The following is a 273,772-nucleotide window of genomic DNA, read 5'->3' on the forward strand; positions in this document are numbered from 1 at the left end:
TTGCGTATTTTTGAGTTCAGAGGGTCACATAGAGATAGAATCACTAGTTCATCTCTCTGAAAAGTAGCAAGAAACCAACCGAGAGTAAACAAAAATTGAGACAGTATCACTTTAGTATATAATAGTGCTTCACACAATTAAATCTCTAAGAGATATAGATTTCTTAAGGGCTGGCAGTGTACAATCCAGATCCCGTGACACACACCTCATTCATACTGCTTCTGTGCATGGGCTTGTCTATCAGTTGTACTATGAAAACCTTACCACAGCATAAATGTTTAATAATGGAGGGAGACAACGTGATTCACATAACTGGAAAGCAAATCCAGTCATATATTGACTGTGCTGTTCCACTTCCCCTGCAGCCTGACTCTGGGACTTAATGAAACAAAAGGAGTACATTAAATTTGTGCTGACAACAAAACCAAAGCAGGGATCTTTTAGCTATTCTAGGAGCCATCTCTGAAAGTTAGTTGGCTTAGAGCAGCAGTAAGCCAAAATCTTCATGAGGAAATATTGTGATGATGTAATGTGGTCATCCCAAATGAATGGCTATAAAACTTTATAGCACACCACACTTTGCAAGGCACTATAAAGATTTTATGACCATGCATCTAGAATGAGTGCTTTGCTCATGAGTGATGGAGCCACCAGTGAGTTATGTAAGTCTTTGCCAGAGGAGCAGCATAGAACATAAATATTTTTATTGCACTTCACAACATCTCATATAGCAATTTGCAGATGGACTCTCAGTTTTACTTAGTTTTGGTTCCTGTTGGAAGAGCAATGGTTAGAAACACCGTTATATGAGGAATGGCAAAACCCATTTCCATCACCAGTGCCCTTCAGCAGCAATTTATATAATGGAAGTTCTGCCAATTCTGTTTGTACAGTTGAAATGTGGCTTACAGATGCCTGTGCTATTGCCATGACCACAGACATGATGGGCGTGCCCTCAGGAGGAGTAAGGAAGACAGCAGTGACCACTTTCCTGGCAGACTTAACATCCCTCTTCTGTAGCCTCTGCATGTCTGTGAACACATTGCAGAATGAAGGTTAAATCATTCCACTGCATTCCTTTTGATGGGCTCTGTACTTTGTGGATTTTCTGTATATCACATTATCCAGCCAATATACGACACAGTCCTTATGATTAAATTGGCACTGTACAAATCTGGGCCCCATACATACACAGTGGTGCCAATAGAAGGCACTCAATCTCTGTCCTCTTTCCCACTTTACACTGGGCAATGTTATCCAACAACCGCTTCCTCAGAGAAAGGAAATGCCTACTTGAAAGAAAATGCCACTAAATATACCCTAGATTTCATCTCATGTGTTAAAAGGGAGCCTGGACCCACCTTTAAAGAAGTGCTTGGGATGTTATCCAGTCTGAAGATTGCCATGGAGGGTCTGCAGTGGATTATTTGTAGGAATAGAACTAAACCTCTAGAATCCAAAGCTAGTATGATTTTCTGAAATAATTTATTCTCTTGTGTCTGAATGTTGTATTTGTCTCTCTTATATGCAATAGTGGTGGCCTTCTCTGGGACCCAGAATTCAGGATGCGTTTTGCTGTTTCTTTCATCCATCCTTATGAAGAGGTAATTTAACAAAGAACTAATCAGCACATATTTATAACTGGTCAACCTGAATGGGGAAAGTCATCAGCAAGACAAGGTCTGCTGGATCCTTTTTTACAAAAATGAGATTTACTTGATTTTTAAGAGCTTTTTATTCTTTCTTCTTCACAATCTGGTCAGACTATCCACCAATAAAGACAGACTACTTTGAACTGCATGAACTTTCTGCTCTCTTTGGCTGCTGAAGTACTACTGCTGTGATCTGCTACCAGTTTTATCATCACTGAATATTGGCGATTTGGTTTGTGAAAACAACTATAAGCAGCATGCACACTTACGTTACATTTGTAATATATGCATTTCCGTGTGAATATATGTATAAAACATATTTTAGTACTTCAAGCAAGGAAATAAAGCGCAGAACAGTTTGAAGAGTAAATATTCTTCAACCTACAGATGGGAGAATGTATTTTATATTCTGTGACAAGATTAGGTGGGACAAAAGAGTAAAAAAGAACGAGAATAACAGAAAAACCAACACCAAATAGTTCATATTCAGGTCCAGTTCAAAGACAGTATACTTGCTATGGTGTAATTGAAGACTTAAGTTGACCCATTGAGCGCTCCATTGCTGGCAATTACAAAGGAGAAGAAAAGAGTCCACTGTGAACTTCAAGTCTAGGTTATGTTCACAGGGGCTGACAGGTAGAAACAAAATTAAGTGTCTTTTTCACTGCTTATGGAAAACATATGATATGGAAACAATGTAGAGATTATAGGCATGGAACTCCACAATGCCATTTCTAGAATCATTTTTCAGCATAGAGCTGCACTACCGCCAGACAATCAAAGGATTTGGGAGCATCAGATGATACTACTACTATCTGATGCTATTACCTTTTTGCCAGAGACCATCAATTTATGTCACTGAAGAAAAAAAACAAACAAAGAATACAGATGAAATGATGAACTAATTTCTCTCTCTTTTCACTTTGTGGCATGATTTAAGGAATACCTTCAACATCTGACTTCACAAAATGAGATTAGTAGAGTCCACACTCACACCCTGGCAACTTATGGACTTTGGGAGGCATTTCTGAAAAACTGCATGTGTGTGTGGTGCAACACTGAAATCAGTGCTTTGTGCTTCACCTTGTACACTTTCCTGAGTGTCTAACCTCCCCCTGTAACAACCTCAAAACTTCAGTGATGGGAGACAACTCAACTCCACTCAGAGATGAATAAGTAATATCAGGGGAAGACATCTATTAATCATTAGCTATGTGGCTTTCAGAGTTGCATGTGGGCTGTGCATGGGCCTTATGTAGCAGAGCCTAGTGTTAAAACGGGGAGCCTTTTTATACAGCTCATTCTGACCCTTGCAGCACCAAAGGCAATTGAACAAGGGGACCCAGAGTAAGGTAAATCGAGCAAGGCAATATTTAGAAACATAGTTGGAGGGCAAAGGATGAAAGGACACAGAGTCTTTCAAAGATGCCCAGGAGAGTCAGTCAGGCTACAGCACCCATACAGACACCTTTTCTTGGCAGCTGGCAGCAGGTTCTGCTCTGCTGCTCTAAGGGAAGCTTATCCAGCTTTGCTTGCAGTGAAGCGTGAGATTAGGTAGGACAAAATATTCACATGGCTGTTTCAAAAACCTTTCTTTATTGCTTTTATCTACGCTAAATGAAAATGAGTCTTTATGAAGAAGGATGCTGGTCAAATATCACAGTGTTTCAGAAGTGAGGAATTGCAGGTCTGTGAATTCTAGGTGGAAACACAGGATGTGAGAAACTCACTGAAGTACAGCAGTAAGCTAACATACTTGTCCTGGAGATGAAAGCAAAGGGCCTAGTTTGGGTTGGGTTTTTGCCTTAGCATAAACTCAGTGCCAGTTGAAAAAAACCGAACACCTTTGCAGATATGCAGACAAGCCTACAGAAGGGCAACAGGGATACAACATTGAAACCACAAACATGGCTAAGGGCTCCTTCCCCAGTGATGGTAGGACATCAATCATCTCTAGGTGCCTGTGTCTACAAGGACAGGAGGTGAGAGCATCATGCATGCCAACATCCTGAGATTTGCTGCCCACTGATGCTTCTTTTTTTAATAGGTACTTAAAATTTATTACAAGACTGATTTTCAAAGACTTTTTGGGTAGAAAAAAACCCAAACACACACCCACAGCTCATTACCATGCTTTTATCAACACACAGCTCCACATGGAGCACCCCTGGCTTGCCACTTGGAGCCTGCAAATACTGTAAAATAGACCGAACAAAATTAAGCATAACACTTAGACATTGACTATTTCTCTAAAAAGAAATGTCAAGTGTTTTGATTGTTCAAGCCCCACCTTCCATCATGAGGCTGCTGATGAAAACTAAGCTCTGAGCTCTGCAAGGGGATTGGCAATACTCAGTGCAAGGCTGTCTTGATGTTCAAGATGGACAATTTGCTAACCCACAGTGCAGACCTCTGCTTTCCCTCTATGCTTGCTTGATAATTTCTCTGATAGCATCCTGCTTACCTTGCCAACCAAAATGAGATTTTTTTATTATTAGCTTGTCATTCAGAAATATGCACTTATAAGAAGAAAGAAGACTTGCAGAATAAAAGGGAGAATGTGTGGAATTCAAAGTTCAAAACTTCTGTAAATATTTCCATTAATCTCATGGTTTAAACCAATGTGTTTTCTTCACCTATAAAAAAAAGCCAAATGAAAATACCACTAAGCATGCTTGAGCAGGTCTAACATCCTAACTATCCTATCTGTTGTACATGATAAGGGACTGAAAAAGATCAGAAGATGAGGAAGAGTTAATTATGTGCTGCTGTCTAGCTGAGTGTTGACACAGTTGGGACACAATTGCATCCCAGCACTTCAAACTAACCTTCAAAATCCAGATCTTGTACTGAGTCTAGGTTTGAGATGTGGCTGTTTTGAGATCCATTGTCTCTTTTTTGGAATGTGTGGTGCAGAGAGAGTTACGGAGGAAATCACAAAGGTAAATAAGAAAATTAAGCTAATATTTTTTAAAAGATCAAATGAAAGTTACTTCTAACAACAGAAAATCCCCCAAAGGGAAGGAATAGTAGTCCTACAGCTTCCAGCAACAGGGTCAAACCCCTCTAGTGTCCCCAGGGAGACAGTTCTGATCTTCCCCCAGGTGCCTGGGATTGACACGGCTCTCCAACTGTCCACATGATATTACATAAAACAACCCAAATTTGCAGTGGAATAGCAAAGATGAATTTCAATTTGACTACCCCACTTCATAGTCATAAATAGCAAAACTTTCTGCTTGGTCCTGTGATCCCTCAGAGATACAGATTCACAGATGACTTCCAGTGTTTCAATGCTATCTTTTTATGAGAGAGAAGCTATCTTCATCTCTTGCTTGACACCAGTGGCTATTGGGCACTAAGAACAGATCTTCCATGAGATCCTGCAGCAAAATATTTATATTGATTTTTTAAGTAAGTATCCTATGAAAACAACAGTGGGCACAGAAGAGAATCAAATAGAATTTTTCACTGGCTTGCCATACTTTCAATATGGCAAATCACCCTGAAATGTAGTAAACAAAACAATAACAGTACTACAATTAGGTAAAAGTAGTTAGCATTTCAAATACCACCAACCAAGACAGAAAACGTAACCTGGTACATGTGGGCTCTTCCTGTTTTTCTATTGAAAATTATCATGAGATATTTAGCTTCTACCGAGTTGCAAGTCATAAACAAATAGATAAAATGACTCATTTTATGGTCTTATCTGAAGACCATAAGATATTTCCTAACAAATCACAGAGTTAAAGATGAAAACCCTGAGGCTATATCTATATCTATATAGTAAAGGAAACATGCCAAGGCCTGTTTTTTAGTTCTGAGATCAGCAGAGACAATGTGGCCACGTGTCTTCTACTAAGTTCTCTTAGCCTCCAAAAAGGGTCATCCAAACTGCCAAACTTCCACAGCAAGTACAGTCCCTGGCATTTATGAAGTCCCAGATGCCTGGAAACTCCATGAGAAAAAACTAGTTATTCTGGATGAAAAGAGTGCCAGGGACTACTCCAACAAGTGCCTGGGGACATTGTGATGTCATTTAATTCAGCAGCATAGGTGCAGCCTAAATCTCAATTATCAGAGCTTGATTTAAATCTGTAGAAGTAATGGCAAGGCAGGGATTTAAATCTGTCACTTTTACATGTGGAAATATCTTTAAACTGAGTGTATGACTCATTATGAAAAGGAGACTCACTGTGAAAGTCACAGTAGGATTAAACATCCTGATGTTCAGGGGATGTTCAGATATAGGTTATCTGGGTCTGAGATTATGGCTAAAGTACATCTCTAACTGAAACACTCTGCTGACATCAGTCTTGAGAAATGAGTATAAGGTACTTTCCCACTGTAACCACAACTGTAAATATTAATGCTGAGAGACTATTTTTACAGTGTAGCTTTGCTGCAATGAACCTGTACAGAATTTATTGTACCAGGAGAACTGCCTCTGAAAATCTTAAAAAAATGTGAAACTGACCTTAAATAGCTTCTTGCTTATGAATAACACTACCAAATCCTTGTGTTTTGGTCTGCAAGATTACAGAGGCAGACTGAAGCATGTAACATCAGCACAGAAGTATTGCAAACCATCTCTGATTAGGTAGTCCAGTATATACACAAAGATTTAATCAAATGCTGAGCAAAAGATCAAAGGGAATTAGAGATGTATAGCTCTAAAAGGAAGACCAGATTTCCTTCCTCTTTGCCTCCTATGATCCCAAATTCCTTTTAAACCAGTAGGAATTCTATAAGACTCTTGCCAATGACAAGACCTAACTTTGTCTGTGCTCCTGAGCTTCAAAAAGAAGCCACTCTCAAAGTTCAAAATCTATACAGTCCTCAAAAATCTGTGCGTTCACTATGTTCTTGAAGTCAAACGGGCAAAGCACTTTACTCGGATAGTCAAAAAAAAAGCAACTCACACAGGGTAAGTAACCAGGAATAAAATGAAAGGAGGACCATGCTGCTAAGCATAGTCTCAGTCAGGATACCAGATTATTTTGGTCTCTCACAAGCCCTGTGGTTCCCTTTAATTTCGGGAATGCATCTACCGCTCTTATTGCTCCCACACCTGTTGCAGTCATGGGCATCATCCCTGCAACCCCTTCTACTTGTGCAAAAGGTTATGCATGAGCAAAAGGCTGCAAGGCCATCTAATTCTCTTGAGAAGAATATAGTCTCACTTCTCCATAATGCAATCACATTAGCATAATATTTTAGAGAGAACTATCAATAAGGATAGGAGCCAAGCCAGTCCTGTGCAAGGTAAAAGTATTGTCCAAGTGACTAAAAAACCCAGAGGCAAAATGTCAGCTGAAGGACAGACCAACGTCACAGCGGTTGGAAAGCTCAAGTATAGTCTCACAAAAGTTCTTCCCATTGACTGGGATATCTGAATTAAGAACATTTTGCCTGGCTTGTTTTTCCTCCCTGCCTATTTGCACTATAAATCCAAGGTCTGAAATTTAAATGGTTACTTGACATGTCTCTTCTAAGCAATTTCACCTCAATGGACTTCCTTCAGCTTTGGTTGTTTACCAAAGTGCTGACCCTTGAACTTTATTTCCTTACTAATCTTGTCTTTTGCAAAACTCTAGGAGGTTGACATACAGATCAGTGTCACCAGAGTGACTGAACAAGGTAAACTTAATAATCCAGTCTGGTTTTTTATGTATTTACATAGAAGGGTGAAGCAAATGCAGGAGATTAATCGATGTTTGATCTTAAAGGACATGAGAACATGCTGTCCTGATTTTGCTAGATGGAGTCCTCCTGCTTTCTCTAATATCTTTATTGCAAAATCCTAGAAGTGATATAATAAACATTATTTGAAAGATAAATAAATACTTCATTTCAAGGCAATAGGTGTATCCTGGGCTAAATGTAAACTTGGTAACAAAAGGCTGAGAAGTTATTTACTCAAACAAAAGTTACTGGTAGGTTAAAGTAAGCATCTTTAAGCTTCTTTTTCTTTATCCTGAAATTTCTCTGCATCCAAATATACCTCCTGTACTTCTGCTTCACAAACACTGAAATAATCTTATTTCTGCTCCTGATCACAGCTGATACAAGCAGTGGAAAGAAAGAAAATGTTAGGACTGATAGTACAAAGGAATAAGGCACCATTATACCTCCTTCATGTCCCTGTTCCTATAGACCTAACTTCTGTTCTCTTCCCATTTACTGAAGGTTAAAATGAGAAAAGTCAACACTCATCACCAAAAATAAAGTGTTAAAAAAACAGTGGAAGCTCTCTCTACATTTGCAAGAAATTCATATTAAGAAGTCAAGGTGGGAGGGCAAGGAGGTACTTTCCTCCAAGGCAAAACTTAAATGTCAGTATAGATTATCAGTTAAAGCTGTGTTATTTTGTGCTCATTCCTATGCCAAAAAATCCAAGCACAAGCTTAATTATAGTAACAAAAATATGGATAGAGGATAGGTTGCCAGTGTTATTTTCTTCAGAGGATTAGTATAAGCAGTATAAGCAATCTCCTTTTGCTAATAAATCTGCACCTACATTAGTACATTTTGTCAGTATATTTCCCAGTGTTGGGTAAGACTTAGTTTGGAAATCACAGAACAGAGAAATTGTTACTTATTTGTCAGAGAAAGGGCAGAGAAAATACTTGCTTTGATCCTTGCTTTTAAGCAATGTTTACCCTTTACACCATGTACATGAGTTATATCTGCAATCATTATTTACATATGTTAACACACAGCTGCTATCTTTTGTCCTGTAGCCACATTCTCTAAATTCAAGGATAGTCCTATAATCACGCAGACACCAAGGCCCAGGTTACACAGCTCAGGATTTTACATGCTTTGCTATAGGCTTATCCTGGAGAAGAATCTGGTAATTTTACAAATGTCTCCGATATGCAATACTCAAAAACAAGGTTAAAACCTATTAACTAGTTGGGCAATGCTGAGGCAACTGAGCTGGCCATGTGGGTGTCTGTCTGCTGTGGGCATAACACTGTAACTACGAGGGACTGCTGTGAAATACTGTCTCTATCACAAAATTACAGAGAGGAATGTCCTTCTGCTTCATGTTCAGTAAGTCCTTTAATGACTGACATTTCCTGAACCAGGCAGCATGGAGGGACTTGATACCATGTCTAAATCACAACCAGATACTTATTTTTTGAAATTATGTCATTCCCTCTACTCTCACTGAGAAGTATTATCTAAACAGAAATAAAGGACTTAGATAATCAGTACTTGGTTATTTCCAGATAAGTATATAATGACTGTGAAAGTCATTACCATACATTGATTTTTATGACTTCTTTCCTAGAGAATTTCCCCATATCCACTAATATCTCTTTCTAATTGCTATCAGAATCAGTGCTTCCAACCTCCACCTCCTCAGTTCTCCTCAATTTTTCTCACCATGTGAGAAAATGTCTCCCAGCTCCAAAACCCATGAACTACTTCCTTATAAATCTTCTCTAGTTTCAAAATGACAGCAACACAGTGTGACAGCATAGAAAAGGGAGCTAGAAACTGAGAGCATGCAAAGTGTCAAGCTAAAGTCTTCACCCAAAACTGAAAAAGAGCTTTGGGTTTTAGTTGTACCTTTCAAAAAACTCCCGCCCTTTCACCCCCTTTGATTTCCAGTATTTTCTGGTGTTGGTAAAATACACAAGATTGGAGCCAAAAAAAAAGGAAGAGCTGGTCCTAATGGTACGTCCAGCACTTTTGGAAACAGAAAATCACAAGAATTTGGGTCAGCTTAGGTTGTTGGAACACATTCATATTCTTTAGATATTTTTCCAAAGTGAACTTTCAATGCTTCTGACATGTAAGCTTTACCAAAATAGGTACCTGTTAGACTGGAACCCTATTCAACTCATAAACAGCTTTTTTTATCATTTATCTCAGTATTGTGGTATTCGCACCACTTTTCCCTTTAGAGACACACAGTCCTCCTACGCATCCATAACAGAGACTGATGCAAGTATAAAACTAAATGCTCAATTCTACTAATTAAACGCACATCCCATATAATAAACTGTTGGGCTTCAATCTCACGAGCTTTTCACACACCTAAGAAAACAAATTTCCTTGAATTATATGGGAGAAGTGAGAAACTTAAAATCTTTCACTGCATGTTTTCAGTACCAGGTCATTAACTACATGCTAACATGTGCCCTTTATAGAGTTCATACTATTTCTTTTGCAGTAATATCTTCTTTCATCATCTCTTTTCCTCAAGGAGGCTTGTTTGGAATCATTATTTTTAAACTAAAGCTTTTGTGTTTTCAACAAAATAACATCTTTCACTGCACTTCTTGCCCCTCCTCAACACATACCTGCCCCAGTGGGGCACAAAGGAGCCCAATGCCTTCCCTCCTTGCTGCAGCTGAGCTTGCCATGCCAATGCAAACTTGTCTATCTTGGGATCTGAACAGTGACAGCCAGATGCTGTCACTTATCCATCCTGGCACTTGGCCACTGCTGAGAGCAGGATGTGGAGGCAGCCAGACCTCTAGTCAGACACAGAGCAACTGCTTTTACCTACATTTGGTGCTCTTGTGCCTGAGACAGGTGAGGAACAGCTCCCGGAGTGAAGGGCTTAGTGACAGTGATGTCTTAAACCAGTGCAATTAGGTCTGTCCTAGCTAATCCATCATGGCACTGAGATGCCTGTTTGGCATATTATCACCATTCTGGACAGTAAAATAAAAGAAAACCAAGTAATTAGAGCTATAGTTTTCAAATCTGCATTAATCTCAAAGCAACATCTCTCAAGGATTATTAGTGCCACAGTGAAGAATTAAAATCCTCACTGTTAGGATTTCTGACTCACTGCTGTCCTACTTCCTTCTATCTATTGCCCTGTCCTAATATTTTAGTTGTCCATTTACAAAGCCTTGCCTCATTAACCACATGCCACCTATCAAACCATTTTATGTTCCTAGTACAGTATTTCATCATCCTAATCTTGTTGTCCCGTGTTACATTGCTTAGCATATTTTATCAGATTTGATGTTTTTTATCCTAGGTTCCTGCCTTTCATTTCTATTACATCACACTGTTTATGCATTGCACATGTATTTGCATTGTCCTCTCTAGACTGTCTTGCATACACAGAATATTTAAATGAGAAAAAATTCAAGGACAAGTGAAGTTTACACATCATTTTTTGCTGAGCTAACTGAACAGTTGTTAATAGATTACAGCATCAATGTAACTCCCATACAAAATGAAAAGGAAGACTTGTTCCTTCCCTTGGAAAGTTTTCTTTTAAATTATGATCAACAATACAGTTAGGGTATACTAAGGATAAGTTATAATGCCATATGGTGAAGACAATGCACTTCAGGTAATTTCTTAAGAGCCTCTTACCGAATTTTGCTTCTCATATTTTATTCTTTAGTTTTTGTTTTAGAATTCTTTTGATGATTAACAAGACAATTATTCTTCCTGGAAAAATCTAAGATGTTTTCATACTGCAATGAAATTACCTGGGTTTAAATTATTATCCAAACTAAGTTATTGTGGTACAGACCACCTGATCCTGAAAAAGTAGTGAATGATGTCTTCTTCAGGCTACTGGAAGAAATCTCACTCTCACAGGCCCTTGTCCTTAAGGGGGACTTGAACATATGCAGGAGGGACAGTACAGGAGGAAGTAAATCCATGATGTTTCTGGAGTGCATTGATGATAAATTCCTCAACCATGGGCACCAGTACATGCTGGGGACCAGTCGACTGGAAAGCAGCTTTGCAGAGAAGGACCTTGGGATCCTGGTGAAAAAGCTGAACATGAGCAGGCTGCACAACAAAGAGCATCACCAGCTCATTGAGGGAGGTGATCCTTCCCCTCTACTCAACACTGGTGAGACACATTTGAAGTGCTGGGTCCACTTCTGGGCTCCTCAGTACAAGAGAGATATGGACATACTGGAATGACTCCAGTGAAGGGCAACAAAAATTACTAAACCATTGGAGAATCTGTAATACAAGGAGTGATTGAGAGAGCTGGGACAGTTTAACCTGGAGAAGAGAAGGCTCAGAAGGGTCTTCTGAATTAAGTCTATAAATACCTGATGGGGAGAAGTAAAGGAAACAAAGTAGACTTCTCAGTGGTGCCTCATAAAAGGACAGGAGTCAGTGGGCACACACTGAAATGCAAGAAAGTCTTTTTAAAAATAAGGAAAGACTTCTTAATTGAAAAAGATTGAACACCGGACTAGATTTTCCGGAGAGGTCATAGAGTCACAGTCCTTGGAAATATTCAAAACCAGAGTGTACACAGCCCTGACCTGCTGGGGGTGACCCTGCCCTGAGCAGAATTTTGGACTGAGAAATCTCCAGAGATGCCTTCCAAACTCAGCCTTTCTCCCTTTCTGTGAGCATTTGAATGGACAGTGAGTAAGCTCCAATCACCCAGCCTTAGGCACCCAGTTTGCCCTTCCTTTAGTGCTCTAGATGTGAAGGTCAAAGGTCTTTCTCTAATCAATGGCAAGATGCTAATGTCTCCAATGTCAAATTTTATCTGCCTAAGCATGAGGGACTTTTAAGTCAAAGCACAAGGCTGTTAGATGAATTACAAAAACTTGAATTCATCCATTGATTTTTCTGCTGACCAAAGGCTACAATTCCAAATAACCTACTGAACAAGGAAATTCGACCAAAGTGCAAGTGTTGCATTTATCAGAGAGTTATTATTCAAATAACTGGAACTAGTACAAAAGACTCATCCATGGCTGAGTTTATTGCAACTTCCTGCCATTCAGCTGACGCACGATAATGTCTTACCCTTAAGTAAATGATTCGTGTGTCTGTACGAGTTCTGAGTTTGGGGTTATGTGATGCAGAGGACATTTTCTGTTGTCAGAAAGGAAGTCTAAGTCCCCATGCAAACACATACTCTGCCTTCATCATCTTTTCTGCCCCTACCACATAACTTCTAGAGCACACCTAAACAAGCAATAACCAACTCACTAATACGGCAGAAAAAATGCTTTTTCTCTCTGCATTGATTTTCTACTATTCGAAAAATTTGCCCTGGCTTGGAGCAAGATCATAGGAAGCACAGACTCAGCTCAACAAAGAAGTCAGGGTTTCAAGGCAAAGAACTGTAGGTAAAAGAGAGGGAAATGGAACAGAGACTGCTAGGGTCAAACTACCCTGGAGGCATCACTGAACCTCCAAACTGGCTCAAGCTCTGTCACATAGCTTTACCCTTAACAACCAATCATAACTCATAACACTACCAGGCATAAACAGGTGACAAAACCAAGACTCTTGGTCACAGATGAAGGAGAATATGGTGTTGAAAAAGTGAAACCACGACACAGATTTTCTTCTTTAAGCACACAGACAGTGCAACACAATGCATACACAATGCAACACAATCCCTCAACCATGGGGATGCAGGAGAGCATTAGCAGAACAAGGGAGGGCCCCATGTCACACTGGAAGGAGAAAAAGTCTGAACAGGACCAAATAGGAGTGAACTTTTTTTATCTATGCAATAGATACACCACATGGCTTGATATACCATCAGAGAAGTTGTTCTAATGGCTGGTGCTTCATTTCAGGCTTGCACTCATTTCCACCAATATTGTTAAACTTTAAGCAAAGTCTCACATAATCAAAACAGCTGCTCATAACAGAAAACTGCAGCAGGCAGTGCACGGTCCTGGCCTATATCTTCCAGGCACTCCTGCAACAAAAAAAAATGTCCTTCTCAGTGGTATCTTGTCAAAATTATACTTTTTTTCAAACTCAAGATACAAAATGCGAAATAAATTTTAAAAAAAATAATAAAAATGCAGAAAAATACCATGTTCATTCCTTTAATTCTGCACGTAAACTTTTAATCCCAAGTCTGAGAGCTGAGTCACTCACATTAAAGAGCTAAAAATTCCAAATCTAATATATCATTTTTGTTTCATTACCCTACATAAACAGAACCACATACTTTATGTGTTTTTTCTATTCTCATTTAAAGTATTGTCTAGGAAGAAGCTGACAGGCCTCTTCAGTCTTCTCTTCATATTCAGTTGTTGTACTAAACATAAATTGTACTTAGAAAACTTATTTCTCCAATGTGATGAAATAAACTGTTGTTACTGTTGAATTTTATTATAAAGATAGCAGCTTGTCATTAATTTTTCACTCATCTAGGAAAATCATTGTCTTTCATGTGTTAAGTAAGACTTTTGGAAAACCAGAGCTTTAAAAGTTATTTAAAATTAAGTTTTCATATACAGAAAAGAAAGCAGCTTTCCCATTCAGCAAGGATGTCACTGAATAACTAACAGTATCTTGATGAGATACATTTTCTTAGAGTTGTATATCCAAAAAACAGTGGATATAGAATTATATGTCTGTTTTGTTTAACTGTTTGAATGTCCTTGACATCGCTTTTTTTCATGCCAGTCAATACTCTCCTAGCTAATACACAGGTACAATTGGGAGGATGGTGCATGCTTGGGACTTATCCACATAGATATTTTGAGCAGAATAAGGTCATCATGGAGCAAAAGGTTAGTTATAGCGAGAAGAAGCAAACTGTGAGGGACAGAGAATAGTGCTTGGTCTGTCTGATTAAATACATTAGAAGTGGCCATGGGGTCCCTGGAAAGTATTTTGAAAAACTACCAGCTTGCTCTTGACAGTTGTTTTAAACCTACATAAAACTGACCACTTCACTGCAGTGGCCCTTACAAATGAATCAGTGATGTGCCCTGTGGCAGACTGTGAAGACATGTAACGTAAAGATGGTGCCCAGCTAAAAATTATGGGGTTTTTTGCTCGATCTTCCTGTTGTTATAATTTATTTGTTTTAAGCATTTAGCCTGGTACCTGTTGGGGAGAGGGGATTCCAGCCTTTTTCTGAATTTATGATTAGCAAACAAGAAAACAATTTCACTTTCCTGAATTTATGATTAGCAAACAAGAAAACAACCAAGGCAAAGACAGATAAGACAACTGCAAGTAAGAAAACACCAGATAGCTATAATGATATTTATTTGCTTAATTAGATTGCAAATAGGTGTTTTTCTCTCATCTATCCAACAATTCTGTGAAATGAGTGAATCAATAAAAATAAATAAATGATGGTATGGTAGCAAGGCATTATCTGCAGCATGAGCACAGGAGGAGTGAAATGAACTTATTTAGATAGATGACATTAAACAAGTGCTAACAAAAGTTTTAATACCTCTCCTGCCCTTTTAAGTATTAGTAATTATGTGCTACCTGACAGCAGAATCTCAGAATTAAAAAAAATATGTTAATTATTTTTATGATACTTTGGCAGTCTATGTTTAAGTTTTCTATTTTGGTAAACTAGGTACTCTCAATACAACCACAGAGAGCCACCGAGACCCATGAGTTCAATGCAGTTCTCACCAGGTTTCCTAGCACCTTGGTCATCATTTCATGGAAATCTCAACTTGCATTAGAAGAAGAGTCTGGGATATTTGTGAAGAACATAAAAACACTGTGCCATGCTCCTTTACAAAGAAAAGGAAGGAAAAAAGAAAATACTTCACAGTTGCAACATTTATGAACAAGTACTTTAAAAAGTAATAAAGGCGAGGATTTATGATTTAGGGTGTGGGTTTACTCATAATGAAGCTATAAGGAATGTTTAGGTGACAGCAATACAAAAAATGTAGTGAACAAGCAGGAGAAGAAAGCCTTAAAGTGATTAAACTTCTATTTAATTACTGTAAAAGACCTAGTGAATTAGTTCACTTGGCTTGAACATAAGCATGGACAACTGATTTGAAAGCAGCCCTGCAGAGAGGGACTTGGGGGTACTGGTGGGTGAAAAGCTGGACATGACCCTGCAACGTGCTATTCCAGCCCTGAGACCAACCATATCCTGGACTGTATCAAAAGCAGCGTGGCCAGCAGATCGAGGCAAATGAGTCTCCCCCTTCCTTCTTGTGAGACCCCACCTGGATTACTGTGTCCAGCTGTGAGAATCCCAACCTAATGAGGCCAAGGACCTATTGGAGCGAATTCAGAGGAGAATCACAAAAAATTACCATAGGAATGGAACAGCTTTCTTATGAGGAAAGGCTGAGAGAGTTCGGGTTGTTCAGCCCAGACAAGAGAAGGGAGACATTATCATAATCTTTCAATAATTAAAGGGGGCCTATGAGAAAGATAGGGACAAGTATTTTGGTAGGGCCTGCAGTGATAGGACAAGGGGCAATGGTTTTAAACTGAAAGAAGGTAGATTCAGACTAGATCTAAGGAAAAAAAACGTTTATGATGAGGGTGGAAAAACACTGGAACAGGTTGCCCAGAGAGGTGGTGGAATGCAAGTTGGGTGACAGTATATACAAAATAATAGATAAGCAGAACTGTCCAGTTAATCAAGGACAACAGACTTGAAAAAGAAAAATTTTAAGACATTCTGAGAACTGGTAGCTAAGATCCAATAAATCTAAAGTTCCTTAAAAAAAAGGAAAACTATCTTAATGCAGAAAATGGAATATACCAAAAAAGGGTAGGTGGACCAATGATCAATCCTTCACTGATCTAAAAATCGAATCACATAGAAACTGTAAATTAGGTAGAACTGATACAGAGGAATTTGAAAGAATTTATGCAGGTGACGGAAAAAGAGTGCAAAGACCGGGGCTGAAAACTGGATGTCACAAGCAAGAGAAAACATGCATATTAAAATGGAAACCCAGGGAAAGGTTTCCTGCTCTGTAGTTAGAAGGCATTTATAGCCCAATGTTGTCAAGAAAGAAAAAAATGCCCCTTCCATGTCAGTTAGTATAACTGGCATCAGTGAGAAAGGAGTAAGAATGCAGCAGGGGAAGACCAGACTAGAAAATATTTTTATAAATTAGCTGTTTTCACATTAGTTCAGATTAGAGTTTGACTCTTATGTAAAAAAGAAGTGCTTGAACAACCTCAGAAGTATTCACTCTCAGAAGCACTGAGAGCTCATGAAGGATGGAGAGATATTCCAGGATAAAAGGTAAATGTAATGGCAACATTCTTCTTTCTTAGGAAAAAAATGAAGAAAATAATTAGTGTGTAAGCCCCTAGAAAATGACAATGAAATAAGTAGCAGTCAAGAAACAATCAAGTCAAGAAAATCTCAACTCTTCCTGTGATGAAGTAGTGGTTCTCATAGACAGGGGAGAAGCACTACCTTTGAAATACTTTCATTTCAGTATGGCTTTTGACACTGCCGCACATGACTCTCACAAGCAAGCACAGATTAGAGGGTGCACTACCACACCACAGAGGTGTGTCTAATGGATTCCCTAGGGGTCTGCCCTCAGTCTTATGCTTGCACAACTTAATGCTTGCACCAATAGATTGCTTTGGATCAAGAAATATATATTAAGTATGCTGCAGGAAGGGTCACAAACACACCAGGGGACAGGATTAGAATTTTAATCTAAAGCCTCTTACCAAATATGAAAAACAGTCATGAAGAAAAAAGATGCACTGCAGTCAGGACAAATAAATAAAGGTCTGTGCTTAAGTAGGAATAATCCACTACATAAATATGGAGTGTACAATATCCACTTCAGCAGTCACCATGGAGAAAAGGATTTGGCATTATGAATTACCATGTGAACTTGCGTCAGCAATGTCACAAACTCACAAGGAAAAGCAAGTATCATGTATAAACTAAAGGTAAGTAAGATCTAGAAGCATGACTACATCATATCAGCATAGATTAATGCTTCTTTTAAGCCATGGTAGTACAATAAAGCACAAGTACAGTATAGGGGAGGACCTTATCATATCTTCCCCTTGGAGGCTTTAAGCATAAGTTGTACAAGCACCTGTTGGAAACTGTACAGCTATGGCTAATCCTGCCTTTAAACATGTGATTAGACTCCATGGCCTTTCAAAGTACCCAGCCTTACCACTTACGAATTCTGTCACCAGTGAAACTGTCCAGAAGAGCTTAAAGTTACAGTGGTAGGACTGCCTTCACCAATACTTTTCTGGTGTTCAAAGGGCAGCAGTGATGCTGTGTACTGTCCTCTAAGCAGCACACACAGTGAAACCATCCTTCTTCACCTCTCTCTGTGAGCTCTGGTTTTAGAAGGGAGCTTCACTCAAATATTGAAACTATGGTTTAGTGCTTTGACACTTCAAAACTGAGAGACAGGCATACATATCCTGATTTCCTTACATAAAAAAAAAAAAAAAAAAAAAAAAAAAAACCAAAACACAAAAAAACAACCAAGCAAACAAACAAAAAACCCACACCACAACTTTTCTTGTGTTTTTTCTCAGGATTTGGGAGGGAGGAGAGAATGAAGCAGAGCAGCCTGCATCCATTAAAAGACACCAATGAAATACTTGCACAGAGGAAGTGGTTAAACAAGCAAAGTAAAATCAGAATTTGTGGGCTGTGTGGACAAATTTGACTCCCATCCTCCAAAGAAAATGACAAAAGAAATCCAAAATTCAATTCAACCTTAGTGTCAGAATGAGTTGGGTGGATAAAAGATTTTAAAGACTCTGGACAAAAGAGGTCATGAGAGATGTGGGAAGTCCCAGGGGCTGCTGATGAAGGCTTTTCTTTCTCTCTGTCTGCCTTTCTCACTTCCCAATCCACTTCAATAGACCTCTCTCTTCCTTTCCCATGAGGGACTCACCTAGCTGCTGAAATTCAGTCATGCCTAAACAATTTTCCATCTGCCTTCTCCCACAGGAGTTTTCCTCTACCTCCACCCCCATCTTTTTGGATGTATCCCCCCTTGCACCTCTCCATAAGGGGGCTGGGCAGGGATTAACATGGCCCCTGATGGAAGCCAGAGGCAGGCAAGGGAGCGAGGCAGTAGAACAGTCTCTGTTGACAGCAGGAGCCTCTCCCTCCCACATCATCCCAGCAGTGTCAGCAATGACAGCAGCAGAGGTCTTGTCAGGCGAGGAAAGAAACAAGGACAGAAGTTGCTGTCTTCAGCAGTCTGCTTCTGCAGGCAGCTACCTAGGTTGGATTTATAGAAAGACCACCCTGTCTTGTCTGTGGGGGTGACATACAGCAGTGCCTACCACCTGAATAATTCCCAGTTTTGGAGTTTGCACTCTTCCCTTTTCCTTGGTGAGCAGCTCATCATTCTTGTCCTCAAACATCTTGTTTTGAATTTGTTTGATTTTTTATCATAGAAGAGCTTTGGTCTGTAGCAAAGCCTGTGTAATGGATGCCTTGATGTTGTAGACATCTTCATCATATACAGCAAAACAAATGGAAAGAATTTGAACAAAATCATCAAGATGTATATGATGCTTCTTTGAAATCATTACTGAAGAAAACCGTAAGGAAAATAAATTACAACTTCCCAAATTCCTATTCAATTAAATTGCATAAATAGTACCTGAAGCAACAGGTACTAGAATGGAACTGCTACAGCTAAAACAAACAGCTTACACATATTTTATATCAAGAAATTAGAATTCTTTCCATCATTGCATTCTTGAGTCTTATGCATTAATTTAGCTATAATGCAGCAGAGCTCACACTGCAGTAATAGAATATTGATTGTACAACATTCTGAGACAAAGAACTCATGTTGTTGAACTTTATACACATGCATGTTGTTGCAGTAAGAATTCCACATCAATACTCCTTGCCAAATATATCCAATCACCACTGTGCCTGCTAGTCATTTAATTACAAAATACATAATTTTGGTAGGACAAAGTCAAGTTCTCATTAAACTAAAATTCCAGTAATGGAAATGACTTCGAGTAAAGGAAAATATTAAATGTTCAAACCCAAGAAAGTGTGATGTTCATGTAGTTCTACTTCTTTGCTAGTTTATTAATATATAGCAATATACTTCAGAGTTGCCAGGGACTTCTCTGAAGATGAATAATATACGTGTAGTGCAGCTTTCACGTCCTAATTCAAAGTAACTTTTATTTTTTAGGTCTTCATCAGTTTGAAGCCCACTGCTAAATAAGCGATAATGTCACTCATAAACAAACAAATGGTCACTGTGCATGCATTATTCCTCAGAACAGCTTCCTGAAATACTTCTTCAAAACAAATCAGTCATAACACAGGAGTAATTTGAGAGTAATGCAGGCTGTTTTCTCCACATTCCTTGTACCTCCCTCTCCTACAGGCCACACATCCTACTCCACAGCTGAGAGGTACTTCCAGCATCCGCTGTTGCTCAGCTGCTTACTTCTGTTTCACCACCCAATCTAATCTGTCTCCAAAAGATCACCTCATAATGCCCCTGTTTTCCTGACTGTGGTATGAATATAACACCAATATTACATGTATTTTAAGGTAATTTCTGTGCAATAGCAGTTATACAAAAATGTATGCATAGTCAAGTTTTGATTCGAGATTTTGTTTCATTGTTCATGGTAGAGGAAGGATTAGGCTTTTAATCAACTAGCACCAACAGCCCCTAGACAAAATGGTTATCCGATGGTTACACTGATGGCCTGATCCCCTAGGCCAATTTCCATATTTCCATTTTCTCATTTGGAAAAGAATAACATTATTCTACTTTGTTCACTGAGCAATACCCTTATGATGATGTATTATGAACATACCTATCCACTGAGCATACTTTGGGATTGCAAGCATCTTTAAAAAGTCTTCACACTGTTGAAATCATGAGAAATTACTTCAAGACACAGAATACTTGCAGTAATTTCTAACTATGCAATGCACAGAACTTTATAAGCAAATAACTTTTGTATTCCCACATTTTTGACTGCAGATATATTTCAGTAGCCCGTGTAATAGCATTTACTGTTAAAATAATAGCTTAGAAATAGAGTGAGGTCCTACTCCCATCCATTTGTCTCTTGTCTCCCATTAAGCTTTTAAAGCCCTTTCATCCTGCAGATACAAATGTTGACCAATTACAATTTCCCACTGCAATATAACCCTAAAATATTACAACTGTGTTTTTGTCATCCTCTCTCTGTTCCCGTTAACTGTTAACCACAAAATTTGACTTCAGAGTCAAGTCTCCTCCTTTAGAGGAGATCAGTACCACTAGAAGTTCAGCTTTAACTTTCGACCAATAGTAAATCTTTCCTTTAAAATGCTTATGTTTATTTAAAACCTGAATATGTTTAATTTTGCCTAAGAAGAAAAACATAGCATCTATCTTTTTGACTGGGCTTGCTTAAGGTCTGCTATGTAATTATCTTAAAAGTGTTTACAGAAAATACAGCTTGCAACCAGCTTTTGTACCCCTTTGTATTGTCCCTTCAAGGCATTAGTTTCATATACTATAAAGCACGAGAAATATGCCTTTATTAGCACAATTAATTAGAATGTGCTAAACACTGCCAAATGAAGAAGCATTTTTTACAATTATTGTTATTACCTAGTGCAATTTACATTTTGCTGACTAGAAAAAAAAGTTATCTTTTAAATTTTAGCTTTTGTGAAAAAGAAGTGTTATTCTACACCACAGTGCAGAAAAAGCCTGAAGGTTCTTTAAATTTGCTACTTTGTATTTGAAATCCATTAACCTGTACCAGCACCAGCTTAACTAATCTTGAAGGTTTTTGCAAGAGAAGTCACAAACCTTATCTACAATCTAAGATACTTGCATGCAAAAATAAAAGGACTTTTGCTGGAGGAGTTAATTTCAGGAAAAAATCTTTCCATAATTGGAAATATTTTTTTAGTGGATGAACAAAGTACGCTAATAGAGTTTTCGTTTTGCATCCCACATTTTAATAGCTGTCAGGATTCAAAAAACAAATGGATGAACTATCTCCTAAATTGTTGTTGAGGGAAGAAAAGTCTGTAGAAGGGTCTATATGGCGTAGTTCCCTTAGGATTTTGGCTAGTGGAAGAGGGAGTCTTGCTGCAACACAGAGTAAGGAAGCTTCATGTGGGATAGTGTTCTTTAACCCACTGAACCAGATTCCTGAGCAGCTGGTCAAGTGAGGGGATACCTCCTTTCACCAGTCTGAAGCCTTGTACCAGAGGAAAATTATTCTGGTGAAGAGCATGCTATCTCTTTTTGTGTGTCCATGGGGTAACATAGGTGGAAGAAGTCACAAGACATTTAGTCCCAATTACCCAACATAGCCAGCTTTTTGTGCCGTTTCCTCCACATGCAAATGGTGTGCTGAGCCCAGCAGTTGTTGCCAGGTCTCTTCTCCAGCACAGACAAAAGGTCTGTCTAAAAAGACTCTGCATTTGCACAGGCAGAATTCAGGGTTGAAAGATGAGCATCATAAGAATTCGGTAAAAGGAATAGCACAAAGTCATCACCCTTGCATATTGCATGTAAAATCAAAAAACTTTACCCCAGTAAAAATGACAAAAGTTAGGCTCTGAGAAGGCTCAGAGTGAAGGATTTCTGCAAAAAAAATGTAAAATAAATTATGAAAACATCTGTCTGTGCCTCAGTAACAACGTTTGCAGTACAGGTGGTGGAAGAACCAGACAGAGCAAGCTTCATAACTCTTTTGGTTCAGTGAACAACAATTCGTATATGAAAATAGTACATTCCCAAGTTAGGTGGCTCCATGGCACAATGGATAGCACATTGGACTTCTAGAGGGTTGAAGGGATTCAAAGGTTCCGGGTTCGTGTCCCAGTGGAGTTGTGTCTTCACATGCCCAAGTTGTTGAGGTGCTGTGACATGATGCTTCATGAGGACTTCCAAAGCAGACTTCATTCACACTAGAAAACAGTCAGTTGTTTTTAGCTACAATTTAAGCAAAATTAAATTTATGAATCTGCAGTGCTTAATATCAGCAGTCATCTATGATGGCATTGTCAGCACTGGAGGTGCACTGAGTTGTAGCACTGACAATATTCTGCAACATATACTCAATTATAAGGTTCTTTTATGGAAAGTCTGAGATCCAAACCAGTGGGACATGAAAATCATTGTGCTCAGAGAGCACTGGCTTGTCCCTACAGATGTTTTCCCTGCACTAAGGTATCTGAGAAGTTTCTAACATTTTCCAGTGTGGTTTCTTCCAGAGCCACATAGATCCTTTGTGTATTGAATGGGCATCTGTATCATCTCCAGAAGGACAGAGAAAAGAGAAGCTCTGACACTAGAGGAGACCATAGTTTATCATTGAATCCAAGAGTTGTTGGGTTGGAAGGGGCCTTAAAGATCCTCTAGTTCCAACTCTCCTGCCACGGGCAGGGACACTTTCCACTAGACCAGGTTTACATATTCAGCCTGGCCCTGGCCGCATCCGGAGATGAGGAATTCACAGCTTCACAGGGCAACCTGTTCCATTGCCTCATAGTGAAGAATTTTTCCTAATATCCATTCTAAAACTACTCTTTAAAACCATTCCCCCTTGTCCTATTACTACATTCCCTATGTGAGTGAAGACAGAAAAAGAAGACCAAAGAAACATGCATTAAGAGATGCCCTGTCTGGTGAGGTATTACTCTCTTTTCAGTAACAAACAAAGCCTTCTGCAATTAGTTCATGAACAGAATGAAGGAAGTAATTGAGGCAAACCTAAGAGAAGAGCAGACTGGATTTAGACCCAAAAGATAATGTGTCAATCACATTTTTGTTCTAAAAATACAGGAGAGAATGTCCAATAGCAAAAACCACATGCCACAAATGTCAAGGATTTTAAAAAGTATTTGGCAGCCCATGCTGTGATTGATTCTGGACCATTTTAAAGTAAAATAGTATGTCAATAAAAACTATTACCATCATCAGGGTTTTATATTAAGGTGCACTTTGTGTAGTCAAAGAAAATGCAGACTTGGTCATTTTTTAAAATGATGTCAAATGAGGATGCATTTCTCTTTAGCACTGGCACTAGCTGCATTTCTAGAACAAGCATGTACACAGCGCAGGCAGACACAACACTGGCACTGCCTGTCTTGACCTCACATTGAAAGAATTAGGTTTAAATAAAGACACAGCTCTTCCCAGTAACAGAGGAGCTGATTTGGAAGTTGTGATCAAAAAAGATAGGGTTAAAGATATAACAATATTTAATTTAAAAGGTCCACAAAGATTCGGAGAACATGTTTCCTCTTCGCTTCCCCAAGTGGACATTTTGCCAGGTTCCTGACAGTTCAACACAAACAAATCTCCTCTCTTCTCATGGGCCAGAAGACAATAACTCCCTCACCCTCTGAAGTCCCCTCACATGGAAGAGATGCCCTAGTCCTTGTCCAGCTCTTCTGTATCGACATCTTCTCCCTAGATGAAGTGCTCCTTTAAGGCAAACCCATGTAGCAGAAGAAATCAGATTACATACATTGAAAGTGATAGGAATTTTTTTCCCCCACAGAAGGGAAAAACATTGCTAACTGGTCAAGGCCAGACTACAGACTCTCAATCCTACTTCCAATTTAAAATATTGATGTGAAGCCTGGAAATCTACCCATGCACAAGAAGGCATCAAAATGCCACATAAATCAGGAAAATACCAGGCAAGTAGAAAGTTAATTTTTAATTAATTGTTATAGCTGGCCACAGAGTTCAACAGCACTCTATCTCCAAAGGTATCTAGAAGGAAACCTGGGACACATTGAAAGCAAAGTCTGTCAATAACAGTGTATCATTGGGCCAATAAGGGGATTTTGAGGAGGTGGATGGACAGTCATCTGTTAAATAGTGTGTCGAGAGGAAACACAACTGTTTTAACAACAGATAACTGAAAAAGGATGAAAGTGAACCAGCCTAGATAATGCAGGCAGAGCTCTGCCTCTGTTTAAAGCAGTGTTCGGCCATGCAGGAAAGATTCAGAGCTGCCTATTGGCATTTAGGATAAATGAAGATTTAATTCATTGCATTGCAGTAATTGATGCGATGCACTGATTTGTAGTCAATTCTAGGAAGCTTCTGGGTGTAGTTTGTAATGAAACTACAGAAAAATGGAATTCAGCAATAGTCAAAGGGAGAATACTTGACCAGACAGTCTATCCTTGTGTCTGAGGAGATTGAAGCAAACAAATTCCACCCTCATGAGATGTAATAGAAATTCCATTAATTTTGAAAGCATACAACTGTCTTAGAGTTGTAAGAGGGGAAGTTGTTTCCTTAGGGAAAAAACAAGAATAAGATTCCGAACAAAAAACTCAAAATAATTTTTTCCTTTTTTTTTTTTTAGATTTTAATCACCAACTCCTTTAGTCATGTATAAATACGACTTGTAACTTAGCATCATTCCTTATTAAGGAAAGTAATCCTCCCTCTTTAAATATTTACAAAATATAGCATTCTAAAATAATGAACATTCACTTTTTAAGCAGAATGATAACAATTACATTGCAGTTCTTAATTATTTCAAAAATTTTAGAAAAAAAAATTTTTGTGTGATGAGCTACTTGCCACTTTTGTGTGTTATTTTCCATAGGTCTGATTGAATAAGGACTATAAATAGAACATTGAACTGAAATCTTTACTGAACAATTCTTTTCATGTGTTCTTGACAATTCTGTATGTGTATATTTTTCTTATGGATTTCACTAGGTTTTGGTCTCTTATTACTAGCAACTTATCTGAATGGCACATTCACTAAAAAAAAAGGCCTTTTTTCTGTTTTTGCAGATTGTGTAAATTTAAAGATAATGTATTCTGTACCAGCTCCCCGATAAGATAAAACATATAATGATATTATACAGTACTTTGGGTATTTGACTGACTCTATATTCTGGCAGTATGTTTCATGCCTCATTTGGTGGAAAACTCATTAGACTACTGCAAACCATGTTTTAATGCAATAGATTAAGACTTTTTTCCCAACTAACTTGAGTCCCTGCCTATTTTCTGTATTTTCATGCTCAAGTTAATAAATTGCAAACTTTTAACTCCTTGGTTTGCTCTAATCTTCTTTACATACCATTTATTGGTAGCTCTATATTTTGAGAGAGAAGGAAGAGATGAAAGCCAAATTACCCCCTTAGGATCATGGAATAAATTTTGCCATCATATAATCTGTATTTTATAGGGCATTATATTTTATTGAGCTCTCAATTTCTGACAAGAGCATTCACTGAAACACAGAAATATCAATAAGGAAGAATACTGAAGAGCAAACCGATGAGAACTTTCCAAGCCCATTTCATGAGTCTTAGTCATGATTTTGGATTTGATAGCTGAAATCAAGTGGAAGATCTGCTGCTAAGATCTAGTGTATTCTAACATCAGACATAAGTTGTTTGCTAAATTGATCATTAATTTTAAGTGGTGTATATGCATGCAATAAGTGTGTATACACAGAGATATGTCCTACACTAGGTTTATTGGTTATCTGAGTGAATATCCAACTAGTGGAAACTCAGGAGTGGTTTCTTCAGCAATGCTGTGTTGCAAGTTTCGAGACACCTGAGATAACGTGTCATGGCTCTAATATTCAAAGAACTCACTAAGTCCTGAAAATAAATACAGCAACTGGGTGAAAAGCACTGAATTCTTATTAAGGTCATCCAAAAAGAGTGCAGCCAACAACATATTATTTGTGATTACAAAGTAAGAGCTGACAGGACTGCAGTTTCATCAAGCACAGAATAAGAAGTGGAAAAGACCAGTTCTAGTCTTACAACTTCGACACTTGGAAAAATTTTTGAAATTTTTGGAAGAAGAAAAATTTATGGTTTCAAGGACCTGGCTATGTTAAAGGATCTAGAACACACAAAATAAAAACCCCTCTAATATTACACTTTTTTCCCCAAAATTGCATCCCTATAATAGGATCATAGGATCAGAGAATCACAGAATACTTTAGGTTGGAAGATATACCTGGAGGTCACCTAGTCCAACCTCTTGCTAAAGCAAGGCTACCCAGAGCAGGTTGCCCAGATCTATATCCAGATGGCTTTTGAATATCTCCGAGAATGGAGACTCCACAACCTCTCCAGCAACCTGTGCCAGTGCTCGGTCAATTGTCCTGAGATAACAGGCTGGATGGAGGAGTTGCCCCTTTGGCCCAATGGGGGAAAAAACACTCCTTTTAGCCCATCTGAACCTCTCCAACCCGGTTCAGTTGATGGCCCTTGTCTGTCTAGCTCCCTCTTCTCCCTCATATCCTCATAGATATTGGGGGGCTGCTGTTAGTCCACCAAGTCTCTCCCTGAAGCCAAGTCAGACCTAGTCTCCCTCAGCCTTTCCTCACAGGGCATCACATTTACAGGCACTATTAACTATGCACTTGCCCCCACTGATTTTCATAAAACTCTCCTGGCCTGTTCCTCCAGCCTATCTTGGTACCTGTGAATGGCAACCCTACCTTCAAGCTCCTATTTGCTGTTACCTGCAGACTTAATGAGAGTGCAGTCCACCATCTTCAGAACACTGATAATGATATTACATGGGACTGGGCCCAGGGCAGACCCCTGCAGTACTGCATTTGCTAAGAGTCTCCAGACAAAGTGCAATCAGTTTACCACCATCCTCCATTGTGCAAATGATTCCACCAGATCTCAGCTGTTCCAACAACATTGCAGATTTGTAGCACGTGGTGCTCAGGATCCTCCAGTTTGTTTCCCTAGTTATGTGCACTTGTGCAAGTTAAGGATGTGTCCCTTTACCTAAATTCTGGAGAAGCCACTGGACTGCCACAGTCATTGGCATCTCTCTTATTGCAATTCCTTGGGAAGGGTGGAGCAAGTAATCCACATTTTAATCCATCGCAGAGAAGTATTGAGAAAGCTTTATGAGAAAAAAGTGTGTATCATTATCTCTCACAGATTACCAGGATTTGACATCATCACTTCTAATGCAAGTCATACTTTCACCTCAGGTTCATATGCACACAGTACATATAACTGTTAGCTATTAGTGAGGTTATTGTAACCAAAAAGGTACTGTCACAATTGCACAACTGAAGAAACAAAATTATAGGAGTATTTTAGAGGTCAATAAATATCACAGCTGAAGGAAAAGGAAAATGAGCTCATAGCTACTCAGAATGGTCTACAAAAATTAGAGTTTGAACAATAATTTAAGCATGCATAGAAATGACAGCCTGACAAAAATTTCACTTTATGCCTGTTAATCATTTCAGGACAAAAGCCCTGAGTATGTTAAAATAGCTACATTTAAAAAAAAAAAAATAAAAAAAATAAAAAATCTGACAATTAAATACATCATTCTTCTTCCTCAAAGAAGGAATACATGTCTCCCAGGACAGAATAATTCAGTTCTGGATCGCTTACAAATTTCTGAGATATACAGATATCCACTGAGCCAAAAATCTAGTGATTCTGTAGTGATTCTACTAGGCATTGTCTTACCACCCCCCTCCCAGTGAGTTCTTCTAACTCCCTTGGCTTTGAATTCCAATGTTCCTGTTCTCCCACATCATGGCATATGATTTATTTGGATCTACGTCATTGTGCATGTGGATCTAAAAATAATTTCAGGTTGCATCTAGAGACAAACTTTATTATAAATAAAATAACAGCCGTTATGTACAAGTAGAAACAGAAAGTCTCAATAATAAATATAAACAATTTTTTGTATCACATAACAAAGGACAGTCTCTCCATAAGGTTTATCTGGTACTTGTTGGGATGACCTACATAATTTAGCTTTGGCTTTTGCTACTCTTGAGTAGGGATCTCATACTCGTGCTAATAAATTCTTTATATTACACCACCATGTCTCCCCTGTACATAATGCATCATGCATGGTTTGGGGTTTTTTTGTCCTGTGTTTCATATCCAGTCCAATGCACTTCTGTTTCCCCGAGGGAGATGGATTGGAGAAAAATATGCAAACAGAAAAGAGAAAGTATTGGCACAGCATAGCACTTACTTATGCAGGCACACACAGCACATGTTCTCTTTAACTGAAGCTGCACAATAGTTGAATAATTCTGGCCCAGCTCATCTGGTTTAAAGCACTGGAAGCACTTGTAAAGTTATACATAAAGCAGGAGAAGGAGAAAAGAAACCAGTATTTACTCCAGGGTCTTCAGACACTGCACATATTTTTTTGAAAAATACATATTCTTCCAACTTGATTCTACTTAAGTTATTCAAATTCAAAAGTTACAGATGAAGGTCACATCTGTGACATTCTATCAGGATTTTTGAGTGAAAAGTCGTTAAAGAGAAATTGTCTCCCCAGAATACAACAATGTAAAGAGCCAAGTTTATTTGCTTTTCACAGCGTCCCTCCTGTATACTCACTGTGCATTCCTATCATGCATAATATTTTTCAAGAGCCTTAAAGGTACTGTGAAAAGCTCAGTATTCTGAAACTAATTAATCTGTGGCACATTTGCAAGAGGCAACTGCATCTCATTATAGATATATATTGCTATAGTGAAAGAATAGCTTAATCTTTCTAATATCTAGTCTTACAGGGTTTATTACATTGCTTCTGGCATGCTAATTTTTCACTTTTTTGACTATCTCTCTAATGATTGATAAACATTCTTACAAAGGCGTTCAGGTGAGCTCATTACTCAATTTTAAGCTATTTAAATTGTGATTATTAATGCCTGGGAAATGTAACCGAGACTAATGCGCAGGTGTGAGGCCCAGGTCAGAATCAGAGGATGTGGCATTACCTAGTGTACTGTGTCAGTGCCTCACAGCTTACTGGGTGCTCAGCAGATATGCTGAAACCTTGCAGGTAAGCATTCCAAAAATAATAAGAAAGGGAGAGATAGGACCATGGTAATAACATTATGTGACTGCAATAAATATTGAAACAGTATAACAAATTACTCTGATTTAAAATAAAACAACCAGCCACTTCTGAGTGTTGCACAGATCAGGTGTTAAAATCTGGAGTTACAGAACAATAAAATGGTATTCAGTTGTACTCCATTAATCTCACTGGAGATAAATTCTCCTCCTTCCCATATCCTGTCTTCCATGTGGTTAAATTTTTCCAATGGTACACAATAGTAGGTAGAGAATAGAGATCTTTGCAGATGAAGTAGAAATACTAATATTAAAGAAAATGGAAATCTACAGTTAGCTTCTGAAATCTCATTTTTTTAAAAAAGTGACCTTTCAGTATTGGTGTGAAAACCCAAAGCTGTAGTTTATCAATTCAAGCACCACCTGCATAACACAGATTTTATATTTGTCTTCATCTCTTCATAATTTAAACAGTTTTTATAGGTGACTTATGCTACCTATGGTACCATTATCACAAAAAAAATCTAAAAGTAATTCTCAGATGACTTAAATGTTTACAAAGTGGCTGATTTACACACATATACCTACAGCTGTCTGTACCTGTGACTATTAGTCTGTGAACAATATTTGTTTTGCGCTTCTCATAATTTTGTTGTTTGGTTTTTTTGGTTGATTTTTCCTGCCCTCTATTTACTTTGTTTCAGTTAGACTATTAAAGGCCAGATCCAATTCCATATGATACTTACACATCATAAATATTCATTGTGAAAAACTGCAAACAACCATTGCACCTAACAACTATCCAACTAATTCAGTAACTAATTATAACTAACAAATACTTGCATAGAAATGGATGCACAAATATATACAGAAAAGAAGACCCATTTTAGCCATAACATATTTGCAAGGAGTACAATACCCAGCTCAAATCCTTACACAAATATTTGCCCCAAATACAGTTCCTCCAACATAGTTCTCTCTTTTTTCCCCTTGAGTTATTTTTGTTTTGATTTCAGCAATAGCAGAATTCACAGTGCATAGCAGAAAAAAGAGCTAATTTAGAAGAATGAATCACCAATCATTTCACAGCCTGTCAATGTAGTATCAATACTTCTAATTGCTATTGTTTATGTAATTAACAACCCTTTCAAATAAAGCTGCATAATGAAGATATGTTATCAGGTGTGGTATGTTGCCATGACAGATACATTGTGGATTCCAGGAGAGATACAGACTTCAGAGGGAAATCTCCTCTTACTCACTTATCAAGCAGAGCTGTTGAAACCTTGACACTTCCAATTTGCAAAGATCTGTGCAAACCTTTCCCTTGGCATGGATTCAAGCCTCCTGAATTTCACTGTGAGATTTAAGTTTGAATTAATCCAAACCCCATAGTAACAGTCAGCCAAAATTGTTAATTTATGCCAAATTCACAGAGCTTTGAATGGTTTCCATTTCTTGTTAAATCAATGCTGTACAGCTGGCTTAAAAATTGGTCCAGGTTTGGCAGTAAACTCACAAATTAAATCTGACTCAGATCTGTACCCACACTAAATCATGCCTGATAAGTGTAAACCCACATGGGGAAGGGGCATCAGAGCTCCCACTGCCTTGGAGGAACAGCCCAGGGGAGATACGAAGACCGCACAACCTCTTCAACTGCAGCAAGCCTGATCTATAGTGAAATAGAATCATAGAATCATAGAATCAGCCAGGTTGGAAGGGACCTCTGAGATCATCAAGTCCAACGCTTGATCCAACAGCACCGTGACTACTAGACCATGGCACTAAGTGCCACATCCAATCTCATCTTAAAAACCTCCAGGGACAGAGAATCCACCACTTCCCTGGGCGGCCCATTCCAATGTCTGACTACCCTCTCTATAAAGAATTTCTTCCTAGTATCTAACCTAAACCTCCCCTGGCAGAGCTTAAGACCATGCTCTCTTGTCTTACTGATAGGTGCCTGGGAGAAGAGACCAACTCCCACCTGGCTACAACCTCCTTTCAGGTAGTTGTAGAGAGTGATGAGGTCTCTCCTGAGCCTCCTCTTCTCCAGGCTAAACAACCCCAGCTCCCTCAGCCTCTCCTCATAGGACTTGTGCTCGAGTCCCTTCACCAGCCTTATTGCTCTTCTCTGGACCTGCTCCAGCACCTCAATATCCTTTCTGAACTGACAGGCCCAGAACTGGACACAGTACTCCAGGTGTGGCCTCACCAGCACTGAGTACAGGGGAAGAATCACTTCCCTGGACCTGTTGGCCACACTGTTCCTGATCCAGGCCAGGATGCCATTGGCCACCTGGGCACACTGCTGGCTCATGTTCAGCTTTCTGTCAATCCAAACTCCCAGGTCCCTTTCTGCCTGGCTGCTCTCCAGCCACTCTGTGCCCAGCCTGTAGCGCTGCAGGGGGTTGTTGTGGCCAAAGTGCAGGACCCGGCACTTGGCCTTTTTGAACCTCATCCCGCTGGAATCAGCCCAACTTTCCAGTCTGTCCAGGTCCCTCTGCAGAGCCCTCCTGCCTTCCAGCTGATCGACACTCCTCCCTAACTTAGTGTCATCTGCAAATGACTTACTGGATGCTACTAAGAGGCACTCATTGGTCCGAGCATACCCTGCTTCCTGCCATGGAGATTCCTCCTCCCCAGACACTGTCACATTTCATCTAGCTGTTCTGTCCTCATTATAATAGCAATAAATATATCCCCATCATCTACCACTGACTACATTTTCAAGGTCAAAAACCTCCAGATACCATTTTTCATCTGGATTAGAGCTGCCTGAGGCAGATCCATAGCTGTGCCAGCTCCCTGGGATTGAGTGCTCTGACTGACAAATTAGGACTGTAGTCATGGTTCCCACTTCCAGCTTTCTGCTTCCCTTCTCTTCGTCCACTGTATGGGTGACAGAGACACTCATGTGGAGGCAATGTACCACATAACAAGGTGAGCTGGCACGTTGCCTTAGTGCAACAGGCTACAAGCTCTGGGAGCCAAGCAGCAGCTGAGCCATCCAACAGGAGGGGTAAGAAGCTCTAAAAAAGAGTCGGTTGAGCAGACAGAGCCAGGAACAACTGTGGCTCCTCCCTGTTGTAAATCTGCATAATTTCTGAAAGCAGCAAGTCAGTGTCAAGTGTCAGGAACATTAAATTATCTCTGCTAGATCTGGGGTGTTTTTTCCACAAAATTTATGATGGGATTAGCTAAAACTGACACAATTTTGAAAAATGAAGATTTCCCAATTTTTCAACACCATTTTCCAGTATAAAACAAACCATGAAGGAAAAAGATGTATTCAAATCTTTGCTTGTCAAGATGACTGGAGTCTAAAAATCACTTCAAAAGCAACCTAGCTATAATTTCTTTCAATATTTTATTATAAAAAGTACATTGAAATAAATATGTCCCCTATTCTACCCAAACTAATTTGTAAAGTATTCCCTTATTTGCCAGCATTCACAATGCCTAAAAAAAAAGCATATTTAACTGTATCACAAAGTTGGCTGTTTCAGAAAATTCTAGTTGATGCATAAATCTACTGTTTGTAGCAACCAGCTTGCACACAGTGTGCACACAAATGTACACTGCAATACCATTTGACTTAAATCAGCAGCAAAGTAATACAAAAGAAAAATAAACATAAACTGAAAAACTTTGATCTTTGAGCTTCCTTTGCACAATTGCCTGGGCAAAGCACACAGGCTGTTTCCACATGTGCTTACAGTAAGCAGTGCAGCTGCTCTTTGTTTCAGAGTGATGCAATGCAGATGAATATCAAGGTGTCTGAAAACAGGGGGGTTTAATTTATTCTTTTATTACTAAAAAAAAAAATAAAAAAGACACCCCAAATCTTTTCCTCACAATCAATGTCTTTGCAGTGAGGAAACAGCCTTAGAAGGAGACCCCCACACCAGGAGGGGTGCCCCTTGTCTCTCAGAGTAGATGCCCAGGGCAGGGTTGGTGAAGGCACCTGCAGAACTAGTTTCATGTGGCCTCCACATGGCAGTAGTGTCTAAGTGCTTGATCAAGCACCCATGTCACTCACAGGAAAATCCTCCAAAAAGGTCACGTTTGGAGAGCTGAGTTAGCATGGCAAAAAAATAAGATACCTGGTGTTTTCAGCTCCTTATACCACAATATTTATCTTTATACTTTCCTCACCCTGTTCTGGCCCTCCCTCTCCTCCCATCCACCTCAGCTGCTTTTCTGCCTCAGGCAGATGTCAGAGGACAACTATTATTGCAGGAGACTTCAACCGGTGTGCGGCTGCTAAGTGCCATCTTAGTAAATAGAGGTATTGCTGATAATGCTAATAGTGATGAGGAGAATGATAGATTTTTTAAGAGAAAATGTAGACTAAATTTAGGAAATGGGCAAGAAGGGAAGAAAAGTCATGTGGCAGGGAACTGATGGAAGCTGAGGGTTGCCTTTCCAGAGGTACTATTCCTATCACTTTGGCAGGAAAATGAGGACCAAGGAAGACTATCTATTCCCATACTCCTTTACTTTATCCTTATCCTTCTCCTTCTTTCCCATTTCTCTCTTACCAGTCCTTTCTCCTTCTGTTCTCTCATAGTCTGCCATGGTATTTCACACTTCATCCTCACTGTTTGATCTACTTGATTCCTTTTTTCCTTCTCACTTTCCACATCTTGGATACCTAATATTCCTTACAGTGGAAAAGCCTGTCATCCTCTCCAAGCTGATGGGGGATGCAATCTCCCTCCTTGAGCTGCCCTGCTGCTCTACCAAAACTGCCTCCACAGCTCCCAAAGGGAACAACTACCAGCAAAAGAGTGTCCTGCTTTGGCAGAAGAGCTTCCCCAAGTCTCCCACACAGACTTGTAGGGCACAATGGACTGCCTGGGGGCTGTGCTCCTACATAGACAGCACACGAGCACTTTCACTGAAAAGGTGGGCATCAACCACCGAGGAGCCCCAGCTTCTCAGATTTGCAGATGTTAGAGCAAAACACTGATTTGTGGAGCTGTGATGAAAGTGGATGTAGATGCAGTGATGGGCCCTGAAACCAGCGCACTTTCCTAGTTACTAGAAACACGTGTCCATGTGCATCCCCTCAGGGATGGTGCCAAAGGAACTTAACAGAGAGAGCTCAGCAGAGCAGCGTGGAATACACAGGAATGTACACCAAGAAGGAAAAGTGTGATGGTTTCTAAAGGGATGCTCTGTGTCTCAGTCTGCCTGCCCTTTGCTGCTTACAGGAATACATTCCTTAATCGAATGCTTCTATCGAACAAATCCAAACAATCCTAATGTAAAAGTAGGGTGTTTAATATGTTCTTGGCATGCTAGGATGGTTTCCATTAATCCTTCACATAGTCTTGAGATTTCAGCCAACAGTCATTCATTGTATTAACTCAGTCTGGATTGTTTAGTCATTACTTTATCTCCTGCTGTTTAACACGTCACCAAGCATTTTCCAGTTCTGCTACAGGATCTATTTCGTGCTTTATGCTAAATGTAAACCTTTTCCACATTCATTTTACAAATTGTTATTTCTTTTATAGAGTTATTATGCTAATTCCAAGTGAAATTATGATCATTTAAGGATACAGTTGTGATAGTATAACAAAATGTTATTGTTTTCACTGAGTTGTAGCATTTACAATGCAGCCATTTTTATGAGAGACAAACACCTTGAAATTTATAAAGGTTTTTACATTTTTAATGACAAAATCACATGACAGTGAGAAGATATAGAAATTGGTACATTCAGATCAGGAGTAGAAAAAATCTGAAATAATTGGGATGATCCTTCTGACAGAGAGAAACGTGGAACTCATTTTCTACAGTGTTGCATAAACTTTACATCAGGATAAGCAATGCATGTCATCCAACAGAAACATTTCTGGGTTTCCCTGTCATTAAACCAGAGAGAAACGGATGGAAATCCAGCCAAAGAATTTTCTGCAAGATTTGAGGACATAGTGTGTAGCTCTGGAAGAAGGACAATTATTTTGTAAATTATTCTCTGGAAGGCTGCTCGTGCAGGAAGCTATTGCAGAATGGCTTCTTTTACTGTACATTCGTATTGGTCAGTTTGTACCTGTTGACAGTCCCTTACTAAGAGGGGGGAAAAAAGAGGGGAATAATGACATGTATCTGTGAAACTGGAAGGCTTTGAAGCCAGGAGAACATATTTGACATTAAAAATGGTGAGCAAAATTATCTGATGCAAGAGATATTATGACCATATGTGCAAAGGGATGTGCCAGTGTATGTATGCTGCAATACTGAAAATCATAGAAAAGGAAGACTGCAATGTCCTGTAACAACTTACGGAAGAAATGAAATAGTGCATTTCTCTTTGTATAGCCAATAATACCAGCATGCTCCCAGCAGGAAAGAGGAAAGGGACCAGTTCAGCAAGACCTGGATTATAAGTAAAAGTTGGAAACCCTAATTCAAAAACTCAAGGCTAGGAGCAAGACCCTGCCACACGCAGAGATGATATCTTTTTTGAGGAGGTACAAGGGGCAGTCCCTGAGCTCTGAATATTGCCAAGGTGGGGAGCCCTAGGCACACAGATGCCGAGCCAAGCAGTGGGACACTGCAGGGCTTTCTGCCACAGGCCCTAAGGCTTTATCCCTCAAAGAGAGAAGTGCAAGAAGGATATATTAGCCCCAGAGAGCTCTTGGAGGCAGTCAAAGGGAAGTTTCCTTTCTTCCAAATGGGAAAGTAAAGCCATCCTACAGAAACCAAAGGATTTATTGATTTTTCATTCTTCAGCAAGAGAAAGTGTGTTTTGCTTTCCCTCCAGCATTAGGTGTATGAACTATGCCAGCAGAAACACCCGCGTATCTCTTCACTTTTATTCCTGCTGTTTTTCTTACTCTGGTCACAGAAAGGTAAATTAGTATGCGGGGTGGAAGGCAGAGGGGAATGAGGCAGTCATAGCAGATTTATAAGAGGAGACTTTGGCATCTGGGATAACGTGATGCAAGCAAGAACTCTGAGGCACAGAAAGAAACTTGAGGCCTACCCCGCCCAAGAAGAGTGCAAATAAAAGTCAAAGGGGATTATCTTTTTCCTCAACATGAACCAATGCAGGGATATGGACAAAAAGACCTTTACATCTTCTTACAGATGGCACTATAACTATACGGTTGAGAATCATCAGCATTAAACCATATGAAATGAAGGTCACTTATCTAAACTTCCATCAAGCCCCAAGCAATGTAGACTCTAATATACACTCATAACTTTGAAAACTAAAATGCTTCATAAAATGTGAGCAAAAATCTTTCATTTCCCAGCATTATTATAGCATTCTATTAGTTAAGACTATAATACAGAAAAAATTCAACATATCATCATCAGCATAACTTTTTTTTCCAAACCATTTAAGAAATAAGGCATTTGCAACAAAAGCTCCATTTCGTTATTGCTTATTTTTTTTATAAGCAGCTATATTTTGAAGCTGCTCCAACATCAGACTTCTTGGTTTCCATTCATCATCATCATGGCTAGGCTTTGCGAATGAAGATGTGGGAAGGGCTCTACCCACATTCACTACAAGCACACTGGTAGCTAATAAGGCCAACGCGAGATAGACAAGACCAGTTGCAAAAGGCACAGCAGAAAGACTCTTTAGGTGGTATTGGCAAGACACGCTTCTTTCTGTGTTGTCTTTTCTCCTCGAGAGTGATCCTATGTGCGTTCTCAAAGGAAGCAGCAGTGTTATAGATGGTGTGTCTCCAGACCTCCCGATTGGAGGCCAGAGTAGACCAGTTATGTTGATCAATATGGCCAAGGCTGAGATGTTGTTTCAGGGAGTCTTTATATCTCCTCTTTGGGGCTCCTCTCTTGTGGCAGCCGGTGGTAAGTTCACCATAAAGCAAGATCTTAGGGAGGCGGTGGGCCTTCATCCTTGAGACATGCCCTGCCCAACACAGCTGTGTTCTCAGCGACATGGCCTCAATACTCGAAACTACTACCTGTTCTAGAACAGACATATTAGTCACATAATTTGACCAGTGGATGTTTAGGATTGTGTGGAGGCAGCGTTGATGGAAGCGTTCTAAGAGTTACAGGTGGTGGTGGTAAATGACGATTTCCATTAGTATCTTAACAAAGAACCATGCAATTACAGCTGCTTTCTAAAATATCATAACTGTTACTTGGCACTTTTTAGTGACATCCAGGATCAAGCTTTCATTACTTTGTCTCAGAGATTAAAGGGTAGGACTAACTTGATCTCCTTCATCTCAGTGGATGAGGGAAAGGCTGTGGATGGCTCTACACGCACTTTAGTAAACCCTTTGACACTATTTCCCAAAACATTCTCCTGAAGAAACTGGCTGCTTATGGCTTGGATGGGTGCACTGTTCACTGGGTAAAAAACTAATTGGATGGTCAGGCCCAGAGTTAGGGTTGGTGAATGGTTAGGATAGGTGGTAAATGGTGCTGTATCCAGCTGGCAGCTGGTCATGAGTGGTGTTCCCTCAGGTTTAGTGCTGGAGCCAGTCCTGTTTAATATCTTTATCAGTGCTCTGGATGAGTGGATTGAGTGCTCCCTCAGTTTGATTGCAAAAGCACTAAGTTTTGCTAGGGTATTGATCTACAGGAAGGTTCCACAGAGGGATCTGAACAATCTGGATCAATGGAACAAGGCCAATTGTATGAGATCCAACAAGGCAAAGTATCAGGTCCTGCACTTGAGTCACAACAACCCCATGTAACACTACAGACCTCGGGAAGAGTGGCTGGAAATCAAAAAGGACCTGGTGGTGCTGGTCAACAGCCATCTGGACAAGAGCCAGCAGTGTGCCTAGGTGGCCAAGAAGGCAAATGGTATCCTGCCTTGTATCAGAAATAGTGCAGCCAGCAGGACCAGGGCAGTGATTATCCCTCTGTACTCAGCACTGGTGAGGCTGTACCTTGAATCCTGGATTCAGTTCTGGGCCCCTCACTACAAGAAAGACATTGAGGTGCTGGAGTGTGTCCAGAGAAGGGTAATGAGGCTGGTAAAGGGTCTGGACCACAAGTCTTGTGAGGACCAGCTGAGGGAGCTGGAGTTGTTTAGCCTGGAGAAAAGGAGATTCAGGAGAGACCTTATGGTTCTCTACAACTACCTGAAAGGAGGTTGTAGTGAAGTGGGGGTCAGTCTCTTCTACCAGGTAACAAGTGACAAGATAAGAGGAACTGGATAAATTGTGGCAGAGTAGGTTGAGATTGGATATAAGAAACAATTCCTTCAGGAAAGGAGTTATCAAGCATTGGAACAGGCTGCCCAGGGAAGTGGTACAGCCCCCATTCCTGGAAGTATTTAAAAGATGTGGCACTTAGGGACATGGTTTAGCAGTGGACTTGATAGTGTTGGGTTAATGACTGGACTTGATGATCTTAGAGGTCTTTTCCAATATAAGTGATTCCATGATTCTATGACTTGTCTCTATGACTTAAATGTATGTATTTTACCGACCAAGTTCATGTGTTGACATCTTCAGTTAGGTACCTTACGCTGGAGATGAATCCCACTCTAAACCCTCAGTAGTGGGATTACATGGGACTCTGTTAGTATTTCAACAGTTTGCATGCCAATTCCAGTAATTTTTTTTTCATGAGAAGGCAATTATACAGAAGTGCACGACAGTCCACATGTTGTCTATGCACAAGTACATAGGCACCCTAGAGGGTAGCAGTTCTTTTCCCCATAATGAAGGAACTTAATGAGTTCATAAAATTGGTTTTCTTATTTCCACTCATGAGGGCAAATGCTAGTAATAGATAATTTTTGTTATGGCACTGCAGATTTTCTCTTAATTTGCCACATTCTGTCTAGGCTGTTTTGTACTTGTGGATGTCTGTTGCCATCTGTCTTTCAAAAAGCCACTGGCACCACTAGAATCAATGTTTAAACAGGTTGATTTTTCACTGTCAGAGATATTTCATTTCATTCTCTCTAAATTGACTGTTATTATTATAGCACTTTTCTGATTATGAACTACTTACTTGTTCTGTCTTTGATACTAAGGAAATCATTTGTAGTTTTGCAAGACAAAATTACCGGGGTCATTTAACTTTTCCATATCTTTGTATTGTTAGGTGGAAACACAGCACTTTCTCCATACAGTGTAATTTCTGCCTGTAAAAGGGAACATTTGCTGCTCCCACAGCAAAGGCCATGGTTTTCATATAGATTTATCATTCTGTGTGGACCGATTACCTTAATGATTATATCTTCTCTGATTTTTTTAGTGTGACCCAACAAAGCAGGTAACCTTCCTACTGAAGGTGCCCCTTGACTGAAAATCCACCAGGGCACCTCCATTTTCCAACACTGAACACTCAAACTTCACACAGAAGATGTCTGTCAAATCACTCTGTTTTTCACTGACAGCTTACTTTCAAGCTTTTATATCCTTAGGGCATTCCTGTAGTTCCATTGTCCTATATACAGCAAAGCCTCACCTGCATGCAGATCTCTGTGGATATCTCACTTCCTTAATATCTCACTTCATCATCTCACTTGCATCAAATATGCAAAGTAGGGATATTTGAAGTACACTAAAGTTCTTCATCGAGATTGGATTAAATAAAAAACCAAATTAAATAATTCTGCAATACTATAAAATCACAGCTTACCTCATCATCCAGTGCAATCCACATCCAAATGATCCTTGTCTGGCTTTGAATTCCAAGTCCTTTGAGTGGAGGGTGTCTTTGTGAAAAAGTTAGATTATATCTTGGCAACAAAAAGAGAAAGAAATTTCTTCCATACTACCAAGATTACAGCTGCATAAACCAAACATTCAGCCCTATTGGTGAGCAAACTAACTAACAGAACTTATTCCCCAAGGCTTTCCACCAAACTGACTTGCTCTCGGTATGCTAGGGGAAAGCTTCCCTCAACCCCCTCCCTACATAGGTATCCTACGCAAGATGAAAGCGATGGGAGCACCAACACAACCACAGCAAATGCTGACTGACGTAGTCAAAGCTCACCATACCCTCTCACATCCCTCCATGCCCCATCAGAGGACTACCAACGTCCATAAATTTAAGCCTGGTCCTGATAGTTTTGTTGGGTCAGAACTACAGTGCTTAGTACTGTGCTGGATTCAGCTGCAAGCCTGGCTGATCTTTCTGGCTTGGCACTCACCTTGAACAAGGATGCCTCTGGGAAGTTTCAGCTCCCGTTCACAGTCATGCCAAGGAAATGGGCTGCACATCCAGGCTGAATTATTTTGCCTGTATCAATCACCTTCTGGCTACACTGCACTTTGATGATGTTCTTCTCTTTTTGGAGTTGACCTCCCCCCCAAAAGTAGTCTTCTTCCAGTACACAACCTTGTGCCTGCTGACAACACAACAGCAATTAAAGATGGCTCAGTACTGTCATTAAACTATCATCTAGTATAGACAAATTTGAGGATACACTCCTTGCATCTACAATGCGCTGGCTTCTCTGTACCTGCCAGAGGCTCCTAAAACACTTTACTCTTCATGTCATGCCTGAGGTGGCAATCTCCTTGCCCCTTCCTTCCAACACACCCTCAACAGCTCAGGGGTTCTGAGTTTCCTGTTAAGGGAAAGTGATGAGTAATGGTAAAAAAACCCAACCGAACCCAAACAAAAAGTCAAACAAAAATAAACAAACAATAAAAGAAAAAAAAAAAGAAAGCATGGTGGTTGCCATTCCTTGATGTCTTTGGGGTCATAGAAGAAACTCACACCTTGACCTCCATAAGAGATAAAACTAAATGACTTACTGATCTGCCTGTGGCCTTAAAATCTATGATTACCTGTCCATCTTAAACCTTGTACAAGATCAAACTCATATTGAGGGCTTTTTGTATGTGAAGATGCGAAAAAAAGATAAAAAAACAACTGAAAACTCTTTAACCTGCCCTTGTGTACTGAAAGAGCAGCAGTCTCAGTAACTCCTTTCCTCAATCTGCAAGTAAAAGTGGAAGCACAGAGCAAACAGGTTTCCTGCCTGCCAGGCCAGCACAATTTTGTCCTTTCCAGCACACACAGTGGTATTAATGCACAGGTTACCAGGTCAAAGTGTGCACACGCAGGGAAAAACAGAGTCTGGTCCTTTTGCCAAGTGTCCTATCACAGCAGGGGGAACAGATGGAAAAATCAGCAAGATTTGGATTCACAAAGAAGCTGCTCCATTGGGCAGCATACTACCTATTTGAAAATATGACCTTCCAAAAGAGAGCTTCCCCTTAAAATCATTAGTTTTACATTGCTTTACATCAAAAGCAAATGTCAACAAAAAAATTTGAGGTAAGCAACAAATCTGATACTTCTGGTTTTGTTCTTGAAAAGGCAAATTTACAACTGAATCGGTCATTAGAAAGTCATTTTGCAGCTGTGACAAACAAGCGAAGAACTATTCAAGTCACGGTATCACCAATAGTATTAATGATCTTGGTAATGAAAAGCTGATGAATTTTAACAAGTGTTATCTGACACACAAGATAAATACTATTAAATATGAAAAGTCTCTTTAATTACATATGGAGTTTAGAGGCTTATAAAAACCAAGCAAATCAGTATGCCACTAACTCCTTTACCTGTTACTGGGCAGGATAATGCCATCACTCAGTCACTACCAGCACCACCTAAGCCCTGGCTTTCCACATGGGGCTTCTGTTCTGGATGTTTCCATAAGGAAGCCATAGGCTCAAGACAATTGCAAAAACGGTGCTGAGTTAGTTCTGCAGAACAGTGTAGCAGAGGTGCTGCAGGTTTCCAGCAAATGAAAATGTTATCACATTTAAATGGATTTGTGAGTTTGTTTTTCCTATGCAGTAATCTTGCAAAGCTGTTTATGTCATGTTTTCCTCCAAGACACCAGTAGTCACAAAGGCATATTGTAGTTCTTTAAAAAGGCACAGTCTGACAGTCAATTTCTGACCAGGTTTGTAATTTAGAATTTAGCAGGCTTTTGTTTCAGTGCCTATGACAAACACTCTGCTTAAATGCTTATAAATGCCTGTCCTGCTTTTCACTAAGGTGGCAAATGTCTGTTTAAGAAAAAGCATCTTTCCTGACCTTCACACTTCTTTACATGTGTATTTTTATACCAAAATTTAAAACAGTAAATAAAAGATTGATCTTTTTCATTTTAATAGGTAATATGCTTTCTTGATATTTCCAGTGATTGAATTAAGTTATTTTTGTGAATGAATTTTAACATACCCTCAAGAATAACAGAGGCACTTCCTACTACTTCTACTTTATAGCAGAAGCACGGGAGAGGAACACAGTTTTAAAAAATTGCACTTCTGACTACACTGTGCCATCAATAAATCCACGTAAAGAGACTTATCTTTGACCTAAAAAAACTATGTCATGTTCACAGTAGTTCAGAGGGTAGGCCTGGTGTCCAGGGCTTCTCTTGCAGGGATTGGGAGCAACATTCCAGACACAGAAGGATTAAAATCTCACATGAATGATTTTCTGCGCAGTATTTTTGTAAATAAATCAAATCTCCTTTTTTATTAAATTGGACCATTGGTCCATTTATGTTTGAAAGACACATGAATCAATATGATTTGACAAAAATATGACATATACAAATGAAATTTCAATAGTACATATACACTTCTCATTAACATATTAAAAACGTCATTTTATTTAACAGACAACTAAAGTAAAAATGTTTTTAAGGTAAGGTCCTCTGAATACTTGCTATCCAACCTCCTTTTTTTTGTTTCCTGAGGAAGAAGAAATTAACTCCTAGCAGGTATTTATATAAGATACATATAAAAATATTTGGAGTCAGTTTCTATGTGTGTTGTCCTGAACTTCCTGGATCCACTCAAATAGGAAATAATATTTCCTATTCTTTTTTTAAATTTATTTAATATTTATTAAAAGATTAATTCATACTTCATTGAAAACAAATTCAAACCACGGTAGAAAACAAGTTGAAAACAAATTCTGGAAGAAGTAGAAAGAGAAGGGAAAGAATGAGGCAGAGAACGAATTCATGAACTATATTCACTTACCAATTGTTTGAAGACAGAAGTAAAACCTAGTTCTGCCTGGTTTCCTGAATGGCACTTTATCTGTTAAAGTCCTGTCCTGCTCAATTTCACCTATGCCACCAGCACTGGAATGCTTTTAAAGGGATTAGTGGTGCTTAGAGTAGCAATTTGGGTATCACACAGGTATCTAAGCTGACAAGCACTAAGCATGGAAACTCCAGTAGGAACTGAGACCTCACAGGATGGATACTTTGGTACTGTCACCTGCTGTGGAGTCACTTCTGGCTGCTTTTAACAGGATTATGAAGTACTATACAACAGACTGTACTCCTAACTGGCAGAAGTTGCAAGAACTGACCCTGCAAAATGCAGTGTTTTTCTTTTGAGATGTTCTTTTCTATTACTACTGGGAGCTGAGGACCCTCAGTCCTTCCAGGAGTTGCTCAGATCACCTCAGGATCCAGTCTCTTTAAACCTGTTACTATTCCCTGTGTATTATATTATTATCATCATAGAAACAGACATACGATGCATTTGACTTAAGGAATAAGCACAATTTATAATTTGTAGCTCAAATTTAAAATACTATTAAGCTTCCAAAATCAGAACCAGATACTCATAAATTTGGAAATGATACAGTATTTTTTTAAGTTTTAAAGCTGTCTCCTTTAAAAGCATTGGAGGTGTTAAAGACATGCCTTTGACTTTTAGTGGGAATGAGGTAAACTCCTAAGTACCTGATCTAGCCACAGGAATTTTTTATAAATTATGGGGTATGATATCCCCATGAGAACATGGAAAGAATTTTACATCTTTGCAATACTGAAAAGCCTTGACTCATTTACTACTCACTTTGTCCTGGCCTAAGCGTTTGAGAGGCCAAAAGGGGATGTTGAAAGGAGGTGGATGAGTGAAAAAAACCCACAATATGAAAAGGGTGTGAGGATTATCAGATTATCAAAAAGAGATAAAAAGTTTGACATGTGTAAATAATAGAATTTATAATCCAAAGCATTGGTCATCTTTATTTTCCAAGCAGAATCGAATGCTGTAATTCATTATTCCTCTGGGACAAACCACACTGCAGCAAAATATTAAGAACACAGCACCCAATTTTGTTGAAACTGGCCAACTGTATGGGCAACCTTGCCCGCCAATACCCACCTGGGTCTACCTGAGGAAGCAATTTCATTCCATTACCAGAACTGGCTTTGCACAATGCTTCTGTGTGACAGCATGGATTAAACTTTTTCCATCACTATGCAGCTCACAGGCAGCTCAGTGGCACTGTGGGAAGGAGACAAGCCACCAAACTGCACAATGAGCAGCTACAAGATCTCATTCTGAGCTCACTGTCTTACCTGGGGAAGATCACAACATGAAGGAAATATGCTTTATGACATGTTTCTGTGGATCTCTGGATATCTTCAGCTACCTGTAAGCTTAAATGACCAACACAAACATACATGCACATGAGGGATACCCAACATGTGAGTTGTCCTGAGACCTCCACAGCAGACCGGATGACATTCTTGATCAAGTAAAAAGGTAAGGGAAAATACGTTCGTATCCTGTCACCTCAGTTCCCTTCACCTGTTGTAAGGCTTCACACCATGAGTTTAGGAGGCTCTTGCTTTGCCCAGAAGGCACAGTCCAAGGATCAGTGGAGCACAGTCTGTGCTTACTACCACCTCCGTGCCTACTTTTCTCCAAAAGCAAAACTCCTGCTGGCTCCAATGTTGCAATATCAGAGGGAAGGTGTCCTTTGTTATCATCTCAGGATCTGGCCATCCTCATAAAGTGAAATACCACAGATGATGCACAGACTCCTGAAACATAAATATTTTCTCTCTGGAAATGGAATTGTAAACAACAAAGTATTAATGGTTCGCTTGGTAAAAACTTGACTGCGTGTTTCATCACATAGCAGTCAGAAACTGCCTTAACTTTCTCTCTGCTTTTATTGCAAAGTACAACACAAAGTTTCCAAATGCAACATAACCCCACAAACAGAGAAATACCTCATATGTAGCAGCCTTGTAATTCACATGGACTTCTTTATGGTTTACTTTTCATACAACCCTGCCTTAAAAATGATCATTTAAAGCCACATGCAGATTAGTAACTACAGGTAAATGGCACAAATATCTGTAAGCTGTGTTGCAAACACAGCAAGAAAAATCAACCAAAACTTAATACCTAGAGTTAGAAAGTGCAGGAATATTAAGACCTTATGTGGTAACAGCTTCATAGTATGCTATGTGGGAAACAAACACAAATGACTGAAAGTGTTTGTTTTTTCCAGTCTAGAATAACCTCTGGCACTTTTGGTTTTGTTTTTGTTAAAAAACAAAAAAAACAAGCTGCTGAAAAAGCACTGCGAGAAGACATCAAAAGTTTAACATAATACAAACACGCATATGAATCTATCTGCCTGATACATATTGTAGTTTTATCGTCTTTACTCCACTATAGAAAGCAAAGTCATAAGAAGCAATAAATACATGCTTATTTAAAATGGAATTAAATTCAGCCAAGAACCTGTTGGAATGTTTATAGCTGTACCCTTCATTTGAGTACTGTTTGGCATTCTTCCATTTATTTACATGTTTACATTGAAATGCAGCTATTAAAATAATTGTAAAGCATTCCAGGGAAACTGAGGATGCCTTACCCTGTTTTATGGGCAGCTGGGCAGCAGAGACAGAAATACATCAAGCAACAGTCAATAGGTACAAGGTGAACCAGTATTAGAGACAGAAAGCAAATTCAGAGACCTGATGAGGGGGGAAATAAAGCGTAGAGCTTGAGTAATCAAAAATGAAGAATTGTTGTAGAAACATATTGGGAAAGATCTTCTAGTGTCTCCCATGGAGCAGAGAGGAAATTGGGTGTTTCTTTTTCAAATTCAGAGGTAGAAGAGAGCTCTGCTCCAGTATGACTGAGCAGTTCTGTACTCGTATCAGATACAGGTAGGAAACGGTCTTGTCCCTGGGCTAAAGTAGTTTATTAGGATTTCCATTCAGTGCAAATTCCTCAAATACTCAGCTACTATTCACTAGTACTAATGAAATGAACATGAAAAGGTCTCATTTTCCTCTCAGTATAAAGCAGGAAAAAGGAAAGAAATCTAAAAAATGTTAATGGGAAGTAAAATATCCAGGGAGTTATGTCTGGGAAGTGTGAACTCCCAAACAGGTATTTCTTTCTCCATGCTACTTCTGTATCTGTCAAAGAAAGATAGAAGCAGTAGGACTGGGAGATGCAGCCAAGTGCAGCCACCTACAGATACCAGGAAAACCACAAAATATTTCCTGGAGCAGCTGATGCCAATGTTTAGCTTGATACAGAAATTAAGGAGAAACAGGAGAGGGAAGACTGAAGTAGGAGAAAAACATGAGGAAAGCTTCTGTGCTTAACTCATTGCAGAATGGAGAGATTAAATTAAAAGATGGCTAAATAAAAATGTAAATCTGCATTCATATGTCTTTTCTGGGAGGCATAAAATGTGCAGAATAAGCAGGTATGTATAGATTGTTATTTTCCCTTGATTCGGGTCCACTGTAATATTTCTGGACTCAGAAATCTTCTCTCTCATGGAAAATTAGGTGCTCCCGACAGAGGCTTCACATCTCAGTTTTCAGCCCCAGGGTCAGAGCTGAAGTGAGTATGAGTCAATAATGTGAAGTGAAACAATGTAAATAATGAAATTAATGGAAAAACTCCCACCGAGTCTGGCTCCTGGCGGACCATGCCATGAGACGGTGGGAATACATCCAAGGGAACAGAAATCCTGAGAGGAAATTGTACTTGGGAAAAAATGATTCTACATTTCTTAATGTAAAAAAGCTGTAGAAGGAATTCAACCATTTCTCACTACAATGCCCCTCATGATGATGCAATGGCCTACCCCATCAAGAGCCCAGGCATTGCCAAGGCTGGTAGCAATGTCTGACATTTGTGCAAGAGAGCAAGCTGTTACTGGGCATGGAAGTTATATTCCTTGATTGTTGGGCATATTGGTATAAGCCTATATTTTCTGATAATGAAGACTTTAGTTTTCAAGGTAAAAGGAAAACATGTTCAGCATGAAAAATATACTAGGAGGAATGAACGGATAGTACTGTAAATAGGAATAGGTCAGACCTTTTCTTCTACTTGTTGATTTCTTCTCAAAGGTTTCACTAGATCAATGCCTAAAAAGCTGAACAATTTGTAAAGGCTGAATGAAAAGCAATATGGAGTCATTTGAGAAAAGTTGACTTATATGCCACCACAGAAAATAAAATGAAATATTCTAGGAGTATAAAAATATTTCTACCTGTCATATAAAGAAATGCATCTGCTTACATCCTTTTTCATCATTTTCCTTTTTCTGTTTTCCAGTTTAATAGAATTAAATTAAACTTTGAGGATCCCTTCAGCTCCTTGTTTTCTGTTTGACCACAGCTTTTGGGGGATCCAAAATTGCTGGTCATTTTTCTGGACAAGAACTACGAGCCAGGGTCTCCTAACCATCTGGATTTGTTAGACAAAGAAGTAAAGCACAGACTGACTCAATGACTTGCACAAGGCAATAGTGGAAATCTCGAGCAAAACTGAAAGAAATCCATGCCACCTCAGACAGAATGCAGCACCACAACACCTAGATCAGTCTTTTGTCACTATGTCAGTGTTATCACAGAAGCAGAGCAGGAATTAAATTTTGACAAATAGTTAAACATGTAAGCAAGGCAATCTGTCCTGGGCAAGCTATATTTTAATCACCAGTTTCCCTTCAGCCTTCAGCCAAAGGTCGATGACTCTGACGTTGCAAAGCAGGAGCTCAGATCTGTCAGAATAACACAGAAAAAGATACAAGTTCTTTAGTGTTACAACTTACGTGCAATTCATTACGGTTAAAAAAATGAAGTAATTGTCCTCTGAATAATTGAAAGGCTAAGGCTCATTGGAAATTCGGGGGATGATTTCTGATTTCTAACTGCTTCTTGCTTCTCAGTTCCTAGTATCCTGTTAACGAAGGGAGAAACACTGCTGCTGATCACTCTTGATATTATAATGAAAGTGTTAATCCTCTTGCAACTAATCAGATATTACATGTCATTCTACAACTATTCTGTTGAACAAAGGTCCTTCTAAAGAAAAATTAATCTAACACCTATAAATGATGCAGTCACATGTATTTTCAATTGTCACAAACTCACCTTCTTAGCATCGATTTTTGCTCCGTGGATTAGTGGAAATGGTTCTCTCAAAATTCATAAGATCTCTGTGTTCATTTAATTTCAGTTGTTCTGAAGAAAGATATTAATACTTTGGCAAAGATACAGACCTCATTGTTTGTAATGAGGACTGTCCGATAGTTGGAAGAGTTCAAAGGATCCCTGCCTTTATTAATTCAAGACTGAATAGCATTATATCTGCTTTTGAATACTGGACTATAAACCCATCTGCCTGTACAGTTTACTAAATTTCTCATTATTTTAGACGGCATAGTATATGTTAGCTATTTTAAATTACAGTGTTGCAATTAAGGTCCACTGGCATGAGAGATAGAAACTGAAAAATCTTGATACTTACTAAAGGCTGATGCACTTGAGGGAGAGCAAGAAGCATAACAAGTTGGCATTAATGTCCTTGTCAGTAATTTTTTTACAGCAGGTAGGTTGAAACTTGTGCTTACTGATGATAGAGAGATTAAATCATACGTCTGGAAGCCTCGACTCAGCATCTACAGTTCTAAGGCTCTGCTGGCCCATCTTGTGATTTTAATACAGCGAGCAGAATTCTTGTGCTATGCTGTAATGCATCCAAAGGTGAAGGTACTGCTACCAGAATTCTCCTGGTGACAGACACCAGTGTTAGCACTTTGTGAGTCAAGCCCCCAGAATTTTCCAGAGTGACCAAAATAATACAACGACTGATACATATAGAAAAAAGGTGACATCCTGTGATGTTCCAGTTAACATGTCCTTAAGGAAGTCCCACCACATTAGTGAACTAATATGAAATAGTCTAGTAAGAAAAGGAAATCCATAAGACAAACTTTCTGGAAAACCCAGAGATCCAGACCTGATTTTCTCTGAGATTTCTGGTGCAGGTGATGGGCCTCTGTCTTTTTCTTTCTCACCTACATTCTGCTGAGACCCAAAAAAACAACTGCCTACAACCTTGCCACTTGTTGTCAAGAATTTTCCATAAATCTAGTGAATTAAGATTTCCTTCAGCAGAAACCTGATGGCCTACTTCAAGTTTCTTTTGTCCCTTCTCATTAATAGTGTTGAACATCCACACAGAACATTTAGCTTAGGATGTAATAGCTATTACATCTTTAAAAGTGAAGCCTAAATTGTTCTATATGTATTTCCTGTTTCTAATTCAAGAATGTTTATAGAGCCTGCCTAAATAATTATCTCCTAACTAACTTAAAAATTATACCTCTGACAAGGGGCTAATAAGCCACTGCAGTTAGCATAAACTTTTTCTCAACAAGAGTAAACTAAGAGTGACAGAGATATGGCAACTGATTTAATTATATCATAGAATACCAGCTCTATTTAAACAAAGTTAATGCTGTCTGTAAAAGGCTTTCAGTGTTTAAAGTCTGAAAAAAATGGTGAGGAGTTCAATAAAGTACTTATTACTTCTGTTACTGGACTCTCGGGAAAAATCTCGAAAAATACAAAAACAACCCACACCTATGCAACATAACACTACACTCAGTCAACAGTACGTTCTGCTTTAAAAATGGTGTGTAAGAACTCTGCTGGGAAGTGAGTGTTGGCGTTCTCTCCCATTGACTACAACATATTTGTCTTAGCACTTTGAAAGTTGAACAAGAAGCATGAATGAATGATGCTTAGGGATGGCACTTGTGAATGTAATGCTTCTCAAAACCTGTTCAAGGACACGTCATCCTTGGAACACACAGTTCCTAATTCTGTTAAGTTTGGTGTCCCCACAGGTTATCTGCTAAGTAATTGACAGTTGTTTAACCTAATAGCGTCTGGGGACAACTTCAGAGATCATCAGGAATACGAAGTTATTTTGGCTTTCTCCTCTCTGCGCACTCAGTTCCCATCAGCAGCAAGCTTTCCCCACGTCACAGCTTGCTTTCACTCATCTACATCCACAACAAGCAGTGATCCAGCCATAATGTGGAGCAGTATAGGCCAGACCTGAGCTAGCATACAGTGAGCACTTCACAGCCAAGCTGACCCTGTTACACAAGAATGGTTGAGAGCAGTCCTGGCCTTCATGTCAGTCATGTCCACACCCCTGTCTCCATGCCTTCCACTAGTGCTTTTACCTCCAGCTGCAAATCATATATCTGCACATCTATCTGTTATTGTTGAAACAGCCAAAGCGACACAGACATCAGTCCTAGTCAAGTTGTAAGGTGATCAAGTAGCTGTTTATTGCTCTCAAGTGTTTCTTTTATTCTCTTTGTATACTATTGTGCTACAACATAATTGGTTAAAGTCTCAAGCATAAGACACCGTACATACTTTCACTGGTGACACAGAAGACACTGAGCATACTGTCATTGGTGACACTGAAGATACTGTGCGCACTGTCATTGGTGGTACTATACACATTTTGATTGGTGACCTTTGGTCCCGGCTGCATTACATTTGTTCCGTCCAGCATTGCAGTAAATACTTCCCTAGAGTTGTTTACATTCCTCTGCAGTCTCCATATCATTCTCTTTTCAGGGATATACTGTGATCTGGTCAACATCGATTGCTTTGTCAATAAGTGCCAGGCTGCTGACAGACCTGTTGTCGATCCTGACACGCACACATCCTGGCTCAGCCTTCTCCATCCTGCTTTATTTGGAGGGCTCCTGGCTTCACCTGTTGTTGTGCTCAATGCAGGGGAGGAAAATGGCAAAAAATGGGGACCCAAAATTTTCCTGACGTCCATAACCTGACGTATGTACATAAATTCATCAGCAGGGTCATGAGTGCACTGGAGACCCCAGGGGTGAGCAGATGTGCTCCATCCACTTTTCAGTCCAGAAAGGGTCGACTCTCATCTCAGAGGGATCCATAGACCTGAATCACTACTTCTTCTCCTTGGACTGACTAAGAGCACAGTAGGGTAAAGGTGATCTGCATGGAGGAAGAGGAAGCTAAGCCTTTCAGCAGGTCAAAGAAAAAAAATGGTTTGGGTTGGAAGAGACCTCAAAGATCACCTAGTTCCAGCCCTCCTGCCATAGGCTGGGAATACCTTTCACAACACCAGGTTGCTCAAAGCCCCTTCCAACCTGGACTTGAACACTTTCAGGGAGGGGACATGCACAGCTTCCCTGGATAACCTGTTCCAGTGTCTCACCACCCTCACATTTCTTCCTAATATCTAATCTAAATGTACCCTCTTTCAGCTTAAAGTCATTGCCCCTTGTCCTATCACTACTTTTCACTCATGAAAAGTCCCTCTCAGCACTCTTGCAGGCCCCCCTTAGGTACTGGAAGGCTACTCTAAAGTATCCCCAGAGCCTTTTCTTATCCATACTGAACAGCCCCAATGCTCTTAGCCTGTCTTCACAAGAGAGATGCTCCAGCCCTCTGATTATTTTCGTGGCCTTCCTCTGGACTCACTCCAGCAGGTCCATTCCTTCTTATCTTAGGAACCACAGAGTTGGACACAGTACTCCAGATGAGTTCTCACGAGAGTGGAGTAGAGGTAAGATTTGGGTGAGATTTTACACTCTAATTTCAGCCATGACTTCTCAGGCCCTCAAGTGGTACACTGTCAGCTCACCTCTAGTTGTCTGCTTCCCTCCCCTCACCCCTGCTTTGAAAATGCAGAGGTAAAATACTTTGCCTTAACTGTAGTCTTACAGTGTTCAAACAGGCTGTCATTTTTCTTATGGCAGACAAGTAAAAATAACAAGAGTTATGCTTGTTGTAAAAAATTATATGCCATAAAATGATATTAACTGCACCTCCATCTAAATACCTTTTCATCTAAATCTCCCTCTCCTCAAAAGAAACTGTGAGCTAGTTTACTGGAAAGTGATAAAATAACATGTTTTTTGCTCAGGAAAAATTGCAGGTAATCTCTGCAATTTCTTGTTAAGACTAGTCTCCCTGTACTATCCCTGTAATTTGTCATTTTTACCCTGTCACTATCTCAGCTATCAGCTAAAGATGCAGAAAAATTCACTTTACACAGACAGAAAAGACCTACTCTTCACAGTCCTGGTCCTGCTTCGTTCTCAGGGTGAGAAAAGAAGGGAAATACCATCCTGGTGATGGAAATCAGGTAGTCTGTAGCCAACTTCTGCATCAGCCTGTCAATGAGGAGGAGGCTGCAGGACAAAATGACATAAAGCATTGCCTTCCTCCTGTCATTTGGATGAAGGGGACCTGCTCCTGTTGTATCTTCCCATTTCCTTCTGTGTCTTGCAAGCACATGGACTAACTCACAGCACTGCCTGAAAGCCATAGGGCAAATCATGGGATGCTTTATACTGTCTATCTTGCAGCAGGCATGTAATAAGTTGGGACCAGAGAGAGGAAGGAGCCTACTGACAGCTACGGTGCAGCTACGGCATAGTGCACTGACAAATGTGTTCACTAATACACCATTGCTGACCTATGGACAGACAGGAATTAAGACATGGCCTTCTGCCTTATTTTCTGATCTGTAGCTAACACTTCAGTAAAGGAGATCCTGTTCTCCCTGCTGGTGCTGCTGGAAACAAAGTATTTATTGGAAAGTAGAGTTATGTCACATGATTAAAAGTACAGGGCTTTGGGGGTTTTTTTTACAACAAAAAGGCACAGTGGCTCTTCAGCCTGGAAAAATAAAACATAATTGCTTTGTAGTCTTAACTACTAAGACTTTATTATAACAAAATCTTGAGACTCAGGAGTAAGGAACATGACTGTGCACTATATGGAACATGCCCATGCAGCGTAGGACCTGCAAGACCCTCCAGATCATGTCCCTTCATGCACTGGAGTCAACATAATATGATGGGAAGCAGATCTCAATGAAAATCTCTCTTAAGTTGCTCCAAAGCTTGTGTTAAAATGTAGATCAAAAAATCCAGAGGGCATTATATAATCTCACTCAAATTTCTTAATAAATGCTATATATTCCAATTTCTGTCTCCTTCTAAGAAAGATATAAAGTCATTCTGCCTTCTCCTATCATTCTCTAGGACTTTATGGCAGATTGACATGGTTGAAAAATTAATCTGGCAACAGATTTCACTTTCATAATAATAAAATTGTATTCCAAAAAAGTTAAGAAAACAGGAAAGGGGGAGGGTGGGGGGTGATCAGTTGTTCATGCATCAGTATTTTCTGACTTGAGAGGTGTTGTGTTACTACTGGGGTGTTTGTGGCAACACAGTAAACAAAATCCATGAAGTACAGGTGAAAAAACATGTAGTTGGGACTAGAGTTGTGGTGTCATATAGAAGGCATTGACTAATAAAAAGATGAACTGTAGTATGATGATGCAGCCCGGGGGAATAAGGGTTCTTCCACTTCAGAGACAGAGGGTGAAATGGACCTTTATTGAAGGGGTAGGTATGGAAGGTGCTGGAAAAGTAGGAGGAGTTAGGGAGGACTTAGGGAGGAGAATGCTAATGCAGACCATATAAAAAGAAAAAAGAGGAGGTACTAACCAAATAAGGGATTACTAAATAATGAGTTACTGCAATGCGACACTTATGAGCCTAATCAGGGAGAAGGCATAAACAGGGGTACAGAACACTGAGGATTTTTATAAAAACTGGGGAATAGGGTACAATAAATGGTAAAAATACAATGGACACTGAACATGAACACAGATGCAGGGTTTCAACAGTCCCAGTCATCATTTAAATGTAGAGAAGGTGTTGTCATCAGGGATCCTGCAGATCTCTTCACATACATCTATTTCTTTTTTTCCACTGCTCATAATCAAACCTCTCCTAGTCTCCCACATTATGACACTCAGAGATACACTTTTGTATATTCCTTTTCTGGAAACATATCAATGCAGACATCTATTTTACCTGTGTGAAAGGCAGAAAACAATTCCGCTCATTTCTAGACCAGTGAGTGCAATGTCCTTTCACTTTTAGTGCCATCTTCTTTCCCTTGTGTTTTGCTTCCTTGAAGTATCTCATTTTTAGCCACCTGGCCAAACATCTTTTTCCTGGTTAAGGAACTCAAGTGGGGGAAAAAAAGAACACCCACTGAATTTAAACTGTGCAAATGAGGCATCCATCGCTTTATTTTCTGGCTATTCTATATATGCTGACACAAAGTCAGCTCTTGTAGAATATAAGTTATTCATGAAGACAGTCTCATTTGCCCTAAACAATGCTCTGCTTTTAATTACATTGCCACAGAACAGTTGAACAACTCTCAGGAGTCTGCTCTGAAATTCTAAAAAAAAAAATTACTTAGCTCAGACTGGACTTCTGTTTATTGGAAAGTTGTTTTTAAACTATATATCTCTATATAGAGATATATATGTAGATAAAGATACAGATAATACATCTAATAGTGGTGCAGCTTCTTGGCCGGCTATGTAGTTGCCTCTGTCTCCTTCCTGGAAAGCAGAAATACAGGAACACAATACAGTTGAACAGAAAATCCCCCTCAAAAATTCCCCTTGCTCCTTCCCATGAATTTCAACCCCAGATCCTATTCACTTGGGCCATATAAGCCCCACTGCTACAAAAGGTGCTCAGATCTTTTGTTTCTTTTTGTATCAGTTTATTTTCTCCCAGATCTCTATTTGGATATGTAAATTATGTACCTTAATGATCCGCCCTGGATCTACCTGTATAGCATAGCATAGGTCTTTGCCCTGTGCTTTGTTGTCCTGTTTACCTAATAATGTAGATAATGTTAGAGCTGTGATTTCCTGGGAAACAAAAACACAGAAAAGAGTGAAGTGTGTGCACGAGTATCATGTCCCCGCAGCTCACACCTGAATCAGTGAGCTGGAAAGAGCTCCTGGGTGGTACATGGGCTTGCTCTTTCCATAGGTTTCACAGATATTTAGGAGAGCAAGAAAAAACAAACAACAATTTATTAGGTAAAGCTTTTTTAACCTCTGTGAGACTGTGATATTGCTCAGGCTACATTAGGCCTGACAGTGAAAAATCTGGTCTCTGTAATTCCAGATACGTAAACTGTAAAATATCTAACTTAAATGTTTTTCCTTAGCTGAAACCTGTGACCTAAGTCTTACTAGAATACTTTAATAACAAGAATCTTCTTGTTCATTCAGAATGGTAGTGTAATGTATGGTAAATTTAAAAAAATGCAAGACCGAGCTGTTGGAATCTTAAACAGACATCAAAAGCTTTTCTAAAAAAGTCCATTTTCTTTCCACAGACTTAAAATGCAAGAGAAAAGCAGACTTACCACTTAGTTACAAGTTTAAAAATTGACATTGAAATTGCCTTTAGGTTTTTTTCCTGGTACATCACCTCAGCAGTAGAATAACTCTTCAAAGCTGTCTTCTGTTTAGAACTTGCCAGTATGAAATTAAGTTACTTTTCATTAATATGGTGCCTAGAAACTTCACACAAGGCCCAACTTTCATTCCTAAAAATTTCTGAGTTTTAAAAGTCTTATTTTTAAATCATGTTTTTACATACACTGCATCACAAACATCCATTATAATATAAAAGAATAAATATTAGACTATAAAATAAAGATTTTTGTAAAGAGTAAAATTGTACTAAATATTGCAAATGAAATGTTTACATGGGATTACAGTTGAGTCATCAGAGGTTTTAGCTGTCTGGTTCTTCCAGTCACTGTTGATATATAAAAGAAATCAAGTAGTTCTATAAATCTATTTTTAATCTCCAAATAGTATTTTCTAATTACTTAGGCCACTGACACTCAGATACCAGAGCTTACTTATTATGGTATAGGTGGGGGTTATTTACTTTTAAATCCAATTTTCAGCCCATACCTCTTTACTTGTTCACCAGTTTCCAATGAAACAGTGTCAGACATTCTCACAACCAGCAGTTTCCTGCAGTTTGAGTATCTCATGTGCTAGAAAAAGAATTTGCCCAACTGAAAATTATGCTTTGTGTTTCATATTGATGCCTTAAGCCCCTAAGGGTTTTTATTTTTCTAATACTTGTAAGTTTTATAAGTAGTGGAAGTAGACTCTAAAAGCAGCATCCCTTTCCCTGTAGCACCCTTGTTTACACATTCCTTAACCCTCTTACCCCATTCTATGCTCCCTATATCACTCCTACCCCCGAATCCAGTAGAAATGTTTAGTCTTTTGTCAAGGCAAGGCCTAGATTGTTGGCAGAACAGCATATCAAGGCCTAAACCACAGAATACGGTCAAGAATTGGGTGACTATGTACCCTTTGTGCTCTGATGAAGATGAAGATGGGATGAGCAGAGGGTCCCGAAACACACCCCAGACCCATTTTCAGGAGGTGGACCCGGGGTGGACCAGAGTAAAGGCCACAGGGTGGACACATCTGAGATTGGATGGATGATATTATAAAATGTAACATCTCAGGCATGGCCTGCACACGTCTTTGCCTTGGCAAAATAAACCCTTTCTTATCTCGCTCCTAATTAACTGCTCTGGGAGATTTTTTCAGCACCTAACTCCCACGGCAACAATATAAAGCTGTTATAATTGCACATAAGCAAAGACATATTTTACTAATATCTATTCTACCTTTTCACACCCTGTGCAAAACTAGCATATAGCACTTGACTGAGGAAATCTTGGAAAACAAAACTTATCCTGATAAATTTCTGCCTCAGTGCAGCCTCTAGGAACATACTTAACTCTGTGTTTAAAAAAAAAAGATTATGACTGAACATTTGCAGGAATCAGGGCTGAGAAGACTAATGCTTATCATGGCAAAGTGATGAATAAGCATACTAAATTTGCTCTTGAATAAAAGGTAGCTTCCAAGATGTGAAAATCACCTTTGTGATATGAAAGAACAAAATATCTAAGTTGAGGTACTAAATAATAAATCCATCAGGGATTCAAATTACTTTCTTAATAAGTAACAGAGTCTGAAATTTTAATCTCTAGGTCACCTATTCAAATCCAGCTAAATTCAGTAATAAAAGGTTATTGCTGTTTAATGACAGCTTCCTGAACAAGCAAAAAGAGCGTGTTTAAAGTTAGCCTTAAAGGAAGCCCAAGGACAGAGGGAGTCCTTCCATTCAAATCCACTGCTTTGAAAGAAAAGACACCGTCATTAATGCTGGCCACAACAGATCATTATTTTTACCCATACTAATGGAAAAAACGACTACCATATGAGATTTGAGTAAGCTGGGAAGTTTTTCTTTTAGAGCATGTTAAATTATATCTGTTCTTCACAATGCTATATCCACAAGGAAGGAGTTTTCTCATGTACAATGCTTCTGTCTGCCTTGTACAATGCTTCTGTCTGCCTGAGCCACTGCTCAGGAGGGGCTTTACATGGAGATGACTTTTATGAGAGAGAAATAATTTTGTTAGGGTAATATAAGAAGCAGTGGCTTGAGGGAAAAGCAAAAACTCCAAGGTTGGAGGCTGACTCTATTCTTGCTTACATCAGTTCAAAAAAAGCTGAACAATACAGGCTGTCAGAACCTAGCATGAACACTTCAGAGTGCTTGGGTACACCAGACCAGGCCATGGATACTCCATTACCTGTGTAAAAAAATCCTTGCAAATGTGAAAGGCAAAGGATGGTCAGGACTATAGGATTCATCCCCCAAAAGGGATAGATATAAATCCTTGGGGCAAAAAACATCACTTATCAGCATTACAGTCAAGAAAACTGATAATGAACTGCAGCTCAGTTTTTTAAACCAACCGTGTGACAGGAACCTGTCAGAGTGCAATCCACTTACTTTTCATTAACTCAGTGACTGGAAACTACATGCATGTCCTAATGTTTTACTCAGTGCTTGTGAGAGGACTGTAAGAGAGGAAAGCCTGTTTTCGCTAATAGTTCATGCTTTATGAGCAAGTACACAGAGCTTGTACCACATACTACTGCCAGGCAAGAGTGGCCTTTCTCTTGATATTATATAACAGCTCATTCACTTGTCTGCTTCCCCATCTGATTAAAAAAGCAAAATCTCCAGGGCTTTCCTATGTCTCTGGAAGAAACTACTGGTGCTTATCTGCTGCTCCCGGGTGAGGATTCTGTGATTACTTTATAAGCTTCAGGAGTTTTCTCTTTTGCTGAGGATCATCTCTTCCAGAAAAGGTTCAGAACAAAAGCTCGAAGCAGTTATACTTTATTACATCTGAAAGGGCTTATCTTTTTTTCACGGACTATACAGGAGTCCATGGAAATGACCCTTACTAGACTGAGGGTAGTCTTCCTCCAGAGTGCATCCTTTCCCATGACTTTGTCTATCTTTACAAGCAGCCAGAATGGGAAAGAGAAAACTTGGCTTCAATTTTTCTTGCTTTGTAGGCTTCTTCTGCAATGTTTGTTAGTAAGAAAATATGCTGACGTGTATTTTTTTACATATATTTACTGAACTATTTAGTGTCTTGACATCCTAATTTATGGGCACAAAGAACAACAAATGACAGCAAGATGAACACAAATGACAACAGAAGAAAAGAAGTATCAACTGATTCTAAAGTCCATATTTAAACATAGTAATATTACCTTAGGAGACAGATTTTTCTACGACACCAAGACCAGTTATGGAATTAAGAGTTCTACACCAATAGTTTATATTTAGTATAAAAATAGCTAGAAGTTATTTTAGATTCTGGAATACTGCAGAATGCATTCTGATACCTGACTGCATCCCACAGTGACTGAAGTTTCTCAGTAATTTTTAGTGTGTATTAGTCTAACGAGGAAAACAGTTAGGGTGAGGTAAAAGAAAGAGGGGAACAGTACTCTTGACTACTCATACCTGAATGCAGAGAAGAAGCTGGAGATTTAGTGGGATCACAGATCAGGACTCAGTTAAGGAACGCTCAGAAAAGGGTCAAGCATAAACTTTCCTCTTCTTGCTATATTGCTTCACTTATCAAAATTATGTCAGTCCTACATTGCACTACATTCTGAAAAATCATCTTCATCAGTGCCCAAGCAGAGTTAGACCCCTCTGACTCAGTACTCAAGTCTAAGTGAAACTGAAACATATTTTAATTGTCTACAGAGCCCTATCTCTTGACCTCAAGGTCCCTTTTGATAACTATAGTCAACATGAGTATAATTGATTGCAGGATTATATTCACGTTTGCAAACACTTGAGTTTTGCACTTATGTTTGCTTGTCTGTTCATCGGTTCATTGAAGTTTTATGCCCTCAAATGCTCACAGTGGAGTTTTTAGTGAAAGTATCATAGAATCATAGAATAGTATGGGTTGAAAGGGACCCTAAAGATCACCCAGTTTTTACCCTCTCCCATGGGCAGTGATACCTTCCACTAGACCAGGATGCTCAAAGCCCATCCACCTGGCTCAACTGCAGCTGGAGAGAGGTGCGAGACTGGGAGAAGAGCCCTGCAGACATCAAGCTTGGGGAGGAAGGAGTCGCTACAGGCTCTGGAGCTCAAATTCATCTGCAGCCCATGAGGAAAAACATGGTGAGCCAGGCTATGCCTCTGCAGCCCATAGAGGTTCATGGTGGAGCAGAGATCCACCTGCAGCTCCTGGAGGTCCTGGAGGTCTCCATGTTGAAACAGGTGAATGCTCGAAGGAGGCTGTGACCCTGTGGTAAGTCCACACTGGAGTAGGTTTGCTGGCAGGACCTGTCACCCTGCAGGTGACCCACACTGGAGCAGCCTGTTCCTGAAGGGCTGTAACCCATGGGAGGGACCAACGTTGGAGCAGTTTGTGAGGAGCTGCAGCCTGTGGGAAGGACTCACATTGGAGAAGTTCATGGAGCACTGTCTCCCACGGAAGGGACACCACACTGGACCAGGGGAAGCATGTGAGAAGTCCTTCCCCTGACGAGGAAGGAGTATGAGGAACAACGTGTGATGAACTCTTTGTAACCCTTCTTCTCTATTCCCCCGTGCTGCTGTAGGGGAGAGGGCAGAGAATTTAGGAGAAAAGTTGAGCCTGAGAAGAAGGGAGGTGTTCTTAAGATTTGGTTTTATTTCTCGTTATGCTACTCTGATCTGATTGGTAGTAATTTCAATCAATTTCCCAAAGCTGAGTCTGTTCTGCCTGTGATGGTAACTGGTGAGTGATCTCCCCCTGTTCTTTTCTCAACTCAGGAGCCTTTCATTATATTTTCTCTCCCCTGTCCAGCAGAGGACAGCAGTGATAGAGAGGCTTTTGTGGGTACCTGGCATCCAGACAGGGTCACCCCAACACATTATATTACTTTATTACTATTGTAAAAATATCTGGCTGGTATTTTTTAATTTTAAAGCTGATTACCTCCCAGTTGCTTTGACTCTATTTGGTATGCCATCTATTTCTCCATCTCAATGCCAAGCAGCTCAGATTAAATCTCCACAGCTAAAAATTGAAGGAGCAAAGGATGAGGAGCACTATACAGGCCTGACATAGGACACAACTCAGCAACTTCTATTTATGGATCCACTTCCATATCCACCCATCCTGTTTTGGGAAGGACAGTAGAGTAACTCATTTTATGTTAATGCATTAATCTAAAGCAACTCATTCACATTTCTTGTTCTTAGTGTTATTTACTTATGTGTCTAAGCATTCATTTTAGCATTTAGTTCCCTGCGTTAACCATTCACAAGCCATTTCACAGACGAGCATGGTAACAACACTGCTGCCCTGGTGGCCTAACCTCCGAGCCATGCTTGTAAACAGATTCAGCTGCAGGGAACTGCACTGTTCCTGTGCAGAATTTGTTGGTCAAGGCTTCAGAGCACGTAACTGACACCACACAGATTATTTCTACATTGTAGTAAGAAATCCAAGTGACTAAAATAGGATGGAATTAGGCAGTGTCTAGCAGCAGTAACAGTAACAAAATTGGCTCTAAGAAAGACCAAACTCATAATTTTGAAAGACTTACACCACGTCAGCATTTTTCCTGGTTACTGTGCACTATCCTGGATGATCACTGGTCAGTAAGGCTAAGAAATACTGGTGCATAGAGGACATGAAGAATTGTTGGTTTAAGATCTTCTTGCCTCTGGCTAGTGCAAGAGACAACTATAAAGACATCCTGTCCAACTGTGGCTTATGACTCTAGATGAAAATAAATATGTCTTGTGACAACATCTGGTTTCCTGACATGGAGCCTCAGGTATAGATTTTTGTTCCCAAAAGTCTGCTTTCTATTCCCTCTTTTCCTTCCATACAAATACATCCCTAAGACCTGCTCTCCACCATCATCCTTCCAGCAGCCTGTGTACCATAAGGTCCATATTCCATGAACAAATCATCGTATTTGTGTTGCCAGTCTTGAACTATGCTGAATCAGGCCCTCTAGTTTCCTCTCATGGAAGAAAACCACTGGACCTATAACCCTTGTAGAATATATCAATAGGGCAGCTCCAGTCTGGGGAGAGATGTTTTCTTCCATGCAGGTTACAAATGGAGGAGAGAGTGCCAGTTTGTTAGTACTTCAGGACAACTGAATATAGGGGCACACTGTAGGTAAGCCTGTAGCCTGAGAATCTGGCACCAGCACGTGTTCTTAATCTCCCACTTTTGTGATGAGATGCTGATGGGCAATGACCTAAATGAAGCTATTGTCTGTCTACAATACCACAGGACAACTACATGTGACACAACCACATCAGTCCATGATGGAGTGAACAGCCAGAGGTGTAAGAAGACATTAATGGTAAAGGTGTGGTCCCTGACATGCCTTGTGGAAGCCTCTCTACAGCCCCAGTAGGATTGTTAATAGGACAGGACTGGTGAGAAGACAAGTCAGCACGAGTATTCCCCACTGCAGCAACCCTTCTCAGAAACAGAACAAAACACCACAGCACTGTTCAGAAAGTAATCTCTCATTCCAAGGCAAACACTTAACTATTAATTTTTCTGGCCACCTCAGTTCTGCACTATCAAATGTCACCATGAGCTGAAACAGAGGAGTAAATGTGAGGCAACACATGACAGAGAATCTTTCTTTGAAGAGAGATGGTGAGGTTGTAGTAAAAGACAGCATGACACCAAATCACTTCTGATAAAGATCCTTAAAGACCACTCCATCTGTTTCTTCAAAAGCAGTCTGTTCAGCTCTCACAGAGGCATTGGATAGGTCATGTCAGCCCAAACTGCTAGAGAAATGTGACTTTACCCTGCCTGCTAGGTAGGATGGATTTATTCTTTCTTACACTGCAGCTAGAGAGAAGAGTAAATTACATGCAGCTGCTTAAATGCTATGTAGTAAACTTTAATGTCCATCAGTAAACACTTCTCACTAGAAAAGAAAAAAAAATCCTAATTTCAAAGATTTGTTTTTCAGAGCGGTTTGCAAATCAATGTCTTCCTAATATAGGTCAACAACAAGATGTATGTCCATGAAAATAAATCTCCTCTATGCTGGGGAAAAAGGTGGAACAAAGTAAACCTATATTAAATGGGTGATTCTAGGAGCATGACAACCTTACCCGGATGCCTCATTCTGCTCTGTTTGGAATTTGTCCTCTGTGCTCACGTACATATATTAACAATTAACTTATTTTGCTGTCTCTCATCTGTTGATGCAAATATTTAAGGGGAAAGAAACCGAATTGTTTTCATTTGTGAAAAATAGCTAATGCCAATGATGAGTCAAAAATTAGGAACAGACCATGCATGTTTTTCAAATGTAGCCAATTACTGCTTAACTTGAGAAAATAGCAGATATTAACTATTACAGTAGATATATTATCTAAATATATTGATGTTCACCCACAGTTAGACTGTTACTTTCTATATTAGCAACTATCCTGTAGGTTTATTGAAGCCAAAGGCAGGTTACCACCCTGCTAGTGGGGATATTAAAGGAACAGACTGTGTAAAAGAGGACTAGAGAAACATGCAGAGGCATGAAACTACTAAAATCTTAGAGGACCTTGTCCCACTTGTACTCCCACTTTGTAGATTTGATTCACATATAAACATCGACCCTTTTCTCAAGACAATACTTGACATGCATGGAGACCTTCATGCCACAGATACCATTCTGAAAGCCAAAAATACATTCTTCAGTCTTTAGCATCTTCTTTGAGAGAGCAGGTTTTCCCTAAGAAACATTTGCTTCTGACTCAATAATTATCTTACATTTTGAGCCTTGAATATTTTCCTGAGTTTCATCTTAAATTGAAATCTGCCCTTTGAAAAGCTAATTCATTCTTGTCATTCTTGTGTTTGGAGTCCCATACTGCTTGGTGCTTTTGAGGGACATAATGCACTCAAAGGTGCCTTGTATTCAGGAAAGCATTATACACTGCAAGCTCAGGGTTGCAGCAATGAACCAGAGCATCAGATGACATTGAAGCACTACAGCTGTCAATAAAGCAGAAGGCTTTGTATATGAAGGACAATTGAATATATGTGGGGGAGGAAGGAGACCTGTGTTTCAGGAAGACAGCCAAAAATGTGAAATGAACCAGAAGTGGCCTAGGATAGACTGTCCACAGTATACTACGAGTCCCTGGATTAGTAATTGAGCACTGAATACTAGGAAGAATTTAATTTGTAAGGAGAACAAAGCAAAACTTTGCACGCCAAAACAACATTTCATCTAAGGATATCAAAGTAAACTCCATACATTAGGTCTTTCTGCAAAATAGGTTAGTTCTTACTTTAAAGCTGAGGAAACTAAGACTCACCATCACACAGAGAAAAAAAAGGCAAAACCATTTTTCTTATCTAGATTTTCAATAAGATATTGGTTTAGCCAAACAGCAAGAGCAAAGGTCAGATTACCACCAATTTTTTTCTGCATGATTTAGCTCCAGCAGTAAATCAAACAGGATAAAAGATCACAACTGAGGCTGAAACTCCTGGATTTAATTTAGAGAAGACAAATAATTCACAACTGTGTAATATTTGAGCAGTCACATGTGCGTTGTGTGCGCATTCACCATCTGCCAGTATGCAGCTGAGAGCCATTACTCCAGGAGGGATTTAAAAAAAAAATTCACGCCGTCCATCAGGTGGTAGCGGGACACATCTGATGCAATATCATTATGTGTCAAGGTGAGTCAGAAAACACGTAGTACAGACAGAAAAACAAAAAAAGTTTAACCCTCCATCACCAAAAGGCTTCTGTGGCCTGCAGTAAAAGAATTCGTCAAGGACTGTTGGAACCAAACACAACAATTTTCAACAAAGGCCTGTGAAAAGGACGTGTGTAGTGGTCCTAATTAGAACCACTGGGAAATGTACACCAGATGATGGAGCCAGTAAGCAGTGGAATATTTTCAATAGGAAAGCTTAACTAAAAAAATAACTAGTACATAAACTCTGCTGCTTACAACCCCAAAGCCATATAAAATTTACAGAAAGAGAAAGCAACTTTAAAATAGATTCACAAATTAAGTAAATTCATAGTAATGGTTCGGTCAATCAGGACAGAGTCAGCATGTCTATACTTGTTCTATTAAAGTGTGGTGTTGAGCGGAATTAACTCATCTAGTTAGGGAAATAACTATTGGAAAGAGGGGTGCAAGGACACCAACTATTATGTGAGGGCAATTTAAATAATCCATGTGGCATCACATGTTGAGGTGATAAAAGCTCAGGAACATTATCATTAAATAGTCAAGGAGCCGTTGAATACGGAATTAAAATTTTGTACAAACTAAGCATGGCTAGTATAAAGAAACAGATGAGTAATTCACAGTGTCCTTTGCTTTTAAGACTGCTTGTTGATACTTTCAGTCATATATTATAGCATACTTTTTATTCCTTAGTAGGTTTATCAGGTTAGTAATATCTGCTCTAACCACTTTTCCTTGAGGATATACACTAAAAGAGTCAGATCTGCTTTGCAACCAGAATATCCAGTTATTCCAATCATCTGGCTGCTAAACAGCTGTTGAGTGGCTGCAAATGCCAACTCCAATGGCCGTGTCTTGTTTTCTGCCAACACATCTCCCCTCTGGTTCAGGAAAAGGATATACCACCTTGGAAAGGATAAGTAAGTCTGTTTTCCAAGGACCTTCTTACAAAATTTTGCCTTCTTGTCTTGATTTAATCTTGTCAGAATCAACTAAACTCACACATGTAAACAGAATATACAAACTTGATGACAGCAATAAAAGCGCTGCTGGGAGTTCCTAGAGTTGATGCAGCCATAGCACTGGCACCAGATATTTTAGTGCTGTTGGAGATAATAAGGTCCAAAGGAAATTGCTTTCAGTCACTCACAATCCACTGAGCTTTTTCCCTTAAATATATGCCCTATCTCGTGGCCTTCTGACTTTCCTGGGGACTGTGGGTACAAAATGGGAGACTGGAAGGAAAAGAACATTCTTACTCTATGTAACAGCAGTCTCTTCACTTCTGAAGGACAAGGGAAGAGAATAGATCATGACCTGTCATGACTTCTAATAGTCTCTTAAAGATCTAAGGTTCAGATGGAATTTCATGGGATCTCTCAAAACAACTTCATCCTTAATTGCTATGAGAATAATTATATGTGATTCTGAGTCTTAAATGGTAAAAAAAAAAAAAAAAAAAAGGCTAATTTCTATTTCTAAGCTCCATGGCTAAAATTCTCTTCAAGGAAGTGAGCATTGATAAACTTCTGGAAAGAGGAACAAAGTTTGTACTTCTTCTTGCCTCTATTTCTCTGTTTACCTATGTATTCTTCTCCCCTTGCACATTGAAAACCATGGCTCTGTTTACTTGCTTTGAAGGAGTGCAAAAACCTCTAAGTAAAACAATTATAAAGCAATGAAAATCAAGGACTAGCTTACGCGAGATACTTTCAAAGAAGCCATCTGGTGCTGAGTATGATAACTTCATGCTAGTACCGAATACAATACTGCAAGCAGTCAGAGTTCAAATTTAGATTCAGGTTTCTTGTGATGTTAAAGAAAATGCTTTTAATCTTTCATGATTTTATAGAACAAGTCAAATATTTTCTTCAGACAGCATTTCTTGCAGTTCATTTTCTGCACTTTCTGAAATCTTGGGGAGGAGAGAAAGGTCAGAGCTTTTCTGCCCTTACCTGGATGCTTACTTGGGCACTTCCGGTGAACCCTCCCAATAAACACTCAAAGCTGCACGCACTACAGAGATTTCATTTGGAGAGATGAATCATCCTCTCCCTCAGGTGGGGATGTAGGGAGTTATGGAAGATATTTCCAAAGATACTGGTAGAAAAGAGACCTTTCATAGCATTGACAGCCATGCCAGAAAAGAGTTGAAAAAGTGGTTAAGAAGGATTGTGAGCCTACAGTTTCACATTCATCATACATTTATTTCTGCAGTATTTATAAAGTTTGGATGTTAGCCACATTCATCTCATGTTTTGAGCTAGAAGAAGTGTTTGATAAAGGATGTCACAGAATTTAATTTTCTTTCTTCTGCTTTTCATCCTCAAATAGGAGACCAACCTTCAATGTCAATCTCATTGGGAAGAGGATAAACTGGTGTCTTCCACCTCTCAAATTAGTGCCCTAGGTCTTAGACTGTAGGCTTCTCTGGGAGCGGAGCATTCCTACTTCAGGGCTGTTAAGCAATACTCAACAGAAAACTTTTCTCCTCTTTGCCTTCAGAGTACTGCACTGCTCTCTGAGTCATAGCAGTACTTCAAAAGGAAAGGTGGTGGGGAATGTACATGTTCGCCTGGATATTACTGCAAGAAAAAAGAGGATAATTTGAATCCTTCAAGACTAAAAAATCTTGTAAAACACAGATCTCCAACTTCCTGAGCAACTGCTCTAACCACAGGACTCCTAAATAAGTGGTCAACACTTATCTTTTCTGAGCTCTTAAAGAAAAGCATCAGGCAGCCCTGTATTCTCAAAGCACTGAAGATTAAGCAAAGTTTTTGTGGCTGTGAATCACACTGTCCTCACATATTGAATTTAGAACCACAGCCGACCACCAAAATCAGAGACAGAGGGCATTTCATACACATCTGCTCCTCAAGTAGTTGAAGCCTCCTTCCAAACAGCACGTTATGTGTTATGAATCCAGCTTGTGAACCCTGGGAATCTCAAGTCTATGTCATGTTACATATTCTATGAAGAGCTGCATATCTATCTTGGGTTTATGAATCCTATTCCCAAAGGCAAGCATGTTAAAGGTATCTCTGAAGAGCTGCGCAAAAGTATTGCATTTTAAAAGGAAGCTGTCAAGTAATTTTTTACAGTAGTCTTAACCAGAAGGTAACACTGGGAACCCCTTGCAAGACAGTGGCAATGTTACAAATTCATTCTCCAAAAAGATGTATCAGCCAGTATCTCTGCTTCAACTGAATGGGCCTAAAACTGAGACAACCGTAAATGCTCTTCTTATCTGTTACATGTGTCTTTTAGACCATATAGGCTAATTCCTTATCACTGGAAAAGATCTAAGGCTAGAAGTGTGACAAATTAGGTGTAAGCTGTTAAAAAAAAAAAAAAAAAGATAGTAAGAAGAGGGTTTTTTTTTTTTAGGCAACAAATTTCCCCATTCAGAACATTTATTACAGAAAAGAGCCTTGTTCCTTATTATGCAAATCTCCCTCTCACCACCTCTGATGTATCGGTTCTACCTTTCTACAAATGCCTGACCTGTGCATGATTGCTGGAAAATTATTCCTGATCCTGCCGCTGAACCCACAGAAGCAGTATTTCCCTCCATGGAGGGATACAGTTCAGTGTTTTGTTGGTATAACCAGACTGGATAAGACCCAGCCTTACCCAGCATAGAAAAACAACTGCCCTAAGACTTGGTTTTTTTCCTCGTTTTAGCTGATGTCACCCAGGAAGTAATGCAGTTCAATTAGCAAAAAAAAAAGAAACCAACCCAAACTGTCAGCCAGCTCAATGTTTCCACTAGGTGGATATGTTGATGGAGTTGTTATCAGAGAAGCTCTTCCAGTGCAAGTCCTGGTGCAGGCAGGTGGGCTTTCCACTACTGTCACTAGATTAATGCAAACACCAGGCTTCATTTGTTCATGCTTTGTTGGACTTTTTGACACTATTTAAGCACCTATCAACATGGTTTAAATTTATAGCTGAGTTGCCTGTTGGACACAGTCAGTTGAAACTGAGCATGTACAGCCCTTCATTTTACTACTTGCAATCAAGGTACTTTTTTCTGAGCTACTTCTTGTATTTCTACGTTCTTTGAAATGCCTTTTGTATAAAGTAAATTATTGATCAAAAAATACAAAGAACTTGTACATCACTGTTGGGTTGAAGTAGGTTTCTTTTCTTTCAGTCTCCATTGCTCTCACATAGTGAACAGCTCTGTATGCCAGTAACTTTACATGCGTCAGTAGTCCCACTGAATAGTTCCCACATGACTTTACTGCTGTAACATTAGGTGCTAACAACAGGAATGCTCTGAATACAAAATTTCACATCCTGTTCAGAGGAGGAGTTGTAAACCTAGGTGATCATTGTCCTTGGAATGGTCATCATATCTCAAAGGCTTGACAATTTAACAATTTCTGTCTTTGTATAGAAAATCCTTGTTGTTGATTCCCTCATGCTCAAGATGTCCCAAAGATAGTGATGAGTGTAGCAGTGAAGCCTCTGGCACAGGGCTACGTTTAAGCCCTAGCACTTTTGGTGGACAGCAAAAGAAGGCAAGAGGCTGATAAGTTCAGAGAGCTTCAGTTTAGGAAACACAAGAGCAGAACTCCATGTGATGGTATTTTCAACTCCTGCATCCATTCATGAAGAGCTATAGATATATGGCAACGTAAGGAATGACTTCAGAATACTGAAGAAAGGCATTTCTTCCAGCAGTAACTTCTGCCTCCAAATATTATCACATAAGTAGTGATGAGTTTTGAGGGCAATCTGTGAAAAATATTGTACGCCCACACACACAGTGATTGAAGCAGAATATGCTCACTGAAGCTGAGAGTGGTATTTCACCATTTAGGAAGCTTTTTCATTAGTCAGCTGTCTTTCAACAGCTAACCCCATATTTGCTACCTTAGATGTTGCTTTAAAAAAAAAAAAAAAAAGGCACTAGAGATTCTTTTCTCCTTTTCCAAGCAGTCTGAACTCTTCAATCCTAAACAATTTTGTCTTGGCATAGTTATTAGACTATGTTACAAGCTTCTGGGAAATATGTTTCAAAATCAGACTGCTTATTGTTTAGTTTAAGCAGTAGTTCTACATCTAAATGTGGGGAAATGCAACTCAGGAAAAAATACGATTGAAAAGAAAACCACGATAAAAACTAAATGAAATTAGTGATCTCATTGGATACAAAGTTGGGCCCCTGATTCTTCAGTTTCATGTATAATCTTGAAATTTTACAGAAGCATTTGCTTGTATACTTAAGGGAGTTTTGCAGGACTCAGTCCAACATTTCTATGTAACTGTCTTCTCTAAACCTGTTTTTAATTAACCTATTACATATTCTGACTTCTAAAGAATGGGATTTAGAAAAGCATCGGGCAGCAGCTTTACTTTATTCCTATTAAGTCAGTGGTAAAACTCCCCTTAATTCCACTGGGAGCAAAAGTAGAGCCATGCCAAGCCCATTTTCAAAATCACGTCTTTAAGGCTTACACAATGCCTTTTCCCTGCCCTTGGTTAAAGCACAGACTTCCCTCTACTGTTGTTTTTTGTGTTCTCTTGCAAAATAAAGCCATGCAAATACGCAAACAAACCTCTGCATTCTAACTTCTGGGAACAACCTATCTCACTGTTTTCTTTCTGACTCTGAGGTTAATATTTTAGAGGAAATGTTTAAGTTTATGGCCCTGAACTGCTGTGAAAGTCAAGCTAGACTCTGAGTACGTTCCCAAAGAGCTGGAGATAAACTCCTGGGTGTTGGCTGGATTACCTTTTCCTGTAAAAGTGACCCAGCATTTTATTGTGTTTCCTCGATTCTCACATCTCCACAGTTTATCCCATTGCTCTGTAACACGAGCAAAAATAATAAATCCGTATCTTATTTTTTTTGGAAACTTTTTCCATCACCATATGTTCGGGGAGCTTGATGCAGCAATTTGATCTGCTATCAAACACATATCCTTGTGCCAACAGACGACAGTTTTTTAATTTTGCACTAGCATAGATGAAAACTCGAATTTTCATACTCTGTACAGAGATACATTTCCCTACTTCCTTGAAAAAGATGCATCTTCTGCCTACAGAAAATAAATAAGTAACTAAGTAAATAAATAAATAGAATTAACCCCTGCTTTTCTCACAAAGAATAGACTAGAGCCCCTCCTGACCGGTGGATCGGGAGTTATTCCCGGCCCCGCTCCGTCCCCCCGACCGGACAGCGGACAGGGATGCCGGAGCCGCCTCCTCTCGCGCCGCCCCCAGCTCCGTGCACGTGCCTGTATGGACACGCGCGAGCGCGCGCTGCCGTGAGCGTGCAAGCAGCCCCACGCGCCGGGGCGGGGGCACACGCGCGTGTGTGTGCGCGCACAAGTGTGCGCGTGGGTGCGCGTGTGAGCGCGGCCGGCATGTGCAGGTGCCGCGCGCCCGCCCCGGGCCGCCGCTGCCGCCGGCCACGGGCACGAAGCGGGCGGGCCCCGACGCCGCGCCCGTCCGCCCGTCCGCCCGCCCGCCCGCGGGGGTCCGGCAGCGCCCGGGCAGCGCATCCCGCGGGTGAGCCCCGGGACCCGCGGATTCGGCAGCCCCGCCTCCCCCGCCATTGGGCCGGCGGCCGCCCCGCCCCGCCCCGCCCCCGGCCGCCCGACAGTTCCGCGCGGGCGGAGCGGGGAGCGGCACCCGCGGCGGCGGCCCGGCAGCGGCGGCGGCGGCGGTAGCGGCAGCACCAGCACCAGCGGCAGCGGCGGCAGCAGCGGCGGCGGCAGCAGCAGCAGCAGCAGCAGCATGGGTTGGAGCTGACAGCGCCCGCCCCGCAAACGCTGCCGAGCGCTGCCAGCGGGGAAGGAAAAAGTTGCCGCGCCCGCCCGAGGAAACTTTGTGTCGCACAGGCGGGCAGGGGGCGGCGGAGCCGAGCCGTCCGGTGCGGTGCGGTCCCTGCGCGGCGCTGAGGCGGCGGGGCGCGCTGAGGCGGCGCTGAGGCGGCGCGGGGGTCATGCCCGCCGCCAGCCTGCTGCCGCTCTTCGGTAGCGCGCCGGGGCCGGGGACGCTGGGCGGCCCCGCGGGCAGCGGCGCGGGCGGCGGGGGCAGGAAAGCGGCGAGCCCCGGCGCGTTCCGGCTGACGGAGAAGTTCGTGCTGCTGCTGGTGTTCAGCGCCTTCATCACTCTCTGCTTCGGGGCCATCTTCTTCCTGCCCGACTCCTCCAAGCTCCTCAGCGGTGTCTTTTTCCACTCGGCCGCCCTGCAGCCGCCGCCGCCGCCGCCCGGCGGACAGCCCCGCGCCCCTCCGCAGCCCGGAGGCGGCCCGGCGGCGGCGGGGGTGGCCGCGGGCGGCGCGGGCAGCCTGGAGCGGATCCGTGCGGACCACGAGCGGGCTCTGCGGGAGGCCAAGGAGACGCTGCAGAAGCTGCCCGAGGAGATCCGCAGGGACATCCGCCAGGACAAGGAGAAACTTCTGCAGGACGCCCGCGACAGGAAAGAAGCTGGGGCCCCTGGGCTGCCCCAGCGCCTCTTCCGCCAGCCCGTAGGCGCCGTGGGGCAGGAGCCCGCCGACCCCGACGTCCGGCAGAGGAGGGAGAAAATCAAAGAGGTGGGTGGCGGCTGCTGGCGGTCCCGCTCATGGGGACGCGCCTCGACACCCCCGTGCGGGGCAACAGGTCGCTGCCAGGTCTGGCGGCGGTGTTGGGGGAGCCCTGACCCTTCCTGCCTCCACCTCCTCCTCCTGCCTGCAGGAACGGGGTCTTTCTGCCGGCCCTCGCTCGGCAGCCGCCGCGCAGGTCGGCGTCGTGGCCCGCGGTTGCATCCTCTCGGTCTGCGGTGCGTTCTGCTGCCGGCTCCGCGCTGGCCGCGCCTCCCAACCTCCCGGCGTTACCGGGTTCCTCCAACTGTTGCAGAGAAATCCGGGGAGGAAGCAAAGCCGAGCGAGGGCCGGCAGGCTGCAAAGCACCCCGGGGGGAGCTGAGGGCCGGACGAGGGCTGGGGACAGCGGCGCCCGGGAAGAGGAGCGGCGCGGGTCCGCCTGCGCGCCCGGTGGGGCATCCCGGGCTCGGCCGCTGGCCGGTGAGCTCCGGGTGTCTCCGCAGGGTGCAGGGGGCCGGTGCCCTGCCCATGCCGCACTGTTGGCAGAGGAGGAGCCGCCCCGGGCTGTCCGGCGCCGGGCGAGTGCAGGATGGAGGTGCGGTCCAGCGCTCCGGAGATGTCGCGGTCTGCCTCGGGTTCGTGCGGTTCACTGTTCAGCGATACAGGCCATCTAAAGAGTTAAGGGCGTTTGGCAAAATACAGTCAATTTAGGTTAAAGCAGTAAAGCGTCACATTGTAGCGTTTTGACAAATTCAACGGTCTTTTTCGGTTGTGCTGCTCGGTTGGTTCAGGTACCAGTTTTAAGTCCTTCCTTACAGAAATTCCCCAAACTGTGTCTAGGTAACGCTGTCATGAGCAGAGCTTGACAGGGTCCTCTGACAAAAGAATAATTTCCCTGATAATACAGTTCAACTTCCCGTCAGTACCGGCTGGTTTATTTATTGAACTGACAATTTCAGCTGCCTGCAGAGATTAGGGTTTATGAATTAATTAGTAGTATGTGTTTCCTGTTCTGTGGTGATGGAAATGAGATAGGAATGAGACTGTTACTACAAGTATTTCAGTGTTTGTGAAACACGGTTAGCCTTATTTGAAATAATTAATTTTTTTGTGTGTTTGTACAGAGTGGTCCAAAAAGTGACCTGTAACATCACACAGAGAATCAGATAATAAGCTATCACAAATCTCAAGTTGTGTTCTGTGATCTAGAGTCCTTGCATCAGTTAGCAAATTGTGCAGCCAACTACATAAGTAGTACAGACCGGTGCAGAGATGTTTTGAAGAGAGAAACTCATAGGAGTGCATGGTACAGACCACATCTTGGAGTATGCAGAGAGTATGTTGTCTTCTGTTTTAGTCACACAGCCTCCCTGAGGCATATGGAACAGTTAGAAATACCAGCAAACTCTTTTTCCAGTTATCTGGAATTGATATGTAGAAGTATTTAGAAGTAATGAGGCTCCAGATCTGATAGACCTGATTCTGTGGTATAGAAACTGCAACAAGTAAATAAACAGGAGGAAGAAGATAACATTTAAGTATGCTGCTGCTCTTGCCGGTCCCACTCTGTGTCAACTAGTTCAAGTTATTTTTTATTATATATAGATGCACGTGTGTCTCTGTGCATATAGTTTGCGTGCTTATGTATGTATAAGTATATATATACATAACCCAATATCTCTTCAATTTTTTCCTCCCTTTCCTTTCTATCACTCTTCTTTCTCCTCCAGTTCTACAGAGCAGCCACCAACAACACAGTAGCCTCCCTAAATGAGACCTTTGGCTATTTAAGCATAGGAGATGACAGAAGGACTGCACTTAGTTTCCAGATCTTTATTTTTCCTTAATACTACATGTTGTTTCTGGGAGTTTCTTTTCCTCCTAATTCAGTATGTGACCTTAACATGTTGTTTACTTAATTGCTCTTGCATTTTTGCAGGACTTTGCCTGATTTCATTTTTTTCAGTTTTTTTCTGTTTTTTTTAAAAAAAACCCTATTTTTTTTGCCATTTACAGTTAAACAGTGTTTCTTGTTCTGTCTTAACTTTCTTCACATTGATTCATATTTTGGCCTTTTTGTTGCTTTTTCTCTCTGTCTTTGCAAGCTGTAATCTACTTTTTTATATTGTTACTTTACTGTCAAGATGGATTTATAATCTGTGGTCTTTTTAGAAAAAGTTTTAAACTGTAACGTTTTTAATTGTGAACTTTTGTACTCTACTGTGCATGCACAGAAAACAGAATTCCTTTTAAAGCTCCTTTCTTTGTGCCTGGTGGTTGCATGCTGGAGATGCAAATGTAAAGAATCTTCCTCCTTTCATACTCTTTTGAGCCTGGAACTTGCATCTGCGTTGTATGATCTGTATCATATACCTAGAACTCAAAACTTGAAACTGTTCCTGTGGATATTTTTGACAGAAAGAAGCAAGTTACTTTAAAGGAAAAGAATGTAAAAAAATAATGTGGGTTTTTTCTGCATTTCTGTCCTTGAAGAGCTCTGTCTGTTCAACATGCCGACATAAAGCCAAGAGGGGAGAGAGCTTACACATGTTTTGTCCATTTATTGTTTCAAATTTTAAGTTAACATAAGTGTTCAGAAGTCCAGTCAGTACAATATCGTTTGCAGTCACAAAACAATAAAATACCTTGACTTTATAGCGTTTCTTAACCACATTTTGTTGTAGAAATTTTAACCATTTTTTCTATGGCATACTCTTTTGTATTAAAAACAAACAAACAAACAAACCAAAACCACAAACCAGAAACAGGGCAAACTTCAAAAAGATGGAAATATAAAGATTCTTGAACCTTTTTTAATATTTAAACCAACATAATAAGACAAAAAGTAGAAAAATAAATGCTAGATGCTTATGTAGCAAGTAAAAGACTTGTGGAAACATGAAGAAGTGCAGATCTTGATGCTGTCACTGCTTTTCACTCTGTCAGAACAGTATGGTTGCTCTTAAAGTCTGTGTGTGGGAACTGCCCCACTGTGTTACACCTGCAAGGCCTGTCAGTGTGCAAGTGTGCCCATACAGGTAAGGGATGTGGGCCAAAGACCAGAGATACTGGTGGGTGCTGTGATATTCCTCTGTTTCTCTTCTGATGATGGGCTACAGGCAAATTTGAAAGAAAGAGCAGTACTGCCAGCAGTGGGGTTTCCCGTTGTGCAACTGCTGTCAGTTGCTTGTGGCTGCTGATTTTTTTACTGGGTGACCTAATATTGCCTGCCCTGAGTGTCTTCCTCATGCCAAATGCTTCAAGGAGACTTGAGAAAAGAGGAACAGTTGATTTTTAGCATACCAGCACACTTGTGTTTTGTCATAACTTGAGTTCTTTGGGCAGTTCCACAAATGATCTGATGACTCTGTGACTTGGGGCAAGGTCTGGATGCCTGGTATACCTCACGCTGGTCTCTGTTTCCATGTCCTGATAGGAACCCCAGACTGTGAATAGAGTGACTGTGGTTTGTGTTCTTGCTCTTCCACTCATTAATTTGAGAGGTGGCTCCTCTTTTGAGCAAGTACTCCTTTGATACCTGTTTCCTATTTGTAAAAAAGGAGTGGAAAGCAATGATGACTCTTACACTCAAGCTCAACATCTCCCAGTCTCTGCTCTTGTCATTGTTGGCTGTGGCTGGAAATCATTATTTCTGATATAAAGGGAGGACGTGCAGGTTCACAGGCAGTTGATACGAACAAAGGAAGTGATTAGAAGAGGATGGTAATAGTGACAGAGGCAATGGAGGCAGGAGATGCATTCTTTCAAACAGGGAAATCTGGCTTGGAGTCTTCTCTAAGTCTTGTTCCTCTCTCTTCCAGAAAAAAAGTGCTTGAATTATTTAGGTGTTAAGAAAATAGCAAAATCTAAACTCTTTATTTCAGAGCAAAGGAATAGAAACGATGAATAAGCTAGCTCAGGTACTAGAAGCTGCATAATCACATTAGTGCTGTGCTCTGCCAGACTAATTAATCCTGCTGAACAGCAAGCTATTGGTGTGGTGGAGCACCATACTAATGCAGCTGAGCTGTTCTTGTACAAAGTAACTAGCTTGGAAACTGTACACATTATTGATCAGAGCTGTTTGGACATGTTTTCAGGATAAAAGCCTCCTTGGTAAACTGGAATCAGCGTCGGAAGAGAATGATCATGCAGTGCTGCAAGTACTTGCGCAGCTCTCAGCTGCTGCAGTCATGTAGTACAAGTCCTGGAGAGGAGAATTTGAGCACCAGTCCTTTGAGCTCAACAAGGCAATGGTCACAAGTCAGCAGAACAGACTCCGCAGACTCCGCTGTCTTTTTATAAAGAATTGAGGTTGCATTGGCAGTGTGAATTCTGAAGCTTCCTGAGTCCTCAGCATTCATTTTGTTTGTTTAACTGTTTTATGTGGTGGCCTTTCTGCAGTTGAGTTGGAAATGTCAATAATGTTACAGGGAAGTTCAGCAGTATCTTGAGGAAAATAAGCTTGTGAACATGGAAATAAAGCACTATTCAGAGATCTAATATGCACTTGACACAGAGCACTTGGACATAATTGGAACTCTTCATTAACAAGGAGGAGTGGTGGGAAAATTAATGAGAGGTCACTCACTGCCGAAGAAAGGCAGTTGGCCCCTTGCGTTTTCCTACGTGCTTCTACCACTTGCTTTCCTACTGCCTGGTATCCTAGTGCTGATGCTCAGGAGGGTCCAGTGCCTGGCTGTGGGGAGTTTTATTTCATGTTAGTGATGTTTACATGAAGTGAGCTTCTTGCTGTTGAAAGAAGTCCCTCCTACCACTTTTGACTGCCTTCTCCCACTATCTACCTTGTGTGAATTCCACTGTGTGCCTCCATAAGCTGCTGAAGTAAGCTGCTCAGTAAACCAGCAGAAAACTGCCAGAGCAAAAAAACTGGATGAATTTCTGCTAAACTTTCTGTCAAGTTGCTGAGTTGAAGGCCTTAATGAAAGGGTTGACTTGGTGCTGGTTTTGGCTGTTGTGAGAGAACAGGTGGATGAAAGGTATGAAACCTCTTTCAGTAGCCTTGTCTTAGGAGCTGGTATCTGATCTTCTTGCCTAGCTTCTCCATTAAAACAATCTCTGCACTGAGACTTTTGCAGAGCAAAGGTTCTATATACTGTAATAACCTTCTCTAGCAGAATGAAGTGCTTCCCTTCAGGAGGTTGTTATCTCCCAACCTCTTTTCTCATAAGAGGAAACACAGAGGCAGAAATTACTGAAGCCTCAGCTGCTGTAGACAGAAATTCAGAGTGCTTTTACTGGGAGGAAGGTTGTGAGGGCCTTTATAGGAGAGGGAAGAGCTAAAATGCAGCAGTTTAAGTATTGAGTGGTTTGGGTTTCAGACAGGGAAAACCTATGTTCCCTAATGGTACATTTTGTTAAGAACAAGATACAGTGAAAGGAAAGGAGTTGACATATAATGAGTAAGCAATGTGGTGATTGCTGCCAACATGCTGATGATGCAATATATTTTGAAAGAAATTTTCTTAAAGTATTCTGTGACCTTAATAGCTCTTATAGCTGTCATTCAGCTTGTTGAAGTTTAAAATTAATCTTGGCTTTCTTTACCCAAAGCTTTAATTACCTACCTGTAATCTTCAATATTTTTGTATCTGCAAGTTCTTTTTGAATGTTTGGCATGGCCTTCCTTGCTGATAAATACTATAAATACTGTTTATTGTAGTTCTTTTTTTTTTTAATGTTTTTATAAAAGACATTGAGGAAGTGAATTAAGTGCTTAAAGACAAGGAATCAAATATGATGACGCTCAGTAGGTACCTTATACCCCTAAACTGAGGGTATCCTCACTTGGCTTCTAGACATTTTCCCTGGATTTGTTGTGAGATTTGTGCTTTTGTGTAGTGGCAAGCTGGAGGTAGTCGGAATTGTCTTACGGTATCCAAAATCTCACAAAACAGTAAGTTAAAGTGCTTGCTTAGGTTTAATGGCACTACAAGATGCAGAAAAGCTTCAGCTGAGTTGCTAAGAGTATGATTCAGTGACTCTATTAAGCATCCTCTTGTATCTGTAACTTGGCAGAACCTAGGGAGATCCAGCCACTTCTGTTGGGTTTGTGGCCTGGCGAGGTACAGAGCCAAAATGGCTTAGTGGAGACCTGAGCATAGGAGAAGCAATGGACCCCCACTAAGCCAATGCATTTGAAAGAAGTGGAAAGTGGAGGAGAATGGACTGAGGCATCTTTATGCCCATGAGACATGAAATAGAGTATACCTTTGCCAAATTAATGTTCTCTTAAGGGAGCCCTTAAGGTCATTTTGTGGAAGGACACGGTTTCAGGTGATTTGCTTCAGCTGCTTTTTTTTTTTTTTTCAGTTGAGAACCTCTTCTCAGTCAAATGACTTGCAGGCAAATGCTTGTCTGATTTGGACATCCCTTGTGAGATGGAGGGATGTCTGTGGGTGACTGTGTGCACATCTGACTGGAATAGGGTGTGTTCCCAATTTCTAGTTCATGTTTTTACAGCCTTACACCTGTTTTCTGTGAGCTAGGAAGAATATTTAATTTTCCTACATTCAGATTTGGTCTGCATTCTCAACAGGTAAATTTATGGAAACTAACTGAATGTCTTATGTAACTGGATCCTTGGAATTGTGGGGAAAATGAAAAGGCTTTAAATATTCAGTGGAAAACATGTGGCTTTCACAGAAAATCAAGAACATGATTAATTCCTTAACTTTATGTAAAGGCAAAATGTAAATTCCAGACACACAGGACTCTTTTCTTGAGAACTAAGTAAGGTGATGTAAAGACGTGAGGTAAAGCTTAAAATAGAATGTTTCCTGTGCTTTGGCTAAAGTTATATTCTCATGGTAATGATTTTGGGTTTAATGCTAGTATAGCAGCCTGTGGCAGCCATTTAATATAAAGAAATAGAATAAAACATAATGTTGGTGAGTACAGTTGCTTAAGGCTGTAGTTCTGTGCTGTGGGCAAACTGAAACAGAAAAATTCCACCTGTTTATTAAAATCCACCATTAAGACCACAAAAGGTCTTATCTCATTCAGAGGGAAAATAAAAGTGGTAGACAGACAGGCTTTGATACCTTCTTTGAATGTTAATGAAAGCACAAGACTTATGAAAAGGAAATGACAGAGAGACAGGAGACATCTCTTCTTGTGGAAGGTAATTCACATCCTTACAGAAGGATCTGTATGACTGTTGGATGGACAGACGTTTTCTTAAAGCTGTCTAAAACATACTGCTGTAAGGATTGTTGAGTGTGTTAACTTCCTCTTCAATTGTGTTGGGGTGTTTTTTTCTAGCTTGGGGACCCAGCATAGGTGTAAATGTCTGCAGTTTTCATCTTGAAGATAATATCTTAATAAGTACTTCCTTTATTTACAAATAATAAATTTGTCTTACTCTTGGCAGAGTAAGTAATTCATCAGGAAAGTGGCTTCGATTCAGTGTTCGCACTGTCTTAACAGTGCAGCACTTACTCTGGTAATAAACTGCCATCTGAGGTGGTACAAAGATAATGAAACACTCTGGTTGTGTGCCTTTTTGGTAACAAACTCAACTATAAATGTGTCTCTGTGTAAAGCATGTTTTAGACATTCAGTTTTGAAGGATTTTGTGGTCTACTTATAAGTTATTTAAAGAACTGTCATCTTACAAATGAGGAAAATAATTGGTTAGAAGTGGGGGGCTATGAATTAAGCAATATGGGCAATGTACCAGATACTCATAGACTGACTCCTTTTGTGTAAAAATCTTCTTTATCCACAAAATTTTTAGGATGATTTTTTTTTTGGTGTTCAGTTTTGGTTTTTTTTCCCACTTGGTTGTTGGGTTTAAGCATGTCATATAAAGAGTATGTGCATGCTTCTGAGAAGCATCTCTGTTTTTCTGTTTTCCTTGAGTCTTTCTAATCGTGTTTGCAAGTCTGTCATGAAAACATAATTGGTGAGTAATGAAGTGCGTGCTTACCTGAACCATATTAAATGAAACCTTTTACAGAACTGTGGTTAAACTGCTGTTTTATCACAGTGCTTGGCAGCCTTGCATGTAGAGTCCAGAAGACTTTACTGTTGAGAGGAAGCAGTTTTGTTTTTCAGGGGTAAGAGCAGTCCATTGACTTGCACAGGATTGCACAGTGTGACAGGTTTCAGAGCAGAACTTGAATACCTGGATCCTGTTTGGTTGTGCCTCACTAAACCGGGGACTGTTGCTGTATCCTGGATGGAGGCTGTCTTTTCTCCTAGCCATGCTGCAGGTCTCTAGCCTGGGCGTGTCAGCTCAATAGGGTCAGTTTAAACCTGGATTCTGGAGTCTGATTTATGGCTGCACATGGGCAGCTGTGGTTTACCACTAAACTGCTGCTAAATGCATTGTTTGTTTCAGGGGAAGGCTAAACCTGAGGTTCCCTGTTGCAATGTTTAGGTCACTATCTGTAAGCTTTTTAAGCAATACTTAAGTGCTGTGCTCCGGTGCTGTTTTGAAGGAAGGCTCATAGAGTAGTAAAATTCAGTTGCCTTTCTTACTCCTTGAAGTCTTCAGTTTGAACTCTGTTGTAACCAAGAAAGGCTTGTATGAAATAATATGACAACTTGCTAAAACTCTTTGCAGTAAACTGATTGGATTTTATAGCTGGTGTTTATGAAGGTATAGGTATTGCTCATTCTGATGCTTCTGATTTTCAAAGCTTTTAAAACAGATTGGATGAGCAAATAACCTGCTGTTACATTCTTATAACTGTTAAACATTCACAGCCCTTGTGGGAACACTGAGATATGCAGTCACTTATGCAAAGGTAAAATGTATGCAAGTGTAAAATCTATTTTCATTTGTCCTCCCACTCTTTCTTGGAAGTTATATGTACCTTGGCTTTTAAATTGTTTTAGGAATACGGCAAGTGAATGGAAGTCTGATTTCCATGAAACATGAGCCCTTTCTCTTAAAGGCAAATCTCTAGTCAGGTAAGAAAATGGTTGAGGATTAGAAGAGATGGTAGGCAATACTGAGCAAAGGACTAAAATGATTCTGTGCAATGAGTGAGCTGATGACTATGAAACATCTGGCTGTTACAAGACTTGGTGTGCATCTCAAAAATTATTTCAGAAGAATCAACTTTTTCTCTGATGCTGGATTGAAACAGTAGTTGAAGTGTTAATGTAAAAGGATGCAGCTTTGCACTTCTCATGTGAAGATACATATTACTGGCATTTAGCAGAGGCAGTATTGTGTATTTTTTATATGAATAAAGTAGAAAGGAAAGAATGTCTGATAATTTCTTCCCAGAATTTTACATCATCTCACTTGTGTAGGGGTGATCTTATTGCTTGGCAACATAAACCCTCTTTTTCAATTATTTATTAAAAGCCAGTGTCTGCTCTTAAAACTTTGCAATAAAATTGCGTTAGATCAATGTGACTTGCTTCTTTAATTAGTATTCAGACCACTATGAGGCTACTTTTTAAAAGTATCTTCATATTTTTCTTTGACTTAGTTCACTGCTTAATATAAATCTCTGTGCCTTTTAAAATTTCTTTTGTTCAGGGGCTGCTTTTGTCCAAGGAAAAAGGAATTAGATTGTGTAAAAGAATACCAAGCTAAAAAAATAAATGTTGCTTTCGAAGCACAGTACTTAAGGAGATAATAGTTTTACTATTTACTGATAGACACGTGCAGATGCAGACCCAGTCTTTTACTCCACTGTCAGTTTTCTCACTGCCTTTGAGCACTGACATCTGTTGGTGCACTGAACGGTGGTATTGATGATAAATCTTTGCCTATACTACTCTCTGAAGGGAAATCTGTTGCTTGCTACTGTGGTTGCAGTTCTCCACCCATCTGTGATTTTGAGAATTGCACTTTTAATTCTGTGTTGGACCTAGGTAGTAATACTAGATTCTTGAAACCTTAAAGAAGAGAAATAGATGTTAATCATTTGAGTGGATTCTGTCCCCCCTCCCCATCATGCAACAGAAAAACTAATTACAATTTAGAGAGTAGAAGAGTTATACATATTACATCTTTAAAAAGTCACAATACCTCAAAACTGCATGCTGCTTTCTTTGTTCTGGTGAGATCATTTGAAGAATCACCACGGGAAAAACTGTGCCGTGTAAAGACAAACTGCAAGTTGACTGATATTTTTATGCCTTATTCTGTAAAGCTCTAGAGTAAGCGTGGCACTGAACCTGAACTGACTGTTCATAGAAATGTGTGTGATCTTGTCAGGGGCTGATGTGACATCACACATCAAGAAGGGCACTTCAAAGAAATGACCTTTCTGAAGAAAAGTCTCTTTATGCAATTTCTTAAAAAAAAAATTGTACTCGTATATTGACAGATGTATTTGTGTATCTCTCCATATGTATGTTTTACATAAGAGTCAAATATGTTGTAAATTAGTCAGTTGTATATAGCCTGTAGCTGAAGGTGCAGTTTGTTGGGGGCAAGCTGTGATCTAAATAAACACCTTGAACAAAGTAAAAGGCATAGGTTTTGTTTTGTTTTACAAATAATAATCTAAATTGAAAAAATAATTATACATATGCTGCAAGCAAAATTAGGATGGAGCAAAGAAATCCTTGTATTTCAATAATCGGTTTTGCTCAAGTTATTTTTTATTATATAAATCTAAACCTTGCAGAAAGTAGGTGCTCTCAGAGAAAGTTTTCAAACTTGAAAACAGTTTCCATATGCAGCCTTATCATCTGAAAGAATTATGGAGACTTGATTGGTCTGCATTTTATGCACACCATAGTCCTATTTGTTCTTTTTCCCAGCCTTCTGCTTACCACAGAATTTTGCTGTTGAAAAGGAGAGAGATTTCGACTTACCACTGGACCTCTGGAGGCCTGATCTCTTGCTTAGAGTAGATCTGACTTCAAAATTAAATTGAGGTGCTCAGTCTTGTGCACCAAAGTGTAGAACACCTATGCAGAGGGAAATTCTATATCCCCTCTGGACAAACATATTCCAGTGTCCAAAGACCATTATGTAGATTTTCTGACTTATTATTGTGTCTAGTTAGAATTTCTCATGCTGCAACTGATGACACTGCCTTTACTCCTTTCATTGTGCCCTACTGAGAATAGCTTGGCTATCTTTTCTCCATGGGTACCCCCTAAATCACTAAGAAACCTCTTTCCTCTAGTCTGAGCAAAGCCAGCTCCATCTACCTCTTCTCATAGGTCATGTGTTCTCTATTATTTTAAAAAAATCTAATTGGTACAAAGGAGCTGAAAACCAAGAACAGGGTTCAATTTGAAGCATCAAGAAGGTCACATAGGTGTTAATTAATTGCTTTCCATCACTAGCGTGCAATGTTGTTAATGCAGCCCATTGCTTTCATCATTGCAAGGATGCCTTGTTTGTTTGTATTCAATGGGTTATTCACCAGGACCCCCAGGATATTTGTTTCTAAGCTGCTTTCCAGCCTGTAAGTTCCTGACGTGTACTTAAGCATAAGATTTTTGCATTTTCTTTTATTTGGTTTCAAGAGGCTTGTCGGCTCAGTCCTTCTATTGGTTGAGGCCCTTCGGGTGGGAGCCCTACAATCCAACTTCTTGATTGCTGAAGTTTGGGGTTATACACATAGTTGGAAGGGTGTGATTGCTCTGTTGTTCGGAGAAATGTCGCGGCTAGCCACGTTAGACTTTACCTGTTTACTGCTATCTTGAGTGAGATTGTCTGATTAGCCACTTTTTTCATCAACCTCGACCAGCCATCTCATCCATGCCTTTTTGACTGCCATAGTGCTGAGGCAGAATGTGTTAAAAAGCATGGTAAAGTCAGGTAAATGGTGTCTGCTGCACTGTTCTCATCCACAGAGCCAGTGGCGTCATCATAATAAGTAACTGGGTTGTTTGGGCACGTTTTGCCTTTGGGGAATTATACTTGCCTTTTGCAAAGTTGTTTCTGTCCTTGATGTTCCTGGAAAGAGAGTCAAAGAGGTTTTGGTCCATTTTCTTCCAAAGATTTGAAATAACCTATCTGCCTTGTAATTCTCTGGATCTTCCTTCTTGCTCTTTTCCTCACTTACCAGGGACCTCCCTTGGTTACTGTGGCCTTTCAAAGGTGATGCAGAGAGGCCTTGCAATGGCATGCAGCCTTTCCTGGCTATTTTGCATGTGTGCTGCCTTCCTCAGTTTCCTTAGGGAAGTCCAGCAGGCAACTGTATGTTAGCTCAGCAGGTATTTTTTTATTTAAAAAATGAGGAAGGATTTACTGGACAAAGAAATTTGGTTGATATAGGGAATACCTGTTAGAATTTTTGAAATACGAGCTATTGATGGAAAATAAAAGTCTTAGTTTCAGGTTTGCCACTTTTGTGACTGTAAATGGGTGACTAGAATACTGACATCTGTGTCATATCTGGGTGATATCATTGCAGAATTTTGAAGTGTCTTTCATCTACATACCTCTGAACAAAGTATCAGTCAGCTGATGTTTCTACATTGCAAGTAAGAAACTAAGGACATGAAAGCTAATATGGTGTCATTTCAAAGTTGGTAGTTTTGGAGTTTGTATTGTAACAGAAATGGATGACATTAAATTAGATTTAAAGCACAGTTCTGTCTGATTTCTTTCTTAGGGGTCTAAGCTTACAAATATATATTTTTTAATTAACTTTCCAAGTGTTTTATGAACTTATTATGGAGTTTACAGCAGGAACTGTAAATATTTTTATAGTAGGGTTGTACTATTGAACTGCACCACCAATTCAGGAGTTCAGTTCCTCAGTATTTGATTTTCTGTCCCTTTTGACATCACAAAGGGGCCTGGCTTTACAGAAACTTGGTTTTGAAAATGAAGTCTTTCTTTACCCTGCCTTGTAAAAGGGTTGGTTTCCAGCATTACAGAGATACATGAGCATCTCTTCATTTTGACATACCTATTCTGATTAGTGATGTGAGAAGCAAAGCTCTTTCCATCTATAGCAGGGACTATATAACCTTCCTTTTGCCCTAAAGTTATGATCCTTGTTGGCAACAAGTTGTCTGGCCCCAACTTTATGATCCTATGTTGTGGGAACAGTAACCACCTATAGTTTTTATTTGGTCCTTAAAGTGTGAAAAGTTAGCTGTAAAACCTACATGCGTACTTTTGGTGTGAACTGAGTAAGTTTGAGGAAGGAGCCAGGTTTTGTGAAGGAGTTAAGCTTGTTTTAACTTTCATTAGACTTTTTTTCCTTACATTTTCTACTGTGCCCAAGTATGGAGGTTTCATGTCATCAAGAAAGTAAGCTATTTTGGATGTTGTTCAGGAATCCAAAGCATGACCAATGGCTGTACACCTCCACTTACGTTTTTGATCAGTGACTTGAAGTAAAAATTCAGCATTTTCCTAAGTAAAGCTGATCCTGTACTCTAAGCTATCGAAGTCACACCACTTGGGTCTCTTGCATGCGAAAAGAAACTTTTAGATGAACAGTCATCTGATATGTATATGCTGGCATTGAGAAAACACTTTTTTTGTCAGCTGTAGCCTGGATCACAAGAACCTAGAAGAATACAACTATTAATGAAATTATTTCAAACACAGAATAGTGCACTGCAAGGTATTACATGTGTTCATTTCAGAGTACCTCTGCAGTAGCTTTGTGGTGTGCTAATTACCCCTTCCTGTGTTCTCTGATGGGGGGATTTTGTGGAGTTTTTTCTTCCCTTTTGGTTGAACACAGTATTTTTGTGATGCCTGTTTTATTCATTATTTTTCATGAGGAGTCTTTCCCACTTCAGATTCATGCCACTCTTTGAAAAATGTGTATGCTTTATTTTCTATGGAAGGAAGAGGCCCAGCGGCTTATGCCGAAGACAAGTCTCAAAAACAGCTTTAAAAGTCCTTTGTGTTTATGTGAACACTGCAGTGTACATAAATGGGGATGTGATCAGCTACCTCAATCAAACACACTTAGTGTCTCTTTTACCAGCCCTACCATATGTCCACATAGAAAAACATTTCCCTAAGAACTTTGGGGCTGATTTTACTGCAGCATCACCAATAACGATTCTCTTGTACTTGGTAACTTCATGTTGGTAACTTCATATTGCTGTGAATGTGCTATTATCTGAAAGAAAATAACTGATTCATAATTTCTCTTGGATATTTTATGCTGTGCTGTAATATGTGGTTTAAATATGCTGTTTATGGGAAGCATCCCATGCAGCATTGTGCATGCTGTAATCAAAATGAGGAAATATGTTACATGCTGTATCTTCTAGCACCACCACACTCCTCCCCCCCAATACTACTTAAATTTCAACTTCAATCTTTTCCTTAAAATTGTTAGGAACTTGTCAAAATTCCCCAAAGATGTTAGTTATATAGAAGGAGGAGAGAAATTTTTCTGATGGGAAAAGGAAAACTTGCTCTTCTTTTGTTTGAAAATGAATAACTAGGAACATCATGAATGTGACTCATTTTACCAAAGAAACTAGCACATAAAAGTGTTTGGAGTGAAGTGGAGGAAGATTTGTATGTGTATGGATATATGAATATGTATATATGTGTTAAGGAAAAAAGTCTAAAGAAAATGCTTATTCCTTCGTATTTGGAATTACTGCCAAAGAAGTAGAACCAAACTGTACTTTTTACAGAGCATACTTTTCTATAGCATGAATATTTGACAGCCTTTCCTGCTTGTATATGAGACTGAAAGCTGTGAAAGGCCCTTTTTTGGCTGGTGAGTAGGGACAAAGTGTTTGGCAGCTCAGATGATGAAAGGTAGTTCTTCTAGCTGTATATAAAGGTGTACTATTGATTATTGTATGAACTCTGATTAAATGTTATTCATATATTTTGCCTTTTGCCCTTTGGACTGCTGGGCATAAAGAACATTTTTGATCTTTGGAAGTGCCATTGCTTACTAACTATAGACCTCTTTGGTTGAGAACAGTATTTGCTTGCGAGTCACAATGTACTTAAAAATAAATTTTATTCATTGTTTTACTGAAAATTCTTATCAGCAGTTCTCAATCAACTTTTTATACAAGGAATTTGATAAAAATTACTTTGTACAGTTAATCCAGATGGTTAAACTCTCTCACTTTGGGACACAATTTTATTCATGCTCTCCAGCTTTTGTGATATGGTTGGTGATGCTGAAGTAGTTATGACCTCAGTAATACCTCCAGGCAAATTTAGAAATAATTTGGGTTCTTTTTCTAACAGAATTTCATTTTTTTAGCATCTGTCTCTAAACGTACTTGATTCTGTTTCTACAGAAAAAATATTGAAAATATATATTGGGAGGAAAAAAATTATTTTTCATCTTCATAACATTTTAAGATCTGTACAGTCAACTACTTCCCGTGAATCAGCACAAACTCATGTTCCTTTCATTCTCCCTTGGACTTTGGCAGTGGACTTGATATTCTAACGAGCCACGGCTCTGCCAGATCTGAGCTGGAAGCAAATTTACCAAAAAAAACACTGCTTTTTTGGCACACACCTTGCCACTGAAAAATCTTTTTCCCTGAAGGCAGAGTGTGTGTGCGCTTATGTTGTTCATAGAAGAGATGTATGTGTACTTAGTGCGAAGGCTTTTAGACTTGGGAGGCAAATGTTTCTGCAAGTGAATGAGGATTGTGGAATATTTGTACTTTTCCTTGAAGCTCTGGTCATATGTTGAAGATATATTCCTTTATTTACTTTGAAATGTGGATGAAAGCCAAGCTAACTAAAACTATAGTTCACTTTGATCTGTAAAAAAACATACCTTGCATGAGCAAATGATTACAGTAGAAGAATATTAGTGTACAAAGATGGGATCACTGAAAGATCCTTCCAGCTGGGGTGGGGGATTAAACTCTCCCACTATTTAGCTTTTAAGGTAACTCTGACATCATGGCATGAAACTGGCATTTCCCAATGCTTTTTTAAAGCGTTCTAGTATCCTTTCATTAGTATTGAGAATGGAAACAGAGGAAAAATCAGGGCACTGCGGTGAAAGTGGGTTTCCTCTCTTTGTGGCCGTATCTGTCGGTTTCAAACACAGCAAATGCTGCTCCACATGGACTGTGGTTCTTCAGAAAGACATCAGGAAGCAATTTCTCCTAAAATCAATGAAAAAAGCACCAGACTTCAAATATTAAACAAATTTTTCAGGGCACGTGTTTTGGAAGACTGTAATTTTTGAATTTGAGTTTACTTAATACCATCAGGAGACTTCAAATGTAGATATATTTCTGATGTGTTGCCTCTCTTCTATACCCTTCTTTTTGCATTCTGCTTGACACTGCCTTGGGTTTAGTATGTAGTTTGATTACAGCACTAGCTTGCACCAGCAGGCATTGTTGACTTTTTATGCTGACTTTAAAACTTCCTCAAAAAATGTAAAATACTTGCTCACTATTTAAACTTGATAGTTTCTTGCTCTGGCATCTGTTTTTTACCTATTATTAGCAAGTAGCAGTAGCATCATATGTAAGGCAGGCATGAAGACAGCTAGAGAAATTGAAAGTCTGAGCTGCTGCATATTTTAATTCCAGTGATGTGTTTGTGCGACCAACTCTCTGGCTTTTAGTCTTTGGCCAGAGGTCCTGATATGAGACCAGTTCCAGTAGCACCATGTACCAGAGCAAAGCCTTCTCTCCTGTATTGTACAGCCCAAAGGCTTTCCTGCCACATATCTCTACTCTTGAATGGGATGTGAAAAGCTCTAGGCTTCTGCACCGCAGCTGTGGGCCCTGACTGGTGTGGCACTTCTGGAGGGGTCTGCTTTGATATAGCTGGAGCAATGATTAGTGCCCTATTTCAGAATCAGTAGCTGATGAACACACTGCCTAGTAGCTTTTGTCGAAGCTGCTATGCTAGGGTAAAAGGACTAAGCTCAAAACTGTTTTTTTTTCCTTAAGAAATGACAGCCTTAAAAGAATATAGTCTATTAATGGGTAAAAGTAGAATAGAAGGAAATGAGTCTCTTCTGTTCAGCAGGGTAAGGCAGTGACAGAGTTGGCTTGTTTGTTTTTACAATTGACAGATGGGACAATAAGATTTCCACTTCAATATACACATCAGCACTTCAATACCTTCCTTTGCTAGTGCAGGTAAATTTTTAACTCTCAGCTGACCATGTCAGCTAGAAGTTTGCGAATATGGTTAACCTAGTGTGTTGGGTTGACCTGGCTGGAAGTCAAATACCCACTAAACCTGCTCAATCTTTCCCCTCCTCAGCTGAACAGGTGAGAGAATATAATGAAAGGCTTATAGGTGGAGATAAGAACAGGGAGAGATCACTTGCCAGTTACCATCATGGGCAAAACAGACTCAACACGGGGAAGTCAAATCCGAGTAGGGTAATGAGAAATAAAACCAAATCATGGAACACCTTTCCCTCACCTTTCCTTTCTTCCTGAGACTGACTTCCCTTCTAATTTTCTTTACCTCCTACTCCCACAGCCATGCAGGGGGACAGTGAGCGGGGGCTGTGGTCGGTTCATCACATGTTGTCACTGCTGCTGCTTCCTCGTCAGAGGGAGGGCTAGTCAGACTCTTTCCCTGCTCCAGCTTGGGGTCCCTCTAACAAGAGACAGTCCTTCCCAAACTTCTCCAACATGAGTCCTTCCCATGGACTGCAGTTCTTCACAAACTGCTTCAGCATGGGTCTCTTCCACAGGGTGCAGTCCTTCAGGAACAGACTGCTCCAGTTTATATACAGAGAATGACATTCTATGATATGGAATATTCCTTTGTCCAGTTCAGTCAACTGTCCTGGCCATGCTCCCTCATGGCTTCTTGTGTGCCTGCTGCCAGAGCTTGGGATACTTGAAAAGTCCTTGACTTGGATAAGCACCACTTAGCAACGACTAAAACATCAGTATGTTATCAACATTATTCTCATACTGAATCCCAAACTCAGCACTCAGCACTGTACCAGCTACTGGGAAGAAAATTAACTCCATCCCAGCCAAAATGGGGACACCAATACAGGTTTTCTATTCCATGTCTTTGGCAGACCTAAATCACAGGGATGATGGAGCTTGCTTGTTATGATTAACAGGAAACAACTAGGATACATTGTGTTCTACTGTAAACAAGTGATGGCAGAACCTTCTAATGTGTCCTGGTTTTAAAACAAACTTAAACAAACTAAGCAGGTTTCTATTACAGATCCAAGTCAAGATGTTCAGATGAGCTCTCTCTGTGTGGTCAATCACCTCCTGTGCATGTGGAAAATATGATTCAGCATTTTGTGAAATTGAGCAGACAAGACAGACTTATGGATGTGTCAGAAAGGGTTTTTTGTAAGTTTTCTTCTCAAGTGGTCATTACAGAATGGAAACATAAGAAAGAAAAACAAATGTAGTTTTACTGTGATAATCTCAAGCACGGCAGCACAAGAGCATTTGGAATAAATGAAAAGTCTTTCTCAAATTCTTTGATGTCAGAGAAAACATTTCACATTTTTGTGAAAATATAATATTAGACTAACAACTATGTCTTCCCCTTTCATTTTTGACCAAAGATGTTGTGAAAGAATAAGTTCTATGAATTAAACATATTGCAGTTTAGAGAAGACTGTAAGAAGCTGTCTAAATAGCTTATGTGCTCAACTGTGTGCTCAAAAAGGCAACTATGTGTAGTTCTAGAGAAACGTAGTATCCTTAGAAGGACTGAAACTTCTGTTGTCCTACACTGTCATCTCTAAGGCATGTTAGTTTAACATGCTAAATATTATATTTGAATCCTGAAAAAAGCTCCGAATTTCTGTAATTGGATTCCGAAATCAGTAAGTGTATGGAGATTCAGATCATAGGCAGGTAACCTGCACATTAGTATGAGTCAAAAATTTCTGCTAATGAACATGGTGTAGAAACTGGCTGCTATGATAACACATGGCTATTTTATATAAGGTTTTTATGGGTGGGTCTAGTGAAGCATTTCAGAGAAGATCAGAATTGCTTCCTCATTTTAGAATGCAGGAACTAAGGCAGATTTAAAGCATGTTAGTGACTTTTAATACAAAAATAGTAGATAATTAGAAGGAAAGTAAATTACACATTTCTGACTGTCAAGTCTATTCTCTCCTACAACGAGGTTTACCAAAATATATAATAAAAGCATACTTTGTTTCAAAATTTTAAGATTAAATAGAGTCACTGTTTTCCTGGAAAGTACTGTAATTGGGAGAGAGAGGTAATAGTAAGACATCGATTTTTACAGTGTATTTAGTGGTGTTGTTTGCACCTATTCTCAGAAATATTCTTCTTTGTTGAATATAAGGCACATCAAATGAAACTACTAGGTGATAAAATCAGAACAAACCTCTTCTTTGCACGTTATGTTGCAGAGCTGTAGAGCTCCTTCTGCAGGATGTGAATATAAAAAATTCAGACAAGTTCAGAAAACAGTTGAGTAATTTCATGAAAGAAAACTCTACTGGGTATTTTTAATCATACAAGCATCACATCTGGCTCTGAAAGTCTCTGACTCAAGCTCTGAACACTCCTATTACTCACAGGAAGTGTTTGCTTGTACTGTTCATAAGATTTTGTTAGGAATGGGAAACTGCAGTAGTTAAGCCTTTTAGACTCTCATCTAGCAGTCATTTTTTTGTGCTGAATATCTTCTGAGAGCTGGAGTGGTTGTTGCCTGGCTTGTACTGAGAGAAATCTGGTTTTGAGACAGGAACAACCATGAAAAAAAGTCCTAAAGAAAGATGTTGACATTGTTTTAGAATGTCACAAACAGAATTCCTAACTGTCATAAATAGAATTACATTAATATTACCCAAATGCTCAGTTAAGGAGCTATAAACATGAGTAAAGGTCTGTTCCATCCTGTAAGTTGTTAGGATATCAGGAGGTCTCCTCCAGCTGTTTCCTCACACACAGGAAGAGAGCACCCAGGTTCCCCTGCACTGCATTGATAATGTGCCCTCAAACGCCTAGTTTGTCTCCCCTTGCATTCCTTTCTCCCATTTTTCCCTTTCCAAATTCTTTCAACTTATCATTCTCATCACTTCCCAATTAAACATCTCAGCCCAGTTTCCCTTTCCTCAATTCTGTTAAAAGCTAGCACTCTTCTGTTATCTCTTGTGCCCGCCTTTCTCCTGTTGCTTTCTTGTTGTGGTGCCCCAGAACAGTGAGCCACCTGCATGTAGGCTGCTCCTCTCTGTTATCTGCAGCATCTCGCACTTGGTGGTGGTGTTATCTTGGCAGAGGCACCACAAGCCTGGTCGTGCCATTTGTGTTCTTCCCTGACATACAGAAAGTCTTGCAATCTGTAATTCTTTGTGTCTGTGCCCCAGAAAAGGTTGCAGAATAATATAGTTTACACATACCTCAATGTTTACACAACTATAGACATAGCCGTGGGTTTCCTGAAGTCTTTCTATCGGCATAACTGCAGCTGTTTGCACTGGAGATTAGGGGACTTGCTAGCTGAAAAAGGGTAGACTTGGAAATGGGATCAAGCCCATAGCTACATAGAGAACATTTCTTGTGGAAAAATTTGAGATTTAGGGAAGAAATGTGAGACAAAAGAACAATTAATTTTTTTCAAAAAGTCTTCAGAATTTAGAAAATTTGCTCATGGGCAGCTGGTAAGCCAGAAATGAAAATTGACAGGATCTGTCAAGTAAGTTGCTGGGGAAGCTCAGTCCCTGCCTGCTCTGCTCCTCAGCCATCAGCCTGCCTGGAAGGGACTTGTCAAATACAGCTTTCTGTCCAGAGCAAGTGAATTTGATGTGTTTTTTGCTTGTGTATGTTTGTGTGATTGTTTGGTTCTGGTGAGTTGAGAGAGAGCTGTTTTGAAACATGGACAAGTGGATTTTTGACAGGGAACTTCACCACCAGCTCTATTTCACCAGACATTCTGTAGCTTGGTGATTTGACCTGGATATTATTTCTTTTAAGTTATGATGATGATTTAGATGTTTTGTTTTCCCTTTTGCCACATAATTGTGCTTATCTTTGAGGTATTTCTTAGAAACAGCTGTAGCAAACTTGCTAGACTATTTTCATAGGACGGTTTGGGTTGGAAGGGACTTTAAAGATTGTCTAGTTCCAAGCACCTAAAGTTTCAGCTTCAGGCTGAACAGTCCAAAACAGTTTGAAGGAGTGTGAAGACTTTGTCTCTTCTGTATTGTGGTTTTAGGTACATTAAATACTTCAATTGATTTCCTTAGGGGAACTTGAAATACAAGCGAAGAATCAACAGAGCTAATCTGGGAGACTTTCATGGTTTTACATACCTGCCTGAAAAAAGCAGGAGAATTAAAAGAAAGGAGTAGTGTGTGCTAGAAAATAGGTCCCATCCACAGTCTTTCCTTTCTCCAAGCTTGCGGGTCCGTTAACTCAGTAGCTGGAAGAGACAGAAATTTCTGGTAGTTGTTTGAATGCATTGTATTATGGAGGAGCATCCCACTCTATATTTTTTATGGTACCTTATGTGTTTGTGTGGCACCATACATGCTGAGAAACTGTAAGTTTAGATGGCAGTGAAAAGCTAAAATTTTTGCCCATTGTGAGAGCTGGGGTTGTTTAGCCTGGAGAAAAGAAGACTCAGGGGGAGACCTTATTGCTTTCTGCAACTGACTGAAAGGAGGTTGTAGTGAGGTGAGAGTTGGTCTCTTCCCCAGATAACACGCAATAGGACAAGAGGAAGTGGCATGAGTTGTGCCATGGGAGGTTTAGATTGGATATTAGGAAAAATTTCTCCACAAAAAGGGTTGTCAAACACTGGAACAGGCTGCCTAGGGAAGTGGTTGAGTCACTATCCCGGGAGGTATTTAAAAGACGCGTAGATGTGGTGCTTAAGGACGTGTTTTATTGGTGACCTTGGCAGTGCTGAGTTAATGGTTGGACTCAATGACCTTAGAGGTTTTTTCCAACCTAAACAATTCTATGATTGTATAATAAGTCTTTACTGGGTGCATGGGGTGGAAGGTGTTTCCTGACAACACTACAGTGCTTGAAAGTCATCATGCCATTAGTTGTGTTACAGATATGCATACTGAAATTATGTTCCATTTGTTCCATTTTACAATGTGAAAACTGTAAGGCATTTGAAGCACTTTCTGTTAACAGCTTAGGAAATGCAGTATGAGGTTTGGGCCACTATGACCATCTGCTCTCTCACATCCTTCAGTATCCTGTTAGGTTGTCACTGTATCTTCTGGCAAGGATTCTTGAGTGTTTGCCTTTTCAGTAACAAACCTAATGTTTTCGTGCTTCATTTTCTCCTTTTGTCTTTTACAGAGATGTTCAGGAGCAACCCTTACTGTTTGTATGGCTTTATTTTTATCTTGTTCTCTTTTTACCCATTTACCAATAAACAGAGCTATTTTTTCAGCCTTTCCATTGGCAAAAATATTTTTGTGCCTCTTAATTGAATCCTTTCTTTTTCTTCTGTATCCTCTACTGCCAGGAGGTGTTTGGAACAGACCACTAGTATCCCTCATGGCTGTTTTTATCTCATAAAGGTTTTATAGTTTTCCATTCATTTTCTTGTACAACTGAGCATCTGATTTCTTTTGCCTGTCATGAAAACATGAGCACAGATATTCTCTGTAAGCCTGTGACAGCTGTTCTCAAATTCACGTGGAGCTGATGAACTATTAACAGTATTATAATTTTCTATATCATTTATAATTGCTTCTTGCTGAGGAACATTTGGATACATAAGAAAAATATTATATAAAGAGCTAATATGCTGTATATAGCATTGGAAGAGATACTACCTCAGGGTTAAATTAATTTTTGTAAATAAGAGTAGATTTGTATAGCTTTTAAAGTTTGTTATTAAACTGTATCCTTCCACAAAAGGATTCATGGCATAGGTGTACTTTTCAGTACAAAGACATCATTTCCAAGCTGTTATCCTTACTCCAGCTTGACTGAAGGAAATCTGTTGGGCATGGGGGAAGTGTGATACTACTTTTTTTGCAGATGTGTTTATGTGAACTGGAAAGCTAATTTACAAATCCAGTCACTGCTCTGTAACATGTATATACTGTGGCAGTGGAATTAAGCAAAAGGTGTAAGGTTCAAGTGTCTTGTAGTTGGGGAACTTGACCAGCACTGATTGTGTCAGGATCCACAGACTGGGTAATCTAATAAATGTTTCAGGAGAAAAACACAAATGCCACCCAAAGAATGGTAATGTTTAGGCTTAGAATATCAGTTTCAAATGCTGTGATAAAATTGCTGAAGGAAAATAACTGTTGTGGTGCTTATTTCACTCTTTGCACAGGGAGATGTGATAACTAATTTACAAGAAATTTTCACCTCAGAAAATTTGTTGCAATGTGGCCCATGTTTCCTGGAGATAATTTGAGGGCTGCAGGAATAAATATTTCTTAAAGTATTTTTTTCTGATATGAAGTGCAGACCTGGGAAAGCTGTTTGAACAATCGTGACTAAGATAAGTAGATGTAAATGTGAAATGGGCAGAAATCATGAATTTGTAGATGTATTTTATTCAATACAGAAAATACCTTGAAATATTTCTGAAGGGTGGGAAAAGGCTTTAACAATTCACAGTTCTCATCCAGAATGTTTTAAATGGCCACTATCTTGGGCTGAAATTTGAGTTGTGTCCTTGTTGTTGTTCGTGAGAAGCAAGTCAATTTACTGGCCCTGTAAAATGTAGGTAAATATGTGCAATCCATACTGAATTCAGTTGGATTGCAGGATAACTTGGTTTGTGGGTATGAGAAGGTCCTTGATCTGGCCCTGCCTCAGCATGTTCAGCACCAAGGTCAGACAAGGCTGTTGAGGTCTGTGCCCCCTCAGTGCTGGAATTCCCCAGGACGGAGCCGGTACAGTCTCCCTGGGTGCACACCTCTGCCTCCCTTGCCCCAGGGGAAAGCTATTTCCTTGTGCACCCCCTGAACCTCTCTGGTTTGGTCCAGCTGATGCTCCTTGTGTCTGTCTGTCTCTCTTCTCGACCACCTTCCCACAGGTACCAGGGACTGCTGTTGGCACCCATGGAGCCATCTCCCCTCAGACTGAGCCAGCCCATACCTCAGCCTCTCCTCATAGCACAACTGCTCCAGCCATGTCCAGCTTGGGCCTCACCTCCCAATGGACTCATGTCAGTTTATTGATACCTTTTCTGTACTGGGAGGCCCAGAACTGGATGCAGCATCAAGATGTGGTTTCATGAGCACTGAAAGAAAGCAGGAGGGTAATCTCATCCTGTAATGGATGAGCTGTGTCCTGTCCTTCCGCCCAGGCATGTGCACAGCTACCTGCAGCAGAATCCCGGTGCTTTCCTTACAGAGCTACTTCCCAATCTGCATCATCACCAGGGGTTATGGACTTTGCATTTCTCCCCACTAAGTGTCATGAAGTTCCTTTTGGCCTGTTCTCCAGCCTGTTTTGGCCTCTGCAAATGACAGCCCTGACTCCCAGATGGGATTTCCTTTCCCCACCCCAAAATGGTGTCACTTACAAATTTGATAATGGTACATCACATCCTGCAGGTTTTACCATATTTTAATAAAGATGTTAAAAGAGAGGGACATGAGGGGAAAGGTCACAAATTAGTATCGCCTGCTTTTGACCACTGGTTTTCAGCTGCTGGGAAACAGTCCCATCCTTTTGTTCTAATTCCAGGCTATTAGGCTGAAGATACTTCTCTGAGGACAGTGTTAATGATGCAGACTTAGCCCTTGATCTGTGCAGCAACTGTGCATCTGATTAATCTATGTAGATACTGTTCAGTGAACAGGCTGTCTGACTTCTGAAAGTGCAGTTTCACCATGGCCGCAGTAATGAGCTTTAGCAGCGGAGTACTTCAGCATCTTTAGCTGGATGCTGGAGAGAGGAGAAGGGAATGGAGAGGAAGAACTCATTTGGGGCAGGTGAAGAGGAGAAAAATTCTTACATCTGACAATTAGTGACACATGGATAAGGATTCGATATGATCTGATCTGGTCTGGGCTTTTGTCAAAAGCTGATGGCATGAGGATGACTAAAGTATTTATTGCCAGTACCCAGCATTTTGGAAAGCTCAAAGTGCCCTGTGCTTGGTGAATTCAGGGACCACATCAAGCTCTAGTAAGTTTCTCATTAACTGAGAAACTCTAATAATTTTTATAGCTGGTTTGTGTTTTTACTTACTATTGTTAGCCATTCAATTAGGTTGGTAATGGTCCCAAATCCACTAATAATGCATGGCTCACTGTTTAATTTTCTTAAGAAAAAAAGCTACAAAAAGAGAAAAAAAAAGACAGAGAAAAAGAAGATAAGTACTTGCTTCAATCAAATGTAATGAAATAAAAGAAAATACAATTAAAGAAAAATTTCTCTTAGGAAGTACATCTGAAATTTTGCCTTTCAGAGCTAGTCTGGCATTCCAACTAAAACTTCTTACCATCAAGGATACTGTCTTGTCACTCCCAATTCTCTGGTAGAGAAACAAGATTGTGGGATGAATGTAGACTCATTCTGGAGGGTTGTTACTTTTTTAATTTGTTGTTCCTCTTTGGTTTTTGTCTTAAAGACATCCTGGATAGGCCTGGATGGATATACTGATACTTTCCATTTAACAGGGTGGCCAAAACTCTGTTACTTACTGACTTTAACAGTAGAGTAAAATCTAGAAGCATGTAAGCGAGACTGAGGTTCAAAATGTATGAAAGTAAACAGATTCTTTAAATCCATCTTACTTCATTTTTGTGGATTTTAATTGTGCTCTGAAACAGCAGCTTGAATCACCTTGATGTTAATCACTTCATGTGGCTGTGTCGTACTGCATAACACTGTGCTTATTTTTTTGTTTGCATTACCCTGCTGAGACTGGGAACTTTGCTGGCCACATGGCTATGGAGTGCCAGGTACCTAACGAACAAGCAGGAGATACAGTCTGTGCCATGAATAATTTATAATCTAATTAGAAGCAAACCTTATCAAATAACTTTTTAAAGATCAGTAGGAAAAAAATAGAGAACAAAAGCATGATTGTATCATGCAGTTGCAGGAGCCTAACTGTTCAGAGTGTTCAGTTTGGGAGTTCTTGGAAACTGTAGCAAGTCATAAGTAACCAAGGGAAAAAAAATTACACTGAGTGGGATGAGTCTATGTATACCACTATTCTTCATAAGAGTAGTAATTCCATGAATTGTTTTCTTTTTTCTTTCCCTTTTTATGATGTTAGTCAAACTGTGCATGATCTTCAGAGGCTGCTACTAATTCTACTTCAGATCAAAGAAATACCTTATTTTCTTGTACAACACTTTAGTGCTTTTCTGTTTTAAGTGAAAATGTTTCAGCTTTCTTTCTGGTTATTGTCAGTAATGAACAATGACTTCAGTTCTTCCACATTACCTTATGATGTGGTATGTTTCTCTTTTGATGGATGTTTCAGTAACAGAAAACATCTGTGTGATTTGGTTCTTTAAAAATTAGGTAACGATGAGTCTCCTTAGGAAAAGAAAATGGAGAACATTGGAGCATCACTGATTTGTCCATCACAGAGATTAAAAGGGTGCATTTGACTTTTTTGTTAAGTGTTTGAAGAAGACAACTAGGGAGAAATGCAGTGGTTTTGAGTGACAAGCTGTATGCTTCATTTTTTTTCTGAAATGCAGATCTTGGTAACAGTTGCTAAGTTGTAAGATAGAGGTTCTATAGCTCGTTCTTTAGACTGCTCGTTTGTTTGTAACTGGATGAGTTGGACAGTTCATTTAAGATTTCCATCTTGTGTGTGTATGTATAAAGGCATAAATGGCAACTGAAATAAGTTGAAAATAGAACATCTTCAACATTAATGTAATCTGTGCTCAATTTTGTAATGCTACACTTCAGAGCTATATTTTTTTTCTTTTTCTACCGGTGTAGTTACTGAGAATGTGTAGTTAGTTCGCCCACTAGTAACTGAGAGTTGGAGGACAAAGCAGTTCAATCAATATCTTAATTGATGCTTTCAAGGCAGATGTTTTCAGGAAAAAATATTTAAATGCCTACAGAACATACTCAAATCCTAGCTTACCTGGGAGGGGAAATAAAAAATAATAATTAAAAAAATGATCCAAATCCCTCAGTTCTATAAGGAAATAGTGTTTTCTTGCATGTCTATTTTGTTTACTTTGGGTAAAAGACAGCTGGAGTTGAGTGAATGAATCTAAAACTGAGCTAAAACTGATCTACTCTGGATGGTTCAAGGTAGCATTAATGCTGTTTTATTAGATTTGGGTAACTATATGGGCAAGATTTTTGAACTACCTTTTTTTCTCTTTCTCTGAAATTGATGATTTCGTTTGGCTGAAATTAGCCAGACCTTTGGTTACGGAAAGTGCAAGGACGGTGCTCTTTGTGGGAACGGTTGTACTCTGTTCTTCCCTTCATAGTTTTTGATTAGTCAAGGAACGAATCTCAGACAGGATGCTTCTGTGCTTCATGAAATAGTTTGCTTTTCGTGTGTCTGTAGCGGTGAGATGGCCGGGGAAGAAGCAGGCTGTAGATATTGCCTTGTACTGTATGATACCAATACTTGAAGTATGCGTACGAGCTCTAGTCTTCCTTCAAGTTCCTCTGCCTTATCGCGCTGTGACTTCTACTAAAATGAACCATTCAATAATTAAAACACTATAGCCCAGCTCTCAGAAACTAATAGTAAAACATTCTGGTATCTCCAGTTTTTCAGTAAAATCATAGCTTTAGCAGTACGTTACTCTTTAACAAAGAGAGGTATGCCTGACAAATGAGTAAAACATAGCTTGTTATCATGTTTGGTGTGTCATACAATCATTTTCAAATGAACTAATTTTTTTTAGGTGCATATCAAAGCATAAGAGCTGCTGTTCTTATTAGTTATTTCTTATATGAAATAGTCTCTTTTTTCTTGTTTATTTATGCATTAAATAAAATATGTAGTAATAGAATAAGTGTAGAAAATACCTTACCTGCAAATTTCCTGTTCTCCTTAGTTACCTTTTAATTAAATTCTTGTTACAGAATTAATAGGATAATTGATTCCTTTTAAAATAAGTAACAGAATGAAGCACTGTGCAATGTCTGTCCCTGGTTAACAAACGATGCCCAGAACAGCATATGATGAATATTAGTTGAATAGTCTAATACACTACTAAAGAGGCTTACAAGCTACTGTGAGGAATGGAAATATAAGAATAGAAGCTTATCTGTAACTTAACACACGAGGGAATAATACTTAGCATTTCTGTCAGGCTTTCCATTTGAGGAGTTTGAAGTGCTTTGCAATACAAATGACAAATTAATCCTCAGAATAGGCCTTAATGTTTTTATTTCCCCTCTTACTTCCTTTTTTATATGGAGATATTGAATTTTTTATTTTAATTTGTCTTTGCAGGCAAGAAGTGAATTAGTGTGTGGCAGTGCCCTGCGCTATGGGCAGCACTGTTGGATGAACCTGTGAGTTGTTAAGAGTTCTTCGTTCCTTTCACGATGAGCAGTGAAGCAGTGAGAGCCTAAATGTTCCCAAAACCGCTCTCTGCTGCTTAGTGGAAAACACAACTGGGAATCCTTGTTGCTGGCCCATTAACTAATACTAACTACTCCTTTGCAGCTTTTCTTGGCTAAGTGGAAGTCCCATCAGGAAGCACTCACAGGACCTCCTCCAGGCTTCTGAGCATGGTTATCATCCACCTGCTAAGTTAGTAACAGTGTCACTTTGGCAGTGACTGTTAAACAAACATTGACAGTGTGTAGCTTGCTTTTAACTTGGGATGATGCCGTGTTAGGAAATGAGGTTATAAACACGAAAAATCTGTCAAACTCCTGATCTGCAATAAGCGTCCTACTGACAGATAGGAAGTGGTTATATAAATGAAAGTTCATAGTGACAGGATTTATTTTATGTGTCTTTAAGGTGAAAAACAGATTTCTATTGCCAGTAGAGAAAGCGAGTCTGTCATTTTTATCTTCGTCTGTCAGATTCAAGGGAGAAAAGTAAATAGTATCTACTGAGATGAACCTTCTTTGTACATTTGAGATTGTTTTTTCAGCTTTGTTTCTGGAATAAGAAATAGTAACAGAAAATGAAGAGTTTAAAATTCATACAACTATAATTGCTAATTTTTAGTTTGAAAATAAAGTCTAGACACAATTTTACCTATAGAAAACATGATTTGAATATAAACCAGTTTTAACTAATTTTCTAGTGAATCTTGGTCTTCAGTCAAGAAGTTAACTTTGAATTTTTGTTTTATGGAAAGATGCTTAAAACAAATGTTCTCAGCAGGCCAGTATGACAGTAGACAGTGTAACTGAAAAAGCCAAAACCAGACATGTATCACTCATAGTCGTATCTGTGTGTCTGCTTAGATAAGGTTATGAACTAATTAGTGAAGAAGTAACTTCAGTAGAACACCCTACATCTTTACCTAGAATTTCCAATATAGTGCCGGTCTGAGCAGGGTAAAAAGATCTGAATACTGATAAAAATTACCTTAAAAAATAAATCAAGGCAGTTTAAGTGATCAAAACACTTTGATATGGAAAAGACATTGGAGTGTGGTACAATTACATTTAGAACTGCAAGAAAAGATTGAAATAAAAGGTTTAAAATACTACCAAAGCAATAATAGTGAATATTGACAAAAGTAACAAAGATCATGCTCAGAAACAAGGGAAATTGTCAAATTATTTTGCAATGTAGTTGTGCTTACTAATCCTAGAATAAGTGTCATGTATTGAGATACAGAGAAAAATTCACCTATTACTTCATGTTCTCAAGATGCATATTATTCAAGACAAGATTAGTAAACTCAATTAATAACTTGTATTTCTTTAAAGTGTAATGTTACATTAAATACCATTGTAAAGATGATGAAACACAAATGTAATACTTTTGATAACTAAAGAAACACAGGCTGTGCATTGCCAAAAATTATTCACTGTTATAATCAGTAGATTCAGTAAGAGCATATTAAACAGAGTGCTTGAATATATAGCATAGCTTTATGAAAACTGATAGTGAATCAGCTGAAGGAGATCCTGCAGTTTTTCATAGAGTAATCCTAATTGGTGGCAGTACATTCAAAGGTACATTTACTCATAATAGATTTCTGAAATATGGGGGTTTTTTAGCTGTACTGCAATTTGGCTGGTACTTGAGGGCTCTGAAAACAGTTGAGAGTAGGTCTTTTGATGGGTTTTGGGCAGGATGACTTCTAGCCTCAACCCTTCTGTGACTGATTCACCGAGTCTCAGATAGCTTGTTGGTTAACAGTAATGGGAACAGAATGTGAGAATGAAAGGCTTTCTAAAGCTTGAGTTTTTGCTAACAGTTAATGTAATATTGTCATCAGAGCAAAGAAACCAGCTGGGGGTTTTGTTGTGATCACAAACTTCCTGCACTGAAGATATTATGAGACACTGTGTTGGGTTCACCTGGACCAACAGCTAAGCAACCACACAGCTGTTGGCCCGGGGCTGCAGAAGAGAACAGGAAGAATGAAAGTGAGAAAACTGGTAGGTCAGGATAAAGCCCATTTATTAAGTGAAGGAAGGAAGGGGCAGGGCCAAGTGATGCAAAGGCAGTGACTCACAACCTCCCACAAGCAAACTGATGCCCAGTCTCTGAGATCAGCCACTTTGGAAAACCCCTCCTTCTTCCTCTGCCCCAGTTTTTTTGCTGAACATGGTATTAATGTGGTAGGGAATAATCCTTTGACCAGCTGGGGTCAGCTGTCCCATCTGTATCCCCTCTCAAGCTCATAGCCATTCCCTCCATCCTACTTCTTGGAGGGAGTAGAAAAGGGGCAGAAGTTGGAAAAAGAGAAAGCCTTGTTGTTGTACAAGTACTGTTCAGCAATAGCCAAAACATTGCTGTGTTACCAATGTTATTTCAGGCACAAATTCAAAAGCACAAATTCAAAACACCATAGGGGCTCTTCTGATGGATGCTAACTCCATCACAACCAGACTAAGTACAGTCATGAGCCATGCAAGTTGAATTGTACAGGAGGAAAGTTTAAGTGGAACATCTATCGAGTCCCTAATTCTAGGGACTTCCTTAATTTCCCTTGCTGACTGTGAGAGAATGACATTTTAGTTGTAGCAGCAAGGAGAGAAGAAGCAGGGAGACTAGACTAAATGAACATGTAGTTCTGGTAAAGAGTTTAAAAGTTGAGAATAAGTTAAATGTGTAAAAAGATCCATGTAAGCTGAGAAAGAAAAGATTATTTAATCTAGCAGTGAGAGTTTAATAGATAAACTGTTACATTTTAGTCAGAGGTTTGTTTTGGGTTTTGGGGGTGTTTGTTTTTTATTGACTTGACTCTTCATTTTTTGAGCTTTCAGTACCTTAGTCTTCTGCCTTCCTCTTTTGTCTTGGCAACATTTAAATGGCTCTGTTGAAGGTCAGGGTGGTACTATTTCATGCAATGAATTATTTTTTTTCCTTTAATATCTCAATTCTAGAAGGTGCTTTAATACTTTTCCTAATGTCCTCTTTGACATCTCCCCCACTTGCATGTAACTGCTAAAAATAAACCTTATTATTTTCATTCCACCTGGTACTGCAGTAGTTTACATCTAAATACCACTATTACTGTGCTGATTCAACATTGCTGTTGTTTTTTGGCAACATTTTGTGCCTGAACTCATGAGTATTCCTTTTTGAATAGAACTATATTTTGCAGATTTCAAGTGACTTATATGTCCTCTGTAGCCGGTGCATTAAGAGTGCTTTGAAAGGTGGCAGTAACTAAAATGCCAGTGAATTGGAGTGCATTATCATCATCTTTTAGTTGTCCAACATTACAGCTGTAGAAAAGGTCTTTATTTTTGCTTCTGGAGAAAAAATTGCTGGGTTTTGAATTTTACTTTTTTATTTTAATTTCAGTGGTTTGAGAAGGATTTTAAAATTGTATTTCAAAATGCTTCCTTTAGAGATAAAGAAATACAGAGGTCGTTTTGTGTATAATGTCAGACCTTCACCTTTTTCTTCTGAGTGACTTAGCTGATAGCAATTGCAATAGCTATCAGGAGAGGTGGGTTAGTGTTTGGGCATTTTCTGACTTCATAAGTAAAACTCAGTGCCCCATTTCTTTCTGAAGATGGAAAAGCAGTCAGCTTACTAGTGAAACAGTGCTAGCTAGTCAAACCTTCCACTACCACATCTGACTGTGAGGGACCTGAGGGACTCCATCAGAAAGAGACTTCACTAACGTCAGCATATGGCTTCCCAGTGAGATGTCAGGCTCTTCTAGAGTTTGAGGTTCAATGAACAGTGTCCAGTTCTGGTCTTCCCAGTTCAGGAAAGACAAGGAATTACTGGAGAGCGTCTAGCAAAGGGCTATGAAGATGATTAGAGAACTGGCGCATCTCCCTTATGAGGAAAGACTAGAGGAGCTGGGCCTGTTTAACCTGAAGGAGAGACAACTGAGATGGGATTTTATCATTGCATACAAGTATCTTAAGGGCCGATGTCAAGAGGATGGGGCCTGACTCTTCAGTGGTGCCAGGCAATGGGCAGAAACTGAAACATGGGGAGTTCCATCTGAATGTCAGGAAAAACATCTCTACTGTGAGAGTGTCAGAGCACTGGAACAATCTGCTGGTTGTGGATTCTCCTTCTCTGGAGATATTCAAAACTTACCCAGACAGAATCCTGTGCAACCTGCTCTGCGTGAACCTGCCCTAATAGAGGGGATTGGACTAGTTGATTTCCAGATGATTTCTTTCTTCCAATCCCAACCATTCTGTGATTGTTAACATATCTTAGTAAAACTAGAAGGACTGAGGGATACCTTTATGCAAATGTAACTCTACCTATTAACATCCTGGAAGGCTAATACAGAATTATTTGAAAGCAGTCAGGTGAAATAATTTTACTAGTTATACTGTGGAGGAGCTTGAGAGTATCTGGAATCATCTAGTCAAAAGCTCTTAGACTCTCTCTCATTGGGAATTTCTCTTTTTAACAGGATCTGTAATATTGTATTGATATACAGATGTTCTCAGTAACTGATCTTTATTTAGAAATTTCGGATGATCAACAGTACTTATACAAGTAGTCAGCGGTGTGATCAGAAGGGCCCTTGTGAATTAAAAAAAATAAATCTGGAGATAATGATTTGTGGATATCTCATGCAAACAGAAGGAGGAAGACTGCAAAGATAGACAGATTTATCCAAAAAACTGTTAAAATTAATTCCCTAAGTACCAGTGCTAGGAGTTTTGCCGAAGCAAAGAATTATCGGTGGGCTGGGTCTATGAAAATTGCTCCTCAATATTTAAGAACTTTTTCATTCTTACATATAAAATAAAAGTATTAACAAATAGAAGTTAACATAGTGGGAAACTTAATATAGTTTTGTAATTTACAGAGGAGGGAAAGCATGTAGATTATTTCTGATGTATTGAATTCTTGAAACTTAGACTTCTTGATAGGTTAGATGCCTAAACTCACTTGTGCAGCAGGCAGTGTTGATTGAGGTAGGGTTTCTTGGCTCTCATATCTACGGGCTGTTTGCTCAGAAAGTAAAACAATAACACTAAGTCCTTTATTTAAATAGCCATTCACTTTTGTGTCTAGTTGGAATGACTCGTTCTTTTGAAACACTAGAGGGCTCACTGACTACTTTTGGAGCTGCATTTTGCTTTCATTGTATGCCCATAAACCTCCAAATATCTAAAGCTAATATGTTCTAAAGGTGCATTTTCTTAGGTGTAAATTTAATTACTAACCTTGGTGGTTTTGTCTAAATCTAGGCTTTCTGGAAGAGTTCTTAAAAAACTCTTTGATTAGCCAAAAGAGATGAATTGGATCTCTTGCTCAGTAGATTCTGGTGGGGGTTTTCCTATTGGAATATTTCCTAACTTTTTTTTTTTTTTGTGGGGGAGGGGATGGGTAGTTTGGGGGGTTTCTTTGGGTTTTTGGGGGGTTTGTTGGTTTGTTTGTGGTTTGTTTTGGGGTTTTTTTTAATTACTGTGGGTTGGGGTTTTCTTCTGTCTGCTTGGCTTTATGGATTCACACATTGTAATTTCCTGAGAAGTAATTAAACAATTATACCTGAGTAACAAAATGAGAGGACATTTTGGAAAAAAAACCCAAATCAGTTGCTCACTAGCACACAATAATAAGTATTATTAGAGGGTTGTGTCTACTGTCTTCCTGTCTTATTACCTAGGGGTTTCTATTACCAAATCACACATGCATTTAAGATACAATATGATTGACACATCAATCCATTGGGAAAAACTAAAGGCAACTGAGTGCATATAAGACATCTTGTGGCATCATGCGTTTCGTGACTGTTGTGGCTAGACTGAACTGGGTCTGGAGCTGTTCCTGCCTTTCCCGCTTGGTAACTCTGATACTCAGGAAAATCTGACTTGAGGATCAGACGGGACAAAAATGATCCTCAGAACAAAAATTTCCTCAGAACAAAAAGTTTCTGTTTCCTGAACCGGCTTGGTATGGAAATACATGAGCACTGCATTTCTTATGCAAGAGAAGGAGCATGGATGTGCTAGGTGAAAAAGGACAGAAAAGGGGAAGGATCACTGCAGTACTGTCTTGAGCAATTTTAATTCTGTTATAATACTGCATCATTAGACACTTTGATTCAGGCCACTTAATTACAAGTTTAGTTTTAAAAAAACCCTGTTGTGTGGTGTCCCTGATTGAGATTAAACAAATGAAAAGATTCTGACATGATTTCATGAGAAAATAAGCTTGTACAAAGCATAGGATTCAGCCTCCTGAAATCTTTGAGAATTTAAAGCTGAGCTTGGAGGTCTGGCACATGATGGCAGGGCAGAATAAGTCTTTCTCATATAATAGATAAAATTACCAGAAAATTTCAATTGGTGAAATAGAAAATATACTGTGGACAAATGGTTGGTTTCATGTAGTCTTGATTCTTGTAGCCAGGAATTGGGAATACCTCACAGAAATAAAGTCTGCCACTTGGCTGCCTATTATCAGTTCTGCATTGGGACAAAAAGCCCCATTTTGGAGAGCTCCTAAGCCATTCTGCAGTGCAGTCAAGCAATGGACACTGCTCCTGCCATCTAGCAAATTGGTGCCATCCATGGCCTGAGACCATTTCCTTGGGCCTCTTGCTGCCTTTCAGCTGAGATCTGACACCAGGCTAACCTTCTGGTTGAAAATTTTCGTGTATTAAATGCAGTTGCCAATTTTTGCGTTTGTAACACCGGGCCTGTAAGGGCTGTAGCATAGATTAACGTAGATGAATTTTCCTGCAGGATAGATGTGCATTTATGATTCCATAAATAGCAAAGAAATGTTTATTCTCATGAGTATAGCGGTACTCTAGAAAATCTGTTGTCATCTATTATAGTATGGCTTAATACAGATTTTTAATTGACATAATTTCTCTGTGATTTGAGCAAAGGAAAGAGGAAAGGAGAAAGTGCAGGATTACTATTATCAGCATGTCCCAAGGCTGCTGCTTTTAAATTTAGGATTATAACTGTTACTTAACAGAATTATCCTTGACACGCATGGCCTCAAGAAGAGGTCTGAAAGCAAGGGCAGAGCAGTGTTGTCAGCTGACAGCCTGAAGCAGTATTTCTGAAAAGGTCTGAAATTGTCACTTTTTGTCTAGAAGATGACCTCTGGCATTCCCAACACTGCTCTGCCTTGTGGAAGAGGGGAAGAGGGACAAAAAGGAGGCAAAATCTTTTTTTTCTGTTATGCAAAATCAGGCTGCTTGTTGTGCTGCTTTTTTAAAGAAAACTCTTCCTGGGCAGGTGTTAAGGGTGGTGGTTGGTAATGGGAGGTGTTAGACCCACTGGAGTGGCGGTGGTTCATCACCAGGCCTGCAGAGCTGCATGCATTGTTCTCACATTGTTCTTTGAGGAGGAACAGGTAGGATCCTGGCAATGCACCTGGACCACCCTGGAAAAGGACAGTTTGGGCCAGGTGTGTCTGAAGGTGGTGGTGGTGGTGGTAAAGAGTGTGAAGTCATCTTGAGTCAACCCACTACCCTGGCTTCTGATGTGGGTGCCCTCTGCTCTTACTGCAGTGCTGCTGTTCTGGGCTCCCGAGGCTGTTTCCCAAAGCAGTATATATTTGTGGTACACCTCTTTTTATGCAAAACATGCTTTTGTAGTGATGAGTTTAATTTGTAAAAGTTTTACCATTTGTGCAAAATGGCATACGAAAGTAGCTACAGAGGAATTAATAGTAACAAAAAGATTATATCATAATAACCTACCACGAAATCTTTCCTAGGTGTTCTGTCTAGCCACTTTAGCTTTATTTTACTGTTATTAGCCGTACTGAGCTTGAGCCAGCTAGTTTTATGCAAGCACATCTCTGTCAGAATCTGAAAACTACTGTGAGCTTAATTTTGACCTTAAAAATTCCTCCTCCAGGAGAAAAAAGCTTCTTTAAAAATATTAGTTCCCTCAGTTTCAGAGGTGTGTGCTTAAGGGAAATAAAATCTTAATTGAATTGATATATGACACAATGAATTCCCTTCCTAAAAAACTAATTATTTCTTGACTGTCTTGACCATAAGCTTGCAGATAACAGTAGAAGTGGACAGTCATGGAATTCTTATAGTAACCATCCCACTGCCCCCTGGAAAACAGTGCCACTGTTATTCTGTACTGAGTATTTCGTAGTTATAGTGCATACAGGAATTTGGTTAAGAATTGAATTAAATGTGTTTAATACTGAGAATATTCTCAAGTTGGTATTTGCTGTGGCTTCTTGCTAAATCAACATTATAATCCTGCTTTCCTTTCCCTACAGATGATGAAGCATGCCTGGGATAATTATAAGCGTTACGCATGGGGATTAAATGAACTGAAACCCATATCTAAGCAAGGACATTCAAGCAATTTATTTGGTGAGTAGAGTATTTTTGTGCTTAGTGACGTTAGCATAAAACAGTAAATCAGCTGAAAAGCTTATAGGTGATAAACATGTTTTCTTTCTGCTCTCTGTCATGCAGCATGATGTTTGTTGCTTTTGTTATGTATAAAAAATAACAGTAAATGAGGATGATATTTTCTGTGACTTTTATAGATTCCTATCTGAATGAGAATCAATGGAGCATGGCATTGCTGCATGATAAAGATATAGTTTTGTTGCATTAAATACTGCCCTGTCTTAAACTTTTCATGTGGAGTGGAACTCACTGACACCACATTCAATAAGCAGGGAACAAAAACTCTAAGAAAGAAATCCTGTACAAGGAGCAAGCGGTGCTCTCTACAGTCCTGAAGGTGGCCAAAGCTGTCTGCAGTTTTCAGGAATTTATTTCCATCCCTTAAAAAAACCTTGTTAATCTATATCAGTCAGATTCCTTTACCAGGCTTTCTCTTTCATTATTATAACCATTATTTGCTCCTCTAAGTGTTGTACAGCTAATGCTAAATAACACCCAAGTTGTTATCAGTGTAGAACAAATATGGGGCTGAAAAGTTCTATTAGGAGAGGCACAAAAATCACTGCAGAAATCCACTGTAAAGAGACAAGACTTTTCCAGTGTGGGACATATGGCTGGATAAATATCTGGAGAGCATCAGCATTCTGAGGAAGTGTAAGAAAGCAGTCCCCTGAAGTGTCATCATCAGTTTTGCAGAAAAATGAAGAATTAAACTGTTTAACATCAATTTTTGTATTCAAATGGCTTCTGTTTTCCAAACAGAAAGCTGAAAAATTAACAAATTTCTATAACTGAGACAAAATCAATACATAATTTTGATTTTAACAAGAATTAACTTTGTTGAATTTTTTGAAAAGATAGTTTGAAGTAGAAACATTTCCTGAAACAATCTAAATAGAGCACTTATCAAATCCTCAACTATATTTGGAAGTTGCTAAGAGACAGCAGTTGTGATTACAAAAATTATTTTGAAAATGCAACATCTATATTGATCTTGCTGCACAGCTTGTCTACCCGAGATAATATCAAAGCTGCTACAAAGTAATTATTATCTAGTTAGTAATTGGACATCAGACCTGAATTGAGTGCTTGAAACCAGAATACTCTGGGAGAACTTCAGGGTTCAGTCATGCTTCTGTTTCCTTCTGTTTTCTTAAATTAACTAAAATTATTTATTTTCTTCAGGTGACTTGTGCAGTTTAAATCACTTGAGGAACTATTTAATGCAATCCTGTTTTCTTGGAGGACAACAAAATGGCACATAATTTCCTGAAAATTGTAACACTAAATGTAGTTTCAGTTGGAATCAGAAGTGGTATAAAAATTTCTAATGTTCGATAATATTGCATGGAATCACAGAAAAAGCTGTAGATGTATTGACTTGTGAAATTCTTAAGCAGGATTTCTGTGGATGTTGTATCAGTTTAAGGCACTGCAGGCACAATTCACTGTGAAAGTAAAACTGCACTTAAAGGAGTAAGAGCCAGAGTCAGTCTAAATGCAGATCACTTTCTCGTCATGGTCATTTAGTATAAGATCTTATTGCTGAGGAGTTTTCCTTAGAAACATCTTCACTCTTATTGATCTTGGTGACAAATCAAAATGAGCAAGCAGGTCTCTTTCTGCTGAATAACTTTACAGAATACCAAAGAACAGCATATCTGCAAGCAGGTCTGTCTCATAAGTACCCTTTCCCGAATCCATAATTTCCTTTTGTTTTTAGAAACAAAATCTCATTTCTCTCAGTTTCCTGGGATGATGGGATCTGATCTGTACCTTCATGTTTGAATTCAACAAATAGAATACCTTCTTTTTCATAAAACAATAAGAGAAAAGGGTGATCAGTTTGCGTTTTGGTTTTTTTCCTTGTGAAAGGACAGACAAGTTTCTTTATCTCCCTTGTTTCTGTTTCTTATTAAAAAAAAAAAAAAAGAGAGAGAGAGAGATTACAAATGGTTTACTACTTTTAAGGTAATTCTGAATTGAATTATTTGAGAATAAGTTCAGCTCTGTGTCCTGTGAATTTCCTCATAATCTTCAGAAATCCAGACCTTCAGTTCGCTGTCATACGTCATAACTATCTCCAATTTGTCATGATTGTCTTGCTACCAGGTCTCAATTTTTCAAAAATACAAGTTTCTGATTGTTTTAGTAAGATAGAGCATATTTCATTATCCAGCTGTTTAATTTTAAACACCTCTCCTTCTATGAATTAATTGCTGCAGTTATGTTACTTTGCATATAATAGGAATGTCTGTTATGGGACAGAGACTTTTAGTACCTCACTGTGAGGAACGGCAGATTCCAGTGCTGTGTGATGCTTTATGTTGCATATGTTGCAAGTACAGCTCTCCTGACACAGAAGGGGAGAGTTGTTTTCAAATCATACTGCTTCTAAGCTTATTTTTGAAAGTATGAATGCATCACTCCTTTCTGTAATGATAAGCCATTTTGTAGATGGATTATAACAATGATTGTGTCTTGAAGGCAAGTCATGATGTGTTCCTCTGAAATACAAAAATAAGATGGCTTTTGAGAGGTGTAATTAGACATAGATGTACCGTCATGAATTTGCCAACTATACTAACGCTGTACTTCGGCTAGGAAAAGAGGAAAATGGCCAATGGGATGTTGATGGGACAAAGGATAAAGACAACTGGTGGTTCTGATCTCGGGGGAAGAAAAAGAACCCTTCTTTACCACTCCATACAAATTAATAGTAGTAGAGCTATTCTGTAGCTGAGAACTTCTTGTTGAACCTGGAAATGACATTTTATTTGTCCTAGTCCCTGGCCGTGAAAACAACTTTTGAAGACAAGGACCTGCCTTGATCTTGCTGGTAATCTGCGAGCAGTGTGTGTGGAGGATGTATTTGATAAGTTGAGAGAGTCTTTGGACTGGTGGAGTGTAGATATATTCATGTTATGAGCAGAAGTTGTCTCGTGTTCACACTAAGAATAATATACCTTCAGAGAAACAAGGAAACATATTTAAAGTGAAACATTTTTCTTTGAAGCCAAAGCCACATACATGCCTCTGACCATTGCAGTGTCTTTTCAGCACATCCATATACTGTTTTTATTTCCTTTTTATTTGCCACATTGGCTCTTACCATGTTGTAACAACCCTTTGAAAAAGCAGAAACAAAAAATCATTAGTTATTGTCTCTGTGTCGTTCTTATTAGTTAAATTCCATGAAGCATACAACTATTTCTAGGTTAATCAAATAAATTGGAATAGCTTAGCACCTCTTTGCACCTTACCTGTGCATCAGCAAAACAGGGCATGTCTCCTATGCTGCTATGGCTTCTGCTGTGAGTACTAATAATTCTCTGAATATACCCAGTGGAAAATAGGCCCTGAGTAAATGCTGTTAATTTTTAGTACTTTAACCTTGAAAGTTTCAGATTACTGTTAACAATGATTGCTAAAGTAGACATTTATTAATCTACCTTCCTAGTGTGAAAGTGGTGAAATCACAATTTTGCCAATTTTTTTCACAGCACTCTACCACTAGCCCCTAGCCCAGGAGCTATTCCTTTCCAGGCCTTCTGTATTAATTTTAAAACTAATGAGTGTTGCTGCACTAACAAAGAGCTCTTTCTAGAAGTGTTTTCTGCACTTAAGTGACTGTTACTGAAGGGCTTTTTTAATTGTCTGTAACTGTGTTTCATGTGCAGTATTGCCAGTTTAATAATATTGTAACTTGTGGGCATAGTATAATTAGTCTCTGCAAGGGAAAAAGGACCTTTTCTGGAGGGGAAAAGGGAGGTATTTAATAAATACAATCTGCAAAGCCAAAGTCCTGCTTCTCCGAATTTGAAGTGGTTCTTTTGTAGTTTCTGTTATGGAGCATTGAGGTGTATGAAGATTTTTAAAGCCTGCCAAAAGTTATATTCAAAACTGTCTTGCAATGTATAACAATGTGTATCTTTAGACTGTAAGCTTGTTAATATAGCTCTAGACAATTAATTGTGCATGTATTTAAACAGTATATTAATTTAAATTGAAAGGCTTCAACATCTTCCCCCCACCCCAATCTTCTTTCTCTTCACTGTTCCTACTGGATTCCTTGAAATTTTGTATTTTGATATGTGGTCTTAATTTTGGAAGTAAGAGCCTGCCATCTATCTCAACTAAATTAATAGAAACTTGTGTAAAGAATAACATTAGCAGATATGTGGATAAATGACTCAACACAGCATTTGTGAGAAGAGATCAAGTTGCTTGACAAAGATGCATTTATTGTCTTTTTAGATTTTCAGAAGGCATTTTTCAGACATATTTCTGGCCTCTCACAGGGATCTGTAGCTGCTGAGGTCACTCTCTCAAATTTAACTAATTTAATTTCACAGTACTGAAAAATCGAATGACCAGAGTGAAGTTTGACAGTGCAAATAAGTTACTTGGGGTAGCTTCACCAAAGGCAAACTGCAAGCAGTTCCACAAACCCAGAAGGATTCCCCAACAGATGATAACTGCACTTAGAAATAGCAAATGAGAACTAACAATCCTAATTTTAACTGGCACTTCGCGAAATGGGAGATATAATTCTAAGTTAATACATGGAAGTGGAACACTTGAACTCATAGTAAGTGGTAAAGGTTGAAAACTTTCCAGAACAATATATGGAAGTCAATAAAAAGTGGCATAGATGGGATGAAAAAGGATTTATTGTTCCTTGTGGGGAATGATACCCTTTGTAAGGGGTGGAAATACCAAATCACTGGGAGGCATGTTCAAACAAAAGAAGGTAGTCCATAACAAAATGTGGCTGAGCTACATGGGTACCATGCATGGGTAGATGCCAAAAGCTTCCACAGAAAACAGAGATAATCAAGCTCTATCAAATACAAAGATATTAGAGCTGGCTCTCAAATGCAGAAATGTATAAAATACTAGAGATTAGAAGAGTGTTCTAGAAATAGCACAGTATTGTTTCATGTTACACATGGAAAGCTAGATCTGTCGAAAATTGAACTTATTGTTTCTTTTCCCACTCTTACCAGCTGGTAATAGTCACTGAAATAAGAAATGTTATTATTGCTGAGGGTTTGCCAGTATTTGAGTAAGAGTTTCATGTTTTGGCATAGCACACTTTAATAATTAATCACTCTTGACACTTTAAATTGCTAATGATATTGGATAGGAACCTTTTCAATGAACTTTAAATAAAGGAAAACACTGTTTTAAGATCTGAGTCAGCTTTTGAAACAATGCTCCAAGAAACCTACAACTCAAAACAAAATGTTACTTTAGTCAAACCTATATGTATTCTTGAATATGTTGAGAATAATATAGTTCAGATTTGGTAATGTACGATGTATATGCATATAGAGCTGAAAAAGAATTGGATGGGGGCTTGATTTTTTAATTTGCATGTTTAATGTTACAAAGTATCTCATCTTACTATGTTAAGAAAATCAGATTAAGAAAAAAGTTGTGACAGCTAATTTCTGGGGTTTGGGCTGGAATTTTGTATCTGAAATGGCAGACTGGAAAGAGATTGTATAGTATACATCTGTTTTGACTGAGCTTCTCCAACTTAGAATAACTGGAAGGTGACAAAAAAAGTTTACCTCACTGGCTGAAAATAGTGAAGAGTATAAGAACAGGGTGGGGCTGAGTGTAATTCAAGTACAGCTATGTATAAAATTTTCTTTTCCATAGAAATACAAAACAGCCCTAAAGAGCAGTTCTTCTGACAATAATAGAGGAAACTTCTTGGAACATTTTCACTTTATATGAAGGGTTAGCTGTTATTTTTTGTATTTGCTTGAATTTCTGTCACATTAAAAAATTACAAATATTAATGTCCTATATTAATTTTCATACTGTTTTTCTGGAAGAAAAAATCAGCATTCTACTTGTCTTTTCTATCTGTCTTCTACAGTCATGCAAGAATAAAAACTCCTAGCTTATGATGCTTGTTGGAAGGTGAACTATTGTAGGTCAGGGACCTGATGTATAGCATGACCTCAGGCCACTTCATAGTTCATCTTTCCTTATCTTCCATTTTTGTCATGTGTTTTGTCACAGTTTCCTTCCATTCAAAATATGACACAGAGTCAGCAAAAGAAAAACAGTAGAACTTGAGAAGAGTAAGGGGCCTGGCTTCCATCCTCTTACAGACAGTGCATTAGAACGTCTGAAACTTTCCTCCATGTTATGTTCTGTATGATATCCTTGCAGATCACATATCTTCATCTATTTCAAACATATATATATATGCATCTGTTCCATGCATATATATAAATGTGTGTGTGTGTATATATACAGATGTATATGTATCTCAAAATTTACTTACTGAAGAGGAATGTGCATCTTCTGGAGAACCAATCTTGGTATAAAAGGGATAGGAGGAAAATTGTAAACAAACTATTAAGTGCAGCAGTATGCATTGATTCTGACATGCTGGCACTATTCTGTTTTGGACTCTTCTGGCCAAAATATAAACCATGTCCAAAAGCCTAGACTAGACAAATAAAAACTTATTTTTGTCACACTCTCCAAAGTGTTTGGCTATAAGCCAGCTGTGGTTCTTAAACCATATGGCCACATAAGCTCAGATACAGAGCTGTGCTAATAAGGTTGTCATTCACATCCGCAGCAGTTCTCTCTGCAATGTCACCCTGGAAACTCATAAAAAGTTATTCATCCTCTGATAATTTTTTTTATTCTGCTATTCCTGCCCACCCCTGAGATGCTACTCAATTTGCTAATGTAAACTTTTTTTATTTGCATGCACACACCTTTGCATTGTTAGATATTAAAAAGCATGCTATTTAAATGGACCAACTCTGCATTACTAGAGGACATCTAGACTGCTCAGTGCTTCATATCACACTTTTCTAAAATGCTGAGTGATAAGCCATCTTGGTTAATAGTCCACAAATCTTGTTAGCAATATGTTCTTTTTGTTTTCTTCCAGATCATTGCTTAAGATTTTAAGTGTTAAACTGGAAAAGAATCTCTGTAGGTGTTTCTAGATAATCCACCAGAAGTTTCATTTTGACTGATTTTTTTTTTTTGCATTGTCTTTGGTTAACTAGGTTGTAGACTAGTTTATGTGTTTTCTATTAATCACACACATGGAGTAAATGATACTGTTAGTAAAGAGGAGAGAGCACAGCAAAGGTTTAACAAAAGAAGTAAAATGGAGCATATATGAGTTCTTGGTCTGGAGGTTTTGGTAGAGACTGAAAATGTTTCACTTTGGTACGCTTGTACACCTGGTTATCTCTTTTATCATCTAAATTACTCACTTTGAGCTTATGTTTTATGAGTTTCAAGTTTGTTTTCTCTACCTTGAGTATACCTTTTTTTGGTATTATCTGCAAGACGTGTATTTACCTGAGGTGTATGAATTTGCTCCAGGTCTTGTTTGTGATATCTTCTTCCTGCCTAGGGCAGCTATGAAATTCTGCCATGGTGACCGCAACTTTGCTGGCACTTTCTGTAATGCAGTGCTCACCATTTGTCAAATTTATAGCCAGTACTGTAGGTGTATAGCAAAACAGTCCTCCTGTCCAAATATTCAGTGTCATGTGAGTGTGTACTGTAATTGCCTAGCAACAAACTTTGCCTCTTGTAGACTGCCATGTAATTCCTTGGGAATGTTGTACAGGAACTAATAAGAATGATAACTATATTTAATAATTTATGCGCTGTGCCTTGAGAAACATCACTTATATAGACTTGTGATGTGTTCGATCTTATCGTATAATAAGAAATGTTCATTTAACTTCTCTGCATTCCTTCCCCCCTACCCGTTTGACTGGTTATTAATGTTCAGCATCACAATTTCCATAATACTCTTATGTTTAGATTATGCTGTTGGCTGACTTAGTGTAAACTGCAAATATTCACAAGTCATAATTCTGGCCTCTAAACCGACACTTTAAAAATTCATTCTGTGTTCTTTTGTCTTTTATCAAGAATTTTGAAGTACAGCTGTTTGAGACAAACTTGACTAATTGTCACATTAATTGTTTTTTTCTGTTTTCTGGAGCTTTCAGAATAACAGCAAAAGTTATTTTAAATAAAGATCTACTTGAGATTCTAGCATTATCTGTTTGCCTGCCTGCAAGGAGAGGTCTGTGCTCTAGGCAGGCCATATAGGCCAGATTCGGGGGCGGGGGGGGAAATCATAGTAAGGGGTGACTCCAAGGGTGATTTCTCAATAAGGTTTCTCCTTATTTTCTCCTTCTTTTTTTCTGACTTAGTAGTGAGTTGCAGCTCAAGTACTAAAATCCTCAAAATTGAAAGCTCAACTGTTTAGTGGTGGTGTTAGCTGTATTACAAGAGGATTAACACAGCGAATGTCATTGCACGGTGCACCTATCGCAATCCACTCAAGCAAATCAGGTTACAGATGATTTTTCCATAAGTAGAGCTCAGATGTAAAAGTTCTCTAGGAGCTGCTTTTGTTGTGGAGCAGATGTCCTCCAGCAGTTTTTCACAGTCACTCTCGCTTTCTCATGAACTCAGGAAAAATAAAAGTTGCTTAGCCAAGTTTAAAGGAATACTTTTCCTTTAATATGAGAGAAGGGCAGCCAAGCTCCAACTGAGCTCTGGGGAGATATGATGTTGTTCTTACCAAAGTATGCTGCAGTTTTATTAGTGGAATATCTGGAGGAAAACATATAGATTAATTCCTTCAAAGTAGGAAAGTGATATTCCAAAGAGGGTGGTATAAGCAGCTGCTAAAATACAGAAAGCATCTGATTCTGTTAAATGTAGCAAGTAACTGTTACAATAATCTTAAGTATTATTTTGTTTAGTATGGTAGAAATGGAAAATTATTTTCTATCTGGAAGCTTAAGTTAAGAAAGTGATGTCAGTCCTGCTATATGGAGCTGTCCAATCACCTCACTGTTTCATGTGGAAGCAGAAACTCATGATGGCAGTAAACACAAGAATTGACTGAAATATTAGATTACTTTCTTAAATATGAAAAATTGAATTATGATATTTGATAAGTTTATAAAATTAAGTTTACTTTTTCATCCAGTGTTTCAAGAGACAAGATGATAATCAAGTTCTTTAAAGTTAATTGTAGCTACTGTCTTGTTATTCCCCCTGTACAATCAATACCTGAATAAGTAGTCAGCTACTCACCTGATTCATTAGCCCTGCTGTGAAGGAGAGGAATTGGACCTAATAATTTTCTCTGTTGCTTGCAACCTAAATTATTTTGTAATTCTGAATGTTTGCTTCTGTGTCAGAGTCCTCTCTAAAGTATATCATAGCAATGGTTTCCATTCATAATGAAAGCTGCAGGAGCCAAGTTCGTAAATATAAATTTTAGTAGAGTGGTTGAAATTGAATTTTTGACACTGTTGAGTAAATTGGAACTGAAACTCTGCTTAGACAAAAGTGGTGATTTGAAATGGTCATCATAAATTTGAAGGAACCAGTAGGAAAGTAGTTTGAGTGTATTTTCTCCCCCACCCTCCACATTAACCTTTCACTACAAGATCATGAACATTTAATCCATCCCAGGGCAAACATACTGATGATATTTCATCTTGCATTGTTAGGTGAAGGCTAGCTCTTGGCCATCTCCATACCAGAGATAGAAGGATGCCACTTATGCAAACCACCAGAACTTGCTTAGAAAACCAGTGTCTTTCAGTCTCTCCTCAGCTGAGAAATCCATCTGTGCAAGTTTGCCCTTTGCCTCCCCCAGCTCTATATTGTGCAGGTTACATGGTGGTGCACAGTATCAGAAAAATTGTTTTTCAGAGAGGATACTTCTTAAAGGGCTTTCTTAACTGAAATGTGATCAGTACTTACCAGCTTCTTAAAGTTTTATGTATATTACTGAGAATAAAAACAAAAAATGTAACTGATTTTTTTTCACTCCAAACTGGAAAATCAGTAATTTCTCCATTATTGAGATTTATTAAGTTATTTTATTAATTTTACTTTACATTGAACTGTTCCATCAGTGTTTAAAAATGCAAAATTATGGCTGAAAATGCAGTGCATCAGAACCGCTCTTCAAAACTTCATTAGTGGAAGAAAAATATGATGTTGTGTTGTGGCATGAGAATCAAAGTTAAAGCTGTGAATTACTAGTTACCACTTGAATGCTTATACACCCAATTTTTCTTTGGATTAATTAAGCTTGGTTTTTGAAATTATAATGAATTTAAATTAATTAGATCTAACTGAAAAGTTTTCTGTTGGAAAGTAAATAAATCATGGCTCTTCGTGTATTTCAGGTAACATACAAGGAGCAACAATAGTGGATGCCCTTGATACACTATACATCATGGAAATGAAAGAGGAATTCAAGGAAGCCAAGGAGTGGGTTGAAAAAAACTTGGATTTCAATGTGGTAAGTAGTGTTCTGATGAACATTTAATGCTCTGTTTAGTCTCCAGGGACCAGTTGAGGACTGGATTCTAATATTAAAAGCATGATGCAAGGCTACAGAATTTAGATCATTGATAGACAAAGCAAGGCAAAAAGCTGAAACATAAGTAAGAAACTTACTGTTCTGCTTGTATGCTCTTTTTCAATCTAAGAGATTAGGTAGATGGCAGGCAGCAAGCTGGACTGAAGGAAGGAGAAAGGAAATAGAGTGTTTATCATTGTAAGGTAAACAACAGCCTTTTCAGCTTTTTTGGATAGAAGAATCCAGACACTTCAAGCATTAATTTTTTTGTTATATAAACACTGTTCATTTTCACTTTGCCGGTGGCAAGTTCACCATAAAGCAGGATCTTAGGGAGGCGGTGGTCCTTCATCCTTGAGGCGTGTCCTGCCCAACACAGCTGAATTCTCAGCGACATGGCCTCAATACTTGTGACTGCTGCTTGTTCTAGAACAGATGTATTAGTACATAATCTGACCAGTGGATGTTTAGGATTGTACGGAGACAGCGTTGATGGAAGGTACACGCCATACATACTACTTAGGTTCCTTTGTCTATTCCAGTGAAGTTGAATCCCATGAGTTAGGCTGAACTACTGGCATAACTGAGCTGCTTTAGTCTTATGAAGCACCAGGTCTTCACAACTGCAAGTACAAATCACTCTATTAACTGGCAAATATGAAGCTGAGAGCAAAGTTCATTATTGAAGCTTTTATTCTAGAAAGGCCCTGAACAGGCAAGAACCTCTGAAAAACATCAGTTAAACTGAGAAGTCCTGGGTTTGGTCTTTTTTTCTTTTTATTCTTTTGTGGGCCAGAGGACTTATTGTAATTTCTGGGTATAGAGAGCTGATAGAGTACCTCTGTTGATCAGTGTAATAAAGTAAGAAAGCGTTGTAGGCACAGTGCACAGAGCACTTAAAAGCTCTTGTAGTTGACGTGTGTAATGTTAGAAACACTTTCTGAAAACAAAGTACTCTTTCTAATAGGTAGCGCAAAAGCCAGGATTAATTAGCTTCTCTTACATGCTTCAGAATTAATTATCATTTTAAGAAGGAGTTAATAAGAGTGGATATTACATCGTTTATATAAGCAGTAATTTAGTGTGCATTTATATTTACATGTGTAATGTAAATATAGGATATTAAACAGTGCTTCTGAGTAGTGTCAGAAGCCTAAATGACATGCTAACTTTATTTTGTGCATAATTTTTTTTTCTAAAAGAATTTTTATAATACTAAATTCCTGCCTTATTAGCTTGGCATTATTAAGATGTTTAAAAATCTAAGAACAAAACAATGTAGAAAATAGCAAATTCCATTTTAAAGGATGAGCTGAGCTCTACTTGGAGAAATATTGTAGTGTTGTAGAGTGATTTATGTTATTACCACAAAAATCTTTGTGGGTACATAAATCTTGCTATATGTCATACTGGAACCGTATGGATGGTATTGCCTACAATTTCAGCTCCTCTTGTTAATGCATTTATTTTTTCTCAGTAATGTTTTTAAGCTATGAAGTCTTTCAAAATGTCTGAAATCCTGTATTGCATTAGTTGATCAATGCAGCAGTCAAGCAGATTTAACAAAGCTACTTCATAGATAATACTGATATGCATCAGTAACAGTATCTTGTTCCTGATATTCTTGTAAATAGCTGTCTTGAGTTTGACACCTCACAAAATTATTCTCATAATGCTTCATAATCATATAGGATTGAATTTTACATTGGCATCAACAGCGAGTAGATTAATTTTCCCAAACTGGAAAAAGGAAATGAAAATAAATAACTGCAACACAAACTTCAATAAAGGTTGTGCAGTTGTTTAGTGACTGGACTGTCAGAAGCTACTCAACTTTCACTCTTCTTTAGTTTTTCACTTTAAATATAAGTTCTAGTTTTAAATGCTGTTTTGTATTTGTATCTTACTGTTTAAAGAACAGGAGGGCCTTTTGTGTTTAAACATTTATGTGTATCAGGCATTGCTCAGCATTTTCTGCATTAATGTTTTGTACACTCTTACATGCTTCTGTTTTAGAAACCTTTGTCTCATGAAAGTGATTTGTTTTTAAAAACTGACACACTAACATATCCTTAATGGTTATTTATTGTAAATAGTATAAACTTGTGTTTAATGTTTCTGGTTATTTCCTGGGCAGTGACTGCTTAATCAGGTTTTGGGGAGGCATATTTGGGCTTTATTTGCATAAATAGGATTAGCTTTTCTCTCCATTTATTCTCAGAACTATGTATTTTACATGTTAAATTGTTCTTTACAAAAATAGCTGGGACTGTAGTCTGTAGCAGAATCTTTTCTCTGTGTTCCGTGTCAATGCAGCTGGATAAAGGAAACTGTTTCAAACTCTATAAGATACTCATTGTACATGTTGAATTATTTGGCCAGCACTCAGATTCTCGTCACTTGATCATAAAAGTTTCCTAATGTCACTTTGTAAAGTAGGCACTAGTTTATCCATATGAAAGCATTTATGGAATAAAGATGACAATGGGAAATGTCATCATCTCTTTATGTGTTAGATTTCAGTCCCACAATTCAATGAATTGGATGTCAGGGTTACTCTTATTTACCTTTCTGAAAATAGGTTTTGATCCTGAAGGAAAATTCTAGAAAAGTAAATGACACCTTTCTCAGCAAACTTGTGCATTTTAGTAAGCTTGTGAGTGGATGTGTTTGGAAGCTTCCCCTTTTGGAGTATAACATGCTTAGGCTGTTTTCGTTATAGCTATAGCTGGTAGCCCTGTGATTTTATAACTGAGATATCCATGTTGCAATGCTTGGAGCTGTTTTTCTGTTCATACTGCTGAAATTTTTTGTATTTGACACCTTGCTGAATTTTCAGCCAAACTGAGCCATTCCTTCAGGCATTAAGTTACATTTTCTGATTCTGTCAATGTTTTAAGAGATTTAGACATACCTTTGGAAAAAGTTGGCCTTTACAGTGGCTAAATCCATGCTCTTGCACCATGGATGTGTGCTCTGTTTTCTGTTAAAGCACTTCATCTCCCTGGGGGATTTATCTTTGCTCTTCTAATTAATATAGCTAAGGATTTGTTCTGACCTCCCCATGCATGCTGCTGCTCACATGCCCTTTCGCAGTGCTCGCACACAGCCCAAGGCTGCACTGGGCTGGGTTGTATATCAACACATTAGAACGGAGGAAAAAGGAGCCAGTCTTTCATGGGATCTCTAGGGAGCTTGGCTGTTTCCTAGCTACAGCTACACACTGCTACGTGCTTCTCTGCCCTTATTTTTTATCATTTGCTTCAGAATCTGCGCACACACACAGAGCATTCATAGCTTTCTGAAAGAGTTTTTGTACCACCACCTAACTTGTGCTTCACACTGGGGAGGAAAAAGCTATCAGTCTCTGCAACACAAGGGCTGAACCTCACTGAATCCATACTTGGGAATAGAGATAGGAAGAGGGATCTTAATGAGGCAAATGAAGAGGTCTGGTGTCGGGGGGAAGTGGCGCAGGAGCTGAGCCGCATGGCACAGCAGTGAAGGGTTGGAGTTGTTTAGTATTGGAATTGATGACTTGTCACTTCTACACCCAGATACACCACAGCATCATTAGGATGAGTGACTAAGTCATCTGTCCCCCTCTTCTTCAGCCCTCTTAAACTCCTTCCTTGCAAAACGGCACTCTTGCCCATACTTCGTACTAGGAGCAGTCCTTGGCCTACATGGTGTCCTAAAGCATATCTGGACATTGGCTGGAACAACACAGGCCCAAACCAGATCAGAAGGTGCTAACAATCAAATGGTACATGGGACAGGGCTTGACCTGCTGATCAACTGTGTCATGTAAATGTAGCCAAACAGGATCAGAATGGGAACAAGGTATGGAGCAGAAAGCCATGCACTTATTGGGATAAGAGGAAAATAGGGAAAGTATGAAGAGCATTTCATTATTTCCTCTTGCAGAAAGATGCTAATGAGTTGAGGAACTGCATATAGAGAAGGGAATGAATAAAAAGGTGGAGATACCTTCAGTATTGTGTCCTACCAAAGCTCTTAAGGAAAGCTGTTTACAGGGGTCAGTCAGCGTATCTGATTTTATAAGCCACTTTAAAGCTTGAAGGCTAACTTAACAGTTCTGATTTTCATCTTTGTGCTTAGCTCTGAAAATTTGGGTATCTACTAAGGAAGTTTTGTCAGCAGCTTCATGCAACGTGAAAGTTTTGTGAGTGATATGTCTACTATTTTGGGAGCTGGAAAAGAACTGGAAAAAAAATAGAAACTTCAAGTTGTGGCTTTTTCTCTACTGTCATATATAGGTCAACATACTCCTTTTCCAAGATCAAGAATAGCAAATATTATTTGCATCTAGTTATTAATGCTTCCAGCATTTATCATTGGCTCACATCTATCTGTGGTGTGGCAGTCAGTAACAGGGCAGACGTTTAGAACCCAGTTTGCATATTTCAAACTTCATTTACAAATCAAAGGCATGCTACTTTCAAACTGTAGGTATTATGGTTGACTTGTAATTATACTTAGCAGTCCACAACCTAGTGTTCTTACTTGAGGGCAGTTGGTTTTTTGGTGCTTTATTCTTGGTGGGTTTTTCTCTTCAAGTGAGAAAATCGGAATGTTTCTTAATACAACAATTTGGAACAGAATAGCTTTCCTATTAAAAAAAAAATAAACATTGTGTGGGAGGTGTGAGTCAATGAACTTCAACTACATGTATGTCTATGAGGGTCTATGAGATATCTTAAGAAAGCCAGCAGTTGAATAGTTGTTTAGTTTTTGGGACTACTTGATTACTAGTTTGCAGCATAACTTGCTAGTACACTAAATTATAGACTTCAGTGTGATTTGATTTTGCTTTGCTTCTGTGTAAGAACTTATTTTGATGGGCTAAAAGGAGATCTTGCAACTTTATTACTAAATGCAGTTCTTTTGCTGCTAGAGTTCATTAATGCCTTCAGTAGCACTTTATGCCTGTTGAAGGTCTTGCAGTTTGCCATACAGGGACTTGAGCAAGGTTAAATACTATGTTATGCAATAACCAGGCTTTGACACTTGCAATAAAAAGGTTGCTAAAATTGTTTCCCATGTCTTTGGGAACTGAATATTTTAGCAAGCTGCCAGTAAATTTCATTTATGGAATATGAATGAAACTTTTTTCCCCACAATTGCAAGTAATTAAAATCTTATTTAATTACAGTAGCTGAAAGTGAGCTATTGTAGTACTCTCTATGGCTCTATCATACTTCCTGGACTACTTGAAAATACTAAGATTTGTTGCTGTTCCTAACCTTTGTGCTTCACCAGGGGAATCCTATTATTTAATAGTAATAATAATTACAAGTTCATCTCATTTCACAGGAAATGTGGGTCCTTTGTGTCCACTTTTTAGTCTAGAATTATATACATTATTCAGCATTGCTCAGTGTAGGGCCCCTGGTGTTCTCTTGCACAGGTTGTTAAACTGCAGGATATGGGCTGCTTGCCATGGTACAGTATGGTGTGTGTGCTTGCGGGGAGTCACTGTATTCCTTGTGTGCAGGAGCAATAGGTGGAAATGCAGATGAGGTGACTGAAGTTCTATGCACTCTTGGTAGTACAAGAACAGGAGAACTGAAGGAAAGAAAGTTTTGGAAAGTATCTGTGCAATAAATAAGACCGAAACAAATTATTTGGTAAGATTCGTGATGTTATTTTTTTATTAACTTTGTAAAAACTAAGAGAGTAAGCTCTTTATCAAATATAAATTAAAGTGACCTGATTATTGGGAATATATTCATCTGTGTAAAGAGCAGACAGTATTTTCTCCAATTGAATTATGAATGGCAGAACAAGTAACCAGTGCTGGTGAGTGCCAGGTGGAAGCTCACAATGGATAAAAAAAATCAAGTGGTATTTCAAATGTTGTGTTCATAAATGAGGGTGACTTCCCATAAGAAAACACAGACAGAAATTGTTTTTATCTTGGTCTGTGAATTATGGAGAGGAAGACTTTAAGGAAAGAGATTTTTGGGAAGCTGAAGGAGTCCGATAGCCAAAAGGCTTCAGGAGAGCCCAGCTGACAGTCGTTGTCTGAACAGTGCTTTTGATATTAAATTCAATCACAGCTGATTGAAGCTTCAGTAGTTTATCAGTTGTAGACTTAATCCTCCAGTTTGCAGAAGGGTAGGAGAAATCAAGTGGTGAGATGCAGCTAAGATCAGATTGGCCATGTCATAGGTTTGCAAATAAAATAGAAATGCAAGAGTAGCACAAGTTAGCCAATGTTCTTGGTACTTTATTTCTCCCCTGCACCCCACCCCATTTGGTTATATTTGTTGCTTTTTGAAGATGGGATTTCCTAAGGTATTGTCACCCTTCCTTTCTTTAAAAGAAATTAGTTTAATAGGTTTACTAGTTAAATCTGTAACATTCTGCAGCTTCCTGAGTGTTTGTGGAACTACAGTTCCTTTGCTTAAACACCACCCCTCTCCCGCACCCCTATTTTAGCATTTCCCCTTGTCAGGACAAAATGTAGACCTCCAAATAGCAGAGCAAGCTGATATTTCATAGGAACAATAAGATGTTAGCACAGTTGTGTACTCACAAAGGTATTTCAGATATTCTCATACACAGCACATGGCCGTGCAGTCTAATTGGGGTACTAATGAAAGGACCATAAAACTAGAAATGGTAACTATCCAGTTGGTCAACACCATCTTATAAACTTAGGATCTTAAAAAGGGAACATTATAGTCATGTTGAAATAAGCATGCCCAATCACCTCTCCTTACAGAATTTCCATTAGGTATAATGGAAACATTTCAACCACTTCTCAGACCTGCTATGTAATGATACAATGATGGTTTGAAAGAGAAGGCTAAATTTGAAATAAAAAATAAAATCATTCTTACCTCTCCAGGTGATGAAGTAGAAATTTTTTCTGTTATATTTTGGCACTGTTAAATGGATCATAAGGTATTTATGTACAGCTGGATCTGAGAGCAAAATAAAAAATAGTATTGCTTACTTAGGATTTGACTGCTGAGTAGAGATATATGGACTTTGTTCAAACTGTATGTGGATGATTAAAAATATGAAAAGAGGGTAATGATCAGGGTGTTGCATCTTCAATGTGTCATACAAAAAATTTTAAAAATCAAACCAGAAAGAAGAATAAAGTTGGTGTAGCAGAAATTTTTTACTTTTAGGAGAAGTACACTTTTCTTAACGGACTGCTTCTTCACATGAGCTTTTCATGAATGTATCTTTGATATGAAATTATAAAACTTTGTTTTGAAAATTGCTGTGAATTCTGTGCTAAGAATATACTAACCTGGTATAATGAGTTTAAGAATAACTATAATACATAGTTATTAAGCATACAGCTTTCAAATTTACCATTAATAAAATGTTTGTCCATTTCATTAATTGCATTTGCTTCGGTGACTTGTATAAAAATTTTTGTGAGAAACAAGGATTTTGAACAAAGGGTCAGAGGTGTGTTCAAGTGACATATTGGAAATCCGATAACATTAAAACAATGGTTACCTTCAAGAAATGTCCTGAAAGATCACCCCTTCAACAAATGTTCAAGATTACAATGCAATTAATCTTTGTGGCTCAACAGTAAAACCTTTATTCACATAACTTCCAAGTCGTCTTTTTGTCTGTAACTGATTTCTAGAAAAAGATTGGTGCATACATACTGAGCTTTTTTTAAAGGGCCTTTACCTTCCTTGAAAGATAACCCTGGCTTTGTGAATTAAATGGTCATATTAAATCCAGAAGGGCAAAATGTAAGGTTCTGGAGACAAAATATTCAGGTCATACATCACTCAATTTACTTCAGGCAATTGAAAATCAAAAAGTAATTTAATTCAGTCCTCAAAGGAAACACAAGTGTCTGGGATATCTGATTAACTCACTTCCTCATCTAATACCTACCTCTTTACAGCTTCAACTTTCCCATCAAAGAAAAGTTCTTGACATATGCTGAGACTTAGGATTGAAATGTAAAGAACCTGAAGTTCTGAAGAAGGTTCTCATATAAAATATTCTTCATAGGAGTTTCAGCTAGTCCAAACTCCAGAGAAGAGAAATGGCCCCTGTCACTCATTGAATCACCCTTTCTTCAATTAGATCAGGCCTTTCTTAGGTCAGACCAATTCTTTACTAGTTGTCTCAGGTGTTGGATTTAGTTAAGGCAGACTTCTATATTTTATGTATATATAATGTAGAGTTCTTACACAGGTAGCCTGCTTAGGAGGTGTACAGATGTATTGTCTAGTTAGTTCAGATTTCTAGAGGATTTAAATGTTTTTATATCCATCTTCCCAGGTTTAACTTGTATTACGGTATAATAAAAAGCCATGCACAGAAATGTTAAAGTTGAAGCAAATACTTGTTTCCAGTTATTTCGTTTGCCTTCTTGCTGAATTCAGTGAGACAATGACTGAGCACTTGGAAACAGAAATAACAGATTTTGAAAAAACAGAAATGTTGGAAACAGAAATTAAGCTGTTTTTTTCCTTTGTACTTTTTTCCCAGAAAGAATAAGAGTAGATCTGTATTGGAAGAGCAGTGACAGAGGAGAAACTACAGTTTCAGTACACTTAAAATAAACTTGAAAAAATGTTATGTTCTTAACACTGCAAGACAGCAAGATAACTTTTTCAGTTTTGCAATTTTAACACATGATGCCAGTCTGAGTTTTCAATAGGTAGACGTATGGGATGGCTTTACTTTGTCTGCCCCTTTGAATTGCACCTCATGTGTATTAAAAAACTGTACAGACACACACATATATACTATATGAATTATATATCAATCAGAGTAATTCTGTGAATGAAATTATATCCTCAGTTTTTAGAGGGAGAAGTGCAGAACAGATTTTAGAGGAAAAAAATGTAAGTACCTGACTGTAAACTGGCTAGTATTGTAGCAATTCTGTGAGTGTGTTTTGAAGTCTGTACCTTTACAAGTTATAAAACACTGAACAACTCTGCAATGTGTCTAGATACCTTTTCTTAATCAGAACACCTTGCAAACTGAAAAGCATGAAGTAATATTTCTAGTAAGTAGCCTAGTGCTGGGATTTTTTTCCTTTTTTTCCGCAAAGGCAGTTTACTACAATTGAAAATCCGTAGAAAACTGGGGGCAACAGTCTTCCCTCCCACTTAGAGTGACATCTGAATGTTTAAACTGGAAAAGCACAAGATCTAGCTGAATTAAAAAAGCCTGTAAGCCCTTCAGAGGAAAATCAAGCAGCTCTACCATGCATTGATTTATATTAAATATAGCTATAGTGTATGTTAGCAAATAGAAAATGGAAAAGTAACTCAATAGAAGCAACAGCAACTCAAAACAAATGAAAGTCAAACACCTTATTTACATGCCAAAAAATTTTAGAAGATTGACTGCTGGGTACCATTTTTCTACAGAAATACAAAAATGTTAAAAGTCATATTACAGAAAAAAAGCTAAAATTAAGCAACTTTGCTAGATCACCTTTTCAACTGAATCCCTCGAGTGGATTGAATGTCACGTGTTAGGGTAAAACTGGAGAGACTTGGTGAAAAACAAGAGCATGTAGTGATCATGAGACTCAAATTTTTCATTTATGTTTGAATATTAAAAGACAAGGAAGAATGTGCTTTGAGTTTTGAGACAGATAATGGCTATATATTGCTCATTACCACAGACCTAGTCTCTATTGTTGGTAAAGACCAGGCCAGCTTGGGAAGGGCCGTAACTGTAATAGTGAAAGATCATCTGCTTCCTTGTGAATACACATAATGATTACATTTTTATCATGATCATGTAATTAACTCATTCTAATGTTACCTCCTTTTTTACAATAACCTGCTTTTAGAATGAAGTAGGAAAACCCTTGATATGACATTTTGATCAAGAGCTTCTCATACAGTGTCTGAGAAGAGATGGTGTGAGGTGAGGTAGTGTGGGACACATGATCTGAGGGCACTTTTTGGGCAAGTGATGAATCATCTACAAGGAAGTATTTAGATATGTAGATTTAGAGAAAGCCTTTTGTCCAGTGGAAGAGATGGAAAGTTAAACAGTATGGGGAAAATGGAGAGGCTATTTTGTTAACATGAGGAAGAGAAGAAAATGCTATAAAATGCTTCACAGAATCAAGAATATACTCAGTTGGAAGGGACCCACAAGGATCATCAAGTCCAACTCTTAGCCCTGCACAAGCCCATCTCCAGGAGTCACACCATGTGCCTGAGAGTATCATCCAAACATTTCTTGAACTCTGTCAGACTTGATGCTCCCTGGGGAGCCTGTTCCAGCACCCAACCACCCTCTGGGTGAAGAACTTTTTTCTAGCATCTAACCTTCCCTTTATCTTCTGTGTTTTGCTATGCACAGCTGTTGTGGCTTAATATCCGCATGTATGTATATTTAAAAAGAAAACAAACAAACAAACAAACCTGTATAGAAATAAATGTTTGTTTATTTCAACAGAATGCTGAAATTTCTGTATTTGAAGTGAACATTCGTTTCGTTGGTGGACTACTTTCAGCTTACTATCTCTCAGGAGAAGAGGTAAGATATTTCACATGGATTATCTGATGTATAATCATCTGGATAAGTTGTAAACTTTTAATTTAATAATTTTATGTATCCAAATCAAATGTATTTAAAACTTTGAAAACCAGTCCATTGGGTTTTCTTCTATTACTGGTGCTTTCTGTAAGTCCTAAAACTATTATTTCATTTGAGTGTTAAATGATACTCAGGTCTTTTTCCTGTGTTGGAACCATACCAGTACATTCTTATTGGGCTTTGTGCTATAGTGTGTAATTATGGAGTTCCTATGCTATGATAGTGGTAGATTTGGTACATCAGCCTCCTGCTTCGCAAATGGGTTTCAAGCATATCCTTGAATTCCTATAAACTCTACTTCTGTTGGCCTTCCTGAAAATGAAGCTTCAGCTCAGGTGGAAAAGACATGAAACCATCCAAAACATGAAAACTGGTAAGCCTATACATGTGAATGTCTTTAAAGCATTAATGACTCATTGATCTCTATTGCCTTTTGTGGGTTCTGGGGAGAATGAAGATGCAGTTTTAGCTAAGAGCTTTGTCTAAATGCAATTCTGTAGTATTTTTGGAGAAGACCAAAAGGCTCACAGGTCAAAGGTACCATATTAAGTCACAGGTACTATGATATTTTAAATTTTTATCTTGTATAGTGGTTTGACCCTGGCCAGATACCAGGTACCCACTACAGCCACTCTCTCACTCTCCCTCTGCAACTGGACAGAGGAGAGAGGGAAAAAAAAAAAACAGCTAAGAATTCATGAGTTGAAATGAGAGCTAGGAGAGGTCAGTTACTGATTACCTTCACAGACAAAACAGACTCAAAGTGAGGATAGTACTTAAATTTATTACTAACAGGATAAGTGCCAAAGAGTGAGAAATAAAACAGTCTTAAAAACACCTTCCCCTCACCCCTCCTTCCATGTTCTCCCTCCTCCCCCCCAGCGGTGCAGGGGGATGGGGAATGTGGGTTGCTGTTGTTGTTTCTGCCCTGCTCCCATGGTGTCCCTCTCACGAGAGGCAGTCCTTGATGGACCTCTCCAGCAAGAGTCCATCCCTCGGGCAGCAGTTCTTCCCAAACTGCTGTCCCGTGGGTCACTCCTCCATGGGGTGCAGTGCTTCATGAATGAGCTGTACTGGTGTAGGTCCCCCACAGGGGCCACAAGTCCTACCTGGGAAAAACCTGCTCCAGCATGGGCTTACACTCTCCATGGGCTGCAGGTCCCTAGCAGGACCCTGCTCCATCTTGGGCCTCCCACAGGGTCACAGCCTCCTTCAGATATCCACCTGCTCCAGCATGGGCTCCTCCATGGGCTGCAGGTGGGTCTCTGCACCCCGATGGTCCTCCATGGGCTGCAGGGGCACAGCTGCTCCACCATGGTCTGCACCACGGGCTGCAGGGGCCTCAGCTCCAGCACCTGGAGATCCTCCTCCCCCTCCTTCTGCACTGACCTTGGTGTCTGCATTGTTGTTCCCATGTTCTCACTTTACTCTTCCCTGGATGGAATTCTTTCCGCACAACAACCTTCTGTTCTTAAATATGTTATCACAGAGGCGTTACTATCACCCCTGATTGGCTCAGCCTTGGCCAGGGGCAGGAAGCCCATCCTGGAGCTGGCTGGCATTGGCTGCACGGGACAGGGGAAGCTTCTAGCAGCTTCTAACAGAAGCCAACCCCTGTAGCCCCCCCGCTACCAAAACCCAGCCACAGAAACCCACTACAGCTTGGCACTTGAAAAGTCTTTAATCTTACTAGTTTAAATTCATATTTCCGTCTCTGTATTATAGTAGTATTTTATTGTAGGATTACACAAGTTAATACTCTTTAACTCTAAGTTGAATTTATCATTGGATTTCTTTAAATCCAAAGTAATTACTGGTGGAAACTCCACAAAACCCTAAAAAAGATAATTTTTTCATATGTAAATTTCTCAAACACTTGATAGAGTTCTGTTTTGAACCTGTCACTTTAAATTAACTTAAATTCGATGGTGTACATGTTGGATTTTGTTAAAATTTTTCATTACATTCAATCTGCCTTAGCAGGTACAATTGGGTCATGTACCTGATACAGCAGTTAAAAGGAAACAATGTTCCTCTGACATTTTTAGGTGTGAAGAAGACTTACCTGTTTGTTTTCCATGGTCCTATCCTGAGTGTAGCTGGTATTGAAAGGACATTAATGTCTTAAAATAAACACCTTTTAGTATTTTAACTGGCTTGTAATTTTTTGGGGGAAAAATTGCACTTAAACACTTAACAGTAATGAAAAAAACTGAGAGGTGCTTGGGAGATGGCTTTTTGATTCTTCCTAAATATTGTTTTACTTATGTTTCATCTCTGATTCTTGAAGAAAATCACTCATCCTTCTATAGTAACTCAGCACAGAAATAAACATATCTAAGCATATCTCCAGTTGAAAGCTCTTCTTGGATTAAATAGTTGTATCTTTCACTGCAGATCTATTTGGCAAACAGGAGTGAACTTTTCCAGTATAACCTATTTCTACACTTTAATTAACCAGTTCTGACAGAAGCAGAGAATATTTCTTGGCAGATGACTAGCTGGTAGATGATTGCATGTGAGCCTTTACATCAAGCAACAGTTTTCTGCCAAGAAAAGCCTGAACCATTTGTCATTGGTGCTGGTGATTTCGCATATATGTTGATGGTTTGTATCTTGTGTCTGTTAATGTGCAGTCTTGCTTTCAATCGGTGCTTATAGTTTCCCCTAATTAACACCTAGTCATTTCTTCTCAACCATTCCTTCATCCTTAGAGAGGCAGCTTTACCACCACCTCTTGGACTAGATTGATAGCAGCACCCATGTTCCAGTAAAACTCTTGTACAAATGAAATGAGGAGACATCTGAAGCAAAAAAAAGTGTTTCACAGAGTGGATAATTAAGTGGAACTCTTTACAGTGAAATGTTGTCGATAATGGATGCTAATGCCCATTCTAAAAATGACAGGCTCATTAATGAAATTAAAATGGGCTCTTAAACACAAAAAAGAGGTGCATAGTTAAGGAGGGTGCTGAGCTCTTGCAGGCCAGGAAAGGCACCGCCCATGCTTGCCACTGGTTCTCATACTCTTTGGTAGGCATCTGCTGTCTGAGACAGAATGATGTTCCTAAACAGTTGTCCTGGTGGCTTAGAGAGTGCGACTGAGCACATGCTGCCTTTATTAGATTTGGGGAAACTTCATGATTTGTCCAAGACACTGAAGCAATAGCCAGCCACTGCCTATGGAAAGAATGGGATGCAGCAAGATGAGGTTTTCCATGCTATGTGGGTCTTCCTTCACTAGTGCTGTTAAGAGGTGTTGAAAGGCCTGAGGGCCCCAGAGACTGGCTGCTACCACAGAAAATATATATTTAATAATCTGTTAGTCCATTATATTAGTGGGTATTCCTAAGGAGGTGGCATAATCTGTATGCATGCTGTTTGGAGGATTAAGCTTTCTCAGTTAAAAGCTCAATTAATTCTTTATCAGATTAACTATTAGAAAATCTTACATTTTCTGTGCTCACTTATCAATATCCTAATTAAAGAAAGCTATGTTTCAGTAAAAGGAGTGACAGAAATAATTATTTTTTGTACTTCTGAATTACATTTCCATGGGTAATGATCCAAAGCTGCAACACATTGTATGTTCCATAATCATTTGTAAGTCTAACAAATCATGATTAAAGAATATCCTATCATATTGAGTAGTTCCTAAAACATCCTGCTCATATAATAGTTCATTTAGATAAAGGCACCAATGTGAATCATTCTAAAAATGAACAGATTGAATACTTTGCCATTTGATAACTATGTGTACTGCTCGCTTGCAAGTGGAGCTATGAGATGCATTCTATTAAACTTCCTACAGTTTCCGCCTTACTTGAATTAATGTGAAATAACTGAAAGTGCTAGAAATGTCATATGCTTTAATTTTTTAAAAAAATTTGATTACTGTCTAAATCCAAGCTAGACAGATTTCCAGTCAAATATCAAACTTCATTTGTAAAACAGCTACAAATAGCAAAAAACTTTATTTAATGTAACTGTTTCAGTGCTGCTCTTTTTATGTTGGTTGTTTTTTTAGTTTGTTTCAGTTTTTTTAACTCCCTTATAGTAATATTGCATGTGAATGCTTCCCTGGTATTTTTTCATGAGTCAGTGACTGTAAGTATTATTAAAAATAAAACTAGCTCTTTTAAAGCACTGCTAGTATGGCATACATGGAACTTTTGGTAGGAGCCTGTAATATGGTAAATGTAACCCATCAGAATGGGATGGATTTTCTTTTTTTTTTTCAAATTTCTTGATCATTTTCTTTAAATTAAATCTGATTTCATTACTAAGTAAGCAATTTTAAGCAACTTTTTGTTTTGGTGCTGGAAAATAAGATGTCTAGTAAGGAAGAAATTTGTTTTACAACTGCTTTGCTGTACTTTGCTAGTCTGATGTAAAATTCTGGTATACCAAGGGTCAGGAGTATGGCATGCAACAAGATCGCCTGTTCTGCAGACGCAGATATTCACATATTTCCACACGTAGTCATATAAGGAGATAATTTGTTAACTTTTGGAGGATGACAACATTGTATCCTCTAACAGCAACTAAGGTCTTTCTTGGAATTCATGGAGATGACAAACATTACTTGTGAGCACTGTAATTTTCACTGTTGGGAATAAAACTGTGCTACTGGTGCTGAAAGTCATGGTAAATGTGTGGTGCTGCTCTTAGTCTGATCAGCCTTGTATATTCTCTAGCTCTTCTGATTTACTCATAGCTGGTTCTTAAAGGCACTGCTAAAGCTGTGTAATAAGGAAACTGTTTTACTTGAAGGTTGGTCACGATCAGAGAATACATTGCACAGCCAGAAATAGAAGGAGCTTCTAATTTGCTGTTTGTCTGAATAGCAAAAAAGTAAATCCAAAATGCTCTGAAGTGAATAAGGAACACATGAGTTTCAGATCCAGCTGGTAAGTTTGCAGATTCCTTTGAAGCTTTTCTGGTTTTTGAGTGGGATAAGTAACTTTTTTTTTTGTCCCAGAATCAAAATATTTTGCATTCAGCAGCTGTTCTTCCTTCATAATATGCTTATATTGCCATTCTTCTTCAGGGCATGAAGCAGAAATGTGACAGATTTCTGAGGTTTTTTTTTACTCTGGCAGTACAACCTGTTTGAAGGAACGTGAATTTATCCTGATTAGGATGAAGGAATAATAATTAAAAAACCAAACCAAAACAAAAAAGCAGTAACAAAAACAAACCAAACCCCCCCCCGACCTAAAGAAACAACCAACCAAAAAAACAAACTGTTCTTCTCGATGAGAGTTTCATCTATTACTCTTTACCAGCTGTTAACTAGAGGTTAAAAAAAAAAAGTGATGACATATCACCTAATTAGTTTATATCTGCATTTAGAATCAGAGTTACAGTGCCACTATTCAACCTCACTTGATGATCTTGGCCCTCTGTCTGACTTTAGACCTAGTCATTGTTCACTTAAAACCGCCATCCCTCAGTGATTGTAGAGCTGTCTTACTAATGAGGAGCAGGCATGAAATAATGATGCAGATGCTATTGATCTAGAGCTGCCTCTGCCAGGCTGACCACAGAAGATTACTGACTTCATATAGTGCTAAGACATTCTCCAGAATTTAGCTGTAGCTATTTTATCTGTCTCTCCCTCTCTTGTAGAGGTGTCTCTTCAGAGAGAATATTTAAATTTCATAAATGCAAAAGAATATATAATCCATCATTTAGCAGTCTTGAATGTTAGGAAAATGAAATTTGTCACCTTTACAAAGGTATTGGCCTATTAGTGCAAATCAGAATGTAAGTTCCCAGTGTATGTGCCTTGGGGATCTTAGCTCACCAGTGTGAGAATTGACCACATGTTTTATCTCCTGCTTCCTCTCACTTAATTTGACACTAATTAACAAGAGGCCTTTTCCTTTTATGCCTTGGAAGCTTGATTTCTAATGCTGTTTGAAACTGCAGGCATACTGTATCAGCTTGATCACTTCTGTGTGAATGCCACTTAACTCCTCCTTAATTGTTTTCACAGACTGGCAGTAGAGTTCCCTTTGTGGTACAAACTAGAAAACTGAAATTGCCTGTAGTTTTCTGCAGCTCTGGTTTCAGATTTGGGTCCTGTTTCCCACCTACCATCCATCTGCTGCCCATTTTAAGCAATACATCAGTATTTCAGTGGTGTCGTGGTTTAGTTCCTTTAGAGCTCTGAAATGATCTTTAAGATTTGTTTCATTTTTATAGATTTATGATTGAATCCTGGAGCCATTCAGCTTGGAAGTGACCTCAAGAAGTCACTAGTTCAGCCTCAATATTGCAACAGTGCATTAGGCTTGTTCTTTTAAGAACCTGCTTGCATGGAAACCTGCCTAGGCTCTTCAAGACAGAACACTGGGGCAAATTTATCTTTTCTTCAATGGCTTTGTTTCATGTACTGTGCTTTTTTACACAGATCTCTTATTGTTTCTTCTGGCTCTCTAGTAAGCCTCCTGTTTCTCTGTTCTTGAAAAATTACTTTTAGCCTGACTTGAGAGTTTTCACTTAACTTGTCAAGCATTATCAGTTTCTGTACTTCTTAGCTGGACTCAATATACTTTTACTTTTAATTAACTTCTTTACAGTCATAGCAAAAGAAGGTAGAAGTCATCTGAGCCTTTTGATTTGAGAATTTTGGACTCTGAACCTCATATTTTATTCTCCAAGTCATCTCCAAGAATTTTATGCATTTGCCTGTTTCTTTCTAAGTTCATTGCAGCTGGTCATCTTGATTCTCTTTCCAAACTCAAACATTAGCAAAGTGAACCTTTTGTTTATAACAGCATGTTGAATTGGAGTGTGTGGCCCCTGTTAGATAGCAATATGTCAAACTAAGTTAAGAGCTACTTTTTCTCTTATGGACTCTGAGTTTCTGCAAGAAGCTGTCATGACAGTGTATAAAAGCGAGGTTTATATCAGCTCTAATGTAACACTTAACAGCCTACTCAGGGACAGAGAAGGATTTAAAATCTCCTCTGTTTCCCACTATCACAGTCTGTAATCTCCATTAGTATTTCAGTCTCTTCACCACCTTTAATAAATCTAAGGCTGTTCACTTTCTGTGCTAGCTGCATCACATTCCCTCTGGATTCACATTCTGGAGATAACCTCGACTCCTAAGATTTTCTTTTATGTAGACTGTTCTCTGCTGTTGCAAGCAGATTGCCCTTCAGTCTTCTATTTCTGTCTCTTAAGTTCCTGTGGTGCAATTATGCTGTCGCTGTTGATGAAACCCATCTCTCTTAAATAGGTTCCCTTTACTCCAAAAGCTTTCTCATTCCTAATATTTCTGTCCCCTTTCTCCCAGTGCTACTTGCTCAGCTGCTCTGTGCAACTCTGCTGCTCAAGCTGGCCCCGCATATAACTCTGAGAAAAATTCAAAGGTATGGGTAACAGAGATGTGGATTTCCAGCCTTGCACTTAATTAAAATGTTGCTTCTTGGTTTTCCTTCTCTTCCGTCTCTGCTTTGGAGTTACTGATACCACATATACATACCATGACACTGAACTTTCTCAGATCTAAGTACCTGAAGCCTTGTGGAGACTCTGCCACCTGTACCACAGTAAGGCACCACCATCGGGCACACAATTAGCTGTCATCACCAGCATTTTTTGTGCTTCAGAATAAAGGCCCTCAGGCAACTCTGAGTGAGAATAGTGACAATTTACATTAATTCCATGAATTGCTGTCTGCTGGAGTCCAGCAGTGGGTATGTTTTGCTTTCAGTTCTCTGTCATCAGTGTGAATATCCACAGCAGGAGACTGAGAAGCTATGGTGATAGCTTGCTGCAGCTGCCATATCTAAGCCTCTATGAAACCAGGAGTCAGAGCCCTGATTTTGGTCTGAGAAACATGAGTTTAGAACTTCAACCTGTATGTAACCCTGTTCATCACTTTTAATGGTTTCCCTTTCGCATAACTGAAAGGAGTTTGTTTGGGGAGTTTTCTCAAAACAACAACAAAAAAATCTGTTTTGTCCCATGGCAAACAACTTGACATGTTGACTTTAGAAATAACCAAAAAGTTAGTTGCTCGTTACATTAATTTTAACTAAAATCCCTGCTTACCTCCAGACTACTGTAGTGTGATGGTAAATTGCTAGAAAGGAGAATGGATGATAATGAGAGCTAAGTATTATTACCTGATTGTGATTGTAACAGCTGTTCTATTTGGCATAACCTCATGGGCTGTATTACTGAGTAGAATTCAAGCAGCTGAGAAGGAGCTGTTTGTTTCTTCTGAGGATTTGGCTCTCAACAAGCTCCTGCAGTTTCACTTCATTCTGGTTCTACAGAACAGTTGGAGAGAGATTGTCTATCAGAAATATCAGTGTGTATGGTTTCCTTTTGAGCAGCAGCAGCTCCAGATAGACCCAAAAGAATTCTTTGCATGTGTGTTAATATATTGTACAGAAGAAGTGATACACTATTAACAGTCTGTCCAGAGTCACCATGCATCTGCAGAGAAGTTGTTTCCAAGATATTTCTCTCTTTTATCTCCGTGTTCACTTCTGTCACTTTGTACCAGCAAATGCAGTTGCAATTATAAGGAGTCACAGCAGGGTAAAAACACAGTGCCTGAAAAGTTGGTGAAGTTGTTCTACAGACTTAAAAGAAAATGTACAACATATGGTTAGATACAGGGGTTGGTGGAGACATTTGCAAGTAGTGTTTAGATTGTTGCAAATATCCATATCTAAAGAATAATCCTTATCTATAATATCACAGCCAAGAATTTTACTTCTTTCTGCAAATGAAAACAACATAAAGATATCTCAGTCAGCTGACAGTGGGAATAGATCAGCATTAATTTATTCTGCTTAAATTCTAGGCTATGTAAAATATTTGGGAAAGTATATTCTCTTTGTGGATATGGTGTAAAAGTTCAATTAGGTGATAAGTAAAAGTTGTTATTGAATCATCGTACTGATTTTTCCAAAAGAAAAATGTGAAAATATTATTTTACTCTGGATGTGGAGTAATTCTTCATTTCTTCATCTAAATATTTCACAATATATTGCTAGTTTATGTAAGAGTCCATTTTGTGCTTTGTCTCCCTAGACAAAAATAGTTATTTTTCATTAAGTTGGGAGCTAAGTAGGTGATAACTCTTATTAGCTTAGAGAACATAAAAGCATAAACCATCCAATAGATTACCATGTTTTTGATTCTGTTGGCAGAAGGCATCTGAAGGCATTACATCAGATTCTCAAAGCTGACTAGCAAAGAATCTTTCTACTTTTGTATCTTTTTGGAAAAATTTAAATTACTTCTATTAAAAATTATGTAAGCATTAATTAATTCTTAGTATTTTAAATACAAATCAAGCAAACAGAAATTTATGATGAAGTTGGGAAAGTTTCTTATCCAATTTGCTCTTTGAAGGATCAGATTAGAAATTCATTACAAAACACCACTTTGTGCCACATACCAGTTTGGCTGCATCAAGCTAACTGTAAATCACTGAGAAAATTGAGTGCCTGAAATCGGAAGCAGACACCATTGCTGTTCTTGCATGCCCTTCATGTCTCCAGCAATAGATGCAGATAATAGTATCTTTGCTGCAGAAGCAACAGGTACTCTTTTAGTCTCCTTTGCACTTAGCAACACACTTGCTAAGCGGATTAAATGTGAAACAGATACATACAAGGTTCACTGGCTTTAAGTTAGCATGACCTCTTGGGGTCAATTTGTGGCGAGTGCTAATTGGCCTGTCTAGTGGGTTTTTTTGGCAGGTTTGCTATTTTCAGACAACAGAAATATGAAAGATTTGTAAGATGAGAAGGGAGCTTTCTCCCATGTCTTTCAGTAACTGCAGGAATCCACGTGGTATTTGTTTGCCATTTGTTTGCAAAAATGCAACAGTTGAATAATGTTGATAAATGTTGTGGTTGATAAATGAGTGCAGTTCCTGTCTCTCTAGTGCCAAAGGCTTGCCTCTGCCATACACAGTTTGTATTTGCACCCTATCTGCGAATGACTGAGAATGAATTTGGACATGATGTTCACATGAAAAATCCTGTGCCACTTCCAGACGATGGATGCTAAGGGGAATTTGTGTTTTTGGCAGGTGATCGTCCCTAAACAGAGCTGTCATGAAGTATTTGAAAGACAAATCTTTTTTTTCCTCAAATCAGTAAATATAAGGGCTCATTTTGCCCAGGGCTAAGTGCATAGAATTGTGCAAACTGCAAACTTTTCTTAAGCTAAAGACTGAGAAGAGAATAAACATGAAGATCTGAAAGCTGAAAAAGAGGAGTGGCACGTAGTGCCAGTGCCTCATACAAATCTTACTTGGTTTTCTCAAGGAAAAATAATTTAGGATGTACTTAAACAGCAAATTCAGTTTCTTAGCTCATTGTTTACAGTGCAAATTTTTGTCAACATGTCAACAAGCTTTTGTATTCCTGGAGGTGTGCTATCTGGTCTGCTATCTTACTCTTTAATTTCCTAGTAAAGCATAAGATATAAGAGAGGTCAGGAGGTGATAAAACATTTTGAAAAACTTAGATTTTTTTTTTGTGTGTTCTGCTCTGATTTTCTTTACTCAATATCTTTAATTGCTTACATTAACCCACTCAACCCTGATGAACTCCTTCAAATAGTGGCTAATTAAGACAGTATAGTATAAGGGGACTCTTGTCATTCAGCTGCATGAAGGCTCAAGAGCTTATTTTAACATCCAAAAAACCCAACCTTATATAAAGTTACAAAATTCTAAAGCAAACAAGGAAGATCATTCCAGCACCACTGTTACTGGACTAGAGTCAATCTTCAATTAACAGAAAGCTGTCTTCTTTCTGGCAGGGCCAGTTCCATTGTTTCTTATACTTCAGATGCACTGAACTATCAAAAAGGCTGTGTAAGTGGTTAATCTGAAGAACTAGATGTGTCTGGTTTGTTTCTTTTCCTCAGTCTTTAGGCATTCGTCTGCTTTTGCAGGCTAAGCAAAATAACCCTACTAGTTGGTTCGGAAGCTGGTTCAGTCCTGTTAATGCTTTAAAGTCGTGTTGTCCCTTGAGGGGCAAATTGTCCTTAAGTTTTGCGAGCATGACTAGATAATTTTACAGTCCAATAGATCATCATGTGAAAAGGATATGCTATGAACTTCACTCCTTCCATTTTTCTTTGAAAACTCTTTTTTGTTTTCTTCAAACCAACAGCTGCAGAACAAAGTCAGCAGCTCACAATGCCGTTTCTTAAAGGATGCTATTTTCCCCAAATTGTTCTTAAAAACACTATTCATAGTATACAGACAATTTCAATCTTTTTCCTTTTATCATGCAAAACCAATGAATAACTCAAACTTTCTCATCAGCATTTGCTGCTTGTAGGGAATCTCTTACAAACATCATTCAGTCTGTGCTCAGTCTTTTCTTTCCAGAGTTGCTTTTATTTCCATTTATATTTGAGAGGGAAGAAAAAATAATCTTCCTGATTTCAGGCAAAATCTATAACTGCTGAGAGGCTCTAGGCCAACATTGCCACACTGCTGCAGGAAACTACAGTGGTAGTTCTCAGCATGTCTGAGCAGAATTACTCTGATGTTAAATGCCATCGGCCTTTCTGATTTGCTTGAAGGTTCTGTGTTAATATGTTTATTAACTGACACAAGGTCAAAAGTAAAGACTTACTGAGATAACAAGAAGAACTTGCTCAACCATTTTTTTTTCTTGATGGACTATGACAGTTGGTAATAGAATTAATGAGTAGAGCTGGTGCTAAGATGCCCTTTTTCTAAGTCATACTTCGAAGACATTTTTGTATCTAGTTCCAACTTGAAATTACAGTTAAGGTAATCTAATGTTTTAATTTACGTACCATCAAATATGAAATTAATTTAGTGCAACCTACAAGGTATTCTCTAGGAATGTGAAGGGTTCAGTCAAAGAGTAATATAAAACACTAGAGCCATGTCATGGGTTTTGTTAAAAATGGAGAGAGCTTACATGACTGTCATGCCTTTTTTCTTTCCTCTTGCTTCAAGTGGGCGCATGGAAAGCAGTGTAATAATACCTACACATGCTAATACGCATGCTTGAAATCTTTATGAATACTTCTAACCATTATTACCTCCAAATATGTATTCAAAAATAATGTTAATCTTTACAGAGAACAACTCATTGCTACTTAATTACAGGAATGATTTTGAGGTTTAGCTATAAAAAAAGTTTTAACTGCAGGGAATTCAGAGAAGCAGTTGAATTGCTCATAAATGTGACATGCTGGCAGCTCTGCTGCTCAGTCAGAGGAACTTGTTTCTGATTCTTAAGAATTGAAAATGTCTGCTTGCCTCTTTATATATTAGTCACTTTAGTTTTATGGCTTGTCCAGTAAGAGAAGTAGTCTTACAGTAAACAGAAAGAAATTGAATTAGTCTGCCTGATGATTTAACTTACAGCATAAAAGCAGCTTCTTAAATCAACATTCTTTGCTCTTGAAGCCTCCTGTTTGGCTTACATAAAAAGAACTACAAGAGTTCACATTTCTTATATTTAATTTAAGGAAAATACACAAGTGCTTTATTTAGGCTCATTTTGGATGTGCCCATTATTCATCAGACAATTCACTGACCAATGTCTGTCAGAGAAATCTCAACAATAAGAAAGGAAACACTGAGTTAAGAAACCATCATCTTTTTTCCTGCTATGTAGAAGTTTTTTCTTGTTACATTAGTTATATAAAAAGTCAGCTAGATTGTGTGTCAGAAATGTTGTGGAGAAAGGAGCCTGCAGAGTATGCTAAATTTTAACCTGTTCCTCCCCCTGAAAAATAACAGCTTAAAAATGCATTAATGCAACTGTTAGTGTTACCTAACTCACCTGTCGTGGAGTCAAGCAAATCCAAGCTGAATTTACTCAAATGGCACCTTTTCAATCCCATTATTTTTAATGGAATTTACCAAAACAAATTTACTTGAACCTGTGAAACGACTAAAACATGAGGGCTGTAACAGGTAGAACACTTGATTTCTTTTCCATATATTTATACAAGTGAGACAGAAGTAGTCTGTAACTGCTGGTGGTTGAGAAAGATCAGTGAGAGAGTTTTATGATCAAATGGCTTGTTCCTAAGCAATCTATGCTGCAGATCTAACACAGTGACAGTTGACAATGTCTTTGTACTTGTGATCATTTTACTTGTTTCCAGTATCTGCAATCACATTTGGAAATGTGTTGACTTCAGGCCTAGCGTAAGGATTAAAAGAAGCACTTTACTGTTTAAACATGGCACAACCTTAATGCATAACATTAGTTTGCAGTGAATACTCATTATATTTTATATATGTTTAAAGAGTAGAAGAAACACTACAAGAGTAGTGCTTAATTTATTCTCCTTGTATCTATGAACACATCAAATTTATGGTCATTGGAGTTACCTGTGTGTGAAGAGGAACAGAGGGTCTCTGGCAAAGGATATTAGAGTAATGCAAATGAACTCCTTAAGCTTTTTGTGTTTAATGAAGACTGTGTGAAGCCTGGAACTTGGTAATTCTGTGCCTAACATCATGATTTGTTTTTGAAACCAGTATTCAAACTTGTCGGTCTGGATTCTCATCATATTTTGTTCTTTGTGCTAATCCTTTCATAACCTGTATTGCATGTAGTTCACTGGTTATTAGTTGTTTTTATTGTTGTTATTATGATGAGTTTATTGCTTGCTTCATTCTAAATCAAGCCACTACAACCTTATCAAACAAGACTCTTGATAAATACCTTGTTTCAGTGTCTACTGAAGATATAACTTGGACAAGTCACTTAGGACTGTGACACTGCCCTGAGTGTCCTAATGCTGTGTATATGCATGTATAACATTTATATAAGACTTTCAGCAGAAACTGAAACACAAGAGGTTCCCTGTGAATATCAGAAAACATGTTTTTCTATTAGGGCAACTGAGCACTGCAGTGATTACCCAGAGACATTGTGCAGTCTGTCCATGGAGATATTCAAAATCTATCTGTACATGCTCCAGGCTCTGGGTTGAGCAGGAGGGTTGTACCAGATGACCTCCAGAGCTCCCTCCACATGGGTCTCTTCCAGCCTCAACCATCCTCTGATTCTGTGAACTTTCACTGACAGCTTCATGAAAACACAGCCCCTTGACTATTTGGAGCACTTTGCATGAAAAGAACAGGGAAAAGGAAAGCTTTTCTTTCTTAGGGCCACTGCCCTACAACTGCAGACCCAGGATGACTTCTGTACAACAATAGGAGTAATTTCAGAAAAAACAAACCCTGAGCTGGCTGGAGAACTGCTGCTCTGTACTACCTGGTCTGAGGACACAGTCAATACAAATTTTAACTATTTGAGGACTGCCTCTGAGTGATACAAAAAACTAACTTAAAATACCTGTGGTGATGTCAGATTGAGACTAGGTAGTGATTGAGGAAGACCACCCTTCAGAGGAGAAGCAGAACAAAAAGGCAGAGTAGTTATTTTTTTTCCGTTTACTTGGTGAGCTGATCAGATTTGCTAGTGGTCGGTTGAAGGAAGATGATAGAATATGGGAGATTCTGAGCCTTGGGCACTTTTGTCCAAGGACTTTTTTGATTCAAACTACTGAGAGCCATTTCATTAAGCTATTGTTCTGGTTAGAGTAAAACATTAAAGTGAGTAAATGAAGTTAGAAAAATACGAGTGGAAGAACAATTAAAGTAGGCATCCTTGATATCCTGATCTATGGTTATACTTGTATATTTGATAACCATCTTTTAAAACTCTTGCCATTAATGCCATTACAAGGGTCATGTAACACTGGCTGAAACAAACAGCTCCCCATTTGCTGTTGACTTACCATTAAAAAGCAAATAGAATTACGTTTATGTACACAGAGTGATTTTAGCCTTCTCTGTGCCTGCCACCATGGTCTAGGAGTGTAGTTTAGAGTGAAAGCATCACTCTAAGTAACTTAATGGTATTGAAATTAAAATATACAACCGAATTTACAAGGCTAGGAATGAATCTTCTGTTAGCACTTTATGCTACATTAAGGATGTAATTATTGATTCACCATGCAAAGTCTATTAGGCTCCTCAACCCCACCCCCTGCTTTCACACAGATGGTGTTGCAAATCACTTCTCAATGGTCACCTGCTTGAAAGGAGAGTTTCATATGCAAAGTGGTATTCTTTGTTTAGTTTTGATAGCTTGCAAGATATAAAATGAGGCAGCTATTTAAATTTGTTGTTACAACACTTGGGCTGGGTACACAAGATTAAATAAAAAGAAAATTAGGAAGCAGATGTTTGTGGCTTAACAGAAGAATTGTGCTAAAAGATACTCTTCGTTACTGCTGGGTATGAGTAATTTTACTAAGGCAGCTGTTTCCTTAATCAAGAAAAAAACTCAAACCTCTGAGATGACATCCAGATGTTTTCTGTATCGCTTCACAATATAATGAGTTTCCATTGTATGTGCCATATTTTTAATTTCATTCATATTTTCTTACATTCAATACATTTTCAAATACATGTATCATCTTCCTGAACTGTAGAAGACCTAAGGACTAAATACGTGATGTATTTTGTACTCTTGACATCCTTGCCTGGTGTTAGTCTGTGAGTTGCTTCTAGGGCTGACTGTGTCTCTCACCAGCATCCAAGCATATCAATGTCAGATTTCCATAGGTTGGAAAGGGGTTATTTTTGGGGGGACAGAGGAGTCTTGGGAAGGATCTTTTTAGTGCTGGTGTCTGTTAATACTTTAGTACACCATATAGTTGTATGGTGCCTCTTACAGTGCTGCCTGTTGTTCAAAGCAGGACATACCATTGTGGTAATACATATATAGTGGGTTAATATGCAACTATATGGATATTGGGTAAAAACAGATATTTAAAACTTCCAGTAGCTCTTAGGTGTGGGCTTTGTCCTCCATCATGGGCTGCAGACATTTATAATGCCTGTTAGCTTGCCATCTGACCTTGCTGAAAAAAACAAGCTTTATTTGACTGGACCCAATGTTCCGGGCTTTCTATTGCTGATAGGATGCAAAACTGGCATCCCAAATCTTTGACACTGATTTGCTGATGCTGAGCTGTTTCATAATTTATGTATTTGGGGTGGTGTGGTATTTCAGAGTCTTAAGGTTTGAGCATAGTTTTTGTAGGTGTTAGGCTTGTTACCTGTATTTTGTGCCTCAGGAGCCAGTTACCAGCACGCAGGTAATCTGTACATATGCAGCAAATCCAGCTTGTTACTCTTCATACATTCTATGTATTGCACCTCTTGAAAAATTAGAGCTGCCCTGAGTCTGGGGTGAGGAATTCTCAAAGGCTGTAACATGTAACATGTCCCTTTTATTATTACAGACAATCATTAAAGTTTGTTTACTACATTCATCACCACCTTTTCTTGAATTATCGCGGCATAGATATTATTAAATGGTTGGTTCATGAGCTTTCCAGCTGCTAATGGGTTGTAGCTAAGATTGTAGTTGTTCAAGTATACATAAGCTATAAAAAAATTATGCTTTCTTGACATTAGTAGATAAATTACCAGTTACTTTTTCTCTTGTGGTCTAAAATTTCTTCCTGTTAAATAGTCCTCGGAGTTTGTCTGTGTAAGCAATCTTAAATGCACATGAATAACACGAGGTGAAGTAACTAAATATAACAAGAACAAACTCTTCCTTTATGATTTTTTAGTTCTGCAATTATTTAGAAATTCATTCCTTTATTTGAGTTTTAAAGTCTGCAAGTCAGATATGGATAAGTTACTGTACGTTAATATTTTTTTGGTTTATGTCTGATGTTCTTTCTGATAGTTGGTACCATTTATTACTAGCCTTCCTAAAATAAGATTTTCAAACACAGTAGATCTACTTAGAAATTCTTTTGTTACAAAACAACTGAAGTAATTACACACATTAGCTACTGCTGATAACTTGAGGGGGTTTATGCTTGTTGCTATGTGCATTTGGATGAAACCTGGAAATCTCTCGCTAATCCAGTTACTTCCATTTGATTAAGTTCTCTACAGTCTTTTCTAAAGAGGGGATACTCTTCATAGTATTATGTGAGTTCTTTGGTACAATTGTCAGCTAGAAAAGAAAACTAATTTTCTTGCCATCAGTGAAATCATAAAAAAAGGCTAATTGAATAAAAGAAGGTATTTTTAAATTTTATTTTTTTAATCTAATATACTTTTCGTAATAAGCATCTTTTTAAGGTGGATTTTCTTCTATGGTCTGGTGACCAGGATACTGGACTATTCTGGAAAGGGCAGTACAAATGTAAAAGCTTACCCATCTTTGTTACTTCCTTGAGTTATGAACAAGACATGTACTGTTCTAGCAGTTTGCAGGTGAAATAGAACTGTTGCTCACAGATACCACAAGCTGCTTGAATCTCTTCAGTAATTTATTTGCCTACTTCTACAGTCACTATTTTCAAAAGCTGGAAACCTGTGTGCACCTTCCTAAATCGCCCCATCATCTTGGGTGGTGAGAGCTTTTGCAAGGCTTGGGTGCTCCGATGTCTGCTGCTGGCACACTGAAGATCTCATAATAAATACTACCCTGTGATTGTTTCAGCCTTAGATTGGGATCCTCTTTTACCACAGGATCTATATTTTCCATGCTGTCTCCACTGAAAACCATTTGTCTTTTAACACGTTCCAGCCCAGCACTGTATGATGGCAGATGCTGGGCAGGATTGTGAGGATGGCTGCAGATTGTCATTATTTTTGAATGAGATATACCTCCTGCTTTATTCAGCTGTGATACTGTTTATATGTGCGAGGGGGAGATTTGTATGAAAACTAGCTATTTTGAGAATTTTAATGACAGGAACATCGGAGATTATTTCCCAAACTAAGTAGATTTTTTTAATTTATTCATTTTCTTGGGATTACTGACGTTTCCTAACCCCAAGATACCCCTGTGTCATGCTGTGTAACAGCTTCACTTGTGCTTCCTCTGCTGATATTCCAATGGGCTAGGAAGAAGACCAGTTGTACCATGCTAATCTCCAGGAAGGGGGTGTCTTTTTTAATTCTTAATAAAACAAAATTCTGCTCTGTCCAGTTAATATTTGCATGTGAAGGTGTGACAACCCCTTTGCGAAGGAGCTAAAGCACGTTGTGTTTCTTCTCATGGTGCTTTTACAGAATTGATGACAATTTAAATTTCCAGTGCAGAGTCATCTCTTTGCTGCTGGGGGTCTGACTGTGCCTGAAATGCCCCTGAGGGTGGGCTTGGATTGGCCAGTACAGAAAGAAGGGTGCCTTAAGGTGTGTAGTGCAGAAGCCCCCCCATTGCCTCTCTAGGGAAACTCCCCACATGCAGCCAATCTTTGGAGCTCTATCTTGGTGCAACTCCAGGAGAGCCAGGTCTCAGCCATCAGTGACACTCTGGTCTTGGGGACTGAGGGGAGGCTTATCAGCTTTGAGCAAAGTTGTGCAGATGGGCAAAGGTGCTTGCAAACTGAAAAGCCTGCCCAGAGTGGTGAAGAACGTTATGCTGACTGCTATCAGTGTGTGCCCTTGTATTAATTGTTCTGGCTGGTCTTTGACCACTATAGGTGTAGCCTCAAGTTTTTAATGCACTGTCCTCCTCATCTGTGTTCTAGTAGGAAGACTTGAGGTTGGGTGCAGTCCTGGCCTGGAGGTGGGCTCATGTGTTTGTGTGGCAATTCACATGCTCAAGTCCAGCAGGAACAGGGCTGGCCCGGAGCTAGTGAGGTGGTCTTGAACACAGTCTGTTTCCTGGGGAAAATGCTCAAAACACACTCCCAGCACTTTTGGATCTGAATGTACAAAAATACTACTACAGCTTTAAAAGTCCTCAATGAAGTCCATTTGGCTTCTTTTGTTGGTACTTATTATCACACTGACATGACTCATTACAGTGCTTGTTTCCAGAAATGTTATTAACTGTCTCACCTTTTAGTGCAGAAAATTCATAACTAACTTGGCTCAGCCAGGAGTGAGGACTGAATGAAATTAAACTCAAAGCCACCTGGTAATGTCAAGGTGATGGTAACTGTGAAAGCAGTAATTACTGCTGAATTAATGTCAGCTTCTGGGTAACTTACCCAGGTGTCATAAACACTGAAAATGTATTATAGGAAATGGTTTCAAGTAATATGGCACTTAGGTGTGGTATCACTAGATATTGCAAATAGTGGCAGAATTAAACTTCCACTATTTCAAGTATTATAGTATGTCAGGTGGAGTACCACAATTTTTGTAGCATTTCTAATCTTTCATTGTAAAAGTAAAACACATGTAAATATAGCAAAAATACTGAATCATCTTTCAGTAAAGAAGGTATTGTAATAAGCTCTTCTGAGAGAGTTATTTTGTTAGGAGATCACTTTGAATCCAAATCAACATTTGTTATGCTGGAAGGATTTGTATTCAGTGTTCTGAAGAGCAGCAAAACGGCCTGTCCCTGTTCATTTGTCTGCTCTCGTTTTCTGCTTTTGCACTGAAATATTCATTCCTTACCCTACTGGGAAAGGCAGTCGGGTACAGGAAAGAAAGCAATAAATCTTACTTAGTGGCTTGTCAGTTTCTATCTGTAAATATAAAAACAAAAATAAGAAATGCTTAATTTGACAGAATTAGAAATGTTCAGAAAATGTCTTTGTCAATTGAAAAAAAATTAAAAAATAGTATTATTTGCTTTGGTGTTAAATTTTTACTTCTAGTTTCCTTCGTATGGAGGACTTTTTAAAGCAGAATTCTGACTGTTGTTTAATTTATGATACTGTACCATGTTATGCTCTTTTTTAATTAGACATGCCTCATACACAATTCTAAGATATTTCTCGTTTCCTATGTTTTCTTTTCTTCCTGATTAGCAACAGCAATTAAATCTACAATGAGGTAATCTAACATTTTCAAAGGGATTTGTCATTCCAGCCAGAGGAAACATTTTTGTTTATCCAGAGGAGATAACATTCTTGCACTATAATTAAAACCAGTGCTCACCAGATGACAGGTCTGGTCTTAGCCCTGCAGTTGCATCTTTGCAGGCACATTCTCATTTCTCTGTGGGAACGCTATTTTCCCTAATAAGATTTGTTAATGGATGGGAGAGTCTGCAAGATCTGATTGATTGTGGCATTGGGTGTTCTAACATGAGCATTGCAGTTCTAGATGTATGATCTATTAGTTTATTCTCTCTTACTAAGAACAAAAATACTTATATGTATTTAAAAAATAATTAAGAATATCTAATGAGTGAGAATATGAGGGGGTTTTTCCCTTTCTTGGTATGTTTGTTGCCTGTGGAATGAACAGACGGTAACCGCGTGCAGCAATGAGGTGGATTTCATGTTTTGGTATTAGTGTTTACTCAAATGTTGTTCAAAGAATTGCTGGCTTGGAGTAATGGTGATGGTTGGAGTGACTTTTGTGTCTGTAAGGCACTCCAGGTTGGTAACTCAAAGGACAATGAAGGTGCTGCTTTATTAACCCTGAGCTCATTTTACATTTAACATTTCACAACCTACTGATATAAACAGAGATTGTGATTGAAAATGTTGTAACTCTGTCTTCTATATAATCTATTTATGATTATAGGAAGTATCTAACTTACTTTAGTGCTGATATTGAGTAGGACTTCAGTGCTAATTTTGAATAGGGCTACAGAGGAATTCACACTAATTTCATGGAGGAGTCCATTTTACACGGTGAGAATCAGTATTATACCTTTTAAAAATGTTAGTAATGCTTTAGAGTTTAAAAAGAGAATTATTTTACATCCAAAGCCTGGTAAAAATTAGGTTAGAGGGAAATGCTTGAGAAAGTATTTCATATCCTGCCCAACTTTATAGTGTTACATACTGATCATGTATTTCTGACTGGTTTCAATGATTATTTTCTTTCCTGAATCACGATGCTTTACTCAGAATAATTTTCTTTGTTATGTTATGGCATCTAGCTGACTTAAATATCAGTGAAATTTTTAGTGGTTTTGCTGCTTTTTAAGGGTAGTTGGAGTACTTTCATCTGAATCCTCAGTTTAAAAGAAGGGATTGATGACAGTGTGGCTTACTCTGTGCATCACCTGATAAAGGGACTGCCGACATGTCAGGTAAATAACTCCACACTCCCTTTTCTTTAAAGAGTATGCAGTCTAGATATGATAGAGCACTGGAGAAAGTGATGGAGACCTTGTGAGAGGTTTATAGACTTTTAGACTCATAGGTAAATATTTAAACTAAATGTGGGGTGAAGGGTGGGTTCAGGCATGGGATGGTGAAAGCTCCTGCCAGGTCTGATCCAATTGGAATACTTTGTGTAAGTAATCATTATTGCTGGTTCACCATTTGTGAGGAAAAGCCAGGAAAGGTTCTTGAGGCTCTAAAGATAACTACTGGAATGGGAAATTTACTGTAGATATTTTCCTTTATTATATAATGTCTCTCATTTTTGTGCTCTGTCATTTCTGCCTTTGCTTTGTGCTTCTCAGCACAGCTGTTACCATTTGTGCTTACCACAGTGCTGACTTTAATGAATGAAAATCAGGGCTTGGCAAAAAGTTGAAATTCATGTCAGTGGAGATAAGTGGAGATAAGAAGTAGAAGTTTCTGTTGTTTATTTACTTCTATTATCAAAAAAAAAAACAAACCCACAAACACCTTGTCCTGTACAATATTTATTTCTTGTCCAATACTAGAAGTTTCTGCAAAAGAAAAATAGCGTGAATGTTGTGGATGGTGTACAATAATTGCAGCACCTGCTTTGCCTATTTTTTCTTTAACTGTTAAAGCTGCAAATTGAGAAATAAAGTGGTTCCTTTATTAATCTTCCCCCTTTTACCCTTGCTGAAAGAGTATAATTTTACTGCATGAAGCTACTATTTATTGTGTTCAGTCATTCAGAGTGGTGTTGTATTCTTGTCATTCTTGTCTCTACTGTTCTGCTTAATAGATAGTGATTTGGCAGTCAGTTGTTCAGCCATGTTAAATTAGCCTTAGAGATAAAATTGGATAATGTCCATAGTTGACTTTTATTTTTAACTTTGGAAGGAGAAGGAAAATCACTAGCATACAGGAAGAGGTAGAGTTTTATGCTGTGCAGCAGGTTCTTCTACAGAAGTTCTGGGTCCTGGTGTGTCGATTCCTTAGGAGGATCATCATAGCCACTCTCCTGTCAATATTTCAATGTTTCAGGGCAGAGGTGCTAAACTAGGCTGATGAGCTGATCTCACGGTATGTTGTGAAAGGCTGAGGGAGGTCTCTCTTGTGCTAAAAAACTAAAGGCTAGGTTTGGCTTCAACAGACCAAGGTGAAAAATGTGGCTGTGTAGTGAAACGAGGGGAAAGCTTGTGTTCTCATAGTGGGTTACTGTCTCTTGCTCCTCTCAAGGAAATCTGCTAAGAGGTAATTGTTCTGCACCAACTGTTGTTGAGTGTTCCTCAAGGTTTTAACCCTTGGGGAGGCTGAATTGTGTGCTGGATAAAGATCACAAATCCATAACTAATTCTCATCAGAATGCACACAACTGGTAAACTGGGAAGTTAAAAATATCATGGATTATGAAGCGATTTCCAAGCAAATTGTTTTCCCTGCTGCTTTGCTCCAAGTTTCTCCCAGCACTCACATGCAATCCACTTGAGAAAATTTTCTGACTCCAGCCATAATTTGGCTTGAAATTACTTAGCGTCCTCAAAATATCTTGTACTATAATTCCTTATCTTGAGATATGTATCATATGAAGAGACCTTGGACTGGGATAGTTTAGAGCTTCTTTATGGTAACATGATTATCCCAGAGTTTTATATTCACTGCTGATCACATATTTTCAATAGTAGAAAACCTTTATTCAATGTGGCTTTTAGGAACTGGGATTTTATGAACTGTATTTTATATGTGTGGAAAGAAACTTCTTCATTACCTTGTTTTGATCAGCAAATGTCTTTATGTATTCACATATGCATGGCTACACCACAGGATGCATCAGATGTACAAGCTGATTTCTAATACATAAATAAATATAAATTCATCATAAATATGTCTGAGAAGAAAAAATTAATTGAAAGGAGCCATTATTAGAAAGAGAGAACAATGAAGGTCACTTTGCTATTTTGACTACTACACCTGGGATAATCCCTTTCAGTGTTGCGCAAGATCCCAGTGTAATTCCAAGGAAATAGGCCTTAAACATCATCATATTGAAATCACTAAATAGATTTCTATATTTAAGTTGGAACAATATTGCTTCTAATTAAAAACTCTCTTAGTAGAGCACTCAGTTCTCAAAAAATCAGATTAGTGTAACCTGAGCTGAGCTGGCAGTTGAAGGAAAGCAAAATCCTCTTTGTTTCAGCTTTTTAACTCATCAAAGTTTCTCTTGTTAAATTGTTTATCATTCTTGTGGGCATATGTTAAGCATTTGGGTTCCTTTTACTTCATGTTTTTAAAATGAAAGCTGAAACTCTTTAGATGCTAAATATCAGTTAAGTCTCAGTTGTCTGCGGGGGTATATTCTAATTTTTTGATTAATTGTGGCATTGACACTGTCTGGGCATAAGCCAGCTGAGTCCATAAAGACTGTAGTGCTGCAAAATTATTTTTTTATTCGGGGGGGGGGGGCGGTGTTTTTGCCACAGATTGCCCGTGCAGCAGATTGCCAGTACAGCAGGTACATGGTGATGCAGCCCCGGCTCCCACAGCCTGCTGAGCCGCTGTTAATAAACCTCACGGAAAGCAAAGGCGGCCTTTCTGCATCTGTGTCCCCACCGCTCCAGCAGGAGGTGTTGCTCGGGGTAGGGAGCTGCCAGCGAGCAAGCCTGGACGCAGCAGCGTGCCTGGCTCATGGCCCCCACCCTGAGCCCGGCGTATCTGACAGGGGCAACCGGGAGCGTGTAAGCTGCTCTGCGACATCCAGAGCAGGTCTGGCTGCACTCATGGCTCTGGTTTGGTTGGGTCATGCCAGAGGCTGGTTATCTGGGCGTTGTCACTGGGTGATCCTGCTATCTGAGTTCTCTTGTTACCAGCTACAATGGAAAACAAGTCATGCCTCTTTGTTCCTTTGACGTCATTCTAAAAGAGCAGGAATGCTTCGTTGTGCTGAGGTGGCTTGTACCATATGCTCAATAATGGTATTATTTAAATTAATTTAGTTGGAGCACCAATGCATTTTCCAACACTTGGTTTCTTCTTAACTTTCAGGTTTTCCGAAAAAAGGCAGTGGAGCTTGGAGAGAAATTGCTACCTGCTTTCAACACTCCCACTGGGATACCTTGGGCATTGCTTAACATCAAGAGGTAAACCAACTGTTTTTTGGTGACTAGAACATATAAAAATTATGTTGAACCCATCTTTACCACAGAATTATTACAATTGCTGTACGGTTTTTGTCTTTTTTGGTTCTACAATTTAAATTGGGAAATTTAAGTGGATACACAAGAGTACACATAGAAATATATTTATTCATCTCACAACTGGCTGCATTTTTGTCAGTTAACATGTTGTTCATCACTGAGGTCCTTCATTGCTTTTACAGTTGTTTTAGGTAGGGTAAGAGCAAAAGGGCATGCGCTACTCTGAAAGGATAAGTTTTCTATCCACTTGATTTTTATCTGTTCTCAAATGCACCATCAGCACGTCCTTCATACTGAGAAACAAGAGTAATACCTGCTACAAGTGACTGTTTTGTACCTTCTCCCAAGGAGTACTTTTGCTTTGGGCAGTTGTGGTTTGAAGGCAGCTGTGTGTTTGCTGTAGGAGATGCATGCTTTCCTGAAATCACTCTTGCCTCCAGACATGTCACGAATTCCTTGGTCCATCTCAGGACTGCTAGCTGTGATGCTGTGCTGGTAAAGAAAATTCTTTCTTTGCACTGAGTGGGGAAGAATATTGAAAGTTACACCTGTGGGGTGTATTTGTGTATTCATAAGGACACCTCAGCTTTCTTAATATTGTAAATAAAACCCCAGCATCACTTGTCACAAGAAAGTCAATCCTGAAGAATTTCACATGTGCATGTGTTGGTGGTGTGGTTTTTTTGCGTGGTTCCCTCCTTGGCAGTCAGCAGCTTCCACTGTTCTTGATCTGTGTTTATAAGCACACCTTTCCCCACAGTGGGACATACATTGACATGTTGCTTGATTGGCTGTGTTTGCTTCAGGCTACACAGTAAACTGCTCAGAGGTAGTCCTGCAGAAACCCCTGGCATATCAGTTCAGACAGGCTTTTCTTCCACCTTCCTTTTGAACAGCAGTGAGGTAGAAGACAAAAAAAGCATGTCCGCGTGCAGGAGCAGGAGGGAATTAGCAAATCCCGAACTTTCTCATCATTGAAGGGGCTGATCAACTGCTGCCTGGTGATGATTCTTGGACTTTGGTTAATTACATGCATTCTAATAATTTCTTCTCAACAGGCTTTAATGAGTTCTTCACAAGTTCAATAGTACAACAGCTTGAGGTGTGTTGGTTATTTGTAAGCTGTTAGAAAAACTTCTGAATACAAAATGCTAGCATACGTTTGAAATTGCAACACAACAGTACCTTGCTCTATGTAGTATATGTAAATGTGTTTAAAGTATTCAGGCTAAAAATTTGTCTTTTATCTAAATCCCTGCTTAACTACTAAATAAATCAATTTTTGCATATAGCTCAAATTGTGTGATAGATCTTTATGGTTTTATTCCTGCTTTCTCACAACAACTGCTATAGGGCACTACAGATGTCAGCCACAAACACTGCAAGGTGGTAATGCAAAAGGGATTCGTTTCTTATCTGGCATAAAAGTGGAAGAGGATCTGTGCTGAAATAATATCTTTTGCTGTGGCAGAAAAATTTACATTAAATGCTGGGTTCTTGGTTATTCATTCTGAATCCTTCCACATCTGCCTAGGTTTGACCTTCAGTAGATGACTCTTCCATAATACTGTGAGTAAACAAATATGCTGTCATCCAGGCTTAGGAAATGCTAAGCCACTGAAGCCTGCATATATTACAGATCTAATACGCCTCATTTCTGATTAGTATTTTACTTGATTTTATTTTGATTTACGCTTCAATTTGGAAAACCCTCACAATAGATTATGGGTGTCAGTGGTTATTTTTAAATTACTATTTTTGGATTAACAGATGAGCTGGATATTTATTTCACTGTGCAAATGTTCTTCACGAAATAGTTTGTTTTCTCTGCTCATCCTGTATCATCATAGCCAGACTTGTTCTCTGCTTGCATGCCCCTGTGTGTAAACATATATGTGTGCTTGTGTGTAAACATATATGTGTGCTTTTGTCTAACATATATATGTGCTTATATACCAAAGGCTGAAGTCTTTTTCTTTTTATCTTCTCCATTGTTTTTCTTCATCTTGCTTCTTTCCTCACTGCTTCGTGACCATAGGACACTTACTGTTTTTTTTTTGTGGAACCCTAATTATCAAATATAATAAAAAGTTCATTGTACTATTCTACAGCTAAAATTACTTGCCAATTCTTGAGTGTGTTTGCTTGTAAAATTTCCTTTGGTCTCTAAAGTGCATTTTAAGTAATTAGATTGGTTGTTTGTACTGGGATTTCCTTTTCTTTCTTTCTAAAGTTTCAGTTGCAGTTCCTTATTTCTGATGTTCTCGGTATTGCTCTGTATCTTCATCTGCAGCATCTATTTTTCACTTCTGCTTGTACTGCAGGAATTTGAGGTTCCTTTCATTTAAGTAACCAGGGTTATATAGCACATACTGACTGTTCTGGCTAAAAATGCTGGTACAAAGAGAGGCTGCAGACAGAGAAGTGTTTAAAGCAGTAGTGAGTTGACAGACAGGTTTGAGTCTTATTCTTGGGAATAAGGAACGCAAGCTGGCAAAGCCACTTTTATTTATTTATTTGCTTATTTATTTTCCTCCCTCACACAATCCTTTGTTTAGATATTTTGTCTTCAATACTTCTAAAACACTAACTGTAAGAGTTTCTTGAAACATCACTAGTTCATGATCCTATATTTTTCTTCTCAGTGAATTGTGATAATTGGGCTTCTCCATGCTAAAATTGTCATTTCCCTTTCTCTCTAAAAACTTCAAGTAATTTATAACTGAACAATTGGAATGCTTGTGTCTTTCTGTAATTTTCCTCTCAGATTTATAGAAATAAAAAAACCTGAAATTATAACTTTCTTAGGGAGTTAAGTAAGCTTAACAAATACCCAGCCTTGCATCGAGTTTGCAGGATCAAGTAATCTTTTTAATGTATCTATTTATTTTTATCTCTGTAACTATTAAAAGGGAAGCTGTTCAGGGCTTGTGTTTATGGGATGATGCCCAGCTGTGAAATACAGAGAAGAACCCAGACTGATGTTATTCTGTTGGATCGATCAGGAATTAACTTAATATAAGATGCTGTGCATTTTTTTTTCTTTTATACGGAAATTGTGCCTTCATGACACTTTTCCCCCCTTTAAAAGCAGACCTGTATCTGAGTTCTAGTCACTATTTTTCCAATAAGACCACATTACTACTTGCTAACAAGCATTCTTATGTGAAAGAATGTATTTTCCGTAAAATGTTTGCTCTTTATACATTGACCAGTTGCATAGTTTTTACGAGGTTATTTATTTTGTGTTTTGGGCTATGATGTAGCAATACTGTTAAGCATTAAGGTGCCTGCCTTTTTATGAAGAATCAGTGTAGCATATAACCTTTAAGTGCATCTGAAACTTTGAAAAATAGTTATGCCTTACCTTAATGAAAAAGTTTTCAACTGGAGTAAGTAATATTTTTACTTCTGGAAAGAGAACAAACTGAAAATGGTATCTAAGTATCTAAGGCTGTCGTGGTATGCAAGGGGTATACCATGCCTATTCCTCTGTCTCAGTGACAAAGCTGAATTATGTAAAAATTTATAGCTACAGCAACCATGGGAAGTGTTGTGTAAGAGGAAAAGCTTTGAGGGGTGGTTGGAGTCAGTCAGAGCAAAGAAGCTTAACAGAAACTAAAAAGGAGAAGTTTGAAATATGTGATTAATTTTTATTGAAATCAAACCCCAGGGTGTGGTAAGATTTACTCAACATAAATGTAAAATGCTTACTGTGCCTGATGTCAGATCAGGGTTCTTTGCCTTTCACACATTAACATTGATTGTACATTAAAAGCAGACCTTAGTTCAATTCAATATAACATATTTTTTGAAGTGAGACAGCAGAGGCCTCGCTAAATTGTTTACACAAAGTAGTTACTCATTTGTAGGTAACTGAGGTTGGAAGTGACAAAGCTGCAATATACACCACTGGGATATTGTCAGCATGATTTTTAACAAGGTCCACTTTTGACTTTATTATTATTGTTGTTGTTATTATATTAATATTAATAATAATAATAAATAAAATACTACATTTTGTACAGAATATTTAAGTTGGGCCACGGGCTTTTCCAGGCGTCACAGTTTTCAAAGTTTGAACAAAAGTTTATTGCAGCTACTGGGCCCTTGTAGCTGCTGATTTAGTACAAGATACACTCATAGCTTCAAAAAGAGCTTTTTGTCTCACATCACTAGGAAAAAAAAAATAGCAAGAAAAAATACACCCATAGTTTTTTATTTTGAATTAATTTTTACCGCCAGCTAGGATTCCTGTTCCATGACAGTACTGCCGAGTAGGATGGTTCTCCCCACCATCTTTGGCTTGCCTTGGAGAGCTGTTTTGGTGAGGGCTTTTATGGTAAAATGCCACAGCATTTACCAGGATGACACAGACACAGGTGATGTTCTCTTATGGAGCACTCATTTTGATACTTCACACTATCGAGTACTTCTTCTGATACTTCAGACTACCAGCAGTGGTTTAGGCTGTAGACATTTAAAGGAGCTTCTCTCTCAGCACCTTCCAGCTCACTGGAAACGTGGTCAATAAACCAAGCACTGAGGTATGAAATTTTGGTCTTCAGACAACAGAACTTGCTTGAAAATATCTTAAAGTTTCAGAGTAATTTCCTAATTCAAAATGTGTTTGAGGTCTCATGTACCAACAGCACTTGAGGTCTTCAAAATGTCTTTAGTGTGCTATCTCGTTAGAAAAACTCTGGTATTCCTAAGGTAAGATTTTAGCATATAACAGAATGGTTCTCATTGAGTTCTGGGACATTTTCCAAAACATAATCAATGCACTTAGGAGTATATACCTTTATAGTTTGTAAAGGAATCTTGAAAGTTTGAAAATGTAACAAAGAAGGGATCCAATCATGTAAATTCAGTAAACCTTTTTGGACAGCTTAATTCTCCCACTTACATTGTCACAAAATACCTGAAATGTGATTGTTGCATTATTTTGCAAAATCTCTTGCAAGTTGCTTGTATGACACTATATTCTTTAAAATAATTAACAGTTCATGCTTTTACTTGTCCTAGTGATGCAACAAGCCATTTCTTGCAGAAATTCAACCAGGATGGATAATTTAATTTTTCTGGTTTGCTCTGTTAACTCCAGTGTCTAAATTAAATTTAAAAAAAAAAAAAAAAAAAAAAAGAAAAAAAAAAAGACTAAGACTACAGGGTTAAATAAAGGCTTATTCTTCAAATTTGACTGTCTTTAGCAAAAATAAACCTGTTTTTAAAGCAAGTTTAGGGAGGAAAAACTTACATTGTCTGCATAATTTGTTATTGTAGGACCATGCAGAAGTTGTGTTTAGATGAAATCTTGAAATCTTTAATTTTATCCCTTCTGTGTAATTTTGGCATAATGTTAGAGGAAGAAATCAAAAATACGTAAGAAAAAAAGCTAAAGGTAGCAGACATGGTTTATAAAGGCTTTTTGTGTGTGGTTTTGGCAAATGGCTCCACTAATGTAATAGAGTGGTAATAATAACAAAAAGGATTTGGATATTGAATTAAACACTGAGATTTCCCCTGTAGAAAAAACAACCAATTGAAAACAGACTTTTGCCTTCAGGCATTTGGATCGTGGTGTGGATTTGTATTAGCACTGGATGCAAAGAGCCAAATCCTAGCTGAACTTTACCTCTCTAAAAATTATTTGTCTGGTGTCAAGCATATGTTTGGGCATAGAATGATCTGCTGTCCAGAGATACTGATCTCTTTCCATTGACTGAAGAAGACCGTACACAAGTAATTGAAAGAACTAACATCTTGAGTTGAGGAAATTAATTCCATCCTAATTTATAAGTAACTAGTGACAAGAATGATTTCAGCAAAGGGTACATTTTTCAGCACAGACATTTCAGTTAATTGTATGATTCATAAGCAAGTTTACATTTCTTGAGTCAGTATTGAATGCAAAAAACCCTGGAAAAATAGTTTTGTGTTTGGGGCATTTTGATATCACCATGTTATATGTCATCTGCTAAGAAATTTCATTGTTTTAGGACTTGTTAGAACACTAAAGTTAAAAGATTCCTTGCTATATCTTTGCCTCGTCTGAAATGAGTAGCCAGCATTGCATAGTGCTTTATCATAGAATCATAGAATCGTAAAATCAGCTGGGTTGGAAGGGACCTTTATGTTCAATAGTCAGTATATTTGACCTGTGGTGATGTCTGATTTGCCATTAGGCAATGTAAAAAAAAAAGTCTCATTTATAATAATATCATAAAAATTCCATGAGAAAGTTCAAGGAACATAGCAGTTTGGCAAGGAAGAAAAAGAACTAAGAAAAAATGTTATTTTTATGATAGCCCTTAATGATAGGCTGTATTACTCAAATACCATTTTCAATTCAATATTGTAATGCAGAATTTGTGTGGGAGGCTGCCCTCTGGCAATAGCACAGGAAGGATTTGGGACCTATTATTACTATTGCAAAATATCTTTCTCAGTTGAAGTACCTTCTTTATAGGCAAAAGAAAGAGATTCTAGTCCCAAATTCTAAGTTTAAATACTAAGTCTTTCCCACAGTTTATTAGTGCAATGTGAAATGAGTATAAATACTTACAAGTTCATAATTATCATACTGTTTATCTGTGTAAAATCCTGTGTGAGTATTAGTAATGTGATTCCTCAGTATAAAATGTACAATTGCAATCACTTTATAGATCTCTGTGGTGCTAACAATAGGTAATGTTCTTTTAAAAAACAAAACAAACCTTGTGCCAAACAGCCCCACAGAAGCGAACTGGTTAGAGCAGGAGGCTCTAGGTCTTCACTTCATAGATCTTGCCCCCCTCCTCAGCGGACAGTTTTCAGGGTATGAAAGCCTTCTGCAGCTATCATAACATTTTGTCTTGGTGGTTTAAAAAAATGGGAAATGGCTTTTATGTGTGTGTGTTATTTGTGAAAAAGATATTAATGTTTCTGCTCTGCAAACAGGGAGGGATTTGAGTTAGGATAGGCAAGTTGAAATATTTTGTGTTTTGCTCTAGAAATCAGGATAGGAAGTTCACCCGAGTCACCTGTATACCAATAGATGGCAAGTACCAAGCAGGTATGGCAAATTTTCTGCTAGTCTGATTGTAAATTAACCAGTCCCTCATCAAAATGCAATGACATAAGGTGGGAAAGTTGCATCAGGTCCTCAATTTGCTTCCTGAGAGTTAAAACCATTCTTGCTCCCCAAAGAAATCTGCCTGCAAGATTTTGAAATTGCAAATATTGAAAATAGAATTTTATAAATTAGTATATGGATGTTGGTGTTGCCTGTACTCTTGCTTTAGCTGGATAACTGCTGTTATCACCGTAGGATACTTAGGAATTATTTGTATGCCATATGTAAGGATTGATAGGCACACAGGTAACCCCAGACACCAGGCTGTGGCAAAAGTTTTGAAGAAAATTAATTTTAACTGCTGAGAGCACTGCAATATATCTAAGTGATAGATACAGTCGGCCAAGAAGGCAAAAACAGAAACCCATTTTGGTATTGTTTAACACCTTTTGCATGTGCAGTAAAAGCCCAGGCTGTGTTCTCCTGCTGTGCTTTATGGCCTGCCTGGACCCCCTGCAGGAGCCTCTGGGCATGTCTGCGAGAATTTTATCACTTGTAGCAAGGGAGATATCTCTCAGCAGACAGAAAGAGAACATACACAGCATCCTGCATGAGAACAAATTCCTTCCCACATTAACGCTTTTCCCCACCAGCAAACGTTTCCTTGAGAGAGTGCTAACCTCTCCCTCCTCGGTATCTCTTCCAAAGATCTCTTGCACCTGGACCATACCTTCCTGTTGCCTAGGAGTTGCAAGAGAACTCTTAGCACTGAATTGTCAAACATATTGGAGTTGTTTGTAAAGATGTGCAGGTTGAGGCTCAGTTCCAGATGAAACATGTTTGTATGAGACACCAGGTGAGATACCAGCGCAGCAGGAACAAGCTCCCACTACACTGAGACACACTGCAAAGGCGCTGTGAAGCAGCTTGAGGAGCAGTTATCCTTCCTTCCCTGAAATCGAGTATCCAATGCCTAGCCTGCTGAGCTGCTTCTCTTGGCCCTATTGACTGTGCTGGGAACACCAACACCTGAGTTTAGGCAAAGTAATCTTTGCACTGGTTGAAGGTCATTTCCCTTTCAATTGTTTGTATCGTGTATGTCCTAATTTTAATTTTTCAGATTAATCTGTATAGATAAAAATTATAATAAATTATAATATAAGAGTAAATTATAATCTTATAGTAGACAAAACGTAACTGTTGGAAGAGGCTTCTTTCAGAGGGAAGGGAATCAATTCCTACAGATTTCAGGTGTCATTAAATAAATAAAATGAGCACAACTACTTTTCAGTCACTTCCACCACAATTCAAGTAATTTCAGGAAAACACATCACCTGAAATTGATAGTTGTTGTTAGGATTGTTCCACCTAAGAATTTTCTAACTGGCAAATTATAAAGGCACTTACAAATTGTTCACTTAATATATTTGATACAATGTATGTACATTTGCAGGACTCTGCCTGCAAGAAGGGGAGAGGGGTCATTTACAGTGTGCTTTGCCTGTGTATTTTAGCCAAAATTATTTTGAAACATCTACCTGGCTAAATTCTCAGATTGAGCAGGTCATTCTTAAAAATAATAATTTCAAAATTTAAAAGTACGTCTTTATGATCTACATTAGTAGATAAAAACACTGTACTTTGAGTAAATTGTTGGTATAAAGGTTCAGCATTACAGGACTGGAGAAACAAGGTTTTCCTTTAGTATTGAAAATAAGGACTATTTTATGTTCTAAAATAAGCAGTAGTTTAAGTAGCTGATGTTTGTAGTTACTCTGTGTTCTTACTGTCCTAAAATGATGAGCAGGAACAAGTGTTGTTAACTACATTTTTTCAGAAATCATTACTAAGAACAGATTCTGCTCATATCTTCACAGAATACTGCATTTTTTCCTCACTGAAAAAAAGCAATTCTCTGCAATACTTCTTGAAGTACATCTTTTATTACAGATAAACACATAGATTTATGTATGTATTGGTAAATCTTTATTCATCATTTTATGGTTTCTCGTTACTGCTGATATGAGGGGCTTTCTCCGTAACTTCCTCCAAACTATAACCTTGCAGCTGGATAGCTGAGACCCCGCCTGTAACTGATACAATTCCAATGCATCATGTTTATCACAAATAACAGTTTTACTTATCTAAATTTTCAACTTCTCTTTATAGCATTTCATAATCCTATTAATACTGTGAAACTTGAATTTTGTATTTTTCAGTTTCATAGTGCCAATGCTAATGGGGGTGTGTTATGCGTCTTTTAAGCTGACTAGTCATAACTGCTTATTCTGAAAATCATGGCATATCCATTTTCATGGATACGTTGGATATTCTTGCAGTACAGTTTCCCATTTAATTTTTTAGATTGGCCTTATAGTAACAAATCAGCAGAAAATAGGGGGTTTTTTCCCCTAGAAATCAGTCTATTATATCAGAATAATATTCACGCAGATTTAATTTTTGCCTTAGACTTTAACAGAAACAAAAGTTTGTTATTTGTTAATTGTTTAGTTATGTTTAGCATTAGGTGAGAACTGCGGAGTTTGCTTTCTTTTCAGAAATCTTAAAATAATGGAAGGATTATTTTCTTCTTTGCTTCCATAATTGCTGATCATAACTTGGACTTTCTCAGCTTTATGACTAGCTTCATGTGTTGAGATATATACACACTTCATGCATAATTGTTTTTAAACAATAATCTCAGCATTAAATGATACCTATAGTGCCGTGCTTGTTACTTTTAGTTATCTGGGTGATGATAAATGTAACAAAATGGTTTTAGGTTGGAAAACAGCTACACTGTTTCTCATAGTGTCTCTTAAACATCCAGACCTTAATTGAATGCTTAATCTACTAGCAAGTTTTTATTACAATTCCGAGATCATCCAGTGCCTTTTAGTGGTGTGTTTTCTGTAAATCAAAATTTTTGCAATCTGTCTTTGATCCTGCTCTACTTTATGTATTTTCTAATTCTGCTACTCCTCTTCCATGCTTGCTGCCCTCTTCTAATCCATAATTATTTTGGAGGAGAAGCACAGCAGTGATCCAGTCCTGGTAGAAGTTTTCTCTACTGTGATTCTGTGATTTTTGCCCCACATAAGAAGTATCTGAATCCTGGATGCATCGTGTTTTCCCAATCTGTGGGTTGCTTCTCTGAGTCTTTTTTCATATTTTTCGTTTTCATAGCTTGTGAAAATTAATATTTGAGAAGTGTACTGGGTATTGTCCCACGTATGTCTTCTGCGACTTCTGGGCTGACTGCTTTTCAGTTTCTTCCCTTCGTCTCTTCCATCCTTCCTTCTTTACCTCCTTCTGTCCTTTTGTCCCTCACGTTCTTGAGGTCATCTAGTTGATCTGCTTCTCTGCTTCTCTGCAGTACCCCAAACAGGGCATATACTAGAGATGCTGCTTTAAGGTATGATGCTTTATGGAAGAGTTGATCCATAAATGCTACTTCTCTAGAGTATTATCATCTACTACATTGTTCATCAAGGTCTTAAATATATTGAAGTACTTAAATATTCTGGAAAGAGTGATAATCAAGTTTATGTGTATTTTGGTATACACTGTGGGGTAGACGGGGGCTGTGTGTGTGTATACATCAACACATGCATATAGATGTTTTACATATATAAAAAACATATTTATAACATTTAGCAGTGTAAGGCAAATTGGGCTTCTTTAGGGAGGTTTGGGAGAAGAGATATATAACAAAAGACTTATGCTTGTCTTTGCTACTGAAGGCTATATATTCTTTTAAAATCCTTTATCTCCAGTCTTTCGCAAATATAGAATTGCTTGTTCTTTACCATATCCTGGAAGATTTTAGAAATATTAAAAAACCACAAACACCCAAGCTAAAAATATTTTCGGTCTTTATTTGTTACTGACATTCACTCTTCCCATTCCGACACCTAAGCTTGACCATATGAAGACTTCTGTTAGATCAAAATAGAATAGGTTAGCACTTTTTGGAAGCCATGATGTCATAATTCTTATGTTTCTACACTCATTCTTATCTTTTACAGAGGAAGGGAAGTGAGGAGAGAAAAAAAAATTTAAACAGTAATGAGGCTGGAGAAATGAAACAGCTTTCAGGCATAATGGAAAATGAAAAAAAGGTGCATTGATTTTACTCATTTCTCCTTTCTTCACATGACAACCCTTGAATAAACCTTTCCATCTTATAAAATCACCTTTTTATACTAATGCAGATATGGACACAGAAAAATGTATGCTGCTTGAATGCTGCATTAATTATCTTGGCTGTATTTGTAACTGAATGCTCCTGATGAAAGCCGTGATGTACTTTTGTCTGTATCTCTGTAAAGTTGTTTTCATTTTCTAGTTCTTAAAATGTCTTGCACTATGTGCTCTGGAAAGGCCAGACAAGTATGAAGCACTTTTGGTGGTTTCTAATGACAAAGTCAGCTGATGAAGAAATTTTAAAAGCAGTGAAGGCTTTCAACAATGCAACTATGAGTAAACCCTCTTTTCCAGTTCAAAATATGTTGAAATATACTATCCACTTATAAATTTGGTAATTAAAAAGATTCTTTAAAAATTCATTTTTAAGCTTATGTAGTTTTTCTGCTAATTATACTAAGTCAAATTATAATTTATAATTTATTTGCCTTATTACAACACTTCATTAAAATGTCAGAAGATAGAGTTTCTAGGCAGAGTATTACCCCAAGAACTATGCATGTGGTGTTTTTCGCATATAGAAATAGCTATGGCAGTTCTGTTCTGCAGCATGAATTAACAAAGATTGATTGCAATCTGTTTTTATTAACTCAAGGAAAAAAAGCAGTGTAGTGATATTAAGAAAATTAATTATAACTTTCTAATCTGGTAATTAATGTGCAGCTGGGCATGAGTGCAGTTAGTGCAATTCAGTAATTTGGCAGTCCTGACAAATTATCATCATCCATTTTAAGGTAGACAACTGTTCTTTAATATTAGCTCAGATTTTTATAATCTTTACCATTTCAGAATAGTTTTAACAACTTAGATATTATATAGAGCCTTTTACCATAATAATGTGTGCTGAAGTTCAGTTGTATCTTTCAGAATTGGGGTTCAGTTGTATTTTTTAGAATCCCCTTTTATTCTTTTCCAGTGTTGTGCTGAAGTTTCTTCTGAAGCAGTTGTATAAAACAGTAATTACTGGTAATTGACCTGCATATGTTGAATCATCTTAAAATGCTACCGAGGATTTAATGTATCCTGTAAATTGAGATGATTCCAATTAAATAGAGTTCTTAGGATAATCACTTTCAAAACTAATCAAGTAATATAATAGTGTTACTAAAACTCTTATTGACTTAATTTTGACAAATTAATAAATTTAACTAATGCAGTTACTGTAATGGTCATACTAGTTTGCATTTTTCATAACCTGTCCCTAAATGCTTTTCAGAAACGCAGTAGAAATTACCTAGGTGTATTTAATTAACATGACAAGGTGACTTGAGGGGTGGGGGAGAGAGTATTTGTGCCCTTTTTGCCTTCTTTTTGAGGCGTGAAGGTTATTGTGGATCACCCCATGCTCAGTGCCTCTAGTCTAGTAGGAAATCAAATGGTACTGAACAAAAACTACAACTCAGATCCTAGCAGTGGAATTGATAATAGAAAATGCTCTTTAGCAGACCGCCTGGTTTTGCTACTATCAAATCTAATCTGCTAAAATATTCAGGTGGACAAAGTATTGTAATCTTGTCAATAAGGTTTATATTTAGTCTTATTTTTAACAATTAAAGAGGAAAAAGCACAAAACATCTATAGATCAAATGCTGAAAACTGTCTAAAACCATTCATTATCCTTATATTGTCAGTGAACAGATAGTTAAAACATCTTGCTTTATTTACATAAGACTTGTGGGGAGTTTGCTTGTCTTGTTTTAGGGATTTTGTTGTTACTGTTTAAGTTTTCATTAAGAATGCATTAGAGAAGGTGTTCTAGGAGACCAAAATCCATGAGTTTTCAGTCCAGTGAATCTGTCCTTTCAGTTGTTTTGTGGCACAATTTCAACAAAAGAAAAGATGGACAGCATTTTCCAGAACAGTTTCTTGCCTAGTACTTAAAACACTCTCCAGAAATTTAACAGTCATGGGTTTGAAACTTTTCAGCTGGAGGAGAATTAGACTGAGGTTTTTTACTTCTCAGACATGTGGTTCAACTCCCTTGGTTCTTTCTTCCTTTAAAAGAAAGCATTAGCTAGAGTTTAAATCAGTCTGATCTTACTCATAGGTGAATGGTGGGTATGTTATGCCTAAGGGTTTTTGAATAATTAAGATCAAGGAATCAATATGAGTGTCTTCATTAACAGATTAGTTCAGCTCAGGAGATGAACTTCTGAAGTGTTTCTCCCAGTCTTTCCCCTCTTGCTGTGTTGTGGTTTATGGGATAAACATGAAAGTACCTAAAAGTGGATATTTGCTTGGCACCATTGACCTGCTTGTTCTCAGAACATGTTGGGGTCACAAACTTGGTCTTAGATAGCTAAGCAAAGCAAAGCCTTCTATGTCTTTTGATCCAGCTTTTTGATCTGAGCAAAGCCAGACAAATCAAAGGTTTTGAGCAGAAATGAAAAGATTTGACTGTTCTCTAATAACTAGACATTTGATAACTATTTTCTTTGCAGTTACCACTGTAACACAATTTTCGTGAACATTTCCAGTAATAAAGCTCGGTTTGCACATGGCAAAATAAGAGTAGTTACATGACATGCAGCTGGTTGGAGAAAGATTTTTTTTAAAGTGTCTTATGTATTCTTTGAAGTCATTCTGTGGTGGATTAGGCACTCCAGTACTGTAAATCAGTTTGATCACACTGTAACTTTCAGTTAGATCAGCTGGACTTTTTTTTGTGTTTTCATGTACTACAAGATATTATTACTGACAAAGAGTACGCATTAAAGAATTAGTTTGTAGATATGCAGGATAAAATATAACCTTAAATGATATCCAGTGCTGTAACTCATTCAGCTGTGCTAATAAAATGGATGGTTGTAGAACTGGCATGAGTAGTAAAGACCAAGAGTTCCTCCAAAACCAAATTCGGTCATGTATGTGAATGCCTCAGGGCTTTTTGTAGCTATCTGAAGTTTTTCCTCAAAGCATTAAAAGGTATGGAATGTAAACTGCACAATTTTTCTGTCCAGTTTAGAGAGATAGTTTGACTTTTAATGTATTCTTTCTTTTTTTTTTTTTTTAAGGAAAACTTTTAGCTTTTTTTTTAATCTCTTGATTGCTGATGAATTGCATATACATATAACTTTGAAAACTGATCCTTTGTCATATCTTTGAGTTTCTATTATGATGGCGAACATGATATTCACCTTGAGAAAGAAACTGTAAAAGAAGATGCTAAAGTCTTCCATCAGGAGAAACACAGATTACCAAAGAATCTCTATCTGCTGTTTTCTCTATGCTGTTTTGCAGTGAGTTGATGCTAAAAATCCTGTATGCTTTCAAAATAACTGTTTGTCATTATCATATCAATGTTACGGCTCAGTGAGCATTTGATGCAAGTGTTCCTTTTGCTAGTGTTAGGGTGATTATTTGATGCTGTATAGGCTGACTGCTGTTTTTTCCCTAATATTGCCAAATAATTTGGAATTACTATAGCAGAGATCTAATGCCTGGCAAGTCAACTTTAAGAATGAATAACCCTGTAAGCAATACCTTCATGATCGTGTTCTGCTCTGGCTGACCTTTAACTCATTACAGATTGAATTTTTTAAGGGCAGGGAAGAGTAACAGCTCACTAGCATGTCTTTATGTTGCAGAAAACACTCAACCTGACTTCTTAGTCCAGTGGGCTGGTGTGGACTCTTATCTAAGTGTTGAGTTAGGTGGATGCACCTAGCCAACATCCAAAATAAATTGTGTTCTCGCTTTAATCTCACATTAAAATCTGAGTGTCATTGTTTTTCCTTCTTTTTAATGAGCAGACCTTATTCATTGTAGTACATCATAACCTAACAGAGTAGACTTGGCTTAGAGGATATGGTATAACTGAGTGTAATTTTAAAAGACTTACCAGAATAGTCTGTTGCTCTCTATTAGACAATCTGCTGCTCACCAACAAGCAGTAATAAAACCCCAGCAGTAAATGCCATAGATACATGGATGTCGCTGTAGGAATCCATATAGCAGAGAGTAAAGACAAAATGAGACTTGTATAATGATGAGGTAGTTTGAGACCTATTGAGAAGGAAATAAAAAGAGGCTAGCAAGACATCTGAGTAGTTTGTTCCAGAAATTTGCCTTCATTGGTTTAAACTTCACGTTAAAATGACATTTTTATTGTTATAACACTGACACATCTTTAGGAGGAAGTTAATAGGAGGGACCAGTCTTTCAGCAAGTTAAATGAAAGGCTACTATTTCCAGCTGACACCTGTGAAATTGCTGCTACACTCATTGCAGTACTGCTTAGAGAAATAAATGAGCAAGTACTCATTATAATTGAGCCTTAATGGTATCCATATGCTATATATCTTGTAATGGTGCTCATGTTGTGCAGTTTCTGTTTAGTATAAGAAAACTGAGTATTAGTCAAAGGCCCATTAATGTAAATGTCTTGATTCAATACTTTGCCTTGGAGAGGCTTATGTGTTTTAAATACATGCCAGCAAATTGTGGTTGGTGCAGCAAGTTTGACAGTCTTTCTGGTTGACCTTTCAGGTTGTCCATTTCATGTCATACAGCATCCTCTCTAGGTAATCAAATTTATTGGAGCAAAAAAGATTTTAAAAGTATATAATTTTGATTTTAATTCTTTTCAAATGAATGTTCTAACAGGCATTAGAACATGCAGTCTTTCAGCAATGTCATTTTGCATCATGTCATAATATTCTGCTGAGGCCATAATTAAGCTATTTTTGCTATCTTCTACCAGAATTCTTTTTGTAAATTAATTGAGTTTTGCTTAACTAAGTTTGTCAGCACTCTTTTAATGGCTAATAGCTTTTGAGCCAGTCTTTGAAGGCTTAAATCTGTCGGTTTGGTATTCAGCCTATTGTATGGTTAAAGTTTACTAGCATCTGAGATTTTCATGAGTAGTACTAGTTCACAAGCCTGCTTTTGAGTAAGTAAACTTTAGACAATGGTTCAAACTTGCTTCTTTTTCTCCACTTAATGAAGTCTGAACTGTCCAGCTTTTGCATGATATACTGTTTCTTCTGAATGACATATCACAGACGCTTTGATAAGGCATACCTTAAAAATTTCGAAAAGACTCCTTATGGGCTTTACTTGCTTCCCTCCTCCTGTAATGCACAGGAATGGGATGCTGTAAAATCTTTATTACTATTTTTAAACAAACTTATTTCCTCAAGAATGTATGATTTAGTTTTGTATTGCTTTATCAGATGTTTTTGGGGATGATTCAGGAATGATTTAAACACACAAAATAAGACAGAAATCCTGTCATCAATCCATATGTTTCAATACTGGACATCCAAGTACCTTCTAAGTTATCACAAGTGGATGTCTGTCTAGCCATTTCTTCAGGAACTGCAACATGGGGATTCCTTGCTTTTCCGAGGGAGCTTATTCCAATGCTTCTGTATCTTCACTCTTGAGAGGTTTCTTTGAGCATTGTTGTGTGCACTTTTTATTCTGAAACTTAAATACTTCAGTATTTCGGTGAAAGATTTATCCCCTTTTATGTGTTGGAAGACTTGCTTAATTGACATGCTTAATCAACTGTTGACAAGATGACTCTCCTCTCAATCCTGCCATTTGTGTTCCTGGGAGTTCTTTTTACTCTTCTCTAAGCTTTCTAAATTTTTTCCCTGTCTTTCTTGCAATGTAGTTGACATCTGGTATTGGATGTAGATCAAGGAAGGCCTTTCCGTGAGTGAATAACATAGGCCTTACATCACCTTCATTCCTCAGTTTACATTTAAGTCACATCATGCACCCCATGACATGCCTTGTTTGCATTTCCCCGTATAGCCTGCTCATTTCTAAAATCTTCTTTCCCAGACCTGCTTCTCCAAGCTCATGGGGATGCTTCTGTAGAATATTCTAATCCTAGGTAGTAGTCTCATGGGTACTCCAGAGCTCTTTTCCATACACATTCCATTTTTTTGAGCCAGCAAAATACTTGTCTTCTCAGAGCAGCTCTGGTATTCACTCAGCATTCTGTTTATTTCCCCTCACTCAAGCACAACAGAAAGAGAAAACAAACGTTGGACAGAACTGTGGCATCACTATCACTTTAATGTATTTTTGTATTATTCTATACCATATCAACCCCAAATCTTCGTTCGCGAAGCCTAGCCATGATACCATATCAGTACTTGATTCTCTGATGTGGGAGACTGTTTCCGTATCTCTTGAGCCTCTTTGAAGTAAACAACCAGCTTACTTTTTCCTCTTTTCCCTTTATAATCCTTTGTGATTGTATAGCATTTTGTTTGCAAGCCAGATTAGTTTGTTGTTAATCAGTCATGAATTGTCTAAACATGTCTTGGGTACTTTAGAGGATTAGAGAAAGACCTGTTACTGTCCACAGGGACTGCAGCTGTAGCAGAGATGGTTCTTCATGCTTGCTTGTTAGGGAGGAGAAGAGAGCTTGCATTGTATCCCTGCATTCACCCACACATCACAGAAAATTTGGACTCTGGTTGCTGGCCCTTGAAGACACCCTTTGGAAATCTGCCTACCTGAAAGAGACGGGAGTCAGAAAAGGGAGTCATCTCAATTTTTTTTATTTACTCTGATCATTTTGACTTGGGCCAGGGTGTTGCTCTTAAACTCCAAAATATGTAATATAATGAGACAAGAAATAAATACTTTTAATAAAGTAGACCTATTCTATTTTAAGAGACCTAAAATAGTTTATTTTGATGGCTTTTGAGTTCAAAGCCTCTCTGGTACTAAAAAGACAATTGTGCACCTTACCAAAAGTACTTATTTTGACTGACATTATCTTTCAAAAGTTTCAAATAAGCTAACTAGTATGCCATATCTATCCCGAATATACTCCATTCCAGACACGGAATTGTAGTTGAAGAACAGATATGGTGCTTCTTACATGACAGTCCTTGCAAAATATTCCATGTTATATTATTCCAGTCTACACCAGGAAATACAAAAAAGAAAAAAAGTAAAAAAGGCAGAAAATAAAAAAGCTTAAAATACTGATTCTTGCACTAAAGCCATTAAAAGCAAAGAAAGATTACAAACAACACTTAAAACCTTTGACCAAGTGTTTTGCTGAAATTGGGACAGAAGCCTGATTTTCTTAAATGCTTTATAAAACTATAGCATCATTGTTCTCATTGATAATTTATAAAAGAAAAATAGTAAGGTACTTTCTCTGTGTGCATTGTTTAATATGCAGCAGCTTTTTCAGCATGGTTAATGAAACGTTGTATGTTGGTGCAGGAACAAACAGTACATATACTGTCTCCAGCAGGATTCCAGAAGTGTGGGGGATTTTCTGAGCCTTTTTATTGTTCTATTATTTTAAATAGTAATCCCTTCATCCTGATTTCACTTCATCCTTTATTATATTATTTTCGTTGTATTGATTAAAATCCCATTATTGTTAAGAAAAGCTTATTTGACTACTTCATGCTAAGTCCTTTATTATCTGATAATCTGGTTTACAGAATCCTCCAAGGAATATCTTCAGTGTGGTCATGAGTATTAGTGCATGGATTGTGATTACATTTTAAAGTACTTTTAGAAGAAATGTTTGGTACTTCTCATTTTTCTGCTCTGCCAAGTTAGCAAATGTCCTTCAGCCTTTTGCAGCCCTATTGAATTGTTAGGTAATTCAATGGAAAACTCCTTTCCTTCTTCAGGATATTCACTGAAGTAAAGTCCTTGTATCATAATTTAATACATAGATTCCTGAAAAAAAGATTATGGAACAAAATTACTTTTTGTTTAAAAGAGTCTTGCATAATCTGACTTTACTGAGTTTTCGAGGTAATGTTTGTTCTTTTTTTTTCTTTTTCTTCTCTTTATGGTGAAATCAGACTGTTCTGGGTCATAATTTTTAGTGCAAATCTGGGAATTAAGCTGTATTGTGCTGTGCCTCACCATTTAAGATAATCAGCATCACTGGTTTCTTGTAAATAGCTCATCTATAGTATGAGCAGCAGCTGTGTAAAAAGTATTTGTTGTTTGAAGTAACAGTTGATTGATAGTGAAGTTCGGGGTTTGGTGGAACACAACTGAATAACTGATGATCGAGACTTACCGGAAAAGTGGAATAGGTTTATTTCCTCAGGTGAAAATCAGATGGGTATTAGATTATGTGTCATTCGTCACCTTTTTTTTTTTTTTTGCCTGCTACACAGTAGGAAATATTCTTTATCATATCTTAGTTAATGAATTTGATCATATTTTAGGCATTGGTTTATTTTCCTTGATGACACAAACAATGAGGGATTTGATTCATCTATAAGTATGTGAATCAATAAAATAAAATTTAATGTTTATTGAACAGGGAGCACAAGCATAACATTCAGAATCAGAAACTGATAAATAGCATGTATATCTTCTCTAGCCTAGTGATATGCCTGAAACTAATGTCATTTGAAAAAAATAAGGATGGCTCTTTGTAGTTAAATTGCCTGAATTATACTGAATAATAGGTATCTTCCATAAATCTATAAAGTAGGAAAAAATATGTAAATTGTATGTAAATAAGTACTTTTTTAAAATAATTGATTTCAATCTTGAACTTTATATAGCTAATAGGCATTGAAGGATAAAACTGGGCATAAGTAAATGTGTCATTTGCTGGGGAAAGAAACTAGAAACCGGAGTCCTTCTTTTGCATTGTATTTCCAGAAAGAGAAGCAGGTCTCAGTTCCCAAATCTGAATGGTGTTAGCAGAAATGATTTATACTGTGATACTGGTGTTTCAATCTAGCTGCAGGGTATCCCCATATTCATATTAACTTCTCGTCTCTGCAACAGGTTTAATGACAGTTACAGGATTTTAATGCTCAATCACTGCCTGTTGAAGCCACCAGGAGTCTTTCAGTTGGCTGTGAGTAAGGATCAAGCCCTTAGTGACTGGCACTGAGAAAAACAAATGTTTATCTGATCCTAGAACAAATGGATTTATATGACACAGCAATGTATGGGTAAAGAAGAACAAGGAGATTGAAGCAGACTGGAAAAAGGGGACATTTATACTTTTCTTAAAGCATTTGTCAAAACAGATTATGTCTTTAACAACACTAGTCTGAAAAAGGCTACTTCAGTATTTTTTATGTGGAGAAGCTGTCCCTTTCAGTGAACCAAAATGCCATTTCAGTAGTGTTTCATACAGCTGTCACAGCATCTGTGAAAGCAGATACTGAAGAGAGGTTTCCCTTGACAACAGTGGTGTCTCTGTATTGTACATGTTTAGATTGATACACGTATCTGTAAATGCATATGCAAGTGTAATTTACAGCATTTGTAAGTTAATGTTAATATCAGATGAATATCACAGCTGCAAGTCTTGTGACAAGCCACCCAGTATTTGAAACCACTGTTGATCCAACAGCTTGTATTAGAAGGAGAAATAATTGACTGTCAGTCAGCAAGCCTTCGACGTAGTCTCCTTACAATGAATGGTAGCTATAAAACTGCTTGAAACAGACCTTTGCAACTTGTCAGCCCCTTATTTTTAATAATGGAGCCATGCAGTTAGTGTAATGATTTTGATTCTATGATTCAAATGTTTGATGGCACCGCATGTAATATCGAGCACAAAAAATGTGACTAGATGCTTTGATAGACTTTTTGACTTAAATGACTGTGAACCCATATAAAATATTTTCATGACATGAGAAGCTAATACAAGCTAATTGAGTTCAGAGAAGTAAAAGATTAAACCCGCTTTTTAATTTTATCATCTGATGGTAAGGAATGAATATGAACTGTATAAACAAGGTGATGCTAATATATTTAAAATTACTGAGATTGAGATTAGGACTATTTGGGGTATTGAAAAATTAGTGCTGTGAAATGAAAAAGTGGGAATTAGTGGCTGAGAAGTTTCATATAGCTGTCACTTGCCATCCTTGCTTTGGTCCTTTGAATCTTTACCCTTCCTTATAGGTCCTCATCATACTGCAAAGAGCAAATAATGGGATTTTGTCCCGTCCAGAAGATCAGTTGTGGCTTTCCTTAAAAATGTGACTATTGCTCTTGTGATTGAGAAGCCATTGTTATCACAATATTTCAGTACACTAATATCTTTGATTGGGTTGTGAGTGTCCTCAACCCAAAATGGAGGGGATTGCTGTTGCAGGATCTCCATCATACAAACACGTCTTGCTGCTCTCCACTTGAGGCTGTGTGGAGACAACTCAAAGATCTCCAGTGACTGGCAGTAAAGGGAAGAACATCTGGTAACAAGAAGGTCAACTGGGAGAGGAAGAGGAGAGTTTTGGGGCCAGCAAGAAGAAAAAAAGAAATTATCAAGAGTGCTGAATGCGGTGGCTATTGTGGTTTAAGGCAGCAAGGACTTTTAATGTGAGATGTAAAGTTCTGAAATAAGCTTTAAACTTAAACAGTTAGTTTGTCTTTTAGTATTAAAAGGTATGGAAGAGAGGAAAAGAACATATATAAATAGCATTTCTCACGGACTCTTCCAGAATTCTTAATTATTTTCCTTCGCAGTGGATTTGTTAAGAAGGTGTTTTCCATTGGCTTCTCAGGAGCTAATTTCTCTTGCTTTGGTTTGGGTTTTTTTGGAGTTGGAGAGGCTTGTCGTTTCATTGGGCTTGGTTTTGTGAGTTTTTTGGTTGTCAGTGACACTGAGTTAGACCACTTGCTGCAGTAGGGAATTTAATTCTAATATCACCTTTTACACCATCTCCACTTATTGCTTGGATGGCAGAACTGTGAAATTCCATTCATGACTTTTCATTTCCTGTTATTTTCACTTTTCTTTGGGGACTTGATTAAAAGTAGTCCATGCTAGTATTTATTATTTCTAGCCTTGCTCTGTTGTTTTGTATTCCCTCTTGCTTTTTTAGCCTTTGGAATTGATTAATTAAACCTTAGCGCATAAACTAATAGCATGCTTGAATTGTTTGGTTTATTCATTAGTGTGTTGTGGGAGACATGTAGGTCTGTGCTGTGCTCAGATAACTTTTATCAGAAATAATTATAGTAACAAGTACAGTTTTAGTACATTTTTAGATGGTGACACTGAAAATTACCTTTAAGCACTTGACATGTCTCATAGTGATATTTCAGATCATGTACTGCCTGACTACTAATTGTCTCTCCCTTTCTCATACTCCTCCATGCGGGTGTGTACATGTGAGCTTACTGCTCTGTGGGTTTGCTGCAGAGTGACAATTCCACAAGCTCTGATGCCCCTTTAGAGCACCAGTAACATGAGAAGTGTCAGTAGGCAGACAGCCATAAGGAAAGGGTTGTACAAACCCTGCCTGTAAAATTCTAAAGAAATTCAGCCTTTTTCCACAGAGAAATGTTGCAGGAATTTGATGTAAATAAAGCAGCCCAACAGTCTGAATGGACTGGTAAAAATAAGATACTCTGATTATTTTAAGCATCAATAGACACAGTATCACTAGATCCAGATGTTCAAAAACTGTATATCAGACCGTTAAAGAAGTACCTAATGGAGTCTGGTGGTTTTTGGAGCCCATGGAGGAGGTGATTTATTTTTATTCTCCGCAGCTGTCAGACTTCAGTGTATACAGTGAAGCATGATCTTCCCACAGGCAGTTTCGCTGGCCTTTGCTTATTCTCTGCTGCTCTCCAGAGGCAGATGAGATTGTTTCCTCTTCATCTTGGTTCTCTCTGGCATTTTGTTCTCCACCGGGGTCTTGGCTCCTCCTGCTCGCTGTGCAGCTGTTCCCACTCACTGTGGTGTCCACTCTCTTCAGTGCTTCCCCAGAAGCCATCACCACTGACTTAATCACGAGCAGACACATTTCACCACAGAGAATACTTAGTGAGCATTCATGTACTATGACTTGGACGTGGAGCAGATAGAAGTCTCTTGCCTCCCCTGTGTCCTCCACTGCTGACTGATCCTTCTGGGAGGTGGGAACCTGTCCTGGCATAGGCCATAGCACACGTTGGTATTGGAAATCCTGTACTTCATGCATCTTCTGCTCAATTTCTGGTTTTACATTAATAGTGCTCTTCAGTCTCTGTTGCTGTTCTGTCCAGTTTCAAGAGAAATTGCCTGTCAGATGGTCACCTCGATGAAGATCAGCCCACTGGATAGCATCCTGTGATTGTTGAACATTTTAAACTTTTGCCTGCAAGTACCTTAAGGAAAAGTAGGACAGCTTTAGAGGTGCTGGGTAGGTTTCCTTATAGAGGTAAAAGGCAAAACTGCTGGGAAGAAGGTAACTTTTGTTTTTGAAAAATGTAACCACAAACATTGCAACTGATGTGCCAAGGTAGTGTAGGGTATCTGAAACAACTGTTAATTTTCAAGAACCACAAAACTATTATTATTGGTCCCATCTTCCTAAAATTGACAAGGGGAGCAAGGAGACTGTTTCTTCTTCTCCTGCCCTGTTAACAGGTGAACTTCAGGGAGAAAAGCAGAGATCTTGTTTCAAATTAGTATCTTTTTGGAGCTCTGCTTGTAGTTTCTCAAAAAATGAACAGTTAGCCATAGTAATCTGACTTTTCTACTCTTCTTTCCAGGCAGATGATGATGTGCATGTGCCTCCAATACAAATAGATACATCTCCTGCATTGCCAGCACTGAAGTGGCCAGGAGATGAGCATAATATTAATGCTGACACTGCATATGACTAGGCAAATAGACAAAATTAATGTTCTCAAACTAAAAGCTCTTGAGGCTATACCTCTTCATTATATCACTTGTTACAGTAAAAAACATTTGTGTTTTGTGTGACATTACAGCATAGAAATTTTTTTATTCCCTGTCGTACCACAAAATTGAGTAACCACTTTCGTTAGTCTTCCTATTGCGGTTGCTGATGGTACTAATTCATGTCTACCATGTCCTGCTAAGTCAGCATCCCTAGAAATCACCTCGCCAGGTGACAGCTGATATTAGTCAGTCTTCAGAGAGAGCAGCTCAGTTGAGCAGGAAACTGCCAGCTGAGCAGTGGTTAGGCAAGGGCAGTAGTTACACATTCATTGTTACAGCTGAAAAACTAACCAGCTGTTAGAGTTTGCCTAACAATCCACCTTTCAAAGAGGAATAAAACAGATATCAAAAACTACCACATAGGCTAGGTAGCTGATTTTCAGTTTCTTTTTCAGCTGTCTCCGGGTGTCAGAATGATGAGTGAGAGGTGATTAAACAGATTATAATCATTTTCCTGTCTCAGAAAAGGGATACGGTGGACAAGTCAGAGCTCCAGCAGGAGTCTGGGTGCCTTAGGTGATGCTGGGACCACTTAGGCCTGCAAAAAGTTAACTGCCATTTACTGGAAGTTGGACAGGAAGGTGTTTCACACTTGCTATTGGGGCTAGAAATACACAGCTACTGTGCTAGTCCTGTCATGGGTTCCCCCATTTGACCCTACCCTGACAGCTCCTGCATGAGACTGGAGTGGAAGAGTTGAGTGCCAGTGGTGTGCACAAACATGGGATTTCAGTTCCTGTCTTTCTTCTGTCAAACAGGAGTATGGATGGTTTGCCAGGTATGGTGAAAACAAAAACAAATATCTTTGAAGTGTTAACAAATAAATCACTGGTTTCAGTGTTTGTGAAGACAAGCCCTTACACCAAGATCCCATATGTTGTACTCTTGAGGATGGGGGTGAAAGAGGTAAATTTAAAAAAAAAATCTTTTGAGCATGTAATGTATCAAATATAGTAGTTAAAACTTTAGCAAGCATTACCTGTGTACTCCGTGGTTGGTTGTTTTTTTCTTTTGCTTTAAAAGTACAAGCCTCTAATTAAAAAATTTCTTTCTTCATCACAATTTCTTAATAAATTAAATCATACACCATAATTTATTAGCATTGTTAGTCAGCTGCAGTACTGAAAGTAGAAAGATGTAGCCCAGGAGTTTAAAGGGAATCTCTTCTAAAAAGTATTAGCAGCAGATCATCCTTTAGGTTCCCCAGTGTGGTCTATGATATTGGATTTAGTAAGTTGTTAGGGAGGAATGTGTGTCTAATGATCAATGTTGATTTCTGGGAAAAGAAGAAGCTGCTCTTTTTTTTTTTTTTTTTTTTGGTGACACATTGACAAATGGTTCCATTCAGGGCAAACCAAAAAATCATTCTTATGAAAGCATTTTCAGATGTGGCAATCTTAAATAATTTATGAAACAGATATTTTATGAAAATGGCCTCTGAGACTCATCCTTTTGGCTGCCATTTGACTCCTTGAGCTAGGGGATCACAGTATCACAGAATTACAAAATGGGTCAGGTTCAAAGGAACCACAGTGGGTCATCTGGTCCAACCTCCCTGCTCAAGTAGGGTCACCCTAGAGCACTCCTAGAGTATGCCACTATAGTATCCATGAAATATTTTTTCCCCATTATTTGCTTATTTTTATGTTGAGGTGTGTGTCACAAAGTATATTTAGAACATATTAATTTTTTGATTGTGAGTTTGCTCCTTTGCCTAGGAAATGCTGAAAGCAATTAAGTTTTATTTAGCGTTTTGATGTATTTTCTGCCATCTATGGTTCTATACCAACTTATTTTTTAAATATATTTTGCTTGAAATGACAAATAGATACTGACCTCTCTTCATCTGTTCTAAGGAGACTGAGTTGACTTAATTAAATTAAAATATTATGAAAGACTAGTAGAGGCAGAAAAGAAATAGACTGAAGACTGGCAATGTATAGACTGAAGGCTTTTGCAATGTATAAACACTTTATTAGAAATGCTGTGACTGAGCATTGCGTAGTTATACTGAGTTTTTGTAAAAGGAAGACATAGGAATAATGAGCAATTCTGCCAAAGTGGAACAGACCTTAAAATCATCTAGTTCCAACTGCCCTGCCATGGGCAGGGACATCTCCCATTAGAATGGGAAAGAAAACAATAAATTGAGAGAAATTTTGGACATAATACATTGCGTTAACTTATTTATTTTACTAATTCACAATATGCGGCACTGGCTGTATGACTTTGCTTGACTAGGTATAGAAGATTCATGGACCTTGAGATATCCTTTTCATGGCACACTACTGCAGAAAGGTTTTCTGTATTTGTTTTTGCAGTTTAACCTGCTAAAACTTATCTTGCAGTATTTTATAAAAATGTCATGCAAATGTGGCCAGTACCAAAAAAAATCACTAAAGATAAATTATGAGCTAGGAAAAACCTTCTTTTTTTATAATAAAAGAATTAAAAATATAATATTATAGAGTTTTTATCTCCAGTCCTTCTTTTCGTTATATATATAAGCCTGTAGAGAGTTAAAAAATTCATCTGGTACCTGTGGAACTAATTGAAATTTTGAGATTTGGGCACCTGGCAAGGGGTAACTGTAGAAGACTGGTCTCCCTGGGTTTACTCTGTAACGGGAAAGACTCCATCTTCAGCTTAATCTCCTCTGTGAGGTGATTTAATTCTGTTATCTCCCTGTACTGATTATCAGGGGAGTCCCAAAGAGATTAATTTCTGTGAGTTACCCTTGCTGGAGTTACTTGTGCTCTTGCATTTCTCCACCTTCTTTCATGGTTAGGCCTGTAGCTGGCACACAGAGTCTGTCTGCTGAATTACAGTTTGGTATTTGAGTTGTGCAGCCAAATCACATGTGGTCGTAATTTTAAGACTAAAACATGGAAAAGTGATCATATTATGCTTTCAAAATTGTCTGAGGACCACAGGCTTCCTTTGGGGAAAAAAGCAGGGGATGATGTTGTTTTTTCACAGAAAACCTGATAATTCTACTTTATTTCTGTTTTCAAGGCATGTATGCTTGGGGATTGAGACTTGAGTCTCAAGGAGACGCATGAAGTGCATCCTGGGAGAGGGCAGAAAGATAAAAATAGCTGCAGGAAAGTTTTTGTGTCCTTTGCATCACTCTCTGCTTATTTCTTGACCTCCTTTTCAGAAGGTTCCTCTCCCTCCTGGGTCTGAGTGATGGCTGGTGGTGAGGACTGAGGCAGGTGAGCCAGGATCTGCAGACTGGGCTGGGCAGCACTCCACTCCTGTGGGTTGCTGTTAAAACAGGATTAAGCCCAACCAATTCCAGTCATAAGTTTGTATTCTCTGGGCAGATTCCCATTATCCCCTCAACACTGCAGGCACAACCTGTGTGCTCCACTTTGAGTCCCAGCTCTGGTGAATTTCAGTGGATCCTTCGCAGCGCCATCTTCTCATTTCTCTCTTGTAGCGTTCTGTATTTTCACCCACCATCATAGTTGGGGTAGTTCTGTAAAAAAAAACCAGCATTAGTAAAGTCCAAAGGGGCTATTGGGAGTTATTTTCATACTTAATCCTAAAACCTTTCACAGCAGTGGCACTTGAACACTTTACGTTGTTACTGCTGTTATCTCTTTTATTCTGGCCTTTCAGTTTTTCACTGGCTAAGTCTGCAGGAGGATACTGACTATTCGGTTGTACTTATGTATTTTGCATTAAATATTGAAATTCTGACTTCTTGCTCTGCCTCCAGCTTGTGGAGTTGTCCTAACATTCTCCAGGAAAGGTTGGGGTATAATAAACAAGCTGTCTGTAGAGACAAACAGTTCTTCTCATTGGTGACAAGAATTTTGATAAGTGTTTTGACCCTTTGAAGTATTTGTGTGGTTTCCCTGAGGATTTGCTTTTCCTTTCAGTTGAAATTCAGCTGCTGCTTTATATATATTAGGGATGTGCTGTAATTTTTAAAAAATCTTTTCAATATTGTTGTGCCTCTGAATTTCAGTAATTTTAAAAAAGCAACCTTTGAATATTTATGTTTCCTCTATGGTTCCCTCTCTTGGTACACTCTGTATGTTTTAGAAGAGACACTGATCTCATACATTCTGTTCTTAGGTGCAGAAGGACCAACAGCGGTCTACTGGAAAAATACTGAGTTGGGTTAGCAGCAACCCGGGTCAGTCAGGCTCATTTCCTGAGAATGAATGACAATAGAATTACAAACACTGGTTTTCAGGTTCTGTGGCACTCAGTGTTCAGAAACAAAATTTATAAAATAAATGATAAATGTTATAAACCAGTGATGATCCTACTTTAATACGCTTCTCTGATCTAGATCCTCACTTCAAACTTCACTTACTTACATATTACTAATTATAATCAGTCCTAAAGCTCTATGAATATGTTACTGAAAATTATGTGTTTTAAGCAGTATAAAAAGTATGATTTAAGACACAGCGATTTGAGATACATTAAAATAGTGCCCTGTAAACTGAACTTATTTCAGTAGTGGTCTGGATCTTCAAAGAAGTTTGAGTAGTGTGTCCCCTTCCTTCGTTCCTGAAGTGTAGAAGTTTTGTTTCTGACTCTGGTGTTAGTATATAACTGACACTTAGTATAGGTTCTAGTCAGTATCAACACAGTAGAATTGAAAAATGCAGTGGCAAAGTAAATTACAAAAGGAAAGCAAGATAAAGGAATGCAGCTAATAGAAAGGGTATCATACCTAGCCCCCTTTGTTGTCATTCCATCTCTTTCTGAAAAGTGCATTTGTCAGCTTACAAGACATTTAGGACATTAAACGATTTTGGAAGAATAACTGAGTGAAAATAAGATGCAAATAGTTTTCAGTGCTTTACAGATTTTGCTTTGATTGGGAGGAGTAATCTACACATAAGTTTGTGCATCTGAGAGTAATAAGCCACCTTTAGAAAAATCCCCCAAATACCCTGATCATTTTTTGGGTTCAGATTGCTGCTGTAATTTCTTGGAAAGAAATTGCCCTTGGAAGAAAAACTGTAGGAACTTGCAGTGTTACATAGGTTTGCTAAAACTTGGGACTAGAAACAAAACCTTTCACCAGAGCCTCAGGCTTGCATCTCAAGACTTCAGGAAGATAGTGCATAACTTCATAACTGAAGAGTAACAAGATACCCAGCATTGATTTTATGGCCAAAGAGTAAATAGATACTTCTTTAATTTTACTTTTTAAAATTATGTTCTGTTTAAAAGTATACAGTATTTAGAATTATTTTTGAGGGGAAGAAGGGGTTGTTTACTGGTGAATAAAGAGCACCTACTTCTTTTTTTCTTTTTTAAGCCAAGAGACTGTTAAACAAAAGTCCAAGTCTACTTTCCCGGTCAAAAATGTCTCGCATTCTGTACGTCGAAAGCTGTGTTGAGTATCTCCTGGGCTCTAGTAATGTCTCTTCAGGAGCTGGCTGTCTACATAGTGCACACTGGACTATCATCTTAAAATAAGGATGGAGTTAAATGGAATCAGAAGCAATACTGTGGCTGTTCCAGTTAGTGTGAGGGAATATGGAAAACTCACCTGTTCCATTGCTCCCAAAGATTAAATGTATGCTATGAAGATTGACCAGAGGGCTGGAGCACCCCTCCTATGAAGACAGGCTGAGAGAGTTGGGGCTGTTCAACCTGGAGAAGGCCCAGGGGAGACCTTACGGGAGCCTTCCAGTACTTAAAGGGTGCCTGCAAGAGAGCCTTGTAGAAAGAGACTTTTTACAAGGACATGTAGTGATAGGACAAAGGGAGATGGATTTAAACTGAAAGAGGATAGGTTTAGAGTAGATACTAAGAAGAAATTCTTTACTGTAAGTGTGGGGAGGCACTGGAACTGGTTACCCAGAGAAGCTGTGGATGCCCCATCCCTGGAAGTGTTCGAGGCCAGGTTAGATGTGGCTCTGAGCAACCTGGTCTACTGGGAGGTGTCCCTGCCCATGGCAGAGGGTTTGGAAGTAGGTGATCTTTAAGGTGCCCTCCAACCCAAACCATTCTATGATATGAGAGAATACCAGACATCCATAGCAGAGGGTTGTATGAAAAATGGTTAAGGGACTGCAGTGCAATTCTTTGGTTCTACCACTTATTGAAATGAGCTTGTCAGTTTTGACAGAGCTCTCATTTGAGACTAAACCAACAGACAGCCTCATTATTTTTCAGATTTGCCAGAAATACATTCATGCCTTTTTTTTTCCTAAGCAGCTGCCCTAACTGAAAAAAAATGAAACTACATTAAATAGTACAAAAATGCAACATAGATGTTTATTTCTACTTTTTTTTTCTTCTATTAAGAGTAAAGAATGTGAATTTGTAATTTTCAAGTCATCTTAAAACAAGAAGAGGCTTCCACTCATGGTAAAACACATTGCTGCATGCAGAAAAGCTCTTGACAGCCATGCTTGGAAATTTTTCTGATTAACAAAACACACTACATCAAAATGTTCTGACAGGTTGTTTTGATATCAGCAGACATTGGGGTGAAGTGCAAGTAAGGACTGTTAACATTTTCTGTCACTTTTGTTTGATGCTTTGCTGTAGGAACAGCTCAATGTGTCCACTTTGAGATTTACTAAGGAACTTAATAGAAAAAAACAAGAGGGCTTTTTCCAGATGTATCATAACACAGTAACTTTTCAAAACCCTGAAATATTTCAATTTTGTTTTTTCCCCCCTGGTGAGCTTTATTTACCAGTAGTATCTTATATCAGCTCTTACAATCTCAGTGTTTTGGAAACAAGCTAAAATGTTTTCCTCTAGAAGTCAGCAGTTAGAACCTGAGAACTTGGGTGTGTCCTAGATATGATACCTGTTCTTGGGTGAATAACCAGTCTGTAGCTGTAAGTTCTTCAGACTATAGAGAAGAGATTTCCACATATGTTGTCTGCTGTACTCACCTTGATCCTATTTTCTGTCGTGTCTGATGGTTTTATGTTACCGTTCAGAAAAATTCTAAGCCACAGTAGATTGAAGTGCAGACAGCTTGTAAACCAGATGGGGTTTTCTCTTCACTTTCTCTTTTAATCCAATGTAAAAAGCACTCTAATCTTTGTAAGATAGCTCTTAAAATGAGATATTTAGGTCCCATAAAACTTGTTTTCTGTTTTGGTCACACAAATACCATATCAAAATTGCATTGTGTGCATCTTTGCAGTACCCTGATTTCATTGTGTCATTGATTTTTGTCTGCAGCTATGAAGATTAGAAACATTTTTATTCTTTGGATTTTTGAGCAATCATTTGCATTCTAGGACTTCAATGTGCCCCAGCCTCCTGTACCTTTATGGTCAGCCAGGGGAGCCTCATCTGATCTCTTTCCTTTGTGCTCTCCATTTGTAGCCTTTTCTCTGCTTTTAAAGTTTAATGACTTCGTGTTATTTTGCATGTCTGGCAAAAGTCTCAAAATAATGTGTTAATATAGCTAGTAGGGAAATTAATTTGATGGAGTCTTAATTTCCTTGTATTAGATAAACTTCAGCTATAGATGACCTTTTGAAAAAGAGATTTTAATATAACTGAGGACTTCCATCTTGATGAACTGAAGATGAGGTTTCTTGGGTTTTTTGCTTTGTTTTGTGGGGTTTTTTTCATAATATGGTCACATTTTAACGGAGAAGAATACCCTATTTTCATGGTTATGCAACTGCTAATTGATGACTGTAATGGCTGTTAATGTGTAAAAGTAAAATTAAAATTTTATTTATATATGTATATGTGTTTAATGCTGTTTACAACTTGCAAATAAGGAAGGCATTCCAGTATCTAGTAAGTGTATTTATATCTAACATTCATGCTAATAATATGCCACCTAGATACTCCAGAAAGTTGCCTAATTTTTCTCTAATTTCAGGGGTTTTTTCTGAATATTGCTGCTGGAAATTTCAAGGCAAAAAAGAAAACCATCTTTTTGTAATGAAACTTTAGTAGATTTTTGTCCCGAGTCTCAACCAGCATTAGTTTCTGGTGGGGATTTAGCAATAAATGTGCTTTTCTCTACTCTCAGCACAAATCCTGAGATTAACTTTGCTGTGAAGTATCTTCAGGTCTTAATGAAAACTGAAGTTACTCATCCTAGTAAGAGTGCCCAGAGAGACAATGCCTCCATATCCTACCCTATTAAATTCTCACATATTAAGAAGGATATACTGCTTGCAGTACTTTTAACTTAAAGCCTATCCTGTATATATGCATTATTTTAAATTAATATACAATTGTACTGTGGAAATAGGAGTTAGAATTGGAGAGTGTTGTGCTAAATACAGGGGAAAACAAGTGAAGTATGAGAATGTTTTCTCATAGTGTTTTTTAATGTCTTTAAACGTGATATCATGCAATGAAACAGTTACAGTGAGAAGTGTAATGGAGCTATTCATGAGCTAAAGGATTGGGTTGTTGCAAGAAGCAATTTTAGTAGCCTAAGCAGAACTAGACTGAGGTAATTTAAGGCCCTTTGGTGAAGTCATGGAAGGCTGCTGAAGCATGGCTCCTTACATATATATTAAATACATTTTAAATTAATTGTCTTCTCATGATAACAGCATAGCTACTGCCTGGTTTTTTTTATTAGCATTGCTTTATAGATGCTTTGTGGTTATTTTCTGTCTTTCTCTTCCCCCCATCTTAGTGGAATCGGTCGAAATTGGCCATGGGCCTCTGGCGGAAGCAGCATTTTGGCAGAATTTGGGACTTTGCATCTGGAGTTTGTGCATTTGAGCCACCTGTCTGGAAACCCTGTCTTTGCTGAAAAGGTTAGACTTCTCAGTCAAAATCATGTTGTAAAAATCACATATTGGGAGACTAATATCAGTGGGGAGAGATTTGGATTTTCCTCAGTTGTAAGCATTTGTCGCATTTTCCCAAATCACATTGGCATGTTTTTGTATTAAAAAGTCAAAAATCCCTTCCAAAATTATTCTGATGCATATTCTTGTATGTGGCCTCATAAAACACATAATTTCTGTTTATGTTCTTAATTACTATCACATTAAACAATCAGACTGTAGACCTTTCTTTAGTTCTTCAGCTGAATGAGGTGTAAACAAATACTGACATTATATTGGGGATAATAACTGATGTCTAGAGAAAGCAAAGCACCATGGTGATTTCAACAAGTTTATTCTTCAAAATGCTGTATAATATCACTGCTGTCAGCGAGGTCATATAGCGCTTCCATTGCACTGACCTATAAGAAATACACTTCGAACTTTGTTTTGTCAAACAACTAATTCTTCCAAAATTTGACAACATTTTATCATACTTTTTATTTACATGAGCCATGGAAAGCAGCTCCTCCTGCCCTTAATTCCCACCTAAACAATTTTGCTTTGCTTTTGGGTGTATAAATAACCAGCAAGTCCTGTTCTTTATAATACACTGATTCATTTATCTTCTTTTTTTTTTTTTTTTGTTTAAACTTACACTTGCTTTGGTTTTGTATTCTTACTGCAGCTGCCACATGTTAGCTAAAACTGATATTATCAATTTAATAATCTAGCTAATAACAAGACTCCAAATGTATAGCAGTAGGTCTAAAAGCAGTGGTCAAATCTAAAATTATTACTGGATAAGGACTGAATGGCTTTGCTGCAATACTGTTGTTGGCATTGGAATAAATTTTGTGAAGCAAATTCCTAGAAATTTTCATGTATTTAGGGGTGAATTTAAAGACAATTTCTCTTAAAGAAATCTAATCTGCAGGGGATATATGGGAAGGGGGTGGCAGCACTGAGGAATAGCCAGAAACAAATTTACTACATAAGTTAATTATCTTTTTGACATTTATGTAATTTAATGTAAAACATCTGTGCTACTAAGAGACAATGAAAGTGTGTATCTTAAAATCCTAGTCTATGGTTCTCTTACAGAGTGGCATCATGCTCTAGCTGCAAGATGCTGGAAATCTGTTTATGTAATCTATTCTTAAAACTCTTTAGAGATTGTGATTCCAAAGCCCTCCAAGACAAACCATTCCAGCACTGGTACACTTGACAAAGAAGAGAAAATACTGGAATAAGCTTTGCATGGAAGTATTCATAGAAGAACTCATTAATTGAGGTCTAGGTCACATTGCAACCTACATTTGGGCAATGCATTTGGGCAGGAAGCAGTTTATATACCACAACAGAAATCCTTCTGTGTCTTGGTATAAGCTAATTTATCTTCTTTTTCAGTAGCTAATTCAGTGGATCTCTAGACATTCAGGGTGTTTTAATGAAGCTGTCAGTACCTTTTTGTTACAATTTCTGGCCTGCAGTGCTCAGGATCCTCATTCTCCCAAGTTGCTCCATTTGCTTTTCTGTGAATCTTAAAAGTATAACTCATTTCATGTGCTCTGAAATGGATTGTGCTGCTGGATGACTCCAGCTGCAGAGCATCTGGACTGCAATTGTTTCCCAGGGCATCTCATTTGTTAGCAAGCTCCTTAACAGTGCCAGCAAACTGCTCAGGGCTGCCTGGGTTCCTGCTGGGCAAGTTGTATGAAACTCAGTTCCAGCAGTGCTCTCCTTTCTAGGCAAAACTGCTTTAGAGTTCACTTCCACATCTGAACTAGGTGATAGGCTTAATATTTAATACCATTTCTGATTTAGGTATATGAGGAATATAATACTGCCATAGGTTAACTTAGTTAAGGCAAATATTCTCAGTGAATTTCAGTATCCTGTGGAGGAGTGAGATAGTCTGTATGGCAAGCCCTGAACTTTGGAGCTTGCTTCTGTTGTTGTGTTATTTCATAGTTGACACTCGCCACACAAACTCCAGAGGTTTTGAGGGCCTTGTTTGCACAATGATATCAGCTTTGAGAGTCCTTTTTAATAGTAATACAAGTGCATTGAGGTATTTGAGTACATGGGAGTTTTATTTTCAGGCATATTGTACCAACACTGTTTTATTTTATGTGGGGGGAAAATGGGTCAGTGTTCAATGTTTTGTACCCTTCCAATAGGTAATGAATATTCGAAAAGTTCTAAATCGACTGGATAAACCAGAGGGACTTTACCCCAACTATCTGAATCCCAGCAGTGGCCAATGGGGCCAGCGTAAGTAGCTCAAGTCTGGTACTGTGACCTGTCTTCGGTGTGCTGCCTGCAGTCATTAAATTCTTTCAGTCACTGTTACATGTTTTTTGTATATATATATGGAGAACTTTTATAACGTATAGAAACTCACATTATATTTGAGATTCTATAAAATGTAAAAAATGCTACAAATATAAAACTAATAATTCTACTTGCTGTATTTTAATGTACATTTTTTGATCTTTCAATATGGCTTATGGAGGCAGTGAAATGTCTGAATATGTATGATTTTGGAAAGGAATTGGTAAACTACCTAAGTCTCTTATTCAAAAATCTAAAGTGCTCTCTGAAGTAGCTGTTTAAGAAACATTATCAGCTCATCTGAATCAAATTCCATATTTTTGGACCCAGTGGTGTGGGACCACTGAAGAAAAAAAAACAATAAGATAAGTCTTCCCAGTTAGTACCAGCTGTGATTTCTGTTGATATTTAATGCCAACAACTTATTTGAGGAAGCAAACTAAACAGAACTGTGGCATGGCATTAATCCCCTTGGAACCGTTGCTGAAGATACCAAAATTAGAAGGCAAAGATGTACTTCACAAGAAGCAATGGATCCCCTACTCTCTCACCACCAGGCAGAGGGAGTGAACCTTAGAGATGGAGGGGAGTGGAAACAAGTTTCTGCTCAAGGTGGCAGGCAAATCTCCTCTCCTGACATACCTCACTTCCCCAGGTGCCCTCATACAATAACTATGAGGCCCTGAAATCTGAGGACCAGGGAAATAAGAATGTGGACGGAGGCCCATCTGGGTTGGAGGGATCGCCTAAGGCAGGGCAGCTTACCTCCTTACCTTACCTCATCATGACCTCCTCAATTAAGAAAAAAAAAAAAGTAGTAGTCATTGGTGACTCCCTTTTTTAATAATTGGAAAGCCCAATATGCTGACTGAATGCAAGCTATAGAGAGATGTGTTGCCTCCTTGGGGCCCAGGTAAGGGACATCACCAAGAAACTTTCCAACCTGGGGTGGCCCACTGATTATTACCTGCTACTGGTTTTCCAGGTAGGCAGTGGCAAAGTTCCCATCAAGAAGGCTGCAGACAATCAAGAAGGGACCTCAGGGCCTTGGAACAACTGATCAAGGGATCTGGAGCACAAGTTATATTCTCTTCTGTCCTACCAGATGCAGGAATGATGGGGCAAGAAACAAGAAAATCATGCAGATGAATACCTGGCTTTGAGACTGGTGTTACCAGTTGAATTTTGGGGGTTTTGATCATGGATCATATGACACCAAGCCTTCTGGTAACAAATGGGACCCACTTGTCTCAAAGGGGGAAAAGGATCTTAGCTCAGGAGTTACCAGGGCTTGTTGAGAGATCTTTAAACTGATTTGAAGGGGGAAGGGGAATAGCCAGGCTCAAGAAAGATAAAGTGTGGGAAGGGAAGAACTATAGCAACCACCCAAGTAGCAAAACGAGGTTTAAGAGGGGATACCTCCAACAAGTACAAGCAGCCAAAGGTGTCACCATAAGACAGGACTATGGGGCATCCCTTTGCACCCCTACTGGGATATTGATACAATCAAATACTTACTGTAAAGTGCCTGCACACCAATGCATGCAGTATAGGGAACAGGAGGAACTGGAGATCTGTGTGCAGTCATAGGACTTTGACCTCACTATGATTACAGAGACATAGTGGGATAGTGTGCATGACTGGAATGCTGTTGTGAAGGGCTACACACTGTTTAGGAAAGACAGATCAGGAAGGCGTGGTAGTGGAGTTGCCCTCTATGTGAGGCAACACTTGGAATGTACCAAGCTCTGTTCTGGGGTGGATGACAAGTGAGTCAAGAGCTTAGGGTTAGGACAAAAGGGCAGACAAGTAAGGATGACACTGTTGTGGATGTTTGCTAATGTGACCTGATCAGGCGGAGGAAGTGGATGAGGCTTTCTACAGGCACTTTGAAGCACCTTCAACGTCACAGGCACTGGTTCTTTGAGGGGGCTTTTAACCACTCTGACATCTGCTGGAGAAGCAACACAGCAAAGCACAAACAATCCAGGAGGTTCTTGAAGAGCACTGATGACAACTTCCTGACACAGATAGTGGAGGATCCGACAAGGAATGGTGTGCTGGGTGACCTCATACTGAGAAATAGGGAAGGCCCTGTTAGAGATGTGAAGGTTGGGGGCAGCCTTGGCTGTAGTGACCATGAGACTGTGGAGTTCAGTATCGGGCGAGGAGAAAACAGGAGGGCAGCAAGTAAGATTGTAACCATGGATTTCAGGAGGACTGACTTTGGCCTCTTTAGGGATCTTCTTTGAAAAATTCCATGGGAACAGGTCCTTCAAGGAAGAGAGGTCCAAGAGACCTGGTTGGTATTCAAGGATCACTTCCTCGAGGTTCTAGAATGATGTATCCTGATGAGCAAGAAATTGGGCAAAGGGGGCAAGAGACTTGCATGGATGAACAAGGAACTCCTGTCATTGCTCAAGCATAAGCAGGAAATACACAGGAGATGGAAGCAGGGTCAGGCCACTTGGAATGAATATAGGGAGTTGTCAGAGTAAATAAAAACGAGATGAGGAAGGCCACACCTAGGCAAACTTTACAGCCACAAGTCCATAGGCCCTGATGGGATGCATCCATGAGCGCTGAGAAAGCTGGCAGACACCATAGTGAAGCCACTCAAGATCATCTTGGAAAGGCTATGGAGTTCAGGAGATGTGCCTGAGCACTGGAAGAAACTCTTCAAAAAGGGCAAGAAGGTGGTTTCAGGGAATTACTAGCCAGTCAGCCTCACCTCAGCCCCTGGAAAGGTGATGGAACAGCTCATTTTGGAGGCCATCACTACCCAAGAAAGTGGGACAGGAGTAGTCAGCATGGATTCAGTAAAGGTAAATCATGCTTGACCAACCTGATCGCCTTCTGCAATGAAACAACTACCTGGATAGATGAGGGGAGAGCAGTGGATACTGTCTACTTGGAATTCAGCAAGGCTTTTGACACTGTCTCTCACGGCATCCTCATGCACAAACTCAGGAAGTGTGAACTGGATGAGTGGACAGTGAGGTAGATTGAGAACTGGATGAAAAACAGATCCCAGAGGGTTATAATCAGTGGCATGGGCCTAGTTGGAGGCCTGTCACTAGTGGTGTCCCCCAGGGTTCACTATTAGGCCCAGTATTTTTTAACTTACTCATCAGTGAATGACTTAGATGAAGGGGTAAATGCCTCCTCAGGAAGTTTGCTGACAATGCAAAGCTCGGAGGAGCGTACCATCCCTTCAGAAGGACCTCAGCAGTTTGCAGAGAAGGGCAGAGAACAACTGCACCTGTGAGCCAGATCCAGTTAACTCCTTCCTTGGCTTCTGTCAGCTTTTTGTGAGCCGCATGAGAGCAGATCTTTCTAGTGGCCGAGGCAGTTAGTGGCTCTGCCTTATACACTTACTCTGCCTTACAATCTTTGCCATTTCCATATTTTTAATATAATTGCATCTTATACACTCCTCATTCACATGAATGTTGATGTGCACAGGAAAATTTATAGCTTGTACTAGCTTTGCTTTCCAATAGTATGTAGTATTGACATACTTCCTGTGCATGCAAATGATGAACACAGATGTTGATGCAGGTCTATCCACAGCATGCTGAAGCAGCAAAAACAAATTCCATCTTGTTGCATCTCTTCCATATCGGTTGCCTTCATTCGCAGACGTTGACTGACTAATTTTTTTCCGATAGAGAAGATCAGTATGTGAGGCTCAAAAGTTGTTTTATTTGAGATTGCTTTTCTAGGCTGTTTTCAGTTGATTACAACAGAAGGAAAAAAACAAACAACCAAGACCCTTAACTGGTATAGGACAGAAGTATTTTCTCTCAAACATCAAATGGGGAGGAAGGAATGATTTCTGAACATTTCTTCTCCAGCAGTGCCGTAACTGTGAAAAGCCACTGCTGGATCTCTGCCATTGTTCCTGTAAATTCATTTAGCCCTTGTTATTTTGACAATAAACTGACAGTGATTTGCTGCAGCATGCGTCAATTGGATTTGTCTACTGCAATAATGTATATAATAACAGGGCTTATTATTGATGAAACTGTGCTTGTGCTATTTAGTTTGCAAATGTCAGAGGTTTCTATGGTAATTTATTTAGGAAACTGTAAAGGTCATTTAAATGCTGCTGTTCAAAGATCAGCCTTTGATCATAGGAAATATTCCATTGTTTTAAGAAGCCTCTTTTCCTTTTGGATCATGAACATTTAATTTAAAAAATGGTGTAGTCTTTCCAGAAGTTTAATATATCTCATTCAAAAGATAGGGAGGGGGGGAAAAAGCCATTTAAAACCCAGATTTGATGGTACAATATATTTGGTAGGCACAGGATACATTTAGAAAGCTACATTATTTTTTGCATATCACAGGCTAGTAGAGGAAAAGGACACTGTTAGTAAAGTTTGAATAGAAAAATATATATCTTCTATGTTTGCATGTCTTTGAAACCTGTTTGGAAGGTGAAAGGAGGCTTTCCATGAAGAGAAAGATACAAAGGAGTTTAAATTCTCTGTGTTCTTTTGAATTCCACCAACAGGTGCATAACTTGGAAGCTAAAATGAGAGTTAGGTGTCAAGGAAGTGTGAGCTCAGTACCACTAACCCTTCTGCATCTCACTTTATGAGCCTGGATTATCCCATGTGGGTTGTTTTTGCTTTTCTCATGCTCAGAATTTTGTGGTATGACTCATGGACTTGCTGCATGATCTGTGTAACTACATCTACATCCTGGATATCTTGGATGAAATTAGTGGGTACCTTCCTTGCTGTAAAATTGACAGTTATAAATAAATAGTCCTGGTAAAGCATTTTGACATCCTTTCACTGAAGACATAATAAATGGCAAATCACTTGATTTTACCAGGCAGCACCAAGTTTTAGAAGAAAACCTCTAGCTAGTGTTCTTAGTTTAATGGAGCTTATAAAAACACTTTACATATGTATATAGTTGTAGTATTTCCTGTATTAAGGGGATCTATGCTGAAATCATGATAGCCCATTAAAATTTTGCCAAGAACCTCTTAGGCTCCTGCACAGCAATTCGGTGCAACCTTGTACAAGCAGCTGAGAGCATCACTAACTTTCCCATCACTGGTGCAACTGATGTTGAATGTCTGACTTGTGTGGTGTTAGTGTGTGCAGAGTCACGTCCTAAATTGTGCAGCTGAATAATCACAGCATCTGTAGTACCAGATCATTTCTCGTAGTAAGCAAAGGGCAGAATAATGCAGTATTACAGCAATAATCTTCTGTAGGTGTGGATAAGTCTTTTTTTTTTTTCCTTCTAGAGCCACTGCTGAGTTGTGAGAGCAGTCAGACGTTCAAAAATATAGTATTATTTTTAAACTTATGGCTCAGTGTTTTGAAATGCCACTAAATAACCTGAAATTCAACTCTGCAGTAAGGAGCTAAAAGCCTTTTTTATGAAGTGGCTTAAATGGAAAGTTAGTGAATAAAAGAGCAAATAAAAACAATGCCTGCACATTAAGAAGGGAAAGCATTTATCAAATTAGAGAGCACTTTCTACTTTTTTTTCTTTTTAGAATAAAAAAGACCGTAGTGTAACACATTTTTGTATGAGATAGACTACATGAATTAGAACTAACAACTAAAAATTCTTTTTTTCTTTGCCATGAACTCCTGAGGCATATTGTGGATATTAAATAACTATGGTGCTTTAGCTAGATTAAAAATTTAGAAAATAAATAAATAAATCTCTGCTTATACCAGTAAAGTTTTTCCTGAGGTTCCAGGCTTATGTTTACTGAAGATGCTGTAGAAAGAGATCATTAAATACACTATTGCAAACTGTAATTGTATTTTATTGCCTGGGCTGAAGATGAAATTGTTGTTCAATCTCTTTCTTTCCTATTAAGATCATGTCTCCATTGGAGGGCTTGGGGATAGCTTTTATGAATATCTGCTCAAGGCATGGCTGATGTCAGACAAAACAGATGAAGACGGCAAGAAAATGTATTATGATGCTGTTCAGGTAAATAAGATATGTAAATCTTCCTTTCCATAATAATCTAATCTATTGTAATCCTAAAGAGACAGGCTCTGGGGACAATGTGAGAGATTTATGTATTTGCCACCACAGGGTGTTTTTTAAAGAATTAGTTTCTGTTTTAAAAAGACTTCTTCAAATAGAAGTGCTAGAGAAATACAGATACTGTGGGAAAGGGGAGAATCTTAATGAATAACTATTTTTTTTCAACTGCAATGTAGTCAGTTGTCTCTGGAGGAGAAAAGTATAAAATAAGCAACAAAAGATGCATCTACAAGTAGGTCCCAGATAGACATTCAGTTGTTTTTCCTTAGTCTTCTCTAAATATATATTACTCTTGTCTTCTTCCCTTATATCCAGAAGGGAATTCCTCTCTTGTGTTTCAATCCCACGTTTCAGCCATCAAAAGTGTTTTGATTGTGGTCCACAAATGGATTAATGTAATATGGTAGGTAAGTATAAATGAAAATAGGGGCTTTGTTGCACAATTACTTTTTGGTCCAAGAGCATATATTAGCCAGCTTCTGTGAAACAGCCAAATTGGACACAAGAGAAAGTTTTCAAAAATCAGAATTGTTCATACTTACATTTCTATGCAGTATTTTATTTATGGTCCTGCTGGTCTGCAGTTTGCTTTGTTATTGATGGCATTTCCTTAATATGCTGTTTTGGGAGAAATAATGGGTTTGTGACACCAGATTGAGACTTGAGAAATATTAAGTTTAAATTCATATTTACAGGCTTTCCTTCCAGTCTTGGGCAAATGACCTAGTTTCTCGGTTCTTTGCTTTCATATATATATATATAAAAGAGATAATATTAGTTGGTTTTTTCCCCTCCTTTCATCTGTTTTGAGTAGAAGCTGTCTAGGGCCAGGACTTTTATCTCTTATTAACTGTATCTATGTACACTGCCTCTATAGACAAGGCTTCAAGATGCTAAGCAATATCTGCTTATTCTTTCATATATCTGGAAATGCACTGTCCCTAGGGAAGTTATAAGTCTCTTTTTTTTTCCCATACACAAAAGGTCGTGACATTAAAAAATACAACTCTGACTTATTGCAACTATTGGTTTTTTTCATTGGAAAGTTATATGTGATGATTTGAGGGAGGGTGTGATCTTTGGTGGTAGTAAATTTGATGACCAAGTATCCCCTGCTAAGAAAATCTTGCCTTTAATTTTGTAAGTGCAGATTTGGATGCTGTCGGCCTCATTTTCACTGCTAACATGGTTTCAGCTTCAGAGCAAAAGGTGGATTTTAAATTAGATTTGAGTGCATTTGAGGCTATAGCATAAGAACAGTGCTACTGTAAATAGCTCAGCCATGGCAGCTGAACAGAGAGAACAAAGTGTCTAATAATACAATATCAATTCATCTTACCATGGAAGGCATTTTGAAGCACCTCAAAGCTGCTCCTAGCCTTCTGCTTCCGTTGGCTTAATAATGTCAGGTTTTTCTTTTAAATACATTCTCAGACATGGTAAGTGCTAGTGCATAGATGCATACGGTAAAAAAAACCATGCTTTTGTTTGTACAGCTATTCTGGAAACAACTGCAGGTAGACTGTCCCAAATGTGGTGTGACCACCATCCTTGTTGGCAGGACCCTGAGTGCACTGCCCCCCATCCTGCAGGGGAGGAGCAGGAGCGCGCTGGTCCTAGCTGACAATGTCAGAGTCCAAGAGAGCCCAGTGCCTCGGTGGCCACCGTGGGCTTGCTTCTACTAAGGTGGAACTTCAGCTTCTTCTGTTGTGAGCACTGCTGGAGTGAGGTACATGAGGAAGTCTATCTTGCCTTATACCACACGAGCATGTCTGCATCCTGTGCCAGCTGCAAGGTGGCAGTATGCCTGTATCTCTCCTGAGCCAGCCCAAGTTGTCCATAAGCTGGAGAACTGCCTGTTGTTGGCTGGTCACTGGAGAAGAGAGTCAGGAGCACTCTGATATGTGTCTATGCGGAGTGCAGGAGCATGCCTTTCTTTAAACTCATATCTATACTAGGATAACAACCTCCTTGGGTACAGAAGTTGTCACAGGCATCTTGAGGTTGCAGTGGGAAGCAGAAGTGGTGATGGCCACCACACTACAGAATCACACAACAGTTCTCCCTGCTTGGGTTTGAGCTAGAGGAGCTGAATTGCCTGGTCAGCAGCATCACCAAATGTGACAATATCAATGACAGGGTCGGAGCTCTATTGTATATGACTGTTTAAAGTACCTATTTTCTTAATGCTTTTTAGTAGTACTAGCACTTAAGAAGTCCAAGCATCATGTATTAGTGTTTGAGAGGGCCAAGTGATCACTATAAAGATGTGCTAGATCTCCTTATGCTGCTGGCTGAATGCCACTTCCAGTATTTTCTGAGCAATGGCATTTCTCCTGCTGGCTCTTTTCTGTACCAAGGTACATCTGTACCAAAGCTGAAAATGTACATGCAGCGTTAGGAGTTGCAGCTTGATGTTGTAATGTATCTTGTTCAAAAAGCAGAGGCAAAGTTGCAGTCTCACAGAAACTGCAGAATGTTTGTGCCCTACTGAGATGCCAGGTTCTTCCCTAGAGTAACAACCCTGATTTGAAATCCATTCTGATATTGGCTTTATTGCTATCGATCCATTACTTATCTAAATTAAACCTAATTTTAGAGTCTGCACAAGCTGCAGTCTTTCTTTAAGACTAAGCCTACACGGTTTGGGCATTCTGAGTCTGCTTCATATTTTCTTAGATAAATTTCCCCTGACGCTTTCAGAATCTTTTTAAGACTACGCCAGAGGGAACGGTGTGATTATTCCTGGCCATTCGGTCCAGCACATAGCCACCAGATTCTGAAAGAGTGATGTGAAGGTTCGATGCCTAATTCAATACCATCTGCTATCCAGAAACCACAAATGAAAATATATGGTGAGTGATATAGTTCACTGTGAAAAGCTAAAATCTATTTAGATAAAGCTTTGGGATTATTTCTCACATTGTTCCGTAAATCATATTAAAGAAAAAAGAGTTCTTTCTATTAGAATTTTTGTATCACCTATAGATTGTATAATGGCTTAAGTTAAAAGTAATAACTAAGATGTCAAACTACATTTAGAAACTTCTTCTACTTGCCATGAATAAGATGCATATTTGGCTGAAACCATTTAAAGAAGAGTTTATTTCTAATGGGAAGAGGGACAGAGATAGTCTTGTTTTGAATACCAGAGCTTAATATGGATATATAAGGCCATCAGAGGGGTTCATAAACTCTAGAATTCACACAAAAAGACAAGTGAATGCATTTTTAATGCAAGTTATTTTTTCTCTTTTGAAAAGCAATACCTATAATGTTCTGCTTCACATAATACATGAAGAGATTTTTTTAAACAGGTTTCAATGGATAGCATGCAAAATTTAGTTACAGAACGAATGTGTATTCAGCTTTTAGCCATATTTTGAGGATATAACTGCCAATAAAATAATCTATGAGTCTTTGCAAGTATCAGGACAAGAATCATCCCACTCTTCTTAGTGAAAAAGCTGACCTCTGAGACACAATTAAGTTTAATAAGAGAACATGACGATTTCGAGCAAAAATGGACGTTGTGGGTTGACTTATATCTAGTCTGGCAACAGCAGTGTCATAAACAACTGCATCAAATCCTCCCCTCTTGAATGTGTCAGCCCTCATTTTCTAAGTTGAAGGGATATTTTTCCACTACTCCTGTGTATAGGTTGTCTCACATTTGATGTCTGAACTGGTGTGGTATCTTTTCCCAGTTTTCCCATTATATCTATTTATGGCCATTGCTGCAATCTCTCTGCATCTCATATATTTATTCTCTCTCTCTCTGATGCTGCCTTCATCCCCTTATCAGGGTATTTCTAAAGAAGTGGCATATCTAAAGGTTGTAAAGAGAATGGAAACTCATCCTAGAAGAACTTCACAGGAAAAGGGAGAATGCCTCACCAGCATTTCCCAAGCAGCTCAGTTCAGTGCAACCCAGGGTGGGCCCGTGGTGTCAGTAAGGTGAAGGAGACAGTCTCTGCAGTTTTACCGTGAGTCAGGGTAGTTTACTTTTAGACATTTAGGTTTTTTACTTTCTCTTACTGCGTAACAACTGCTCAGAAGATAATAACAAGAAAACTAGTGATGTCTAGAGAACATAGCACATGGAAGCAGAAACAATGGAAATGGCCAAAAGAAGAATCGGTGGTGCCACAGCAGTGCCACAGCCACTCTGCCAGATTTCAGCACCATTCCGGAAAGTCAGCTTGCTGCTAGGCTCGGTTGCATGATTAAGGAATGCAGTAAACTTCTGTGGGTATCAAAAGGCAAAAAAGTAATTTTTGGCCTCAAGATTTTGAGAATTTAGACAGAAAAGATATAGAATCACTTTTTTATTTTTGTTATAATTTTTTTGGCACATTGCTAACTTTGGAGACTAACTTTGATTAGCTTTAATTTTGTTTGGGGTTTTTTGGGATAGATTTAATTGTCAGCATTAAGTAGTGAATATTTTTCAGAGCTGTTGATTTCAGCCTTTCAGATAAATAAAACAAATCCATGGAGATTCCTTTCTCATTGAAGCAAGGGAGAGAACAAAGTGTTGTTAGCAAACTGAACACACGATGTTGGCAGAAAGGCCCTTTTTATCTCCGGAGTTTCATGAGGGTCTGTTTAATTGTGGTGACAGTCTGGTGGCTGGTCTGTGCTGATTTCCATTTCCATTAATTTGCTTAAAGTGGTTTGCTTTGTGATTGTAGTGATCTTAAAAACTACATAACTGATGTGGACAGTGACAGAACTGCAACAATTCGCTCATAATAGTTTGTCATACTGGGTAAAGCAAAAAGTGTATTAATAAATTGAACATTCAATACTTGAGCACTTCTTGGCATTGAAGAAAATACATAAACAGGTCACAGAGGGTGCTGCAATAGGAGCCCCTAGAATGAAAGAGGGGACCCAGCAGTCTCACTGCATAGTTTGTTTTGGGGGTTTTTTGGTGTAGCAGTGGGGAGGCATTGTCTGTAACTTAAATGTGTTAAAATTAATAAACAGGCAGTTTATTTACATTTTGTCAGCAGTCGTGTTTGAAATATTTATCACCCAGATGCACTGGTGTTCTGCACATAGCGATAGTATAGCTGTTTTATGTAGATTCATTACACTTAGCAAATGAGAATGTCCAGAGGACTCACTGCTCCTTGTTATTCTCTTCACTATATTTCCCCTCTTAACAAGAGTTTTGAGGCTCTCTACAACTGCTTACAGAAAGCATCAAGACTAAAGACAGGCTTTTGTTTTTAAATTGTTTATAATTTACTTATAACTGCACGATGCCTTATGTTTTGGACTATGGAAGGTATTTATTCAACTTTTTGCTTATTTACAGACTGTCAGGAGAAGTAGCGAGCTATATAATGTTGTTAGAAGTCTTTAAGGAGCATTTTAACTATAAAAGTCCAGAGAGAAATTGTCTGGTTTTTGCTTGTGACCTTGGTCGTCTTGTCAGAGCAGCCATATCCTTACTCCTCGTGCTATTTTCCCTTCCTTTTCTGATGACAAAAGAAGCTTATCAGGAGCAACAGATACTTATTCTAGAATATTCAGAAAATGCATAATGTAATATTTTGAGAGTGGCTTGATTTGATTCTTGCCAGACCATTAATACTGCTTTAAGAATATGAATAAATTTAGCCTTCTGGTAACAGACAGCATTAACTACATTTAGTAGTAGGGCACTGGTGCTCTTAGAGACACTAATAGATCTATAGAGGGAAAAAAATAATGATTTTCAGACAAAAGTAAATTGTCAGCTTTCCCCTAGAATATAATCATCTTTTTAGTGATCAGATGAATAGATATCACGGTAGTTAAATATTTGCCAATGCTTCAATTTTAAAAATTTAGGCATCTCCATTATAAGCACTCATATTTCATTGCACTTGTAATCTTGTCTGCATAACATGTCTTAAGTCCAAAAGCAGTAAGTTCTTTAGTGCTTTCAAAATGTTTCTTACGTACTGTGTTTAAACAAATGAAAGTTCTTCTGTGTTCAGATTTCAGTTTTGATTTTTAAAGCTCCATAAGGATAAGATGCCACTTTTCTTTGGCAGAAGTATATTTAACTTATATGTAGCGAGGGCTTGAACCTCCTATTCCAGCTATAAACTTTTCATAATAAACTCATTGGAATTTTTGATAAAGAATAAATTTGATTAATTATGAAGGTTGATGAAAAAAAGTATCTATTGCACTAGATCAACTCAATAGAGAAAACATAAGGGAAGTAGCAAAGTGAAGAAAACAGACAATTGACTTAGAAAGTCACTGCATGAAAACCTTACCTGCCTGCTGTGTGCTGTTTCAAAGCAATAAAATATATTGGTGCAAGCTGTAAATATTAAAATAAATAAGCAATTGACATTATACATCTATGAATTATTGGAAATATCACATGGTAGAATTCTCTTTCATCCTCATTGTTGCTTCATATCATCAAAATACTGTTTATGAGAAGTCCTAGGGGAAGAAAAATATATTAAAAGTTTGAACTGAGATAATTTATAGTGCTTTGTTATGAAGACGCCTGCAGAATTGTAATTATCCCCAAAACAAACATTATAAACCCTTGCAATTTAGAACTAGAATAATATTTTTGAAGTTTCAAATTTATTAAGGTATGGAAATATGTAACTGTCTTGCAGGGCAGTTTTATCTCCAGCTACAGTGACATCTTGAGGTGGGAAATGAAACACCTGGTTTTTGTTAAAACAGTAGTAATCATTGAAATTCCTTAATCATAATTTAGAAGTTACTGTAAAAGGAGAGGTAAAATGCCTAAGTGCTAGAGGTAGTAGAACTGTGGGATTGCATGGCAATTTGAGGTTTGTAATTTGTTATCTCTGCTCCTTTAGCAGAGTTAATGTTTTTGAGCCACATGTTTATTTTGAATTGAGCAACCTTGAGGTTATCATTTTTCCTGAGAAGCCTCCATCTGTGCTCTGTAGGCATCTCCGTTAGTGTTTTTATTACCTGTCAGTGTAATCCACTAAGACAATACATGTAAAAATAAGCTTGTTAATGGGGGGGGGGGGGGGTTAACTCATTTGAACAGTGAGATGATTCAGTTCTGTATCTTCTGTGTTTCCCTACAAACAATACAATTTTATTTTAAACAACTCAAAGGGTAAACGAAGGATTTACCAGTGACAAAATCAAGTCAGGGTTGGAGGAAGGGGGTGGTGAAGACATCATTTAAGCTGCATGAAAATCTTAAAGGAGTGAAGAACTGAATGAAGGAAAGTGGGTATTTATTAGGAGGGTCCAGTTCTACTGAATTGTGCAAGTATAATGTATAGGTTAAGGAACAGGCTGATAAGCAGAGAACACAAAACATTGCCTTAACAAAGAAGGCAAGAGGGGATGCAAATCAGGTTGGGAAAAGCTGAAGAGTTTCTCTTTTGTGCTGTCAATAACATAGATTACACAAACATGCAATTTGCAATCCTGTAGTTGAAACAATTCCTAATGTCTCATTTACTGTGACAGATAGGCAAGGGCATAATTTTAACATGCAAACTCATGAGAAAGATGCCAGTAGTAATACAAGGAGCACTTGAGCCACAATTCAAACTGTAAAAGGGACTATTATTGTTTCTAATTGAGTGCTAAAGCATTCATAAAGTTGTCGTATAAAGGAATAATTTCCCACAAGATGGAGAAAAAAGTTATTTGGCTAAAGGCTTTACCGCAGTAAGGTCTGTAAGCAGAGCCTTATGTAAAAGCTCAAAAAGAAAAATTGCCAGGAACTGGCAAAAAGTAAGTCTGGCTCTAAAAACTTATAGGTATGTGTGAGTACAGGACAAAGTGTATTCCATAATGCCGTATCAGCTTTACATGTAGTAAATTTGTTTCTTTAAATATCTAGAAAATGTTTGTTTACCTTTAGTTTCTCTCTCTTGCTCTTCTTTTTTTGTCCACTACAGTCTCAAGTCAGGCTGTCTCTATTTTTATTTTTTATTTGGTCTCTCCCAGGTATTCCTACCTTCGGCAACATATATTGGTAGCCACCTTTTCTCTTTCCAGACTTTTATGTTGCACAGTCTCTCTGCCTTACCTTAATACACTCTGGAATGAAATTTCCATTTACTTAAAAGAAAAACTGTACCAGCTCTAAAAAACAATTATCCATCAGTAATGTATTTTCAGCTAATCAAAGACCACATTATTTTAGCTTTTTTGATTATTTTCAGATCCTGTATATTGGTTTTTATTGAGAATATTCATTACAATGAGAAGAAATAATGAATCTCTATAGTGATATATATCATAGAATGGTTTGGGTTGGAAGGGACCTTAGAGATCATCCAGTTCCAACCCCCTGCCATGGGCCTGGACACCTTCCACTAGACCAGGTTGCTCAGAGCTCCAGGCAACTTGGCTTTGAACACTTTCAGGGATGGGGCATCCACAGCTTCTCAGGGCAACCAGTTCTAGTGATTCACCACCCTCACAGGAAATACTTTTTTTCCTAATATCTAATCTAAACCTAATCTCTTTTGCCCTTTGCCTCAGTTTTCAACAGTAAGACAGGTTGTCCTCAGGACAACTAACCTCTGGAACTGGTGGACAGAGATAGGAAAGTGAATAGCCCCTCCTGTAATCCAGGAGGAAACAGTCACCTGCTGAGCCACTTGGATCCTCACAAGTCTATAGAACCAGATGGGATCCATCCTAGGGTGACAAGGGAGCTGGTGGAAGAGCTCGCCAAGCCTCTCTTCATCAATTACCAACAGTCCTGGCTCACTGGGGAGGTCCCAGATAATTGGAAGTTGGTGAATGTCACACTGATCCACAAAAAGGGCTGCAAGGAGGACCCAGGAAACTACAGGCCCGTCAGCCTGACCTCAGTGCCTGGCAAGGTTATGGAGCAATCACACAGCACCTACAGGATGGACAAGGAATCAGACCCAGCCAGCACAGGTTTAGGAAGGGCAGGTCCTGTCTGACCAACCTGATCTCCTTTTATGATCAGGTGACCCTCCTGGTGGATGAGGGGAAGGCTGTGGATGTGGCCTGTCTGGACTTCAGCAAAGCCTTTGACACTGTCTCCCACAGCATACTCCTGAAAAAGCTGGCAGCCCATGGCTTGGACAGGGGCACTCTGTGCTGGGTCAGGAACTGGCTGGAGGGCCGGGCCTAGAGAGTGGTGGTGAACGGTGCTGCATCCAGTTGGCGGCCGGTCACTAGTGGTGTCCCCCAGGGATCAGTGTTGGGCCCAGTTCTGTTTAATATCTTTATTGATGATCTGGATGAGGGGATTGAGTCAACCATTGGCAAATTTGCAGATGACACTAAGTTGAGGAGGAGTATTGATCTACTGGAAGGCAGGAGGGCTCTTCAGAAGGACCTGGACAGACTGGAGAGTTGGGCTGATTCCAATAGGATGAGGTTCAACAAGGCAAGTGCCAGGTCCTGCACTTTGGCCACAACAACCCCCTGCAGTGCTACAGGCTGGGGACAGAGTGGCTGGAGAGCAGCCAGGCAGAGAGGGACCTGGGAGTGTGGATTGACAGGAAGCTGGACATGAGCCAGCAGTGTGCCCAGGTGGCCAAGAAGGCCAATGGCATCCTGGCCTGGATCAGGAACAGTGTGGCCAGCAGGACCAGGGAAGTGATTCTTCCCCTGTACTCACTGCTGGTGAGGCCACACCTGCAGTACTGTGTCCAGTTCTGGGCCCCTCAGTTCAGGAAGGATATTGAGGTCCTGGAGCGGGTCCAGAGAAGAGCAACGAGGCTGGTGAAGGGACTTGAGCACAAGTCCTATGAGGAGCAGCTGAGGAAGCTGGGGTTGTTTAGCCTGGAGAAGAGGAGGCTCAGGGGAGACCTCATCACTCTCTACAGCTCCCTGAAAGGAGGTTGTAGCCAGGTGGGGGTTGGTCTCTTCTCCCAGGCAACCAGCAGTAGGACAAGAGGGCACGATCTTAATCTCTGCCAGGGGAAGTTTAGGTTGGATATTAGGAAGAAATTTTTTACAGAGAGAGTGATCAGACACTGGAATGGGCTACCCAGGGAGTTGGTGGATTCACCATCCCTGGAGGTTTTTAAGATGAGACTGGATGTGGCACTTAGTGCCATGGTCTAGTAACCATGGTGGTGTTGGATCAAGGGTTGGACTTGATGATCTTGGAGGTCTTTTCCAACATGGTTGATTCTATGATTCTATGATTCTTTTGGTTTGAATCCATTCCCCCTTGTCCTGTCACTATATGCTCTTATGAATAGTCTCTCTTCATCTTTCTTGTAGCTCCCTTCAGGTACTTGAAGCCACAATTGGGTCACCCTGAAGCCTTCTCTTTTCCTGGCTGAACAAACTAAATTCTCTCAGCCTTTCCTCATAGAAGGAGTGCTCCATCCCACCACCTGATCTGCAAACAGTGCAGGAAGGAATTACTTGTAGGTGGCGAGCAACTTGTAATAGAGCTGCAATTCAAATAAATATGTCCCTTTGAATGAGTACATAATTATATAAAAATAAAAGTGATTTTAAGTATAAAATGCAAAATTAATTATACCAGACAGAACTTTTCACTTGGGTGGATCTTTGTCACCATACTACCTATTGTCCTTTTATAATAACTTGTTTTACTCACTGTATTTCCCTGCCAAAACTGCACCCACAGCACTGCAGATACCAAGTAGCATTTCTCTATGGGAATGTAACCCTACCTTTCCATCCGACTGTTAAACTTCAGATTTCATGTCTAGGTAAAAATGATTAGTGACCTGGCATGCCATTAATAAAGGCATATACGTTGGTATCTAGCACTCAGGGACCCATGATTTTACAAAGTATGACAAGGTAGTCTGAGAGTCTGTAATATATCAAATAACTACCTAATAAAAATAGCTTTAAGTAAGATGGTTACATAATAAAATAACTTTTAATAGACATATGTACTAGTTCTTAATAGGACCCATTTATAAAACTGAGATGATTTGCTTAACGAAACATGAATACTTAAATTGGAAATATATTTTTATTTTGTGACATTCTTGGCATCAATCAACATCAATTTGTTAGTTTCTTAACACCCATTTGTTAGAATAATTTTAAAATTTCTCAAGTGGAAGTTGTCTTTTTTCAGCCTGAGCTTTAAGCTTGAGCCAAAAGAGGGGCAAAAACTTGCAATGACTAATTGGTATCACAAAATCCATTTTCGTACTACAAGAATCCACTCTGGTCTAGTTACTATTGTTCAAAAGTGCGTCACTGCTGTTATTTCTGTCAGTTACTTCTTTCTGTCTTGCAGTAATTATTTTCTTTAAAAAAATGCAATATAGTAAATTTAATCATCAGTCTATTTTTTTAATTTTTTGGTTTTTAAATAAATTCTGACCCAACAGCTAACTGAGTTATCACCTGTTGCCAGAATTGTTGTTTTGGTGAGATGGGACATACCATGCTGAAAAATTGAATGAAATGTAATTAAAGTTTTTCCTTTCTGAACTTGGTTTTAGGTAGCTTATTTTTTAGAATGCTTAAGTAGTCTGAAAGCTAATTCCCACAAAATTATTGTGTTTTCTCACCATTCCCCCTTCATGTATAATTCCTCTTTTTATAGGTTGAATTATGCAGGATTTGTTTAAAGCAGGATTTGTTTAAAGCACAGGAATCGTCACTATTTACTGCTGCTAAAAATTTAGGTATGCTTTCCAGTAGGTACCTAGCACTAAAAAACATACAATCAAGGAGGAAACAAAGGGATAGAGGAGTTTCCTGAGCTAATAGTGACTCTATATCTCAGCAGAAAACATCCCTACTAAGTGCTTTGCACTAATTTTAGTGGAAAACAAAGTGTAGTTTTCAATGTGACATTCTTGGCAGAAAAAAATAGTACATCAAAGTTGTACAATTATTCTCCTGATGCTTCTATTTCAGAGAAGACTTTCTGTGCTTATAGAAACAACCTTTGCAAATCTTCAAGTAAGAAGAAGTGAATACAATCATTACTTTCTCTTTATAACACTTAAAAAAAATCCTGGCATTTTTTGTTAATAGTTGCCTGTACTGATATTTATTAATGTATTATTTTCTTGTATAAGGTATGTTGAGTACTGTTTCTGTATCTTATGATTTCAATAAAACAACCAGAGCACTGCTGGATAACTGAATGCATGATAGCATTGTTTATCTCCTCTCCATTACCCTTTAAAGAGTAATAGCTTACTTTCTTTGTGGACTTCTAATTAACGTGCTCTTCTGCATCTCCTCTATTGTTTTAATTCTGTTCCTCCCACAAGGGAAGGTTGCTTTCCTGGATTTTGTAATCAGTGACCATATGTTGCTAGCATCACCAACTTCTAATTCTCTCTAGATTTGTATATTTTTATTCTGCTTAGATTTTTTTTTTCCAGAAATCTCAGTGAGACCCTACTCTTTATTGATAAGTAGAGGATTTCAGTCTGGGAGGGGAAACTCATGGAACTTTGGGAATGCCATCTAGACTCAGAGGCCTGACATCATTCAGTGCACGCACTGAGTCAAGTGTTTTGAATATGAGTTATGTCTGCATATAGTTTACATGAAATTATATCAATAACCATATCCTTTAAGTCAGAATTAAAATGGGAAACACAGAACTCAAGTGATGGCTAATTACTATTAAAAGTGAAATTATCTGAAACTGCTCAAAGTAGAAAGGGAAAGAAAATAATTCAAAAATTGAATTGTATTTTGTAGGTCTTTCCAACATTTTTATAAAATGTACCATGTAAATTGTTCACAGTTTTAGCAAAATTAGTCATTATTACTGATATATGCTAATCTGCATTGGTTTGGCTGTACTCTGATTGTGCTACCTTATGTTATCCATTTTATTTTATAAGCAAAGGCAATATGGAGCAAAAATAGCCAACACACAAGACAACTTTGTCCTTCACACTTTACCGATTGGTACCTTTGTTTTGAAATCATGTACTTTTGCAGGCCATAGAGGCCCATCTCATCCGAAAATCAGGCGGGGGGCTGACGTACATCGCTGAGTGGAAGGGTGGACTGCTCGAACACAAGATGGGCCATCTCACTTGTTTTGCTGGAGGCATGTTTGCTCTCGGAGCAGATGGAGCACCCAGTGACAAGACGGGCCATCACATCGAGCTGGGTGCTGAAATTGCGAGGACTTGCCATGAATCCTATGATCGTACGCGTGAGTACTGTATTGCAGAGTTTAGCTTCACAGCTTGACTTTGTGAAGGCAGCCATCAGTATTTTTGTATAATCCTGAATGAAAATTGTAGCAGAGTGAGAACTATTCATCTTTTTTGAGCAAATGCTGCTTTGTTTTAAGAGTAATTTTAAAAAAGGATGCTCTGTTTTATAAATAATTTCTGTGCACCTGAGTTGTGCCTCCTCACTGTAGTAATTAATATGACAGCTTTTTTCACTATGCCAATTTCTGAATACAAATAAGAGAGGGACCCTGTTCATTTATGCATCAGTGTAGCTGTTAATCACATTTTATGCACAAAAAAACTATTTTACACTCAATTTTGTTGATACAATGCTGCAAACAATAGAATTGCACAAAGAAAGTGGATTTCTGTGCAGGAAATTTCTTTGGATTCTTTCGTCTTCTTATAGAAATAACCCTGGCAGTATTTCAGGTCCCAGAGTGTATTTTCCAATTTGATACAGAAAAGTAAATATCCTCATCTTTTAAGCAAGATTTCACGTGTTGCTAGTTATATGAAGTCTTCCAGAATGCAAATGTTAGCATCACTGTTCAAACTGTAATCCCTGTTTAAGGCATTGGTGAAGAACAGCTCTCTCCTACTCTGAATTATTTACAAAATATTAAAAACAGGATGTGCTGCAGTATCTTTCATGAATTACCTTTTGGGCAACCTGGATTTGTGCCACATAAAAGGCTAGTTGATTTGGTATGTTACATAATTTGAAACCTTTATTTTTAGCCTGTGTTTTTATATTGGCTAGGCATGAAACTGGGACCAGAAGCCTTCAGATTTGATGGTGGTGTTGAGGCCATTGCTACAAGACAAAATGAAAAATACTATATCCTTCGACCAGAAGTCATAGAAACCTACATGTACATGTGGCGGCTCACTCATGATCCAAAGTACAGACAATGGGGATGGGAAGCTGTTGAGGTAATGTTCCATTGGACTTTTTTCATGTTAAATCTTAACATCTTGTTAAGTGAGCTATTGAATGATAACTAGATATTGTTTAGCAGTTGGAGAGTAAATATTTATTTTAAATCAATAATATCAATTCAAATTTCCAGAGATTAATTTACTAATACATTAACTAAGATCATTTTGACAAAAAGCAAATTACTGCTGGTATTGCATAATAGAAAAATACCTTGTGATTTCTCCTTCTTAAATGCTTCTAGGATTAGAGTAACATTTGCACGTACTGTGCAAGATGTTGAGTATTGCTGCATGTGAATGGAAAGTGCAGGTGTGTGTCAGATTTAAGCCTTCAGCATGGAAATAAGTTTTATGAAATATATTTTCAACAGTAATTTTATGAAGGAGATTTTAATTAAGGTGATGAAGGCCAGGATGAAGAAGTAGATAGTACTGAACACTTAAAAACTGGGTGACTTTCAAAAAGCTTAGGTCATCTGGACAAAACTCCATAAATGATAGCAATCTCTTCTAGATTTAAATTTCTGTGTCCCACTAGCAGTTGATCTTCAACCAGTAATGCTGAATCTAGCTCTTTTGTGTTTGTCTAGCCCAAGCCTTCCAAGAGGGCAGCTAGTCCATACGGCAAAAATTAGTTTGCCAAATCCATTGTTTCCCTTATTTCAGTAGTTAATCACTCTTACTGCTAGGGATGAGAGCCTTTAGATTTACCATGTTTCATCCTCCAGGTATGGGTCCCTATTACACTTACAGAGTTCACTTATTTTCTCCTCACATTGATGTTACCCATGTTAAATTATATGAGGTCTGATAGGAAATACAGGAAGCTAAAGGATATTATTTTTGTGGCTCTGTATAATTAAGAAAAATATATTAAAAAAAAAAAGGAAAAAAAAAACCACCACACCTCTGTGTGGTATTTTTTTCCACAGCAACCTCTCTTGTGCAGAGATATTGCTTTCCAGGATTTCAAAAATGTTTTTTTTGTCAGTTTACCCAACACCTCTTGCTTCTAGGAGTATATGAGTGTATGATTACAACTTTCTTGGAGAGGCCTACACTCCTAGTTGTAGAAGGTTGCTCTATACTAAGGCTAGAACATGTAGACTTGTGCCCGGAGGGACTCCACTAGAGAGCTCGTACTGGGTTATGACTCCATCAACAGCAACCAAGATCTGTAAATGTATTCAGTATTCACCATGTGAGATACTGAATGTATTGCAAATGCTGTGCAAATGTTTTTGAGCATTATGAAAAAAAAGGCATTTCAAGTTCAGTAATCAGATATTCTTGAAGAATTAAAGGCAAAATCTGTTTTGCGAAAAAGACTAATAGCATTAAGTGTACTTATACTCTCAAACTTCTTGTTTGAATATTCACAGTCATTCTGTATCTGCAGTGAGCACTCTATTCAGCTAGGTAGACTGTAGTTAATTTAGGGCATTATATTTGCCTCTCTCAGGTATTGGCTCTGTGGCCCTGAAACACTATGCTTCTGAGTTAATGATTCCAAAGCAATTGTTTTTTTAAAACCTCTAATTTAGAGGGCTGTTCCCTTACTTTCTTCTTTGGTAACACCACCCATAGGCACACATTTTATTACTGGAATCTTCCCAGGCAGATTATAATTGGCAGTCATAAATGGAAGTCATCCCACCAGGCTTCAGCAATTCCAAATGTTCCTTCTCCAGGAGGTGTTTTTCCTGACTCATTGTTACTGCCCACACTGATAACACTGTTATAAACAATTGAAATGTTTTCCTCATTATTATTCTTTACCCTGTTGGTTTAGTTTGTTTGTGTTTCTTTCAGGTTTGTACATTCGTTTACCTTCTTAGCACTCCCCATGTGTTCCTTGTTTAACATTCTTGTGGTTACTCTCATCTGGCTCTAATGTAATGGATTACAGCCTGTGTGGGGGAGATGCAGCTGGTCCCATTCTGCAGGGGGCCCATCTTCCACTGTCCTAATGTGCAGTTGTGTGTTTCACAAAAAGAAATCTTACAGCTTCACAGAAGTTATACAGTCACAGTTGAAGGTTTAAAATATTTTTCAATTTTTTTTCTTTCCTCCTCTCCCTTGATGTTTATAGTACTACAGCTCCACTTGATAATGTTTTTTGTTCCAGCACTTCATGATAGCTTACCACAACTATTTCATAAATTCTGCTCTCTCTTGCTCCTTAATGTTGCCCCAGAGAGCATGTAACTTCACCCTTTCTGTTCTTGGGGAAGTCCCCAACCACTGGAGGTAGTTGGTTTAATTACCAGCACCTGTTGCACGAAACAGAACCTGAGACTGAAACAAGGAAAAAGAGGGAACAATCAGGCCATTTGGGTTTTGCCCAAAAAAAGTTGTTCTTCAGGTATTTCATGTCCATTTTCAAGTCATTACTCTGGCAATAAGAAATCATTAGGTTTGTTTCCCCTTACCCTTGTAGTACAAAATGAGGCTGCTCTAGAGTCATGATTCTAAACTCTCCGACTTTTGTCTCTCTAACTTTTGTCGACTAAAAATATGCTATAGTCTCTCCCTTTTTTCTTTGTAAACTTGCTTTGCTGCTTTTAGTCCAGGTTCATTTTGTATGTACTTCAGCAGCTGGAGAAAATTCAGTTATGACCACCAGTAATATCCACTGTTACTGAGTCAGAAAGGTTTTATCAGCTTAGCTCATGAAAGCCTCCCTTTCTGCATTATAAATGTGGCACATATTTTAAATTTGTAGCACTTCCTTTGTTTTTTCCCCTTTATGATCGTTTGAGACTGTCAGCCAGTTTTCACTGTGCTTGATGTTTTCCATTACTTTAGCATAACTGATCTTAGCCACCCTCGTTTTCTGAGAACTACTAATTTAAAATGTGTTTGATTGTTTCTTCCTGCCCACCACTATCCCCTGTCACTGTGAACATCACTGTACTCTGAAACTGCAGGTGAGGGGCACAAAAGCCCATCACTGCCAGTTAAAGGAGGTTGACAACCAAGAGTCTTTTCATCCTACTAATCCTGCTGGTGAATGTGCTTTAATTACATGGAAAGTAGCTATGAAAGATAAGATGCGTCATATTTGCACCAAGCAAATAGCACCAGATAGCTGACATGGTACAAGTTAACCCCTTGGTTTACATCACAGCAGTGTGTTCTGGTACCTTTATGGTGTATCCCTACAGTGAAGTCAAACAAGACTCTAAGAGCACATAAACAGCAAATGCAATTTGCTTTTATTTTACATTGCCCTGTTTAGAATGGAGATTATTTCCTTGCATAATAGCCTTATCCTTCAGGTTCTCCTTCTGCTGCGCCTTGAAAAACACCATCTTGTGTTTGACATTGAAAATTGAGGGACAGATTCAGCATTTTGAATTCATTGCAGGTTGAAGTAGACAAGAGGGAAGGAGTACCAGCCAGGGGAAATTACTTGTTTAAACTTAAGATTATTTGTCACTTAGTAAAAGTATCCAGGAAAATGAAAAAACCTAAAGACACATAAGAAAAGACAGATAGGCTGTTATACTTTAAAAGGATCTCTCCTGAAGAAAAATCCCTTTTAAATATACAATAGACAGCATAGTCTCCAGTGAAAACTATGAAGAGCCTGACATGCAAGCTAAATGTGTGCAGACAGCTACAGGGACTCCAGCAAAATCAAGGACGTTTAGGATATCTACTCATAGCAAAACACAGATCTCTAGCAGTCTTTAGAGCAGGGGAAGGTGATGGATACCTCAGTAATTATTAGTGACTTTTAGTCCCATCTTTCATCAAAAAATGCTTATTCTGCCTGTTTTAGACATACATTCTGCCTTTTCATTTCTTTTTGCCATGTGTGTTTTGAAATGCAGCACCTTTCTCTAAATAAAATCTACATGTACTCACTTCAGTGATATTAGTAGTAACTTCAGAAACAGAGAAACTAGTTACCTTCTGGCTCTCTACTGGGGGTTGAATAAAGCCCCAAGTACTTCTGCCTGAAAGTTGTTACTCCAATACCATCTCCAGAGCAAACATCATGTTTCAGAGTAGCATGGTCCTGAGTGAATGTAGTAATCCACTATCCTTACCATCATTTTCATTATGAGAAATCATTTAGGGTAAAATACCATTTTCTAGATTTGTTTTTGAATAATGAGTTGTTTTAAATATAATCATCTTAGATTCTCCTAACTCCTCCATTATACTGCATGATACGAGAGAGTTATAAAACAGACTGAGAAGAATTAAGAGGCTAAGAATACTTGTGGCCTTGTTAAATAGGTAATTTGTAAAGAAAAAAATGAATTAACATTTTTAAACAAAGTAGTGATAACTAATATTCAAATAAGGTATTGTATAGCTGTACATTTAAAGAAGTTATGGCTCATACGTAGACATACGGTTTCAACCTTTCTCATGCAAACACCCATCTAAAATAAAGAAAAGTTAAAGTCTGTTAAATAGTCTAACTGTATATACCTTCTACAGTTCTGGCACTTGATACATATTTTTTGCCCTTCTGTGAACACTCTTCATCTGATCTTTTTTCTCCTTCAGAATTATAAATCTCCTTCAAAATATAGGATATTCCTGTGGGCAGAAAAGAAATTGTATTTTAGGTCGTCCATTTTATTGTGAAATAGGCATCAGTCATCTGTTTTACACCTTTTAATTGAATACAGAGTTTGGAAACTAGTTACAGAAAAACACAGTTATTGTTACAGCTAAAACATGTTTAATCCAGCCACATACTGGCTTTCCATCTCCTGTGTAACAGACAAAGCTTTTTCAGAAACATAGCAAAGAAAAACACAGCTACTGCAGTAAAGAAATTCAGTCACAGCCTAATATCAGTGTTTCCCATTGAAAACTGAAATAATTGCAAAGAGAAGCCAAACAACTTGCATACAAAATGGAGAGCTACCTTTCCTTATTTTAAAGGGATTTGCAGGTGATAAGGAAGAGACTGATCTTTAGGATGGTATTAAATTCTATCACAGTCATTTTCAAGTATTAAAATATGACCAAGAAAGGTATATGTAATGTGATCTCTAAAGGCTGATAGACAAGCTTGGCAGAGAAAGACTATTGTTACTCCTATTAAAAAGAGGAAAAAGAAAATAAGTGAAAATCCATGTCTTTACATCCTCATACCCCTATGTCTTTCCTTCTGAAAGCTGGTTTGTGTTCTCTTTTTATGCATTTATCATTTTGCTTCTCTTCCTAAATGTAAAATTAGACACATGTGTATGTGACTTTAAAAAAAGAGGTTTTTCTATCTGGAGCTTTATCTAGTTTTCAGCTCTTTATCAAAAAAATTGTGACAATTGTTTTTGGCTAGTTTTATTGTCAAACAAAGAAAAACTGATAGATGATTCATTTTGTTAATACTACTGTTTTGTTTTTTTCCCCTGCTTCAGGCACTGGAAAAACACTGCAGAGTAGACGGTGGCTATTCTGGCATTAGAGATGTTTATAACAATCATGAAAGCCATGATGATGTGCAGCAAAGTTTCTTCCTTTCAGAGACACTCAAGTAAGTTAAGAAAGTTGACTTTCATTAATGGGAAGTAGTTGTGTGTATCATCTTTACAGATAAGTATTTATCTTTAGTACCCTTGACATTCACATAACAAAATCTGAGTGGAATAGCATAGCTCTTCTTAGGTGACAGGAAGCCAAATTGCCTTTTTTTTTCCCCATCTATGTCAATAAGCTAAGTTCCCTGACTTCTGGAAACTGTCTTTACTTCTGATAAAGGTACTTGATAGTCTTTGAGAAATTGCATCTTCTATCTTTGATAGGATCTAATTATATATGCCAACACTAATGAAATAAATTGACTAGACTTATCAGGCTTGTATTACATACTTTTCATTTGAAAACTGTAGAAAGAGAAAAAGAAGTCAATTTCCATGGAAAGCTCCCAGGGTCTGTTAAAAGAAAAAAAACAAAAAGATTTCATTATCTGTCATCGTTTCCTAAGTTTTTAGTGAGATGAACAAAGTTTTGGCTTGGTTTCCTCACTTGTTTTCTTTTGCTGTGCAAGAAGAAGTTGCAAGGACCAGAAAAAAAAGCAGTCATGCCATTTCAACAGAAAATTTAATACTCAAGTAAATGTAGTATCATATGTTTTCCAGAAAACTATTGTAGTTTCACTTGTAGATGTGGTCAAATTTCCTGCTTTTTTTCTTGCCAGGTACCTGTATTTGCTGTTTTCTGAAGATGATCTTCTTCCATTTGAACATTGGGTTTTCAACACAGAGGCTCATCCTCTCCCTATTCTTCACAAAGATGATGGGAATAAAGAAGAAAACCAGAAATAGATGAAGATTAAGTTATACTTTGTTTCATTCCTTATATTTCTTTCCAGGACTTGGGCACATAATTTGGTTTTAAATTCCTGAGTTAAATTTTTAAATCAAGTGTTTTGCAGTCTGTTTTCTTTAACGGTAAATATTTAATAATGGACCCAAATTAATTATGATAAAACCTCAGTCCTCAAATCCAGATGAATAACTTTTTAGAAGAGAAATAAGACATCTCCACAGATTCTGTTAGGCTGCAGTGTCATCTTGGCCAAAAAGAGCAGAGAGTCTGCATGTTACTCGTTTCCTGTTACACTCTTAATTTGACTGCAAAATTCTTTTCTCCTCTGTGAGGAGATGTATGCTTTAAGCTGTAATATTTTGCCATGTTGCAAAAAGCCATATCGAATTAAGTATAAAAAGCTTTTTCCTTTTTTTTTTTTTTATTTTTTTTTTGTTCTATGTTAATTTGGTTTTGTTTCATCCAGGACAAATATTGTGACTGTGACAGCTTCTTCTTATGCGGGTCTATTATTACTTGGTAAAGTGTCTGTATTTCATTGTCAATGAAGTCTACATAGGGGTATTTTCATCTCATGCGGACACAACTCTGAAATTGCAGTATATGTTGAAGTTAGACTGAACTAGTTTTTATGAATTTAGCACATTAGTCAGCAGACCTTAGTTTTTCAGGTTTTGATTAGAATATTGTAATAGAATAAATTGTTTTCTCCCTTTTCTAAGTGGTGTTATTCTTACGTGTTTAGTCAAGCTACTATGGAGTAAAATAAGGTAGTCATTTCTTACTAAGAAGGGGAATATTAACCTTCTTTATATATTTAGTCCAGTAGCTTTCATTTGATTGGTTGGCAAAAAAAATACTCAATGACATTTTCCTGGAAGCTGAATTATATCAGAGACAATTTGTTTGTTTCTCTAGGACTTTAGCAAACATTTAGATAGGTTCAGATTTGGCACCAGACTTGATAGTCATTTGTCACAAAGCAATTTAATGTATATATATGAACAAAGCTAGATATTAAGATGCCTTGAAGAAAACTTGGCTCCTCAAAAGAAGATAAGTCATTCAGAGAGGAAATTACACTGCATGGAACGAAAACTTTCTGACAGCACTGTCTTAAGTAACAGAAATGCAATGTGCTTAAACATATTCCCTAGAGCAGAGGACTGGCTTACTAAGAAAGGTAACAACTTTGCCAAAAAATGTTTTGCTTTGTGGTATCACCAAAGGGAAAAAGAAATGACACACTATTAATTCCTGGTTTTATTTAAGTCTGGTTTGAAGTGGTTAACATGATTTTTAAGTCTACCTATGTCTTCATTTAATGACAGGATGATTCTCATAAATTTCAGGTAGGAAACACCTGGCTTCTCATTCTGAGAAAGTACATAATTCCCTGATTTGACTGCAGCAAAACAAATATGGTTCTGAACAGTAATATTTAATGGTATTTAGTAAGATAGCTACGATTAGCAATGCTGGACATGTGAGCTGAGGGAGCACAATTATTTAGGCAGTAACATTTGCGTTTTAGATTTACATTTTTTCTATACTAATAGAGATCTGCAAGGGACATTTTCTTAGGTAGAAGCCAGGAGGAAAAATTACTAATTACATTTTTATATATAGCCGCTGGAAGCTGACCCATAGACTTCACCTTCTGGAGTCTTTACAGGCAGCACTGCCTCTCTCCTTTCCCTGCAGACGGAGAAGATGGCATGTGCCACATGAGCTGCCAAAGACATTTATGCAGGGGGCAAGGCTAGATAATGCTGATCCTTCCATCACCCTTCTGAGCCTGGGCCACGCAGCACTGGGAGAAGGGATAGAAATGGATGTGCATCTGCAGGTAAAGCTTGCTTCATGGAGCCAGCACATAGACTCAAAACTTTTTGTTTTACTGCCTTTTTTTCAATTATTATTTTCTATTTTAAAGTATGGATTCCCTCATGTCACAGTAGTTTTCTGAAACCAAGCAAGCAAGGATGAAGTCTTCACTCTCTCCTCTGTTGAAAAGCAGAATTCTGCTGATTTTGATGCTCCAGAATTTGTACTGTTGGAGGACTATACTTTTATTGTATTTCTTTGGAAATGGTATTTATAAGAGAGATATTTTTTTTTCCACCCCCTAAAGTACCACAGAGAAACTATTGCTGTGGAATAAAAACAAAACCAAAAATTCTCTTCCGTCTTTAACCAAAAAAATAATAATAATTACTTTTTTCTTAGGTATCTTTATTAGGTCACCTGCTGCTGCTGCCTACCACATGCATGTGCTGCTATAGGCCTCCTCTCAATTAAATAACTGCAACAGCTCAGACAAAAACAGTCTTTGAAAAGTGCGTTTTGTAAGCCTCTTCTCTGTGGTTTTCTTAACCAGAGGTTGTTTCCCCCAGATGTTTCTAGTGATCTTGCTGATACTTAACGAGAAGACTGCGGAGAACCAGATAGGTCTTCTTCATGTTTCAAAAAGCAGGCTTCAAACCCACAACTGTGTATGCACTGGGTCTTATGTACTTAAATAGAAGCATCACGACTGTTTCCTTGTCATACAGACATTTCATATGTTTTTTTTCCAGTGTGGGAGTTATGATGATTTGAAAGAGCACAAATTTGATGTGACTGGTATTGGTATTCAGGTTGTATGTACAAACTGCACTATACTGTACTTTTTGTAAACTAATGTAAGTAGACGAGAAGATTGTACAACGTGTAGATCTGCCAACTGTAAGAAAAAAAATTTTCATAAACTGAGAATATATTGATTTATCTTTTTTTTTTTTAAATAACCCCAAAACACCAAAGTTAGAGCAATCATTTTGAAACAGTCCACACTTACCATTGCTTGTTAGATTGCTGAAATAATATGCATTTTATTTCCATTCACTTAACTAGCTGCATGGAAGTAGCTAGTAATGATCACTTTGTGTTCCCAGTCATTGATAAGAGCAAAAGAAATTGCTTGTTATTGGGGGGAGGGAGGAGACACACAGATAGGGACAAGGACATGGACACGTTATCTTTGCATAAACACACTGCCCATACTTATTCCATTTTGTTGTAGCATGATAAGGCATTTAAATCTGTATATGTTAAGTCATAAGAGGTAGATCAGTTTAAATGGCACCCATATTTTTTCATGGGGGGAAAAATAATTTTTGATTTTTTGTGAGATAAGTATTGCATATGTGTTGGTTGTACACAGATTTTTGCAATGCTCAATGGCTCACTGTTTCTATGGTGACTTCATACATATCCATTTCTATCATGTATTTAAATTGATTTTGATTTGTACATATTCCATTTAGTCTTCATCTTTATATAAACAAATTATGGAATACATAATAGATCAAGATGCTTAATTTTTAAGAACTTATATTTGTAAAAATTTCTCTATTGTGAATAAAGTCTTTTAATATATCTGTTCAACTTGTTATCGTTTTTCTTCAGTGTGTTTCAGAAGTAACTGCAGGAATCTGCTGAATAGTTTGGTTTGGCTGCTACACTCACAAGTTTTTGTCAGCAGATCAGTACTCTGTGTACTTGTTAAGATGCTATTCTTAATTAGTGTCAGTGTACAGAATTTCTACCACTGAAGTAAGTTTCTAGAATTTTTTGTCAAATAAAATTCAACATACCAACTGCCTTTTGGTAGAAAGTGAGCCTACTGATGAAAAGCGGGAAGCTGGGAAGTCAGAGGTGGCAGGCAACAAGCACAGTGAAGGTCAGTCACTGCAATTCATGTTCTGCACAAGTGGGCTTCAGCTAAATGCTATTTAGGAGCAAACAGAGGAGTGGAGATGACAAGGCTGTCACAGTGCCCCGTGTTACATGACCATGTAATGAAATTCTGTCGTTAGCCCATGCTCCAGAGGAGAGAGAAACAGTTGTCATAGGAACTGTAGCTATATTTTGTTTCAGAAGGATATTAAGCTTTCCAATCTAAATATTGAAATAACAGCTACACCTCACAGATAACCTTGTTTTCTCCATTTAGTAGAAAGCCTCATCCCAAGATGATACTAAAATAAACTGCTGTGATTTTAAGGAACTGTCTCAGTAGTATCAATTTCTGTCAAAGGACTTACTCATTAGACCTGTGTAAGTAATTTTTGAGGATAGCTCTTAGATTTTTTTTCAACACAGTTGAGTGCAGCTACACAGGGCAGTCCTTAGGGTAGTCAGCAGACAGTCCCTTCCTGCAGCTGGCTCCAGGATTATACAAGCTGCTACTCAACAAGTCAAACATGAGCTAACGCAAACCTTATTGAAGATCATTATTCAGAAGAGATGTAGATGCAAGCTGGGGTTAGAATTTCAACCAATTCAGTCACCTTAATTGGATGCTTGGTGGGGTTTGTTTTCTGCTGGGGAAAAAAGAACTACAACAGAGTTGACAGTTATTCAAGACAAACAGGATTGCACCTGCACTGCACCATCTGCATTGCCCTATGGTCTTGCTCTATCACAAGAGGGACTCAGCACCCACATGACAGCATCTGCTATGGAAACAGTCCTTCATCTGATCTGCCTTAATCTTGGGATTAGTCTGTCCTGGCTGATCTCAAATGCAGGAGGAAAGATTATGCATCAAAAAAGCAAACTGCCAAACCCAGGAAACAGCCACTGAGACTCAGAGTTCCTGCCTGGATACTGCAAGAAGAGATAAACCACAGGGTTTTGCTCTCTCCTGGTTTTATGCATTCATACATGCAGAGTGGTGGATGCATTCATTCATACAGAGTGGTGGATGGAGCAAGTCCCATACCTGCAGAATTCAGATAGAGCCCAGCAGGCCATTAGCATTCAACAGTATCTCAAAAGCCAGCACTTTGACCCTCGTTTCTCAGGTATCTGTTCCTCTATCTGCACCAGCTCTCATTCACCCTGTAAGTAAAATCACTGTAATAAACCTTCCCTTTGGAAGCCCCTCTCTAAAACGTTCACACACACTCCAAAATTTGTACGCACTTTGTGGCCAACTTGTGGAGGCTTTGCCTTTTACCATTCCTATACTGACATTTTTACTAGGACATAAGACCCTGCTCATTTATCCCTTCACTCCAACTGTGTGTTGCTTTCACACCATCAGAGTAGCACAGAGCTATTATTAAAGAAAAAAACCAAAACTGGCAGTGTGATTTTAACATAGTGTCGCATTCTGGCCCTTGATTCCTCTGCCAAGCAGCATCACCCTATGACAAGGGTACTTGCTGGAACTCCAGAAACCTGGAGAGGTGTTATGGTGGTGCAAATGAGAGAAAAGCTCAAAGATACTTATTTCAGCAGTGAGGGGTAGTTAAAGGATGCCGATGCTGCAAAAAGCAATCCTACAGTAATGGTAGGTCATGTGATTTTAAGAAGTTCATCAGCACATATCCAAGGGATCACACAGACCATGGCATACTAAAGCACCTCAGAATACCCTAACCCAGCTACTCCCAAGTCTATGGGAATCAGCCCTAACACCCATCTCCACACTCACAGAGTAGAACAGGCAGCATGTCAAACCCCTCAACTTCAAAAAACTCAGAATAAAAGAAGTCACATAATCTTGCTGCTTTCACATTTGCTAAATACAATTGTATATTCAAGCCACGGGAAAAAAAATTGTTACTTTGTACTGCAAAGAGCTCTATCCGTAAGCTTCATACTGTTCCCTCAATTCGCAATTTGAAATAGAACATTGTAATATTTTAAAAGTACAGTGCAAAGAATTGTATAGCAGGGACAAAGCAAGGCATGAGCAAAACTATACCAAATGCTGTATTTATAAGAGGTTTTGTTATAGTTTGATTATCTTTTAGCTACAGCTAAATATTGGGCTACAGTTTCTTTCTGTTCCTTTTGCTTTTGGGTTTGATATAATTCCCAGCTTCTCTTGTTTGAAAAGCTTTTCCTCAGACATCTGCATTTAGCTTCTCAGTGCTACCAAATATCCATAGGTGCTCCATCTTTAAAAAGAACAAACCCCACTAACACAACAAACAAAAACCCTGGAAACAACAAAAAAAAAACACAACAAAAGAAAGAAAACACACGTGGCAAAACTTAATAGTCATTTGAATATTGAACTACAATTCCATGGTACATATGCAGAAACAGAACTCATTCTAAAATTGTATTTTTCACTTATTCTAAAAATCTATTTTTCATGTGCAGTCATCGCAGTTTATACACCACCACCTAATCTACAACTGCAGCCCAAGAAATAGTCCTCCTTTATTTTCTACCACTATTTTAGCACTAAGCAGTAAATTGCTTTTTCTACTGCTAGTTACAGTGAAAAGCCAGTTCTCACCACCACAATCCCTATGTTTGAGGGTGACCACACAAACTTGCCTTAGAGCAAACAAAATCTACCTCATTGACAGTTAACAAGGACTCATGATAAAATACCAGCTGAGCATTAATCAACCACCACCCATGGAAGCTGGAAACAGAGTGCTGCCCTCTCCACAGTCCCAAACTCCCATCCTCATGTTTCAGAGTGTAGAAAAACACAAGAAGAAAATTTGTAAAAGTAGGAGCAGCAATTTCTCACAGACACTGTGTGGATGGCCAAGGAAACTTGTTTTGGTGATTTAGCTCCCATGCAACCTGTGCCAGCAAAAGAGCAAAAAGCAAAGGAAGAGAAGTCTTAGAAGATGAGAAAGCAGGAGCTTAAAAGAAAGATGCTAGAAAAACCTGAGAGTCTAAAGAACTTGTTATTTCCTCCTTTTTTTTCATGAAGCAGCTTTCTACTGTGAGTGTCATTGCAAAAATACAGATAGATAGAAAACTAATTAAACACCTTCATGGTCCAATGGGACAGAGACGGGGAAAGGGTGTTTATTATCTTATTGATCACCTCTCTCCTGCTACCCATGCATGCAAACAAGGGGCATAAGACAAGGTAGGACCTACATAATAAGCAATTACCTGGGAAACCTCCCCAGAGTCTCCCAGCAAGACCAGACCAGCACAGAGCAAGTCTGCCTCTTGCAATTTCTGCAAGGGCCCTTGGCTGCCACCATAACCGTTTCCACCTTGAGAGCTCTGCAGAAAGTAAATTTACAAGTGTAGGCAGTTGCAACCACACCTAAAACTCTGAAAAACTACATTAAATTACAGAAACTTGAGACTATAGAGAAAAATAATCCTGCTTTTGTCTTATGCTTACCTCTGACCAAATAATCAAGGAAGTATTCTTTGGGGTTTTTTTCTTAGATCCAGAATGGAATACATTTGTCCAGGAAAATACAATTGTCCACATCTGACTTTGATCCCACACCTGAACATTTCTCAATAAAAAAGAATAAGTGCGACTACACATAGACTCCATTCATGGGTTATACTGAGATATATTTACAGATCTAAGCAAACCTTACAACTATCCACTTCTGCCATAAGATTTGATAGAGTGTAATATAGATCTCAGTATCTAATTCTCATTTCTTTCTGTTCCAAAGCAAAAAGGAGGAGGCAACAGCTTCACACTGAAGTGTATGGACATTTTCCAACTAGAAAATTAATTGGCTGCTCACAGTTACAACTTGTTTGGGGCACTAAAACTTCTGTCTTTATATCCACAGTATCACCAACACGAGTTAACCGGGAAAAACTTCTTGCATTAATGAGCATTTCTTTTCTAAAAATAACTTACACAACCAGAAAGCCAGCTCCATTTAAATCAGTGGCAAAGCTATTTTAGTGAAGTCAATTTTTTCACTCAAAGTAAACAATTTCATAGAATTTTACATGGAGATTTATGGAGTGCATACAGCCTAAGAAATGCTTGAGGAAAAAGCAGCACACATGCTTTTTTTTTCTTCTTTTCCTTCTTTTAGTTTTTAATACCCTATATATGATCTGTTTCTCAAACATGGTTATCTTAAACAATAAACACTATATCTGAATTTATTCTCACTCTCCATTTTCTTGTCAGAGCTTATTTTTCCAGTGAAAATAAATCAATGCCTTCCACTCAACTGATGTTTGGCTTCTTTAATTAAAGTGTGCATGTCTTAACATGAATAGCTTCAACAAAATTTGAAGCTTTCTTTTTCTATCATTCTAAAACATTTTAATATGTCACATATTTAAGTCTGTTTCCAACACTGGCTGCCAACATACATAAAGCCAAATCTCCTTTCATAATCTGCATACAAAATCCTGCCCCTTTCCATTTCTCAGCAAAAGTTTAACAACCAGACACAGTAGTGACTTCCCATTTTGTGGGATTCCATTAATTTTAGAAAATATGCTGTGGACTACTTACAAGCATGTCATAAATATTATATGTTAAAATAAAAGTACACTTGTCAAATAAGAGACCATTTTGAGATGCATTATTGATAACAACCATTTATACACTATAATGCCATAAAGGTAAAGCAAGTTACACAGACACAATTTCTTCCTAAAAATTTTTACAATAGAACTTAAGATAAATCTAAGTCACTGGGCAATTATTCAAACATGAAAAGGGCATAAGGAGATTGGCAGTGAGAAGAATAAGGCAAAATGAGTTGCTGACAGCATTGGGTTGAAAGGGAGATGGTGAGGAGAAAGTGACACAATTTTTATAAGCAGGAACCACTACACTGAGCAAGGTGAACCACCAGAACAGTGAGGTACTTCAGAATGGAGGAAGAGAAGGAATCAGAGAGAACGGCTGTGTCTCACACATACACACACACAGAGTGAGAACTTAAAAAATATCATGTTCAAACAGGCCAAGAATCAAAAAATGGCACCTCCTTTTCAGGGCTGAGGCACACAGAGCAGATATGGTAAGCAAGGAAGCTGGAACGTTCCTGTTCTACATCTGCAAGGCCACTGATTTTAGAAGCCAAACACAAGAGTTAGTCATTGAAACAATTAACTACAACCAGAAAAAAAAAAATTAAAAAATCACCACCGCAATATGATCCTGCACTGCAGGCTGCCCTCCCGTCCTCTCACAACTCCAAAGTTTCCCTCCCTCATAATGGTGTATCCATGATCTCTGTACTTCTCCATGGCACAAAAGGGTGCTGGTAGCACAAAAGGACCCATCTCCTGGAGATGGCTGAACACATGCATGTAGATGGTAAGCAGTGAATTAATTCCTTATTTTGCTTAGCTTGTGGGTGCAGCTTTTGCTTTCCCTATTAAACTGTCTTTATATCAACCCATGAGTTTTCTGGCTTTTACCTTCCCAATTCTCTCCCCGGTCCCACTGGTGGGGGAGTGAGCAAGTGGCTGCATGGGGCTTGACTGCTGGCTGGGATTAAACCATGACACCAGGAAAAGTTTAAATTATTTGTGCATAACTGGCCTTTCCTGACTTATCAAAGGTCTCTCCTTAGCTTCTACACTTCACATTCCCTTGAATCCCTCAGTGGATTTGTCCTTTCTCTGGGAGATGGGAATCTAGAGGCATTCTTCAGCTAAATCACCTGGAGACACACCGACCTTTAAAGTTTAGGAGAGATGGAGATTTCCCTGAACTCACTCAGATATTTCCTGCCTACCCAGACCCTGAGAATTTGTACAGCTTCCTACATTTGAATAGGCTTTTTTAAATCTGTCGTGGTTTGGACCTTGTTTTCCCCCAGAGGCTAAGAGAAGTGGTAGACCCCAAGGGGTGGAAACCCTTGGAAGTTTTGAAGTTCTGCCCAATGGGCGCTCCTGCAGAAATGTAAACATATCACGACCAGACCGGAAGAGATGAGTTGTAGTTTTGATTGTTGTAGGAGAGGTGGCCATGTTGTGAGCCACGAGGAAGGGGCTCTAAGCCCCTTGGGGCCTCTGGCCCCCTCCCAGCCCCTGGCTGGGGGGCTACAGGGACCTGGAACAGCATAAAGCTGGGCTAGGTGCCTGTAGTTATGCCGGGAGAATGTTTTCTCCATGGGCATAGAACAGCAGCTGGGACTGACCAGAGAAACGGTGGCAGAGAGCCAGAGATAAGACCTGAACTGAAGAAGCAGCAGAAACAACATGCAGCACCGGAGAGAAGACTCCTGGAAAGGGAGGAGAAGAAGAGAGCAGCAGAGAGACAGAGTTTGGGGTAAGAGACTGTACCAGATCCCCCAAAACTCCCTTGGAGACCCTCTTGGAGAAGAGGGACGTGGACTCCTATTTTAGAGGAGCCTTGGAGTATGCAGCACGAGAGAGAGAGGAGCTGAGAAGCTCAGGGCGTCCCGGAGCTGGACCGGGACGGCCAGATGGAATGCGGGGGGAGTTGACCTTGGCTCCCCCCCCTTGCACTGCTGCCGCGGTGGCAGCCTGAGAGACAGAGCACGGAGCTCTGCAAACGGGAACTTGAATCCCCTGAGGAAGGGACTTTCACGAAGATGCCCCTGCATTTCGTGATATGCCTGTGGTGATGCGAGTCTTGTCCCTGCTGGCAGTCCACAGGTGCGGCCTTCGCTTGGACCGAAGGAGAGCCGAGGGGCTTGGAGACCCCCTTGTGTATGTTGAACAGAGATCCAGCTACAACAACCCAGTTAGTGCTGCATGGAGGACAGAAGATGAGCTGCTGCTTAAGGACTGGAAGGGATCTGTCCTTCTTTCCCTCCTGGACTTTTATTTGGAGGGGAGAAGAGATCTGGTCCATTGTAAATACATATGTCATGGTAGAGATAGTTGTAATCGTGTGTATAATGTGATATGGTATTTATTTGTACAGTCACTGTAATATATTCCCTTTCCCCCACTTTGAGTCTGGTGTGTTTTGTCTGGAAAAACCCATCTCACATTAAGTTGAGATGTGGGAGGGGGGATGGAACTAGGGAATTGGATTTCGGGACTATCTCAAACCATGACAAAATCCCAGTGGCAAAGCCCAGGCTGCAAAGCACAAGGATTAGCACTCAGGCTAGAGTGATCACTGTGGACTTCAGCAAGTCCCAGGCCAAAGCTGTTTGCAGTATTCAGCCAAGAGCCTCAAACTGTTGTAAACAATATTTTTCACAGATCTGCAGCATGATGAGCTGACTAAAAGCACAGAAGTAGCATGTACAGTAATACTGACACAACAGCATCTTCAGAGTGATTTAGGAGAATGTTTTAAAGAGGCACAAGTCATCTTACTGTCTGCAGTTCCCAGAAATAATGTGTAAATAATTCATTAAGAAAGGCCAGCCTGCATATCATCACCACTCAGAGGAACCAGAAAGACCACAAAAATGAAGAGATACATAATTAGTATAATAATTGCTGATAATGTAAGGTTTAGCAACTCTATTTCATACTAAAATATCCCAGCTTCAAAAAGACTGATGCTAACACTTCTCATGAAACAAAACACCAGTAGAAATAAGCCAGTCTCATTGCTTAGCTTTCTTAAGAGCTAAAAATGCTTAAAGTGGCCAGGTTAGGCAAAAATAGACATTTTCGAGGGTTTAATCCATTCACACCAGTAAACAAGCATTACCCACACTGTGGAATCAATGCATTTTTGGTCATCCCATAGATTTTTATAAAGCACCCTCTTGAAACTTTCAAAGCCAGAGGCCATGTCAGAGCCAATCCAGTTTATCCTCAGAACTCTTCTCTCTCTGCTCCACCCTCAAAAATATAACACACACCACCGTTGTTGTCTTTCTGCTCTACAATGGCAGAACAAGAACCTTCGAAGTTAGTTATGCAAAATCTTTATCTCTTTTCATTTTTCTTTTTTTTTTTCCTCCAATCTACCTCATCCTTGACAAGTCTCTCCCATTTCAGGCCACCTCTAGACCCTGAGGGAGAGCCACTGTTCAGCCCACACCACAGAGCAGCCCCGACCATCCTTTAACTCAAGGACTTTCACAACACTTTCACTAGTAACAAGGGGAATCTTTCTTGCATAGTTTTACTCAGTCTCCTTTTTCCTTTGTGTTTTTAATAGGGAAGTCCTGGAAAGAACTTCCCAGGCAGACTTCATTCAGTCCAGTTTATTTGTGCAAGCAGGTAGGTACCTTAGAGGATGATATAATTCATCCAAGTCTCATAATGCCTAGTCCCACAGGCCCTAATCATTTTATCTTACTATTATATAACTTTAAAACCAAAGGATATTTGCTTTTCTTTCAGGATTACATTCCACTTTCTCTGTCCCTAAGAAGATGTGAAGGCTGAAATACGCTTTTGGAGCAAGTATAATCAGCCACAGAAGGGGAAGAGGAAAAACTCCTCCTAAAAGTTGGCAATAGAGCAGCATCACACTAGAGTCCTATTTTCTGGTTCTTCATTTGGGGAGAACAAGTCCCTCTACAAACTAGCCAAGAATTAGGTCTGTATTTACAGGAAGCATCAAGTACACCGGGCACACAAAATGACTCACCCAAGGTTGCAGAGCCAGGCAGTCAAACCCCCTCAGCACGACAGCCAATTCTCAACTCCACTCTGCTTTCCAGCTGCTAAACAATAATCTTTTTCCCACCTCCATGTAAGATACAAGCCAATTTTACTTTTATGAGACTAAATTACCTCTATTCATCTCCTGTCATGGTAAATGAGTTACTAGTGAACTCTCTAATTTCTCAACATTTTACTCACAAATGTCTTTATAATTCCATTTACATGTATATGAAGAAATAGAGGCTGTTTATACAAGCATAAATCAGGTATGATTTCCTTTGCACTAAGTTTATGTTTCTTTTACTACCAGAGAAGTAATAAGTTTAAGTAGTAAAAGAAAGCAAAAATTTTAAAAAATTACAAGTGTGGAGATTATGGCGAATATGCCTTAAAAGGGAAAAGGTATTCCCAGTTTCAGGAGTGAGACTCAAAGAGACATCACCATGAAGTAACAAGCACAACACACATCTCTCAGCATGTGGGAGCTGACTCAGGATACCTCCTGCATCCTTTCTTTTCATTCCCCATGAGGGAAGGAGGAAAAGGCAATACACCATGTCAATTGCTCCACAAGCAGTTGGGTGCAATCAGGAGTCTGCAACATGAGAGTGTAAAAATAACAGCAAATAAACTGGCAAAAAGATATACACAAAGGGATATGAGGAGCTACTGGCCTTCATCTTTCACCATCCACAATGAAACAGGGCAGGACATAAATGGTCATGCCCTGACAACAGTCCTGGAAAAACACTAGATTTCTAGTTATAATCCATTTCTAAATGGTCGTTCAGTCTACCTATGTTTGTTTGTACCTCTAAGGGCTTTCTAACCTGTCAGGTTGATTTCAGCCAAATTTTTCTCCAGAGATCAAGGACTCGAGTCCCACTAACAATTGCATGCCTTAAAAATACATCATTAAGAAGAGGAGACGGTATTTACGATAGCTACAGGCTTTTGATCCCATCAAAGGTGGTGGTGGTGATAAATCAGTTGGGAATACAGAGCTGTTTATTTTAGGAAAAATAGGAACCACAGTCAGACATCAGTAACTCATGGCCCAGCCCTGCTGGCTGCTCTCAGCAAGAGGGACATTAGAGATGGATGGGGAGGCAGCTGCACCCCAGCAGGAGCTGCAGCATTTTGGAGGCAGCAGGGAGGGCACTCAGGAGGGGTCAGAGCCCTGGCTGTGCTGTAGAAGGTCGGGTATGAAAGGAAGTATCTTTGAGCAAAGACTCTCCTCTTTACACTAAAGAGAACAAGGAGCTTCTTCCCATATATACCCACAGCCAAGTTATTTTTAACTTGTGAGAATGCCCAAAATGTGCCCGGTTCTTCTCCTAACCTAAGGGAGAGGTGATTTCTTCCCTTGAGAATTTAAAGTTTAACAAAATGAAAATGAAATCTCAATTACCAAATAAGCATCTCTTATGTCTACAAGAATTTTGTTTGCCTTGTGAACTTTTTCCAGTTGTTGTTTTACTTTTTTTGGTGACTTGGAAACTATAGTCACATCAGCATTTCTGTAGCCAAAAGTTAAAAAAAAATAAAATCCTTGTAAGAACCATGTAAAGATGATGAATATTCAACAATTTTTCTCCTTCACTAAACAGAAATAAGCAAGGCCCTGGGAGGTGTTTAGGTTTGAGTTTTATTTTAGGACAGGGAAGAGAAGGAAGAAAAGAATCTTTTACTAAAAAGTAAGTCTACTACAGTTCAATGGATTTTGAATTCCCAAGTTTTTAATTAAAACCTGGATCAAAGTAACAATGAATGCCAGTTGGAAAGCCTGCACTCATCTGGAAACAGGGACAAACCAGTTCAGAGCTTTCCAAACCCACTGCATTCAGCAGCCCCACAAGGGATGCAGGGGAACAGCACAGACCTGCTCAGCCAGCTGGGCTGTCAAGTAGCTTTTATTTCCCTATACAAGAGAGCAGGAAAGGTGTTGAGCAGACAGATGATGAAAAGATGGGGGGGAGGAGGGCAGAACTTCAGAGGAAACAGATTCATAAGAATAATTTAATTTAGAACATAAAATTAATCCAACAAAATAGAGGAACAGATGCGAAGGGATTTGAAACTCCTTCTTGGATCATATCCCCTTAACTTTACTATACTCACAATCTGAATGTGATCTTATTTATTCATAAAATTGAAATTATATTAATTAGGCAATAAAATACTCCAGACATCTTATTGTTAGGATTATTTACATAGTGTGTGTGTTAAGGGAGGAGGAGGAGAAATTAGTGGCTCCATCCTGAGAGGTGACTAAACACTAGAGGAAACAATTCCAGGCTTTTTATAGCATGAAGGATTCCTCTTGCTATTGGAGCACTTGCCACAGACTAAAGAACTCTGCTAATTAAGATATGTAGTCATACAAGCCAAATATTTGGCTATCTCAGTGCTGCTGTTATCTCCCCAGTGAAGCTGGGAAAACCAAGGCAAACAAAGGAATAAGGGGCTGTGAAACATTTCCCATCTCTGACCCCAGTAAGGAGACTAAGTCGGTGACCTGCATTAACCACAAGATCATTAGTACATCAAGGACAGAGAGATACCAATCTAGATGAGCCCTCTGGAGAGTCTGCCAAGGAATATGCTGCCTTTCCAAGCCGAAGATATTCCACTCTTCACACTGCCATATAACTGATGTGCAACCTCAGGCAGTGAACTACAGACTTCAAGGACATTGGTTTTGCCTCCAAGGTAGCAGAATAGAGGTCATATCATTAACTTCCTCTGCTAGCCAGGCCTACTTGTTATTACAGAGCTGTGGTGTGCAGAACCTGGATGAATTTTGTCTCTACAAACAAATTTGACAAATAGAAATTAAAAGCAGGAATAAGAGGAGGGAGTCCATCAACAGATGTTTACCTGAATACTTGGAGCAACAGGCAATATGAAAGTCATTTTCCCTGTCCACACACAGAGCTTTTTACAACCTTTGCACTACCTTCAAGTTTAGCAGAGATGGTTCCACAATATCTTCCAGGAAGAAAGAAATGAGACCTAATTCCCTTGAAGCTGAATTCACTTTTAAGGGACATCACTGATCTCCTAAGTACTTAACAAGCACAGGTCAGGCCTGTGTAATTTACTGAGACAGCTGCATCTGTGCTCTAGGTGCCTTTACCACTTCTTAATTGTTTTCTTTTGGAGAAGGAGGAACCATTGCCACCTGAACTTTTCTTCATAGTTTTAGATTTCCTAGTCCTGGGTATCATCCAGTCCTTGCAGAGCAGTGAGGAACTGATGCCTGAGCAAGTATAGCTGAGAGAGGAAGCTGGAACCTAATGTCTCTCATGAGTGTGGGCTCAGCGTCCATGACTAGCATCAGCAAAACAATGCTTGAGAGAGCTTAGGTTTTTAATAACTTCACTAACTAACTTCATAGAACTTCAGGGCTGAGTGAAAGTAAAAGAATATATCTGTTTGTTTTAAACACTTCCCTTTTCCAAATATGAAAGTTTACCCTCTTTGTGGGACTGGAGATAATAAAGTATTTTTCCTCAGTATCACTTCTTCTACCAATCTTCTTTAGCTTGTTTGCAAGTGACTGTAGAGAAAAGCTTGGGGTTTTGTCTAGATAAAAGCAGCCTTTATGAGGAAGACCCTATTACTATTGTCTATTACTGACAATATGCTAGGGTGCTGCAGTTATTCTGTCTAGCTTCAGATACAGCTGCTCAAAAAGACCTTCCTCCTCTGAGTTACTTCCAAGGATTTTGTTTTTCTCCCTCACTCAAAATGTTTACATCGAAAACTATTCTACCTTGCCCTCAAATAAGCATCTTGTCTATATGTACAGTCACAGAGGGAAGTCTTATAGTCAGATTGCTGTGCTGAAACCCAGAAAGCCTGTGTTCGGTCAGTCACAGAAAGACATGGCGCAGAGGAATGAGTAGGAGAGTTTCTATCAGAGCAGGAGATAACTGATCTAACCCCATTACCTCGGAGGCCCACGTCTGAAATGCTATTTTAAATTGTGTCATTAGACAATAAGGAATTAGAATTATTCATCGTGTCTAACCTAACCTCATTATGGCTTCTGCCGGGAATAATTATTTCAAAACATTTCTTGCTCTTCAGAACCTAAGGGCACAATTATTGAGTCTTCCTGAGCTTGGCTGAAATGACTTCTCTAAATCCTTGGCTCCCAGCACAAATTGAACCCACCTAGGAACTAATTTTCTTTGCAACAAAATAACACAGCTGCTCGATACATTCAACTATCCGCCTGACCCCGACCATCATATCACAGCCAGCTGTAGCTGTGTCCCTCACATCCCTTTCCACCCCAGACACATTTCCCCTGGTGGGGGGATCCCACCTTTCAAGTCAGTACAAAGTTACTACTACCAAAGAGATACAAATCAAACCTGCCAAAAATCAGGTGCTTTCCTAGTCTGTGTAACCCTCGCCTGCAGAACTGGAAGGATAATAAAATATGTGTCATTATATATAATTTGCAACTTATGTATGTTTCAGAGAAACCCCTCACACACCCCGCATCCAAACTCTGGCAAACAAAGCTTTTTTAAAACAATGGTTCATAGAGCACACAATACTTAATTTGCAGAAAAGGGGTCATTGCAAATATTTCTTTCAACATCTTTTCTGGCTAATGAGGATCAGTGTACTTAATAAGAAATGTGAGGTCAGCAAAAAAACTGCATAAATTTCTGGCAATAATGTTAGCACAGCTGCATGAGATTATCAAATTGATGTTTAAAGGTGTAACTAGAAATGATCTCTCAGTAATATTTCAGATTCTTTTCGGTTCCAATGAAAATGTGTGCTGTGACTTCTATCAGTCAGGTCTTGACTTGTCTAGTACTGTTTTCTTTTTTATGTGTATAGATTAGCCTGTTCAGATCTGACCTTTGTCCTTTCAAGGAGTTTAATGCCTTTTTGACTAGAACTAGACAGCTGCCATCCAAAAGGAATTGAGGTGGAAGATGGTCTCTTCCATTTTTTTTCATACTCAGATGCTCTGTGTCCTTACATTCCTTTCCATTCCAAAGAAGCATTTCCCTGAAAAAAGGCACATTATATCTTCAGCTCACGAATGTTCCTTTGCATTGTTCTGATCTAAAATTATGACCAGTACAAAATAGGTATAAATATTGGTCCTGTTTCCCAGTAGGCTGCTTAAGACTTCCGGAGACAATTCAGAATCAAAATAAGCTCTTCTGAAATTAGCAAACATAAAAGAATTTCATCTGAACAAATAAACAGATTGTGATGCATTTCCTGATCAGCCAAAAGAGCCCATCAATACAAGATTAAGTAAACCAACAGATGCAAAAGCAAGATATAACATCTCATCTAAGTGAACAGTTGAAGTGCTAAACAAAATGAATGAGGACAAAGACATTCATCGGTCAAGTGTTTGTGTGTATGCTTTTTCTTTTTCAAAGAAACTCTTATTATAACACAAGTCATAAATGAATTATATCTTACTATCATAGAGTTCCAGTAACCATCATTTGGTAGTTAGGTTTGTTATCTCGGATTTACAGGGATTTCCAAGCTACAACATTAATGTATTACGCAGGTCCAAATCACATCACCAATTTCCAACAATACAAAACCTGTGTCTTTGAGCTTTGACCGGTGTGCTGCAGAAACTTTGGTCTGCCATCTGAAAGTTGACTTCTTGTTCGAAACACATGAGACAAAGATTATTCCTGTTAACAGAGGAAATGGGCATGGCTTCCTTTCAATTCTCAGCTAGCTTCTTTTAAGAAAGGCTAATTTTTGACAGTCATTCAGGAAACCTTTTATTAGTACTAAGAACTCTGAATTATCCGTCAGTTATTCTACTTATTGTTTTGTCAAATAACAAAGAGGGTTCAAGAATAATGTTCTCAACATATGCATATCTGTATAGCATGGTATATATTTATACCAACAGCCTGGCACTTTCATTTCACTTACCTGGGAATGTGAGAGAGGAATAAAGGCTGTACCAGTCTTTCAGTGGGGTTTGTAGATCTGGTTTTGGTTTAGGAGGTTTGGGGGCTGGTGGGTTTTGGGTTGTTTTAGTACTGCACTGAGCACTGTAAAACTCCAACCTATTCCAGTAGCACATGAAGCACCTTGTTATCTCAGTTTTTCCAATAAGGGAAAATGCAAAATGAAGCATTTTAGGTCCCCTGGAAGCACACTGCCTTCTGTTCTAGTGGTCCATTCCTCACTGCTATGATTTGTACCAAAATTCTTGACTCTACCCCCAAATTAGATCTGGTATAGCCTCAGTACCACGGTTTCTTGCTTACTCTTCCTTACACTAAGAAATGGACTGTTATTTGTTGTCAGGACAAGCAGCAATTTTATGTCATTTAATAAGTTAAAGATCAGTGAGTGATCTCCGAGGCAAGTTTTTTCCCTGCACACATACAGTATACATACATCTTGTGGCTCTAAACTTCACTGTGTAAGCTTAAGTCAAACAATAAGATGCAGTTTAAAACACACCAAAACACACTAGGCAAAGAGAAGTTATTTTTGCCCCGTTGTGAAGCAAAACAAAAAATATGTACATTTAGTTAGAAGCAATTGTGTGTGAAATGTTTTACACTTAGCGCTGCCACAGCCTCTACAACGTGTGGGTGAGCTCTGACAGCGCTGTGCTGCCACCCTCTGTCCTCAGCCCTCTCAAGTGTTAGCAATTAGTGTTGGGGTGATACTAACTTCTCTTCAATCTGTGGAGGGTAAAATCTACATCATATAAGCAGCTGATGAGTTATCAAAGCATAAGAGAGAGCCTGTTTCACTTCCCAAGCACATTAAGCCTTGCTGAGCATCCTGTGCTATACATAACACTGTGGCCACAGGACCATTTGGAAAGCCTGTGGTAAAAAGTCTCAGAGGAAGAGCCTTGATGAAGCAGGCTTGTGTGTACCTGTAGCTGCACTCAGCATGTCAAACACGGAGCAAAACCTCAAGATCCTTAATGGACCCAACCAATTCTGCTCTGGAGATCTCATTTAAGTTCTTAGGGTCACTATGGCTGTTTTATTAGTCCACATCTATTCTGTGATAGTCTTTAGAAACAAATAAAGTTAAGCATTGTTACATCCATATGTTTCCTGTATTTCGGGGCGTCTTTATTCAGTATGACTCAGGTTTGAAACAACTGGAGAAATGCACTTTCCCTTGCATGTCCCAAAATGTCCTAAAGGACCTCTGTTTTGCGTGGCTTGTCACTGTGAAGAGAGGCTCAAGATCTTCCCCACCACACTGACAGGCACTGACTGGCCCCAGGCATTTTCTGTGAAATCAAGAGCTAGGATTATTTTGTTCACAGTATCCTCTCCCACTTCTTAAAGCATTGGACTTCTTGAAGCAATTCAATTGAACATTTGTCATTTTGTGAGGGAGGGTAGAGCTCTTAACGTTGCTGGAGAACTGAAAAACAACACAGACCTTCAACCATAAAGGCAGAGGAGCAGTATCTTAACAACCAAGAGGAATGGCAAAGCAACTTCCACCTTCCTGGCTAGAGTGTGCCTGACTCCAATCCTTCAGCTCAATGCCAAATAACCTTCTAGTTCCATGTTTAGGCAGGTTTCATCAAGAAATCAAGAACCATTACAAGAAAGACTAGATTAATAAACTTATTGAGCAGTAATTAGCTAAAATGCACACCTTTCCAGCCTGGCTACATAACAAGAAAAGGAGCCCTGTGGCTGGTGACATGGCAGACCTCAACAGAATATAAACAGCCCAGTAGCATCCTCAATCTGTTTCAGTTTTCCATAAGAACCGTCAATGTTACTTTTGAGGGTTTCTATCTGCTCTGAAAGGAATGCATAAAGCAGATTGGTAAGCTGAAAACAAGGATAAATGCCAATAAGACTTTCTCTTCTGTGTGTTTTTTCCATGGGAAGGGAAAAATACACACTGTATTCTACTACAATGAGCTGGAGTTCAGAGAAAGCCGACTATTTCTCAAGAGGTTGTCAAGCATTAACATTATTTCACCATAGAGCATCAAGCTTACATGAAGAGGATTTCACATGGTGTTAGCTATGCACCAACACTTTGTGAGGCCTAACTTTAGGCACACTTGAAATACCTAGGCAGAGTTTTGTGAACTACAGGGTGGCAATGGGGGAAGGGGGAGCTAGATCTTCAGGGCGAGACAAAGTCGTTCCAAAGTGTGTAGATATTTCTAGATGGCCTTGCAGCATCCTGCTTGCCCTTCAGTTTTGCTGTTTCTGCTTATTTTCAGATTGTCTCCCTCACAGCACTATTATGCCTTGCAATGTTTGGAAGTCATAAGTGCCCTTTTGCACTCATTAAGTTCTCAGAAGAAAGTTGCTATAAGTGTAAAACAAGTCATGGTGTCAAAGTGTCTGGCAAGAAAAGAGAGCAGAAAGTGTGGAAGGAATGCAAGGAAAACACAAGGGCATGTGCCAGCCCCTCCTCCCCAAGGCAGGGGAGAATTTATAAATTGGTCAGGGGTCACCACACAATTGCTAAAGCCAAACTCCTGTTAGCAGGCTGCTGAGCTATATTTGGATAGGGAGTGGAAGGCAAGGACAGAAAAGCAGACATTCCTCTTTCACTGTTACAGCTCCCAGTCATGCCAAGCAGAGTGACAAAACTACTGTCATATTACATTTAGGAAGGTCACAGTTGCAGCTGCTTGTGGCTTTCTCACGAGCTGTAAGGGCCATAACAAGCAGTAGACTGTTGTGTGCACACATACATGCACCCATATACACAGGTAAAGGTAAGATATAAAGACATTAGTCTGGTGACCTGTTACTAGGGGGATTCCACAGGGCTCCATCTTGGGCCCTGTGCTCTTCATCTTCATAAATGACTTGGACGCAGGACTAGAAGGGATACTAAGCAAGTTTGCAGATGACACAAAACTCAGAGTAGCTGTTGACTCCCTCGAAGTCAGGGAGGTCCTGCAGAGAGACCTCAACAAATTGGAGGACTGGGCAATCACCAACCATAGGAAGTTCAACAAGGGAAAGTGCTGGATTCCCTGGGACGGGTCAACCCTGGGTGTTTGTACAGACTTCAGAATGAGATGCTGAAAAGCAGTGGGGTAGAAAGACACCTGGGGGTCCTGGTTGATGGCAAGTTGAATATGAGTCAGCAGTGCCCTGGCAGCCAGGAGGGCCAACAGTGTCCTGGGGGCATCAGGCAAAGCATCACCAGCCGGTCAAGGGAGGTGATTGTCCCGCTCTGCTCTGCACTGGTGCAGCCTCACCTTGAATATTGTGTGCAGTTTTGGGCACCACAAGATAAGAAAGCTATTAAGCTGTTAGAGAGCATCCGAAGGAGGGCAAGGGAGATAGATGGTGAAGGGTGTTGAGGGGAAGCTGTATGAGGAGTGGCTGAGGTCACTTGGTCTGTTCAGCCTGGAGAAGAGGAGACTGAGGGGAGACCTCATTGCATCATCATAAGGGGAAGTGGAGGGTCAGGCACTGATCTCTTCTCTGTGGTGACCAGCGACAGGATCCAAGGGAATGGCCTGAAGTTGTGTCAGGGGAGGTTAAGGTTGGATATTAGAAAAACGTTCTTCACCCAGAGGGTGGTTGGGCACTGGAACAGGCTTCCCAGGGAAGTGGTCACAGCACCAAGCCTGACAGAGTTCAAGAAGCATTTGGACAATGCTCTCAGGCATATAGTGTGACACTTGGGGATGATCCCATGCAGAGCCAGAAGTTGGACTTGATGATCCTTGTGGGTCCCTTCCAGCTCGGCATATTCGGTGATTCTGTGACATTCTAGCTATGTATGGACTTGTGAGGTTAAAGGGACACTGCAGAAACTGTAATAGGTGTGACTCCACTTGGTGACCTTAAAATCACAGTCCTTAGAAAGCCCCATGAGATGTGACTAATGCATGTGTTCACATTCATCCCCACTAGTACATAAAATTTTCTGCAGAAGAGAATTAACATTTTCACTTACAGCAATGACAACCTTTTTCCTAGAGGAAAAAAAAACAGCCTTGTATAAAAATAACCTCTATTCATTGACCCTAAGAAAGAAGCAAACATTGCTTTTCTCCCCCCGTTGCTCAACAGTAGCTTTAAAATAGCTCTTAGAAGACAAGTACTTTCACTGGTCTTCTGACACAGAACAGCTCCTTCAGTTTTTCTCCTTGCAAATATATTGGTTTTCCAAATTAAACAACAAAGTACACCACCAGCACGAAAACAGCATCTTGACTTTATAATCCTTCCCCTCTGGCTCTCAACATCAGCTTGAGACTCCACTGTTCTCACCAGCTATCTGCAACTACTGCCTCAATTACATTTCTCTATCACATTTACTATGTGTTTTTTTCCAGTTCATCTTTCATCCTTTCCAGCACCAAAATACCTCCTGAAATTCCATCTTCCTTAGCAAATTTTGTATTGGTCTAGTTTAACTTATTTTACCTTGTCTCAATTTTTTTTTTGTTCAATTACATGCTTACTCATAAATGTGCACAAACCTGACATGACACTTGAGTATCTTACTCCCTGTGGGTCAAAAATCTGTTCTCAATCTCTTATCTTACATGAACATATTAAAAAAAAAAAAAAAAAAGGCATACATCCATGCAAAATTATTTGCACTTTGATCTTCTATAACATCTGTAGCAATGAAGCCTCCATATTCACCATACACTGTGTGAAAGACTACTGCCTCCTCTGCTCTAAAGCTACTGTTTGAGTTTTATGGTGTGCCTCTTATTCCTCATGATGGTGACAAAAAGGCACATGAGTGAGTAACAAATCCTTTACAGGAGGATATGTGTCCAACCCACAGATGCCGAAATAAAAAGGACATTGCTCTTTCTAACCAACTTTGGTATGAGAGCTCTTTAACCACCATTATTTACAGGACCAACTAAGCACCCGAGTTGCTTGAATATAGAGAGTGTCTCCCTCCCTCCCAATCTGCCATCCCATATTTGGTCATTGTTTAGAGGGAATCTGTCAGTGGCTGTAGTTTCTAAGCCTGGACTTTAATTTTCTTCTATCAGTCAGAGCTAGCTGGCAGGGAAGGTGACAGCCTGACAGCCTTCTGTTAGTACTGAAACAGTGTCTAATGCACCTGCTATCCGAGGTAATTTTACAGAGAAGCCTAGAGATAATTTTTCAATTTGCTGTCTAGTGAATCAATTGCAGCTCAGTAATCAAGACAATGGCTGTGAAATGGAATGTGTGAAGTGTGTAAGTGGAGTGATGGTTTCACTCTGCAAATCTGAATCAGAGTAACAGTATTTTCCCTTAAGCCTATGGAAACCCCAGAAGGACCTCTGAACATAAACAGTGAAAAGCGAATTACAACTGCTGATACTCTTAAAGATTCTTCTTGCTGATGAAACTAGCAGTGAAATTGGTGTAGAAAGGCTTCAGTAAAAGTGAGCTGGGGAAAGGCACAGCTGAGATCACACCCTTCTAATAGAAGGACTGAAGGAAAATTTAGGGCTGCTATAAATTGAGTAACACCTCAAATTCACAGACATCACTGTTGCTCTTCTCTTAAAGATCTTTGATGCAAAGATAGCATCCCAGAGGTGGCTATGTCATTGTCATGACAGTAATTTCCATGTGAATAGTTTGGAACAAGGTTCTGGTTGGATTTTTAGAAGGAAAAAAAATAAGATAAATACAAGATAAAAAGGTTGTACTTGCAACCTTAAAACATAACAAAAAAAATTGTGCAAATTCCTCTCAGATGGAAAGGGATTTCAGTTATAAGCAAAGCAAGTCCTTTCTCCTCTGGTTCCTGAGAAATAGGGTTTCCTCTGAGACTATCAGACTTCTAAGAAATCATTTGTGAGGCTCCAAAATTTGGACGACCAAAAGAAGGTTGCAATTTCACATAAAACTAGAAGGAAGGTTCTATACACTGCAATTCTAGAGATACAGTCCCCCTGTATGCCATAATTTTTAATTCATTACTCATTTATATTTTTAAGTTAACATTCAAAAAGTTTACAACCAAAAAGTTTGAGGATGTCATAGCAATCTTCTTTTTCCTTTACTCTGAATTACATGAGTAGGCTAGGAAATTACATGTCTTTCTAAAGAAGAGAGATTAAAGCTAAAAAAGAATAGATAATCAATTTCCATAATAATCTCAGAGTGCAGGTAACTGAAAAGAGTTCTGCTTGTAAATGTAACTTCCCCTAGAGGGAAAGACCATAACACTACAGAAAAGAAAAAAAAATTAAAAAACGCCTTTTTTTTTTTTTTTTTTTTTACAGTCTACACAGTAATGTTCCTCAGGATTGGGCAAAGCAACTCCTTACTGAAAAGGGAACAACATTCCAACAGGATATACCATGATCATATGTTCAAAAGCTTTTACCTAAAGGAACCTTAAACGCTGAGCAGTTATAAAATACCAGAAAAGGAACAGCAGCACAAACAAGATTGTTGCCTGCCTAAAATTTGACATCAGTGGATCTTATATGGACACTGTAAGAGATTATCTCTGCCTCAAACAAATTATAGGCTACTTTAGGAAGACAGGAAGGTAGCAATATTACAGAAATCCCAATAGAAAAAAAAAAGTGTTTAATTTTCCCACAGTAGTGCAGCAAGGCAACAGTCAAGTGAAAAATTCTCTGACCAGTGCTTTACCCACAAGCCTATCCTTCCTTCTAGCCCCTAAAGGAGGTTAAATGTCTAAAGAGGGCATAAATATTTTTGTTTTCTGCTGCTGAAATGAAGCTGAAAAATTATCTGCCATTACTTGTAGAATAGTGTAAAAATTAGCAAACCAGGATAGATGTAGGTAACACTACAGTTATACATGACTTATTTTGCCCAGGAACATTTGCAAAAAAGAAAAAAAAAAAAAGAAATGAGATGTTCCACCACTTTGGACAGATGCACCATTTTTAGAGGCAATAATTTAAATTCATTGTCAGAATAAGCACACTTGCACTTTAGCCTGGTAATTTATCTGTCTGGGAAAGCTGCTTTTGCATAGTGAGCACTGCCTACTTTGTTATCGAATGCTTAATAGAATTGGCACTGCAGGCTGTTAAAGTCCAGTTCATGAACACACAAGATCAAGAAAGATAGTTTGGAGACTCTTCTGGTTTTATTAGTGCATTGATCTGTAGAACAGTTTTTTAAAATCAGATCTCTATTTTAAGGGACAAATTAAGAGTACTCAATCTACACCCACCTATTGGATTGCTGGAGCTATCTTTGTACTGGACATTTGCTTCGGTGACATAAAACTCAAGAAAAGCTGTACATTCAATTTAAATATTTTGTTGGGTTTGTTAACCAATTGTAAATAAGCATGTGGAACAGATATCCACCTGTTTGTCCCACGCCCAAATATATGTCTCTGGCAAGTTATCTATGGCAAAAGTTTTTTGCAAATTTAGAAAAGCATTTCTAGGCCCACAAAAGTTGTTCCATGCATCTTCCAAGACCTCCATTTTCTCACAGTCATCATCTACTCTATGGGAAGTGCTACTTCAGCGACTAGTGTGAGAAAATAGGCATGGCAGACTCGAGCTGGGAATAATAAGTAGTGCATAAAAGACTCACAGTCAGGAAAAAGCAGCAAGACTATGTGGGACTCTGTGTAAGCACTGCTCAGCAGTAACTAAAACATCCCTGAATTATCAACACTGTTTCCAGCACAAATCCAAAACACAGCACCATATCAACCACTGTAGAGAAAATTAACTCTGTCCCACCCAAACCTAGCATAGATATCATGAGTCAGTTTTGGTTTTCTAGTGTTTCAGTATTTTCTCTCCAAGCCAGCTTAACCTATGTTTACTCATATATAATACTAAAAACCTGAGGTTAGAGCTTATGTCTACAGTGGAGATACAAACTTCAGTCTCTTACATCACAGGGAATGTCTCCCTGTTTCTTCAATATAATTCTTTCATTTTCTAAATGTATATGGACTGAGGCATATAGTTTTCTTCTATCGTATAGCTTTTCTGATATGACTGACAAGACCAAAACAAAACAAAACAAAAGCAAACAAACAAAACCCCCTGAACAAAAACAAACAAAACCCAATTTTGTAACCAAAAAAAGGTGGTGGGGAGGGGACAGGGGGTAGAGTAAGAGGAAGAAAGAGAGTCACTTTATTTATACAAATCCATAAATCATGAAGACAGAGCAGTCATCTGATATCAGATTTCACAGTATTTAAGAAATTCCTCTGGTAGATTTCCTAGATCATTGAGTAAAGCTTTAACCATTGCCCAATTCACTGTAATGAATCCAGTTTGCTTTTGCCATGCTCTGAGACACAAGCCAACCTTCCTTCCAAGACAGTGTGTAATTCTGAGTTACGTGTGAAATTAGCTACCTATTTACCTTAATTAGGTAGCTATTTATCTTTGGCATTTCTAGATGCCTTGCTTCTCTGACTTCACTCTTGCCCAACAATCCCTTTCTTAAGCATTTAACCACGGTACATTACATGAAAGGCCTACGAACCTAGGTCTAAGTTGAATATTCCCTTCTTTTTTTCCCAGAAGGTCACTAATGCAACAGCAGCTGCTGAACATGTTGGATTATTTCAGCCAAATCCCACCAGTCTTATTAGCACACCAACAACAATCTGACCATTTACCAAGGGAGTTTTTTTTCTTCACTCCTGGACACTAATTAAAACCAGATGAGCTAGAAAATTAAGCTGGAACACCACATACAGAAGACGCTGTTAAAGACAAATTCATATGAAGCACAGTGACTGACCTGTGCAGTATCTGTGCAGTAGTTCTAGACTTTTAGGCTGGTTACATTCTACTCTGAAGGAGTTATTAACATTGTGTTGGACCATGTGTCAAGTTCTAACAGAAAAATGAAAATAAAATTATTTCCTCTCTAGCAGATCTAGCACTGCTTCATCACTTTGTATTTAAATAGAACTGCAAGCTGTTCCAATACTCAAGGAGGGGATACAGAAGAAGCAAAGTATGGAAACCTTCTCCCTTGGCACCCATATTATACTTAGTATGAAAGCTGCTTACCTTGGAGTGTCTGATGCCTGGAAAGTAAGTAGCCATTAACCATGATTTCTTGATACACAAGAGTGAAAACTTCTGCCAGTGTCACACCAGAAGTGGGGTTTTTCATAACAAACGGCATTCACAGTGTACTTGCTTGTACAAGTATCTCGTGGGTGTATTTGTAGTCCTCCTGCATCCAGTTTTCTGTCCTAAATTGAATGACAGAATACTCAGTTTTTAAACTGATCAATATAATAATGGCCTAAAAAATCCAGTAGTTTCAGTAATTTCAGCCTCACCCTCAACGCAATTTGTCAGAATTAGATGCACAAATATGAGTAAATTATAAATCCTTGTTTCTCCCCTTCCACTCAAATGCCCTAGTCACCAGCATAAGAGGATGGCTTTAAGTAAAGACTCAGTCCATTATTCCTGATCAAGTGACTCAGTGTAAAATAAATGGAAATCAAGATTAAATGAGTCAGAAGAAGCACAGAAAACACTTTGACTCTATATTGACTTTAAATTACAGTTACATCTGTTGAAAGAAAGGATTCATTCTCTTAATCTTCACCATTAATTGTTTAATTTCAATACAGAAAAGTCCTCAAAGCAAAGACCAGAGCTTAGAGCATCACCTTGTGAGTGACCCCATCACTACACACATTAGGAAAGAGCTGAAGGAGTTTGTTATCTCAATCAGCTCCAGCTTGTTTCCTCTTTTCTAGAGGAGTACTTCTACTTCTACACAGAAAGCTAAATAATGCCAGAGCCTATTCTCTGTGATAGCAGCTGTTTCAGACCAGCCAGCACTAAACCTCCTTCCCTCCAGAACAGTTGTGCCCTATTCAAACTCCATATTGGGAACGAGTCATTGGCCTGTACTGGGAGAGCACTTTTTGAGCCACCCAAGGAGCCATAGACCATACCAATAAACTAACACCTAGACACCATTCAATTTGTTGGTGTGACAGCACTGAAAAATAGTTGGGTGTTCACATGCATCCTCCTCCCACACACACAGACACATCCCCTGTCCCTCTGCACTACCTCTGCTGGGCAATGTGGTCTGTCCTAAGAAAAGAACACCAGGTGGGGATTGCAGAAAGAACTGTTTGGATGCTCACATAATTAATGCATTCCAGAGATGGGTCAGTTGAATTGTTTTCAACTGACCTTGGTGCACATCGGCCTGTAAATGAATATAAAACACTGCTGGAGACTGGGCCAAAGGGGCAAACTGGTCTCCCAAGATTGTAAGCAGTTTTTGGTTGGATATCTCCCTGGCAGACACACCTGCAGGGTATCTCCAGCCTGAAGATGGGGTACACTCATTTTTGAATGGGTGTGCAAAAGCACTAAGATCCCATCACATACAGAAATAAAAATCCTAAAGTAGCTACATAAGTGCTTTGTTGCTTTGTAGTTGCAAATTCTACAAGGTCGAAGACTCTAAGCCTGTACATTTCTAGCTGAACCTGCTTATATTATAGCCCTTTAGTCCCAGACTGCTGAACAAATCTGAGACTAAGTGGGCCAAGATGCAACTGGACTTCTCTGAGAAGTTTAGGAAGCAAGGGGGTCTCACTGAAGCTCATGACTCAACAGGAGGGACCATGACCGGATTATAATATAATTCCGTTGCAAGAGATTAAATTAGAGTTGTTACTCAGATACCCCACTGGCAAAATTTGAATACTGTATTATCTAAAAATCTAATCATAATCATCCTCATGATCACTGTGTCCTGCTTCTCGTGCCTGACCAAGAATCTTCTCTTGACTACTCTGCTATAGCTGATATAGGCACAATTTATGATTCCTGTTCACTCATTTCTCTGTCGTTCAGATACACAACAGTACAGAGCAGTATAGCTCAATCATCAATTTTTGGTATTCATGTCTCTTTCTGGAGTGATTAGGAGAAGTACACCTGGTTTGTCTGCTATCATCAACATAATTACTTAGCTTTGCCTTGACCCTTTTTTTTTCTTGATTAGTAAGCTGTTCTGAGCCTACTGACACAAGAAACAGATTAAAGCATAACATTATATATAAATTTTCTTGTTGGGAAGCAAATGAAGAAGGGAGGGCAGGCTCTGAAAATTGGATTTGTTCACCCCAGTAACTAAATAGTTAAAAACCCTCACTACTTGAGAGCTCCAGATTCAGGAGCAGTGTCTCAGGTGGCACATGTTAGTTGCTAGTTTACATCACTCCTCACAAGAGGGCTTCAACATTAAAAGACAAATGTTGCATAACAGGTCTCAGAGAGATTTATTTGGTGGAATTCACCCTCGAGGCAAGAATCTAGCACATGCTTTCAACAACAATGATTTTCCCTCTCTGTACTCGGCCACACTCCTCTGCTCACGAGAAAACAGCTGACCAAGGATTACAGGAACAAACCTCTGCATCAATATCCCATAGAGCGCACGAACCTTGCAGCAGTGTTTGTATGTGCTTGTAGTCATTGCCAATTGTTACAAACACCAGTGAAGACATATTAGGTGTTTATATAGTGATACTATTTAGCTTTGCTTTTGAGGAAAAAAACCCAAACAACCACCAAGGAAAACAACTGTAGAAAGTCCAGTTTATCTTTAAAACTTCTGCCTCAGAGAGCCATTCACAATTGTCTCAGGTCATTCACCCCCCCAGATTAGTTATCATAAATTCACACCACTGGAGTTTTAGAAGGAAGAAGAGTTTGATTTGGTAAAAACAAGGAATAAAAAAAAAAATAAAGTCAGGGGACAGATAAAGTGGTTGGATGTTACCTCAGCTTTAAACAAAAAAGAAGGGAGAGCCTCTTCATAAAACAAAGCAGTCGACCTCCATGTTTTTGTAACCTGTTCCAACACTTCTGAAGTACACCCTCTCTGCAAGGTGCCAGCTCATTGCAGTCACTTCCCTATCGATCTGTCTGCCGCATCTTGGAAAGGTCAAGTAGGATGAGGGCCTTTTGTAGTGCTCTTTCCAATCACTTCATTCCCTTCCAGAAAGGGCGAAAGCTCTCAGGTGATGCACTAATTAATTCAGTCTTTTCAGCTGTGCAGAACTGTGACATTTATAATTTATTCTGAAAGGAAAATAAATATAATTTAATCCTGTTGAAGACATCACCACATCCCTCACCAAAATCTTGTTTTACACTGTTCCATTCAGATGACACTTCATATGTGTCAGGTTTACACTTTGTACGTATCTGTATTCTGTGCTTGCCTCTTTAAAGGTGGCTTCAGTGCTACCACATACAAATAACATATGTATTTATATAAAATAAAATAAATTGCAGTATTTCAATTTATTTATCACAGGAGTGGCTACAAACTCTTAAGTGGAACTATTGCAAACTATAATTTTTGGGCTACTACTGTAGTGATTTCCAAAAAACAAGGTATTTGATTTCTGCTGCTTCAAAAACAGTGTGGTTTCATATTTAAGTCAGCCAAGGTTAGTTTATTTTATATCAAAAAAAATGTTTGTGTGTGTTCAGATAGAGAATTGAGATTTTCCTTCAGGAAACGTGAATGTGATGTTGCAAACAAGAGATGTAGGTAAGAACATGAGCACTGTAGAGCAGTGGGAGAAACTTTCAATGCAGTAAATATTCAGAATAATTTCTGATGGATGTCCAGAGCTTAGATTAAATGAAAATAAGCCAAAGGCAGACTATTTTTTTTGTTGTTGTTGTGTTTAAAAGTGCCTTTACTTTCCTTAGATGCAGAAACAATCAACAGGTCTTACTATCTCCTTGGCAGGACAGGTCCCTTGTAATGGCTTTAAATGAACAAGGCTGAGTCAACTATTAAAATAGGTCTAGTTCAGATGCAGTCTGTCCTTCAGATAAAGGGATTCCTGAATACAGTCTGCCTGTACAGCAAACAGAGCAATTTTTCAGCTGAAGGAACCTTACCCCTGGGCCAAGGCAGAGCATAACCATTTACCATGCAATTCCTTGTGGTAGAAGGCCATGACAGCAGTATGGATGCTGGTGCAGACAGCTCTTCAGTCTAAGCCTCCTTGGCAATAAATCTCTCTTATATATTCAGTGGCTTAAGATGTCCTAGATCCTTTGGGGAAATAACAACCCTTTAGTACTAAGAATCAGAGTGATTTACTGTAACTTTTCATCAAACTACTCTGCTTATATTTCTAAAAAGATAAAGTCCTTTCCAGTCTTATGTTTCAAAGTCATCAACTCTTGTCCTTTGCTCTCCCCATAGCAATATTAAATAATTTATTTTAACAGCAGATCAAGCACCAGCCAAGGTCCTATTACCTCCTCTGGAAAGTTATTTCAGAACTTCAAAGCTGTGGGGGTTTGTAACTTTCTTTAATGTTTACTGATCTCATACCAAGCTGCTCTGAGCCTAACATCATATCCTGCACCTTAAACAGACTTTCTTCTATCATGATCTTTACTATGTTGATGTAAACATTTTGGTTTTAAGTCTAATCTTCCTAAACTAAGTCAAGTCCATTCAAGAAAATAAACTCTCTCACACCCCAATGCTTGATTCATTTATTTGGTTTTGAATTCATATTTCCTGATAATGGCCACTGGAAGTGCCTATCAGTCATCTTAGAACTGTATCTACCTTTCCCATGACTGTATCAGCACAGTGAGTGGTCTGGCTTTCACCAGTTCCACATTTTTCTACTAGTTTGAGTCTTCTCATGTAATGATTTGCTCCCTAGAATTGTATCAAGAGCTATGAAGGACTAATAAAAAATCACCATATCAGCCTGACACAATCTACTGTTAGTGAACACATATACAACATTTCATCTCGTTTTCCATTTATGTGCAAGTTCCTACTTACTCTTACTTCGAAGTTGTTTTTAAAGGCTTCTATATTTTGACAGTCAAACAGGCCTGTAGCAATATGGATCGCATTTCTTTGAGTGGTAGCATATGTACTAATTTCTTATTATTTTAGAATAGCAGCTAAGCTTTTTAAATCAGATTAAGTTCTGTTTCCAAGAATTCTCATAAGAAATTTTTGATTTTAGCTTTGTTTAACTGTGTTCTAACTGCATTACTGTACTTAATTGCATTATTTAACTAAAAACTAAGGCAAACTGCTCCCTGTTCTGATGTCATGCTAACACCAACTCTAATTGCTAGCCTGTTTCTACTGCATAGTACCAGTATATCATTCCTCCTTCTCTTTGTTTACTGTTCCTTCAAAGCATGTCAGCTACAATAACTTTTATCCAACTGTCAGTCCATTTAATAGGCTGCATTAGTTATTTACACTTTAGGTTTAATTTCTTTTACCTAGTTCAGCTCTGCCCCTTCTTTTTACTCATCAGATCCTGCAACAATTGCCAAAGACAAAACACCTCCAGACGCCTCAGCTGCAAAGCCTCTATCTTCACATAATCTCTAAAATAGTGTGTGAATAACCACCAAATCAAGCAAAACCCCACATAGATAAAATAGTGTACCCTCCAGAAAAGATAATTACCTTTTCAGCAAGAGCAAGTTTCATCCTTATTTACTGTTTTCTATTCTTCAGTCATCTCAGTAACTTACAGCTATTGGGGTTTCTAAAGCTTTTCCCTCAGATGGCTGTGCCCATTTACCCTCAGCATCTAGCATTGTCAGCAAAAGTAGGAAGTCCCATCATGTCAGCTGTGAGTTTAATAGTTTATTCATAATGCATAGCCAGACTTGGTGACCATGCACTTCAGGGTCTTAGGCTGTCCGCAGCACATGTACAGGAGGTACACTGGCTCTGAGGGGTGTCAGACAAGGTGAGCCCAATCTGCAGAGTTCCATGCCCAGGAAAGGTTGCCAGCTATCCCATCACACAGCCAGAGCTGATGTTTCAGAGAGCTGCCAGCTCCCAAGGAGGCCTGGGCTACACATAGAATCCTCAGACTTCATGTGGAAGCAGTTTCTAGAAATGTTAAAGAAAGAAAACATGTGGTGACTTTCCATCAGCTTCCTGCCTCCTGGCCCCTGAAAACATAGGATTACACAAACAAAATTATACATTTTGGTTCTCTTGCTTTTTGAACTCCTCTCGTCCTCTAGCTTCATGACAAAACCTATTTCTATTCCTAGGGACATTAAACCAAGTGCCTTGGTCTCCAGTACAAAAGGTCTCACCATTACTTATGTTACAGCACTTCACAGCTGCCTTTAAGCTCCAACATTCTCAAAAAATCTTCCCAGCTCTTCCTCAGATTTACATGTTTTCTCCCCAGACAACTGGGACAGCTTTAAGAGCTCCTGCTACTATTCCTTCCTAATCCTGCAAGTTAGATGACACTCCAAGACTTTTTACTTCCCTTCTCTCCTCCCTTCTTTTCCTTGGTCAAATATTGAAAGAATATTTCAATATTTCAAAGAGGTGAGCAAACTCACCTCTTTCTCAAATGAGTGGATAATCTTTCATTCCCTATTTCTCCCCCTTCAGGTGCATATTGTCAACTGCACGTGATCATAAAAGAAGTAAAGGAGAATTTTACTTCATTTATGAGGCAGTTCTCATTGAAAGAAGAGTCACCGAGCCCTCCTTAAGGAAGGAAGTTTTCCCCAAAAGTCAGAACATATGACCAAAACCTGAATCTTAGATCTAAGTGAAGCTGAAGTTCTAAAACACATATGCCTGGCTTATGGTAGTCGTAGTATCTTGACCTAAGTTGCAAATTAAATCTTAAAACTGGGAAAGTTCGTAACTCAAACTTTGTAGCACAGACTTAGCCAAAGCAACATCAGTTTTAGTCACTAAGAAGTGTAACAGAATGTAAGGTATTTCCTCATATTCTTCTTTCGTTGATAGGTTGTTGCAGGGCACTCTGAAGCATACAGTCTGAATGCATTACAACAAAAACTTAAATATACTAGCATAAATATACTAGCATAGTTTTACAGAAGATAATTTTTATAGCTATGAATGTGCTTATAATTAGACAAATCACATAATACATAATAAGAGCTTTTAAAGGACATTAAGTCAAAAACCTTAGAACATTTTCATCAATAGAATCATCAGCCTCGTAATACACTTGTCACTGACTCTCTAGTGTGAAAATTGACACTGAAATTTAACCACTAAAATGAAGTTAAGTGGCTTGCTCAAGGTCCCACAGTAGATAATAGCATAGCTCAAGCCTGACTCCATGATTCCCAGAAGCTGAATAAGAAACCTGAGCACTTCTGCACACCTGAGGGTTGTGAAGTCTTCTTTCTCATGAACAAGGAGGGGAGAAAATAGATGCAAACAAGATGAAGTCCACTTCCCTAGTGAAAAAAAAAACCTTCAAGATTCCCTGAAATGCCTTACAACAAATTCTCAACCATTCAGACAATTTGTTGAAACGGGATTAACAATTGTAACAGTGGTTACAATTTCTGACCTAGCTCTCAGCACGGAAACAGTTTTTTATTATGTGAACTTTAGGATTGCTCTGCTAAGCATTCTTTTGGAAAAGATAAGCTGGCAAAATTTAAGCACTCGTGTTTCATCTATGCATCACCTGCATAAGTAACAATCTCCATTTGTCAGAAGAGATTAAGACGTTGCTTTTGTGTGACTGCAAAAACAAGCTGGCAGTTCATTCAGTGGTTAGACTACAGTAATTTGATGCACTTCATGCTGATCACTGTTATATTGTACTTTATTATATTTCTCGATACTTTAAGTACTGCAAATTGGGCAAAAGAACATAAACTGTAATATGCAGAAAGCAAACTATCATTTTAATCATCATTTATGTTTCTCAGTTTGAGTGAAGTGTTTATGAAACTCTTAAAATCTAGAGTTAGATCTTCTATTTCTACCAATCTATACTGCTCCATTGGGTTCAAGAAGATACAGTGATTTATGGTCCTTGAGGATCACACATAATACTTCTTCATTTTCTTATGGTTTGCAGAGATAAGAAAATCAAAAGAGACTGTCATATTAGATCCTTATGAGTATGGAGATTTTTAGCTGGTAAATGTGCTGTATTAGAGGAGTTAGAACCTGTGAAAGGGGATGCAGTTCCTTTAGTAGAGTGTAGCAGAGACCATTAGATATATTAGATATAATTTCTTACAGTAACATCTAATTAAAGTTGCTTGACTAGATTAATTTGAAAAAAAACCCACCAAAATTATCCAACCATACTTAGAAAATATTCATGCCACAACAATTTAATCATGTCTACTCATTCCCCTAGTGCCATTCTCATTCTTTTATGTAATTATTTACATATTTCTGTGTTTATTTGCAGGATGTGTGAAGAACTGCAGTAATTACTCTCCTACTACTTCATATGCATTTTCTACAAAATCATTAAATATTTAGAATTACTAGGTCATTTGAAGGTTTTGTGGGGTTTTTTGTTGTTTTGTGGGTTCATTTTTCGAGGGGGTGTTTTGGAGTTTTTTGGTTTTTTTTTTTTATTATCCCAAACATCCTATGATACATCTAGATTTTTCAGGATATTTTGGTGCCTAGAGTGATTTCAGTACTATAGACGTAAATTTTCCAGAAGTTACTGAGCGATGCAAGCTTTAAGGTCTTTCTCTTCTATACTTGGATCCACCATATATCTCAGTGATAAAATCCACTATAGTTGAATGGAAAGAACTCTCTTACATCACCAGTTGTCTTACTTTCTTTTAGAGGCAAAACAAGGAGATAGTCCAGTTCAGAAAATGTATATGTTCAACTCTCACTCCTAAACCAGTCAAGTTCTGTGTTAAGGCTGGAAAGTTTCTGAAAAGTTCCCACTCAAAGTTTAAGCAGTGGGAGTGTCATGAGTGTGGCTCACCAGAAACTGAACAAATTGACCAAAAGGAGAGCTGAAGAGATGACCAAGAGTTTACTGTCTATCCAGATTGTCAGTGAATTTTAGAGCCAGGAGAAGTTAAATAAATCTATGCAAACACTCCTCCTTCCTTCTACTAGAGCAGGAACTTGGTATTTAGGACAGAATGCTAGTCATTGTTGCATGTTTTGCTACTTCTCTGAGGTTTGAAGGTCTTTGAAGATAGGGAAGGAAGAATTACTCATGTAAACAGGGATTATTATTGGATCTCAACTGCAGATGGCAGCAAACCCCCAAATATATCTGCAGTCTCACCCTGGTAATCTTTGATCCATATGCAAAGAAGAAAAAATATATTTTAGCATAAAATAAATAAACAAAACTATTTAAAAAGAAGAGCACATTTGCTAAATTAGAAGGTGACATAGCTCACAGAAACATGCAAGATTTTTTAGAAACATCCAAGTGTCAGTGGATGATGAGACGTGACAGCTCTCCCAGTGAAGGTGCCAATCACTTGCATAAAGAGTCACAGAAAAAATGACAGAGAGCATGGGCTGTAGATTCTCCCTGCCTTCTGTCAGGCCCTCTGGCAGTTCCTGCAGCTCTGCAGCTAGCAGCAGGAGGAAGGAAGTCTGGTAGAACAGGACACTTACATGTCCTTGCTTCATTATTTAATTCAAAATAATTGGAGGACATCTACTGAGGACACTATTGTTGAGATAAATAACAGTCAAAATGGAGGTAGCAAAATTTCTGGCCAGAAGACTAGCCTCAACACCTATACACTGGGAGCAGGCCAAAGGGAAAGAATCCACATCTGGCTTCACAGAGGAAACAGATGGTGTGACAGTGCATGCACCACGGCAAGGGATGGCATGTATGAAAATCTCTGAGTTGGGGGTTGCTACAAGTACCACTAGCAGGACCCTTGAAACAGAGCAGGAGGATGATCTGAATGTGTCTAAACCCAGCAGTTTAGTGGGTACATTAGTGAAAATGTATCTTGAAGAACAAGGAAAAGCTTTACCCCAGGATAGTGCCTAAATGGTGCTTTTCTAGACTGTATTTCCAGGAAGCCTGAAATTGTTTCATGGCCTTGGGCTATGAGGACATCCTTGTCTCATCGGTTCAACATCTGGCTCTTTGTTTCTTTACTTTCCTGAGATAACAGTAGTAGAGATACAACATTCAGTCCATCACTGAAACAAAGGAGCAGTGAGACAACGTAGCTATAAACAGTAGTCAGATAAGGTCTCATATTTTAAGTCACGTGAGGTGAATTTAAGACTCATTTTTATTATTCTCTCACACAGAGGGAGCCCTGGGTTCATGCATCACTGAAAGGCAGGCCAAAAACTTGTGCTTGTCTGTGCTGTTGAATATGTGGGGTTTTTTTAATATTCAGACAGGGCTATGCAGATTTAAGAGGTATACCCACTCTCTTCTAAATCATTAGTCACTAGTTACAGATAATTATTAGCAAAGTTAACTGCCGTAGATTATTTGATAACATTTTTTTATTGTCTTTTCCATTTCCTTTTACCTCAGCTCCTACGTATACACCTATCCCTTTCCCTAATACAGTGGGTATTTCTATTTAAACATTTCTTTCTTATTGATCAGGAGATCACAGGAGCTGTATTTTAATGTGTCTTACCCATGATGCAAAGCTTTATCAAAATGCAAGTTGTGCATTGAAAATCCAGTTCGATTTCAGAAAACATATAACTGAGAGCTTTAAACCCGCCAGCTGAAAAATAGGCCTACAGGCTCATTCTTAGCACTTATGCATGGTTTCTTTGTAGCTTCCTCAGAACCAAATACATCCTGTTACATTTAAGAAGATAACAGGTGGAAAAAAAATATTGAAGTCAATCCCAAAATTGCTACTGAAGTTAATGCAGTGAGGATTTCATACTAAATCTAAAACCCAGCGACCTCTGACAATTGGTGTAACAGCTTACTTTTTTTTTTTTCCCCAAATGAAAGGAAAGCATGCTGGTAGAAAGTCAGCAGGACTTCGGAGTTGCTGCTTCCCAAATAAGCTTTCTGCCTTTAATCCACTTTTTCTTGGTATCTTGCTTCAGCATGACTCTTGAAGATAGAGTCCAGCAGGAACTGAGACATGAGAACTCTGACCATGTCAGGGCTGCTTCTCTAACAGAAGGAAGGTGAAAGACAAGAGTAGCCACAAGACAAGAGTCTTCTGGATGGCTATTGGGAGTGACAGGAAGAAAAATTCAAAAAAGTTTCCTTTGGAAATGTCAGCCTCCTAGGGGCAGCTGTAAGCTTTAAGGGACCCAAGCAGCTGCACTGGAGCCCATGGGCCCAGGAGCCCATTTCAGCTTGGAGTGGGGCTGGCAGTCCCTGCTTGGGCTGTGCAGAAGCAGCGCCAATCTCCACCTGTCTCTGTTCCTGCCACCTGGATGCCCATGGACCTATTGTTTACTGGATGGCCCCTGTGGTCATATGTTGCACCTTGTTTCCAGTCTCTGGCCCTGTCCCTTGGATGAGCTCCAGACCCATCTCACAGCCTTGTCTCAGGTACTGTCTCCTGTCCATTCTGCTGTAGCTCCTGACAGGACCCCCTGGACAGTGTCTGGCCCTGGTTCTTCATTTTTCATCTCAGCGGCCGTCAATGAGCCCTGTTACCCCAGTTCTGCCCACCATAGTCAAATACACCCATATCACCTCACTAAGCATGTTGACTGCCATTCCACTACTGTTTTACCCTCTGAAGAACTACAATTAAAGTCTCTTTAAATTTCTACTGTCATTTTTTCCTTATATGGACCATCCAATGTTTAAATTCGCAGCTTTTTTCTTCCATATAATCTCACTTTTTGTATTTGTAAGTCAGGATCCTAATTCTGCCTGTTAGCTTGAATGCTGCAAACTAAATTACATGGAGCTCACCTTCACACTTAGGTGTGTAGCCCTGGTTTGAAAAGCAGAGGCATTAGATTAAACATTTGTGAGGTGATAAGGGCACGGCCAACACTAGGATCGCCCTCAGGACCCAGTTCACCCTTTCATAGGGAGCAAGCAGCTTTCATTGAGCCTAGACTAGAAAAAAAGGAGGAAAAATATTTATCTTTGATCATGAAGAGCTAGCATTCTTGTTTCCTTATATGCTGGCCAAGAAAAGGCAAGGAGACCTTACTTTTCACATTAGAGTAGCAAGACTTCTGTAGGAAGGACTCATAGTGAGAGATAATTATTTTTCATTATTTTTCATAATGAGAAATAAGAAGCTCTAAAGTTTCATTAACATCTTTGCAGGTAATCTAATCTGTCATCACTGCTTGCTATGGCACATTCCAGGTAAAATCCAACCTGCATCTTGCACAACATCTTTAAGGTTCATTTGGGGAAAACCGATTTTATTTCCATCTGTGTGGAAGACTTGGTATGGAGTTGAACAAATCGATTAAACTATAAAAGTGACACTGGACAGTACTGTGAGACTGCAGCTTCTTGAGGAATATTAACACTAATGTCTCTACATTTAACTTGCACTATCTGGTGTTACATCTTATATAATTCTGCAAGTTATGGACTTGAGCTTATTCAGCAAACACCAAGGTTTTTGTAAGGAAGGAAAAGCACATGTTATAACTTTTGTCAAACGTTCCCACTGAATACTGGCAGTCTTCAGATATGTATCTTACTCTCAGTGTATCATGGCAACATGGTTTTTTTCTCTCTTTCCTTCTCTTCCCTAGTATGTGTTTCAGCACCAACGACCTTTTTCTTGCCTCTAAATGCTGCCTTCCAACTGCTAAGCACCAGAGCATGAAATGATGTGGCTTTTTGGGTGCAGGACTCTTCCAGAGGCTATTCACTAGGTTGATGCGCTTTATATTTTGAAAAGTAACTCTAAAATGCATTCTGCTTAGAATACCTTTCCCTAAATCACATAAGGTGAGTAGATGCAACACAAATGCACATCACAACATTCCCCGGGAAAACAAAACAAAAGTGGAATAAAATCTGTATTAAAACTGAGCAGAGCTGATGCAAGGTTTTTTTCTGTCCTAGGCAGATAAAAATTGCTGTCCCCTTTCCTTATCAGTACTCACTCTCTTTCAAAATTTTCCACCCTGCCCTGTGCAGCTGTTACCTCTCTGGACTCTGAAGATGCCCTCTGGCAAATCTTGCAGGGAGATCCAAATCCTCAGATACCTGCACTGTCCCTGTGCCAGGGTATACTGTTCTGGTAGCAGCAGTGGGAGAAGAAAATATGTGTCTGCTTTTCTACTGCCCTGACCAGTAGTCTATGCTATTAACACAAATCCAAGCAGTGGGCACCCTAACTGGACTTAACAATAAAGGAAACAATTCTGCCTTAAAAATTATAATATACCTGAAACGCTATTGAAAACTACAGTCTTGCTGTTATTGATCAGTCCTCTGTCCCTTTTAGTCTTTGACCCTCAGTCACCTCATTTACAGCATGCATCCCTTACATTGCAGTTGACAAATGCCAACATTAGACCTTATGAAAGGAAAGGTATCATGACACACGTAAGACACACGCAGACCTATGTCATGTGTGTCACACCTAATGTGTTCTGGATATACAAAACAGGTTCCTAGTTGCATATTTGCAGATTCAAAAATGCAACAACTTTTTTTCTGAGTTGCCACAGACTTCTGAGAAAATTTCCTTGAAAACAAAACAACTGGTTCCTTCCGAAGCCTCCAGGGTCTTCATCAGAGCCTCATTACAACACAAATTAGTGGGTTTAAGCACAGGTATCCCTGGCTGTGAAGAGCAGCAGAAGGGCAGCATATGCCTTCCCCAGGCAACTTGTTTTGAAAAAAGATCAAATGTTTGTAATTTCAGTCTGTGAGACTGGGTAAGTTAAAAGGCAATTGCAAGTATTATTTCATTGTGTTTCCTGTAAAAATTGAAGTATTTTTATTTAATTATTCTTATAATGTATTGCAATTCTTTCAGAGTAATTCTGTGGAAATTATAAGCATGAATTTATAAATAAAACAGCCTCAGGGGAGCTTTGGTTTAGTATGTCTGAGACAGTAAATACAAAGAAAATATTTTCTCTTAAAATTCAGTACATCTTATATACTTTTCCAGCAAAATGCATGACTCTTTCAAAAACACATAAACACACCAGATTCACTCCTCAGCATTATTTTGTGCCAGGAATACACATTTTCTCTTTCCTTTTCTGTTTTGTGATTATTTACAGTTAACTAACTGTATATGCAATTTATCTATGTATGATTAGCACAAGCATGTTTATGCATATCCATTGGCACTTTTTAAAAGGAGGTCTTACAGTACCTGGAAGCCACATTTCTCATTAAGACACATTTTTAGAAAAATCTGACTTATATTTATAGCTGTCAACATTTGTATGTTCAAGGGCTGCATCTAGTTTTTTTGCCTATAGACAGTGAGTCAGAAACACGGCCAGGCCTGGAGTCTGTAAGAAGGTACACAGGTCACAGAACACTTTCCCTCCCAGGACAACAAAACCTTCACTTTTTCTATCATGTTGCTCAGTGGCTGACAGCATTAATGTCTCACAGACTGGGGTGATAGAGCTTGGAAAGGCAGGAACACGCTGGGAGGTATTGCTGTGAACATTAACTTGTGCACAGACTTCAGTGCTCTTCCGTGTATTTCAGTAGGAAACTACGGAACTTGCCTCTCCTGGGTTATCTTTCAAGCTCAGTGGACATGCATAAGAGGCCCAGAGGCATTGCCTCTGGAAAGAGAAAGCACCCAGCATGAGGGATAGAGCAATTCACACCTTATGGAGCTCTTGTCTCTGGCTGCTTTCACTTCCAGACTCTTTCATGCAACAGAGAAGACCTTTAGGTGAGTAAACCACATCACCCTGAAATGCAATTCCTCGGCAGTTTAAACAAACCTCTCTAGGTGCTTATGTGACCAGAAAGGGAGCTGGTTCAGGAGTTAGACTGTTTGAAGATTAATTACTTAGCAAAAAACAGGATTTAGTTTTTGGATGACCCCTGTACCAATGCAATCTCCCTGGATGTGAATGCCTCCAGGAAGAAGGGGCAGGAACATGCAGTCAGGAAAATGAAGACAGAGCTGCAGCAGCTTAGTCTTAGTAAGCCTTGACTGCAACAAAACAGTTCGACTTCCAAGACAATTTAAGCCAACGCAAGTCAGATGCTGCAATCCTGCCCATAGCTTTGCACTGCTCTCTCGTACTGCTGCCCCTAGTGTTCATATTGACCTTCTGATGCGTCAGTTTGGAAGGCTTGCTTCACAGAAAATTAAATTAGAAACAAAAATGTACAGTTCTCTCCTCCTTTCACTACCCAAACTAGCTTACAAAGGGGTAAGTAAAATTCCTATGCCAAAGGAAAGAAATCTGAGCTTGTGCAGCTGAAGGAAGGAAGGAGATGCCACAGGACTATAGCATCAACAACAAGCTAGCCTGACTTCAAACATATGGAGTTGCATTCCCAAGCTGTGGTTAAATGAACACCTTAAGCCAGCAGAAACTGGCACTACTACCAAAACCAGCAGCTCTGTTCACCATCCAGCCCCTAACTTGGGGCTGTCACTGCCTTTTGTGCTTCTTTCCAGCAAGTCTTATCAGAGAACTGGTCCAGGTTAAAAAAAGACATATTTTCCTAGATGACTTTTCAGTTCTATCAGAGAATGTCCTATATTTTTTCATAATAAAGTATAGATTCAGTGCTGAGCTCTGGAATTTTGGTACCTCTCTAATTTTGCCTTATGTCTATGAAATTAGTACATTTAAATCGCCTCCACAGCAAGAACTCTGTGACTACAGTTGATAACAAAGCTACATATAGAAATAGTACCTTACTGTCATGCACAAGGAATATATTTTGAAGATTTTTTAACATTCATTTTCTAAAATTTAACAGCATCAAAAAATCCATTTAGATTCTACAATAAAATGCAGTTTTAAAAGATATGACCACATGGCATTTGCAAAATAATCCAACTATGCATTTGCTACAACTGTAAGCACACTTGAGGCATTTCATACTAATTATTAATTCCTGTATACTTGCACTAAATTGTGCTAATAGTCCAACACATTTCTTGTTACTTAGCTGTATTACTCTCAATTTCATTCCTCAAGAATATATTTAAATAACATTAACACAGTCTATGTACCACATGTTCATTTTGTGCTAGCTGTACAACCCTTCTTAGGTAAAGAAGCAGTGAACTGTGAAACCAGCTCTCACAAATAGGTGACCTATATTTGCCAGAAAATTTTAATTCCTTCTTCTTTCTCTACATACAATTATAACATGTTATGTACTTTCCACCTATGTGACTTCCATGAGCACTGCATAGGAAACAGTCCCACATAGCACCACAAGACATTATACTTTCTGTCTCAGATATAGAAAAGATGTGTATGATTACTAAATGGAATATGCATAAATAAAAGGGTGCATGATTATATGTACTGACAACAGAATGTATTTTTCTTAGTATCTTTCATGTAAACATGTATCCTTCCACATACAGATGGAAAAGGAAGTTTTTTTCCCTGTTGCCAAAGGTAGCTCTGAGGAGGAGGTGTGTACACTTCAGGCTTATGCACACAAACTCAGGTTAGCTCTGCTGCTTGCAGGAATTGAAGTCACCTGAACACAGTTGACAATTGAGCACAGTGCCAGGCACACCTGATTAGTCTGCCGAGGAGCAGCTTCCAAGCAAGCCACAAGCTGGTGGGCAGGCAGCTGTATGGCAAGAAGGGAGGCACAGCACACTTTGCCTTCAGCCATGTCAGAGACTATTGTCAGCTGAATATAGAACACAGAAGAACTTCACATTTATATAGGTAGACATTTAAATATATAGTTCCGTAATTCTAGAACTGCATATTGAAGTTCTGCATCTCAGCTCCTCAGATTTTCAATTTACTTTGCAAATGTCACTAGATACTTCCCAAAGTTCTCAGAAAATTCTTCCAAGCTTGTGATTTATATCTGTGTGTTTGTTTGCCCATTATTTCTCCAAGCATATGAACTCCAAATGCTTGAGCAACAAGTCTTTTTTTAAAGCTGTGTGCCTTACTGGTTTGATAAACAGTTAAACTACATTAGTAACACATAATTTTTGAAGTCTCATAGTATTACAAATAGAAACTAATGTTCCCTTTGACAAGAAATACATTTGTTAAGACTATTTCATGCCAAATTTTATTTTGCAATTTGGGCATCTTAACTGCATCTATACAGTCTGACATGATTTTTAACTTTTACTTTGAAAAAGTTGCAAGTTACTTACGGTCAAAATCATCATGACTGACTGTATATCTATTCCATTTATTCCATTTGATGGCATTTCAGTCATTCATAAACTCAGAATATTACTGACATTACTGAATAGTACAATTGAAACTTTCCATTTGCTTTTTTATCATTCAGGCAAAATATATACACATATTAACTGAAGTTATTGCCTCTTTTTTTCAGCAGTATGTCATAAATCAAGCTGAAGCCCTTATCTACTATTGTCTTCTCTCCATGCATCAAATGTACAATTATCAGAAGACACAAATTATGTGCATCAGTGGGAAAGAACATTATTTTCTATGAGAATAGCTGTAAGTGGGTGGATGACTTTAGCCATGACTGAACAAACTCAATTGAAGTGTAGTACAGAAATGAGCAATCAGTTTTGGAAGCCTTCAATTGTTTGTGCTAAAACTGTGTGGGATGCCTCAGCCTGGCGAAAGACACAGTCTTGAATTCATAAAAATTTCCTTTCTCTTCTTTTCTCTATTTGGCCACTTATTTCTGCTTTCAGATGGACCTGGTGCTTACCAGTTAGAAACAAGAGGTGCTGGAAAGGATTGGAGACAATTGCAACTGGAATAATCAAGCCATGCCAAACAGCAGCTTTGTGTCAGCCCTTACAGCCATCCCATTTGGGAAGTGTTATCCATACCACACAGGCATTTGCAGGATGCCCACATTTTGCTCAGGTGAAGCATCTGAACTCCATCAGAAAAATCAGAAAAAAGTCTCCCTGGAAACCAAATACTGGTAAGTAGGGATGTATGGAATATATTCCAAGACCCTCTGAAAGCCCCTGAGCCCCATCTTCCCCACAGGAAGCAAGGAGCAAGAAGAAAAGGCGAGCCACATGCCTTTCCATTGAGGAGCTCGCCAGCCAGAGAGCCAGTCCCAAAGGATTAATGGGAAGCTCTCAAACTACTTTGAGAAACATGTCAATCCTTAACAGCAGTGGGTGAAGCATACATCTGCCTGGGAGGCATGAGTGAGGCACCACGGTCTCCTGGCAACTGGGAGGCGACCACAGCAAAAGTCCCAGGTGGGGGGCCTGCCGGGAAGACAGAGACCGCTGGGATGGCACCAGAGTGCCCTCCCACCTGTGCCCCGGGTAGGGCTGGCCCCATGGCCAGGCTCGTCTGATCTGTGGCAGGCCAGGGATGGCTGCATTTCTGCCCTGCTGTTTTTCTGGGACCTGTGATTTGGGCTGAAGAACACTCCTGCTTGAACCCCTTCTTGGAGAGGGCTGCATTAGAGAAGGGCACTGAGGGGGCAAAAGCCACTGAGAACCTGAATGCTTACAAGAAAGGGCTCATTTAACTGCGTTTTGTGCAGTGAAAATTGCTTTTTGTGCAATGAAACCATTAACAAGAGCAGGATTTTGTGATACTGCCCTGGCCTAATCAAATCTCACAAAGTTCAGAGGCATCTCCAGAGAGGCCCTTTGGAAGTTAACTTTTCATGTTACTGCAGATGATGGAGATGACCTGTCCCTAGCCTGTGGGCTAGTAACATTTTTTAGGGATGCTTTTCTGCCATCCCAGGTCAGCCTGTAAGGAACATATGCTGGAGGGAGCACCAGGGTTTTGCCATGGTGCTAAAAAAATCTCTCTTCACATTTTATTGTAAGTCTACTTGAGAATTTTCATATTCTAAAGCATTTTTTGAATGTAAGCACCTTGAAAATAGGGACTGAAACCCTAATAGGTGGCTTCATGAAGGAAGCCAGTGTCAGGAATAGTGAAAGGCTACTTTTACTCACAGTAGTCACTGCCATGGATATGTGTTTCAGATTAGGCTGTTTCCTAAATTGCTGGCTTCGGGTATGATGGAATCCTGAAGTCCTGTAGGGACATAATAAAATTGTTTTCTAGATGAAGTCTCTTCTGTAACCCAGAGTGCCATCATTTCTTCCACAGAGAATATAAAATGTTATTCATGGGTGTCATGTGCAAAGAGCTCATTGTGGCTAAAAATTTTTTCTGTTTGTTTCCTTTTGCCTTCTAGATGGCACTCATATCACTGTTTGTTGTTAGGGAAGATGAACCCAAGTGTTACCTCCACCTTTGTGGTACCTGGGTTCAAGATCTGTCTACCTCTGTTCACATAAAAATGATACAGATATAGTCACTGAACAGAACTAGAGCAAAGATTGATCTTTCTGGGGCTCTCCTGGGTAGTCTTTACTGAGAAATGCCCAATGTATTCTGCTCCAATCTCCAAAGTCTTAGCAGTCTACATATTAATATATAACCAGCCTAAAATGGCCATAAAATTTCCTAAAATAATTCCTTCTATTGTCAGTCAAGGAAAGAAATAATTCATTCACCATGGCCCAACAATGTTCACTGAGACAGAGCAAAGACAGCCTCAGGTTACTGAAGTGACCTAGTTTCATCCTACATATTCACCACAGAGCAGCAGTAAAAATTCTCTGACAAGTCAAAGAAAGACTGAAATTTGAAAGTGGTAAATAGGAAGTTTTATAGCAGAAAGAGTCAGCCAAATAACACGGTTACTTTTTTAAAATATTGTAATATAATTTTGAAAAAAACTTGAGTGGTTTTTATCACTGCAAATGTTTGCCATGGACATTTTGTTAGTAAACAACAATTCCTTCACATCAATTAAATGAATTAATTCTTGCTTATATAGGAATAAGGAACATGAGGCTGACAGGATGTCTCAGCCAATGTTATAGAGAGATCCCAGGTACTTTGTGTTGATATTTCTGTTGTGAATTTCCACTGCCAAAACCCTACAAAAAGAATGGAGAGAGTTTACATTAAGCTGTAACTGGTTTCCTAGTATACTGATACAGCATTAATATGTTAGAAAAACACTGTTTCTGATATCATTTGGGGCAACCTGAAAAATATTTTTTGTCATGAGCCTGTCTGTAATGGTAACGCTGCTATCCTCCCAGCCTTCTGAGCAGCTGAGCCACGTTCATGGTATAACCCTGACCACAGCTGACTTGCCTCATGGCTGTACACATGTGAGTTAGAGAGAAGCCCTCTCTTAGTTTTGTCCTACACTTTTCTGTTGCCAAGAGAAAGCAGAACAGGCGACTCTCTAAGTACCTCAGTTGTGAGGGATTGTTTTTGACAGAATTTTCTTGATGAGAAAGATTGTATTTTAGCAACCTTACTTTACAGGCCTGGTGGATTCTGGGCTGTCTAGCAAATATTACACAGGGCTATGAAGCAACAGCTCTACAGAAGAGGTATCTTTCATCTAATATGATGATTTTACATGAAAGCATTTCTGGTCATGCTTCACTTTAGAATCATCCTGCACATCTGGAAAGGAAGCACTTCTTTTTGTTGTATAAAATTCTTTTGTGTTATACATACAGGATATCTGTCTGAGAAAGAACTCCTACCATCTTTTCACCTCTGACAAGATGGAATTGGAGAAAAAAACCTTTTCATAGGACTTGATCCAACTGAAAAAAAAATGCCATCTTTGCTCTCCTCCTCCTCTGGTGCTAGAATTACCTCAGTTCTTAAATTAAGAGAAGCAAAGTCACAGACGGCTGTGATTTGTTAAATTATATTTTAAGACTATCATCTGTTTCAGATATTATCCTTTACTAGGAAAAATGGAAAGTTTATCACTCAGGAAGAAGAGCAAAGTAGCACAAGATGTGTTAAAGGCTACAGGGTAGCTGCAATCTATATGACAGTTAGCTCAAACAGCCACATGCCAAAAGTGGGGTTCAACCGGTCCTAACAAAAGCAAGGAACCAGAGGGAGGAACATGTCAGATAACCTTTTAATAAAACAAAAACCAAAACCAAACCCACAAATAATGCAAGGTAGTGCCTGTTCCTAATGCTTTCTTTTGAAGCTAGTCAGAATGGATTTGCAAATGCATTGTTGGAGCGTATTCAGCCTGGAGAAGGCTTAGGGGGGATCTAACAGCAATATGCTAATACCTACAAGGGAGTTATCAAGAAGATAGAGCCTTGTAGTGGTGCATGGCAAAAGGATTTATGGCAGTGGTATAAACTGGAAGGAGAGGTTCAAACAGGAAAAACTTTCTCCATGAGCACAATCAGGCAGAGTAGCAGCAGCCTGCCAGGAGAAGTTGTGCTGCCTCCATCATTGGAGGTTTTCCAGCCTTGACCAGGCAAAGCCTGACCTCAAGCTGAGCCTGTTTAAGGCAGGAGGCTGGACCAGAGAGCCCCTGAGGTCCCTCCTAATCTGAATTTCTTTAGCAATGCTCAGAATTAAAAACCTCTCTGGGTATGATTACTTTGTGTTGTAACTACTTAGCAGTGAAATACTTGAACTGAATTGTCTTTTGGTTTAAAAAAGAGATTTTTAGCTGACATAGTCTATTAACTTCATTCTAATATTAAGATTCCACAAGACATTGTAAGAGTTATCAGAGAACAGAATTGTCATCAGTCAAAAAAGGTTTGCTTTAGCAGGTGGCCTTCCATGTGTAAACCTGGCTTTTCCTTGCAAGTATCATGGAGAAGTAAAATCCATGACATTAGTTTTGCATATAAAAATGCATAAAATTGCTTTCCTACTTTGACACATTTATTGCCTCAAAAAAGAGCTATGGAGGAGTAAGTTAGGCTAAAATGGATTAACATAGGCATATGTCAATTATTTCTACAAGTGATATGTAATCCTGCTTATTAGCAGTCATTTTACCAGAAAACATTACAAGTGTAATTTCTCAAATGATTTGAAATATAACTTTTTGTGCATTTTCTTAAAGCTAGTCCATGAATTTTATGTTTAAATGCGTAGGGTTTGTGTGAAATATGTCAGTTTTCAAGTGGAAATAGTGGCACTACACAAGAAATGTTGCAGAGGAGGAAAATGACAGAAAACAACAAAAGAAATATCTTAGAACAAAATTATGGAAGACTGATGTTACCACTATGGTTTATATTTTTGTTTCTTTAATAAATGTGTGCAAGACTGAATAGGGTTGAGTGACATCCTGCAGTCCAGATGCACTGCTGTACAGAGGCACAGAGGCACTGTTCTTATCTGAAGTGTTTGGCAAGTAGAGAAAATATCTGAGAGTGAACGAAAGGATCCAAGAAAAGAGAGAAATCTTTGCTTCGTTATATAATAGTGAGGTAGTAATACTTGGGGAACAAGTAATGTAAAATTATTATAGAGATTTTTCACTTGTTAATATGTCAAATCTTGATTACTTTTGTATTATGTAATTAATCTCCTAGATCTGTTCTTCTATACATTTGTCTTGGGATCATAACATGGAACTGACATCAGTAAGAACTTCTAACAGCAATGTAAAAAGTTTTCTCTAGGTGATACAGACTGAAATGGAAATCTGAAACTGCCTTTGAAAAAGAAGGATGTTCAGTCTCACTAGCTGCTCTGATATCCTGCCAAACAAAAAAACCCCGCGTCGTCCATACTCTAAATTAGCTCTATACCATTAGAACTACTGATTCTTTGAAGAGGGAGGTATCAGTAAAAGAGGTTTCTCAGTGGTATTCTGTATTCTCTCTCTATCAAACACAATGCTGATAGGTTTTTTTGTCCTTCTTTAGGAGGAAATTATGTTTGGTTAATTCCTCTAGTCCAGGACTAGTATCTGGGTGAAGCCAACTTCACCACTGTGCTCACTGGAATGAAATGCAGAAGCTGAAGGAATTCAAAGAGAGTTTAATATTCTTCTCTTCAGCCATGTCAAACCCATTCCATTTTCATACTTAGTTTCTCAAATATGGAAATAATTGGAGCTGCAGAACTAACCATCTCTCCTGAGTAAAGATGCACCTCTTTTGTGCACACGGCTTTCTCCTCTCTCTTCTATTTTTATAAAAATGGTGGAACAGAACATGTTTTCCATGGCACATTGCATAAACTGTTTGAAATATTTTGTAAAATTATTCTGTAAATTGATTTTAAAATTACTTGGCTTTTCGCATAACACTTAATTTCTTTAGCATGGGTACCTGATACTGAGGAAGACAGAAGTGGGCTACATAGCACAATATAGAAATTCTAAGATATATGCACAGAAGTGAATTTTTATTTATACACAGGTAAAAAGGTATAATCATCTGTAAACCTTATTATTAAAAAAGAAATACATTTCATTCAGCTCATAATTGAAGGTATTGGTAGCCCATTAATTGCAAACAAACCCCAGTACCTCATAATTTCATAAGAAAAGTAGCTGAAAACAAGCATCTTGGTATTCTTTTTAGTATATGTTCATTAATTTTTTTTTTCCTAAATACTTGATCTAACAAGGCTAAGCAAGTTCTCTCAGATGCACTTTGGAATTACATTTTTCTTTCTCCAAGGGGAAGTTAGCCTAGAAGTAAATACCATGATGTGTTCCCATTGAAATAAATTTTTCTCTTTCCACCACAGAGGATGAACCTACACACTAATTTGGACTCTCTCAATTACTGATGCCAAAAAGGAACCCCCAAAAAACCCCAAAGCCCCCCAAGAATATCCAGTCAATCCAACTAAATATTTATGGACTAGCTAAAGTAACTGAGGACTAGAATTAAAAATAGGCAGTAGTATAGTTTCCTTAATTCTTCATTATTGAAAAGAAAAATAAATGGAAGGTAATTTACAAAGCAAACACAAAGAGAAGTGCATGATAATCCTGTAAGGCTGACTGATGATTCTGAAAGAGCTGTTTTGTGATGAAAAATGAGTTGGAGTGGTGGATGGCATTTATCAATCAGACACCTTTATCTCTGAGTGATGTTAGATTAGAGTTGAGCAGATAAGTTATGTATCATTATCAAATAAATATTAATTTCTTATATGAAGAATTAAAATACTCTTTTAATGAAAAAACAGCTGTGTATAGATCTTCCAGTAGTTTTCATATTTTGCATATCTACCACATGACAACAGTCTCTATGTTCTTTCTCTAAATATCATCTTTTACTAGACTTAGATGTTCCAAGTTTCTAAAAAAGAGAATAAGGATTGTGCCATAGTCAGTTTTATTTTAGAGCACAAGTATCATATTCCTGTGCATGTCAACTAGGTTATAATGTAAACCGGAAATCTGCATTTACCTATGTATTTTAAATAGTATAGTTATGAGCAATAATAGAAATTACTGTTTTATTAAAGTATTCTTCTCACATACATATATGGGTGACAAGTGACCCTGAAGGTGTTCTTTATCACTAGTATATTATGGAGATTTATCTTTTAGCATCAAGGCTTTTTTCACTATTTCTATGGGACATGATCTGAGCCTATTTTTATTAAAATTCTGGCTCTGGCATATTTGACATCTCTCCAGAGTACACACTGTATGACAGCTACATGGAGTACAATCAGTCGCTTACTTCTCAATATCTAGTTGGCCTTGCACTCTCTTTTGGGTGGATGCCAAATTGGGAGCTGCTTGCGACTATGATGGACCCATTTGTGTTGCAGCAGAAGCTCTGGCTTAGAAAAAAGGTTCTGAAAGGCAAATGATTTTACCCTGAAAAAACCTGAGTGTTAGAGATTTAAGATGTCTTCATGAGGGTTGATACGATTTATAATATAAAAGTGTGAAACTACCATATTAGCTTTTCCCCCAGTTAATCTTCCAAGATATTGAGTAGGTAGTCATTAAGTATAGAAATGAAGTCCGGCATGAAAAAGCTTTTGTGGCAAATAGTGCAGAAGCCAGCTGCACAGCCTATAGGAAAAGAGAGCTTTCCGTAGACATTTATTAATTACAGGAGATCTTTAAAACCGTGATCTGGTTTTAGATAGAAAATGAAAGGTTTCTCAGTTACTATGCAGAAACTTGGCACTAGAAATTACACAGGTATAATTCCTAAAGTACTTTACACTAAACGAAGGGGTTTTAAAGACAAACTGGACTTTCATAAACATTAGAATTACTGTATTTTCTTCAAAGTTTGGTTTGAATATTAAGTTTCAAAGTTTCACAGATTTTTAGATTCCAAAAGATTAAGGTATAATTATTCCTAGAAGCTTTATTATGCTTTTTGGATTTTCAGTTTCAAATAATTCAACTGGTTCTGATAAGCTTGGCAAGAAAAAAAAACCAAACAAACCCAAGTAACTGTAGACGAAGATTAAGCCTTATGAATGTCATACCTGAATGATGTTACAGAATGCCATGGAGAACTTAACTGTGGAGAAATAATACTCCTGATCAAAACAAAATCAAAAACCTTTTATCCTTCTGTTAAATGTTGGTAAATGTTGATCTTCTGTTTAACTGAAGATCAGCTGGGAAATGGGCTCTTTGTTACTAAAAGAATTAATTAGTTTTTATTTCTCTGACTGATTTCCAATCTCTGAAAATTATAGTAGGCTCAAAATAATAGATAGCAAAAATTCCTAGTAGAAGTATATTTCTGTATTTGGCTGGTAGAGTGTGTGGCACGACTCTGATCAAGTGAAAGCTGATCTCAAAGAGAGGACTTGAATACTCAAACCAAAAATGTACCTGCTGGATCAGGCTCTAATCACCAAGCTCACTCTAAGTGGATGAATACTTGAAGAGAATTCTTTTTCTTGCCCTTCAGGTTTCCTACTTCAGAGACATCACATTGCTTCATCACAGTCTTTGACTTAAAAAAATTCTTTGTGGAGTCACTCTTGATATTCAAATGCTTTATTACTTTCCTCGCTGTGTTGTAAATATTTATTTACTTTTATGCAGTTTTAGTCTTATAAATCAAGAAACCTGTAGTGTTTAAAACACGGATTTATGTGTAAGTTGATAAACTGTTGTGAGTAACTAGCTCAGCATACAAAGAGTTGTAATAATTATTTCAGAATTAGCCTCTTAATATCTAACAAGATATGTTTACAAGCAAGTAAACTAGATTTTATTATAGCAATTAGGGGCACTTGTAATAAGATGTAAAGTAAAAATGAACAATGATGTAAAAAATTACTATCAGCGACATATAATCTTTACAATTTTGCCCTACTGTTCATAAATTTCAAAAGATGCTCAAAAGCAATCATATGCTTTGTGAGGAAAAACTTAGCTCTTATTTGCTTTCTCTAACATGCCTGTTCTTAAACTTCATAAGCAATAGTTTGTAAATTTAAGTACTATTCTGGTCATAGAAATTATCTGTATCTTTTCTCTCACTCTCAAGAACATTTTTCAATCATTTTACAACCTTTTCCATAATAATTAAAAATACTGACATTTCTGTGCTTATTAACTAGCTTGATTATGCCCTAAACAGGATATGACACACTCTATGAAATTTATATGCATGATATACTGAAACACAAGTTTATGCTGACTTGGGATAGAATGTATTTTAGCTTCCAAGGGTAGCCCTTTCTCAAATCAAATATCTTACCTTGGTCCAGAACCAGGCCTATGCAACACTAATCCTGATCCCTTCCAAAATTTTAAATATTGTTGAGTGAGTTGGTTTCCTGTCAAGAACTTGAAATCCTACCTTCTGCTGAGCTCAAGCTGTGTTGCTGGTTGGAGTTAGAGCAAAAAGGGATGTTTTCAGGCCCGATGCACTTTAACCAAGATAGTTGACAATCCTGTAGTTTCCAGTATTCAATTCAAAGCTGGATGTCTGGCAGGCAGGTCTCAAATCACCACCACTGTGAATAGTAACAGTACAGTCGCTAGATAACCACAGTTACCAGAACTTAAAGTAATAGCAGGTTATCCTATTTGGGGCAGATAAACTTTGCTCTGTTTCCCCTACCCCTGATGGTTTCAGTTACTGTATCAATTTCAAGAGGTATGCTTCTTGATTTTGATGGGTTAATTGAAGATCAGTAATAAACTAGAAGTGCTCTTCTTCATCTTCCCTTAACCACAACTTTTATGGAACACTTCTATAAAAGGCTTTCAGTCAGGAGCCTGCATATGCAAATAAATTTTAAAATATTGCAGTTTGCAATAGATTTATTTCAAAAGAAGCCCTTCCCTATTTGAAGGTAATAAAATCTTTACAAAAAAAAATTTATTTGAATATTGACACTTGTGCAAAGCTTTTAGCGCTTCAACACAATTTTAGCACAACCATAAATCCACCACTGTCAATTTTCTGGAAATATGCCAGTCTATCTTTCTTCCTTTTTGAGGCATAACCAAAATCCTTCCTAGTCTCCAAATCTTTATACTCAAATCCCCTCAAATACATTGGCAAGATACAGCAATTTGAATTCACATGTGTCAAGGAATAGGCTGGAGATAAGCATGTGGAACAGAAAATCCTGAACAAATGTTGGAGATTAATTAGCTACGTTCAAAGTAAAATCCTTCAAGCACCCAATCTCTCCATTTCCAATACCATCTTAGTGAGAAACACAGATGACAAATGTTGTCTGTGTTGCTCTGCAGAATGACCCTGAGGGCAGGATCAGAGCTACACCAGCCATCTGTTTGAACTTTCCTACTGGAGCATTTCTGTGGCTGCTTCCAAGTGATCCCATTGGTACTGAGGGAGAAGGAAAACCTGATCAGTCCTGGTCCTTTTGGTGCCTTTACCTGCACTGTAGTTAAGATGTGCTACTCAGTGTGGCTTTCAGCGGTCCCACCCAACCTTACACTGACGACCTCGAAGAAAAAAAATCTACATTTCATCCATTATGCCTGTTGCAAGACCACGTGAATTTTATAGGCATCGTGAAGGCTGAACGAGTATATGTAAGGGACAATGTGAATCCCAGCATAGAATGTAGTGAACTAAATCCCTGCCCCGCTTAAATCTGAACCAGTGCTCCTATAAGCATAGAATCATAGAATGGCCTGGGTTTGAAGGGACCTTAAAGATCACCTAGTTCCAACCCTCCTGCCATGGGGAGAGACACCTTCCAGTAGATTGGGTTGCCCAGAGCTCCATCCAGCCTGGCCTTGAACACTTCCAGGGGTGAGACATCCACAGCTTCTCAGGGCAATCTGTTCAAGTGCCTCACCACCCTCACAGGAAAGAATTTCTTCCTAATATCTAATCTAAACCTACCCTCTTTCAGTTTGAATCCACTCCTCCTAGTTCTGTCACTACATGCTCTTGTAAAAAGTCTCTCTCCATCTTTCTCATAGGCTCCTTTCAGGTACTGGAAGGCCACAATTAGGTCACTCCTGAGCCATCTCTTTTCCAGGCTAAACAAACCAAATCCTCTCAGCCTTTCCTCATAGGAGAGGTGCTCCATTCCTCTAATCATCTTTGCATCCCTCCTAAGGACTGGGTCCAGTAGGTCCACCCCCTTCTTATGTCCCAGAAGTGGACATGGGATCTCACAAGAGCAGAGCAGAGAAGCAGAATCACCTCTCTTGACCTGCTGGCCATACTGCTTTTGATGCAGCCCAGGGTATGGTTGACTTTCTGGGTTGACCATTGCCGAGTCACGTCCAGCCTTTCATCCACCAATGAACAGGTATACGACGTTAGATCAAGTTGCTGAGAGCAGTGACACTTAAACTGGGGACAGTTTCTCTAGCTGCTTTTTCCTACTGAGGATTTTTTCCCCAAAGATGCATAACAGATGTGATAAATATCAGCTGGCAATAATGATGGCAAAATCAAACAAACATCAGCAGCCAGACAGGTTTTCTCAGGAAGGTCAGTATAGTAAGTCTTATTCTAATCACGTTTGTTTGGGATTTTTCATCATATATTAATAATCTGAATAATATTTGCATTGGTCAGAATTATTTTTATATTTTAGCCTATAAATCTGCTTTTCCTCCAAAAAGAGAATAAATGCATTACATGCTGTACAACAAATTCAGCATATTAAAACAATGTCAGGATTGAGCTGAGCAAGTCATACTAATATTCCAAAGTAATCTTTACCAGTTGCTACTAAAAGGCCATGCAGATTTCCTTGCATTGCTCTCTTTTCTGAGATGATTGTAGCACTTGTATTAGAAACAACACAGCCCCACTCACAGCACTCCCTTCCATTTAGTTCCATCCTCAGAGGAACATTACAGAAGTCAGCAAAATTACTTAATGCATCCCTGGAAGAAACTCCAATAGTATATCAAAGGTCACTGTGCCTTTCAATAGGAAGGCTTTCATCTTAACGAAGATTAATATGAATGTATTAATTGAATTACCTGAAATGTATTCATTTTTTACTCTGAACAGTCTCCTTAATGAGATACTGTCAGAGGAGCATAAAAATGTAAAAGACCAACAGACTATGATAAAGACCTTCAAATTCAACTTCACTTAATACACAATTTTTGTCCTATCTGCTATTTTGTCCATGAGCAAAACCAAAACCGCTTTCTGACATACATGGATAAAAGTGTCCTAGGCAGATGATTAGATTTATATTCCAGTGTGGAATGCAAGACTGGATTTTTCCTCTGCAGTAGACAATTCCACATAATCAAAGTTATGCTAAATTTAGCATATATTGATAAAATTGCATTTTCATGTGCAAAAGGTGTCTACATCTTGAGTCTGAACATAGAAATTAAACAAAGGTTTCTCTGCATCCCTAAATTTATTTGTAGCACTAATCCAAAAAGACTGATTCGAAACATTATGATCAGGATTTAGTTTGACATATTTCAGGGAGTGAAATCAACAAGGTTGATTTACACAGGTTATGCAGGAAAGGATGGCAGTTCTTTTAATGTCTGCTAAATTCACCATGAGAGTCCTGCTAAGCAGGCCTGGTTTGAAAATCAAATTCTTTGGCCTCCTATTTCCCATCAAAAAGGCCAACCCTGCCCCAGAGGGCCCAAACTTAGACAACAAGACCTCTCTGTTCCCTTCCTCCTGTCCATTCACCATTCCTCTCAAGTACTTGCTCTCAGCTGAGCTGCCAGCTTCACTGTTTTAGGTCTAATTTTTAATATCTGAAAAAACATACATAATTTAAAAATGGAGCACAACAAAAAATGAGAAAACCTGCTAAGAAGCAGCTTAAAGCAGTAGCTTACATGTTAAATCTTTACAGGTGACATGAAAGACTATAAGGACTACTATATCCTATCTAAGGACTTTATTGGCAACTTAGACCAAATGAGTACCATTTATTAAAAAAAAACCTTGAGAAAAGCCGAAACGAAACATTATTTAGAGTAAGAAGGTTTACTTCAAAAGATATATTTTGCCAGCCAAAATACTGTCTCTAAGCTGAAAATGAAGTGACTAATTACTAAAAGCCTGTTCCTGAGAGGTTCCATAGGGTTACATGCTACATCTTGATGCAGATGACTGGCATAAAATATTCTGTACAGCTACTATTAACATTTACATGAATTTTTAGCATGAGCTCTGGCTTTGTAATGATCAGTTGACTTATTAATTTTCTGTCCAGTGATGAGCACCAATAGGTTTAGTTCTCTGTTTTAGATGGGTTTTTAAACGTCTGGGTGCTTTCCTGATGTTGGCAAATGCCTCTCGCCTTGATAAATTAACAAGGGACTAGATTGAAATAGTACTTGACAAAGAAAAAGTTACGAGAACTAATAGAAACACTTGGATTCATCCACTTTTCTCCATCTGTGCAGCTAAAGAGAACAGAAAGGTACCAGATCCTTTCTAAAACAAGAGAAAAAATATTTTATACTGCTTAGATTCTTGAAGCATCTTTTACCCAACTGTATCTCAGCAATTTCCAGAACAGCATTGAGTGAAACAGCCAACATTCCCTTTATGTGACTCCTGTCTCTAAATGACAGTCATGTGTAAGCAGCAAGATATTTTTCCAAAGGCATTAGTTTTTCTTTGTTTCTGTTTCTCCTGCTGCTTTTTTTTAAACTTTGTTTGTAAAACAGATCTGTGTTTTCTCTGTAATTTTTCTTATTTTCTTTAAAATATAACTTCTTTGCTGAAAAAAAAAAGTGGATCAAGCTTTAAAAACAAAGTTAATTTCTAAGACATCAGAAGAATTAAAAAAGACAGCTATATCAGAAGAAAGATAGAGCCTTGCACTTTTCTTACTGGTCTTTTTCCTTTACAGTGGACTTTTCAGTCCTTAACTACTGTTTTGTGCTTGAAACTAAAATATTATGAAAATCTTTACTTGTTAAAACCAATTGATGTTGATATTGTTAATTTTTCTAATAAAAAGCCATATGCCCCCAACTGCATGCTTCCATGCAAG

At 38.7% G+C, this 273,772-nt stretch overlaps 1 protein-coding gene across 1 annotated transcript; it reads left to right on the forward strand.

Annotated features, from left to right (window-relative positions):
* Positions 1-70,997: 70,997 nt before the first annotated feature.
* On the forward strand, positions 70,998-218,768 carry MAN1A1 (mannosidase alpha class 1A member 1). The gene is made up of 12 exons (XM_064649663.1): positions 70,998-71,857; positions 108,485-108,581; positions 118,853-118,968; positions 129,475-129,555; positions 153,745-153,839; positions 186,432-186,555; positions 188,751-188,844; positions 194,762-194,877; positions 207,862-208,081; positions 208,870-209,042; positions 214,439-214,554; positions 215,218-218,768. The coding sequence occupies exons 1-12, from the start codon at positions 71,264-71,266 to the stop codon at positions 215,342-215,344; spliced, it is 1,953 nt and encodes a 650-aa protein (XP_064505733.1). The 5' UTR covers positions 70,998-71,263; the 3' UTR covers positions 215,345-218,768.
* The last annotated feature ends 55,004 nt before the right edge of the window (positions 218,769-273,772 follow it).

This window comes from Pseudopipra pipra, chromosome 3 (assembly GCF_036250125.1).
Source record: "Pseudopipra pipra isolate bDixPip1 chromosome 3, bDixPip1.hap1, whole genome shotgun sequence".
Taxonomy (NCBI): domain Eukaryota; kingdom Metazoa; phylum Chordata; class Aves; order Passeriformes; family Pipridae; genus Pseudopipra; species Pseudopipra pipra.

Excerpts from the sequence above, each read along its gene's own strand:
- MAN1A1 (XM_064649663.1), top strand. The coding sequence starts at position 71,264 with ATGCCCGCCGCCAGCCTGCTGCCGCTCTTCGGTAGCGCGCCGGGGCCG. Across the intron at positions 71,858-108,484 it reads GGAGGGAGAAAATCAAAGAG|ATGATGAAGCATGCCTGGGA; the intron begins GTGGGTGGCGGC and ends CTTTCCCTACAG. Across the intron at positions 108,582-118,852 it reads ACATTCAAGCAATTTATTTG|GTAACATACAAGGAGCAACA; the intron begins GTGAGTAGAGTA and ends CGTGTATTTCAG.